Source organism: Dermacentor silvarum, chromosome 8, assembly GCF_013339745.2.
Source record: "Dermacentor silvarum isolate Dsil-2018 chromosome 8, BIME_Dsil_1.4, whole genome shotgun sequence".
Lineage (NCBI taxonomy): Eukaryota > Metazoa > Arthropoda > Arachnida > Ixodida > Ixodidae > Dermacentor > Dermacentor silvarum.
In genome coordinates this window covers 47444415-47729909 of record NC_051161.1, presented here as the reverse complement: position 1 = coordinate 47729909, position 285495 = coordinate 47444415, and the positions used below count along the sequence as shown (strand labels likewise).

At 46.5% G+C, this 285495-nt stretch overlaps 2 protein-coding genes across 4 annotated transcripts; both read right to left on the bottom strand.

Moving 5' to 3' along the window:
• Positions 1–42018: 42018 nt before the first annotated feature.
• LOC119461164 (GATA-binding factor A-like) lies at positions 42019–108428 on the bottom strand. Of its 3 annotated transcripts, XM_037722383.2 has the most exons (5): positions 108229–108428; positions 72438–72616; positions 65233–65364; positions 49417–49561; positions 42019–44509 (listed from the first exon to the last, which is right to left on the bottom strand). In XM_037722383.2, exons 1-5 carry the CDS (start codon positions 108320–108322, stop codon positions 44259–44261), a joined length of 801 nt encoding a protein of 266 aa, XP_037578311.1. In that variant the 5' UTR covers positions 108323–108428; the 3' UTR covers positions 42019–44258. The 3 variants fall into 3 exon arrangements, with proteins under 3 accessions (XP_037578311.1, XP_037578309.1, XP_037578310.1); XM_037722381.2 differs by lacking the exon at positions 108229–108428 and having other exon boundaries at positions 72438–76027; XM_037722382.2 differs by lacking the exon at positions 108229–108428 and having other exon boundaries at positions 72444–76024.
• An 11563-nt stretch (positions 108429–119991) lies between these two features.
• On the bottom strand, positions 119992–214240 carry LOC125939703 (serine/threonine-protein kinase NLK-like). The gene is made up of 3 exons (XM_049671822.1): positions 213863–214240; positions 122517–122894; positions 119992–120489 (listed from the first exon to the last, which is right to left on the bottom strand). Exons 2-3 carry the CDS (start codon positions 122664–122666, stop codon positions 120013–120015), a joined length of 627 nt encoding a protein of 208 aa, XP_049527779.1. The 5' UTR covers positions 122667–122894; positions 213863–214240; the 3' UTR covers positions 119992–120012.
• Positions 214241–285495: the final 71255 nt, after the last annotated feature.

Genomic DNA, 285495 nt, shown 5'->3' with positions numbered 1-285495 from the left:
TACGGCCCTCCCCTTCTTGCTGGTCTCGCTTAGAAAAGACGTACCTCGCGTATAGTTCAGATGCTTCGGGTTGACGTGCTTCTTTACTGCATCAACGATGACTTGGTAGTCCACGTTTGGCGGTCGCGACGGCTTCACGAGAGTGGCTATGAGGGAGTACGTCTCTGGGCCACAGCAGCTGAGCAACACCGCTCGCTTGTCCTCATCCGTTGTGAGCTTGCTCGCTGCACAATACAACTCAATGCGCTCGACATACTCCACCCACGACGAGTTTTCACTGAGGTTGAACTCTCGAATGCGACTACCGGCTGCCAGCTGCCGGAAAAACCCTGGCCCACGCACGGGTTAGACCGTGCCTCGTCGCCACTGTTATGAACGGACGCGTGAGTCGCAACGACACGGAACACAACAGCGTTTATTACAAGAAGGACACTGCTTATATAGCTAAGACGGTGACAGGTATCAGCACACTTGGTGATAACAGAAGACAGACACAAAACTGGCGCACGCTCTCTCGTTGCCCACTGACGTCACTTCGCGTGATTTCATAATCTATCACAAAGAGGCAGCGTTTACACTATAGAATATCGTGTGGAATAGATAGGTTAGGGCAGTTATTATCCTTGATTGCAATGTAGAAAGAGAGAGCGGTGATTTAATGCTTGTTACACTCGAGTGATGGATGTACTTTCTGGAAATGAAACGTGCGGTACGATTTTGAACCAATTCGACGGAATTACTTAAATAAGCCTGATGAGGTGACCAAATGGGTGATGCGTACTCGAGTTGCGGACGAACAAATGTTTGATAGGCGAGCTTACGGATAGTCGCAGGAGTTCCATGGAGATTACGGTTTAGATATCCTAATGTGCGCGATGCTTTGGCTGTTACTTTCTGTATGTGAGTGGACCAGCAGAGGTTACTCGTGAAATTAACACCTAGGCATTTATATGAAAACGTGCGGGACACTAAGGTATTGTTGAGTAAGTAATTGGAAGAAGAGTTAGATTTTTTTCCGGCTGCATGTCATGAGCTTGCATTTTTCGGTGTTAAGTGACATTTGCCATGATGTGCACCAAGCAGTTATGAGATCGAGGTCACTTTGAAGTGCTAGGTGATCTGAAGATGAACGAATGTTGTCATCTGTGAACAAACGAAGAGTTGATGTAATGTTAGATGGCAGGTCATTAATGTAAATGAGGAACAGCAATAGGCCCAGGAGGCTACCTTGAGGTACATCGCTAAATGGAGATGAGTGGTCGTTAACAACTGTGAATTGTTTGCGACATGACAGGAAATTCCTTATCCATGAGGCTGTTCATGAGTCTAGGTTAAGGGAAGTGATTTTAGCTATTAAACGTCAGCTCCCGACACGGTCAAATGCTTTTGAGAAGTCTAAGAATATGTAATCTGTTTGAAATTTCTCGTCCATATTGTGTAGCAGTTCGTTAATAAATTCTAGCAGTTGACAGTCACACGAGAAGCCTTTTCTGAACCCATGCGGGTTAGTAAAAAAAATGAATTATTACTGTCGAGATGCTGCGCAACGCCTGATACGATTATGTGCTCGAGGATCTTGCATGGAACTGATGTCAATAAAACAGGGCGATAATTAAGCGCTTTTGTTTTATCACCTGATTTGAAAATGGGGATAATCTTGCCAATTTTCCAGTCTTTTGGAATTTCTCCAGTTGTTCGAGACTGAGGAAAGATATGAAAGAGAACATTGCTTGAATGTATGACAGTGTTTTTGAGTATTTTTTTTTACTAATATCATCAACATCGGTGGAAGTTCATATTTTGAGATTGTTTATCAATAATGCAATGCCGGGGACACTAATTTTTATGGGGCTCATGTATTGGTAGTCTACAATCTGCTAACAGGTGGAATAGTGGAATGGTTTTCCTACGTGAACACTGAAGCAAAATAATATTCAGTGCACTGCAGAGTATTCAACGCATTGTAGTTAACGCACTGCGCTGGCTATTTTCCTGTCAGGAAAGTTACGTCGCGCTGATACTGACATGCCGTCCGTGACCTGGAAATACCGGCCGCACGACGCTAAAGAAAGGAAATGCAAGCAAGATCGATAATGATCATTGTTGAGAGATATGTCCCGAAGAAACCAAGCTGTTCTCTTTTTTTTTTTTTTTTTTGGGGGGGGGGTGTAGATTACACATTGAAGGGAAAATGAGACATCCACCCAAATTACGTCAAACGCTTGCCTTTGCTTCGAGTTGTTGACAAATTCGACTTCACCCTGCCATCTGCTAGCCGCCTGGTTAGCTCAGATGGTAGAGCGGCTGCACCGGAAAGGCGGTGGTCCCAGGTTCGAGTCCCGGACCAGGACGAATTTTTCTTCAACTGCGAGGCTTTTCTTTCGAGGAACCCGTATGGGTTTCCTTTGTAGCAACTGCTACATTTGGGTGAATGTCTCATTTTCCCTTTAATATCTTCTCTCCACCTAGCGGGTTTCCGCTGAACTACTACATCAGATTACACATATTGCAGATTTTCGACAAACCCCCATCCGAACGTGATGAACAAACCATACTTGAAATCATACACGACGCGACATGAATTCTCGTTTTCCCCAAACTCACAAAATGAGACAGCGCGGTGTACCTCACTCAAGAACTAAGACACAACGGCGAGGCCAACGCCGGAGTTTAACCTTAAACTATCGTCCAAGATTACTCGAGATGCGTCTGCCCTCTCCGCCCTCGCTATACCGTTTCTTTCTCTTTTGCGTATACGAAGAAACGTATCTTTCGAACAGGCTTACGACGAGGCGCACCGATGGGTTCGTTCTTTCCATTCTTGTTTCTTGCGCCGTATACCATACGCCATAAGACGACACGTCGTTGGTTCGCTTAAAACTTGGCCCGAGGTCGTTCCGAACATGTGCGCGAGGCATCGGCCCCCCCCTTATCCCTTAGCCGGCACGCGTGGTTATAACGTTTATAGGTTTGCCCGCTGGCGTACACATCCACAGTGTACGGTGCTGCAGATTCTTTTACTGCTGCGCATCAGGCCGGCTGTAAATATGGTGCCGGCTGAATTATTTATGCCGGCAGCCTTCTCCTCGATGGCATTAAGTCCGTCTGCGTGTGCGTGCTTTCTCGTGGGCAAACTAGAGGCACAAGCTACGCGCTCGAGGCAAAAACATGTATATATCAAGGCAATCGGCATAAACATAGACGAGTTCGCTTTCTTCTTCTACATTATACATAGCGTTGTCCGTTCGTACCGCTTACTTCGAAAACTAAAAAAAACTGCAGTTATTAGCTTAACGGCGCGCGCCGTTAAAATATTGCAAAAGAAAGTTCGTACTGCTGCGCCTATGAAACGGGCGATGCTGCCGGCGCATGCGTGCGTGTTCGCCTAGGGAGCTTGCTTCAGCGTTGTTATGTGGCGCAGCGCACTCTGCAGGTGCCGCGCGGTATTAAAAAATTTTGGTAACTAATTCGCGGTACGTAGGCGCCCACTGCGCCTCATCGAACTTTTTTCTTCGGCACCCGGCATTGAGATACGTGACGCTAAAATGTGCATTTCTCGCCGGGCTTATCGGGCTGCCAAAAAAAGAGGAATATGACCTGTAGAGCGAGCTGTAAATGGTATTCGCTCTTTAGTTGTTGTTTGTTCGTTTATAACTTCGCAAGAAGCAACGGCAAGACATAACTGCGTCGAGAGATGCAGAGCTACGTTTCGAATATATTATTGGCCTCTGATGTTCGCAAAGCAAGGACTAGTTAACCCGAGAACAAAAATCGCGAAGCACACGCAGTAGGTTTAGTACGGAGAACAGCTCTCGCTTCGAGCTACTAAAATTTGCAAGAACTGGGCACAGAATCTTGGATAGCTTTCTACTTTCATTTTATTGCAATGCATTCTTTGCCGCATTCTTTGCCGCATTCTCGGCAATTTGCGGTAGGTAGTTAGATTCCCGTGTCACCGTGCTTTAACGAAAATAAAATAACGTGTGACTTGTGGTGTAATCTAACCTCTGCCGTCGAGCCCAGCGGCCCGGTACTCTAACCACAGGCCATGATCGTTTTTTTTATGTTTAGTATTTTTTTTTCTTTATAGCCCTTGCTTGCCACATTACAACACACAGACAAAATGCTAAAACTAAGGGTGACAGCCGTTCTGAGTCAGACACGAATTTAGAATTTCTTTCATATCAATTGCATTGATCCACGAGTAATGTTCGGACTGTGCCCGATATATCTCTCTTATGTATGTGACACTCTCGATAAAGTTCCCACGCACAACACGTACGTTGACATCTGCATGTCTCATTTGCATACGTGTCTTCCATACACTGTGGAGGCCTCGGAGCATGATAAGGTCATATTGTACGCCTCCCATATGTTAAACTGGTATAAACCTAGGGCCAGATTCACAAAGCTTTGCTTTCGTAAGTTCACTTTGCCATTGCCTGGCCGCTTTCGCTAATGATATGTCTGGCATCCGGATTGGCGAAAATTCTTTCTTACTAAAAAAAAAGCACAGCATATCCACGGGGTGAATGATGATGAGTGGGCGAAGCTCCGGAGGGAATCATCGGATCTCCCGCTTAAGGGGACGCTAGCACAAACGCGTTAGAAACGTCCAGTACTCTCTAGTAAGGGGGAACGGCCACAGCGTCTTACGCAGCCATTTACACATGCCGGAACGTGCACCGCGTTTGCCGACGCCATCACATGACTGCTGAGAGAGTATACCCCCCGTATTCATAAACGCTCCTCGACTTGAACTTGACTTGCCACCGCCTTGGGCAGCGCATTCGAAACGCGTTGAAGGTAAGGCGGAGAGGCCACAGCGTCTTACACCAGCTTCTTTACACGGGCCGTAACGCGCTAGCACAAACTCGTTAGAAACGCGCTAGAAACGGGGCCTTTCGTTAATGTTGGGTATTTATTGCCATCGTGGTGCGTGTGTCTATGTGCGCTTCGTGACGTAGTGGGCTAACGCCGCGCGCTCGGAAGCGAGGGGTCCCTGGTTCGATTCCGCGCTACGGACACAACTGCGGAATTTTTTTTCTCATTTTTCTCAGACTGGTTACACACTACTACTACGACGACGGGGACGGAACGGGTGCCGCTATAAGGAGCTTCGCTCCTAAAATTCTAGCGTAAGAAGGTTTTGCGAATTCGGGCCCTGATTCCATATGGATCTAAAGGCAACTCCTTATGAATGGTACGCTGGAGGATGTCCAAGAAAAATGTGGGATATGGGAGTTTTTAAACTATGGGATTATAGGGACCGAGGTTAGGCCCACTATAACAATGCGTGAGTAGGCGCGCGGAAGAACAAGGAACCGTTCAGGCCGATGGCAGGACCAGAAGAAGCTATATTTTATTCTTCTCCTATTTTTCTAAACTCGCAGCACGCACCACGAGGAACGAGGCACATGCGCATGCACCTGAGCGCGCCATAAATAAAAGGCAGCCGATGAAGATGACGATGGCCGCTAGAGGAGTTATGAAAACATGTTCAATTCCCCTTAGTGGGTGCGAGCCATGACAGAGCTGCGTCATCATCATCAACATGTCCTATCGTTTCCGGTTTCTTACAAAGCATGCATTGCGCCAAGGCATGAATAAGCCTTTCTGTTAAAGACAGGCTTTCACGGGAAGAGTATTACTGTGCAGTTTGAAAAAAAAATTTGTCGATGATTTAGCCAGCATCCTTTTAGTTATCTTCAGTATATTTCGTCCCTGACCTCCGCTGTATATTGTGTATGGGTATAGGAAGCATGGTATCAATCAGGTAGCTGTCCAACTTCTTTTTAGTTACTGCGCTTAAGTGTTCCACAGAATGCCGGGCATTCAGTATTCGACAGGCGAGGACTACTTCCCGTGGGTATATTCTGACAGGACCACTAAGTGGTCCTGCATGGCGACACCCCAAATGCCGGGAGAAGACCACGTAAGCGTATCTGCATCACAGGGCCGAGAAAGCTATCCTGCTGGTCCCCAAAGAAAGCAAATTGCTAGCATACTTCTCTCGTTCCAAAGGCAGCTAGCTGATTATGATGATGATGATGACGATGATGATGACCTTAAAGTATTTGCCTAGCTCTTTGAAACACCAGGCGCGTACGCCACCACTTTCTCGTCTTCTCTCCTTGTGACAGCTCTCGCTTTGAGGCGCCGTGTTAGACTGCACTATATCCGGGACCGGCCCAATTCCTCCGCTACTTTCCTGGTAGTGGTTTACGCTACGTAGAAACTGGTGCGACTTCGTACCAACTTCATGATCGACCAAGTTAATCACGTTGTAACATTTCTTCTCCGAAGCACACATTCCATCCTCGTTTTAACATACACCACACGACATACTAGCCTTCGGTACATACGATTGTTATTACACGTAGTTGCTGACGCCGTCGCAATCCCTGTTTCTCTCACTGACGCTCGTCCGCTACCCATGTAGAACGTAACAATCGTCATGTCGTAAGCTCGCATCGAACGGCCGGCGCAGAAATCATTTCTTTGCTGGCCATACGATCGTCGTCTTCGACGTGGTCGTCATTCATCGTGCCACTGTCGTTACACACATGTGAGCTCGCGACCCGCACACACACAACTACTCAATTTACACAAACACGTTCGTTCACCTGGTAACGCTTTATGGAACCCCAAAGAATGCTGGATAGCCAGGTTACCTGCAAAATGCTTCTCATGATATCGATTCCCGCAGTGCGTGGGATCTGTCCGAATTTTTAACCGCGCAGCGCTTGCTCTTCACCTCATCAACTACGTGCAGTGCGGTGAAAGCTTTATCTAACGTCAGCCAACTAGAAATTGGAAAGAGAGGGTTCCTTCATTGGGTCCCCCTCTGGTCGGCCTCCTCGCGACAACGACTGAATGGGAAGCTTCAAAGATTAGTAGCACACAATGGGCGAGCCAACCTCCGCACGACTCTCGTTGTTGATTGGCTGAACGCAAGCCCCTAGCAGCCTTCACTGCATTGCACGGCATTGGTGAGAACGGAGTACAGAGACTATACCGTTCCCCTAAGTTCCACCCTGCTCAATCAAAAACAGCTGTTCAGAGCAAACTGCTCGTGGATGTATGTTTCATGCGGCCGCATCAAAATCACGCGAGAGCGAGGTAAACAAGCGAAGTCAACTCTTTTGTTGTTGTTCTGAAACACATCGTGTTTTTTTTTTCGGGAATAGTCAAGAGTAACACAAGCGGAACGGTGCCGCTGTAGAAGACAGCCGGAGCCAAATTCTGGAAACAAAGGAAATGCCTCGCTCAGCTCTGCGCGTTCATTCATTGATCGAAAAATGCAACCCCATTCTACGCAAATTGACCCGGCTTCAACATAGTAGTATACAGGTCACCAAATTACAATAGGTTATCCGAGAGCTAGGTTTCTCATTAAATAAAAAAAGTAAAATTGCTGGACTCTGCACGACAAAGCTTTCGCTTGCGCCAACCGTATTTGAGTGAGTGAGTGAGTGAGTGAGTGAGTGAGTGAGTGAGTGAGTGAGTGAGTGAGTGAGTGAGTGAGTGAGTGAGTGAGTGAGTGAGTGAGTGAGTGAGTGAGTGAGTGAGTGAGTGAGTGAGTGAGTGAGTGAGTGAGTGAGTGAGTGAGTGAGTGAGTGAGTGAGTGAGTGAGTGAGTGAGTGAGTGAGTGAGTGAGTGAGTGAGTGAGTGAGTGAGTGAGTGAGTGAGTGAGTGAGTGAGTGAGTGAGTGAGTGAGTGAGTGAGTGAGTGAGTGAGTGAGATTATACACTGCCACTGGCCTTCAGAAGCCACGGTATGAATGGTACACACGTTGAATTCTAACGACCCATACGACAATACGTAACAGGAGATATGATGTGCGAAACACTGAGATCACTGTAGCAAAACAAGCAATAAGTACTCCTCCTAACGTGGCTTACATAAAGTGCGACCACGAGAAAATAAAGAATAAAAGGACACACTGCAGATAGACTTGGCGATAGCTATCTTGCTTAAGCGAGCTCACGCTGGCTAGCCTGGCGAATTTCGGTTTAACTTCTATATTGAAACTTTTTTTTCTCTTCACCGGAGCAGCAAGTAGAAGTGGTGGCAGAAAAGAATGCAAGAAATAACACGCAATCATTGGGATGTAAAAAAAAAAATCAGTATCGCTCACTAGCCACTACCTCTCCTATCCTACACCCCTCCCTTTCTAAAGAGAAATAATAATAATAAACAAAGTGAGGTGCGAGAAAGACAGATTTGTGTCTCACCATAGAGACTACCACAATCTACCACAATAAAACAACAATAAAGTTGTCCTTTTGAGTTTTTTTTTTTTAAGTTTGCTCTTAAGTCTTGTTAGCTTTCCCGAACCCCCATTCAGACTACCGCACGCAGCAGCGTCGCCAACGACAGAACAGCGCATATGCCGTAAGCATGAAAAATTGAAAGCCCCGGGAGATTAAGCTTGCGACTAATCAAGTCGCGTCTACCTTAGCGTTAGCGCGCTTTCCCGCAGAATGTCGTTGCTTAAAAAAAAACCTAACGCAAACAAATTACCCCCCCCCCCCCCCCGCAGCGCCACTCATCTGTTTCTTTTTTTTTTTTTTTTTTTTTTTTTTTACTAGGCAAAGCCAGGAGGCAAAGTACGCACCGCTTGTTTATTTCGCCAGCCGGATCGCGTTCACGGCAGGAATCATGGCAACCGTTGTTTTGGAGTTAGAGAGAGAGAGAGAGCCGTGACGGAGAGGTGTCTGGCATAGTAAACAGATGTCTCTCTCCCAGGGCCACCCAACTGGTAAACAAAGGCCGGAAGGTCCGGGCGCCACGCTGAGGGGTGTTAGGCACGCCTCACCATTGGAAAGGAGAAACAGAGAGAGAGAGAGAGAGGGAGATCACTTAGGCTGGAGAGCCCGACACTGGGAGTCATGGCAAATAGAAAGCCAAGGACGAAGATTGAGACGGAGCGCCAGCGGAGAGAGCGCGAAAGAGGAGGAGTGGCGAGTAGGGCGCTGGGTCCACTTGTAACAGACACCGGAGCTGGCTGTTTAATTGCTTTATCGTGTACGCCGTCGGCCACGCACCGTCGCAGGCCTGGTGTCCCGGCTACAGCTCTTGCGAGTGTGCGGTGTGCGTGCGACCGGATCCGGCGGAGGTGTTGCTTGTGCTACTTTTATTTTTGACGCCGGGCGGCGCTCTCGCAATCAAACTGTGTACTCGTCACGGGGCAGCTTCCCCAAGAGGCACAAGCGTCGACGACGCCAGCGAAACCCTCCCCCGGCATAGGCTCGCTTTGCCACACGACACAACCCTCCTCTCATTCGCAAATTGGTGAACGAGTGTGGAGCGGAGGGGCCAAGATAAACGAACGCCGAACAGTGAAAGAAGCAACCAAGGCGGGAAACGCAAGCGAGTGTGGAGGCGGCACGCAGTGAGGATAGAGGTTCCGCCTCTTGGTACATCTCCGAAGTCTTGGCTTTGGCTTTGGCTTGCTTGGTGCGGTGGTCACGTGCCTGCCTTAGCAAGTTCTTTCGAAAAGCGCTCTTTTGTGTCCTGTAGTTTTTTTTTTCTTCGCATATTTTCGCGCATTTTTACACGAACAAAAGAATGCCGTTCCTTTCGGACCACCGAGGCTCAGAATTTCAGACAGTGGCACCTTAGATGTTTCTGCGCCATTAAACCTTATGAATCAATCAGTTTAAGAAGAACTATAGAAAAGTTTAGTGTTCCTTTCCATCGCGGAAACGGTTCAAGTCCAACTTGAGGGAGAAAGTCATGGCGCCATCGTGAAAAGATGCAACATTTAACACCCCTTTTGAACCTCTAGCGAAACTACTTTGAGAGTTTAAAAAGCCGTATTACAACACAGCAACCTTCTCGCCATCTTTCAGCAAGCATCTCCAGGCTTGTAGTTTTTGCTTCCGCACATACGTATATCCTTAACGTTCCGCGAGGTACAACGAAAGTTTGAACGTATATTACGAGTGGTGTCACGCCCGATTTCGCTGTCCGCACGCCACGACGATTATCACTATGTAATGCAAGACGGCGTGAGTTCTGAATGACTAGTCATCAAACTGCATCTGATTCGAAGTAAGCGTGAGCGTGAGTCAAAGCGAGTCTCAATGAACTGGAGATTGTGCGAGTCCCGAGTGAATTCAAGTAATTCTCAATCACGCGACTCCTGATTTTTTTTTTTTTTTTTTGCGTGTAGCTATGGCGAGGCGTGGGCAGAGACGAGAACTGAAAATCGCGTTGAGCCAATATGCTAAAACGCTGAGACGTTTATGTTGTCCTTGCGCGCGTTCTGCACCACCTCATTTCTTTACCTTCATCTTGAGCCACCCCCTAGATGTGACAGGTCCATCCAAATGATTCTGATTGAAGCCCACTCTGCATGCCCCTGAGAGGGGTCGAGTTCGTGATAGCATGGGACGTATTCTGGGACGATCACTTTCGGCGATACTATCAACTCGGCCATCAGGCGCGCCCTGATTGGCTGGTTGAAGATGATAGTATAGCCGGAAGTGTTCGTCCCAGAATACGTGCCCATGTGTGTAAGTGAATCAATCATCCTGTGAAAGCCTTAGTTGGCATGAGTGCGTGAGCCTGCTTCAGTCTCCCTTATCATTTCTCTCTTTTTTTCGCAATTTTCTTTCTCACTTCACTTTTGCGAGTATGACGCTGAATCTGATTGAGCGCTAATTAAGGTGTAAATGGGTATGCTGTTAATGAGTTATTTATTTTGCCAATTTGTACCCGTAGCTTTGCCAAGCCGAGCTATCTCTTACAAAACTCATACTTGGCGGCTCAATTTCCTTCCAAGAGAAAGTCTACCAAGGGCTACAAGAACGCAATAGAAGCTCAACAGATTTTGTCGGGACCGCGTTTAACATACCGCCCCTGAGGCGGTACCAGTCGCGTCATATATCGCACTAAACTTCGAACGTTAATTATACTATACGGTGCACCGTTAAAATGAACACCTAACGAGTAATAAGGCCAATGTAACTGTAACATTTCGGCCCCTTTATTGAAAACGAGTGGCTTACGTAATAGATCGGACGTACAGTGAGGCTCATTGTTAAAGGAGACACGTTAATACAGAGCAGGTGCGAGTTTCTTTCTTTTTTAATTTATTTATTTATTTATTTATTTATTTATTTATTTATTTATTTATTTATTTATTTATTTATTTATTTATTTATTTATTTATTTATTTATTTATTTATTTATTCCGAAATGCGTACATTCGCCCGGCTTTTCAACTGATGATTTGTGGTTGGCCGCGCAGGTATCTTTCTGCACGGCCGTGGAGTGCATTGGCATATACGTATATAGCTTCATCCGGCACTTACACCTAGAGCTCCAGCGAAGTGAGTCCCGCACACTAGAGTGTTTCTCTTATAGTGAACCATGCTGTAAGTACGTTTATGCATACAAAAATTAGTGTATGGCCTTCATACCATCATCACCACCATCATCATCAGCAGCAGCAGCAGTCTATGCATGTCCATTGCAGGACGAAGGCCGCTCCCAGCGATATCCAATTACCCCTGCCTTGCGCCAGCAGACCCCATCCTGCGAATTTCCTAATGTCATCACACCACCTCATCCCCCGCCATTCATGATTGCGCTTTCCATCTCTTCGCACCCATTCTGTAACTCTAGTATAAGGCCGCCGGTTAACCTACGCATTTCACGGCCTGCCCATTCAATTATTATTTTTATCTTATTGTCAACTAGATACCATGTCTCACCAAAAATCGAGGGCAGAATACTAACTGCGCGTTTCCTTTAACAGTGCTCGATATTTTACAGTCAGCGTTATAATTAAACCAAACATGCCTTAATCGCCTTTTCGCTTCTCAAACGGCGCCAGAGAACGCGAAATACAAGAGGCCCACCGGAACGATCACAAGGCGCTCCAACAGAACGTGTGTTCCTTGAACGCGCAGAATAAATACTGTTTCTACAAAAAATGAACCCAAGGTACGCACAAGCACAACGAAAAGCACTAGGCTACTGCGTGTGCATAACAGATCCCGAAAGAAAGCAAATAAGCTTCTCTGATAGCATAAAAGAGGGCATGCTGACGCAAGATTCCCGCAGCCTTTTAACAGCGAAGCTGGTTAAGCCAGCCGTAATTTGTGGTTCGTATCAAGAAACTGCCGCGCCGTAGCCGTGGCAGCCAGGAGGAGGAGAAGCAGAACGTGTGCGCATGCGCGCGGTCTGCCTCCTTTTCCGACCCTCGGTCTGCCAGCTCCCTCCCTCCCGATCCCCGCCTCTCTTCTCTCCGCGGCGCACTGAGCCGGGAGAAAAAAAAAGCTGGCCGATTGATATCGAGCGGCTAGCCTCCAACGTGTTCGTCGTCGGCAAGAAACAGCGTTCTTGGCACAGTGCCAACCTTGGTTACCCTGCCTGCGTTTGTGGCATGCCAGGCACGCTGTCGCTGGTAGGCACCGACGCGTCCAGATCTAGTCACGCGAAATGTCGCGAAATGGAAGGTACCTCCGAAAATGATGGCTCGAGAATACCTTCATACATACATAGTTAAGTTAAACCAAGTTAAGACCTAGCAGCAACCAAGTTAATACCTAGCAGTAGCAGCCAGTAAGACTTGAGGATCGACAGTTTCGCTGTGCCTAAGCTTTGCACGACCGAGTGCGAACTTGCTCGTTTTTCTATCTCAAGAGCTTTTATAATTTCTCTAGTCAGCCTATCAGTTGGCGTGCGTAGAATTCTAGTATCCCCAAACAACGGTGCGCACCCAATGTACTTTCAGTTTTCCGACAGCCCCTAGATTTTTTAACAGTGGAGCTGTTTAAGCCGGCCGTTATTCCGTTAATCGTCACACAAAAAATGTGGGCCGATCCTGGCGGTAGTGCAGAAAGGGTCCAGGCGCAATGGCACATACCCCTGTGAACTAGCGAAGCAGAGCCTGGGTAAGTCTAGATAAGCGTGGTGGGGCTACTTAAGCTTAGTCAGTCGACGATAGCCAATCTATAGGTAATCGATAAACGATGAATAATCGTTAAATTCCGGGAAATTCTGGGGATGACTTGGTAGTGCTTAGCCTAGCCCAAAGACGGCGCCAATGCCTTGCGATTCGTCTTTCTGGGGTTTTACGGGCCAAAACCAGTTCCGATTATGAGGCACGCCGTAGTGGAGGGCTTCGGATTCATTTTGACCACCTGGGGTTCTTTAACGTGCGCTACAACGCAAGCACACGGGCGTTTTTGCATTTCGCCTCCATCGAAATGTGGCAGCCGCGGCCGGGATTCGATCCCGCGATCTCGTGCTCAGCAGCGCAACGCCTTAGCCGACTGAGCCACCGTGGCGGGTAATATCTTGCGATGTTCAAAAAGCCAGGACTAGCTAGGTGCCCATCAGCTCCGCTGTCTCTTTAGCATTGCGCCTCCAATATAAGCTACACTAGTTTTTTTAACGTTTTTTATTGTTTGGTTTCTTCTTTTTTATTGTAATTTATGGCTGCATTTCTCATCCAGGCAGGTTTTATAGCCATTCCAGCAAAGAGCTAACAATTCATTTTTGTCATTTCGTTCATCTCATTCTAAGCCTGTAAAGCGCAGCATTGTACACTAATGTTTTGACAACATAAGTAAGCCTTCAGCAAGCCATGCGTTCACCCGCTACAAAGTAGTCTCGACGATTAAACTCGTCGCACAGCTGGCTGAGGCGGGTATCCGCGGGCAATTATGTCGGCTGTTGGAGAGAAAATCCAACAGACCTGTGCACGGCGACCGCGCTGGAGTACAGGACTGTAGAAACAATGTGTCCGCAACTCCTTACATTCATGCCGTTTCATAAAACCTGAAGAAAGTGGGCGAGAGGGCCGGTGTTAGAGGGGCCTTTACGGGTAAAGAAGCTTTCAAAGTTGTGCAGGGCAGTAAATAAAGAACAAAAGGAACAAACTCAGCGCACCAAGAAATAAAACGCGTTGCTGGGCTAGATGGTGCATGCTTAATTACCAGAATTAAGGCGCAGCAAAAGACCAGGGACTTCAGAAGCAACCTAGGCAAGCGCACCAAGAAACATCGCGACAGGTTTGTCACACTGCGCAGAAGTGGATACACGAAATTCCATTGTCGTGCGGCGCGTAGGCCAAACGGGCGGTTGCTTCAACGAAAGAGTGAAAGAGCACAAGTATAATACAACAAAAGTACAGTCGAGCGCCTCTACTACGAACGCCTCTAGAACGAAATGACCTGTATAACGAAGAAATAATTCTGCCCTGGTTCTATTGTGAGCTGTGCCATGCGCGACCTTTACAACGAAGTGATGTGTGTAACGAATGATTTAGGAGCTTCCAAGTACTTCGTTATAAAAGCGTTCAACAATCGCCGGACATATAGGTTTGCACTGAAGAACCTACGGTTGCGCACCATTGTTGGAAGATACTAGAGTTCTATGCAAATCAGCTGACTGGAGAGATGATGGAAGCTCTTGAGATAAAAAAGGCTGGTGGAATGTTGTGTCAGCACGTCTTCCATTATGCTGTCAGAGAAATATGTCTGCTTCCTATTGATATCTGGTATGCACGAGCCGTAGGCTTGTCTTTCTTCCTTTTCTTTGTACTTGTGCATACCTCCTGTTTATTCTTGTTCAACCAGTATTCGTTCTACACGGTCAAGAAATAAACCTTCAGTTTTAGTGAGCCTTGTGATCGCCCTGGTCTCTTTTCTTGACCATCGTGTTCTCTGGCGCCGTTTGCTGATGTCACGAACCAACTAGCCCAACCATGCACCAGTGCTCATGAACATTTCCGTTTGAGGCAGCTTGAATATGCTAGCTTAATGCATGTTACTTCCGGAAGATCCGGTGTTTGCCCTTACAGCTCGTGTTTGTTAAACTCTTTTGCTGTTCCTGTCACACTGTACGTTGGCAGAAGGAACAGAAACGAAAGAGTTTTTCTCCCCGATTGTTCGGGCGTTAGCAACAGGGAACTCCGCTCTGCGTCGACCCCGCATATACGCTGCTAGCTCTATCGAAGAATGCGGTGCTTTGCAGGCGCAGGGGCAGAGCTCGATGGTCGAGGCTCTCCAGAGACCTCCCTGTGACAACATCCAGCACCAATCTTGCCGCTATAGTAGCCGCCAGCGAGGCGTGGGAGGCAGGCGAGAGGGACAGATTTGAGCGAGAGAGAGAATAAGCCCATTAGGAAATCAGCGCCAGGCGTTCCCGGCGTTTCCTCTAACGCCGCGAGCCGCGGGCCAGACAGCTCTTTTCTTTTCTTCGCGCCAGGCCTTGCGCCGTGTTGAACGCTGCAACGCTATACGCGGTTCCCTGCGAATTGCCGCGTACGTGCGTTTATGTTCGCGTGATTGTGCGCGCGACTTCGTGCTATATATATAGGCAACGCAAATACCGTTGCTGAGGCTTCCGCTGCTGTTGATTGCGCATCCTCGTGTTCGCAGCTCGACCCCCTCTTGCGTCTTATCTTTGTCACTCTCTCTCTCTCTCTGCCCACGAATATAAACGGTCTGGTGTTCGTTCGCGCAACCATCGTGCCCTGGGTTGCGTCGAAAAAACGCGTCGCCAGAGATTTTGCTGTCGCGAGTCGCATTATTCGGGGAGAAATAACGGGACCGCTTTTGGCGTAATTAGCATTCCTCGTGCTTAACGCGCCGTGGTATAACTTAGTAGCTGTAGCATTTTTGATGCCTACCATGAGGATGCGGGTTCAATAATTGCGGCTGTGGTGGTCATATTCGTGTAAGCGAGGGGAGATCCATGGAGGCCGATGTGAAAATCCCTCGTGTACAAAGAATTGCGTGCGCACTGAAGGACATATAGGTGATCAAAGTGTATTCAGAGTCCTCTATTCCAGTCTCACAGAACGTCCCTCTGCTGCCCTGGAATGTCAAACCTTTGTGGTTATTCCTTGAGCAATTATGCGGTTCTGCTAAATACAAGGGTTATGCTTAGCGATTTCGAGGAAGATAACCAAATTTGCACAGTGTTCGCAAATTTGCACAGTGCCCGTCGCATACGTTTCGCACATAGCCTGCAATCCTATCGTCTGCATGTGTCGCGTTCGTCTTTAACCACGTTCATATTTTGGCAGGCCAGGTGTATGTTTCCAGCGCTATTCGTATAAAAACTATGTAGAACTAGCACAAAATCATCGGCGGTTTCGTAAGAGTAGGCCGAAAACCGATGCACAATAAGCTGAAGAGTCTGCCTGAACCACTGATTTCGATTACACATAGGGTTAGGGTAAGCGTTACGGTAAGCGTTAGGAGAGAATAACGCCAATGGTAGTTATGACAGGGAAGTTTATGCATATGAATAAAGAGCTTAGAGTACTTGAGCGGTAACGGAAACGATTGAACAGGACGAACAGTGCCACACAAGTTCGTATAAGCGACGCAACGAGCAACCAACGAACGGCAGCCTAGCATTTTCTCTCCCGCAACGCACGGTTCAACGTCTCGTAACCAATTTTCTGAGTAGTTTAGCAACAATCTCTGGGTGTCAATACTCCGCTAGGCCTACTTCTGTCCCTCCACTGTTTTCTCTCAAGAGAACATTGCCGCTTGTTCCTCGCGCTTTACCCGTAGACACGTAAAACTCGGCTCGTCCATCGTACAACATTTTACTCTGATGCGTAAGCCTTCATTTTGATGCTTGCGAACAATATACGTTTCTGCTTTATTTTATTTGGGCTCGCCCGCTGTCGACGTCGTTGCGCTAAACTCCCTTGGGCCTAGGAAACAACTACTGCCACTGGTATGGGCAACTACTTTACAAATCGAAACAAAGTTTAAAGCTCGTGGAGAGAGAGAGAGAGAGAGAGAAAGAAAGCAAGAGAAAGAAAAGTACGATGGTCTGCAATGGCGTCGCTACGTGTCTGCTTTTCAAGCGAGCGAGGAGGACGCGACCGTTACGCTCCCATAAAAGATCGAGCTCCTTGCCGGCCGTAAAGCTGTCTTCTTGCTCGGCTTTTAAGTCGTAGGTGAAGCAAACTTTACGGCAAGCCTAACTGCGACTACGAGCTTGGTTGAAGGCGAGGAGCGAAACGGAGCGGCCTGAAGAGACCCGGGGCTAGATAACGGAAGGATGACGTAAGCAAGGAACTCGCGTTCAAACAGGAGGATTGCCCCATTGAGACGGTTGCTGGGCCTCGCGAAAGGAATGGGGACACCGTTTTCATTTACGTTTCTTTTCCCCGGGACCACGGAGTTTAGCAACGCCAAGTATTAGACGAGAGATTTGCCTTTGAGATGCAAATAACGCCGCACTGCTTCACGTCGATTCCGGAAGATATCGCTAGAATGACTCATTTGGTGATTGAAATGCCAGTGCGGTTTTGTCATCTGCGCTTGCGCGAAGGACCTCGCTTTAATTTATTCGACACAACGAGGCTACTGTTGTCATGGCAGGCATTCTGGTTGGCGCTGTAGCCCCGTCGTTGATACCAACAGAGAAAGTATTATTTAGGCAATAAGAATTCTATATGAAGCTCGCCGAGCGATTGATTCAAACGCACGTTTTATTCATTAAGAAACTATTCATCACAAAGTCGACATGGTTTCTCCGGGTCAAGAATGTAGCATTATCGACGCAAGAGGATAATACCGTCTATCCTGTTCCCCTTCACCCAATGTGGAAAGGCAGGAGGTGCGCTCCTCGGTCCGATGGCATAGACGAAATGTTTCAGCCGACAAGTATTTTTGCTAGTTAGTTAGCTATAGTTAGTTAGTTAGTTAGTTAGTTAGTTAGTTAGTTAGTTAGTTAGTTAGTTAGTTAGTTAGTTAGTTAGTTAGTTAGTTAGTTAGTTAGTTAGTTAGTTAGTTAGTTAGTTAGTTAAAGTTCGTGAAGCTAGTTAAGTTAGTTAGCTAGTTAGTTAAATCACGTTCATTGGCGCAAAAGCGTCTTAAGCTACTGCGCCAGTCACAAGGCGTTAGAAAAACAACAGTAAAAGTAGCAAGAATAGCACCTCTCTAAATGTTATTCGAAAAGCCAGTTTCGTGCAAAAAAGATATGGTCTTTCGTCAGTGGCACAAGTGGATTATCTGCGAAAAAAATTAAATTGGGGTCTAAAGTTACGTAATTTGTATACGTCTCGAAAGTATTTTTCGTCTTTGTGTAGCGATAAGTGTGAACATGCAATCAAACTGTGAATTACTTTCAATGCCTGTTTAGGAAAAGCGCTTAAAGAAAAATATGACAGAAGAAAACAGGACGATAGCTCTGGCTAAGAGTCCTAACTATGAATCCACACCAACTCGCCCACTTGTAAATTGTGGGTGGTACTTGTAGCACGTTGCTTGTTCTTCTTTTCCAAGAAAATTGTGTGTAAGGTGTGTGCCCCTATTGAAAATGGACATAGTACGATTTCAAACAAACAAACAAAAAACGTTCTAGGTGATGGGACGTCTTCCATTCACCAAGCACAAGTTCAGACACGTGGAACTTGTTTATTGTGTTAAGAATCCCATTCGTGTTGCAGTTTTGACACCAAAGCCTGCTGAATGCCATCTTTATACAGAGTGTTCAAAATTAAGCTTTACGGAATTTTAAAAAAAGTTGTCGCAGTTTCACCTGAAAGGCGAAGCATCAATTGCGATAGCAAATTTGTAGAGAACTATACGGAGTAATGATATTAGCTTTATCAACTGTATAAACTTGGACATGCAGCAGCACCGGCAACACGCAGAACTGTTCTCGACGCCGTCGGCGTTTTGTCCGCGTTCGCTCAAAATGAGTGCGGCGTTGGTGACTGTTGCCGGAGCCTCTGATATAAATAGGCACTTGGTGCCGCAGCTAAACGTCGCCCCCCCCCCCCCCCCCCCCCCCCCCCTCTCCCACGGCCTCTCGCGCGTCGGAAGAAGGCGCGTTTGCTCTACATATATGGTGATTGCAAAGGAGAAAAGAGACGCCTACTTCTGCAGCCCTTAAGGGAGCACGGCGCAGAACGCGCGTTTGTTCTCTGCCGTGCGTTCATTCCCCGCAAAAGCGCGCGCCCCTCGCGCTCTTTCACTCGCACATACAGCGTTCGGCGCGCGGCGCCGATTTCATCCCCATTGACGTCATACGGAACCTCACGGCGACGGCGACGGCTACGGCGACGGCGACGCCGACGGCAGAAATCTGCTTTTGAGTGTCCATATAATTGCTATCGCAATAAAATCGCCTGTGGCAGGTAGCATAATTCTTATTGTTAATCTGGGTTATTCGATGAGGCGCACATTAGTAGCACGAGAAATTAAAACACATATTCAACTAATTAACAAAATTTTACTAATTAACTTCCTAGTTAATTACTTTACAACACATATTGCAATTTACAAATTGTAGCCGGTAAGCTTGCAAGACGCAACCACTTGAAATAAATTTCCATAATGACACCAGTTTGGAGATAATATGCGCCATCAAACTCGCCGTAAAAATGCAGTGTTCTTACACTTTTTTGCCAAAATGCTGTTTAATGCATTGAAGCACAAAAGTAACTGGAACGCCGATGTATTTCGTCCCACACTTTGGGAAATAATATCTCGAAACAGGTGTCATGCTGGAAATTCATTTCAAGTGGATGCGTCTTGCAAACTCACCGGCTACAATTCGTAAATTGCAATATGTGTCGTAAAGTAATTAACTAAAAAGTTAATTAGTGACTTTTTGTTAAGAAGTTGAATATATATGTGTTTCGATTTCTCGTGCTACTAATGTCCGCCTCTTCGAATAACCCAGCTCAACGATAAGAATTATACTACCTGCCACAAGCGATCTTTAAAAATTCCGTAAAGCTTAATTTTGAACACCCGGTATATATATATATTTCTATTTACTATGCTTCAGTGTACTGCCATAAATAGATACGCATTCATCAGCCTTTTGATCTTCTGGTATCACAACATGTCTTGGAGCCAAGCGGAACGGTGGATTAGAATGTTTTTTTTTTTCGAAGGTTCGCCCAACGGCATATATTAAATATACAAATGTAGGCCGGTTTCGGCGATGAACATAAATAGTGCTCGATGACTGATCCCGTGGTGCGAAGAATCATGTTTAAAGTAACATCTAATATGCGTTCACTCGCGTATTTTAAGTGAAGAGCATTCAATGCACTTAGTGAATCGGTATTAAATAAACGCTTTTTTTTTTGTCTGTGTAATAATGTCTGATTTCCTGTGTGCTTTCTTTCGGTAATAATTCCTTTGACTGCCATCCATATGGCGTAAACTTTCGCTGAGGAAAACCGAGGCAAAATGAGGTAACCTAATACTTGTTCCAAATTTTTTGTCACGACCCACTTACCCATCTATGCTCTTGTTTTCGGGCTATGTGTCTAAAATTCTGAGTGACCTATATGCTTCTCAATAGTGCAGATCGAATAGTTTTCGTGGTCCAATTGCCAACAACGGTGAAATCTTATAAGAAATTGACTATTTTGGGGGCGTAAATTGTTTCCTTTAAGCAAACGTCTACGAGAGAATTTGTTAATGTCCTCTATGTCACATAACTTACGCAGCATGCCTCTGTGATGTCAGTGTACAATCAGCGCCTCCACCGTAGAGAAGGCGCTGATATAATAAAGGCCACGATATCAGAGTAAAACTGCTATTACTCATTGAAATTGTGCCAAAATATTATAGGTGACACTTGTCTCTAAAAGCACCAGTATTGTTTACATTACACGAACTGTAACCGTTCAAGCTCCCGGACTCTTTTGTTTTTGCTTCTTCTCCTTTGTTCCGCTGTTACTAGGAGTTTATACCTGTTAGCGCGCTCTTACGAGTGCGATCTTCTCGCGTCGACGAAATCGGCAATTTTGAATCGAGTTCTTCTGCTCATTAAAGGGTTATGGAGGACCGTGAGCTATTCGCTGGAATGCGCTACTCGAACCTTGGGTTTCGCCTTTATTTTAGGGTCCTGCGAAACTGGAGTCTGCGTCCATTTTTCTGAAGATGGAACAGCGCTGGCTGCTGCCTTCAAGGAGGCATGCAGGAATCACTAGGGAATCACTGTCTATGATCTTGATCGACTCCTGAGGCCTTTGCGACGCTGCCCCCTCTCGCGAAACACCAGCATAGCCTGCTCTAAATAAGCAGTACAACCGCTTCCATGCTTTGAGACAGAAGGTGTTACCTTTCAGCGAGAGGGCTATTATTTCTTTCGCTTCCTTCCAACAAGGGCAAGACCGAAAATAACCTCAATGATCATCATTGCAGTTTCCACAATGCGGAGGAAAATTGCACGTGTCTACGAAATGATCGCTGGCGTAAGTGGCACCGGCACTTGGCGCTAGTTTACCTCTACATGACTGCGAAGAGTGCCCCAACCTTTCGCACTTGAAGCACCGTCTCGGGTTTGGGACACGCGGTCTTACAATGACTCACGTATGGACTGCAGCAGAACTTGCTGGTGCATTTATGTTCTGTCTCTTTCCAAAAATAAACAGTTGTGAGTAAGCGCTCGCGTATCCAACCTCACTGTGTCCTTGTCTATTGTGCGCGCTGAATTTCATTTCACTCTAATTTTCACATACACGGCATCAAGCGAGCTATAGCAGCACGCTGGTGTCAATGGCATCGAAATGTTTCGTGAGGCTTTCTTCGTCCCTTCGTACGATTATGATTTTAATGACCGAGCTTGCCGTGCTCAGGGTTCGAGACCAACCATCGGACCAACGCGGGTCAGTGAGTATGTGGCAATGCGCGCATGCGTGTCGCTCTTCGACGAAACGCTTTCACGCCTATGTGGACCAGTGTAGATGCGGGACTATGTCGGTACTTCTGTTCGAAGAAACTCTTTGGCGCGGACTTGAAGCACCGGGTACGTGCCACTATATAGGCAATATGCCGCTCGCACTACAGGGACGAAAAAGATCTGGTAAATGTCTCCGATGCTGAGCAGAATCGAACCCACGTCACAAGAATTCCTCAAGGACAGCAACCCGCACCCTTTATCAGGCTGCGCCACAAATGCGCTGGTTATGTGCCGCCTCTTCGTTCAATAAACCTCTCGACAACTTGGATCACTGAGTACGCGTCACCGGCTGTGTGGCAAGCGAAGGGATAATTCTCAGCGTTGGCACGCCCTCTAGTCTCGGAGGCCACGCGCAGGCTTCGCGGCGCTGCCGCTAGATGACGCCATGTGTTCCAAGGGAAGCGCGAAAGAGGAGTCCAGGTGCAGTACACGCCTCATACATAACTCGTTTCGACGGTGGCAGTATGTTGCATCACTGCACTGGTTCCATGCTAAACACATTACCATCAGCAGACATCTTGAGATTACTTCTGCCGAATTTTATGATTTGCTTCAGGGAGCAGGCTTAACGCTGAGAGTCATAGACGCCTCAAAGGGCAGCAAGAAAGGAATGGCAACAAGCACGACACACAAACATTTTTTTTTTCACTTCGACGACATTTTGCAGCTTGAACCCTTCGGGCAGTTCATCACTCGGGTGTGGCGAGTATTAATATTACGCCTCGGCTTGCGTTCAGTAAGCGGTGCGCAGGAATTGGGACTGTGGCGTCACCGATGTTGGCAATGCCAGATAGCTTTTGAACTTTATCTTTCAATTCTAGGATGTGATCTCCATTTGACACCTTTGAGGCTTTGTGATTTTCTCCTATAACAGCGAAGCTGTTAGCCTCTCGGTGGTCAGCATTTTTCTCGTCATGTCCGTGAATAAAAATTATCATCATCAGCAATGGCTCATGCTACCCTAAGCAAGCAAAAATACAATGGCTCATTCCCCTCGTAATGCAGAGGCTACAAGCACTCAAAGTGAAGCGAACAGTGCCTACATCCATTGAAATCACCCATAAAACACACATAACAGCATACGTTTCAATAAAGAACAAGCTCAAAACAAGTATCCAAACCACCAATAAAGCATTGCATACCCCCCTCAGCAGTTGTAGTGGTGGTTTTGTAACAGCTTCGTTGGACATCCATTTTCTCAGGGTCAGGATGGCGAGTCATTTGTATTATTTGTCAGGCATTTTAGCACCAAGACTGGAGAGGGAGTTCGCATTTGCGTATTTCCTTCACTGTGCATAAGGTAATGTTTTGGAAAAGTTTCTATGTTGCTTCTGTAGGTGAAAAGGTAGGTTGCGTGAGTGGAGCCACTTTTAAGAGGCCGATAGAAGGAGGGGAACAATTTTTTTATCCCATAGCTGACATGTTTAATCGCAGTGCGAACTGCCCACCATCGAGTCCAACAATGGGACCGAACAGGTCTCTCGAGCAACAAAACCAGCCCACGCTACCTGAACGCTGCCACAACCAAATATGGTAAACCAAAACATACTGGCCACCTACCGAAGATTAACCTTATCCGCCCAGAAAATAGTAAGTGAAGGGAAAGGAATAGACGACAGCACAGATATGAGCAAAGAAAGTAAAATGAAAGGGCCAGGAAGTGGAAACGAAAAGTCAATGCCAATTTCTCTAAACCGGGTCACTCCGCGCAAGCGCTGCCTGCGTGGGGGACGCGCAGACAGCTCGTCGGCGCGTCTGCATCCTCCACTAAGTACAAAATATATTAGTAGCCACGACTAGGTGGCGTGAACCGCCGCCCCGTTTAAAGGGTTCAGCCTTATCCATCAATCCATCAAGGCCAAAGAGGCCTCGGCAGCGGCTCAACTACCATAGCTCAACCTCGAAAAATATCCTTTTAACGCGATAGCGTTAAGGGCCCTGTGTCGCAGAAAATCCGGCGTCGGCGTAAGCATCGGCATCCAGTGGCATCCGCGGCGGAGAAATTCATCCCGAACCAACCCGACCACACAGGCCCTGCCCGTGGCACAAGGGGTTAATGAACAAAAATTGAATTTCTCAAAGTAAAATCCGTCAGAAAAATCGTAAACTACAACTTAACTACAACCTAAAGACATGATAGCGTCGGATTGTAATTTGAATATACGAGAAAAAAGGCCTGATAAGCAGCCAGCGATCTTTGAATTCTATCGCGTTCCACTCTAAAGGCGAAGCTTAAGCGTCCTCCAATTCTGATGGTGTTTCATCGTCGCTCGAACGCAGACAGCAAAGGGAGCCTTCGATCTTGCCTGGATGTTTTGTTATAAGATTACCCCTGTAAAAATGTCTTCCCAACAATGCATTTCTGTTTAAAAGTGAAGCCGACTTTAAGGGTATCGATGTCAGCTGGCTTTCCCACATTGTGTGTTGCAGTGAAGCCTACTCATAAAGAAAAATGCTATGCGAACGAGGCCCGATAACGCTGTCGCGTTCCACTCTTAAAGGCGAATCTTAAGCATCCTCCAATTTTTTTTTCTTGGACACTGCTAAGCTACGCTTGGCTAAGCGCGGTAGGGTCCGACGTCCATGCGCTCAGGACAAGTTTCCTATGTCAGCCGAAAGACAGCTATAGCTACAAGGATAGATAGCTGCAAATATAGCTAGTAGTTGCAGACTATTTTTTTTTCTTTTGGTGGGGGGTAGGTGGAGGAGGGGGTTCAAAGCATTAAAATATCTTGACTGCTTCTCACGCTGCCCGGCAACTACAGCTTATGTAACCGCAACGTTTACAGGAAAACGCTTGCGGTAAACGCTATGCACGAAGGCGAGCTTTCTGGTAGAAACGCGGCCTCTACCGTGGGCCTATCCCGGAGGTTGTGCACAGCCACATCAAGAAAATTACATCGTTTTCGGGTTTCTGTTATTGTTTCGCACATTTATTATTTCAGTCTGAGAAGCTTTAACATAAAAGGCATGCGCTGTCGATGTTTTCGTTCACGACATTTGTTTGTGGGCTGTCATTCTCAAAATTCTGAGGAATGACTTTATCAAGAATGTAAGACAAGGTATGAGCAACTTTAGTGATAGAATGGTGTGGAAATATAACCCGCATATACCGCATGCCATATAGCAAGGCGTGGTATATAGGTATACCTAAATATATACGGGAATTTTCGCTCACGGGGACGCCTGCGCCGGATGCCGACGCCGACACCGGATTTTCTTCTACACGGGGCCCTTAACGCTCTCGCGTTAATATTTTCTCGAGAAGACGGCGGCGTCCAGCGTAAGTACCCGCTGTTAGAATAGAGAACGTCTGCACAGAAGTGGACTGGTTTCGCCGTCTCTCGACAATAAGGGGAACCAATCGATAACAAGCATGGCCTCGAAGACGAGCAGCAAACGTCTGTAAGGACGCTGACTGGCTTCGCCATCTTTCGACACGAAAAACCGCGCAATAACAAGCATGGCCTCTGAGATCGAGAAACGCCGCTCGATTACGGAGGTCATGTATGAAGTGCGCCGGGTACTGTGCCTTCTTCGAACACAGATCTGCAAAACAAATGCTTCGGCATTCCAGCTAAGATCGTCCCCAACTGTTAGAGGCACGTTTCCAGGAAATTGTCAACTCGAACGCCCATGTATTTCATAGCACATTTAGGTCGCATATATCAAGTAGTGCTATTGCAGGATTTCTGCTAAGCAAAAATGACATCACTACTCTGGGGCTTCAATTTCGCAATTACAATATGTCCCATAAAGTGCATAAATAAAAAAGTAGCATATTTTAGTTCATTAGCGAAATTATAATTGAAATGTTTCTTGCTGCTAATGTCCGCCTATAGCCATATGTAGTCAATCAGGAAAACGACACGTGCCTAGTTATGACGCTTTCTTTATTCAAAAAAAGTGTTCCGCATAAATGGAAACCTGCCAGATCCGTATGTTTGCCGATGACTGCGTCATTTACCGCGCAGTCAATAAAATCACTGACCAAACAGCTCTTCAAATTGACCTTAACCACGTACAAGAATGGTGTGATCATTGGCTGATGACACTCAACTCTAATAAATGCAAACTTGTTTCATTTACCCGACGTCATCACCCCCTTCGCTTTTCTTATCGGATTAGTAACGTCTCTGTTGAATTAGTAGAATCCTACAAATACTTAGGTGTCACCTTGGCTAATGACCTAACCTGGAATGTGCATGTTACTAATGTAATTTCATCGGCTAACAAAACATTGGGATTTCTAAAACGCCACCTTCGCTTCGCTCCATTGCATGTAAAGCTGTTAGCCTATATATCTTTAGTAAGAACCAAACTTGAATACGCATCTTCCATCTGGGATCCGCATCAAGCATATCTCGCCAAAGCCCTTGAGGCAGTTCAAAATCGCGCCACCAGGTATATTCATTCTACATACTCCTACAACGTCAGTATTTCATACTTGAAAAAAGAATCTTCCTTGTCGCTTCTATCTTTTCGTCGCCGCGTTGCCACCCTCTGCCTCTTCCATAGGTTCTACTATTCGACGCTTAATCGTCCACCATACATCGTCCCCCCATCACGCCGGTCACAACGCATTGGCCATCCCCTGCAGGTAGCACAACCAAACTCACGCACAAATACATTTTCAGCCTCGTTTTTCTACCGAGCATCTAAAGACTGGAATGCACTTCCTCATCAAGTCGCTGCGGTCACCTGTTCATCACAATTCGTTCAACATGAAACAACTTCTTTATCTAACGAATCGAAAGCATTGTAACACTTGTTTGTATTGTTGTGTTCCCACCCCTTATGTAATACCCCTACTACGAGGTCTTTAAGGAAATAAAATGAAATGAAATGCTAATTTCTCGAAATGGTCGACCCCGTGAAAAAGTTAATCGCGACTGAGCCGCTGATAAATTACTCGATTACTCTACCAAATATCGCAAAGCCCTAAAACGTAACCGTTCATCGCAGCTTTCAAGTGGGATTAAAAGAACTTGAGGCAGGTGGTTACAAGTGATTTATATGGGAACTCCCTCTTTACATATTAATGGCAAGTGGGTTCTAGAAAAAAAATTATTCTTCTGTATATGGTGCTGAAAACTTGCAAATACATGTAATTTTATGTGTCTATTGTGAATATGCAGTCCATTCTTGCTTATCGCTCCTGATTCAAATTTTATGTGAGCTTCCTTTAAATAATTTTATGCAGATAGTTGCAAAATATTTGTTCCTTAGATTTCGCTAAATAGGGCATAAATGGCTTCTCAATTACAATATGTCCCATAAGGTGCATAAATAAAAAGTAGCATATTTTAGTTAATTAGCGACATTATCATTGAAATGTTCCTTGCTGCTAATGACCGCCTATAGCCATATGTAGCCAATCAGGAAAACGACACGTGCCTAGTTATGACGCTTTCTTTATTTAAAAAAAGTGTGAGCTTTTTTGTAAGTGTAATTGCAAAATATTTGTTCCTTTGGTTTTAGCTAAATAGGGCATAAATGGCTTCTGTATGATTCAAGGAATGCCGTACGACCAACCTTATTGCTCTGCCTTACCTAGAACAATAGTTGCGAGACTTCAAGGTTAAGCACCAGAAAAACGCTCTTTCGAGTTGCAAATTCAAAACCTTGCAACTCGTGTTCCAGGTAAAGCAGAGCAATAAGGTCGGTCTTGCGGCTGAATCGTACAGAAGCCACTGATACCCTATTTAGCGAAACTAAGGCACAGATAGAATAATTAACGGACCAATGCCTAAAATTAGAACCGATGGAGATAAACAGAAATGGACCTCATATTTGAAAGAAAGAGAACATAACATTACATATATGTACACGTTTTCAGCACCATGCCTCGAATAAAGATTTTTGGTTAAAGCCCCACATCTCCCCTTAACCATACTGTATAGTTGTGTCACACATCGAGAATAAGGCGGTTCTAGAGCGCATAAGAACCTCGCAGTATTTACAGAGAACAGGATGTTAATCAAAATGGCGCATACGGCGATGACCACACGTGCGACAACACCAAAACAAGACACGAAGCTCAATATATGCATGTGCTCGCGCCAATGCATGATAGGCACTGGCTGCCCGTCGACTCCCAGGTGGTCAAAACTAATCCGGAGCTTCCCACTACGGCGTGCCTCATAACATATTGTGCGCGTTAAACCCCAGAACACACTTTATTTTCAAGTCCAGAAGGCTACGGTGCGTCTTCTGACGTGTTGGCCGAAACCAGCCAATCGGAGCGTCACGCGATGACCGCATGAGGCTCCGCATGAGGTGGCGTGATCTTGTAACTGCGGTGAAGCCAGGTCCCACGAAGGTGCCAAGTTTTCCGGAGAAGCCCCTCTCTCAAGCGGAGGCAAAGCAGAGGCTTTGCGGGGGAAGAACGGCCCGCCTAAATGCCGGCCGTCATCGAATGGACCGTCGCCGGCCACGAGCCAGTCGGGAAGCCTTCAAGGGTCGTATCTGGCCCACGGGCCGTAGTTATATAGGGGACTCCTGTATGTTTAGACCATGGACTACCCAGTGACCTTAGTTGAAGGAAAAACTGTTATAGACACCGATAAATATGATTGATGTAGATATATAGCTAGAGGAAAGTGCGCGAAGTAATCTAAGAATGTTATTCGCATTAATAAAAGCACACCCGCACGAGGAGAGATGGGAGCGAAGACGCAAGGAGGCAGAAATAAAGGACAGTTCAAAGGGGCCGGTACACAGTCTTGTGATGATGATGATGATATATGGTGTTTTATGGCTCAGGGGCCAAGTATGGCCAAAGAGCGCCAGGCTAGTGTTAATGAGTTGGTAATGTGGTAGTGAATTGCGAGAGGGAGATATGATGTGGCTGTAAAATGGCCTTAAGACAGTCTCTGTAAAATGCGTAAAATGTATATGTAACAAGATTATGGCAGTGACTAATGATGCCTACTACGAACACGAAAGATACATCCTCGAAGGATAATACATATACTGGATATACAGTAATACCCCGGTAATAACTCGAAGTAGTAAAAACTGGGGGGGAAATTCGAGATAAGCATAGTTTCGAGATAGCCGAATTCACGAAAACATAAGCATAACCATCGCGTAAAGCCAACATGACGCCTTTCCAATATGGCGTCAGTTAAACGCCGACTTCCTCACAAAAGCTCAATGTACCGGGAACGTTACTTTTATTAGATCATCTTTGCGATATTATGTGCGACCCAGCAACCGACACGTCGATCGTATATAGGCAACGGCGAACCTCGCACATATAAGCGCAAAGGCAGATGCATGTTGACACCATGTTCGAAACCGAGTCACGCTAGAAATGTCGCGAACGTGCTCGGTTCCCCGGAGTTTTCAACCGAGGATAACCTCCACAGAGCGCTCGCCAGGGCCCTGCTTAGTAACGTGACCACCGCCAGTGCAGCCACGTACAACATCTGTCTCCGAGCCCCGGCCATCGAGGCACTGCCGTGTGTGGCTGGCTTGTTTTCAAGTGGCGGCGCGCTCGCCTCTGGCCGACGATACTTTCTCGCACTCTTCGCGCGGTCGTAGCGACGCTCCACCCGCGTAATCAATGGAATCAGCCAGCCTAGAACTGTAGATGAGGGTGAAGTATAACCAAGCAAAATGCACTGGGACAAAATTGCAGGCCTGGCCCGGTATTTTGTAGCGACGCGTTATGCTTTATTATATGCTAGTCTTATCATCTACCGCTCACGGTCTTCTGATCCCATTGATAACGTGAGCGGACCGTCGCTCTGACCGCTGACCAAGAGTGAAAAGCACGAAAAGGCATTAGCATCGGAAAAGGCATGGCTACAAAATACCGGCCATGGTTTCACTTTTTGGCGATGCCACAGCTGCGCGAAAAAGTACACAAAAAATTTCGGTACTGTCTTTTTTTTTTCTGCATTTTCGCAGTCTAGGTTTCGAGATAGCTGGAGTTCGGCGCAGTGTCGTTTCGAGAAAAGGGGTGAAAACCCATCAAGTTGACACCGTGCCCGGGAAAATTTCGACTTATCCGATAATTCGAGATGTGAGAGTTCGAGTTAACGAGGGTTTACTGTATCAGTGGTAAAAACTTGTGAAAAGCACCCCTGCCTTGACAGAGCCCCTGCAATCCAAGAGCCTGGAGGCACGTGCTAATACCGAGTACTACTACGCACCAGCATTCTCTAGCGAGAGGGTGCGCTACGAATTTCTTGGGCTTATAACAAGTAACACAACATCGTCCAAGAAACCTAAGGCTGCTTTGGTGTCAAAAAGCGGTTCTGGACCAAGAAACATTACCGGATGTAGAGGGATGTGCTGGTAGTACGCTAGATGAAAGTGTTTCTTTCTCTCAGCTTCGGCTTCCCGACACTCCAAGAGGACGTGGAGGACGATCAGTCTCTCACTACATCTACTATAGGTTGGACGTTCATTACGAGTCAGCAGAAAACTGTAGTTGCCATACGTGTGTCCTATCCTGAGTCGACAGAATAGAACTTCAGTTAGTGTTTCGTTGTTGACGGCCAGAAACCTAACTGTGGATTAATTACGTGTAGCTTATTATTTGTTTCAGCGTCCCACAAGCATTGCTGGTGGCGTCTAAGTTTCTTCCGAAGGACAGGCTTCAGATATGTGGCAGAGATAGCACTGGTATGATTATAAGCTTACGATGCAATTGATGTGGCAATTTGGTCTGCTAGCATATTACCATCGATGCCTCTATATGGCCAGGCACCCAACATATAATGACATGCCGGTTAGACGAAGCCTGTAGTTTGTGGGATGCTACTAATGCCGCATCAATTTTAAACGCTGTTAGGTATGCCACTGCATCATCAATACTGAGCGCACGGACATCATCGCATGTCAACTGCGTTAAGTTCGCGAAACCGCGTCCAGTCGCCTGAATCGACTTTTCATCTGGGAACTTGTGGATAGCATTCATCTGGTTTTGTTAGTTTTAAAACAATCGGAAAATGATCGCTTCCGTAAGGGTTCTTGACGACGTTCCACTATATGGGTACAGCATAGGTGTACCTCATGCTATGCTTATGTCTATTGACGAGAATGTTTTATGTGCAACGCTATAGAATGTTGGTTCTTTCTTATTAAAGAAGCATCCACTCAAGGAAAAGAGGAAATTTTCTACAGGCGACCTCTCGCATCACAACGAGAGTTTCCCCACAGGATGCTATGCGTGTTTGCATCTCCTACGACTATATCGGGTTCGAGAAGTTCATCGATAAGTCTCTGAAATTATGTTCTGTGCAGTTAGTAGCTGGGAGGAATGCAGGTGGAAGTCATCGTGACTAATTTATTGAACAGCAGTGCTCCGACAGCAACTGCTTCAAGATACGCTCGGAGTTGTAATTGTTGACAGGCAACACCTTTGTCTACAACTATCGCCACAACACCCGACGAGGCGAGAGCATTGTCGCGTTCTTTCCGAAAAATGGCGTAATGTCTAAGAAAGTTTGTCTGTGTGGGTTTTAGGTGTGTCTCTCGAACACACAGCACCTTTGGGTTAAACTTATGTAGATTTATTGAACTTAAACATCATCAAGGTTCCGCAGACGACCCCTGGCATTCCATTGTAATATTTCAGCATTCATGTTGAAAAAGAAGTTCGTGCTGTGTGTCTAAAAAGAGAGGTTAAGGTCGCTTAACTTACAGGGCCCTTTCCAGGCCCCGTAATGCGGAGTTTGCCTTTCTTGCCGCGGTCCTTCGGCGCTGGCTGCACCGTCTGACTAAGAGTAGCGTCCATTGCATCTTGCGAGGCGCTGGACGTCTATATATACTGAGCGGTATGTTCGTCGTGAAAGCCCCGCCTCAAGAGACGAAGCTTTGGAGCCTACCAACCCAGAGGTCAATGGGCCCTGGTTCAGGAACGGCGAAGCATCGCTGGCTGCTGCCCCCAAGCGGGCAATGAGCCCTGGTGGCACGGCCGCGGCCACACTCTTTGTGTACCGGGCAGATGCCGGAGTCTGCTGCTGCCCCCTTACGCGCCGCAAAAGTGTACCCTGTGGTATGAAGAAATGAAACACGCTTCCGTGCTTCTTGGAAAGATATGTTTTATTTATTTTTTTTTTCACTTTCAGTGTGATGATGTCTCTCTTTTTTGCGTGTAGGGCAGGATCTAGGATATGCTGCATGGTCACTATCACGGTTTAGACAGTGGAGCACGCTCGTACAGTTGTCAGAAGCGTGTTCATGGTCAGCACATTTTGCGCAAGTTAGCCGGCCTCGGCAGCGTTGCGAGCCATGGCCGAACCTTTGGCATTTGAAACATCTGCGCGGGTTTGGGATATACGATCTTACGCGGATTTTAGTATATCCTATTGCGAGGGTCTCAGGGAGAATACTGGAGCCAAGTCTAAGGATTAGATGCTTTGTGGGAATTTCAGTGTTGTCCCGTTCTTAATTCGTTGTACTGGTACCACGCATGGTTTTAGAAGGGCGCAACAAGGAAGACGACAGACGAAAGAACACACGTACACAAGCGCCGACGGTACCACGTTTTGTTCTTCCCAGACCTCTATAGCCTCTAGGAGCTCTTAAATCTTCGGTCAAGCTCAAGATGTCTCCATCAGAAATGACTACTTTGGATGTGCTCATCGATCGGTGTGGTGTCACCGTGATTTGCACATCACCGAATGCTATGAGACTGGAGAGGTTTCCATGATGGTGCTGGTGGCAAACCTCAAAGAGGAGGTCGGTGCTGGCCATTTTCGTCACCTTGTAGCCTGGACCTAGTGTGTCGGTTAGATATTCGGCAACAGTGAAGGGTGAAATCATTCGGATGGTCTTTTCGGGGTTCTCACTATGAATAACATGAAATCGTGGGAAGGTTTCATTGCGCTGGCCAAGAAACTGCAACGTTTCTTCGGTGCGCCCTGTTTTGGTAAGAGGGCGATCAGACAGACGGTGGTAGGTGGCTGGCATAGCCAGGACAAGGACGATAAATCCACAAATATTTACTTAATTTCGGCGGCTATGCCAGCCACATACCAACCAGCCCAACAAGGGGACGCTACGTGACCCGAAGGAAACGCAGACGCCAGCTGTACATAGCTACTATAATAAACCCAAGGTTGAAGGTTGGATAAATTACACCAGATTAACCCTTGCTGCCTGGAAAATTGGAAGTAAGACGAAGTGGGAGAGAAGACAGGAAAGATTGAAAGTGAGACGGAAAGACGAAGATTGGAGAAAAGGACAGGAAAAGGCAACTACCGATTTCCCCCGGGTGGGTCAGTCCGGGGGTGCCGTTTACGTGAAACCGAGGCCAAAGAGGTGTGTTGCCTCCGCCGAGGGGCCATAAAGGTCCAGACACACGGCGTCGGCTCAGCCCCCACGATCCCCCTTTTCGCCGGACACAGCTAAGCCACGCACGGTTAAGCGCGGCAGTGTCCGACCCCCATGTGCTCGGGTACGTGGTGTCGCAACACACCAAACGCCTGCTTACGCAGACGCCCCTGCGGGCCGAAAAGTAAAAGTTACAGACATTAAAGAAACAAACCTTCAAAACCTTTCCACGCCTGGGATAGTGTTTCGGATACTATACGAACAACCGCAAACAATATCTTCAAGCAGACGTGGCCAGCCTCGATGCAACCTGCTAATTGGATGCTCACGTTTAACATACATTATGCAATTTAAGTTTGCAGGTAGCTACGCCCCCTGTTAAGATATTAAATATAAAGAACGTTAACGCTACGATAGTTATTACGTGGTGTCGAGGGATGCGGCTGACCCCAGCAGCAAGCAAATACCACGGCACGCCATGCCTCGTCTGCCATGGGCAACCACAAAAACTGCGGGCAAGCGCTGCGCCGTGGTGCGGCAGAGGGCCAAGTCTGCGACGCAGAGATGTCGCGTGAGACAAAAGCCAAGCATTTTTTTTATTATTCGACCTGCGGGTATCGTAATCGTCAAAGGGACTGTCTACTTTTTCTTTGTTGCGATAGCAATTATTTGGACATTCCAGGCGCATCTTTGCCGTCGACGTCGGCGTCGCCGTGATGTTCCGTATAAAGTTTAAGGGCAACAACGCCCTCGCCGCACGCCGTATGCTGTATGTGCGATTGAAAGCATGGGGAGCCGACGATCGCGGCTCAATCTCGCGCGCGCAAGGGAGGAAAGCAGGAAGGAAGCGCATCGTTTTCAGTCGCGCGCTAGGTTCCGGGGGGGGGGGGGGGGGAGGGAGCGGCGTTTTACTCGTGCAGCAACTGCGTATTCCGGACACGTTCGGTGCTGTGACAGAACGCTCGCAACGCACGCTGCTTGGATAACTCTCGCGGGTGATCGACGGCCAGGCGGCTAGCGGAGAGGTTGGAGAGGCTTCGAGCGCTGGCTCCAAAACAACCGGAAGTTGACGACACAGCACATCATGACGCACGGCCAGTGAAGGCGGAGCTTAGCCCCGATCACTTGCTGAACGAGTTGAGGAGAAAAAGCATGGCTAGGGAGGAGGGTAACTTGAAATGTTCCGAAGCTCTGTTAATATGAGACGCTTCACTTAAATTGTGGCGCTAATTTATTAATGTGGCTGTACCCTTCGCGCGTACAAAATTGGTACAAACCGTTTTAGGGACCCTTTAAGGACCGAAAAACGAATGATGGAACGAAGAATGTTAGGCGTAACTTTAATAGACAGGAAGACCTGCAGCGATGTGTTTAGAGAGCAAACGTCAGTAGCAGATATGCTAGTTACATTAAGAGGGGGAAATGGAGCTGGGCAGGCCATGTCATGCGCAAGATAAACTGGGGGTCTTACAGAAATGGAGTCAAGGGAAGGTAAGCCCAGTCAAGGACGGCGTGGAATTAGGTGGTGTGATGAAATTAGGAAATTTTAATGCACAACAATTGGAATCAGTTAACGCAAGACAAGGGTAATTAGAGAGCGCTAAGATCGAGAAGCCTTTGTCCTAGTGTACCTAAAAATAAGCTGGTGATGATGGTCACACTATAGTTTCGTTTTCTACCCATATTGCTTCCTGCATGCTTTTCGCGTTCGCTCCGCTTTGTCATACATGCTCTGTCCACGGGTTAGAATAATTAACTACACCCCCCCCCCCTAAACTTTTGATTTAAGCACCTCCACTGCAACGACTTTCGTGCAACGGGAAAGGCGCATTGACCAGTCAGCTGTCCCGTCGGAGCTCAGTGCGCAAGTCGTCGTCCCGGAAACAGCGGCGCAGCCTTTCACGCACCCTCCAGGTCTTTCTGGCACACGCACATCTCAGCAGGCCGCTCGAGAAGTACTGCGTAATTAATGGTGCTGTGCTGTTACGTACGTGGCCCCTCGGAGTTGTATATAACGGCTCATCATGTAAGAGTGGTGCACTCTGAGGCCGCCAGGTCTGTTCACCAGCTCCATGCCGAGCTCCTCGATGTCCGGCTGCTCACAGAAGGCGCAGGTTGGAACCTCAGAACCGTGCAAGGGACATGTAGCTGCTCGCGAGGCATCACACCATGCAGCACACCAACAATCCCCGACTATCCGGAGCAATTTACTTTTTTTCTTTTCGGGGCCATAGCAACCCTCGTCCGCCGTGCCATCGGCAACTTTCATAACCAGTGGCCTTGGAAATAGGGAATACCATTGGAAGTACGTCACAACTATGTAAACGCATATAGTTCTCCTTCCAAACGCCAGCTGGCGCAACAAGAAAAAGATGTAATTGAAATGAAATTTACAGACGTTTGCGATTTTTTTTATTCCTTTCCGCTATAGCCCAAAAAGTTTTACATATATGATAGTTCCAGTGACGGTTGCATCTGAGCAACAAAAACAATTCTCGAAGGCTCTATGCCTTTGCAGGCTGCATGCGCCAGAAGTGATAGCAGAGGCGGAACCACCTCGAGTGTGGCTGCCATGTTTTAGACACCATCCTACAAAATAAGGCGCCATTGAGTGTGTGCTGCAGTTAGCAGCTCTGAAATGACCCTCTTAGACTGACACTTGGACGGTGGATCATTGGGTACCGCCACTCTGCAAGTGAAAAAAAATATCATTTAAAGCTCATCCGGTGCTGGGTAGAATCGAAATCGCGTCATATATATTCAGGCAATCTCGTCTGAATGCTTACTATGACGCGCAGGACTTCGAGGCGCCACCGCTAGATGGCGCCGAGTGTCCAGGGGGGAACAAAGGGAAGCGCGAGAGGAGCCCAGCTTTAGTAGACGCCTCATACATGGCGTGTTTCAGCGCTACTTGGCATTGCGGTGTCACTACATTTATTTGATGTCAATCGCATTGACGTTGACGGTCATCCTGAGATAGTTACTGTCGGAACTTTTAGATGCGAAGCAACTTATGGTCGGGGCTATGTCACTCCTTCCCTCCCTCCACCGTGCGGCGTCCACACCCCTACTGCGCATCCTCCTCCCCCTCCTCTCCTTGTCTCATCTCCATATGCATATATATATATATATATATATGTGTGTGTGTGTGTGTGTGTGTGTGTACGCTAAGCTCCAGCTTCCGAAAGCCGGAAACGAAAGCCGGCTTCCGCTTCCGGAATCCAGCTTCCGGCTTCCGGAGAACGCTTCCGGCGTTTTGCCAGAATTATCCCCCGGTGCTTCGCCCACTCATCATTATTCACTTCGTGGATATGCGGTGATTTTTTAAAATAATTGGTGACAGAACAAAGAAATAGTGATCAATACATTCAATTTCGTGAAAGAAATGTCAGATAGATTACCATACCTGTGACCTCGTAAACAAAATTTCGTACCTGTCGGCGGTGGCGTAGCCAGAAATTTTGTTCGGGGGGGGGGGGGGGGGGGGGGTCACGTTGCAGCGCGGCCTCCTCCTTATATAATTTATTGAGGGATCAAATACACGAATAAGAACTGCATTGCCTTGCCAATGTCATTGTATATTAGATGTTGCGAACGAATTATTGAACGCTACACACTGTACGTCAAGTAAAATATGTATTTTTTCATAAAAGAATATATTCGTATGTACGAAAATTGTGGCTAAAATAACTGATATCAAAGCTTCCGCGTTTTTTTTTTCTTTTGTCTGTTTAATGAGTAAAGAAACTATCACACGAACTTTAGAACCATATCAGTTCGAAACCAGCAAAGCAGTGCATGCAGCTGATATGAAAAACGTAAAGGCCATGAAGTGAGCAAGTTGAAGACAAATATTTTGATGAATCTTTGTCATTCAAGAACCTTGTTTACATTTTTGTACATATCCAACGGCCAGGGAAAAACCTCAATGACGCTGTCCTTCGTTGCAATAGATTGTGCAGAAGCAGATGTTACCGGTTGTGTATGGTAATTACACCAAAATTATAGTCGCAACAGTGAGTACATATAAAAAGCAGGAGTTCTGCAAAATATACATTAGAAAGTGCGAAGATACAACTTGATAAAGGGGAAAAAGTGCCGCTGGAAACAAAGTTCACTGCTTGTATATACAAAACCTCGCAACAAGATATTTAAATATACGTATAAGTCTGCAATAAATCTACGTATTTAAGTAAACGCCACTGCATATAATGCGTCAAACAAGACAAATAAACATGTTGCGCAGTCACAGATAGTAAAATATACGCATAGAAAGACGGACGATCCTGGCAAGAACAAAACTATGATCGCAGAAATCGTGATATGTACTTGGGCTATGCGGCGGTCGTGACAGCACCATATGGGTAGAGGAATAGTACAGAAATCATTACGAAAATGTGTAATTTAACTCCCTGCAGAGCGGCAACAAATATTCTGCGCTAAAAATTAAAGAAGGGCATTGCTTTGGTTCAAAAAAGAAGTAAAAGCAGGTAGCTAAAAAGGAAAGAAAAGGCCAAACGAAAACCACAGATGATGCGGCAAGTTGAACTACCCAATATCCAAGTGTGTTTGTTAGGAAACGCAGCGTGGGCCGGGCTTTCAATGAGCAAGGTCGGTCAAAATTGGTTATTGAATTCGTTAATGTTCACGTGTTGACTAGAATCTGCAGTAGTTTGTGCACATTTACATAGAACCTGCAGTCGCAAAGAGAGAGTGCATCTATTCCGGTGCTAAATCCTAAAAACACTCCTTCGATGACGTTGGCATCCTTGTTTAGGTACCTTGCACAAACAGTAAGCTGTTCGATTCCAGCAATATCCGTCGTTTCGTCAGCAAGTATGGAGAAGCAGCCTGCAGCGTTTACTTTTGCATCTAGGCTTTCTTTGGTAATTTCACCACAAATTTCTATAATTTGGTTTTGTACATCTGGGCTTAAATACGAGGCATTACTGGTGCAACTTTCCAAATGGTTTTTCAGATATGTATCTCCACAATCAGCTCGCATGCGAAGAAGCGCTCTGAAAATACCAGTATTTTCAGCGGGGGCTTTACTTAAATCCATAGGACCACGATCCCTATGGCCACGGAGAGCCAGACCTTGTCGCCCACAAAAAAGAACTGCCTCAATAATAGGCCGTTAACTTTCTTCTGTTTTCCCTTATTTTACCTTGCCTGCCCTGGTCCAGCTGATCGATCATATTAATTGGGTGCGCTTCGTGAAAATGTTTGGAGAAAATTATCAGCTGCCAGCTGACAGCCACGGTGATATTTAGTATTTTCGGGTGTGTGGAAGACTGCGAGCGCGTGCTTCCATTTCTGGAACGGCTTGGACACGAGGGCTCCAATGCGCGCATGTTGGCCCAAGTTTATAAGAACATTAAACCCATAAAGTTCCAGAATTGAAAACCTTAAGCATGTCTTTGGAAATGGCACCTTTCGCCTCAAATGTTTATGAGAACTTAATTTATAGCCATAAAGTTCCGGAATTGAAATCCATGTGCTCCGTAGATTCCACGGCCGTTGCGAGATGCCGCAAAACGTCCGCTCGCTATCGAAAAGCCCTTGAAAGTTTATGCTCGGATATGGGGCTTCCTGCGTTATGTCACTCCAGGTGAAAGGGCGTTGCCACGAAATCCAGCCCGAGTTCGCAATGGTCGTGCCGAAATGTTGCTTCGAGCGTGAAAAGGACATTGTAGACAAAATCCAGAAGCGCCGGTGGTTGTTTTGGTCGGCGGTGCATGCTAGCACGAAAAAATTTCGGAGAGGGGCTGAAGCTACACCCCTGCTTGTCGAGGGACACTGTCGTGTCTTCCAGGAAGACAATTTCTGAAAGACAGACGAGGATGTCAAATAGATGATTTGATGCCATACAAATGAGCATTTCTCGCGGTGACGTACGAACAGAGATGATCGACAGCTCGGTTCACACAGAGACGCTCGCAGTCAATATTTTTGTCTTTCTTGCTTTGAGCAAGAAAGACAAAAATATTGAGATACTAAAAAACATTTCATTCAAATGAAACAGGATTTCCAAGCAAATATTTCTATGCATACGTGTTTGGTGCTACATTATATAGATCTATAAGAAATTATCGAATGTATCGAAGTATCTTAAGATACAAATGGAAAGTATCGTATTGAATACCAATAATTGCGGTAGTATCTTGTATAGTATCATGATACACCTGCGAAGTATCCTTGCCCAGCCCTGTTCTCGCAGAGCCGTCCTACATGCACTGATCAGTTCATCCACTGATCTGTACTATATTTCCTAAAATAGAGATTGGGGAGTTCATTGTTACTGGCGTACAGCCAGTGCAGGAGTGAAAACGAAGAGAGGCACAAGAGTGCTGTATCAAATTCACCGCTGCGCTGTTCCTGCCAGCAGAGATGAGAGAGAGAGAGATAAAGAAAACATCTTTAATAAGCATAAGGATGGCTTGATTTGCAGGAGTGGTTCCATCTTCACTGGAATCCATGCGCACTCTTGGCTGTGACCGCCCTCTCAACCTAACATGATCTGGCCTGAGAGGCGGGAGCTGGACAGCAGCGTCTATCACTGCTACTGGGAGTGGGGGGTAGGGAGGTAGAGGAGGCCATTCGGAATTTTGTTGGCTATCTATGACAATGTGCTGGAGTGTTCCTAGCTGTTCGCAGTATTTACATTGTTCGTCATATTGAGTAGGGAACATGAGATGAAGCCTCCTTGGGTGCGGGAACGTGTTGGTTTGCAACAATCTGAGCGTTATCTCTTGCATCTTCGTGAGCTGTGGATCCGGTGTTGGGAGTGTGACGTCTGACTGCAGCAACGTGAACATCTCGATACGATGTGTGAAACGCAGAGAGCACAAAACCGCCACCAGATAATGCGCTGCAAAGCAAGGATAGGACATAAATGTCGCCTGTGGTAAGAGAAGAAGAAGGTTTAAGGCGAGGAAAAGCGGAGAGGTTGGCCAGAGAAGCATGCCTCCAGCCTTCTACTCCACACTGGGGTAAAGGGGAAAGGGAAAAAGAAAGGCGGACAAGGAATGACGATGGAAAGCGCTATGTGCCAAAGAACCTGCTGTCTGATCAATAAAACTTGATCAGTGTACCATACAAGTATGCATAAAGGCAAAGGCTTACATCTATATACATAACACTACCTGTGCATACAACTCTATATATAGTTTACACATCACTACATAAAAGCGTGCTCATACATAGGCTATTTACAAAGCGAGAGAGAGTCTCTGCTGCAAGAAGGGTAGCTCACATCTTTGCCCCATTGTTTCACGACATATCATTTGCTTTTATCTCGGTTGCTACGAAATCCTAAAAAGAAATATTGGCGCAGAATGCTCTCTGGATGGTGCTTTAGTTTCCAGCATATTACCAAACTTTAGGACGTGACATTAAGGGGCCTGCCACAAAAGCTGCAGTACATCAGCATTCTCCTGCCGTGCAGCGAATGGATCTCAGATAGTGTAGCGCGAGTATTCAAAACTTCAAATATGAATTGAACTGTCTTGGTTTTTGGAGTTGTATGTGATTAATGCATTTTGATACTACAAATACCTGAACATTTGCCTGTGGCCAATTATTACATTGCATAAATGGACATTACAGTGCGAAAGTAGAGAAACAGGGCAAAATTGACGGAACACAAGATAAAGAAAAGATGAATGCAGCGCCATGTTCGTCCTATCGTCTTGTGTTCCGCCAATTTTGTGCTGTTCCCCTACACTCGCACTATGAACCAACTAGACGAAGCCACAAAACTGCTGTTACAGTGTCATGCCTGGGTGAAAAATAGTGCGAGGCAGCTCGACTGTGTCATTAATCCATCCACAACTGCAAACCACTCTTTTCCGAGTTAGTGTGCAGCACATTTTTTTTTTCCACACTATCTTGTGGATAAATATCCGATCAACTTGGCCAGTGCGATTTCTTTACATCAATTCAGGCAAAATTTTGTACTCTATGCTTCACCATGCTGACATTGAAGTAGTACGTCCCCTGTTCTTTCAAAGTTGAATTTTTGCAAATAGTATTCATATTCAATAAAAAAAGTTTACTATTGAAACAATCCTGGTTACACCGCTATATCTTGCAGCATACCACACCCTGCAAAAAGAAGCGACTAACGAAAGCAACTCGTCACTTGTGGTGATATCAACCTGAATGTCACAAGCTAGTGGTGTTGGCTCGGTGGGTCATTTCACAACTGAGTTCGTGTTTTTTGTTTGCATCATAATGCCAGAACAATTTTAACGCAGAGATTTCTAGAAATCATGATTAATTTAATTTATGGGGTTTTACGTGCCAAAACCACGGTTTGATTATGAGGCACGCCGTAGTGGGGGACTCCGGAATAATTTCGACCATCTGGGGTTTTTTAACGTGCACCTAAATCTAAGTACACGGGTATTTTCACATTTCGCCCCTTTCGAAATGGGGCCGCTGTGGCCGGAATTTGATCCCGCCACCTCGTGCGTAGCAGCCCAATACCATAGAAATCATGAATCTCTATCCCTATGGTTTAAGATCATAATTAATAATTAATCGCCATCGAATATCAGCAAATACAGTTTGTTGAACTGTTTTGTAAGAGCACACTAGTGTTTCGTTAAAAGCACGAAATCGAGGCGTTTACAAGCAATGAAAGCAACTTTACAGCCACAGTACTGTATGCGAGGTGCATTCATGAAGTTTGTATTATCGGAACCATAAATTTGGAACAGGCAAACAAGATAGAAATCAAATCGAGTGCACGTCCCTAACTTTATATAAAATTGTGTTCTACATAGCAGTACTGCCGAACACTGCTAGGGTATCAAAACCAAAATGGCAGCGTCCATCGGGAAAATTGGTTGAAGCATGAGCAGTCATCCTCAATTTACAATGCCAGAGAGGTTTATGCCGAGCTGATGGCAGTGTACGGTGACGGTCACCGGAAATCTATGAACGCCCCTCATATTATAGCACGCTGGGAACGTCTTGTTCATGCCACGCCAACAAGACGATGCAAACAAAGGAAGCGTACATTGTGAAATAATATGTTTTATTATAAATATACTCAGCAACTAAAGTAAAACCATCAACCTAAAGGTGACTTCCGAATTGCAACACATGGATGAGGCAATGTTGCAGGTACACAAGAGAGAAGCAGATGAGGCTACAAGTACAACATGCGTTTGGTGCACTCCCACATAAAAGCACACAGCTGAGATGCAAAATGTGAAATCTCTGCGGTACGTCGATGCATTTAACCTCCAAAGGGAAGGGGAAAATAAAAATAATGGAGACGAGCAAAAAAGGAGATGCTCGTCAAGCAGCCTTGAAATGAAGGCACTTACGACGAGCCTAGCTACAAGTACTGATAAATAAAGTACATTTGGAGCAATAATAATATATAAAAACTGGCGATTAACTTTAGTACAGTTTTCTTTTTTCTCTCTCTACAAAGCTTGGAGCTATCACAAGAAACCAGGTGTGAGTATTTTCCGAGCACCGTGCTCATAATTGTAGTAACTGCAACGTGAAGACCGAAATACGACAAAAAACGCTCAGAAAACACTAAAAAGAAGGAAGAAGTGCCACAAATGCAGGAAATAGGTCACAACACATAGCACTTGCTGGTGCCGACTTTTGTAGTGCTGGCTGATGTTGAGAAACGTTATTGTGCCGCTACAGTATGATCCTCCGGGGTATAATAGTTATGCAGACAGCATGTGCAGCTCCTCTTCCCGATCTAGGCTCGAAAAAAACATTGTTGTATGCACGTTGTACAAAGTATCATAGTAACTGCGGCAATGGCCTGGCTTCCTCGTGTGCGAACGCTACGGGTGAAAGTTAAAGGTGATTCTGTCCCATACCTGTGTCAGCTTAGCAACACATTGGAGGCATAAGGCAATACTATTATGCTTGCCACAAATCTCTAAACGCATTATTCCGTGACTCAGCGTCACGTGGCGCGCGCACATATACGCACGCGCATGCACACACACACGCACACACACACACTCGCATGCACACTGTGAAAACAACACCAGAGTGTCCCCCGCGACAAACAGTTCAGAAATACAGTGCATCACACATCGCGTTAGTTGATACATGAGATAACTGTCCTTGGGGAGCCCTGGTGGTACAAAACAAAAAAGAAAAAAAAAGGGAAATCTAGATGTTGCAGCGCACATCACGTCAAAAAAAAAAAAAAGGGTCAGTCGCAGCTATGCGAGAGCAGTGGCACAGCTGCCAACAGCACCTGTGTGATGTGCCAGAAAAGAGCTGCTATGTTTCTTCAAGCATGCACATGACATGCTGTCTGTTGTTTCAAGGCTCCCACCAGCTTTTCTCCCCCGCACGAAATCACAGTTGAGAATACGTTCTGGTGGCGGTGCAAAATCCATCAGTGAAAACACAAAGTAGGCATGACGAATGGGCAACACATGGTGCAAGATTAGAGAGAGAGAAAATGTTCTAGTGCCAAGCATGGCTGTCATGGAGCCAAGGCTTCAAGAAGCCACTCAGAAAAGTGCTGCCCTTCACTGCTAAAAGCAATTACAGTCACTCGCTAAGATATCGTTAGAGTCCTAAAGTCTGTCTGTAAACATGATGTACACACCGCACATTCGAAGAAAAGGTCCTTTAAAAAAAAAAAAAAAAGCCGACTTACTATGTGAAAATAAACACTATTTACCAGGACAATTTGTGCAGTTCCAAGCTATGCTTAACACTATATTCATTCACTTGTAGCAAACATCACTATATAGAGCTAACTACATTTCCATGGAAGAGCCTTCCAGAACGCTCCCACAACCAACTGGTATGCAGCGCAATGCCATAACAGAAATGTTATAAGACGGCGCCTAAGGTAATATGTTCAACTAGGAACACAATGTGAACACAGGCAGAAAAAAAAAAAATCTAAGGAGGCAGTTGCAGTAGCTAGGCTGCTACCCTTCCTCACAGGAACACGGGCACATGCATGCACGCGCACACACACAGAAACAAAAACACATGCATAGACATGCACAAACAGACACACGCCTCACTGTCAGCGCACAAAAGTGCCGCTTAAAAATGCACCACACTCTAAAACGGAAAAGAGGGAAAAAAAAAAAGATTTCAAAACTCTTCAAGAAACGAGACAAGAGAGCAGTTGAGATGCAGGGTCCCAATTATGCACAGCACGGCTGAAGACTTCAACGTCCTTAGCAGCACAATAAGCTGGGCCAATGCATGCCCGGGGTTGGAGGGAGGCCACGCAGGACCTACATCGGTCAATGTTGGCCAGACATTGGCCCTGTTTGGGAGGCCAGATCTATGATGCGGGCAGGGTCAGAGTTCTTGTCCGTGCCACCGTCACTGTGACTGGTGCCTTCGTAATCGTCATATGCATTCCAGGGTCCTTTGCTGTCCTGGATGGGAAGGATGCTCATGGAGGATCGAGACGAGGTGCTGCTTGTAGAATGAGTTGACGAGCACAAAGCCAGTCGCTGCAGGCCCTCTTCGTCCTCTGATCCTTTCGGCTCTGTGAACGGGAGGAGGGGGGGGGGAGGAGAAAAAAAATTATTGGGGAGGAGAAAAAAAATCATTAGCAGAATAACTCCAAGTGCGTTTTACTATCCTCAACTGCCACACATGCTTTATGTATTTACATGATGGAAAGTAGCGCAAAAAGTGAGGAAAAACAGAAGGGCTAGAGGAGGGGTTCTCAACCATGTTGGTCCAAGGGAACCCTGCTCCATGGAGGTTCCATGGTTCCTGACACTCCATGGATTGTCAAGGAACCCCCCCCCCCCCCTAACAGAGAGGCTAAGCATAGCGCGCAACATATTTTAAGGCGAAAGCCTTTAATGGCTCATACGTGCGGCGTCCGACCGTCCGTCCGTGCCCTGGAACAGTGATAGCTGTGGCCTCTCCCCCTCACACTCTCTCAGCAATCACGTGAAGGCACAGCGGCGCATAGCAACAGTTGTGCCGCCACAGCTGTGACCTCTCCCCCTTACACTCTCTCAGCAATCACATGATGGCACAGCGGCGCGTACAGCAACACTCCTTCGTCAGATGTCTCGTTGCAGCGGTCGAGTTAGTCAGATGGCTCCCAAGTGGCCGGTGATGATTCCACAGCAAGCGGTTCGGAGAAGTGCCCCAAGAATGTGGATTCCCCCAATACCAAATGCCAGAAGAAGAATGAGCGAATCCGCATGCGGCGGTAGTCAGTCGAATGGGCACAGGCTTTCGCCGAACCCACATTGAATTTACAAAGTGTCCTTCAATTTTTTAGGGCCAACGGTGGTGTTGGGCAGGCTACTTTGATGGCGACATGCAACTCATGGGTCCAAACTGGGTGCAATTGTTATGAGCCAAGACAGGACAGCATCGCAACCACGGATCACCCTTACCAATCTACTCGAAGCCGTTCAGCAGCACGATCATCGTGTCATCCTACTCGTGATTTCAAAGCGTTTCATCTTTGAAGGAAACACTCAACATGCTGCCACTCGCAATGCGCAGAAAATTCGCTAGATTATGCTTTTTCACACACTGTATCACAGCAACACACCATTTGCCCGGCCACATATTTTACCGCCACCTCGTACTTCACATCGCATCGATCATGCCTACAAAGTTAACCCTATCTTCGCCCAGACGAAAAAGTACAAGAATGCGCCGTTAACCTTATCAATAAAAGAATGAAATGAGTTACCCTCCAGAATTCCCATGATAACACAGTCTTCTTTATTTCATTCAGCATTGCTAACATATCTAGAATCCTAGCACTTTTAGTAACGTTTTCTCTCCCAGAGCACTTATTCGCATCCGCTATTTTGTTCTTGCTTCACTGAGTGTGCATTTTTGCAAGAATATTTACCTTAATAATGTTTCCCGACTTCCTGTACCAAATTGCTGTATTAGCCACCTGCAATGCTCCTTCGTTTGTAAAAATTGTGTTCTGCTTTATGTTCCCCCCTATGTAATGCCCCTTGTGGGCCCTTATGGTATCTAAATAAATTATTTAAGGGGGGACACGGGTCTTCGAGACCGAAAAATCGCGGAAAAATCACTTTTTTGAAAACATTATTTCTGGATTCTACAGTGTCTGATGCATTATCACAGAAATTTTCACGCATCTTGGACCAATATTTTGGTCGTAATGACGTTTTGAATCACATCGGCGAGCAGCATTTTTCCTGATGAACGCGCAAAAAACGGCCTTTTTCCGCGATGCGCAGTTGCCGTTCTAAGTTTCCGATCGCAGCCATCTTGGCCTTGTTTGAAAAAGCCAATCTTCTAGTTTAGTTTTCGCGCCACCGCTACTCTGTGCGCTGAATGGCTACGGAGAAATAGCCCGCAAAAAAGTTGTCCCGATGCGCAATTCCATTCGTCGACTGAGGCGCGTGACCGTAAGCACGCCATGTCATTGGCGGATTTTTGCCGTCGTCTGCTCGGGCCGCTCAGGCGTGCGATACTCGGCACGAAACTATGTCAAATTCGGTTTTCTAGATGCCGCGAACGGAAGAAACGAGGGGTGTTAACTTTCGAAAGTGCGCAGTAGCTTTGAAAGATGCGCTCGGCACGGCGGCCAGCCGTGCTGAGCGCCGCCGAAGCCTCCTCCCGTGACTGCGAAGTAGGCTTAGCAGATGAAAGCGGTACTGACAGCGGCCTGTGTTCATGCGGCATTCGAGCACAATTACTGCAGCCTGACGATTTGGAGCAGGTGAAGACTTCAGAAAAAACTGCGAGGCTGCTTCTACGCCGGCTACCAAGCGAAAATCGCATTTTCTCGCTCACACTGAAGCCGCCGCGCTGATGCCGCCGTGGCTGGCTCGGATGCGCTAGCTGGCGACGCGCTTCGTTATCGTAAGCCTCGATTCTATAAATACTCCGCTGTCTTGCGTAAAGCGCAGGTTACGGTGTCGCAGTGGGAAGGATGAACGGGACAGCGGTCCCGCCTTAGAGATAGTTATCTCGTGTGCAATCTGCGGCGATGCCGCGTCGGCGCGGAGTTCGCGGCGCGGAGTTCGCGGCGGCCGCCCGTCACGCGTGCACGCCGTTCCTCGTGAACTATCTCGCTGTGCACGACACACGCAGTATATACCGGTCATTGGCAAACGGCAATGCCATTTTTTGCGATTAAAGGTATTCATCTCGCGCGCGATCTACGCTGATGCCGCGTCGACTAAACGTGCAACCCATCCCTCGCGAACAATCTCGCTGCGCGCGAAATGCGGTGCTCTGGTAATCAACAAACGACACCTTTTTATTAATTTTTTTTATTTTGCTATATGAAGCTAAATGCATTATGCTTGAAGTGCTGCAAGCAGATCGCTATGGGGCTTACTAGTCACTTCTGAATGTAAACATGCAAATAGCTTTACTGTATTGCACTGAGTAAAGTTTGTTTTCTTTTTTCTCATTTTTCTCAAAACATAATTTTTGGTCACTTTGCTTGTTTGCTGCATCAATATCTTTGGACCTAGGACAGCTAGAGCTATTATTTTTTTTGCAGCACAAAGCTAAATTTGTTGGCAAGGCAACGCTGAGAGCATATTTTTAATTTTCAACTTAAAAATTTTTTTATTTACATCTACATTTACTCTTATTATTGATAATGTGAACACATAACTTCAATGAGCTGTAAAATGACGAATTATTGTTCAATTTCTAATCTGCTTGCAGCGTTGCTATCCTTATGCACTGTAGTATCCAACTATATGTTTTTTACAACTTTCGCTTTAGCAGGTCAATTTTCATTGTTTCAGCAAACAATAGAAGGTGATTATTAATTATCTCGGCAACCACTATGCATATGCAAAATATAATTGGATATTTAAAATCAACACAAAAAACTGAATGAGCATATGCAGTTTTATCAAATTTCATCAAGAAATAACTAAGTTATCTCAATAAACATTATCAAATAAATAAATATGCTGTGAAGGAATGACAGTTTTCAGTGCTTATCGCACGGGGAAGCATTTCATTACGAGAGCTCTTATAATTTGTGCCGCCTCTCCTATGAGTAGTAAAACCTCGTTAATTCGGATTTCACAGGGCCCGAAACAAAATCCCCCAACTAGCCGAATGTAGAATTAGCGGGGGTGTCAAGAAAACAATAAACAAAGACTTACTATGCTTTTGCTTACTGAATGAATCAGCAAATCCCATTTCAATTTTGCACAAGAGCAGTGCGGAAGTTGCAATTCTAGTCATCTTATGACTGCTTATACAGCGCTCGCAGCGGCGAAGGCCTCGTGACTTCCTTCGCAGCGGGGCCGCGGCGCGTATTCATCTGAGACACGCTTTTCACTACCGCACACACATCTCCATTATTTTTTTGTAGTGAGCTAGTTGCCAACAAATCACCGATCCATCGTGATGTAGCTTGTGCGAAACTACTGTTATCCACAACCGCTGCGGACTTTTTGCGGTCACTGTTGACGCGATCATGGATGGCAACTACAGCGGAACCCCGATTATGCAGTCAAATCTCGATCATTCGAACTTGAAGGGGCCCGAAAATATGTTCAAATTAAAAGAAGTTCGAATTAAAGGAAGGACGTATTTTTGAAGTATTCGAGCACCATAGCACGATGCACGAGTCGTGAAATTTCGCACCGCGCACGCGCAACCGCCACGCCGGCCAACGCTCGGTTCCCGATAACGGCAGAAAACGAGACTTCAGGGAGCGGGTGGTGCCGCCATGGCGACGGGCGCGCGCGGAGACCGTCGAAGGTCAGGGAGGAGGGCGGCAGGGAAGCGGATTTGGCTTCAGCAACTCCGCCGCTTCGGTGGCAGTGGCTTCGGTAGCTCCCCTCGTCCTCTCTCTCAACTCCCTCGCAGCTCCCTCACCTTCGACTGTCTCCGTGCACGCCCACCGCTGTGCACGCCCGTCGTGCCGGCGCCGCCGGTACAGCCGGCCTGGCGCAGATTAGCCCCCTCCTTGAAGTTTCGTTTTCTGTTCGACAGTTTCTTAAGTTCGGCAGTTTAGTTGGCCGGACTGAGCCTCCGCCGCTGCATTAAGGGGTTAACCCCTTAACGCAGCTTAATGAGCTTTTGCTCTATGGCGGTGTCGGAGCAATGCCGGTCGGAGGCGCCACCGCATTATTTGGTGCGCTGCTGAGAGCATTGTCGGTCCGCGGTATGTTCAGACGTGCGCTCGCCTCTTCCTCGCGCAGGAAGTTTGACTTCGCGGTCCCGGTGTTGCGGAAAGCAATGAAGCTTGCCGGGACCACCCTCAACCGCCATATAATGTGAGTCGCACAGTCGGACCCCATGAAAACCCCAAGAATTCAAGGGTTCTCAAGGACGGAAAAGAAATTCCAGGACTTTCAAGGCATTGAAAACGGAACTTTCAATTTCAAGGGTTTTCAAGGATTTCAAGGACCTGTGCGCACCCTGTTGGGAAACCGTTGAGACAGGACCACAACGTACCTAAAGGCTCTTCCTTTTCCACTTTTGTGGAAATGCAAAGGTTCTCGGGTCCTGGTGGCCCTTTGCCATCGGGAGTGCTCTTGCTTTTGGGCTTGCGCTTGCGAGTCTGGATGCTCTCCTTTCGCATCGCCAAGGGCCGGTTTATCTGCGCAACAAAGAGGAGAGACACATGTGGGAGATTGCCGAAGAGGTCGGCCCGAACAACACGACTCTCAGCCTGGTTCCTCTCGCTGGGAATGGATTTTATTTTTGCTAGTTATTGAAAGAAGAATGAAATAGGAGAGAATTCTGCTGGCCACTTCATAACTATGAGGCCGACAGCTGACACTTGAACATCGGCCAGCAGGGAGGAGAGAGGTCCCGGGCGTCAAAAAAGATTGACAGCTTAGAAGGAACTAGAGACGGTGAGAAAAAGAGATAACAGCAAAAAAAATATAAAAACAAGTGCTAATTATGTACAATGTTTACTGCAAGAGCTGCCACATGCGCAGCGTCAAATTAACTGATACATATATTCAGGAGTGGAAGCAGCCAAGGGTGTTTTGGAGCCGCTCTGGGAGCAACAAATTTGCCATTTTGAAGCAGGTTTGGAGCAGGAATTGCTCGTTTTGGAGCAGCTTTATAAAGCTTAACATACGAGTGAAATACAGGCAGATTAAAAAAAGGTGTTCATTATTTGACTTTGCAGAACAGTATTAAGTTACATACTGGCTGTGCCAACTAAATGAGGCCAGGAAATAACAAATAATAGATGCTTTATACGGAACCATGCTACGTTGGTGGTGTTCATGTGAGTCATAAGTATTCTTTTGGGGGGGCACAAGTAAATAAATAATACTTCGGTTTAATTTGGCAAGTTTCTTTACCTGAGTTAGTTGATAACGTATCAACGCAAAGGTTGTGATGGGTGTGAAAAAAAATGACTGATAACAGCGTTTAAAGCAATATACTTATTGTATTGTCTTTTCTTCCGGCCAAAAAAAAAGAAAAGAAAAACTGAAAACTTTTAAAACTATCACATGACACGGTGCCAGCGATATCAGGGGTCTCAAACGTAAACCTTGTCATTGAGTACACTGCATTTTACTCACGCTCGAAGCACCGCCACGTCAAATTAAAAAAAATTTAATTATGGGGTTTTACGTGCCAAAACCACGCCACGATCTGATAATGAGGCACGCCGTAGTGGGGGACTCCGGAAATTTGGACCACCTGGGGTTCTTTAACGTGCACCTAAATCTAAGTACACGGGTGTTTTCACATTTCACCCCCATCGTAATGCGGCCGCCGTGGCTGGGATTCAATCCCGCGACCTCGTGCTTAGCAGCCCAATACCATAGCCACTGAGCAACCACGGCGGGTTTCAAGTCACGTCGTGAACATTGTTGCCGCAAACGCAGTTTCTGCCGTTTGCGCTTTCTTCAGCTTTTTACGACTGCCATTTGGCCACCAAGGTTGACTAAAACCATGACTAAAACCAAACTTTAGACCACTGGCTTGCGTTCTGCAGCACCAAAAGTCTGATTTGCCGTGAAGAAATGGAGTAGACAGAATGGTCACAAGCACATCCATTTTTGAAAGTGAAAGAAGGTTTATTCACTTACTATTTGTGCGTGACCTGCACCTAGCAAATTCGCATCCAAATTTAGCCCCACAAAGCCTAAACAACATTTAGACATCGAGAAAAATTATACCTTGTTCACCTTTATTTCTGGTCATGTAGAACATATTTGGTACCCCAAAAACAATGAAATGTTCTTTGAGTTAGAATGAATTATTGAAATTTCCCTCCAGTGTGTCAGAAACTTTACCATGGGCTTTGCACAATTTAATGTATTCAAATTTTGAGGTATCAAACCGAGCATAGCAATAGTAGTTGTCAGGCACGGAGGGGTGAAGAGAAGAAAATGAGGACGTTTACATGAGGATATACCCATGTGATATCCAGACCTAACTTCCAGGCTTCGTTCAATTCACCTGCAGCTGACAGAGCAATTGGTAGACATAGTTAGGTGCTAAATGCACACATTTTGACGTTTCACAGCTGCGCAGGCCATGTCAAATGATTTGCCTATCTAAACTCCTGGAATACGCGGAAGCTTCTACATAGCAACACGAGACATTCAAGAGACAGTGAGGAACATTAAGCTGCATTAATAAACTATGTTTCTGGAACAGCAACACGGCCGCTGTTATGAGAGAAGGCTTCGTAAGCAAGAAAAAAAAAATCCAGAAATGAAAAATGGCTGATGATGCCCTGCACCAACTTGCGGTGATGTCATGAATTTTGAAAGCATCTCCATGGACAAATTCAACTGTTTATCAGGAGTTACATACATTGCATTCTAAATGAACTAGTTACAAAGCAAAATTTATGCCGGATCGGTTTCATTAGCCAAGTGTAGCGCAACGGGTAATGGAATGAAAAATGGTAGGCCCAATTATGATACAGGCAGTGTGCATTATTAATGAGCATATGTTAGATTATGATTAAGAAATGAGATACTCATGTAGCAGTCGAGACTAACTCTTTCGGTCACAATGTCTTCATATGGAGATGCAACATACCTTTGAATATTCCGACTAGAGGTGACAAGTAAAAGAAAATAGGTAACATAGCGCTGAATGTAAATGTAACCCTCCGTTTACCCCCAAAAAATCTCATATGTTTGACCTCCCTTTAAGTCTTGAGAACATTTCCTTAGCCAAAATGGCCCAAATATGAAAGCATAGCTTGAAATTCGTGATGTGCCACACACAGACATACTGGCACTGAAGTTCTGATGCAAAATTTAAAAGAAAAAGGGAAGAGGAGAGTTTAAGGCTCATTTCCTCCGCTACTAATCAACCCTTTTTCTGTAAAAAAAAAAAAAAAAAAAGAAAACAAGTTTTGAACAGAATACTTTCTCTGCCCAAAAGTCAGCTGCTTGTTAGCGTCCACCTTGATCTCATCACAACATGCAAGCTGCTTGGACAATCTTGACAGTCCAGATAATCAGGTAATACAGACATGCGCTCATCTATGTAAAAACGCAGTGGCTCATGCAGCTTCAAACTTTGAAGGGCTGCAGGCAAGTGCAGCTTTGTAAGAACTTTGTCGAAGAGCAGGGAATTACATGTTTTCTGGAAACAGATGCTTTTTTTTTTTTTGCCAGTAGATGCAGAGACAGAGAAACTTTACCCCACGAAGCCCTAACACCATTTCACATCAAAGAAAATAAAAACTTCTTCACATTTATTTCTGGCAATGAAGGGTGCAGTAAACCCTCGTTATAATGAAGCTGCCTTACTCGAATTATCGCTTTATTCGAAATTTCTCCCTGTCCTGACCAAAATGTATGCATTTCAAGCTGGATTACTCAAAGCATGCCAATAAGCTGCTCCGCTTAGAGCAAGATTTCCATAAGAGGCGAGCGAGCGACCCTCTCTGTCACCAGCTATGCCACCGTACTGCCTGCACACCGTTTTCCTCCATGCTGCGCCTGTGTGTTATCAGTGGCGAGCGGGTACACATTCACAGCGGCGCTTGCTCAGCACCTTTCACATCGCGCGAACAAGCGACCTTCAGCCTCTCCATCTTGCACCCTTTTTCTTCATGCTGTGCTAACACGTTATCAGCGGCCATAGCGCTGTGGAAGTAGTGCGCCAAGTGTGCAACGGAACACACAAATGTTAACTCAGAGTTGCCTTCTGCGTGCCCAAGGTCACCCAAACCAAGACGCACTACTTCATCTGTAGTTGAGTGCGCGTGTGCATAGGCAGGTGCAGGCTTTGTGAATGCGTGATTTGTGGATGGCTTCAGTACGGGTGCCCCACGTGTGCTTTCGTGGTCTTCAGTTGGAAATGACACCGCCAGTACGTGCACTATAAAGGTGTCTGACCTTAGTACGAAATGTTCTTTTGATATGTGAGGTGGCAAAGGGCGATCGGTAGAAATGTCAAATCGCAAATGCATTCTACAGTGTTCACTGTATTGAAAACAATGAAGCCACACTGGACAGCTTCGAGAAGAGCTCCTCAGCCAAATGAAAGCGCAACCATGATTCCAAGTAACCTGAAATGCAAAGTGCGCTTCTTGATTGGCTGAAGAACGCCAAAAGTGCGAACCTTCTAGTGAATGCACCTACACTGACTGCAAACACCAAAGCTCTAGCCCTCCAAATGGGCAAGCAAGATACGAACTGCAGTATCGTGGGAACTATAATGCAGTTGGATGGAAGTGGAAACGAAGGGCAGTATCGTGAAGAACTACAAGGGCAGGCTGCCTCAACGTTGTCCTCGCTGGAGGCCCTGCAGATGATTCAGTCCCTCCAGGGCTTAGTTTTCGCAAGGGACCTTCCGCTGCACTACGTGGAGCACCTGGATGCCTTGCAGAAGGATGTTGGCAAGCTTCGCGTAAAGCAAGCAAGGCTGACGAACATGGTGTTTTCTCGAGCGAGCCAGTGAGAAGTACGTTGCAAGATGCTTGTGGCGATCTCACTCCAGTGTTTCTTCTGGATTACTCTAGCTGAGAGGCTGCCGCGGCAACCTTCTCGCATTTTTTAAAAGGGCTCTTCTGGGGCCACCAAAGTGATGCCTTGACGGAGCTCGCAAGTCACTCGCCGCCCGTAACCCCTCTTTGCAGTTGTTATAGCAGTGCAATTCTTGAGCGCTGACAGCCGTGGATTGTTACACACGATCGACACGTGCAGGAAGCAGAGTTAAACAGTTATACGAGTCTAAACATCAGCAGACGGATGGAGGAAGGTGGTGGGGAGGGGCAGTGGCGTCCCCGCCATTATAGTTTTCTAACAGCAGCACTGCCAGCCGAAGAGGAATGCTATTTTGCTTTTTTTTCATGCAACCCAGTTATAACAATTATCGGTTATAACAATGGAATTTTCGTGGCCCTTGAATATTGTTATGAGTGGGTGCAACGATACTCCAAGACGGCTTTAAAGAGTTTCGTTGAACGGCAGTACCTACCCAGTCCGCATCTAGAGTGACCCACATCGGCGTGAAAGAGGTTTGTTGAAGAGCAACACGTATGTACACACTGCCACATACTCAGTGACCAAAGCTGGTCTGATAATTAGTTTTTAACCCTGCTACCTTAAGCACAGCAGCCTGATGCACTGCCCATTTGATCACTGACTACCCAGTGACCCAGGTAGGCGGGAAAATGATTAGATAGGTACAAACAGGTGCATAGCCCCTGGAAAGTGCAAGAAGTATCCTAAGTAGGGATGGGCGAATATTCGGTATTGTCGAATATTCGATCAAATAATTCTATATTCGTCATTCGCTTCGACTCAAATTCAGGTTTTCGATATTTTCTAATTATTCGGCACTCCCGAATAGGCAGCCAAAAGCCACAGACGGCCGGTACGCATCTCGGAGGCTATGCTTCACATCATGGCTGCCATACATCAACCATAAATCTCGAAGGCTATACGTCTTTGCATTAAAGAGCCGGAAATGTGCGACGCAAAAGAGCAGAAACGGTGCTAGCGTACAACCGAAACGATGCGGCGGAGTCCGCATCACCATAGTCATCAGCGGAAATCGTACGTGAATGACAGCAACAACGGATCGCTTCATGCCTATTTGTGCCTTTATTGCGTTTACCGCCGCGCATAACACGTTGACCACGGGATTTCATAGTCGCCATCCATGATTACGTCGATAGTTGCCACGGTTTCTTCCGCAGCGGTTGCGGCAAAAAGTAGTTTCGTTTTGACTCAATACGTCGGCCGCGTGCCCAAAAAGCTGGGTAGTGGCCATCCATGATCGCATAGATAGCGACTGCAATTTCGTCTGCAGTTGTTGCAACGAACGGTAGTTTCGTTCCGACTCGGTGCGTGCGTCAGCCACATGCCTTGTACAGCCACGCTAGCGGCAAAAACGCACGCGTCATGCCGCAAGTCAGTGCCTTGCCATAGAGAAAGTTGCCGCGGAGTCCACCGTGGCAATCACGTATCGCCGCGCGGCAGCGCGATATGATCTCGCGCGCTCTCGGAACGCGGAATCACCGTGAGCGAAAAGGGTGCAATCGGACAGCGTCCAGAAATCCCTCCATAGAACCCCGAGAGACGACGATCGTCGATTGATAACCCGGCGCAGAGCGGCGAAGGTCCGGTTGCCATGGCTCCGTGACGTCACCCTTGTCGCTCTTGATTGGTTCTTTTATCTCGTGGCACACGGCACTTTCCGCAGAAATGGGAGACCCATTTCGCGCGGCACGCCGTAAAACCCCCGATTTCGCCTCTTTTGCCACGCGCGTTTTTGCCGCTAGCGTGGCCGTACCGCAAAGTCGCCGTTCATAATCGCGTCGATAGCGGCCGTGGTTGCGACAAACAGTTGTTTCAGTTTGACTCGGTGCAAAGCTTCGAGGATGAAGAGCACCGGCTACATCGCGATGGACGTGCGATCTGTTGGCAGTCAGCTTACTGGTGAAAAAATAATCGGGATGTGGGCGAGGTAGTGCAAAGCGTGTCCCAAATGATGGCGCCCGCCGCGGCCGTGCTGCGAAGGATGTCGCGAGGCCTCGATCGCCGCTGTGAGAGCTAATCAGTCACGAGATGACGAGAATTGCAGCTTCCGCACTGCTTTTGTGCAATATAGCAAAAGGATTTGCAATCGTGCTGACGTAGTAAGCATTTGCGTATTGTTTTCTGGATACCCTGATAATTCGGCATTCGGTTAATTTGGACATTTCTTTTTCGGTCCCGTGAAATTCGAATTAACTAGGTTTTACTGTAATATGTGATATATACTATTCGAACTATTCGATTCGAAATTATTCGACCAAATCACTATTCGCTTCGAACCTCAAATTCACTATTCGCCCATCCCTAATCCTAAGAATGCTAACACATTAAAAAAATTGACGTGCTTGGATGACTGCAGCTGTTCTTGAGGAGGATGTGCGCCTACTGGATCGAAAGTTCGAGGCAAAGCATCGCCATGTGCTTTCTGTTGTTTACAACTGTCCCAGCCATGGGAAAATTGACGATCTCCAACAGATCACTTTGGAGTTTCTGTCAGTGAACACAACGACAATATTGCAGCCTATGGATCAGGGCATTATTGAGACCACGTGAGAGCTATACTGCAAGAGTGTTTAACAACGTATGCTCATCCCATATGATGCCAACAAGAGATACAACATCGACCTGCTCGGTGCCATACATTTGTTAAATCATTCACGGAAAGAGCTGGCATCTGCAAAGATCACACACTGTTTTGCACATGCCAGCTTTTCCCGGCCGCACTAAGGCGAGCCTGATGATGATGATCAGGTTTGCAATGATCTCTATGAAGCTGTGCACAGAATCGTTGGAGAAAAGGTGGAAGGCCATTTCGACTCATTTACGTTGACTGGCGATAATGGTCCCGTCATCACCCCAGCTACAGATGTAAAATCTCATTACTACGAACCCCACATTAACAAACTTTTCAGATTAACAAACTTTTTAGAAATCCCCCTGCTGACTTCTTATAGTTTCAATGTAAAAATATTTCAGTACTACGAACTTCGGAATACCAAACTTTTCAGAATAACGATCGTTATTCAGTTTCCGTCTCATGTTAACAACACCTCAGTACTAAGAACTCGTATTCAAAAATTTGGGATTCTTAGATTTCTGTGTACCCAGTCACGGCAGCCGAAAGAGGAGGTTAGCAGACGACAAGGCGCAGAAACAGGAGGCCGCGGCGCACGGGTCCAGAAAACCTGAGAGGGCGCCTGAGGGAAAAAAAACGAAAACTACGCTGGCACGCAGCATTGGCACGTCGGGAAGCGGGGCGGCCGCCTCTCGAAAGGCCAATCGCCCAAGCACGATAATCACTCCACGAGTTCCGAAAAAGACTCAAGAACAGCTCGGGCTCTGCGACGATCACGCGAATCGGTGACAGCGGCTTGTCACAAGGGAAGTGGCTGTCGCCCGCGTGCGCATACTCGTTCTTTTGCGCACGCCTTTTCTATACCACCCAGCTCTAAGATGACACGCCGCGGTGCGTTGCAATGGATTCGTCCCTGGTTTAGGACGGCGCCATTGTGCTTTACAGCAGCGCAGTGTGCCCGAAGGCCCTGCGTGGACGGATATTCCAACAGCGCAGTTCAGTAAAGCAGCAGGACCAGAGGGGCCCGAAGGCGTGCATCAGGTTGGGCATCACCGCAAAATACTTTGGCTCTAGACTAGTGCTTTTTCGTTCCGAGGCAGGGTAACGGTGGGTCAGCTGAACAGTCAGGTGAGCCGTTCTTTCTGAGAAGGTCGCGAAGGGGCGATTGTCATGCACAGGACCGTTCGACGGACCTGCGCGTGTGCTGAAGCAACGACTCATCAGGTTTTGCGAGCGCATGTTCCGCCGAGGCTAGCAATGGAGGCGCGTCTCTTCCTTCTTTCACCCTTCTTTCCGCGCTCCTCTTTCGCACTTTCCGCGGCCGTAGTAGCTACGCGCGTGGAGAAATGTAACCTGCGTACTCGCGGGGATGCCACACGGTCACACTTCGTACTTTCTGGGCGGTGTCAGTTACGTGCGCTTGCGCTTTCAAGTAGTTCAGGTGTCCGCCTCGAGCGAGACAGTTGCGGTGTCCACGGCAAGGATTGTGAAAATGAACAAACAAGAAACATTGCACTTTGGAGGCGACATGGAGCTTCCTTTTTGTCGGTAGTTTTCTCAGCGTCAGCAATTGTTTTGAGCGCGTCACTGTTATTACACAGTGCTTCGGTGGCGCCGGAATCTATGGCAAATTGCAACAGCGCGGGCCGTGAGCCAACAGCGACGTCTTCATGGATAGCTCATATGGCGACAACTTATGAACTGATAAGTTAATGGGCGGATTGTTTTATTTTGGGACTTTCACTATAACGACTTTTCAGAATAACGAACCATTTACCGCGGTCCCCTGAAGTTCGTTATATCGAGATTTTACTGTAGTACACTTGGTTCTTAGTGGCCCCGATGAGGACAAAGAGCTGATGAACAGCCTCGTGATTTACAGAGTAATGAATATTTTGCTCCGCCTGTTCGAAAAAAGGTTTTGCGCTCACCGCTGCACTGTTCTTGCTAAAATTTTGCAGAACGATCGCATTTTGGAGTTGACTTAATTTAGTATAACAGAGACCACAGTTAATTGCCTGGTTTTTAAGAACAAAAGTGAAAATTTGCCTTCCCTTATGGGGATGCGAGCTGCTGCAGCAACGGCGCTAGCATTAACTTGTGCCGCCAGTCAGGGAGGTTTGCTGCATGTTCCGGCAGTGAGCAACACACGGCAAAACTTTCTGGCAGGCGCCATTTTTCGCATAGAAAAAAAGCAGTTTCTCATTTTTGTCTTCAAAAACAGGTGAGTAATCATGCCAAGGGTTATTCTAAAGAAAGTCGACACTAAAATGCGATCGTTCTACAAAATTTGAGCAAGAACAGTGCAGTGGCGAGTGCAAAACCTTTCTCGAACAGGTGAGCGAAATATTCAGGACCCTCCCTGTACAGTGAAACCTCGTTAATACATCATTGGCGGGGAACGTGGATCAGGTAAGCACTAAGCGATTAACCGACATTGGCAGATGAGCAGCAATAAACTCACTGCCCCCCCCCACAAAAAAACTGTGTCTGGAGCACGGAGTAAGATAAGACAGGAGCGCCGACTCCGCTCGTCTGGAAGGGACACATTCTGCAACGCCGGCTCCTGCTTCACAGCGTATTCGCCAGACGGCGCTGCGACTTAAGAAAAACTCTGCAGCGGAGAGGAGCAAAGGCGCGGGGACTCTCTCACGGCGCCTGCTTGCCAATCCGTTTTGTCGTCTGCACCGCGCACGCCCTGACGACTGTAGTACTTGCGCTTTATTATTTGTGCGCATATAATTTTTGTGTTTGATTGCTGTCAAATTGAGACGGCCAACGGTCCACGTTTGTAGCAGACGACACGCTCAGCGGGTGCCGCGCTGCCCGTTCTGCGCCGCCGTCGCCGCCGTCGCCGCCGGTCTCCGCCACTCAGCGCATGCGCACATGGAAGCAAGCTGTTGAGTGTTTTCCACGCGCCTCGACAGATGGCGCTACGAGATGTATAATTTGCGTTGCACGTTTTGTCCCGAGCGAATGCGTTGCGCGGCGGCGGAGTCGGCGCTCCTCTCCGGATTCCTCACTAAACACACACACAAACAAGTTTATTTGCAAGCAGGTAGCTAAATAAGCGTGGTTTTCACTTGCTGCCATGGCGGCGACGGCATCCTCAAATTTAGCTAGGCCACGCGCCAGTTTCTCCATCAGGCCCCACTTTTCTGCGAAGGCCCTCATGGCAGTCAACGCACGTGCAGCGCTGGATACGGAAGGACCATCATTCACTCCAACGTCGTCCATGACGTCGACATGGGAGCACCAGAAGCTATGGGAGCAGCAAACTCGTCATGGCTACCATGTTTTCACATCACTATCGGGGGCGACTGCAGTCCAGGAAAGGTCCGTCCGCCGCAAGTTCGCTATCTATGGTCTGCACACACGACATTTCGCGAATTCTGCGCTTCTATGCACCAAAAACTGAAGTAAATATTAAGCACTAATCGTTTCGTATGCGGTAAGCGACTATGGTTTAAAGTTCTTTCCATTGGGCATCGTTGGCTCGTTATCGATGGTTTGAAACGCCACTTTCGAGACTTTCGGCGCCACTCATGGACAAGCTGTGTTATCGGACGTGATGGAGGAGAACTAGATTTTAGTTCTCTAAGCAGTTCGCTGTTTTTCCGCAAGGCGGTGATTGTTGAATACACTCCAAAGTTTTTGCGATCATGAAAGCAGAAAGCAATAATGTCTACCTCCGAAAGCGGCACGCGCACTTCGAAAGATTGCAGATCTTGTGATTTCGCTGCGTCTGCAGCTGATTTATATGAGCAGCAGCAAGTCTGAGGATGCTGCTTTTTCGTCTGGCTTTGACTCTGAAAGCGACGACGATGCAAGCCAGCTAGGAACATCGGCGGCTGCAGCCTAAAGACCCTCAATAAAAAAAAGTAGCGCCATGTTTTGAAGATCGGCGCTTTCCTCCTCTCCTGCCCGTTCTCTCGGCGCTCGGCCCTCCGATTGGCCGAATGCTGTCACGTGCTCTCGCGAGCTTTTTTTCTTGCTTGTTTTTTGCTCCCGCCGCCATCACGGTGCCAGACCATTGCGAGCGGTGCATGGAGGCACCACGCATCGATCGCGTCTCCTTTGCGCTTTTCGGACCGTGTTATCGCTGCCGCGCATCGACGTAAAGATTTCCAGTGTGTTCTAAAGGTCACATTTCTTATCTGCAAGATGTAAACGTCGTTCGGACGGGATCATTTACCGGCGGTCGCTCAGAGAGACGAGTTTTGTCCACGAAGACGGCCGGGAGTGCACCTTGGAATCGCGCTCCGAAGTGCTGTGTGTACCTGTGTGCCTCAAGAACTTTTGTAGATACGGAGCTTATATTTGCAGGCTGATTTCATATATTCCTTTTCTTGAAAATGTATATTTCGATTTTCTGAAATATTTTTTTTTTTGTGCAAAGCACCATTGATGTTTTTATCGATCTTTCTCGTTCTTGATGCGATTTTTTTGTTTTGATAATTTTTTTCGTAGTATTTTTAATAAGTATGCTGTTTGAAATTAATACCGTTGGAAAGATAATTTCTTCTTCTACAATTTGATACCATGCACTTCCAACATGAATCATTTTCTGTGGCAGGAAAAAAAATAATAGCCAGATAAGGCGTAGTGTTCGCGATGCCGTGTTGCTCGGCATTCGGGTGCAGAACACGCGAAACAGATGGCAAGCGACTCTTCCGGATTCCATCTGCGAAGCAAGACGCGGCACAGAGGAAGGTCTGGCTTCAAAGAATAAGCCAGGCTAATTTCAACCCAACACAATGGTCCCGGCTGTGTGAGGTAAGCGAGTGATTCTTCAATGATCCCTCATCTCACATGCTGCCACTTGCTGTGTGAGGCCTTCGTTAGTTTTTCTCCCTCCTAAGTGCCGCATTGTTCGCGCTGCATTTGCAACTTTCGTGGCCGGATTTCATCACGTCTTCAAACGCACGTGGTTTTTGTTGACTCGGTTATACAATCCATGGCGTTGTGTTTGTGTGGCCTGAATGTATGCAAACAGCACGTTTTGAGTGTATCGCAGTATGTTACGAAGCGGTGACGGTACGTATAGAAAAATGGGCGCTTACCTGCGGAAAGACGAACTTATTAGGGCTATTTAGTTAGGGCGACTTTGCGCCTTCAGCAAAAACTCAACTCGGTGGTCGGCGAAGATCAATGTTCTTGTCGCTAAAACTTGTCGCTATCGTCCTAGATCCTATCTCGAAAACTATAACTATCTCGAAAATGGTAGAAAGTGCTGCGCGTGAAGTGTGCTCAGTATTCTAGTCGTGTATCGCGTAGCAGAACAAGAGATAAGGACCTGTGCTGGCGGCAAGCTGAAAAAGGAAAATGGTATACAAGACTTCCCGGCAATATGTAGCAGAACAAGAGATAAGTACCTGTGCTGGCGGCGAGCTAAAAAAAGGAAAACCGTATACAAGACTTCCCGGCGATATTAACTTGTCATGCAGTCGCGGGGAATGCAGTTAATTTGTGGTTAAGCCCCTTGCCGCCATCAGCTCTCTGCGATGTCGCATTAGCAGGTGCGAGGAGATTAAACACGACGTCATGACATGTCAACAAAGGAAGCCATTGGCCTCCTTTGAGGGGCATTGCTGTGTTTTTAAGTTGTATGTGACTGTAAATGTGGAAACAGCATAAAGTGCACATGACGCAAGGGCACCTGAATGCTGTCATGTCCTCTACCAAACGCTCATACGCGTGGATAAAAAAAATATATATTCGCTCCACATTTGATATAACCGGGGATCATTATTGTGACAGCTTGCTCCTTCGCTTTATACGACAGATTCCGTGTTGCGGGTGCATTAATTCAGTTATTCAATATTGGAAAACGAACAATCCCCTGGAAGAACTTGTGGGAATCCTCGGGTCCCATAACCGCCGCACGGGCAAGCGCAAGCGCATGCATGCCAGGGAGAGTTGGGAGAGGGGAAATTTTCCTTCCGCAGGCGGTGCGGGGGAATCGCAAGCGCTATCAGCGCCACCGGGTGGGTCACGTGAGATCCCGCTGATATCGCCCGGGTCTCTTTGGTCTCCAGCAAGCGGCGACGGCGGAAGTCTCCGCCGCCGCTCCCGTATTCCCGCACGTGGTTAGTCAACCGCGTTCTTGCCGCGGCCCCCCCCGTATTCCCCAGTTGGTAAGTCGGAAGCCCTTCTTTACCTAGTGTATTCTCTTCGAGGGAACCCTCAGCGATGTCAACTATAGCTAGCTGGCCTGCTAGAAGTGTTAGTTGCAGCCGTAATAAATGCTTTCCGAGTGTACACGTGGTTGTCGTCTATTGTTTTCTCGAGCTTGTACCGGACCGCGGTTGATGCGCAGGCATGCGCCAACAGCGGGGCTCGGGGTGTCGAGGCAGAGGGCCGTGGGTAATCCCCCCATATCGCGACATTTTTGGCGTTCCCAACGTGGGGCAAGCTCTTAAAAACGGGACGACGATCGGTTCGGTGCGAGGAAGGCTTTGTCCAGACCAGCGTTAGGCCTCACCCAAAGGCGTGATTGCTAGCTAGATTGGGCATGTGCTTTCTTGAGTGCGAGTTAAGCTGCACCAGTGCCACCGAACTTATGTAGACGCTGAGATTTGCAGCAAGTTTTTTTTTAAGAGTACGCCCGAAGCGAGTGAGTGCAGCAGCCGACACGGTGGTCGATTTTCCCTGTACATATGTAAATAGCCTCCTTTCTGTATCTTTGGCTCTGGGAGCTGGGCGCTGGAAACGCTGGCCGCTGACTGCGGTCCAGCCGGCCCGCAGTCAGCGGGCCGGCTGGACCGGCGGCATCGGCACCCACGCCGGCAAACGCTCGCTTCCTGATAACGGCAGAAAACGAAACTTCAAGGGGCTCTTCAATCTGCGCCGAGCCGGCTGTACCGGCGGCGGGCGCGCACGGAGACAGTCGAAGGTGAGGGAGCTGCGAGGGAGTTGAGAGAGAGGGCGAGGGGAGCCACCGAAGCCGCTGCCACCGAAGTGGCGGAGTTGCCGAGGCCCAAATCCGCTTTCCTGGCGCCCTCCTCCCTCACCTTTGACGGTCTCAGAGAGCGCACGCTCGTCGCTCGTTCATCCTTGCTATGGTACTCGAATACTTCAAAAATACGTCTTTCCGTTAAGTCTAACTTCTTTTAATTCGAACAAATTTTCGAGCCCCTTCGAGTTCAAATTATCGGGATTCCACTGTATATCTCATAATTTTCATTACATTTTTTCTTAGTAGATACAAGCGTGTCTTTACAAACTTTGTTCAATTTTATCCCACAATCCTGATTTTGGCAATTTATATCTTTTTTAGGACACATCTCGTTAATAAAACTTATGTGTGCAAAGTGCAGTCATTCTGCTTTTTGTTTATATAATACAAAAAATATTGAGTGCAGTAGAGTTCCTTCAGAAAAAAATATCTGAGGTAACCAACAAAAAACACCAATTTTCACATGGTAGGAAGATAGTTAAACGGTCAGTAAATACATAAGATTCAATGGCGACAGGGCCGGGGATTCATCGCGACTGTATTCCAACTGAAATTACTTATTAAGCTTAATAATTAATTTCGGTTAAGTAATTAATAATAAGTAATTTCAGTTGGAATACAGTCGCAGACACTGTTAGTACAGTGTCTGCATACAGTGTAATGCATGTCAGTGTCTGCTGCGAAACAAAGTTGAATGCACAGGCAGCGACCATGACCTCATGCACTGTCTAAACAAAGTGGAGCAGGCATTACTTGCGCCCGGCAGAAACAACCGGCAGACCTAGCTGACAGCCTTTTTTGCAGCTCAATAAAGGTTTGCTTCATTGAATATTTTGCACTTATATACCAGTGTCACACGGCCACATTTGCGTTGTGCTTTTCACAGTTTTCAGTACATATGTTGAGCATGTTAGAAACAAACTGCCGAATCTGTGGCTTCATTTGAAAGAACATAACACGCATTCAACGTTTGCCGTACTTGATATACAGTAAAGCCTTGTTAATTTGGATTTCACGGGACTGAAAAAAATGTCCCAATTAAGCGAATGTCAAATTATCGAGGGTATCCAGAAAACAATAAGCAAATGCTTACTACATCAACATGCTTTTACTTAGTGTGTCACCCAGCGAAATAGTTGACCAGCGACAGATTGGCAAAAAAAACGTCTGCCTTTAGCAATGGCTGGTCCTCGGAGACTTGCTTTATCGTCTGGCTAAAGAAAAAAAGAAAAATCCAACTCTACTTATCCTCTTTCACAACAAGTGACATGGCGCTTTAACCCTCCAATCTTAACTATACTTGTCCAGAAAGCCGATATTGCTAAGAATGAATTCCAATCCCTTCATAGCGCACTTTTCTTCACTGTGCACTAACGAGTCATACACGAGAGCATGTTCCACTGATAACTACTGGCTCTCGGCAATCATACATATCATGTTACAGTTTGCATTCGTTTGCTGTAGTGAGTGGAGAGAATATCATTGCAGATGTTCATGTATTTAAGTAAAAATCATGTGCTGACATGTTACTCAATGTTTCCATTGAATCCAAGGGATAAACCACCACAATTATCTTCATTTTTTCATATGAGAGTACTATGTGCAAAAAATAGGCAACAAAAAAATTTGGGAAATAACGTCCACTTTTTCAGGAAACAACTTGGAAGTTAAACGGATGCACACATGAAATGAAAGCCCATCCTTAATAGGCCACATCAGCAGTATCGCATGCTTCCTAAACTTAAAGAACTCACATTGTGAAGCTTGAAGTAGAGCCCACAGGCATTGCAGACGGGCTCTCCTTCATTGTTCCGCCTCCACAAGGTAGTGGCCGTGGTACCACAGTTCGAGCAGCAAAGACCAGCTCGACGGGAAGTAGTCGGTAGCTGTTAACATAAAGGCAAGACACAATATTTAACCCATACACTGTTTCTCACAAGACATCTCGGAAGACCCACACCTGTGCACCCCCGAAACTCTCGAGTATACTCGTTTCGTGTATTAAGCATGCTTCATGCCTCTTCCAAACCAACTCGTGCAAAAAGAATATTGCACACCAGCGTCACTATCTATGGAGCGGTCAGCTAGACACATAGAATATAAGGTTAGATTTCTGACAGCAGGTGGACCACACATCTTGGTAGTGCTCTGTCAAAGCTTTGTCCTGGCAGTATGCCAGTCTGTGTGACAAGTCAGTGTGCCAGGTCCGTCTGCACTTTGACACACGAAGAAATTGTAGGTTGATGAATTCTGACTAGAGATAAAAGCAATAGCAAGGAGCCAACTCATCAGTGTAGCATGAGTGTCCGCTGAACGAACACACGTAAAAACGGCGGTCAAGGTGTTAAAAAAAAAGAGACAGAAAGAGTGCATTCAGAAGCCAGTGAACCAAGCTACAAATAGAGGAGAATAAAAAAAAAAAGAATAAATAAATAAAGAGAGCAAGCCTAGCTTGCTGATCTCTACCACTTTACAACTGAGACGTTCTTAACCAGCACATTGGACATTTATTTATTCACTCGTTACCATACAGTGCGCAATAGGTTGAGGTTTTTCCCACAAATATTACTAAAAAGTCACCCCTCGACTTATATACCGGTCCTTGGCACAAGTCTCAATTGTCATTGGCAACATGTGGAAGCCGCAGGCCTTTTGGCATCTGCATCGTTATCGCCTCCATCTTGACCGACGCCTGATGCTGTTCAACCGACCTGATGCTGATCTTCTCTTTTTGTGCAGCTAACGTTGTTAGAATTGTTGATTTCGCGACCACCTGCAGAATGAGTACTGGTACTCGACGTCAGTTCGTCCGCGGCGTTTAAGATGAAGGTGATTGAATGTGCGGAAGTCAACAGGAACATGTCGGCCCAGCGGCACTTCGGCGTTTCTGAAAAAAGCGTCAAAAAGGCAAGTTGTCTGCGTGCAACTGCGCGAAAGATACCCTTTCGCCGCGCGTTGCACCCTGAGCTCGAAGATAAGGTGGCGGATTTCGTCCGCACGCATTGCGCCAGGTCTTTGCCAGTGAAATTGGAACTAATCCGCATCAAAACAATCGAGCTTGCCCGTGAACAGATAGGCAACGCCGATGATACGCCAGTGTGGTTCGACATGCCGTCGTCCACCACAGTGTGCGAACGTGGCGCAAAGGAAGTAAAACTGCTTTCAATGGGCCGCGGGACAGTGTCGGTCGCGTGAACGAAAAGGGCTATATGAATGAGGCCCTCATTATCAACTGGATCCAGATGGTCTGGAATAGGCGGCCCGGTGCACTCCTGCGGTGTCCGAGCATGCTCTGCTTGGATGCGTTTCGCGGGCACTTGACCGCAGGTGTGAAGCAGGCGCTCCGCGACGGGACGACGGAGCTCGCCGTCGATCCGGGAGGCATGACTTCAACCCTTCAGCCACTCGACGCCGTGCTCAACAAGCCCTTTAAAGACCGGGTTGACGAACTGTACAATCGGTGGACGGCCGGCGACAACCCAAAGACCCCAACTGGCCGGCTGCGCAGGCCGCCCCTCACCACTGTGGCCACATGGGTGTCGCAGGCTTGGCGCTCGCTGCCCGACGATATGGTGGTGTGGGCTTTCAAGAAATGTTGCATCAGCAACTCCTTGAAAGGCACCGAGGACGACATGTTGTGGGACGCAGCTAGTGAAAAGCAGTCGTCTTCGGATGAGAGTGCAGACAGCTCGAACGAATGAGTGCAGTGAAGGTACCATGAATAAAACGAAGTTTTGTGCCTAATAATTTTTATGTTGACTTCTTTGCTTCAAGGTAAGGGGGTCGACCTATACCGAGGAAACCTTGTCGAAAGGAAAAGAAGCAAACCAAAACGAGCCAAAGGAAGCAGAGGGGGAAACACAGGGAAGAGTGCACTGCACACTTCCCTGTGTGCATTTTGCAAATACACGCCGGTTAACTTTTGCAAAAGGCCGGACTTCTATCCTCAACACAGCCACACTCCTCCTTTTTCTGCAAAATATGTAGCATAAAAGAGGAGCATCTATGACACGAGTATAGATATTATTTCGTTACTGCTGTATCACCTCATGCTTTTTTGTTGAAAAAATGGCAGGCGTTATCAGTACACGTCCAGGAATCTCTGTTTACTTTCCCATAGAACTGCTGCGCTCTTATCGACATTAACTTCTGATGAGATGAAGAGATAAGCCCCTTCACATCTGCTTTAAAACAAAGTCTACCATAATGTGAAAACTGCTGCGCATATATCCAGTGCTAGAGCAGCTAGTTCCTACTAACTTTAACGTTACTGGTTAATACAGGGAAACAGAACACAGCAGGACAGCATTTGTTTCCAGCTGCATACACGCATCTTTTGCTTCCAATGCAGCAACTTGACACCCGACAGCTGGCACTCAGTGACATACACGAGGCAACAAGCGGGACGTGCAGCACGAGCATTGGGTGTACAAAGGCTCAGAGCACCATGCAGTCTGTACTAAACTTGGTCGCAATAGCTTTTGATACAGAAATCGCTTGACAACCAATTAAGCGCTATTCAAGCTGCCAGCCCAGCGATGCAGCTCAATTATAGGAGACTAACCATCACTGCTGTAGAGCTTACACATTTACAGAGAGATAGACCGATTCAGTACTCAGTACAGACCCTGGCCCCCACTCCACTGCCTTTTGTGTAAAGCTTCGCATCCGTCAGCTGCCCAATCGACAACATCTTTCATAAACCACAGTAAAGATAGATGCACGTCCATATGATCTACGATGTTTCCTGCAGTAAATGCACGCTGTGCATTGGGTATAGAGCACTCTAATTACAGCTACAAACAAATGAAGGCCTAAAAGATAGTCAGCCAGTCCCACAATGGCTTTCCACGAAACGAACGGCACTAGCCGATATTTGATTTTAGTCTCCGAGAACAACGCAGCTGCCCCTACTTAATTATTGTTTGCCAGTAGCCTGGTTTGCGCAATCTCGGCCAATCATGTCTGTCAACATAAAGCAGAGTACTGTGCCCACTTCTCTGAAGCAGCAAGAAACTGCTCCTGAAGTCTAGCTGACAGGTACATCAGATAATTACCAGAGCCACAAACTGAGGAAAACATCACCCAGACGTCAGACGGTGTTAATTATTGGTGAGGGAGACTACGCAGCGTGACGATGCCTAGCTAACACAAGGTGAGAGCCAAAGAAAGATTTATATTATAAGTGTTATACAGTGAAACCTAAACCTAAAAAAAAAAAATGAAATGAAGGAAGGGAATAATTTGTTATCTAACTATGTGGCTTCACTGCTGCAGAAAAGATAGTAGAAAATATGTCCAAGTTTCACAATCTTATTACTTCTTCCAAAATGTGGCCACTACACCTCAACCCCAAGGAAAATATAAAAACATGTGAATAAAATCAGCTGTTCTGGATGTCACGTGCTTGTAACATGGTCAGCAATTGCAGTAACTTGTTTGACAGCATGGAAGTGGGAAAATAAAGTAATTTAAAGTTAACAAATGAAGAGAGCAACAGGACAGACCCCTTAAATAGTGAACATCAACTAAATAAGCAAGCGAAATTCACTGGCGCCATATGTACAAAGTAAAAAGATATATCTAATAATAATAAATAAATTCTGTGATTTTACCATCTAAAACTACAATATGATTATGAGGCACGCTGTGGTGGGGGACTCTGGATCAATTTTGATCAACTAGGGTTAGATCTCTAACGTGCACCTAAATGTAAGTACACAAGCAGTTTTGCAATTCACCATCAAACTGTGGCCGCCGCAGTCAATATCGAACCCTTGACTTCAAGCTCAGCCGTGCAAAGCCAAAGCCCCTAAGCTACCGTGGCAGGTATCTATACAAAATCACTCTAAGACAGTGGTGTATATACCACCATAATTACAGGTTGTCACCGGTTATAAAGTACAAAAAACAAATATCTTGGCCACACACTGTGTAGTGGGAAAAGTATGCGCAGAAACTGAACAAGCAAGGAAATACACTACACTACTCTAAACACACATACTATGCTTGTTCACAACCTATGTTTTCCTACTTCATTCTCCCTCCCAAGCACCCAAATTGCTCCGTGGTTCTGGAAATCCTGTCACCTTAGAAAAAGCAGAATGTGCAACTAGCATAGTGACACACCCCTGTAGCCTGCAGAAAAATTATTTTTTCATGAAACCCATAACTGAAAAAAGCTGCAGAACTTAGTGCACCTATTAGAAGCTCATGTATTCTTGTCCGAGCAGAGTTACAGCATGATCGGGCACTTCCGATCAAAGCTGGCTCCACTGCACATGCTCAAAGAATCGAGCCAATCGTGATAGAAAATTTTGATCCCAATCAGACCCGACAGTGACCGAAAGTGTCTGTGTGATACTGGTATAACTCGCCTTGACAAGATGAAACAACAGGCCCATACCACAACCCTAGCCTTTGTCCGGGTTTTGAGAGAATCAGTACACTGTAATTTCTAGTTCTTGCCATAGCGCACTGTCCTTACTTTTATGCTTTTTCCATGTGTAATTATTAAATGCAGGAATTTCAGATGCAAAAATAACAATCCAATTCTGGGGCGCTATAACGTAAAATGATTCCGAACTGTTTTGATTCCAATTTCTGCAATCAGCCTCCACGATTGGTCAAAACCTTTTCGGGCCACCCCAACTTCGCCTGTCTGTCACGCGACGTCACGAAAACCGCGATAGCTCCCCATCTGATATAACGTGTACACACTGATTATGCATGATTAAACTGCACAAAAGAAAAATAATCATTCCTGATTTGACCCATTTTCACCATTAGCCCTCTGCTATAGGTCGAATGTTTTCTGGCTACGCCCACTTCGCCTGTCTGTCATGCGACCTCACAAGACCGTGAAAACTCACCACGTCAAAGTGACGTGTACGCGAAAAAAATGAACAAAACTGAAAATTTTTCTTAATAGCCACAGACTGTCCTGTTCCGAAAGGAATAGAAGATAGCTGCCCGCCGATCGCTCAGGCCCTCACTACTCGCACCTGCCGGTGAGCATGTATTTATTTGCGCATGATAAACCTTTTTGCGTGGCAGTAAAACGTTATCGAGCCCTTTTGGCACGTATACGACATCGCTCTGCCAACTCTTCCTTGCTGAGGATCTGTTTTAGCGGCATTCTTATCCTTCCGTTGCACGCCGCTGCGATTTTCGACCAGCCACCACAAGCTAAGTAAGGCGAAGCAGACCAATCACAGAAGCCGGCACCAGGCTCTTCATGCAGTTATCTATTTTCACTGTGCTGGCTCGGCCCCATCGAAACCCCCTCTCCACTAGAGCATGCTCCTTGCCTCTTGTCAGCCAATTAGATAAGAAAAACCGCTGAGTGTAGACAATGTTATTGGTTTTGAAAGTGAACAAAGGTGACCTCCTATAAATGAGGAGAGTGTTTGACTGGGTTGTTCAGACAACGCTGCGGATCACCGCCCAATGCTTGCGTCGGTGGTTACGTAAATTTAACATCAGGAGTTTGGAATCAACATAGTTTGGAATCATTTTACGTTATAGCGCCCCTGAGGTACACCATAGTGGAGGGTTCCAGATTAATTTCGATCACCTGGTGTTCTTTAACACGCACCTATATCTAAGTACATAGTACGTTTACACATTGAAATGCTGCCGCCACGGCTGGGATTGAATTCATGACCTCAAGATGAGTGGAGCAACTTCATAGCTACTAAGCTACTGCGAAACTGTTTTTGTGCTATGTGTTAAGGGGAAGCTTTGCCTCAGGAGCTTCTATCTAAATACACATAAATTGAGAAGCCATCTGGCTCAGCAGCCACTGTACTTAATTTTATGAGGTTTGTTGTATTTAAAAGAGAAAGCTAACACCTACAGTCTGTTAGGAGCCTACTTTGATTCAAGCGGTCAACTCTTTTTGCAAAAGTTGTCGAAACTGACTGATGCATCTAGCTCGCAACTCTGTAAATCACAAATAATAGGCAATGATCACAGATTTGCAAGTTGCACTTGTCCGGACATCTAAAGCAGACAGAAGTGATGATATACAGCACAGAAATATAGCACTAATTTGTGAGTAGCACTTTGACAAAACTCTTGTGAACATTGCAAGAGTTACGACGAATTTTGAACAGCTGAACTGAAATAAACAAAGGACGACGGGAGACAGACGAGGATGTTGCTGCCCTTGCCTGTCATCCCTAGTCCTTTGTTATTTTGTTCAGTTCAGCTGTTCAAAACTTGTCTTAGCTAAGAACCGACTATTTCAGTTAAATACTCTTCTGACACAGTTTTCCGTAAGCTTTGAACTCATCTCGGATTTGTCCACTTCAGCTGCTCTAATAAACACAGTTTACAGAACTGCAATGTTTGTTTCTGGTGCAGTACTTCGAATTTGTAAACTTCATGCTCCACTTCTTTTCTTAACCATACCAATTTTCACCAATTTTTGTAAAAACTAAGAGGTCCTAAATCAAAATTGTGCTTCCAACTGTCGCTAGAACCAGCCTTTCTTTCTCAAATGCAACAAATTTCGTTCAACTCAGCTCAGTGGTTGTATGAAGACAGCATTTCTGTATATCACACATGAAAACGTGAAGTACTGAGACAGCATTTCTGTATGTCACAAGAGTTGGCCCCAAGCTAAATGCTCCTCTTAACCCTACAAAGCCCAACACATCATATTCGATACGGCAAGTTCCACATCTCAAAATTCAGATTTAGGGACGAGAAACTTAACGCAAATCTCGTAGTAGCGTTTTTTATATGCTGAAGCAGAGCTCCAGTTGTGGATAGTTCAGAAAAACCAATTACTAATTACTATACCAATTTTAACTAAAATAACATTTCATTGTCTTTTTTACTATAAATGTACCCTCCGCGGTCAGAAATAATAAAGGTGAGCAAGACATCCCTCAATGTGGAACGGCGTTTGCGCTTTGTGGGGTTAACGAATAACGAAGATGCCAGGACTAACCAGTACCATTCTTCGTTGTGGCTTCGCAGTGGGTCTGGTGGAGCCGTTCATCTTGTGGTAGAGGCCACAGGCATTGCACAGGTAGTGGCCGGTGCCATCCCTGCGCCACAAGGGCGTGGAGATGGCACCGCAGTTGACGCACTCTCGGGCTTCACCGAACCCCGCATAGTCAGACGAGTCTGCACGGGAAAGTTGGGGCAGGAAGGTGCGGCAGACGAGCCGACCCGCAGCAGAACGGCACAGATTAGCACACGAGGACAGTGAAACTTGTTGAGAGAGAAAAGACAGGAATGTGTTTTTGTAACAATTCTTTTCCCAATCCATCACTTACACATCCTTTGCAGTTGGGTCATGCAATGCATCACAGCTATTATCAATGAAATTGGGCCACTTGACAAAGGATCAGAATTTGAATGGATCGAAAATAAGTGACAAATATGGCAGCAAAAAGCAATTAACACCGGCATCCGCACAAACATGTTAAGTTGCCATACAGGCCAATTTCACCGCGAGATTAGCTGTGCCAATGGTGCCATGAGGACTGTTGGTAGCCATCGGGGAGTCTGGCAACTATGATTCGATTTGGCTCACCCTAGTAACAAAAGTAACAGCGTCCTCCCCGTTTCTTTTTTTTTTTCCCTTGCTACCCATAATTGCACGTATTACCAAGAAAAAAAGGAAACTTATAGGCATGAGAACTTGAATGGCAGTGCACAATCAAAAACAACTAACTGGTGCAACTTACAATGCCATCTTTCTTGATGCTTAACTCAAGGTTGGCCTATGCTTGCATATAGCTATGGCATGGCCAGATCTACTGGTATAATGGTGCAGACAGAAACTGGATGTGCCCCTTGTAAGCACGGTGATATTGGTCTGATGGCAACAAAAGACGTGCCTGCAGCCAGAACGCCAATGAGTCAACAAACCTCGCTCACTGTGTAAAAAAAAGTTCACTGCCGTCACATTTCAAGCCACCATTTACCTCAGAGACGTCACCCACCCCAATATATCGGAAAATATCTACTTAATAACATAAACTGTGCCATCACAAACCCCCTATAGAAGTCTGCCGAGCGTAAGCACTGATAAATCTCCGTTTACATTAAGGTCACCTTGTAACGACTGCAAATGGCCTGGTTTAAGTGTCAGTTATGCTCATGCTATGGTTTATCGAGAGATCTGTTTGAATAGGAGCGCTAAGCAATAGTGCTTTAGAGGAACACTAGAGAGATATTATATCGGTCCAGACTGGTTGATTAGCGCTCTAAACCCATTTATGCATTTTCTCCCGGAAAAAAACTGCTCTTCAAGACAGTCATAGTGACATCAAGGATACATAAGTAATTTACGGATAGAAATATTTACAATGACAGCCAAGTCTTTCGTTTATCTTATACTCCAATGTACGTCAGTTGTTAAACATTACTGATTGATTAGCTCCATAGACTCCCTACCATAATGAAATTACAGGAAGCCGATGTGCGAACTTCAACAAGGTGTTGCCCATCCCTTAACCCAGACACACCTACTTCTCAATGTTTGCGTTGTCTATGATGTATCAAGCCTTTTCTTATGCTAACACTAGTCTATACGAACTTTCAGAACTGTGATGTACCAGCCGCATTCGGCTTAACATTTTTTTTTTACTGTCTCCTTCAACACCTTCAAAACGAATATCTTTTTTTTTTTTTTCAACTATCACCTAGTTGTACTTAGCTACGTAGGCAATAACCTAGAAGAAAAACAGAGTTAATTTAAGCTTAACAGGCCAACACAATTACTCAAAAGCAAGTACACAGACTCAACAGTATCAAGACATAGCAAGCTGGAAAAGCGTAAATGCAAAAGAATGTGCAAAATATACAGCTTCGGCAATGTGATTGCACTGCAATGACTGCTCACGTTTGACTCACAGTAATAAAGTACACACAAACAAGTGACATCATCATATACATGAAAAAACAATCAGTTGTTGCATGTCTGCTACAAAAACCACAAACCAAAATATGCCACAAAGAGGAATCAACTCCAAAAACACAAGACATCTAGCAAGAAGTTTCAGGTCATGTACAAACACAGCAGGGAAATTACTGTTCAGTGAGGTAAGACGGCAAATGAGTATACAAGCCAAAAACATCCATGGGCTTTAAAAACAAACACAGCACAAATTAATATTCCCATAAGTAGGAACGCCAGAGTCCTTAGTATTCACATCCACAAAGTTTATCATCTCTGCCGAGTGTTTCTTGCCACAATTTCTCAAAAAATGTCTTCCAGCACACATGTAGAGGCATGACAGATGTTATAGCATGCCGTACACTTATAATGTTAAATATAACGGTCAAAAAAAAAAAAAAAGTTGCGAACAAATACATCAGTGATATTTTCTTTCTGGCATGTGCATTTCAATGCTATGTCAGTAGAGGAGACATTCATCAATGCTTCCAGACTACCTGAAAAAAAGAAAACAGCATTACGACAACCACAAAAAAGGAACACTGCTGTGAGTTTGAAAGGCAGCTATAATGAATCTGCATATTTGAAAGTGATTTGCTTACCATATGATATTACACTTCACTTTCTATAGCCTGATAGCTCATTGATTGTGTGTCAGACATCTAAAAGCCACATTTCATAAGTGACAGGAATAAGTACACTTGCTGTTAATATAAACAAGGTATTTCTTGCAAGCATATTTGTACTACTGCGAAAATCCCACAGTGTAACAAAGGAAGCACTAACTTTTTTTTTTTTTTTTGTAGACACAAAATGCAATGTTATAATACATGACTGCTTTATGCCTCTTATTTTAAATCTCATTTCATTTCACTCAACAATGTGCAGCATAAAGGCGAGCGTCTGTCATTCACAAAACATTGAGATACTCCGTGAGAGAGAGGGAGAGAGAAGAAAAAAATGAAATACTGGAACATGCAAACAGACGAGCTGTACTGACCTGGACACCACCGACATGTGTACACAACGCCCTTGGGACAAACCTTTACGTACAGGAAACTTCAGGAAAGCACAAGGCGATAAGCCCCTCCACAAGACCAATTTCACGCTTACCTCTAGTTATCCGGATACGACACTCACAATTGTGGAAACGCGCGCGCGCCATCCGCAGCAGACAAGCGCCAGTCACGTGAACTATGTGCGGAACATCAACAAACTCACAGAAATCTATACGGTACGCAAGTACTACAAAAATATCCCGCCCTCCCGGCAGGCAGGTCACCATTCCGTGTCGTCCGCTTCAAGCCAGCGAAGAGCTTCATAATGTGCCTCTCGGTTAATGCAGCGATCCTTTCCATTTTCTTTTTTTGCTTTTTCATACAACGCGCGTTACTATGGAATCATAGCAGACAAACCACGAGTCTAACAACATAACCCCTCGCGAAACAGAACGCGTGCTACCTTCCCCTTTCCCCGCGCTGACGCACATATCAAAACGCGAAACCCAGATAGCACTTGTCAAGAGCGTCTGCGGTCTTGCGACGACTGGGGCCGAACCAGAAACACAACAATACAAACCTGTCAGCTACAATGGAATGCGAGAAACGAAGCTCCGACGGGGGCAGAGTATGTACTCACGTTCACCTCGATCAAAGCACGCAGTGAAGCCCACATGGAAAATGCAAGAAAAAAATATAAAGTAAAAAGGGAACAAAGCGGCTGGCCAGGTGTTGTTTCCAGCGCGGATATTTTAGGCCCCAGCAACGTTGCAACGTCACGGCAGACGGTAAAAATACGATTAAAGATGCGAGACGGCGATAAGCCTCGGCGGGGGCTGGCTCGGCGATCGGCAGGAGAGTGACGGACGCGAATAAATCTGACGAAGTGTGTACAGGGTGCTGCGTGTTTTTGCACGAAATGCGACGCGCCCCGAAAGCAATTACAACGATAAATAATTATCACGATTGTGGGATAAAGAAAAGAAGACGAAACGTTCCCTTTGCGGCCGAAAATATCATCATTTACCACTTTCTACACCACAGAGAAGCGTATCCTTCTAGTACGCGACCGTTTGCGAAAACTAGGATAAAAGATAAGGGAAAACTAGTCAAGTCTTCGAAATCAGCCAAGTTGCCAGTAGAACAGTGCAGCGGCGGCAATTTTTTTATCATCAGATCACGATCACCAGTCTCAGATAAGGCGAGCCGCACAACAATAGGTCGATCGAGAGAGATTTGTAGCGGCGATAAATTGCACAACGCGAACCGAAATTTTGAGTGACGTGTCCGAGGACGCCCAAGAAATCGAACGCGTCGCCGGAGTTACAACATCGCGGCCCGATCACAAAAAGGTGCGCTCCAGTGACCACCAACAAAGCGGAGATTGCCAAGCTAGTTTCTTGTATGTTTTCGTTTCGGAGGCTTACGGTAGCCTTCGCTATCGGACGCGATAGACGCTGTCGGCAGCCTGGCCTGCACGACTGCACTGGAGGTATCTGTCCGCTGCTTCAATACGATCGCGTCACGACTACTGAGTTCGTGCAACAACGCGAAACGGGCCGCGTAAATCTGTATGGGAACAATAACATACTTGGTTCGAGGACGCCGCCATTACGTGAAGCGAGAGCTTCCTTTAGCTGGATTTGGGCGATGATACGATAAGCGGCGCCACCGATTCGTAATCAAAACAAATATACTCAAAGTCCTTGTTAACTTCAATAATTTTAACAAAACTAAAAATATTTATTTTTCTTTATAAGAAAAACATGTTCATTTATGCAAAGTTTGCTTCTGCCAACCGGTTTTCCCTGTGTGACCTACTTTTCTTCGCCGGCGTCTGCTGCCGCTAGCACCCCCAGCGGCGAATAACTCAACTGAAAGTGGCGCTTTGTTTGAATCGGTTTTCAGTAGGAGGAAGTCGTGAGCACCGTATTCGCGACGACACTCGTACTTTCGCGTTTTTCACGAGTGCATCATTATACAAAACGCAACGCATACGCCAGTAAAATGTTCACGAAAACACGATATTGGCAGAGTCTCGCCTTTTGCGTGTCCCCAGAAAAACAAATTCGATACCTCGTTCTCTTTGTATCCAATATCTCAAGAAATTAAAACTAGCAGTTCAACTAACTGTTTAGGCGTTGTTCTCGACTCTCGCCTAAATTTCCGTGACGATGTTCTGTCTGTTATCTTAAAATAAGAGCACCAGGACTCAGGGCTCTGATTCATGCTATAAACTTTTTTTTTTCTTTTTTTACTTCACGACACTTGTCACTTTACATTATGCATTTGTTAACAGTCACATAAATTATTGGATTGAATCTTGCGGCAGCACTTACAATATCCATCTGTCGCCTTTTCTAACTGTTCAAAAGCAAGCTATTCGCATTATTGCTTTCGTATTTAGTCTGTCTCACTCTCTTCCCTCCTTTATTAACTGCGGCGTTTAACCTTTATCCCGGTCTTGTTATTACTATCTTTGTTTATTGTTTTTCATCGCGACCGCTGCCTAGATATAATTCCTCCATACGTAATGGCTAATACAAATTGTACGCGTTTTTCTGTTAAGGGCAAACTACTTTGATCTAGCACCTACTAGTTATAAAAAAAGAAACCATTCTTTTTTCTGTTGTTTCACTATGCATGGAACTTCCACCTGCCGACTGAAAACAATGTAATTCCCTTTTCAATTTTAAGACTCAACTAAAGGACTACCTATTTGGAGTAGACAAGTGACTGTATGCTAATCAGCTGTGCATTGTATATGGATGTCTGCGGCTACTCTTCTTAGAAAATGCTTACTGATTCTCATGACCACACGATTTACCATGGTTTTCGTTTCGGTATAAGGTGTTTTGTGTAAGTTCCGTATTGTATTTTTTTCTTTTTGGCACTTCTGCTTTGTGCTTCTTTTTTCTCTCTGTAACTTGTTTTCATTTATATTTATGATTTTGTATCTCATCAGTGCGCTTATTTCGCCTTTCGAGTTCGATAATTTTCAAACTTTTCTACTATATTGTAGATATTGTCAGGTTCACTTTACTTTGTTATGTTTCTTTTATGCGTCGTAAGGGGTCCCACCTGTAGTTTTTACTTTCGGACTTGTTCCTGTATAAAACTGTTTCTGTATTAATTTACTTGTCAATAAAAGTGAATTCGATTGATCCACATAAAACATGTCGCTGCTTATACATTAGACAGTGCGGCGATAGACTCGCGGAGCTCAATGAAAATGCCTTTATCATCCAAAGTGGCCCCAAGGAAACGAAATTAAACAAGCCCAGTTTTATTTTCGCTTCTTCCGCTTAAATATCTGCCCTGATTTCTTTCTGGTATCTTCGCCCCCATATGCAGCAGCACACGTAGACGAACATTCTCTGGCAAGCGTTTCAATCGTACAAGTTCTTCTTGCATATCGTGAACCGTACACAGACATCTAATCCGGTCACACGTCCTCTTTCGCAAGCCGCGCCACTGTCTTTCGAGTCGCCGTAACCGGTATACTGAAACGAGTTAACCAGCCTACGGTAACCATTTGCTCCCGTGATATAGGCTGTGGCTTAAGAATAGCTTTAGTGGGTGGTACACTGCGTTGTGACGACCTGGCGACATTTTGTTGCTTGTGGCATTTAGGTTCTCCCAGTGTTCGCTTCATCGTCTACTCTATATAAAGTGGTGGAACCAGATGAAAGTCCTGGACCGCTCCCTTTCAAAATTCTATATTATCGTTCATTTTTGCGGTAATAGGTTTATTAGTAGGAGTGAAAATACAGTCGATCCTGGATATATAGAACCCACATATAATGTGGGTAACGAATAGCAGTAAAATCCCCTTGAAAATGTTTGTATGATTGTTTTATTTCATATATCGAATTACCTATATATCGAACTTTTTTGTGATCCCCTTCAGCTTCTATATATCCGGGTTAGGCTGTAAATGTTAATTTTTTTTCCCGCCGAAATCTCAGGGCCGATACTTCAGTGTGATGCGACGGATTAATGTGTTTCTTATTTTGCCCATTGCGGCTCATTAAAGGTACTTAAAACTTTCGAAGTTCAGCCTTTGGCTATATTAAAGTACAATGAAGTCCATCTTGACCGGCAGAAACTTAGCTATGCCCCACGGGACGCCGTCAAAATCTATGATGTCGCGACGCGATTGTGCAGGAACTTCTAGGAGACATCGCCACCGATCGATCGTATTTTCTGGCATTGCCAAGCATCCATCCACTGTAAATGTGGCGCTTTTGGTATAATAGAAGGATAATTTACTATTACCCCTCCCCCCCCCCCCCCTCACTTTCCTTGTAAACGCGGCTCTGTTGCAGCCCGGCGCTCCGCGCCTGTTCTCTAGAACGAGGTTGTAAATTTCGTTCTTTAAGGAAACTCCCAAACGACAGCCACATCAAGCCAACAGACAATGAAGCTCCAACGAAAACAAAGGGGAAGCTACCTGTGGCTTTAATTAACATGTAGACATAATAGCCTAGCGAGGGCCTGACTCCGTCAGCTTTGGTGCCGTCAGGTATGACATTATGAGGGTTCGTGGCTAGTTTGCCTGCTCCTGAGCTCACGTATACTATGTGACGCCTGCGGTTGAAGGAATGTTCTACAACCGCCGCCATGGACATGGGTGGCGCTGGCAAATGCTGTAGATCCAAGGGTCACACCTCTTACACATGCACAAAACGCCCAAGAGAAGTGGATGGGAGAACAGCCGTAGCTCAATTGGCTGAGCATCGCACGCGTAATGCGGGCGATGTGAGTTCGTCTCCCACACTTCAAAATAATTTAAGCCCTTAAAAATGAACAAAGGTGTAAATCTGTCTCTAACTCAGACCCTTACACCCTTCTTGGGTGTAAGGGAGTGAGTTATAGACCACTTCGCGCCCTTATTCACTTTTAAGGGTGTAAATTACTTTACAGTGCACCCGCGACAAGTTGCTTTTTCGTTCGTTTTTGTTTTTTTTACACACAAGTACTTCAGACAACCAACAGAAATAATTTGGATATCTGCACATGCGGGGGACTACCTGGAAATGAATGGGCTGATCAGCTCGCCCGAGAAACGCGACTCCGGGCACTGGATATTGCTGCAGCTCCAACCCACACGCTGTTACAATCCGCGCACATCAAATTAAGGCCATATCAAGAGGTCGAACGATTGTATCCCAAAAATATGTACAACGCTGCAACGCAGACGGGGCACACTTGTAAGACAAGCACAAACCAACACCCTACTCGCACCTGCTATAGACTACACCGTATCTGGGGCTCTGCAGACTCGCTCACCTCCGAAAATGTAAGCACTGCGGACAACACCCCAACACAGAACACGTGTTCTAGCACTGCTATCCCACCCCGCCACTCCTACCCAGGCGCGGATCCAGGGGGGATGTCCGGATGTCCTGACCCCCCCCCCCCCCCCCTCAGATTTCTGCATCACCCCCTCGCTGACTCGCTGACAGGGGGATGGCCCTGTCGCAAAAAAAAAAAAAAAAAAAAAAAAACGGCCACCAGCATTCTTCAAAAGTATTTTTCGTGAGTACCGGTGGTATCAGCCATGTAGAAGTAAAGCTAGCTCGCTCACAAGCTTAGTTGTATTCCGTAGGAGTGTGGTGTCGCGAAGTTGCCGTAGTTTTTTTCTCATGAACACCTTGGACCTCCTGGCGCCTGCCGTGCCTTACTCGTCCCGTCGGTGGCGTCGAATGAACGAGGGGACGTCCCTTTAGCCAAACACGCCGAGGTCCGCTCGAGCGCCTTCGCGCCTGATTAACTTAGTTTTCCCTTGGGGTGTCAACGGTTGCCTCATTGGCTGTCATCGGTTCCGCGACCAACCTGATTAATGAAAGAGATCTGTTGCTGAAGTGTTCATATATAAATAATAACAACTAACAGCTAGACTAAGAACTACGCATAGGCAACTTTTCTTAACTGTAGCACTCATTGTGATCACAGTTACACGTTGACAATATCCAGTACGAGCACAGTACCGTTCGTACGCTACAAGTTTTTCATTGTAACTTCGCACTTTTATTGTCGTACTAAGCCTAGGAGGCTGAAGCCCGCCGGATCCGTTTATCTGAGTGAGCGTTCTCGCGGAGCGGGGCGAAGCCTCGAGCCGCGGCTGCGAAGTGGGGGAGCGTGACGTCAGCGGCCAACGCCAGCGCGCGGGCCTAGGATGGCGTCGCGTGGTTAGAGAAGCGGGAGCAGATGCGCGCCTTGTGTAAAAGGATGACGTCGCGTGGGAAACAAAACATGAAGACGCTAGCTCGCGCTCTCGCCTACTACGCCACATCGTTATTCTTGTAGGTGGCGTCGTGAGTCTTCATACGCGGTGATTCGCATATCGTAAACAACCAGCGTAGTGGTTGCTGCGTTGGAGCGGAGCGTTACGCCCGTATTCAAGAACGTTCCTCTAGTCAACACACCACCACGACTCAAGAGAGAAGATGGCACCGCCATCCCTCCACAGAAGTGGTCACTGAGCTTCATTCATGATCATTCACGGGAATTCATGAGAATTGTCATTCTCGATTATTCTTCGCAGTGCGACAATTGAAATTTGGATTCTGATATCTCGGAGCACGGACACGCTATAATAATTCTTCCGACTGATACTGTGTAGAAACTCGACTGTCTCTAAGTTTTCAATACAAACAAACCCACTTACTGCAGTCAACAAAAAATAATTGTTCAATTTTAGGTAATTAGGCTGCTCACAGCGATAATTATCATCTCACTTTGTGCCCCCCTGGCCACATAACTTATTTGTACAGGTGGTCTTCGCGTGCCTCCCAGTGCCTAATTTTAAGAAAACCATAAAGCTTAGTTTTGAACACCCTTGTATTATCAGGCACAGCCGCCAAGAACATGGCTGTATCGGGTAACGTCCTTTTCCTATACGCTCGGAGAAACCGATACCTGGCTTCGCTACAGGTCTTCTTCCTCTTTCTGGGGTTTTACGGGCCAAAACCAGTTCTGATTATGAGGCACGCCGTAGTGGAAGGCTCCGGATTAATTTTGACCACCTGGGGTTCTTTAACCTGCACTACAACGCAAGAACACGGGTGTTTTTGCATTTCGCATCCATCGAAATGCGGCCACCGCGGCCGGAATTGGATCCCGTGATCTCGTGCTCAACGCCTGAGCTGACTGAGCCACCACGGAGGGCTACAGGTGTTGATTTAGCCGTATAAAACGCGGGTTTATCGTGAGGAAAACCGGTAAATTTCGGCAAATAAGAAAGGCAACTATCATGATCATCATCATTGACAGAGGGTTGTAGCTCTGTGGCCAGGGTGACACCATCTACCGAGCTCCGAGACACTTCAGCCTCTTCTTCCCCAACCAACGTCATTTTGTCCACAGCGGTACAAACTCGTACGTGACATGAACCCCCCGGCGGCAGAAGCATCGTCTCGATGCTTCTTAGGGTGTCGAATCAGCGTGCGAGTTATAGGGCTTTAGTCGCGAAACGTGCACGATATCAATTCCTGGGGTGGTAGAAGACTTTGAATTCACAGGTGAGATCTCATATGTGAGGCTGGTGACTTGGCGAAGAACTCGGTATGGCCCGACGTATCGTGGCAGCAGTTTTTCGCAATGGCCGACGCGACGGGAGGGTACCCAAAGCAGAACAAGGGACCCAGGGCTGAAATGAGCGTCCCGACGACGACTGTCGTAACGGTGCTTCTGGATAGTCTGAGATGCCAGAAGACGGTCACGGGCAATACGACGTGCTGCGGCCGCGCGAACAATGGCGTCGTGAGCATAGAACGTGGTAGTGGTGGCGTCAGAAGGGAGCAGTGAGTCAAGAGGCAGGAGAGGGTGACGGCCATATAGTAGATAGAACGGGGAATAACCAGTAATATCGTGACGCGACGAATTGTATGCAAACGTCACGAAAGGTAAGGTGCAGTCCCAATGTGTCTCGGAGCTCGGTAGATGGTGTCACCCTGGCCACAGAGCTACAATATAACGCCCTTTATTACCACTGATTCATCTTGAAACAAACTATAACTCTCAAACGACGCTCTGTCGTATAACGCTCTAAATGTCTATTAACAGAACTTTGTCAATTTTCCACGACACGTCTAATCACCCCACACGCTTCTAAAGTTCTTCCGCACTTCACACTTGAAACGCCAATAATTAGCTCCTAGTTCCATTGCGCTCAGACTTCAGTGGCTTTCTCAATAACTTTTCATCGACATTTACAGCGGACATTCTTACACTGTCCATCGCATCTAGTCGCAAGAACGGCTTAGCTGTTGGGGAAAAAAAAGACAGAAAATAAAAAAAGAACAAAAGTAAAGAGAAAGGAAAGAAAGAACAAGAGGGAACAGCAGCTCTCCACGCCCGGAATCACCCTTGCCAGTTCCTACGTACAAAAGAGGGAGGACTTCTACCGTGTGTCCAATATAGTAATTGCAGTACCTTCGAAAATTAACAATTACTCCAATCCCCCCCGACCTCCCACCATCGTTCGGAAGGTGACCACATCATTCTAACCATTACTTGCAAGTTCCCGAAGCGCTTGCTTAAGAATCGGTCAACCAGTCAATCAATCAATCAATCAATCAATCAATCAATATTCACTTTCCCTTCCTACCGTCACCACTCCTTCAACTTGCAACAGTACGCGCCCAACCTCTTTCTCGGACATTCACCTGCGACTTGCGACCTGCAAGACTGCTTTGCTGCATGCACAGTCATGCGGTGAAGCTAACTCTCACAGACGTGTATTTAGGTGAAGCGGGCTGTGTAGGGGGCGACAACTGATGCCCAGCAGCTGCTACGAAGTGGAAAATTATTTCGAACTCGCACCGACGCTTTCCGCATGAAAATATGATGTCCGGTAACACGTCTAATTTGCTTCCTGCGCGGAAAGGCTCACCGGTCATCCAATCACTGGCGCCTGGGGCCATCTTTTAACTTCCACGCTGTCATATGCTACAAGTTCACGCAGTCGAATTTGTCGTTGTTTTTTCTTATAACTTTTCGGCAACATCCCATTCCTACCGCACCTTGTACTTGAAATAATTTGATATGCTTCAAATCTGTGATTTTATTCGTAATATATGCAATGTATGCCACTGACCTCTAGCGGAAATGTCTCCCACCAATGGGTTCCGTTTCGCAAGGAACTCCCCATTATCGCTGTAGCTATCGACAATACGGCACCGCAGACTTCCAAGGGTGATAAAATGACAACAACGTTAGGATCACTTATCCGTTCATCCGTTAGGATCACTTATCCGATCATCGATCGTGTGTACCGCAAGTATAACAATTGACTCGCTCCTTTAGTTTATTCGGGAAACGGGCCAGGTGGCACGACTACACTATTTACCTCCCGTCTTCCCTTCCTAAACCAAACGAGGACCGTCTGGATAGTAATAATACCCGACGACCTGTCGCATGCAATTATTGAAAGTAAACGACATTTAACCACCGGATTCCCGGTGCACGAAACCATGTGCCTGCTATAAACTTATTGCTGCTGAATGCGACCTTTGCTTTACGGTGGGCTTCGATAATAGTGAAATCCTGATAAATGCAATGACAGCTGCTGGACGCGAAAAAAAAAGACTATCTTTGAGGCCTCATTTCATCATAATATTATAATTATCTGTTTTCATCATATCGTCGTCGTCATCGTCACCACTTTCATTTTTTATTAATATGAAGATTCTCGCAAATTTAACTGTCTTCATATTTAATTATACAATTATACAATCCAATTAAAACGGTTAATTTCATTACGCTTTCCTTGGCTGCATTGTCCGTTGGCTTCAATGGTTATCTGTGCTATTAGTGGTATGCGTTACCTTGACCAATGCGCTTATTGGCTTGCATCTTCACGGGATGTGCTAACTTGATTACTCTATCCCAATATAACTTATGTCCCATCCTCTCTACCATTATTCTATCTCATCAATCATGCTTATAGATTACATTTCGCACCCATCGAAATGCAGAAAACACCCGTGCACTTAGATTTAGGCGCACGTTAAAGAACCCCAGGTGGTCCAAATTAATCCGGAGTCCCCCACTACGGCGTGCCTCTAATTCAGATGGTGGTTTTGACACGTAAAACCCCATAATTTAATAAATAACATATGAGTTTATTGCTTTCATTCAAATATAACTGCATGCATTCAGCTGAGAGCGCACGTCACCGTGTTCACGTGGGGAAACACCGTAGAAGTAGCTTCGGCGCAAAAGCTTTCGCTGCACCGGTAGAGAAAGATCACATTTTGTTCTGCTTTCCACGGGAAATATCGGGCACGTGGTACTCGCAACGCGTTTAAAACTTGTCTCTGCATGCGTGCGTAATACCATTAAGGGACTATGGTAATACGCAAAAAAAAAAAGAGTTCGCTAAAGTTGGCTTCTCCACAGTAAGATTCATTGTAGGGTGAAGCCCGCTTGCCTAACTTCCGTTGTCGTGCAGGTGGCGGTCTGTGTATTAGAATTATTTTTGTACGTTGAAAAGGCAAGAAAGGCGCAACACAAAGCAGAGATCATAGACAGAGAAGAGGAAATGATCGGTTACGAACTAGCTGAATGATCGATCTTACTGAACTTTACTTTAGGCACGTGTGTAAGAGGCAGGTGTCTACAATAATTCATAAAGGCCCATGAGCTTGGTTAGAATCTGGTCATCTCGATACCGAGGATGGCGCTCGGTCGATTGTACGGGAAGCGAACAGCGTAGCCGGCTTGCGCTAAAGGAATCTGATCGGATGCATCGCGACGCAATATGTCGCATTCGTGGCAAATCGCGAACGCTGATCAGGAATGTACAAAACACTAATAAACATCACAGGATAAAAAACTAGCGGGATGCGATCATGAACTCCTAACAAGACAAAAAGGTCACAGAAATATTGAGTCTTGAATGGAGCAACGGTTCGGGCGAACAAAAGAAGCTTCAGTCTAGTGCCGCCAACGCTTCCACAAGGGAACTTCTCTTCGTCAGGACTGTCCTTGGGACACCTTGTTTGGCAGTCCTGACAAAGGGACTTGTCTCCGTAAGGAGTGTCCTTTGCGACATCCTTGTTTGGCAGTTCTGACAAGAGGGCTTGTCTTCGTAAGGACTGTCCTTGGGACCAGCTTGTTTAGCAGTCCAGACAAAGAAATTTCTCTCCGTCGGGACTGTCGTTAGGACACCTTGTTTGGCAGTCATGACAAAGGCACTTGTCATCGTAAGGAATGTCCTTGGGACAGCCTTGTGTGACAATCCTGATAAGGGAACTTCTCTTCGTAAGGACTGTCTTAGGGACAGCCTTGTTTGGCAGCCCTGACAAGGGAAATTGTTTTCGTCACGACTGTCCTAGGGACAGCCTTATTGTTTGACAGTCCTGATAAGGGGGCATGTCTCAGTCGAGATTGTCCTTGGAACAGCCTTATCGTTTGGCTGTCCTCACAAGGGGACTTGTCCCTGATGAAGACCCCTTGTCAAAACATTGGAAAACACAGGCCTGCATTTTTCGCTCACTGTTCGACACGAGCTACTGAACTATTTTTTCTTTCGCCCAGGGATTTCATCGCGATTATCTCAATTATGGCATATGAAAAAGCAATTTTAGTATACTCAATGCAACGATACACTGATCGCCAAGGTGAAGGGACGGCAAGTGCAACGGCTAAAGCAGTGGTATCTGGATTGGCTTTGATTGCGCAAGTTTACGGAGACCTACTGTATCCGCTTAGCTTTACTGTTTGATTACGGGGCACTTATTATAAAGCTGCTTTCATAATAAAAGAACGTCTAACAAGAATTTTACAATTAGCTTTTCTTTGTTCTATAATTTTGGGCATATTAAGGAAAACGAAATTATGGGGTTTTACGTGCCAAAACCACCAGTTGATTATGAGGCACGCCGTAGTTGGGGACTCCGGAATAATTTGGACCACCTGGGGTTCTTTAACGGGCACCTAAATCTAAGTACACGGGTGTTCCTAAGTGCTTTAACTTCTAGAGAGATACATAATTTATTTGCAGGAGAGGCAGTTATTTCGACTTCAGACGTGGTGATTTATCGCCCCCCCCCTCCCCCGGCATCATCCGCGATTAATCAAAATTACGCCTTGTCTACAGTGGAAGGGTGGCGCCACCTGTCACTGCTGCGGAAATACACAACGCACTCCGTGCATGTTTCCAGTTACAGCGACAGGTGGCGCAAGAATACTGGAATGTTTTCCGAATACTGGAACACCGGAGACACAGACATGCGCAGCAGCACTGGTGGCGCCATCTTGGGGTGCTGACGTTAACTATATATAGAGCACACCGAACTATAATTGCAACGACCATGTCCTACCTACTATCTCTACTATGTTTATAGTATAGATCAGGTAGTGTTACTGCCCAACTTCTGGTACAAAATCGTTAGCAAGAGCAATCATTGGCGTGCGTATAGCAGATCTTACTTTTTTTTTCACAATGCGAAAACAAAGTAACGTTAAAATATTTATAACGCATCGTGGTTGATGACAGCTTCACGCGGTGGCAATATCAGCGCTAATGCTGTCGCAGGCATATCCACTGTCGTTCCAGTATTCCGTAAACTGTATTGGTACAGCATCACCGCAGACTAAGTGTTTTTCACATTTGTTTTGAACGACACAGATAGGTACAGTCAACCACAAACGTTTACGGACCACGGGATCTCAGAAAACGCTGAATATCCGAGCAGCCTGTAAAAGTAGGCCAGTAAAACCGTACATCACAATGTCGTTCGCATATACCAGTAGAGGCTGGAAATGGGAATACCAGGCTGCGTGTTGAGGTTGAGGAGATATTCAGCTTTTTCTCAGATCCCTCGGTCCGTAAACTTTTTTGATCAACTGTACTACTGCATCCGAACATGTTATTCAGCAAAAGACACCGAAAAAGTGACGTCTAAGCGAAATGTTAGTGCGAACGAGCCAAAGGTTTAGCCCGAAGAACCATTTACAGCGTGGCCCCCATATTTGATACAATGATGCATAATAGGGAAGCGCCAACAGTGGCCTTACTCACATGCTGGACGCCAAGCGCTTCATCCTCAAAACCAACGGCGATCGCTTCGGTTAACGAACGCTATACAGCGACGAACTTGTCGACGTCACACGGTCGAATAACACACACCGTACACACATACGACGAAAGAAAGGATGTCGTCTGCGTCACCACATATGCGGTGCGGGGGCGTGGCTTCTGCGCACCACCGCTGAAGACGAGGGTTGGTCCTAGGGAGGCCGCCATTACGTCATCGCACCTCACGTGACACCCTGAGCGCGCCGATCCTCTCTCCAGGCCCCCTTGCGCCTACGGGGAATTTAGAGAAACGAGCCCGTTTTAGGATCGCGGCTCTTCGACAGTTATTATATTTCTTTTTTTACTGCGTCACGATAGCGTTAAGCAGGTACTTTGCTTAACCAGAAGTAATTTTGGAATTGCAAAGCACAGGTAAGAAACAATCTGCTGCATGTGGCATGCTGTGGTCTCTTTGTCTCTTAATTTTTTGACTCGTCGTGTCTTTTTTGAGAAATTTTCAAGATAGCGCTGAACAAAACAGGCAACGCATTGAATAAAATGCTGGATGTCTGCGCCACATCATAATCTACAGTGGCTTACCAAAGCGGGTTGCGTTTTGGGAGGCGAGCTAGTATAATCGCATCAGGAGCCAAATTTACAAATGCGGTCGCACGTAGGTATGTGTATATATATAGAGAGATATGTATTTTCATCCACTTTCATTTCCATTAATTTATCATTTCTTTAATTCAATTGGTAAGTAGAAGTAATTTCCCCTATATTTCCCTTCGTGTCTGTGTTTGTTGGCTTCTTATGATATGAATCCTATATATATATATATATATATATATATATATATATATATATATATATATATATACGGAGACGCAGACATGCGCAATAGTGGCGCTGACGCCAACTACGGAACACACAACGATAACTGCCCTGATTATGCTCTGCTTATCTCATTGTCGGTGTCGCCTGTTTTCCAGCATTCCGTCAACTGTGATACGTTTATGAACAGGTGGAAGCTTTTTATTGTTTCGGACTATTTTTACGAGAGTTGACTAGTGTCTCAGCAATGGTTAAAGTCAAAAGTACGGTTCCAGTGCGCCGATCATCGATGAACCGATCTTTACGTGCGAACAGTTTGATTAATTTGACTCCTAATTAGTTTACACCATCTGTACGTTCAAGAAAGTTTCATGACTACGTTCGGTATTGCTTACGTTTGGCTCACATTTTAACGCTTATTACGCTCACATTTAAGGCGCTGACTAGCACCTGCTGACATCTATCATCGTCCTTATTATAATGATTGACGTCAAAGTCGAACAATAAATGTTCACGGTCTAGCCGCACGAGTGAGTCTCATTGTTACTTTTTTTTCTCTTTACAAGCCGCAGTATAAGCTGAAAGGTAGGATTTACGTGTAATAAATACTTTTGCAGACAAACACGGGTTTGCGCTATGACCACTGCAGCATGTCAACCTGTGCTTTGCTTGAACGTTGAACAACCAGAGCATAACAAAACTGCATACACTTACTGTATTCATTGCCTCGCATGATGGTGATTAAAAGAGGCTGATATTGGGAATAAGGTATCTATCACTTAAACTTATTTTACAAGTTTGTATATTATCGTATTCCACAATACTAAGTCTGAATGGATAATACAGTTTAACTTTTATGAATCATTCTAGCACAAACTGTACTGGTGCGATGTTTCCCTTTTAAGTGTAAACAAACAATAACTACGCTATTTACAATTGGCAGACCACCTAGGACCAAACCTTATCTTCACTGAGGTGTCGCCTCACATGCGTCGACTTCAACGAAGTACAAGACATGCACACAGATGCACAACTGACTGCTTAATTAAAAATGTTGTTACCATACTTATCAACATCAAACAAACGACACACTTGCTATTTCTAAAAACGTACAAAACAAGGATGGCAGTTGAACATTTGGATTCATCGCCGGCATTTCTTCATGCTACCTTCATTCTGTTACAGCAACCCCTCCCTTCAGGTAACAATGTCAAAAATAGCACGTTGTCCTGCTCTTTAACTCACTCACTCACTCACTCACTCACTCACTCACTCACTCACTCACTCACTCACTCACTCACTCACTCACTCACTCACTCACTCACTCACTCACTCACTCACTCACTCACTCACTCACTCACTCACTCACTCACTCACTCACTCACTCACTCACTCACTCACTCACTCTCACTCACTCACTCACTCACTCACTCACTCACTCACTCACTCACTCACTCACTCACTCACTCACTCAATGTCACACAATCTGTCAATATACGCCCCAAACATGCACCCACTATAAACACAGACACACACAAAAAAGTGCACAGCCTGCACGATCATTTTTCCACGTAGCACGGCACTTAATGGCCTGATTACACCACCAGTTTTCAGCTTCTTACTTCTTTACGCCGAACTGATTTTTAAGAACTACTGTCCGCGGCACGTAGCTCAGTGTCACCTCTTAATGTGGCGATTTAACCCTACAAAGCCCAAACACCAATCCAAAGAAAATTAAAACTTGTTCGCATTTTTTTTCTGACCTTAGACAGTGCTTTCATAACAAAAAATAAAACAAGTAAATCAGAATGGAGTAAAATTATTTAGTATTGTAATTAATTATTCCGCGATTGGTTAGCTGAACTATCCAACCCCGGGGTGGAACTCACTAAAGCATATTTCAATGAGCTGACAGCGCTTAAATCAGAATTTTGAGGTGCCCGATGCAGCTCATGAGAAATGATGCGTTGGGCTTTGTGGGACCACGGAGAGCTACGCGGACATTATTCTTTAAAAGGTGATCCGGTCTCCGGAGCCAGCCGATGGAGTTGGTAGTCTCCTCACAGATGGCGCAAGTGCACAGTACTATAAATTGTTTGCACCTTTGAGCGTCGGACGATTAAAGTATTTGGCCCGGTGTGTTACAAAGACTATGAGGAAACAAACAAGAAAGAGAAATAAGAGAAGGAAACGCATGGATCGAGGTCAACCAGATGCGCGTTGGTTTGCTAGATTACTCAGGAAAAAGCGGTTGAGAAAACACAAACAAATAAACAAACAAACAAACAAACGAAGAAACAAAGAAACAAAAGATGTTGAGACACGGTGTCGATGTATGGGTCTTTCTATTCGTTTAAATGTAGCTTTAGTTGAAATAACGCGTGCCAAGTTGAACTTTACAAGCAACGATCGTTGGCGTATGTTGTGGCGAAGTTGCGTGTAAACGTTCTTCCCTGCGGAGCAAGAAAAAGTTTCAGTAAAAAAAAAAAGAAAGAACAGTGATTCGTTGTGAAAGTTTGGCACGCAACAGGACGACGAATTGAGCAGGAAAAAAAAAATCACCGATGATTACGATATTCCCTAATGCGAAATTTGTCCGCAGCTCTATACGTGTTTTCATTTCGCAATATATTGGATAGTCTGGGCAATCTGTGTCCGACGGCACGTTGCAAACGGAGCTAACTGTGGCGCGACTGCGTCGCTAATCGGGAGATCGCGAGAGGCAGCGCGTGAGTGACGCGTGGGCGCGATTCACAGCAGCCGCCGCAGACAGACCTCCGCTCATGCAGCGTTTTGTTTCCATATGTCTGACGGGCGTCACTCTGGCGGCATCTCGTAGCCATCGTAGTCGCAGAGCCCGTCTTGCGCGGCACTACGCTTTTCTAAGCACGCTTTCGACATACCCTCCTCCTCCGCTTTCCGTCTCATGGTTCCGCTGCACCCTCCTCCTCCACTTTCCTCCTCGCGCTCTCTTCGCTATCGCCGTCTTTCATCCCCCGCTGGGCTCGTTCGCTCGGTTACGCCGAGGACGCCGACGGTCGCCGCAGGAACGGGCGCCTAACAGCTGCGCTCTAAAAGAAAAGAGGCTGAACACATTGCTTAGCGAAAATTTACTCCACGTTTTTGACACATCAGAGGAATGAAATGCACTCATGCACGGAGTTCAAAGATGCCTTCTGGTGGAAGTTTTTTTTTTTTGGGGGGGGGGAGGGACTGGGCTTTGCAAGGAAATGTTTTCTTATTGGGTTAGTACAACATGACGAGACACAGACAGACAGACAGACAGACAGACAGACACGCACACACAACACACACACACACACAACACACACCACACACACACACACACACACACACACACACACACACATACATGCATACATACATACATACATACATACATACATACATACATACATACATACATACATACATACATACATACATACATACATACGCGGTGGCTTAGTCAGCTAAGGCGTTGCGCTGCTGAGCACGAGATCGCGGGATCGAATCCCGGCCGCGGCGGCCGCATTTCGATGGAGGCGAAATTGAAAAACGCCCGTGTGCTTGCGTTGTAGTGCACGTTAAAGAACCCCAGGTGGTCAAAATCAATCCGGAGCCCTCCACTACGGCGTGCCTCATGATCAGAACTGGTTTTGGCACGTAAAACCCCAGAAAAGAAGAAGAAACACACATACAGATAGGCGCGTAATGATAAGTTGGACTGACGTCATCGTGGCCGCCATGTTTGGGTGCTAGCACTACGAGAAGCTGCGTCCGTGGCGTCTTATGAAAACGATCTGTCGATAGATAGATCGACTGATTGATTGATTGAGTGATTCATTGATAATTTTTTATAGAATATGCTGGAAGGTCGGCCCGAAGTTCTCACTCGGCATTGGAGAACGGAAATGGGAGTTAAAACGGGAACTTAAGAGATAAAAATGATAATGACGAAAATGGTGGTTTGAATGAAGCTTAACTGCGAAGTCTATTTAAAGTCTTAAATCCACGGAGACCACTCTCGTGCAGGAATTTGAGCCTTTAGAGGAGGCCCCGCCGACGTCGAGGGTCCGGCCAACGACCCAAGAGAGGCTGATTGTCGAAATCCGGCAAGTGCTTTCTGCCAGTGATTGTCCTTACGTTGAATACTGCGGGTCCAGAGGTACGCAGACTTAGTTATTTAAGACGGGACAAGCTGCTTCCCTGCCTTTGTGCCTTACGTCGTGAGATGGCTTATGTGGCCCGCCAGTTCGACGTATACAAAGAAAAACGCCTATTCACAGCCTACTCAGGAAGGGTTTCTACCACATTATAGCTTCCGAGCCGTGAGGTTACCTAAGGGACCGCGGAATGATCATGAAATGAGTTCTATACGCCGGCTAAGCGCCTGCAGGGCTTTGTGTATTGGTTGAATAAGTTCCAAGACACGGAGTTGGTCAACGTTTGGTGAAACACTCGTGCGTATGAGACGCTCATGCAGAAAAAATTGCCGGCCAAGCATGCCGGGCACAGACAACCTGTTGCAATACCATCACGGTGGCCAGATGACTTCACAAGTTTCGCATGTTGAGCTTGTTGTCCTTTATTTTCTTCTAAAGTTCCGACTTCACGAAGGAACAGGTTTCGTTTGCACGGGTGGACCCGGAAGACCCACCTGGGCTGTTGCCTCGAGTAAACACGAGCCATTCAAACGAGTCACGTAACGTAACGAACACTGCTGCGCGCACTGACACGTGACCGAGTGCGTCTCATTCTTTATAGATGCGTGCACAAAGAATGCACAGGCCATTTTTCACGACGCGAGGTCTTCGGGTGTCCTCGCGAGCTGTTACTTTGTCGCTAAGTGCAGAACGCTTCCATTGGCGAAGAATTCAAGCTGGGTCAGCAGTTAAAAAAAAAAAATGGGAGCAAGAACAATCTTGTAATGATTGGTACTCTGTTTTAGATGCAAGTTAAAACGCGCACGTCGGCGAAAGGATTTTTTTTTTCAGCGTTGCGAGTGCTTTGTGCTTGTCACGATTAGTGAAGAAATGTTCGGACAAAATCAGCTGATGGAACGCGAGAAACCGTGGAGGTTCTGTAACACAGAATGCAGGAAGCCAACATTCATGCGATGGTGAAGTTTAACTAATAGATTTTAGCGGTTATTTATGAAAATTTGGAACTTCTTGAATTGTTTCGTAGCGCTTGTGTAAGATGTACACATGTACAGACGTAAGTTAAGATCATATAGTGCGTAAACGCCCACTGCAGGGATTTGCGTATTGGTTGAATAAACTACTCACGGTGAAACTAACCTTTGCTTATGTCGACTAATGCGAAGCATTCTTATACCAGTCAACCAAGTTATTGCCGCGTATCTGGCCATCTTCGTGGGGCGATCCCGAATATCGTGCAGATAGAGCAGCCAGTAAAAAGAAAGAAACCATGGTTCGAATAGCCATCGTGCATAGCTTCTGCCAAAATGAAATATAAAGCTTTGTGTCCCAAAAGAAAGTGCGTAGAACTGCATAACTAAGCATGACATCATTGTGCTTCTTGAGAAGCTGTTTTTCATCAAGGGCTGGACACCCCTTGCTCTACATTTGAGGTCGCACTTGCAACAGTGCGAGGGTCCACTCGATTCGCTCGAGTGTGGTATCACTCTGCTCGGGTCGCTCCCACGGTGAACGCTCTAGTCGCCGTCGTGCAATCTGGGCCACCCGAGCAAAGAGTTGGTCGCCTTGCACTGCGCTGTAATCAACAGAAGATTGACCACGGATGGGATGGCTCCTCATTAATGAAACGAAGAGCCGCGCGCGGGGGGATCTAAGCGTTCAGAAGCTGTCGCTGGTGTTGAATGTTGAGTCGTATTTTGGCAGATCTCGCTGCAGAATCACCGCCACGGAAGCTGAACTTGTATAGGCGTGACTGAGCCTAAACATGTCGGCGGACATTGTGCACCTCGTGTAGAAGTAGTAATGTGGCCTGTTTGAATTGAACTATGGGGCCTTACGTGCCAACACCACGATTTGATTATGACGCCGCTGTAGTGGGGGACTCCGGATTAATTTTGACCACCAGGGGATCTTTAACGTGCACGGGGCAGTGCACTGGACAAAGGCATTTTTTGCATTTCGCCCCCACCCAAATGCACAGATGTAAGACACGACGCCGGGTTGGCCATTTTAGTACGACTTCGCGTCAAAGACACGGTTTTCGCTCAAGGACGTTGAAGGTCGACTGAACGATAAGACATATAAGGCTTTCGCCTTAATAACACACAGACAACACAGTAAAGGAATACATACGTACACCCACATTACCTAACACGTTTCTTTGTGCTATAGTAATAGGTCGGCATGCTCGCTCATAAGTACACTGACTCGCTCCGAACTCATTTCATCGACGTGGATCAAAGATCACACTGTGAGTGAGTGACGAAATGTGTGATTGCGTGTTGGTCGGCGAATAGCTAAGCGCCGTCTAGCGAGATATGACGCCAGTGTGAGTATTCGTGTGTGCTGGTAACTGTAAATGAAAGCGAGTAACAAATCGAGTGAGTGTCGGTGAGTGAGAGCAGACGTGAGGGAGTTCACGGTTGGTGCAACATTGAAATTATCGTCACAGCGCGGGCAGACGAAATTAGAGCAAGATAACGATGATGACTATCCTTCAAAACATACACGTGTACGAGTATACCCACAATGGGGCACAGACCAAGGAAGGGGTGGTTTGTATACACGGATAACTGCTGGAACGAATGAAGAACTGGAAAAAAAGTAAAACTGGGAACGAACGACTAATGTGTACTTGAGAAGTTGGACCAGATAAATGGATGGTTATGTTCAAAAGAAATAAGAATAAGGTTCACTAAACAACATAGACTGCAAGAAATTTAAAATTATAGTATAGATAGTTAAGGAAAACAGGGATGAACATGATAAATGTTTTGCAGCTTAAATGAAACCACGCACAGCGTCAAACATGTGCACCATAGCGAGACAGCGCTGCCGTGTCCTCCCTGGTTACTTGCTCCGTCTTCGTCTGCTCGCGCTGTAGGTATACACACTCGCAACATCCGTGTCGCCGCCCTAAATCAACGCGCGCACGCTGAGAAAAAGAGAGAGAGAGAGAGAATAAAGAACGTGTATAGGGGGGAAGAGGTATACAGTGCGGGGAGAAGTTGCACGGTATACATAAAATGCTTTACGAGCAAAGCTCGTTTGATTCACGGTCGCACTGGCATTGAGACTCGCGACAGCGCAGTTCGCAACGCAGCAGCAGCGCGACCCGGCCGATAACATCGGGTGCTATTTTGACGTCCGGCACCCACCAAGTTCGAGATGGGTCCCACTGATGCTGGCGGGTAAAAAAGAAAGGACCTCCTTATTTATTCTCTTCCAGAGACACACACACACGCGCGCGTGCGCGCGCGTACTATAGACACCCAGCGCGAAATAAAACCAAGGGAACTGTCCCGAGGCGGTGTACACGAATACGTCTTCGCGCTCGCCTTGTGTATGTATAAATAAGGCACTGCAGACGACGAGCAGTGCCGACGACTGGTTACACTAGCTCCCGGCGCAAATAAAACGAGGTCCTAATGACGCGGCCGCGCGAGGCCGCTATCGTGGTTTCTCATCAGGGATGGCCGATGGAGGAGGCAACGGTGTGTTTTATAGCGCGCAAGAAAGTTTGCGACAGCGCGAAAAGAAACAAGTAAATAAATAAGGAAGATAGAAGGACAGACCATACGAAGCGCGGTCGGTGCGGTCGAGGCTTCACAACTTTTCGGAGCAGCCACGTGTTACTCGGTAAACAACATGCATGGATTTCTAAGTTCGAGAAGGAAACCCGAACCTAAACCACGTGAGCCTAGGAGACGGAGAGAATGAGTAAATAGAGTGGGTGACTGCACGCTCAACTCGATGAATTCTACTGGAAGAGGTGCATAACCATGGATGCTAACCAAAAAGAAAAAGAAAAGATCATGGCAATCTGTTCTGTATGCACCGCAAAGTCTGTTGATGCGACAGCATTTAAGAAACCACCAATCCTTATTTTTCTTACCCATGCCCGCTATAATGATCGTATCAGATTTCCGCTTCCGCAGTGAATGCGCTGCACGGATGTAAACTTTACGATGTCTCGTGTTTTTTTTTTTATCTTTTCTTTTTTATATTTCCCGCTCATTTCGGTGCTGCATTACTCTGCTTCATCGTTTAAAGACATTTTTTTCAACGTGAGCTCCCTAAGCATTGCCATAATGCGTCCTAAACTGTTGCGAATACAACTGAGCACGTGAGGCAAAGTTTCCTACAAAAGAAATCAATCACCAGGGGCCAATCTGGCGCCATAGTCTCTAGGGATCCGAAACGCTGGCGGTTCAGCAAGTATAGGACTGATTGACAGTGCTTCGTGAACCTGCCTAAGCTTCTTCATTCTACTTTCAAACGACCTTGTGACTTTACAAAGTGACCATATTCGACGAAACATTGGGTTATAAAAACACAACGATTCGCAACAATTACGAACGTTCTCGGAGTCCCATTACCTTCGAGCGTTCAGGAAGATAGATGCACGACTGGTTAGAAATTTAGGCCAACAATAAAGAGGCGGGTAAAGCGAAATAAATCAAGACGCAAAAAACGCATGAAGCTCGCAAGTTCGAAGGTTATACAAATCCACTCACTGTACTTATAATTCACAGAGTAGCTGAACGACAGTGGCGCCAGATTTCCCTCTAGTGACATGGACAGGAAATTCTCACCAGCACTGCAGAAGCGACGCCAAGTGATATTCGTAATTACGCGCATAAAGCACAGAGAAGAGTTGTACTACCCCCCCCCCCCCCTCCCGGCGGTGGAAAGGGTCTCCACGAGTGCAGTATACAGCCCGCTTGTGCACGTTTGGTTCCTAAGCAGACTGTTTTGACTGAAATGATAACTATACGACATCGGGCGTGCGTGCATTATAGTAATGTCCGCGGCACTCTCGTCAATTTACTGGGTATATACAGCGACACACAGACTCAAGCGAATCTTTACCAGGAGGTATATATATATATATATATATATATATATATATATATATATATATATATAATGACAGGTCGCTACGCCCGCCGTATACCGTATCGGCGCAACCCCCATCTGAGATCTGATAAGCGCGGTAATGGTCGATTACCATCTCAAGGACGCCAGCTCGCGGCTTAGCCGAAAAAAACCCGGCCCGAGAAAATGCGGTCAGGCTCCGCGGTGGTTTTACGGGGGCATGTTTGTTACTGGCGCAGAAAAGAAAGAAAGAAAGAAAGAAAGAAAGAAAGAAAGAAAGAAAGAAAGAAAGAAAGAAAGAAAGAAAGGAAGAAAGAAAGAAAGAACGTCTGCAAAGAGCTACGTTCTTTCTCTGACCTCGTGCAAAGAACTCAAGGTACCTATTCAATCTTCATTTATTTACTTTAAGGTTGAAGTGAAGTGGTTAAAGGAACTAGAGTAACATTAAATGTTCTAAAATCTCCTCTTATCATTTATTTGACAACGAAAGAGTTGACTAATTCTAGACTAAACTAGAAGTGTTGGCAACCACGCGAATTTTATCACCGGCTGGTACAATTACAAAAAATAATTGGCGCTTCTTTTTAAATTCTGTACTCGGTGAGCTGAATCATTCGAAGGAGGCACTTACACGAGAGATCGACTAATGAACGTTTAAACTAATCGTCATGGGACAGGTGTTGCGAGTGATGAATTGAAATCAGTGAGTTCCCAAGACGCGGTTCAATTAGAGTGCATTTTAAAACCCAGAACCACATTTAAGATTAGCGTGGCCAAAAAAAAAAATTAATGTTATTTCACTTATAACTGCATGTGTACGCCAGCCTTTACAGGCTATAGCTTCCTTTACGAACATGTTCCGCTTTCTGTTTTTATATGTTCACTTAGAATATATTTAGGTGTAACGCCTGCGCACTACGCCCCACAATTTGAGTAGCGCGTATGAATCGTACGATCCGAACTGTTGCCAGCTTCACAATTCCTTCCAAGCGGGAATATACCTTGCCAACTTACCGGCTCAAATTCTCAAATTGCAATATGCGTTCTCATAAAGTGATTAGTTATGAAATTATTCAACTAAATATATTTAATTATTCAATTGTGCGTTTCGATTTCTTGTCCAGGTTATTCGATCGCTGCTTCGAGTAGTCCAACTCAGAAACTAGTTTAGACTGACGAAGTATTCATTCAAAGCTCCGTTTTCTTTTTCTTTTTTGATTCGTTTTTTGGTAATTTGGCGGTGATATGCTGAGAATTAGGGGCAGAAATGAGGGTCGAAGTTACATTTTTTTTTAAATTTCGCACTGAAACTTCGGCGCCGTTACACCAATGTGACGTCACGGATTTCAAAGCTCTCTTGTTTCGTATTTGGGGTGGATGTGTCTCACTTCAAATTCTTGACACCTGCTAAGTTCCGTTTTTATGTCCTTTGAAGTACAATGCAAAGCATCTTTACTGATTACGATTTAACAAGGCCCAAGAAGACGCCGCCAAAATGCATGACGTCAGAGCAAACTAGGGCGGGAACTTCATTGTGGCGTCGCCACTAGTCATTTCTTCTTGCGCGTTTTCTGACTTATCGAGGCTCTTATTAGGGTAAGAGTGTCTTTTCTGGTATTGTAGTAAGGTAACCAATACTGATACTGCGCAAATAAATTGTTCTTATTAGGATTAATTCGGATTAATTTTGATCACTTGGGAGTTAAAGAACAAGCACGCATACGCGCATCTTCGCATTTCGCCCTATAGTCGAAATGGGGCTTCAGTGGCCGGGAATCGAACCTGGGAACATCGTGCTTATACCGCGGCGAGTACTCGCCCTTGGATCTGAAGCCGAAGTACTTTGTAAGGTAACATCTTACCTTACAGTGTAATCTTACCTCAAAGGCAACAGTGCAAAAACGAAACAGCCGTGTGTATGTGTATGTGTGTGTGTATGTATGTGTGTGTATGTGTGTATGTATGTGTGTATGTGCGTGTGTATGTGTGCGCGTGCGTGTTTATGCATGTATGTGTGTGTGTGAGTGCGTGTGTATGTATGTGTGTGCGCGTGTGTATGTATGCGTGTGTGCGTGTGTATGTATGTGTGTGTGCGTGTGTATGTATGTGTGTGTGCGTGTGTATGTATGTGTGTGTGCGTGCGTGTGTGCGCGTGTGCGCGTGTGTGTGCGCGTGTGTGTGCGCGTGCGTGCGTGCGTGTGTCAGTAGCGCACCCAGGATCTCTGCCGGGGGGGGGGGGGGGGTTGACAGTTTGCCAATACCATCTAAACAGCACTAACTTCAATTTCTTCACGGGAAATTGTCAAAAAATGCCGACGATTGCGCGTCTTACATCTGAGTTGCAGTACTCAAACGCGCAAGGAAAGAAAAGGGGTTAAACAAAAGGGGGAGTGAGGTCGGCCTCAGGGGGGGGGGGGGGGGGTTACAACCCCCGAAAACTCCCCCCCCCCCTCCCCGTCGGTGCGCCACTGGTGTGTGCGTGTGCGTGTGTGTGTGTGTGTGTGTGCGCGCGCGCCCCCTACTCGCTTGTTCTGTCTTTCGTGCCGTTCCTTCGAATATGGATACATTGGAACTCTTATACGTGGTAACCAGCACCCACGACGGTGGCACCCCGGCACCCGAGCTGCTTATATATAATTAGGATCAATCACGTATAAGTGCAGGAAGCGCACTGCAGGGCGGCAGCCGCGTAACCGAGCCGGCCGGGAAACGTACAACCACCTCGTTACCGTGGGACAAAACGCGCCGTGCGCGCCACACGGCGGCGATAGGCAGAAACGACTACTCGGCGCGCGCGGGCTCGCGCGATGTAACCAACAACGCTCCCGAGGAGATAGATGCATGCCCTCAGGATAAACTCCTATAACGGCCGTCGTCTTTAGGCTGATAGGACAGTTATACGAGTTACAGAAGCGACGCTCGTTCGCTCGTCCGTTCGGGGCACGTGGGACAAACCCGACAGGCGCGGCGTTCCCGTCGCCTTCCGTCCCACAGTGGTCGGTCGCAGCACCTCGATGCCTGCATGCTCCGTATCAAGCACACTACGTGAGTCTCGCGAGACCCAAAAACCCCTTTGAACCTTCGGCCCTGCATCTTGCCCTTCTGCTTTTTATTCTACTTCTTCAATCCTTTGAGAGCTATCCTTCTCCGCTTATTTCTCTTTTTCTTCTCTCTGTTTTCCTCTGCTTGTCAAGCCGGCAAGTCGTATTTACGGCCGAAGAGCGGATGCAAAGAAATCGTGGCACGGCTGCTGCTGTTTTTGCTGCTGATGTGCAGGAGGCGAAGGTTCGTAGCGGTGAAGGCAGGTCGCTGCCGAGGGTCTGGCGGCATTATTTCATTATTTCTCTTTATACTTGCTCTTCTTCCTCTCCGGTTTTGTTTATATTCATTTGCAAAGCCACGAAAACTGCCTGATCGGGAGACGAACCGTGTGAGGGCTTCCCGTGCGATGTTGATGATAAGACACGTGCGAGCGCCGGCGTGAGCAACAAACAAACAAACAAACAAGACAAGCAGTGGTGCGAACGGCATCCCGGTGTTGGCAACGAGCGCGTAACACGCCCGCGAATCGTAAGGGAACCGGAAATAAAAAAGAAATCCTGAAAAAAAAAGGAAGAAAAGACAGAATGAGCAAGGAAAGAAAAGGCAACACCGGTTCCTCTGAAGAATCCACGGCGCGGCGACGTTTTTTCTTGCATCGTCCGAAACGCGTCGTCCGAAAGACTCGCCGGGTCGCGTCCCCGACTTGCACAGGGACTTCTCTTCAAGACTTCTTATCCAAGCACGAAACCGCTAATCCGAAGGAAGGTACGGTGTTCAAAGGATGCGCGAATGAGAGGGTTACCGGCTCAGAGCGTGATATATATTATACCAACCCCGTTCACTCAAAGAACAACCGCCTTCATTTTTCTTTTTTAACTCCGTTGTCGCACTGCCTGCGTCTGTGTATACTTTGTATAATGCTATAGATTCAAAGGCGCTTGGCGAAACCTCCTCGAGAGGCAGGGAAGCACGCCAGTTCCGAGCTTATCTCTTTCTGTACAATCGGCCCGTGCATTCCGTGTGACGGGCAGAGAGATTCGAAATAAAGATAAGAACGAGGCCCTCCGCGAAGAGCGTCGGTCGTTTTGTAAAAGTCGCTCAAGACGCCCTCATGCATCTCTACACACCAAAGCAGCGGCGGCTTCTGACCGCGTAAATTAGCGTGAAACAAGCTCGTTCGGCTTTTTCCGACAGCTTGTAACGGAATATGCATCGCCTCCCGTCGCGCAACATATACTCCGGCGGGACGCGGATAAATGACTCCGATATGCAAAGGAAGTCCGGATCCCGTGGTGAGCTTGCGCTGCGCGAACGCGTTAGAAAAAATGTGCTGGGATTCTGAAGCTTATGCTGCAGGGAGACGAAGATCGTGACCCGAACCTGTATAGACCAGACGTGCTTCGTTGTAGTACCGGCCCTTCGAAGGGGTTGAAACATTGCACCTAACTATTCGAACGCAAATGGCTGTGTGCTAGACAGATAGAGAGAAAGAAAGGTAGGGAAGTGAACCAGACGCGCGTCCGGTTTGCTACCCTGCACTGGGGGAAGGGGGTATAGGGGATGAAAAGAGAGAGAGAGAAGAGAGATAGAGCACAGTTTCGAGCACGTTTGATCGTTCGCACCGAGTCTATACACAAGGTCGCCAAGACCTGCCGACTTGAGGTACTGCAATAACGCTTTCGTGGCTTTCTGCGTCAATGTATACAGCCATTGCAGCAATGATTGTACGGAGTTTCTAAAGAAAACAGTGCAGTAAAGAAAGATGTTTCTTTTTAGGCAGCAAGTTATTTCGAGCCATGGGCACTAAAAAAAGAAAAAAAAAAGACAGAAAATTGGCGCGATAGTCAGTTATTAACCCAGTAATCAAACATTCTCACGAATTAACGTTTAAATTCATTACTTTAGAATGCATGTTCCGATAGATGAATTTCGCGACGAGTTTCACTACATCACCGCTGTCGCATGCTGGTATAATTGTAGTTCTTAATGGGTTGATCAGCGATTGTCGTACTGTATTAGGTGCACTTTCGCAACGTGTCACCGAAAAATTAATCTAAAGCAACATTTTTTCATTTCTGCAACAAGTGCACTGCTTTTAAACATTGCTTATAAGTCTTCCCCGTAACCACCGGGCCTCGTACAGACCGGGTTATCAACTGTCACATATACTCCTAAATCTTTCCGATCAGGCCCTGATATCTGTTAAGCAGGGATCACGTACCGAAGGTCACTTAACTTGCGGGGTTGTTCCTTGCGATATCGCTGACCCATTCGAAGCTCTCTGTTCAATGTATCCGCGTGGCGAAAGAGTGCATTAAGGGAAAAAGTGGTGGCACGGTTTCGTTTGCTTATCACGAATCATCGGACGGCCACGAAGAGAAGTCCACGTATGCGGTAAGTTGTATGCGGGTGAAGACGCCAGCTGCACTCGCATCCCGAACGTTGTTGTTTCTTTCCCAACTCGGCGTGCCTGTCGTTGACTCGACGACGTATATGCAAAACACGTTTACCTTTACAAGTTTCATTTCATTAAATACTTCATGACCCACCGCTTTTTTTTTTTTTTTTTTTTTTTTGGGGGGGGGGGGGGGTAAAACACAGCCTTGACTCTGAAGACCATCGGACAGAAGCAGCTGTCAGAGGAAGCGTCGCGTATACTCCCGACAGCAGTGTGCTTGGACCGTGGTCGTGCCCTGATAAGCACAGGTGCTTAACAGATGCCCTTCGCGACATCTTCGTGGACAGCAATCTCACGGAGTGTCGCTGAGTGCCACTTACGTGTTGTGCGCTCCACTTATTCCACTTATTAGATTTACGCGCAAGTTTCGATGAGGATCATCCCAGTGTGATGTGGCGACTGCAACCAAAATAACTAGAGCGCGTGCTTCCAGAGCCGATGCCAGCGACGTCGCTGTTTATACGTGCTGTTTATACGACATTGTGCTATAGTGTGCTTGTTTTATTATTTTAGTTATTTGTTATTCTCTCTCTCTCTCTCTCTCTCTCATTTTTCCCGAGTAGTGTTTGAGAATTAGGATAGCCGGTCCTAAAGAGACCTACCTAGCTTGCCATTTTTCTTCACTTAACAATGAGTAATGAATAACCGGCGTCAAGTAACACTTTATAGGACCAAAGCTCTGACGTCTCTCCTCAAATACCTTTGAAATGTAAAAGTTATTTGATTAGAGAAACTGGGGCTGAAGCAATTCGAACGAAATCTATCGAATTTAAAGGATTTAAAGGGAACGCGTACTAGGCGTTCAGCCGACCCGCTGGACAGTTAGCAGTAGCAACATAGAGGCTAAGAAAAAGGCTGAGGCTGAGTGCGAGGCGGGCCGCGGGCCGGATGGCCTGAGGCTCCGACCTGCGACTCTCCCACGTTGGCCCCCAACCTGCAGCTCGGACCCGCGACCCTGATATCCGCTCTACCCCCTACGAAGATAAAGTCATATTTTGCTGATACATCGCCACATAAGTGTGTTTAGGTCCTAAAATAACTAGCAAGAATTGACACAATTTGCGACATAATAAAATGAAAACTAAACGCCAAATTTCACAACTCTTTATTAGCTCAATGCCCCCCTCCTCCGTCAAAACGAGAAAGAGAGAGAAAGAGAAGATGTCAGGATTCTGTTAACACTATCTCTTACGACGCTCGACGCTTAAAGCGAATAAAGTATTCTTATAATATTCGAGCTTTAAACATATACAATGATATTTTGTGAATGGAATTAAGCTTTTCAAAACCACGTAACCGAGGTCTTACAATTACAAGTAAAACGTAACTTGACAAGTTTACTTTACTAAAGGTTCAAACACAAGCTCGAAGCACACGTATACTTTTAGCACTGGACAAAGCAGTAAAATCATAAAAAAAAAGAACGGTTGAATGAATTTTAGACGCAATAGTAGCAACGGTTTGAAATACATTTATTCAACTTCATTCAAAACAAGGTCGAGTTCTTCTTCAGGCGCTGTCCTCTATAACCACGTGTTCTTCAGTTCCCATAACAAGCGTTTACCTGTGCTCTCGCGAGCAAAATTTTGGAGACCACAGATGTTGCGGGAGAAAAAAAGTCGGCAATGAAATGGTAAAGCCCCGTTTGCGTCTTCGAACAATGCAATGCACTGACAGAATTCGACGTTGCAGTACGCGTCGTAGAATATTTTTCTTCGTTTTTTTTTTTTTTTTTTTTTTTTTGCTGATGCCGTGGTCTCTATACATTTGCTCCCGAGAGCACATGTCTAAGGTGAATAATGTTATAAACCGCCAGAACAAGCAGTATATTCCCGTAAAATGTACACGCGAAATATTTTAACACCCCTCTGGGTGTTTAAAGTGCACTTTGTTTGTCCCACGACTAATACCCTCACCCTTGAAGAAGAAGATCGAAGTGTTAATGGGGACAAATGGTGTTTTTTTTTTTGCTTTTGTTTAGCAGCTTTTTGGGGGCAAGTCAACGGAGATAATGACAGCGATTGACGACACGAAAACTGCACGCAATAAACTTGAACAGTCATCGATGTCGAACCCTGGTGTCAGATAATTCTGTGCACAGCGGGTGGTCAGAATTAGTATGCATATTTCAGTTACGTTTTCTCTCAACGCAAGTACAGTTTGAGCTCGCTGTCGGGGACAATAGTTTTTTACAGCCTAAAGAGTACAGGTTTTAGCCATGGGATAATACACCAACCCTAAGAGCGCAATAATGTTTAGAGAGTACAGTACAGGGACGCATTTTCTGGATATTTGGCCACAGATGTCCTACAGCTATCTTTTCTTTTTAACCATGCGCAACTGCACATGACTGTCTCTGAAGGGAAGCTGTGCTCATTTGTTAACCAGTTCTTTTATGAGCTATTGAAGTGTGATTACAGGGCGCTCTAGATACGTATGCGACCAGTTTGAGAATAGATCACTTCAAATGCCATACACTTGACACAAGCACAATTGCAGTACATCACTTGTGGCTATCCTTCAAGCAACTGCACTGATGTAATTAATCAGACAATTTCATAAATGAAGAACGCAGTTAAGCGGCTTGGTGTACCCAAAGTGTCGCATGTCAGCAACAGTGCTAATGGCGCGGTACCACGCAGAACTCCGTGCTATAGGGTTCTTTCGTCCGCCAAAATCCGATAACTCTGACACGGCTATTTCTCAAACTCCTCGTTGCCATACACTCGCTTGAAGGATGAAAACCAAGAAGAAAACACAAAGGCTGTCGTGGAATCTTTCCCAAGTATACTTGAGACGGAAAATGAATAATGTGACAAACACTGAAAATGATATACGTCGCTTCACGCAGGCCCAAGCAAATTATGCATACCTCGCTGACATTTTTTGGAAGAAAGCCCAGCAAACTATCACCCCCACTCCCTCTTCTGAGCTTTCGTTCAGAGAGCCTCCGCTTCGACCACGCCTGCCAGTTATATTTCTGGACGTGGTAGATAACGCCCCCGGAGAAAAGTGCTGTGATTCCTTTTATCTGCGTTTGCATTCCGCATTAATCATTTCCCGCCTCTTCAGCAACCTTCACTAACATTCCAAGAGGGGAAAAAAAGATCAATAAAGCAGCGCGAGAGCTGCGAACGAACTGGCGTTATAGCAATAAGTGTTGAGTCAGCTCTCCAGAATGTCAAAAACTTCTCCGGGAGCGCAGCCAAGCGCACACGCCAGATAGCCGGCAGAGAGCTAAGTCTAGCCCAGTCAGGAGAACGCACGGCTTCATAAATCCGACACGTTGATCATCGCGTGATACTTCTTTCTCATCTTGATTGGCATTGGCATTCGGGACGTTCTCAAGAGCCCCGCCGACGCATAATTTTCAGTGCCGCTCGTAATTTTACTTCGTATTCGGGCTGTCGGGACAGTAGAGAGTTCCAACCTGCCCGTATCGTACTAGTTTGCAGAATACCGAAACACCGGAAATACAGACGCGCACGTCAGCGGTGGTGCTGCCACCTTGCGACGCTCAGATCAACTAAAGCACACAGGATATAAGTGAAACGGCCATGTTCTATACATATCTGCTGGCGAAAAGGTGCTGACAGCGATGAGTACGGTGCACTTCTTTTCCTGTCATGCTTTTTTTTTTTTCGTTTTTGCTGTCTTACCACGCCTTCAACTTAGGCAGTTGCGTTGAATTAAGCACATAGAGTGCCACATGATGCGGTGAAAAGGTGGTCAGCTGTCCGTCGAGCTAACCAGATTAGCCTAAGTGACGACGCAATACAGAAGAATAAAACTGCTCGCCGTATACTGCGACCTGGGGGGTATTCTCTAAGTGTCCACATTGTGGACATGTTCATTTCGTCTGCTGCTGAAGGGCTGATTGGCTGGGAGCGCCTGTCTCCTTCTAACGTGTGCCCCAGCCCAGCCAACTAGAACTTAGCAGCAGACGAAATGGACATGTTCACTAGGTGGACACTTACAGAAACCCGCCATGATGTCTTGCAGACAGTCGACCAGACGATGCAATGCACTAAACTGTCCTTGTTACCACCCCTCCAACTTGGTGAATGTTTTTTCCTTTTCTTTTTCCAGCCGTTGTCACACGTGACAAGCTTTCTGGATGTACCCGCTGACACGTCATCCCGGTGATGCGGTGACTTGTTCTTCTTCGAAACTAACATTGCAAGATGAGAAACAAACGGGTGAACTAAATAACAAAGTAAACTATAAAACTGGTTTCTAGTCTATGTGAATATTAGAGTGATCACAATCGCTTTCACAAAGCGGCGTGCAGGCCACTGTAATACCACCGGCTGCAGACGGCTTATGGAATCCGCATGCCGACTTCGTACACAGTCCACATTCGTGCGGCGACGCAATATCGCACTGAGCAAGCAAGTGAGTGAGTGAGTGAGCAAGGTGGCGCCCTCACCAGTGATTCTTGCGAAAGGCGAGGCGACAGCTCCTCCCTGGATGGAGGACAGGCTGGACTCGACGCCGACCCAGGGCGCCACGTCGGTGCCCATGTAGGCGTACGAGCCCAGACCGTTGGCCGCCCGGCTCAGGTACGCAGAGGGGGCTTCCCGGCACGACGCCGCGGCCACGCTCGTCACGCCGGACTGCTCCCTGCACGCGTACGCACACGCAGACACAGCTTTGAGACGAGAGAGAAAGGAACTGTGCTGCAAACACCGTATAGACTCGTGTAAGGGCCGCACCCATGCAAGGGTCGCAGCCCCAACTTGGCAGTACCCAAATTTGGAAAAAAAAAAGAAAGCATTAAACTGCTCCATATTTGCTTCGAACGGTGGGAGAAATTTAGAAAACGCTTAATTAAGCTTCGCTTTTAAGAGTGAAACGCGATAGTATTCAAAGATCCCTGAATGCTTGAGTTGTGAGGCTTCCCGGCAACTGCAGCTTTCTTTGTTCTGCACCTTCGCCTCTGCGCGCCGCTGTTGGTATGGTAGAAATGCTGGAAAAGGGGTTTCTGTTTGAGTTTCCTCGTAACAGAATTATGTTTTCTCGTACATTCAAATTACCGACCGACGCTATCATGTCTGTTGGTTGTGGTTATGTCGTACTTTACGATTTTTCAGACGGATTTTCCTTTGAGAAATTCAATTTTGTTCTCTAAAGCCTTGCGCCAGGCGGCCTGTTTCATCGGAGAGCAAAAATAATCCACGGTTCGGGATGATTTTTTCCGCCACCAACGCCGGCGCCAGATTTTCTGCGGCACGGGACCCTTAACACTATCGCGTTAAACAATTCCTAACGGAGAAGCAATCGCGTTCAGTGCCCGATGTGGCGCTCGCGCATCGGCGAATTGCCAATTTCCGCGCGTTGCGCACTTCCGCGTGCCGCTACTAGATGGCAAGAGATGCGCGTTGTTGACCTCAGACGCAATGCTACGTCCGGGGATCCGAGGTGCGCACAAGTCGCCGTGCGCCGGCACCACATTGACAAAAACGTTCGGTCCCATGTAAGGGCCGCATCTCGTCAAAATTGTGAGAAAAAAAAGTGCGGCCCTTTCACGAGTCTATACGGTAGTATAACATCTCCTCTGGCGCAGCTCATTAAAGAAGCTCAAGTAACGCGGAAGGCGAGATAGAAATGTGTTCAAGAAATAACAGAGAGGTCGGCCTGAAATCGAGTCCACTAGCCTGCTACTCTGCTCGAGGATGAAAAAGAGAGAGAGGGGGGGAAACAAATATTGTTGCGAGTGGTGACGGCGCGGACTGAGGGCGTCGAGTAAGACACAAAGGGTTCTCAGAAAGTGAATTAGATTGTATAGTTCAGTATTACCGCGTTAACGCGATAACGGACCCACAAACGGAAACCATATCGCCGGCGGCGATGTCTGGAGACAGCGCTAAATCAAAGCGCACATAACTATGCCTTATCGCAGTGAGCAGTTTTGCGTGCTACTGTCGCAAAGGTGTCGGTAGGGTTGGCATAACTATGCCTTATCGCAGTGAGCAGTTTTGCGTGCTACTGTCGCAAAGGTGTCGGTAGGGTTGGCAGCGACAAAAAAAACTTATCGGGCGCCATTTGGGCCTCTTTCTCTCTCTTTTGTTAAGTGCGTGCAACCCCCCCCCCCCCTTACCCCCGAAAGCAATGGCTACACCACTGCCTGAGCTACGCGCTTGCGAACACACACATATGCACATACACATACACACACACGCGTGCGTTCATTTGTTGAATACACGATATGATCACACATAGAGTAAACAAAAATTGCTTTCTCGCACAGCATCGGATACTACAAGTGACGTGCGGCTCGTCAAGCTGCGGCCGCCGGAAGCTTTACAATGTGGTCGAATGGAGACCACAGAAGGTGACGAGCCAGGAAGAAAGACCATCATCTCGCGAGAGATACAGCCCCGGTCTTCAACCTCGACGGTCCGTGGCGTCAGCTACCGCGGGACATCACGTCTTCTCACTGCCTCAGCTAAGGAGCCTTCTGATTGTCACGAACTTCACCCGAGAGGTGAACTCAGCTCGAATGACCGAACTCCGTGTGGGGCCATGCCTCCTCTCAGGGGACTTGCCTCGTTATGCTATGCTGTTGTTGTGTACTTCACTCCAAGCAAGAAACGTGCCATTTTATGAATAAGTAAAGCTAGTGTATTGGAAGAAATTGTTGGTCTCTAGGTCTTCTCAGCACGATATAAAAAAGTCGATTTTTCATAACGCGCATATTTACACGTTTAAATTTAGGTTCCCGATATAGAGTAAAGCTATTCAGCATTTGATAGGATATACAAAAATGCTACCCATACAAAAAAAGGCACCCACACGTCCGGATGTTATATAAATCAATGTCCACCTCTAAGTCACAACCTGACTCTTTCGCCGACTCAAAACTTCACGAACACCTACAGTCCGCGCTCGGGCTGACCTTTCCATCGGTGCGGATACGATACTCCCCCAAAATGGTTCGAAACAGTCATTTCTCATTCCTGCCTTGTTTGTTTTAAATTCACGGCAGGCACATGCCGAGCGGCCCGCGATGACACCGGAAGGAACATTACGAACGGCAACAACCACAGATTTAATCGGCCGCGGAACACAAATCAACCTTAACGAAATATTACTCGTATCCACGACCACAGAATAACGGCGAACTGTCATGTATAGGGAATCACTGGCCGTGGCGTTGGCGCCACCGCGACCCCAGAGGTGCCGGCAGGTCCGCTGGCGAACAGCCATTGGCCCGGCCTCTCGGCTGGTCTTGGGTGCCGTGTGCATATGCGTGCTCTAATTGGTTGAGTTGTGTCGCTGGTCACGGGTGATTTCCCCAGCAGACGACATACAGTAACGGTAGTAGGGATAATGGAGCAGTCCGAGGGAGCTGTTGATGGTGAAATGATGTGTGTTGATGACCTCTCCGAGCTTCCCGCCAAGCTGACTTTTGGCGGGAAAAGAGCGGAAAAGTGGGAGACCTCCGTTTCCTTGGCTCGACGGATATGTTTCGACAACGTGTGAGTGCTATGTGATCCTCGGGGCGGATGGCGCATTGGTGTGTTGCAGTTCCCGGGATTCAATTCTGCACAATGAGCAAGTACAGTGCTCGTATTGGAGATCGCACGCATAACGGTGAGTGTTCCGACGAGAAACCGTTGCTCTGATGGCGGTCGCCGCTGTGCGCGCGTGCGTCACTCGGAAATGGTTTGTAGCGTGTAGTAGTTATCCTATTTATCAGTGATAGCGATATAGCGTTAATAGGCAAGAAGTTTCGTCTGCTAACGAACTGCGCTGGCCGCTCGGCCGACAGCGCTCGCGTTCCGAGTCGTCTTCTCTCGTCTCCGCTTATTGCGGCTTTGTTGGGGCGCTGGTTGGGGAGGGAGCGTCCGTGGTGGCGCCATGTCGCTAACTCTAGCAACTGTAGGTTGGCTTGCTCTTCGGGATACAGCCACTCTTTCTGCGCAGATTTATTTATTTATTTATTTATTTATTTATTTATTTATTTATTTATTTATTTATTTATTTATTTATTGTAGAGACGAGCGCCAACAGTATCACGATGTTTTGAGAAGTAGCATTTTTTTTTAAGTGTAATTTATATAGGAGATGGACCGGTGTTGACTACTTGAGACGTATATACGTTAGTTTGCGATTTTAACAACGAGCTTCGCTTTGTCTTTATGAGCTAATTGCTAGTCGTAGCCTAAAGCAAGTGAAACCTCCACTGGTCATTTTGAAGCGAAGCTTTCGTATTCTGTATATACCTCCCGTTTTTTTTTTTTTTTTTTTTTTTTTTTTGCATGGAGCTGCTGTCTGCTGCTGGGTCTTCACTGGTAGGTAGGTATAACCGCGATGGTTCGAAAACGCTGTGCAGGATATAATCAATTACATGGCATTTCTTTAACAGCTTCACGAAAGCTTCGCTTCTCAGACTCCAACGTGTGGATTGAATCTGCGCAATCTTTTTTTATGATATATATTTTCTTTATTTAGCCGTTGGTGTGTGACTGGGTGTCTGTGCCCATTATTGACTCCAGCATGAGCATGTCTCACGGTGACACAAGTGCAGAATCCCTAAATGTTGCTTGATACGTGTCGTACTAAAAGAAGGAAGGAAAGGTAGGGAGGTCAACCAGACGCACGTCCGGTTTGCTACCCTACACGGTGGAATGGAAAGGAGAAGGCAAGGGTTCAAGCACCATACATCGCCTTCCGCCTGGTGACGTCGCTGCTTATAGACGTCCCCCACTGTTCATGCGCGTGATTTGGTGTTTCACTTCGGCACAGCTTGTGAGCGGTGTAGTGCATAAACATGAATATTGCGCGATATTTAAGTTGTGACCTTTCTGCCGGATAAACATAATCACTGCACGAGGTTGCACGCTGCGTAGGATGAAAGTAAACACAATTGAATTGTACGCATCGCCGTTAGTTGTATGCAGTTTTTAATGCGCACCGCTTGACTGAAGCTTCTATTCTCATGGATGGCAACATGTGCGTTGGGCCATGTATAATCTTTCCTGTATAATCATCTAACTGGACTCGGCCGAAGAGAGGCCACTCTGCTTTATCGCTTATGGCTAGGGGTGGCATTCACGAAATCTTATTTCTCATTGAAATGGCCGACAACGCTCTTTGCAATGCCTGCCTTTGCGAGGAGACGCTAGAACACATTCTATGCGACTGTCCTGAATATAATGTTCAGAGGCAGTCCCTGGCGTCCGTTCTAGCGCACCTTGACAATAGACCAATGTCAATTGAAACTATTTGTCATCGAAATGTCAATTGAAACGAGCTCGAACCTGACAGCACAACTCTGGGCCGTCCAGCGAGCCGAGGAAGCCGCTACGAGACAAGTCTCGTAGCACAAGTCTCGTAGCACAAGTCTCGGAACCGCGTCCGCGGAGGGTTCCCAGACCCACTAAAAGGTCGCCGGACTCGAATCTGATTGATTTGAAATCAAAGATTACGTTTCTCTTCTTCTTACCCGTGTGTGATTATTCACGGGCACAAAAGCTAAAATTTTCTCATTGGAACCAGAAAGGGTTTAAAGTGTTATGACAGAAGCATCGTCACTTTAAAAAAAAGGTAAGCTTCAAGACTTTAAATTGTTTCAATCATGATGATAGGCAGCGAGAACCAGTTACTTGAGTATTCCGACTTAAAAGTGAGCCCTCGTATAGCCGTCCAAAGATCGAGTCTCGCGGAATACGCGCAGCTTCTTCGTTATGTATACAAGCGATGAGAATGCATACCTAACATGTACACCTACGATGAGAGTGTATACCTGCATGGCCGTACCGCGGTTCCCTTTGAAGATCCTCGATCAGATTAATAGCAAGCTACGATCGCTTCGCGTAATTCAATTCAGCGCGCGTATGTTGCGGTCACTTTGATCTGTTGCTAAGATGGAAACGTTTGCGCAGATGTTTTATTTGCGAATCGCGCGAATGGCCGGGAACCTCGCTTATATAGTCAGTTCAGTGCCACTCTTTCTGCTGCATGCTACTATACTAAGGCCGTATACTTATAGGGTGTGGCAGGATAGTCACGTTTTTCCGCTCTCTCACTAATCTTTCGCATCGTTTGGGTCACGTCGCGGAAAAAAAAAAAAAAAAAGCGTGCCTTATCGCGTAGGATACAAGGCGCGTCGGTAAGGTCGGGTCCGGACACGCGCAATTAGCTTTTCCGGGGTCCTCTCGAGCATATCGCGATAAGCGTGGAGACGCTGATTAAGCTTTCCGCGGCTGCTGCGTAATCACTGCACATAATTCAGCCCTGTCCGTGCATCGATCGTTGCGCTATACACGGTGGGTCGTCCAGTGACACGTATACCGTTCAGCCCCGTATCATTCGATCGTATATTCAAGCTTGATGTGCTTCGCATCCTTGTCTCGCTTTAGCGCAACTCAGTCTGAGTATCAAGGAAAGAAAGGACAGACAGGTGACAGGATAGCGCTCATCCTGTCACCTGTCTGTCCTTTATTTTTTCCTTGATACTCGAACTGAGTCGCGCTGAAGCAAGACAAGAATGTGACGCACCAACTCGGCCCATTCGGCAATACTTTATGTGCTTATAGCCGCGTGTCGTTGGATAGTTTTAGAACAGCGTTTGCAAACAAACGTAAACGCCTTACGTATACATATAGAGAAGTATCGTTCATCTCGCCGCACCTGCTTCGTGCGCTATTGGTGAGTTTAACGTATACCTAATGTTTACGTACGCTATATGACGAAGCGTTGTCAAACGTGGTTGCACCCGCGTGGCTCCCGGTTAATTAATTCAGTGTGAATTGTGTCGATGGCTGCACGCTCTCGCCATCGCTGATCGCCAATAAACGGTGGAGTAAGCTTTCGATCCCTCCGAACTAACCTGAGACATTAGTTATGAACACGTAGCGCGTACATTCAGTCAAATCATTGACCGATTCTGGCGTCCGCGGGAACTGACGAGACGCGTCGGCATGGAAACGACACGATGGTTGCTGATTGATTGTCTTGGACATAGTTCGCGGTGCACCAGACGGCGCCCTGTCTTTTTTTTTTTTTTTTTAGCCTTTTCTGTACGTTTGTGTTCCCGTACGTTAGACCAGGGTTCTTCGTTAAACAAATTCTTTAAGGGACGCGCACCCCAGCGTCACGCAAAGGGCTTGCGTTTAACGTATATATACATAAGGGCACCGAACACTTTTTTAAAACTGTGTATTACAAAAAACATTTTGCTAGTTGTGTTGATAATTGTGATCCTTGGGCAGTGCTAAGGCAATGACAGAAGAACGAAGAAACCGCGGGCAATAAATCGATTCACTGATTGATTGATTCAATGATTTATTGATTGATTGACTGATTTATTGATTGATTGAAGGGTGTTAACATCCACAGAAGAATGCAGATGCTATGAGGGACGCCGCAGCGTAGTACTACGAACTACTTTCGACCATTCACCTATGTAGGCTGTTTAGTTCGGAATATACGAGCACTTGCGTTCTGCCCCTATTGTAATTCGCCCGCCACGGCGGGAATCGAACCCGCTACCTGGCGCTCAGCGGCAGAGCGCGATAGCCTTTTAGCCACCACCGAGTGTACGGAGAATGAACGACACAGAATCGCTGTGAACACTTATTGACCGAGGTTAAGCTGAAGTCTCGGATATATACAGTCTTGGAAAGGAAATAGCTAGTTCGCACAGATCTCGTCAGGACGATCCGTCACTGTGTCCTTCGACGTCGAACCAAGACAGAGAGGGAGAGAGAGACATAGAAGAGAGGAAAGGCAGGGAGGTTAACCTAGACGCACGTCCGGTTTGCTACCCTGCACTGGGGGAATGGGGTAGGCTATATATAGGGATGAAAAGAGAGAGATGTGGTAGATAGAGCACAGTTGCGCGCACATATGAAAGTTGCCACCCAGCCTATACACACGGTCGCCATGACCTGTCGACTTCAGGTATTTCAACAATGCTTTCGTCGCTTTCTGTGCCATCGACGCGTACGGCCATGAACCAAGGATCTCAATTTCCGAAAATGGTCTGAAGTCGTGCCGGTTCAGTGCTGTCCGGAGAGCTTCACGCTCGGCAGAAAATCTTATATTCGCCAGGCCATGGGAATCACAAACTTAATATAGCCCATCGTTTACAAGATCGACGCTTACTGACGGCGCCTGCTCGGAGGAGCTACTTGAGAAGGGGCCAACTTGCGAAAAATGCAGCTCTTGTCGGAGGAGTTGCGAACGGAATTGTGTGCAGCGAAGAGGAACCGTGATGGGATGATTATAATTGCCGCCCGAATAACAGCGGACATTGACAACATCCTCATACGGATAGACTAACATCTTGTCGATCAGGGGCACAGGAACGGCTCAGGAGATGATAGAAAACAGAATACTGTACGTATATTGGCGATGCAACACACATTTCTCTTTACATCTACTTCTAGACGTATATATATATATATATATATATATATATATATATATATATATATATATATATATATATATATATATATATATATTATAGACGAGCAGTGCATGCGCCGACTGAAACTACCATATGGCGTGAATGACTTGAATGACTGCTACGTATACTGGTCGCGCGAAGTGTGCGTGTCCTCATTATGATTATGACGATGACAAGAAACTATTCGGCGCTAATAACAAGATCATTTCAATGGATGCTTGACAGGGGGGCAACACGTGTTGCACAACGCACGCAGCGACGGTGGTGCGAATTCATCACGGATCTTCGACTGCGCTTACGTTCTATGAAAGAAGAAGAAGAAGAAGAAGAAGAAGAAGAAGAAGAAGAAGAAGAAGAAGAAGAAGAAGAAGAAGAAGAAGAAGAAGAAGAAGAGGAAGAGAAAGAAGAGTCGAGCCGGGACAGACCGAATGTGTCGTGCCAGTATATCCCACGGATCTATACATCTACATCTACTACAGACCGAATGTGTGCCCTTTGTCGGCAGCGCGCTGTTATTTATAGCTTATTGGAATCACAGTACCCTACCAAACATTACTGGCGGAAACTCTAACGCTGCTCGGTATATAGTACATTATTTGGCTATCTTTATTGCTTGTGGTTTGAGACGTTCTTGTGGCGTCATCTGTTGCGCTTCAGCTTTCTAACTCGAAGAAATCACAGTTCAACGCGTGAATTGGCAGTACGATTTAGCGCACGTGCACAGTCATTGCAAATTGTTTGCGCTTACATTCAAATGTCTCGTTGAAAATTACCAGTTTACGAAGTCACGAAACCGTTCGAAGCCGAAAGGACAAAGTTCAGAGAGAGAGAGAGGAAGAAAGGGAAAGAAAGACAAGGAGGTTAGCCACTGCAAATACCGGCTGGCTACCTTGTACTGGGGAAAGGGGTAAAGGGAATAAAAGGTGATAGAAGAAACAAATAAAATAAAAAAAAACGAAGTGAGAAAAATTCGCGCAATAACGCGACCCTGCGCGCTAGCAAATCCATGCACTGTATATAACGATCATTCTCATGCTGCCATGGAGTGTCATTCTGGACGCTGTCAAATAACGCCATGTTTCCTGATTCAACCACGTTGGCGTTTTGAGCCAGTCATAGGGACGGTAGCATCTTCGAGAGCCAACTGATAAGATGGCCGCCATACTTCCAGCTCCCACACCATACCGCGTCAGAGTCCCCTCTAGTAATATTTTTTTATAGGAAACTCTATGGTTGGAATGACATGACACAGAGCACGTAGTCACCGTCCTGCGGTCACCTCCCTTTCTAATTCAGGCCGAGAGACAGGCGCCATTCCTTACAAAACACTGCTCACGCGCTGTACTGGCAACTGCAAAGGCGAGACTCAAGAGCCTCCGTCGCTCAACGGTTTCTCGGCTTTTCTCAGCGCTGACCAAAAGGACGCGAAGCCTCGGTTTCACTATACCTTTGTCTGTCTTTTTGCCCCCCCCCCCCCCCTTTTTTTTTTTTTTTTTGCCTTCAAGGCTCCACAGGGTGCCAACGCCCTGCCGGCTATGATGCAATAATTCTCGACACTTTTTTTTCCCTTTGTCTTCGAAGCAATTAAAGCTGCCAGCGAGGTTTCAAGGAACGAATAAAACACAAACCGCTTCTATCGTAGCACGACACCCCTAAGTCAAAATGGGAGGACAATGAGGGGAGAACGTACTCGCCGTTATTGCAATGCATCATCTGGCGTGTAACCCTTTGTTCAGTTGTGCCACTGGTGTGAGTCATATATTATGCTTTCGTTGGTATACGCTTAGCGGCAACCCTTATCGCGCGAGATGGTTCGAATAGACAGCTTTATAGCCGCTAAAGGCGGCGTGACTTTTCGCTGGTTGAACTCTCTCCCCACTTTATCTTATTAGCTCCATTTTTTTTACCCCATTACGCCACCCCGCTACTGTCCGTTGTACGTTGGTGCGGGCAGAGGCTTTCCTTTTATTATTTTACGCCTCACAATAACGAATGTCCGTTGTACAAGTGACAGCCGTCGGCTAGGCAGGATATACACGGTGCGGCCACCAGAACTATACATACCTTTCGTTTCTAACACCCACAAATAATTAGCGAAGTGGGTGTCAAATAACTAATTAGTATATAACGACGGAGAATACGCAGTTCCGAACGTGCGTTAGGGGAAGCGACCACTTGCTGATGCATGCGTACGTCAGCCTAACCAGGCGTTTCGCCTATGCCATGCAGATTTGAGAAGCAAAATGTTAGTGCACACTCTCTGTCAAAAGTCTACGGGCCACGTCGCCTGTGATGCACGCGTGGCTGACTTTACAGACTGTTCAAGGGAGTTCCTGTGTAGTATGCCACAAGTTCCAAACGCCCCGCGGAATGAAAATAACTATCGCACTTGCCGTTCAAATGGCTGGTTCATCAGGAGCGCCACGGGAACCGCACCACAATGGCGAACGACATCAAACCTTGTTATAGCGAAACGGGATATAAAGAACTAGCAGATATAACGAAGCAAGTAAAATTTTGCTTGAAATCTCCAGAGATGTTCACAGTGCAGTAAATGAAATAATATGTATAACAACGTAATTCTGGCTCCCCCTTCAACTTTGTTATAACGAGGTTTTACTGTACATATATAAAGTGAAGGCGCGGACTAGCCCATATATATTTTTGACAAATGCATGTTTTCGACTCCCACAGACCGTTGCTCTACCTGTGGGACTCGAACGTTTTCGCCACATCACGTCTGTATACATTCGTTGTTTCCTGATGTACACATGTAACTATACGTCCACAACCTCGGTTATCACGACACGAACAGATCACGTTGCACCGTTTGCGGCTCGGCGTCACATTTACCAGCTCCTATATACAAGCCTTCCTCAATGGGATGGACGACAGACCAATGCACGCGCGATACACGCAGCTGTGACGAGGCCGTTGTTCGCACCTTCTCTTTGTCTGCCAGCGCTATAGCGCGTAGAGGCGAGTGATGCGTGAAGTGCCCTCGACAGACTGGACAATTGTCCACTATCAAAACAAGAATTTCTGGGCCAGAGTTCCCAATACAACTGCGCGCAGAATGCTACATCTCTTTTCCTCAAGCACCTGAAGTCTACGGATAGCACACGGCATAAGACACTGTGAACACTGCCTGCTGCTGCTAAAATGCGTACGGGTTTGCTCTCTATATACCTTTTTTTTTTTTTTTTCTATCTCCTTACACCTTTCCCCCGAGCAGGGTATATAGCCAACCAGAACGATACCCCTGGTTAAGCTCCCAGCCTTTCCAATACCTCTTTTTCTCCGGGGGTAAAAAAAGAAAAAGGGGGGGGGGGAGAGAGAGAGAGAGAAGAGAGAGAGAGAGAGAGACATCATAAGTTGACTCATTTAGAGCGCATAGAAAAAAAGTCGCTTAGAAGAACACTGAAAAGGCTATACGTACAGGACATTAGGGACTCTATACGACCGTATTTGCAAAGACGTTCTTACGATATAGCACTGTTCGTAACAACTGCCAGCCAAGTGTGACGTCAGCGAAGGTGGCTGGCCAATGGCTAACTGCACTTACGAATAAAACACTTGTGATTTAGGGCTCTATAGTTACCAGGAAGGACGCTTCCTCCCTGTCGTCTTTTCGGCGCTCTTCTAATGTATATAGTAGCAGTAATAAACTTTATCAGAAAAGCAGGCGACGTCTTCACTCTCGGTCAGGTGGCGACCTCAGTCCAGGACCCCTAATCGCTGGAAATATACCTCAGCCGTCTAAGTTCCAACTATACATCTGCAGCTCCTGCATTAAGTATATACCGCCATCGATTCATTTAGCATGTGCCAATGCGTGCATCGCACCTGAAAGGCGAACCTCGCGTGGTGCGCGGCCAGGTGTCCGTGCGCCGGCGCCGGGCTCGAGTACTGGGCCGCGGCCGCGGCTGCGGCCGCAGCCGCCGCCGCCGCCGTGTCGGGCGACCCCCGCACCGCCTGTCCCCAAACGCCGCCCAGGTGTCCGCTGTGTCCCTGCATCGCGCTGGCAGCGGCGGCCGACGGGTGCTGGTGAGGCGTCGTCGAGGACTGGGGCGTCGCGGGGTTGTGGTGGTGGTGGTGATGGTGGTGGTGGTGGTGGCCCCTGGCCGGCGACGACGTGGGCGGGGGAGGCGCCACGGCCGGGGACACGGGCGCCGGGGGCATGGAGGCCGCGGCCATCGAGCTCACCGCCACCGACGGGGCCGCCGGGGACGACGCGGACGAGGTGACCACGCTGCCCATGGACGACATCTGCAGTGGTACACAGATATCATCACCATCATCGTTAGCCTGTATTTACGTCCACTGCAGGACGAAGGCCTCTCCCTGCGATCTCCAATTATACCCCTGTCTTGCGTTGCCTGATTCCAACTTGCGCCTGCAAATTTCCTAACTTCATCACCCCACCTATATAGTTTTCTGCAGTCCTCGACTGCGCTTCCCTTCTCTTGGTATCCCATCTGTAACTCTAATGACCCACCGGTTATCCATCCTACGCATTACGTGGCCTGCCCAGCTGCATTTTTTTTTTCTTCCTCTGAATGTCAGTTAGAATATCGACTATCCCCGTTTGCTCTCTGATCCACACCGCTCTCTTCCTCCTGTCTCCCAATGTTCTAACATTTTTCGTTCCATCGCTCTTTGTGCGGTGCCTTAACCTGTTCTCGAGCTTCCTTGTTGTGTAACCTCCGAGTTTCTGCACAGATATACACGGCGCGAAACCGACGCCGCACACGCTTGGCATTGTTATGCAGTCAAACCCGGATATAGCGAATCTGAAGGGGATCACAAAAAAAAAAGTTCGATATCATAGGCATTTCGATATATGGAATAAAAATTCTATACAATAATTTTCAAGGCGATTTTACTGCTGTTCGTTATGCACAATAATTTGCAACATCTGGGTTCGATATATCCGGGTTCGACTGTACTCTGTTTCATACGCAGCAGACAACGTTATGCACGAAAGCTGTAGTGCGACATTTTCTCACTGCTCGCACTTCCGTGGGGGAAAAAAAAAAGGAAGGAAGGTAGGAAGGTCACAAATGAAATAAATCTATGGGTATTCGTCATGTAATTCGACGCAACATTGAGTCTCGCACTGTTGTGTCGCTGAATGTGACGTATTTTTTGTTACGTAAGATACGTCGCAGATCTGAACATATATATATATATATATATATATATATATATATATATATATATATATATATATTACGATGGAACAAGCAAAGCGACACGTCTCCGCGACCGGCGATCACCGCGTTTGCTCGCGACCGGAACGTATATAGTGTAAGTCACATACTGGACGCACGAAGGCGCACAGATAATACGTGACTTGACGTAACCTCGCGTCCACCGATTGCAGTTGCAATGTCGAGTCGTCCCGTCAGTTCTTACTTCGGGACTTCCCGACTGTGTATTTATACTCCACATTTGTGTTACGTATCGTACCAATGAAAACAGGCGAAATAAAAATGAATAAAATATATTAATTATAGTTGTTCCATACAAAGCGTCACAGATGAAGAACAACCGCACTGCAAAAGCGATAAGCGGGACTTTGACCGCCTTAAATGCGTAGCTTCCGCAGAGTGGCCTGCTATATACCGTCGGCAGCCTTTATAACGAAGTCCTCGGGGCCTCCGAAATCATTCATTGTATACAGGTCACATCGTTGTAAAGGTCGCGAACCGCTCAGCGCACAATGGAAACCGGTACAGCATTATTCCTTCGTTATACAGGCCATTTCGTTATAAAAAGGCGTTTGTTGTAGTGGCGCTCGACTTTATGTAGTATACGAAACGGAGTACAGGTTGGACGAGCACGGGATCTATAGCTGACCGCGTGTCAGCACTACGTATGCCGCGCTGAAGAGAGCAGTTGCGTGCGCTGGCGAAGTATGATAAGTTGGCGTGCTGATAACCAAGAAACCTTATCTACGTAGTGAGGTTCAAATCAACCTTCCCGCATTGACTTAACCTAACCCTTCCGGAAACACAAGGTGTTGCAGGAACGCGTGACGAAGGTCTTTCTTATGTATGTTTCAAACTTGCGCAAATATACACTGCATGTGGCTACTTCGCGTCTTGGTGAAGCTTGCGTGCGTTTGCTTCGACGCGGTATTGTGGCGCAATACCGCGTCATGCTGAGTGTTTATCATGCTGAGTGTTTTTTTTTTGTTTTTTTTAGCGCTGTAAGTAAGTACAAAAAAAAAAAATACTCGAGCCAACTATAGCCCAGCTTTGCGACTCGAGTGAAAGTTGTGTCCTCCTTGCCTGATGGTGATGCATGTACTGGTGTGGCACGGGTACCAGCGGTCTGGTGCCCGGCACGTAAACCGGTGGGCCCGGATGCAGGAAGGCCGCCGACGCGGCGCTCGAGCCGTCCTGGTACGATGGCAGGTGCATGGCGAGGTTCTGGAACATGGCTGTTGCCCCAACCGTTGGTGCTAATGTCTGCAGCTGCAGCGGCCGATGCAGCCTTAGAGTGCCCCGCGCTCGCCACCGGCTCTCATGCCTAGCTCGAGTCGCGTCTCCCCGTTACCGGCTGCTGTTCAGCCCGCGGCTTGACGGCGATGAGAGTTGGACAATCAACGGGACCCGGGGCGTCATTGCCGGAACACGGTTGACGGCCGAAGGACTCGGAACTCCATCCTGCACAAAGACAATAAACGACATGAAAAATTGACACTCACTTAAGTATCCTTACGTTATTTGAATGCGAAAGCATTATGACTTCTCTAATTCATTGGCTACGTCCGTGATACGTGACGTCACACAATGTCACTTGTCCTTCACAACTCCACCTTAATGCACCTTGCTATAATTTGTACCAACCTTAGTCCACTTTAATCCATTTAAATCCACCTTGTTCTAATTTGTACCAACCTTAATCCATCTTGCTCTAATTCGTACTTTATCCACTTTATACTACCCTAATCCACTGCATTCACCTTCATTCACTTTACTCCACCTTAAGCTACCTTGCTCAAACTTGTTCTAACTTTAATTCTGTATTACTACTGACGTCATACAAGACGCTGATGTCCCTGATGATGATCTTTGGTACTACGCGTACTAGCTCGCTGCCTACAACGCCGGCTTCTCTGCCTCATGGGACATACAATGCTTTCGCATTAAAATGTTTGATACAATTTGTTGAAACCGTCGTCTTCCATTATAGTACGGGGAGGTCGACGTAAACTTCGCTTCTCGCCTGTCACAGGCAGGTGTCGGTCGCCACATTGCAGACTTCCAGCTTTGGCCGTAAAGGTATCAGCTATTTTGCTTAATATACCGGGACAGCGGAAAAAAAAGTGTACGACGTTGACACCGGAAAAAGGGTATGCAACAGCAACAAACTCTGATAGCGTCATCTAGCGACGCAGAGTTTAACCACGCAGAGCACACAAAGCTAATACTGCAGTGACGTATTAGTGACGTTTAATCAAACGAAGCCGAGAGTAACGTTGTAGCTATAGTGCAGTCACAGAGGAGATGCCTGATCTTCTCCTCGCTTTACACGCATAGGGGGTTCAGTTACAACGTAATAACTGGCGCCTGGAGAAGTGTATGGTGACCCAATCAAAAGGAGAAATAAACATCAAATAAGCATTGAACAGTCATAAAACAGCAAAAACAAGCACTCATAACGTGAAACGTTATAGCTTTGAGCTTTGCAAACGAGAAATTGCGTACAGTCAAACCAGTAGGCAGTTAAGGTAATTAGAAAATAGCTTCAACGACATTTAGAAAATCGCGGAAATCAATGACATCACTTGGCAGCTTATTCTAATTTTTGGTTGTACTGAAGAAAAAAAAGAATATTTAAAAACATCATAACGACCTTGGTACGGTCGTATACGTCCTACTACCCCGAGTTTCGCCATTCTAGAGCAATTTTGAGTATACTGCGAACGACAATTTGTATATAGCAAACGACACACAAGAACTTAGGGTGATTTAAAACAGCTTGAACGTCGTTTAGGAAATCCTGCGATTCAATAACATCACCTGGCAACTTATTCCGATATTAGCTACTAGTGCCCACCTTACTTTTCTAGGGGAGAAAAAAAACTAACTTGGCTTCCAGTTCATAGCTTATTTTTCTTCGTTTTCCAGTGAGAAGCCCTCGAACATTATATGCTTCTATTTTTCACCCTCTTTGAATAGCGCGACCTGCAGTGACCGGCCGTATACTCTGTTTTGTTGTCATGGTTCTCCTTTATTCTGCGAGATCTGTCATCTTCTTCCTTCTTTCCTTCCTATCTTCCATTTCCATGTTTCGGTCCCCTTCTCCTTTCTGAAGAGTATACGCAGGCTTTGCGCCCCTTCCGGTGGCGGTTGCCTGCTTACTCCTTGTTTTGCCTTTCACCTCCTTCAGGCATATCAGTGTTTTCAAACCAAACAATAAAAAGGTCCGCCTCCATCCCACCCTGTGAAAGTGGATGTATATATATAGCGAAGCTGGTGCGCGGACGTTAGACGACGTTACACAAGCACCACCACCGCCACAAGCAACGTACGTCACGCCCGCACGTGTGCGGAAGGGCAGCAAACATCGTCATTCTTCTATAGGCCGTCCGCCAAGCGCAAGTGCCTTATTGAACTTGATTTATGTTTAAAAGTAAACTGCGTCAGAAAATGCGTAAAGTACGACTTACACACAAGCTGCAGACATGATAGCTTCGGATGGTTATTCCAATATACGAGAAGGCGTAATTCTGTTTACAGGGTAACTGAAAGACAAAGCTTTTTTTTCCAGCTGCCATTTGAGGTCCATTCGCATTCATCCTGATTCTTGTAAGCTCTCCGCCTGGCGCAATTTCGCTAATGAACTAATTGAATTTCTCAAAGATGTGTCAGGAAATTTGTACAGTACGACTTAACACAACCTGCACACCCGATAGCATCGGATTGTAATTGGAATATAGGAGAAAACATAATTCTGTTTCGCGGAACTCAAACACAAACCCCTTTTCGAGCTGCCGGCCTTTGGGTGAGCACGCCACGAAAAATCGCGTCCAACTAGAGTTGAGGCTAACAATTTCGCTTTAATAATTGTATTGAAAAAAGAAAAAGAACATTAAAGAAACATTAATGTGACACTAAACAACCCCCCCCCCCCCCCCTTCCTCCATCCTAGCCCCGAAGCGTCGACATTCTAAAGCCTCAAGAATGGCAACGGGGGAAACCCCGGGAAGGCACTCCGGTCACGTGACTCCGACAGAATGGACTCCTCATGCCGCGGCGCATGAGGAAGATATCCTCAATAGAATTTAGGGAATCCTGCGAATGAATAACATCCCTAGGCAGCTCATTGCAATGACAATGATGACTTCAAATTATGATTCGAATAAGAAAAACGCAAGAAGATTAAGAAACAACGTACCGACACTAAGTACGACCTTACTTACCCCCCCCCCCCCCCCCTCACCCCTCTTCAGACTCAACCATCGCCATTCTAAAACGGCAACCGCGAGAACCACTGAGGAACCCGGTCACGTGACTCTAACAAAATGGGCTGCCATGTTGCGGCGCATTAGACAATATTCTCAATAGAACTTAGGGAATCCTGCGAATGAATAACATCCATTGACAGTTCATTCCAATGACGATGATGACTTCAACTTATGATTCTAATAAAAAAAAAGAAAACGAAAAAAATGAAGAAGATTAAGAAACAATGTAGCGACACTAGTACGACCTTACGTATCCTCCTCACCCCCTTGTCAGTGTCATCCACCGCCATTCTAAAACGACACCGCGGCAACCACGGGGCAGCCACTCGGGTCACGTGACTCCGGCAGAAGGGTACTTACGGATGAGAGAGACAGAGAGAGAGCGCAGGCGCGCTCCGCGTGCTACAACACGGCGTGCGGGCCGACCATCGTTCATCGTCGACGGCGGGGGCGAGGAGGCGGCCGAGCGCGCGGTTATGGCGAGGCGAGGCAGCATGGTCGACTGTTACAACAACAATTGCCGCGGCGGATAAGGGGGGTCACGTGCGTGGCGGCAGCAGCTGCTGCGGTGGTGCCCTCTACCCAGTCGGGCCCCGAGGCGGCGGCGCGGGTCCAATCCGCAAGCCGGGCCGTGCCTCGGGGGCCGAGCCCGGGGGAGGAGCCTGGCGCTCGTAAGGCGCGCCAAATGTGAGGGTGCATAACGCGCGAGAGACCCCTTCCCCGGCTCCCTGCTGCGTGCACCGCGTGAAAAACCGAGCGGACGTTCGCAGCTGTCGCGAGGATTCCCGCGGCGTTTACCGTGGACGTAGAGGTGTAGAAGTCGCTACGAGACTGGCGTTTTAAGTGGGGCTGATCAGTGGGAAAGAAAGAGAGAGAGTTTAATGAAAGTGAGATGCGTCAGCCTTGCGCTGTCAAGCTGAGCTTGGATACTTCGGATTGGGTGAGTGAAATTATTCGAAAAAAGAACGTAAGGAATTGACTAACTGGTTATCCGGTGCTCTTCTTGACTCTTCCCCGATAGGAAGACCTAATGGAGCCTCCTGTACACAACGGACGACCCAGACCGTGGGGTTGTATCTCTCTCTCTTTCCTTCTCTCTATGTCTGCGTAATCTTTTCATTCTTGTGACTTTTGTTCGTTTGATACTCGTCGTCTTCCCTGTGGTGCCCGGTCTCTTTAGCGCCTACTGCATGCAGCAGCGATTATAACTATAGTCACTGCTCTTTTCAATAAAATGCAGGCCGGCGCTTGTGTCCCTTACACCTTTCTTCGTCCTCGTCTGCTGTGTGTGTCTGCAAGTCTTCAAGATATGGAAGGGCCACGTAATAAATGTAAAGAATCAATAACTGATATAATAAAAACAAAGAAAAAAGACAAGTCCAGGTGTACGAAGGTCAAAGATTGCGATTGTTCTTTTGCTTTCTGCCAGGTCCCGCACATAGCCCACGGAAAAAAAAGGGGGGGGATGGGGGGGGGGGGGGCTGCCCCTAGAAGCGCTGCAAATTCTGTCACTTTACCTCCCCCTCTCCTCTCTTCCCAGAGCGTGGAAGAAAGGGGAAAGGCAGGGAGGTTAACCAGATGGGAAGATCCGGTTTGCTACCCTACGCTGGGGAGAGAGGGGAGGGGGAGGTAAAGTGACAGCAAAGTAGAGATAGAAAAAGAAAGGAGCACAGATACACAATCACAATCGGTCACAGGTGGCACAGCATAGTAGCACTTGCAGCACTATAAACATCTCGTTCAGGGCTACAGCCGCAGGGTAATTCGCTAATACAGCTGAAGTCTTATTCTCCTTTAGTGTGTATACGTTTAGCTATAGTAAGTAATCTTGAAGCCTTGGCGAAGCGGCGCAGAAACGCTGGTCTTGCAATCAAGTAGTCAACAATGCACCGCCACAATGATGTGGAGCCAAATTCACAAAGGTTTTGTTTGTAAGAACTCTTTTCTGATTCGTCGGCGGCCTTCTCTAATGATATGTTTGCTGTCCTTATTGGACTGTTCTTGTTCTTACGAACTTTATTAGCGTAAGAACCTTTCGTGAATACGGGCCGTCGTACATACAAAATGCAGTTGCAACATAAAACAGAACAATATACAGCACAGTTATACAACAAAGTCGCGTCATCACATACCAGTCAAAATAACACGTGATTACGAAGACACATTACAACAATAATGCGAACAGCAATCTCACATAACCAAGAAGCACTTCAAGCAACGATGCTTATACACGTATATACATTTCTCGTGGAGCCCGGTCGAAGTTTTTCTTCCAGAAGAAGGTAGATTTTATTGATAGGGAAGACAGAGAGGTCGACCTCAGCTAGTGTGCTCTCGTCTGCTACTCTGCACTGAGAAAGAGGGAAGGGGAGTGAAAGTACTGGAATCGATGATGAACTTCCTGCAGAAATGCCACACGAAACTCGAGCTCCCAAAGAACGTGCGCTCGCCCTTCGGTGCGTTGTGAAACGATAGCCAGTCGGGAATAGGTGCGATGTCATCGTTACGCTGCGCGTCGAGCGTGGGTGAACGACACGAAACTTGCCTCTCGCAGCCATTATAAGACTTCAAACTTTCGCAACCCTCTCTCTTCCTTTTTAAGGAGACGAGGGGGAGGGGGCTTGTAATATGGAGCGCATTGTGTTTCTAACGCTGCATGCGCCGCTTTAATCATTGCGTAATTCCGTCAAGTTTATCCAGAGAGGGACAGAGAGAGATCCATTAACAGTGCAGAACAACGACTCGTCTAAGGAAGAGTTCACTAGAAACAATGGGGAGGGCCGGGTGCGCCCATGGCGTGCAGTGCGAGCGCCTCTTGCTTCCTTGTTACAAATATATACACGGAGAACATTCTTGGCCTTTGCTACTTGTGTGCGTGTGTATGCGTCTGTTTGTGTTAATCGCAAGACGTATACACTCGTATACTTGACACTTTCTGTCCTTGTGCGCGTTTGTGTGCCTGCTTGTTTCGTCTTCGCCGAATCCATATACAGGGTGTTTCACATAACTTGAACCACAGGAGCATCTGCAGTTGGCCCACCCAGTAGATACGCTTATAGTTCAAGTTACGTTACTTGCCCCCCCCCCCCCCCCCTCACACGCACACTTCTGAGAGTGGGAGAAGGGGGGGGGGGGGGGGGGCGGAGGGCATGTGTCCCCCTGCCCACCCGGTAGGTCCCTGTGGTTCAAGTTACGTGAAACACCCTGTATAAGGGACCTGCTTAGCTATACCTTATACCTCAGCACATGCGTGTATGTATATGTGCACATTGGCGAGCATGTTTGTGTACGTCGTTGTGCATATAGGGATTGCACTTACAGCCCTCTGCTTGGGGGCGTGTTTGTGTCATACCTCTACAAAAGACGTGCTTATAGCCTCTTGCTTATCAGTGCGTGCATACCTGCGCGTTTGCGTCTATACTGGGAAACAAAACACAGCAACGCGCAACGTGTGTGCATACAAACTGCAGCAGCGACCACGTCGCTCGAATTAAGCCCTCCTCCGCAGAGGATCGAGGCGCTGACACGTGAGGACGTGCCACCTGGTGTCGTGAGAAAAAAAGGGCCGCGCGCACTGCCTTCTCTCGTTCCCAAGCTTTCCTGCGGACTCCATCCTAGATCACATCCGGAGATAAGCGGCTGCAGGCGAGCCATCTCTTTAAATCTTGACGTTAAGAACCGGGACGTATATTTCTTCTCGTAGTATGTGTACGAGTCTACGCTTCGGAGGAGCGCGGATGTGTGTACACTTATATACGTTGTATGTGTGTGGTGAGTGTGTGTCTTACGCTGAAGACGTGACGGTCAGGAGTCGACGAGAAGCCGCGAGCTAGAAGCCGCACGGTATCGCGATTAAAGCTAACGAGAAACAAAGGTATACCGGCGAAGCATACTGAAAGGGATGCCGGGGACTTACTTTAAAAGAGCCGAAAAAATAACAAAAGGAAAAAGAAAAAAAAAAGAGGAAGAGAGGGAAAGAGTGACTCCTCAATTTCCAAGCCTAGTTATAGTTTTACGAGCTTTTGTATTCGCCGAGCGTGAACGCTGGGCCAGCGCCGAGCACCAATTAGTAGCCACGGGCATTCGCGCCACTCGGTAGCCGACGAATGAACAAGACGAAAACAACAAAACAAGGAGCAGACGCTCTTTTAGTTTATTATTATTTGCCAGTTTCAACTTACTCGAGCGCGCGGCGTAATCTCGGCAAATCTGCGCGGCCTCCTGGCTCCGCGCGGAGTGCATGCTCTATGCAGTCGTTGTGCGACCAGTCGCATCCGAGTGCTATACCGCATAGATACTAAGTATCTCTTTGAGCGCGTGCTCCGTGACCCGAGCGGTGTACGCCTTATAACGTGCTCGCGGTGGAAGTGGAAGGAGATTAGCTTATAACAGCATGCTGCCAACGCGCCGTTTTAGCTATACCGGTTTGGGAGAGCCGGTTATAAAGCTGTATACGTGGAAGACGTCTCGTTCCCTGCAGCCGCCTTCTTGGCTCAGAGCCGTCGTATACGTACACGGATTTTCCCGTGTATTTGCACATTCAAGTGCGAACCCTTGTACATTGTAATACACATCGCCTTCCTTCAATCCTCGTGAAGATACCGTAGATATGATAACGTAAATACTTATCTCGGATATAAAGGCACGCGGAACTGTATATGGAAGCAGTTTGAGCGTATTCTTGCCGTCGGCTTTCGTGGAAACTGGTATTAATTTTACCTCTAGACCGCTGTGTCGTCAGAGGCGACGAAAAAAAAAAAAACATTCGTGAAATGCGTTTCGAATACTGCGACATGACTTGGAAATCCGGAAAGTACATAGAATCAACATTCCAACCTATACCACCAGGTGCCGTACCTTCATCTAAGGGTTTAATCAAAGGATAGCGGTTCTTATACGATAAGAAACACAAGATGGTTCATTTCTCCACGTACACATAGAGATTTTGCCTTCCGCATCTTAGCACGCGTGGTATATTGAAGCAAAGAAAAAAAAATAAACGTTTTTTTTTTTTGCGTTAGTAACATATACCAATCGGTAATGAGAGCCGACTTGAAAAGCAACGTAGAGTATATGCAGGCTAGAAAATTTTTAAGAGCTCACATCATACTTTCTGGCGAGAATCAATTGAATATTATGCACGATTTTTGCAAAGGATGTTCGATAGATACTTGCCCTTACCTACCCATCTGTATTTTTAGCGGTTTTAACGCGCATTTCATGGAGGGAGAGCTTGGCCTTCCTTTTCTCAATAAGTACAGTCACGAAAGGATACTTCACAGCAGCAAACAAATACAGTATTGAGCTCTAGACTAAATTGAAATCAAGATCAGAGGGGCTGTGTTAGGTAGGACTATTTCCCACCGATTGTCTACGTCCTTATCACAACGAGTGGTCAATACCAGCGATAAGGTAGGCGTGGTGCCGTGGTAGCTGATGAAAACCGTTACGAAATTGTTATAGAAATTGTGTTGTGTTTCTAATAACATTGCTGGTCCCCATAGACATTATGCTGAGATGCAGTTGAATATCATGCATAATTTTTGCAAGGAAATTCGAAGGGCCAAAAGAATATAGAAAACGAAACGAACTGTTACATAATACGGCCTCATGACCGGTATAATATAGCGATTATATCCCAATGCTATTTTTTTTCGACCTTCATCAATGCTCCGAGAAATCCACGTTATCGCCGGTATCGCCACCTGCCGCGAACGGTGAATGATAAGAAAGGAATGGAATCGAGCGAAAGCAGTTCTTACAGATACCGGCCAGGTATAGTTTGGCAGTTTCATACAGTTTTGGTGCATACATAGTGATTGGAGTTTTGCAAGAATCGTCATGTTTTACAATGTTAAAATAACATGAACTTGGTACATTTTACGTTTCTGCGTTCCGTGATGTTAATGTGGAATATACTAAGTCATTCCCGTTCAAGTCTCCCACAGCGACATGGGGTATGCTTACAAAAGCCTGTAACGAAATTCTGCTTGTTTCTACTGACTTTCTACTGCATTCAATAGCCTCTCTATAAAAATGCAATTGAACGCCAAGCATGATTTTTAAGGGTAGTGCCTGTAGCAGCACAATAAGCATGTGCCAACGTATACCCCCAGTGATGGGCGATATTCGCCGTACATTGTACAGTGCTGTCTCGATCAGCGTTGGATTAGCTCACAATGCTATACTTGAGCCATGACATGGCACCATTTAGTTGTGGCTACTTGGCTAATTTTCTGATCTGTGGCTATATAGTATATATGTTAGTCTCTCGGCCATTCTCGGAACTTGGTGACTGTACACTTCTGAATCTGGGACGTGGGCACTTTTTGTACAACGCCCACAAACCCTGTCGGGTGGAAGCTCTCACTGCAGTCACTGCCCGAGGGAGGGGGGGGGGGTTGTATTCTGTAAGAGTCCACCTAGTGGACTGTCCATTTCGGCTGTCGCTGATTGGCTGCAGCTGTACGAGTGTTTAGGAGACTGGTTGGGGGCACCTGTCTCTTCCTCACTCGTGCAGCTCCAGCCAATCAGCAGCGGCCGAAATGGACAGTTCACTAGGTGGACTCTACAGTATACCTCCCCTAGTAATCCCCAACACGGAGGATCAAAATGACGCTGCGCCCACGTTTCTAGAACGTGTTCTCTACTAACCCTGGACACTGCACCAGCGAATGGAGCACTCCCCCTCGAACTAACTCCTGCAACGAACAATGGTGAAGCGCCTTCGTTGTGCATATTAAAGGGGCATATAAAGAGAAATGCTAATTTAGACTAAGGAGTTAACCACATCAGACGGTCCACTACAGCCATCGTCGGAAGAACCGAAGCTGCAACCACCCCCTGTAGAGAAAGCATGGTTATATTTACGAAAGCAGGTCAATCATCATGGAGCTCATATAAAAGAGTGTCGTGCACTATAAATACTGTCAAAACACGTCACTGACCACGTAGATGTAATAGGAGCGTTTAATGACAGTTCTACTGCTGAGCAACGGGGTTTCCACGTGGCGGCCGTATGTGGGTCAGTGGAGGGAGAGAGAGATTGATTGACAGGGAAGCCTGCCGATAGGGGGCGGGATGCAAAAATGCCCGCATGGCAAGCTTTGAGTGCACGTTGAATAACGCTATAGGTGTTCAAAATTAACCCGGAGCTTTCTACTACGGGACCCCTCATTAGCTCTGTATTTCTTTGGGACTTTAAAACCCCCATCAATCAAGCAGGAGTTTTATTAGTGTTACAGAAGTTAGCTTAACCACGTACATCTGGTGACCTGCTTTCGATACTTGGAGTGAATGATGAAAAATAAGACGAAAACTAAGGAAAGCGAGAGAGAAAGAAAGAAAGAAAGAAAGAAAGAAAGAAAGAAAGAAAGACATACAAGCAAGCAAATAAGCAGACAAAAATGCAGATACGCAAGCTCGGGGACCTCACAGGGCATGGCTGCGGCTTGCATCATCATCATCATCATCATCATCATCATCATCATCATCATCATCATCATCATCATCATCATCCTGTATTTATGTCCACTGCAGATCACACTGCACTGCGATCTCCAAATATCCCTCTCTTGCGGCTTGTGTACCGCTTGTCAAATGTGCCTTTGATCAACAAGATGCCGAATCACTGCTGGAGAAGCATGTACAGAAGAAGGGGGCATATAATGGACAAGATTAGGTTAGAGGAAGCAAAACGTTTCACAGGGCCGTTCCCTAGGGTCTACCAGCACGCTCGTCTTTTCAGGAGGCACCAAGCAGTGACCTTATCCTCTATCCCTCCCACTGCCCTCGTGGATCTACTTCCTGGGGGTGGAGGCTTCTTATGGTTATTTTAATAAACGTTGTAAAAACAACAACAGAATTAGTGCTCTTTTGTGGCCCCCCTGCGACATTCCAGTGACTGCTTAAAGCGAAAAAAAAAAGAAAGAAAGGAAAGAAGAACTGGCGCTTCTGAATCTGAACACTGACTAGTATACTATAGTGCAGGTCAGTGGCCAATGACAGAAAAAAAAAAAGACGAAAAACAACAACGCAGTAACGTTTAATGAATCTTTACACTTGACACGCGTGTCCGTGACCTGTTTCACAAACGAATCCGGTACTTCAGCTTGACTATTTTAACTCAGCATATTATAGACGAGGTTCAGTGGAAGCATTGGAGTTGGGGAGATTATATGTATCGCGTAAAACACGATAACCGGTGGTCTATTAGAGTGGCCGAATGGGCGCGAAGGGAAGGGCATGTGGTCTATAGGGTGGCAAAGGGTTAGATATGAACTCGCGCTGTAAGAAAGTTTGCAGGTAGTGCGTGGAGTTGCCTGACCAAAGACAAGTTTAACTGAAGATCTCCGGTTGAGGCATTCGTCTTGCGTTAAACTCGAACATATATGCTTATGATGACGGCGACAGATGAAGCTCAACTGGGGCCGAATTCACGAAGCTTTTCGTTCGCAAATTCTGTACGCTGTTAGCCTGCCGCCTTCGATAATAGTCTGTCAGACAAATCGGCTGGCCCGATCTTACGAACAGTCCTAGCGTAAGAACTATGGTTGAAGCTGTTTGCATGGAGGCGCGGCCGGGTAAATTTTTTGGTATACAATTGCACTTTCTTTCGCGTGTATACTGCTAAGCATGTACCATGAAGCGCAGCTTGCTAGTCGGCAGAATGGACAACTGAGCTAGTTGGTTTACTTGCACCTTGACTGCATACTGTTATAGCGCACGAAAGACGAAAACGAAGGGATAAGACAGGACAATTTTCTTTGCGAAGACAGGAAAGCGCCTTGTCCTGTCTTCTTCTGCCTTCATTTTCGTCTTCCGCCAGTCGGCTTTCGTCGTCTCCAATTCTACAGGCCCTGCTGGCCACCGTGAAAAAACACAGCTATATATAGGCATCCGCGGCAGGCTATACGCCTCCAGCCCTTAGGCCTCAGATTCCTGCATCCACGAAGTCGGTCGTCAACGAAACCGTAAAATCGTTCTCGCTTTGATCTGTCGTCTCTCGTATATAGTGTATATCCGGCTTTAGAGCAGTGTCAGCGGTTGCCGCGCAGATGCTGGAAGCGATAGTAGACCAAGGTTCTTTCGACACGTCTGGAACTATAGCTCGAGGTAACAGACGTCGAGGCGAGCAGACGACGTTAAAAAAAAAAAAAAAAAAGCGCGCAAGGTAAACGCTATACATATATACGCGAGCTATAGCTATGGAGGGACGTGATAACGAGCCCGAGGACGAAATCGAAGACATTTTATAGGGACATTTCGGGGGCAATGAATGACGCATGGTTGAGACATGCCTCGACAGCTCCTAAAGATAAGAGCCGCTCGAGCGAGGTATCCGGTCGAAATCGAACGCCAATCTCGCGTTTCGCCCCCGGGACTCCCGCGGAAACACACAACGCGTCATCAAGGAAACGTCATCGCGCAGGGGGCAAGGCTCTGCGTAATCAATTTCTCTCTCACGGGCGGGAGTTGGAGAGAGAGAGAAAGAGGGGGCTGGTCGGGTTGTTTGCTCGAAGCTCGGTCCGTGCGAAAATTAATGACTTGCTATGCTCTGTCTTATAGACTCTGTGCAGCGAAGATATAGCGATAGCCTACGGATCGCATCAGCTGACCAAAATTAAAGGGTCGCTATAAAGAGTCAATTACAAAGTTAAAGACCTAAGTGAATTTATATGCGGCTAAAGCATTCTCTCAAAAGTCTGTATTCGTTTATTTTGCAGCATGAACTGGAGAACAAGAGTATAAAAGAAATTCTGTCACGAAATTGTCACGAAATTTTCACGAAATTCGAAATGTGTTTTTGTATATTTTGACCGTTATGGCACCGTAAAAGTTCTCGAATCTTGACAAGTTCAGTCTCTGGATCCTTAAGAACGACTATAATTTGGTTCACCAAATTGATCGTGACGTCATCGACGCCGTCAAAGTCGATGACGTCGCGCAGAGGCGGCGCGGGAGCTTTAAGGAGGCGTCGCCACGCGCACGTCCTCCATTTTCGAGTCTTTTCTGGCTTAGCCTTCTATCACGGCAAGAGTAGCCAAGCTTCTTTGTAAATGAATAACTTACAAATACCGTTCAACTTATTTTCTTTCTCTATATGACGTCCCTTTAAGAGAACCACAAAAATGGGCATGTCATCCATTGTCCAGTCTCTAATCGCCTCCCGCGCGACGCCGACTGAACGGAAACTTAACGGAGGCATTAGTGGCGTACAATGGGCGATGCCCTCCTCCACCTCCCTTCTCTGGAACAAGCAGCCGGCTCTATAGCTGGCGACTGGCTGAGCACGAGCCTAGCTTCGCAGCAATGTAGAGTTGATGAGACGGAGTGTATAGGTACAGTATACATCCTTGTAGGGTTATAATCCGTTCGGGAAGTGAGCCGTAGACGTTTACGTCTACATACGGATCTTCATCGCAAGTTGAAAACAGCGCCGCCCTCCCAAAATCCTCACTTCCGCGCCAACAAGATTCTTTCGATGCCGAGCGGAAGGTCTATTAAACCGTCGACGACAAACCGGATGGACGCGTATAGGAAGATCGTTATAGAGATTTAAGGCGGGAATAAACTTCATTAACCCACGGTCGGGTATGCAGAGGTGGCAAGAGGAGGATAAAAGCCGGATGTTTTTGGTATGACAGCTGAAATGTAGGATTCTGAAAGAGAAAAAGAAAAAGAAAGCGTTCCCGCGTCGTTTCTCGCATGCGTATATATAGTTAACACCAAGAGCTTGGATATCAAACCGGCGATCACTGTCATGGGGTGAAACGCCTTTTCGCTGTTTATGCTTGAGTGTTATAAAACGGGTTTTATAGACAGCTGCACGTTGGAGCGGCAGGCTGGTCCTAACGCTCTCCCGCACCCCACATAAAAAAGAAAAGAAAACCAGTAAAAACGTAGTAACTGCTTCATTTACATTTTTTTTTCTCTGGCTCACTTTATACAAACGTGTGGAGCACAATCGATGTGGATGTCTATAGTTAGTAAACGCAGCTACACAACTTGTCCACCCTGCGCTTTGTTATTCCGTACGATGACGACCTTAAGGCGTGACTGCGTAAAATTAAAGACGTTAGCGCACGTGGCACAACCGAGGAATTGAAGCCGATGAGTTCTCAAGGCGTGTTCACTTATACGAATCCAATTCTTCCCTCATCGGAATGTGGCCATGCACCAAGACTGTGAATTCGAACACGTAATCTATATAGCGCTCGGTGGTATTTAGTACCATACACTGTAAACTAATTTATACCCTTAAGAATGCACAAGGGTGTGAATCGGTCTATAAAAACTAACATCCTTACACCCAGGTGCATAAGGGTGTAAGGTTACACCCTTATGAGTGCTCCCTTACACCTTTAAGAATGCACAAGGGTGTGGATCGATCTATAACTCACACCCTTACAGCTGCAGCATGGACCGTACCGACGTTCCCCAAGTTTTTCCACACAGAACTTCATTATATGTATAATCGAAATTAATCTCCGCTTCAGGTAGATACAGTGGGGGCTCCATGAAAGGTTCCTGTCAATAATCACACCTAAGAAGCGGTGAGACTTCTGGTATGTAATAGCCTGGTCATTGAGAGAAACAGGGTACGGTGTCACGGGTTTGCGCGTAAAGGCAATGAGCGCACATTTTTCGATGGACATAGTAAGGCCTTGTTTTCGGAGATACGAACAAGTTAGGGTGGCTGCCCGCTGAATTCTTGCGCGCACTTGAAGACGAGTCACCGCAGAAGACCAAAGACAAATATCGTCGGCGTAGATCGACAGGTGTATTGTATTGGGTAATAGCTGTACAGAACACTGTTTCTGGGCTTTTTACGATACAGCTTGCCGGTTTTGGCGAACACATGCAAAACAAATATTCGTACCCTCCAAAGTTTGCAAGGCCAGGCTCTGCGTACATGTGTTGGACTTCCACGATGCGCCTAGACTCATGCAACAATTGTGATTGTTAGAGAATACTTGATTCCAACATACATCACGGTTGACAACCTCAGACCACACATTCGACACCTGTGTCGCGTATCCAGTCATCACATTGCTGCTTTGCCGGCACAAAGACCTCAGGCCACGTTTTCTAAACTTGTTGCGATACATCGAGGATGCCTTCCATCGGGATTTACACCAGCAGCAAGACCACTGTCACCGCCATGGTGTCTACGGCAGTCACAAGTACACCTCACGATTCCGGGAATTACGAACAAGCTCCGTCATTCCACGGTAGCTCTACGACAGTTGACATTGTCATTGCTGAACGATGCATATGAATTAAGGACGCAGGTTTACACCGATGGATCTGTCTCAGCCACCAGCTCCACAGGCACTTTTATCATCCCGGCCTTACAAGTCACAAGGAAGTTCAAAGTGTCTCACATGACGACTTTCTACGGCAACAGAACTTGCCGCCTACGTGCTGCTGTTAATCACATCGTAGGAACACCACCTCGAAAGTGGGTCATTTTTTGTGACTCCAAGGCAGCCCTTCAGAGTCTGCAGTCAGCATTACGACGCAAGACACATGAACAACTGGTGTTTGAGACCAAAGAGATTCTCCATCAAGCCCTCATGAACGGACATGACATCATCTTTCAATGGCTGCCGGGGCACTGTGGCATCCTCGGTAATGACCTTGCTGATGATGCCGCCCGGTCAGCTCATAAGGAAACCCTGACTGTTCCTATACCCTTATCAAGGACAGACGCTGCGAGGGGTCTTCGTTTACTCTCTCAAGCCGAGACAGAAACGTCATGGAGCAGCCCGATTTTTACGAACTGTCATCTCCACCAGGCTGGATCCTACACTGAGGCTACAAATTCCATCGAACTTCCCCCACCATGATGCAACTTTACTTTGCCGCCTCTGGTTAGGGGTGGCTTTTACGAAAGCGTACTCATTCCTTCTGGGCATGTCCGACACATCAATCTGTGACTCGTGCAACTGTGAGGAGACGGTGGAACACGTGTTGTGTTTTGGTCATCTTAATGACACCGAACGTGACATTCTCCGGAGTGTGTTAAACCGATTAGACAGCAGACAGTTTTCAGAGACAAAGATTCTTGGACCGTGGCTCCACGCGTCGCAGGCTTACAAAGCGACGCGGGCATTGTTGCAGTAACAGTTCATGAAGTCGACTTGCCTCAGTGACCGATTGTGAAGTGTTGGACAACCGCACGTGTTCATACTGCGAGTACTTTCTTCCCTCTCTCTCCTTTCTTTTCATCCCTATAAACCCCTTCCCCGTGTAGGGTAGCAAACCGGACGTGCTTCTGATTAACCTCCCTGCCTTTCCTTCTTTTTTCCTCCTCCTCCTCCTCCACACCCTTACACCCGGGTACATAAGGGTGTAAACTTTACGCCCTCATAAATGCACCCTTACACCCTTAAGAATGCACAAGGGTGTAGATCGGTCTATAGCTCACACCCTCACACCCGGGAGCATAAGGGCGTAAATTAGTTTACAGTGTAATACGCACCACAAAGCTTGGGACGGCGGTGCGCGTGCTCGCTTTCGAAGAGAAACACCCCTCCGTTCGCGTTATGTAGAGCATTTGTCACCTATACAGTGTTCGCACGACAGTGCACACGTACGAGCGTGCTAAACGCGCTGACAGAGAGGAAAGCCGCGGCGTGGTCGAACGCCTGAGGGTAGGGCAGTTTGACCGGCGCCATCGCCGCCGAGCTTCACGGCCATAGGGAAGCCGTGTACGGCCGCCGTGGATAGCCGCAGGCCGAGGCGTTGCAGGGGCAATTATAAAGCCGGCACACGTATACACGTACACACACGTATTCCGCGACGTCTCTATATAAGAATGTTGCCTTCATTATTTTTCTTTTCTTGTCTTTCTACCTGCCTTCCCAAGCACGGTCTCGCGGCCGACGGAACTTCCCACATACACGTGAGAGCTTGTTTAGGCCTGCGTCTATTCGTTTCTCTATTTTGTCTCCGTGTGCTTTCTTTCTTTCGTTCTTTCTTTTGTTCGTTCTTTCTTTGCTTCTGTACGTTGCCTCGTTTTTCTTCGTAGTTATACGTGCATTGACACGTTTTGCGCATGGGATATCGCCGCAGGAGCTATAGGTGCGCGTGCTCGACACGACAAAATGAGGCTCTTATTTCGCTCACAGAAGACGTTCACAGTAAGGACGCGTTGTTGTTGCTGGTTTTACCTATGTATAGTTAGTCAACGCCTGGTTATAGAGATGTCTCGAGAACGGGACGTTCTTAAGGGGCTCGTCTGGAATAGCGATCACTTCTTTCCTTTTCGCTCCAATGCGCGTTCCAATAAATTTCAACGCGCCAGTTTTCTTTTTTTATAAGACAAACCGGACGCCGACGGTGGTCGTGGCAACTGCATTTACAGCGCCAGCCATGTAAATCGATGCTCTGAAAAGGGCCCTCGCTCTTTAGCGTTTTCGACCATGGCCACAATTTCCATTGTCGAAGTGTGATGCTGGCGAGCAAGTGACTGAAGCTGCCGCGCCGCAGCCGTTAGAGCGGTGCATTATAACGGTGCACACAGATCTTGTTTATGAGCCGAGCGCTGCAGCTTTATCTGCACTATCGTCGGTGCCGATTTCGCAGTGGAGCTCGGCAGCCAGTGAAATATAGAATGTCGTGTCCGTTCTCGAGCGCGTGGTGGTGATCCCTTGTCAACTTAAGAAATTCAGTAAAAACGGCCCACCGCAAAATGAAACTGCACTTGTTCTTCGTGACTTCGTCGTTAGACGTCACGGAAATGACCCAACCGAATTGTAACTGAGGTTGAACAGCGCGAATAAAACAAGGACACGAAGAAACAAATGACACAGAGAAGTGCTGACTGCGAACTGGAAGTTTATTTGAAGTTCACCAGCCATTTTATACCTTTCGCAGCATAGGCATACGTATACACCAGTAACATATACATCAGCAAAATCAATTCGTCTCAGTTATAGATATGAACCAACTAGCCCTCATCAAAGATGTTACTAACCTAATTGGCTTTTGCGCATGTGCGCAAATTCTCCTGTAGAGTTGAACAGCGGTGCATGCATTCGCCACTGCGCCCTTTAGTTAATGTCGCCGCTCGTTTTTTTTTTTTTTTTTTTTTTTTCGCTCGATTTGCTTCGTGTGCTGCAGTTGCCACGCACGTGAGCGAGCAGCAAGCCTGCAGGGTACCGTTCTGGATCTGGACATTGTCAAATACCACGCCATAATGTCAAATTCGCAAATCTTGACAGTTATGATTGACTCGCATGCAGGACTGCTATGCGGTCTCTTGTTTGGGCTCAAACGCTAATGTGGCGGAATTTGATGGTTATCCGAAAGGCAGCACCTTAAGAGTTGGATTCCTTTTAATCTCCAACAAGCTCCGCCCTTGAAATTTCAGCGTGCCTTTTCTACTCACACGAAATATTATTGGCCAGCTTAAGGAGACCATGCTTAACCACAGCTGGCACTCTCCCTCTCTTCCCTAACGACGATACTTTCTTTTTTTCTATCCGATAGACCGGTAAACACCTCTTGGAGCCAAAACCTTCTTTGCGCACGTAAAAGCGACTGGCTGCGATGAAGAGATTAATTCAAATTTCCTCGTTGCATAAGAGGCTTGCATACGGAGACCACTATCACGGGCATCGCTGTCGCCTGGGTCCCGCGTCTAATTGTCGCATTCCGGGTTCTTCCTTTCTGTCCTCCTTGCGATCTAGCGATTAAGATCTGCACCTCCGTCTATACATGACCACATTTCTACTACGCAAGCGCGACCTGTGTCGGTGCCAGAAAAATTGTCGCAGGAAAACGCTGTCGAGCAGGACGACAGCGAGAAGGGCCCACGCAAAGGCAGACTGGTCTAGACGCATGCGCCGCGTCTCGTATAATGCATAGATTACCTTCAGATGGATGGCGACTAAGGTTGTCATCGGCATCCATTCTTTCGCAACCGTTTACGAGGTAAATGTGGTTATTCCGCTTACGAGTACGTTCAGTTACGTTATAACGATGAGGGCAAAAAGAAAAAAAAAGAACGAAAGAAAAGAAAACTAGAAGAAAAGGAAAAAGACTCTCGTGTACCGTGGTTTGTGATCCGTGTTGAGATTTGGGCTTGTTAGTATACGTCATCATGAAGAGGTTTCGATGTAGCGAAACTATAGTACATGGATGCGGAGGGAAGAAGATGAGATAGACACACAGCGCTAACTTCGTTCGCTAGGAGGAGGAGGAAAAACATTTATTGAAAAAAAAAAAGTGAGAAAAGAACACGCGTCTTCCTGCTTGTGCGGGGAGGTGCCCTTAGTCAAGGGCTCACGTTCGTTAAATCGCCAACTTCGTTATCGGAAGTCAGTGCTGTGTGTCTGTCTTGTATACTACCTCCGAATCCATGAACTATACAGTTGCGCCGCACCCAAGGGCGCACTTTGGATGCAGGTTAAAAAGGAATTTGAATTGGGATAGATAACGTCTCGAAACTACACAGTTGATTATGGGGGCCACGGTATATACAGTGGAGGGCTCTGGATTATTTTTTCACCACCCGCGGTTCTTTATAACGTGCACCCAAAGCACGGTATACAATAGCGTTTTTTTTTTTTTGGATTCCACTTCCTAATAGGAATTCAGCCTCCACGGCCACGGGATCGAACCCGCGTCATCATGTTCAGTATAGCGTGACGTCATAGCCACTGAGCCACCACGCCGGTTCAAAAGTCAAAAGTAATCTGCGGTCCTGCTCTATTGAGTCCCTCGAAACCTATCGCGCAGTTATTGAACGTTAACACCCATAATTTAGTTTATATCACGTATGCACTTCTCTTAAGCAACAAGGTCTGTACAGCCGAGGACCTCGATTTTTTTTATTATTATTAACAAGCAATTGAGGCCAAGAGACAATGAAGCCAAGGAAATTAAGCACAGAGAAAATTCACTCTGCTTTAAAACTGAAATTTAAGAAACGAAAGTTGGAAAGAAAGACACCTCCTAATTCCCGCGGGAAGTTGTCATTTCTTCAACTTTTCTTCAACTAGCATTTCCTTTTTTTTTCCTCATTATTTCTACATTTCAATTTAAAAAAGGGGGAGGGGGAAATAGAAGGAAAGGCGTCGTTAATTTCACCTATGCTTCTCTGGGATTCATTGTCTGTTGGCTCGATATAGTTCGGGCTCTTGAGGTCAACGGCTTCGTCGATACGAGAAGCATTACACTATAGAGTAACACATATGAAAAACAAGGTACCTTGTTTCCAAATGCAGTGCAAGGACCGACCGGTGCACTATTCCTGCAGCCGTGTCACCGACGTTGCTTCCTCTCACAGTCGAACGTAAACTATCCGGTTTTACGATACAAACTTATCTCTAATGGTAACCGAAAGAGAAACAATAGAAAAGAACCCAAAGAGGAAAGAAACTCGACTGCAAACTCCGCGAGCTGTAAAATAAGTTTAGGGGAACGTGTATTGCATTCAATTCGCAGTATACAGCCCTCCACGCCACATAACTTGGAACATCCAAAGAAAACCGCGTGTCCTAGCCCGTGGGGAAGAAGATGGTCGGATAATATCGGCAAGAAACACATGGCTTCGACTACGTATTTGATCACGTGGACGATCACGTGGACGCTCGTTAAAATTTCCGCCGGGACTTGTGTGCAGCCGAACGTGACTGATTTATCTGGCGGTTGCTCGCAAATGTCCCCACGCTATGGTTGCCACGTCCTCGGCGACAGCAAAATGTAGCAACATTGAATAGAGGTTGAAATAAGGGGAAGCTAAGATGTATATACTACTATCAAATGTTTGCCGCGGACACAACAGCTAGTATTACTATTACTTGATACGAAAGACACCAAACGATATCTAGCAATGTCCCACGTAAAAAAAGAAAAAAAAAAGTGTTTTCTTCGTATGAGTGCACCTTTTTTTTTTTTCTTTTTTTTTTTTTTTGTCGCCATGTATATTATGTTGTGCTGTTTCGTTCGTGCGCACTCTTGCTTTGATAGTTTTCTTGTAATGTCGTTGTGTCTTGACGGTTATGTTGTAGTGTTGTATGTGTGCATTCACTGCTATACAACCTCGTTATATATCCACACTGCGAGCATTATGATCGTTATTTAATAAGATCATGTTTGCTACACCTTCCGCTCAGGAGGCCAAAAACAGGCGGCGCGCCGCGCATTCGCGAACTAACATCTCCTTTTCTATTATTTCAATATAAAAAAAAATTAGCGGAGGCGCAATGCTAAAGAGACAACGGAGCTGATGGGCACCTAGCTGGTCCTGGCTTTTAGGGCTAGGCTAAGCACTACCAAGTCATCCCCAGCATTTTCCGGAATTTATTGATTATTGATCGATTATCGATTAGCTATTAATCGATTACTGACTAAGCTTAAGTAGTCCCAACCATGCTTAGCTGGACTTATCCAGGCTCAGCTTCGCTGGTTCACAGGGGTATGTGGAATTGCGCTTGGACCCTTTCTGCACGACCTCCAGCATCGGCCCACATTTTTTGTGGATGACTAACGGAATAACGGCCGGCTTAAACAGCTCCGCTGTTAAAAACAAGGGGCTACTTCAAAAAGAGAGTGTCACTCAACGCAACAATCCCGTGATGGCGTGCTTGAAATAAGAAAGTCAAACGCAAAGCCACTACGAAGCGAGAGAGAGAGAGAGAGCGAAAAGCTTGTTCCCGCTTAAACATAACGTGACTGAACAAGACATGCACCGCGCATATCGGCGCGAGCTACACACAGTGTATATACGTTTCGCAAAGCTGGCGTAACGAACACGCCGAGATTGCAACAGCGCCATCTGGGACAACACCAACGCACGGCCAACGCAAAGCACTGTACACACGCGCCTTGTTTCACACAATACGCAACCGTACTGTGCGCGATCACTGCAGTTCTGTACAATAGACGCGCTGGCCATTCGTATTCACGGCAAGCCGCAACATCGTATATTAGAGCTGGATTTATTCTTCCTCTGCCGTTCAGCTCACGTGGGCGCGTTGGCGTGGCTGTACGTTATATAGTTGCGTTCAGTGACAGCCACACGCGATTTTGTATGCATTGCACAAGTGGACGTGTATACGGCGCTATAAACCGCGCCACTGAGCAGCTTGCTGCTACGCCCATATCGCTTTTATTAATTTCTACGCGCTGTCTTTTGAGTCTCGCCGTAGCTCTTACTGTACTGCTGCTCTCGTTGGAGAGGGTTTTTACGGCCGCTGAGATCGTCTAGACGGCATTGCGTTACGTCCAGGGCGCGAGCGCGCGGCACATGTACAAATGACGCCGCCACCGCCGACGACGTACGGCGTCGCGCCAGGCAGAGAGCACCGCGCACGGGGCAATAAAAAGAAAGCCCGCGATTGCGGCTGCAGGGCCCGAAAATCCGCGAGAACGAACGTGAGCCGGCGTCGGCAATGATCCACATCGCGCGCGCCCTGCGAAACGCGAGCACTGTAGCTTTCCGAGGCATGCTGCGGGCGCGTGGGTTCTTTTATTATTTCCGCGCACAGTTCTTGCCTTGTTTATTACCGCGCGTGTGCAGTACATATAGACCCCGCGCACATACACGAACGCAGACGAACAAACGCAGACACACGTGCCCGAATACCGGGCACGGCTTCTTCATCGGTGAAGCAGCGATATTGGGGAGGGAAAAAGGTAGGCGAAGGGGTTGCGGTTTTGGCGACAAAGCTGCGACAGAGAGAGATCCTTTTGCGGCTGAGCTGGTTGCATTTGTGCGGGGTCGAGCGCACTCAGGCAGATTGAATCGGCCCGGTTAAATAGTAGCGACTGTATGAGAAAAGCAGAGCTGATCTGGAATCGTCGGTGGCTATAGATAAGGAGTGGCATGTGTATAGAAAAAGAGAAGCCATGGAATCTCGGCTCTTATACGTGGTTTGCACAGAGAGCAACGTGACTTTACTGTTGTGTTACCGTAACGACAAGGGCGTTGCCCTGGAATTTGGACCACTGGGGGTTCTTTAACGTGCACCTAAATCCAAGTACACGGGTGTTTTCGCATTTCGCCCCCATCGAAATGCGGCCGCCGTGGCCTGGATTCGATCCCCGGACCTCGTGCTTAACAGCCCAACACCATAGCCACTAAGCAACCACGGCGGCTAAGGATGAGAGTAATAAACTCAACAAAAATAGACGCATAACCATCGATGTGCTCCTCAAACTTGTTTCGATGAGACTCGCTGATCGTCGCTGTCTTCAAGATATACAGAATGACAGCGAGATAAAGAAAGATAAAGATCACGGTGAAGTGGGAGAAGCAGATGATTAGAAGATTAAAAAAAAAGATATTGATGACGACGGAGATGAAGATGAAGATGTGGAAGGAGACCATAAATGGTAATTAGGCAGAACGGAAAAGAAGAAGAAGAAAGAAAGAAAGAAAGAAAGAAAGAAAGAAAGAAAGAAAGAAAGAAAGAAAGAAAGAAAGAAAGAATAGGAGGGAAGACGCGATAGCGAAGAGTGGTGGAGAAGGACAGAGCAAGAACCGCGTCTCGGTATAGACAAACATATATAGAAACACACAGACGACCCGTCCTCTCTTCGTCCACTATTTTCCAGACGGCGTGCGAACCGTTTTTCTTGTTTCTTGCCCGACACGAAGCATCCCGACGACAGCTCGAGCACGGATTCGGCCTCGATGGATATCGCGGTGATGGTCGCGTCTCGCGCGGACCAAGTCGCGCGGTAAGGGTTCAGTGACCGTGATCGAGTCGTTAAACTCGAGCTAAATTGTTCTAATTGGCGGCAGATCGTCCCGAGAGACACGCTCGAGGTGCGTGTACGCGCGAGTGTTCGTGCGTATATATACGGTGTATACGCTTATAACGTTCGCTCCTCTTTGGGACCACGCGCGCCAAGCGGTCGAAGTACTCGTTTAATATAGCGCCTGTCGCTCGGGGGCCGTTTAGGGTCTCGCCGGCCTAAACGGCTGTTCATTAGCGTGTGTGTACGCGGGCGACACTTCGAGCTGCGTATCGGTGCCGAAGATCGGGGGCCCCCGCGCGCCAGCTGGTTCGGTAGATCGCGAGGAGCGACAATGTTGCATGCCAGGGTCCGATACCGACGCCCCAAGCGGCCGTCCCGTTGATAAGCCTGCACTGAAATCAGTGTGCGGTAGTTCAGTATGCGTGAACGTATGGACGAAAAATGCATATATTAGACGCAGGTGTTATACGGAGTGCAGGCTGCAGTATTTCGGGTCTCTTCGTATAATCTGTCCGTCTGTCCACTTCGTTATCTTGTTGCCTTTGCGCTTCTAGCTACCGCGTCCGCGCCTTATCTTCAGTTGTTCGCGCCCTCACATATATCTATTTAGACAGTCTACACAGAACGTCTATATCTCGAAGCGACGGTTAAGTGTACTCGAAATATATAGACGCTTTAAACAGAGTGAGAGAATAATATATTCAAGCGGTGGATCGAGACCTAGTGAGGGAAATGGGAAACAAGAATGGAGATCGGGCTAACTTATTTGTCGCACGATTCACTCTGGAATCTTCACAGGAGAAGCTATACAGTAAGTTAAACGTCTTTACTGCGAAGTGTGATTGTCTATATATGTATAACAGCCTGTATAATTGTAACCTTGTACTTTTGGAGGACTCATATATCTATGAATTTTCTGTAAACAACCGGTTAAAGTATAGATCACAAAAAACCACAGAAAACGGAATCGCTAACGAATGTTAACTGTAGACTGCACTATAGAGACGTTATATATATATATATATATATATATATATATGCACGATAAAACGACAGGTCTACATGCGGGCGAAAGAGGCTTAAAAGAAGTCTATATAAACAATCTGCAGACTTCTTATAGGGCATTTTTTTTTTGTCCAGGACTGTGTTCACATTTCGAGAGTGTCTTGTATACTTCCTTTCTTTTCGCGCTTTCATCAACAAACAAGATGCTATCGGCACTCGGAAAACAGAGAACCGCAGATTGCTTGTCATCGCGGTTGGCTAAATATAACGCGGCGAAACGTATATAGCATACACTGCAGTAGCCTCCTTAAAGGGATCGCCAGAAATAGCACGGGTTTAATGTTCCGTGCGATCGCGGGTGAAACAGACACCCGAGAATTTCACGAGTTCGAGATAGATTTTGCGACGCAAACCGAGACAAGGAAGAAAGGAAAGAATCACGTGACGCACTGGTTGAAGTGTTCGCGACGAGCCCCTTACATACACAGTGCAACCCCATCGATTTGAAGACGAAAACAGCGAGTGTCGAGGGAGAAGTTAGGGCTATATACCGAATAACCGTGGCCCTGCGAATGACAGCACAACGTCTGAAGCAAGATGCACCCTCGTGTACCGCGCTTTATGTTCAGAGCGACAGAGTTACAGAGCGACAGGATAGCCAAAACTACAGCCGGAGCCCTCTACTATAATGGCACCGCTAATAACTCGTGTTACTTTGGAATATGAAATTCAATCAATAAATCAATCCACAGCGCCGCCCACATAAGTTACCCCATACCCGAGACAAATGTTATGGTTATACTGGCAGTGGTACGTATATTTCGAGTATCGAGAGCCGTCGGGTGGGGGTGATGAGGCGCCACGGCATTTGTTCGTAAAGCAAAATGAAAGCCTGCATAACTTTCAGTTTTGCATTTAAGAAAATGTCCTATCGTAAAGACATGTCTAATCCTCAAGGTAAAAAGGGAAGTATATAGTGTATTTTAAGCATTCAAAACTTACAGAAAAAAGAAGTATATTTACGAGTTGGCTGTGGCAATGTAGAAGAGGACTCGCGATTATACTATTCCACTCGTTCCCTATATATGTAGGCACTTCCGAAGCTTCTGAGTCGCGCGTATAAAACAATAAATTCTCGTTGCTACACGACGCGCTAGAAAAGAAGAAAATTATTACCGAAAGGGCTTAAGATTGTTTCGCAATAACAGCGAATACGAAGGTGTACGTATAGACTTTTATACGCTTTGCGCTTAGAGAACTAAAAGGAAAGTTTACGGGGTCGCCCGCGAAGGCTGGTCAATTTACGAGCCCGAGCGAGGGTGTCCATGCGTCGCCGATTCGTTGGCCAAGACTCGGTCGATCTATTTTGCCGTCGGCGGTAAAGCGCTTTGAAGTAATGTACGCTCGCGCCAAAGGAACAGCCCCGAAAACGAACATATATCCAGGCATGCCGGCGTTCCTCGCTAATACCTAATACCTGCCTGAAATCTTTTTTCTTTCATTTTTTTTTCTTTATTTTCGATTTAGGGGGCGCCTCAGGTATAAGAAGTGCTCAGCGACACCTTCGTTCAAAGCAACCATCTTTATATGAAAGCGGTTTACTCGAAAAAAAAAGAAGAAAAAAAAAAGAGAAAAAGAAAAGTGAACGAATCAGTGAAACATACGTTTTATTGATTCGTTGATCTGTAGGAAAGACTTTTGCGTCTGGGAGATCATGACTGTGCTATTCAACAGGAGAGCCACAGTTGGCGCGTTTATGTAGAGAAGGCGCGTGCGTCACTTTCACAGTCAGACTTCATCGAGATAGATAGATAGATAGATAGATAGATAGATAGATAGATAGATAGATAGATAGATAGATAGATAGATAGATAGATAGATAGATAGATAGATAGATAGATAGATAGATAGATAGATAGATAGATAGATAGATAGATAGATAGATAGATAGATAGATAGATAGATACTTCAACGTTCAGACAAGGCGCCTACGTGCACACACACACGCGCACACACATACACACACGCGCACGCACGCACATACACACATGCACACACGCGGTATATAGAAGAGAACGTTCAGAGAGACACGCCCGACAAATTCTTTGACACAAAGAGGAGCCGTGGACGCATGAACGCACAGCTTGCGCATAAAGCAGACTTTTGCGAGCAGCGATTCATGACTGGTGCACACGCAACGCCACCCGCACGCAATGCCCCGCATTATGTAGACAGAACTCTTATATAAGAAACGGCAAGGATACTGCAGATTGTAAGGTCGTATAACCCTTTAGGCTTAGAGCGGGCCAAAAGCAAAGCTGCGCCAAGGAAGATTTTTATTTTATTTAGTGCATTTTACTCTCTCTTTCTTTTTTTCTTCTCAGAAAGAAAAAAGAAAAAAAAACAGGCGGGAAAAGGCGCGGTGAGGCGTCGAAGGGCATCGGCCACCGGTGGAGATCAGTGGCCCGCAAGAAAGTATACTGAAGGCTTTAGAAAACGAGGTGACCGTTTCGGTACGTGTTTATACGTGTGCTTTGCACCGCGACAGACAACGCACGATGGATGAGAACGCAGTGTAACCACTGAGCGATCACAGTACATTGTTATCACTGATCAGTCCCCGATAAACTTCTATATCGGTTCCTAAGGATCCAAGCTCTTTCACGGTCAGCGGCATGAAGATAATCTGGCGCACTAATGCCTACCCTCTCAATTTTGGCGGCTAAAGATATATCCCTTACATTTTCTTTTTTTTTTAATTGCGACGGAAAGTATTATATCGTACTTGAACTTGTTCGTGAATACTCTGATCTGAAGCCTCTTGTGTGTCACGTGTGCCTCCGAGATCTGTAGTCACAAAATATTTTACTTCCGACAGCGAGTTACACATATACGAAGTGCTTGCATTGGTTCTGTGAACTTGTGAAGTAGAACGATAATGCAGAGGGATACTGCAGAGGGAAATCATAGGCAGCAGTTACAATGCGTGTCGCCATCCGTAACTTCTTTACTCTCCCCAATCCAACTCTATTTTTGGTTCATTATCTTCTTGTTTATATCACTTCATCAATGTTCTTCGCCAAGCCTGAAATTTCACGTCAGTCGGAGTAAAATTTACAAGAGCGAACCGAATACAGGCAAATGTGACATCAGTCGTAACGTTCCAGCATGACATGACTCCTGTTGCTGATGTAACGTTTATTTTGCCCCTGTGAACTGAATAACATCAATGCCATCTTTAGAGATAACATTAAATATAACCAAAATGTTAAAGCTCGCACGCGACTAGCTTTTACCGCCGTTTAATGTAAACGAGCGTTGGTTTCCTACAATTGTGAGAACGAGCGCCTCTATTACTTTATAGATGTTGCCATGTTAGGGCGTGTAGAAACGATTTATATGGGAGACACGAATGGTCACAGCTGCTAGCCGGCATCAAAGAGCGTATGAGCAGCGGCGTCCACCCGATCTACCGTCTGATCGCTACACATGTATCGGGTGCTGCCCCTACACCTTTGAAAGGCGTCAAATTGCCATGTCGCACACGTGGTGACCAACCACTGCGAGGCTAACAAGAACGTACAAGCAAAGCAGCTGGCGGCTCACCTTTGGCCGAAGCTACCGACGCACGCACTCGCTCGCAGCTGACACTATTCGCATTCACGAGCACAACCAAGACTTCGCTATAGTACAATACATGCAAGCTCGACACCCGCGGGAGATATCATAAATCTCGAAGCTAGGCTACTTGCGTAAGTGACTACGTTGTAACATGTTTTGTCCTTACTCTTGCAAAACGTGGCCGATATGCACTGTATGGTGAGAAACCCCCGTTGCTTCGAGAGAGAAAGAGAGAAAAATTTCCTAATTTAAACAAGATTTCTATATACCGTTCGTGGCTCGGTGAGGTGCTGCAGATTTCTCCCTTATCGGTTTGACGGGCGAGGTCCCGAGCAGCGGCTGCGTAAGCTAAAGTTGTTAAGGCAGATGTTGCCGCACTAAGGCGATATCGGGGCTATTTATTTTCAGCTTGCGTTCGGACAGGCTGCATGCATGTCTTAGCGTTTGAAAGCCCGGTTGGGACGAAGAGAGATTAGACGAGTTGCGTTCACCGGCGGATTAAGAAAAAAAAAAAAAAAAAAGAAGTGGGGAGAGGGGGATAAGAGGGAGGCAGGAGGTGGCCAGGAGCGGGTTCGAAAGATTGGGTAGGGGATCCTGGGCACTGTCTCAAAAAGAATACAGAAAAAAAAAGAAAGGACTTAAATCTGTAATATGCGGCAAGTAATCGCATAATCGCCTTCTTAAAGAGGACACTGAAGAGAGACATTAAATCAGTTTAAGCTGATAAAGTTCTTCCAGAACTTCCTTTTTTCGTTAAGTTTGAGCTCGAAAGAGGTCGATCACTAGAAGAAAAAATGAAAGCAGATCTTCCTTTTTTTTTTTCTAATTTCGAGCCAAAGTCCCATCGTGGATACATCACTGTGACATTACGGGTTACCGCGTACTTCAAGTATTCGAGACTTCGTGGCACTGTAAACGTTCTCCAGACTTGTTAACTTCATCCTATGGCTGTCTAAGCTGCCAGCGTATAGTCCATCATTACCGACAAACAATTAACTACGACGGAGGAGACGCTGTAAAAATCAACGACGTCCCGAAGAGTTTAGCCCGGCCGTACTTACGAAAAAAAGCTCTTGCGTTAGAATTGTTCGTAAGAGAAAATTTCAGCCAATCTCGGTGCTGGACATATTATTAGCGAAAACTGCCAGCCAGTGGCGAACAGCAATTACGAACGAAAAGCTTTGTGAATTCGCCCACTCGATCGAGAACATCAGGGTAAGGTAGTGCTTTATACATATACATATATAATACATAGAAGCGCAATTTACTAACATAGCTCTTATTTGCTCTCTTCGCTGTCGCTTAAAGCATGGAGCGTTTTCTGCAATACACAGGTGGTGTCCAAAACATCCACTTGCAATAGCATTGCCTTCGAGATTTGTGTTTGTTACTCCAAGCAAGCGGTCGCTGGATTTGGACACCACCTATTTTGAATTAAAAAAAAATGGGGGGGCTTCGTATAATAAATAACGTACTGCCCGCCTGTTACCAACCCGGCAAGTACGGCTCGTTAAACGCATAAGTCCCAATCGCGTTGTTTACGTTGATGTTTGCGCTCATTCCTAAAAAAGAAAACTGAATTATTAACAGTGGCTCAGCGTCAGTCTCTCACATAAAATAAACGCACTCGACAAATGTTTCTGTTACCAAAAGCACGCAGAAATTATGGTCTATCTACATTGAAAAAAAAAAAATGGTAACATTAGTTGCAATAATTTCAATTCTAATATTACATGTCTTCTTCCCACTTTCTTATAACAAAATCTACAGAGAGATTACTCATGAACCGAAATATAGGCTCGAATGTGATATCCATTCGTCTTTGTTAATTCGTGTCAACGTTGCTACCAGTTTTTCTTTTTGTATATGCTTACTTAGTTATCTTTGGGTTTTAAACAATATTGTTGCGTCCCAGAAAGTGTGGTGGTGGTGTGTGGTGTACACTCGTCCTCAATTGAAAAAAAAATGTAAACTTGAAGCTTTTGTCTAAACCTGACCCTCATTAACCTTAGGCGCCAGTAGTCGCAATTATTCTTTGTTGTGCGAACGATCGGTGTTTCAAATACTTTGCTTTCGCTAACTTCCGCTCCGGCCAAATGTATTGCAACGAACGCGTGGTGTGACGAATATTCATAAGTGCTGCGATGTCTACCGAAGGTCATTCTTGTCTTGAAGGTCTTCCAGGGACGTTATAAAAAAAAAGCAAAGTTTTTCAGATATAAAAATTATATCACATAAAGATAGGATCACCCGTATATTGGAATAACAAATTCAGACCTCGATTCGATATAGAAAAATGATATAACTACTGCTTAAACATTTCTCTGACTGTCAAAAAAGCTCGTGAGCCGACGGTAAAATATCGTCAAAAAGTTACGCAGATCTAGCGCACCTGTAGGAGGCTACGTGAATCGAAGCTTCTGCGAAGCGGATAATTAAATGCTAAAGAACTAAATGCGACAAGCCGGAGCATCCACAGGTCCACTGGGACATACCCAGTTGCTCAAGAATAGGCTGGCCCGAATTTAATAAATGTAAGAAAATCAAAGAAGCCGTTGAATATCATGCGCTATTTCACTAACAGATATTTGTGCTTAACAAATAGATATGACCCGATGCATTATATGTACAGGTTTCATGTAGTGACTTATTGTTTGATTGGGCTGAGTAAAAGGCGCGAATGAATGAATGAATGATCGAGTAAATGTAATTGTCCGGTGAGAGTAGCATTATATGTTGTGGTTCATTTTCGTTTTGAAGCTATGTGTGAATTTTTCTCTCTCATATAGACACTTTCGGCTATGAGTATGTGCTGTAATGCCATCTTATGATGCCTTTCTCACTTGGTTCGCATAAAGATGGAGAAGAAGACAAGACCCCACGTCGAAACGTTGGCTCTGGAGACATCTCTTGTGAAACCACTATCGTTTACTTGTTTTACCATTTGTGATATTAGTAACACGTGATAAATATTCTTATATTGATCACGTAGAAAGGCGCAGCCGGCAACCCTTTTTGGTGCTAATACATCCTTAACTTAGTAATGGCAACAACAACAACAATAATAATAATAAAGGATTTCAGGACATTTTTGGTTTGGCTAGATAACCTCTAAAGAACAGCGCACGAAACCGCACCGCCTTATCTCTATACGTGCTCACATGAAGCCTGTTCACAGGGTCTCTGTTTAATTATTCCTTCACGTTTCAGCAAACACAGCCTTCGTCATTAAGACAAAACAACTCTTGTAACAAGGTGAACCGCACTTCTATTTATGCGGTCACTCGGGTGGAACGACTAGCACGTCCTCATTATAGCAAGTGGATGTAAGCAGTACACATGATTTCCCTGCCAGTTTATTTGCGGGCCCTCTGCTGACGGAATACACGTTATATTGGCAAGAAATCTCACGTTGGACGTCACGCGTATAGTAAAGGCGTGGTGGGGTGGCCACAGGCATTTCTGTACTTTCCTCCCTAGCCACGAGAACGCTCGCAGACTGTATTTGTTTTTACTATAATGACGCGGGGTGGCCCGCTGACACGTACAAGGTGATGAACAAATGGACAGTATGCAATAAGCCAGCGGAATGAAAGAGAGACAGAGAGAACTACCGTGGTGAATTCATATGACATACAGAATAGCGAAGTCACTCTAAATAAGCAATAGTAGGTATATACATAACAAACATTTACTGTAAACAGTCACAATAATAGACACGTTCGCACGTTTCAGTCACCTCGAAGCGCTAGATTCTATACGAGTAAACGCCGGCAACACTGAGCGTTACGCATGGGTTAGTGGCCAACATTGGTGACATAACGGTTAGACGCTGGTTTAAATTCCCTCATCGGAACGCGTAATCTTTTAAAGCGAATAGTTTAGAATTAGTTAGAATGGTTACAATAACGTGGAGTAGTTTGAATTAGTGAAAAGTTAACAATCTATACCGACCGTAGGAAGCAGCTTTTGACTTAGCCCATCGATTATTTTAGAAAAATTCTTGAAAATCGCAATATAGAACACCTGAAGTATCAAGTATTACGTTTTACAACTTTGTAAGCAATAAAAAATAATAAAAAAATACATCGCAGTTCTGCAAATTGTGCCTACACTCAGGCATCTAAAGCGGACAAAACTGATGTATTATAGGCCACTATGTAATACACCATAGATAACGAGTGATACTTTTGCAATACATTCGTAAATATAGTACCGATTCTGCAGAAGCTGTAAATCAATCTATCGCTTTTTCCCCACTTGAGATGATTTAGCACATACAGTTTGCAGAAGTGAGGTACCTGTTTTTAGTACTATATTAATTATAATATCGTAATAATTAGTATCGTCATGTCTGCGCAGCGCAAAAGACGAGGAACGAAGAAAGAACACAATACACGCAGCGCCTGTGTTGTGTTCTTTCTTGTGTCCTCGCCTTTCGCGCTGTGCAGACATGACGATATTGAATCACCAACTGGCCCAAGCTTCCACATTATCAATACGCAGTAATTAATTGTATTAGTAATTAATTGTGTAGCAATTAATTGTATACTTTGGGCCTTCACTTCTTTCTTTTGCATGTTAATGTTGTCCATTTTCCGGCAATCTCTGTATAAATTTGAGGCCCTATGTCAAAATTCTGCTTGCCTACAGTCAGCAGAATTCATGTTCGCCTCTTAAATGCAATACATTTAATTAAAATCGGTTTAGCGGCTCGAAAACAGGAACATTTCTGCGTTTAACAGGTATTTGACTAGGGAAATCAGAGTTTGTCACGAGAAAAAAGTTACTTCTTAATATACGCGGTCGGGTTTTCAAGAGCCGGTAAAGCTTACTGTTTCGACGAAAAGCGAAGAGCAGAAGTGTCAACGTTGTCGTCTGCTCGTTACAAACAAGCGGCTTGTCTATAGGCTAAATCATTCATTCCAGTAAGGGAGCGATGGGTGTGTTACAAAAAAAAAAAAAAAGAATGCTTCATAGCCGAATAAACTCACGACGAAAATTCGACGAGGAAAATATAAAAACTTCGAAATAGCCACTACGGGCACGTCAAGGGAGGTTGTAAACAAAAATTGCTGGAGTCGAGCTGACGTCTCAAAAGTGAAGCCGGACCGCCGCCATCTTACCATAGGCGCGGAAAAACGTTAGCGAATACCAGTGAATATACGGAGCGCTTCCTTCGCACTTCGTGCTACTTAAGATGGCTAATTTTGGCGTACATCTAGATATCGTTCGACGTCTTTATTTCCTTCACAGTTTCTAGAAGGAAGCCTAAACGTTTTGTCAAACTTTATGGCACCCCACGATATCCATGCGCAAACAAGGAGGCTCCCACAACTAAGTGCACTGCAACCTCAATTACATTCCCGGTTATACTGTCGGTTGCTGCTCGTTTTAATTATCGAGTTTACGTTTTATTAGATCAATGCCCAACCAAATACACAATGTATTCACCCGAGCAAATAACCTTTATTCCACACGAACGATCCCACCCACGCCTAAAGTTTACTGCCCCTTATAGTAGACTAGACTGTCCTCTCGAACTTTTCAGTTTTTCACGCGCCCATCTATGCAAGGGTGCGCTGTCACGTCGCCTGCCCTAGGGAGCCTACATAAAACAGCGTTGCATGTAGGCTCCTTTCTCACATCGTAAGGAAGTGGCTACATAGCAATTCGTCACACGAATTCCGCGTTGACCTGCGCTTCCTGTTCTTTGTCCGGAAACGCCGGCAGCGCTATGAATCTGTCTCTCTCCCCTGTACCTTCTGTCCCTTTGTCCTTTTTAAAGAGCGGGGTAAGCGATCTGTTTCCGCAGTCACCGCGAGAACTGTATATATATACATATATGTATATATATATATATATATATATATATATATATATATATATATATATATATATATATGCGTGCCGTGCCGTGGTTATACGTGCAGTCCGAGGTTCGTTGCGCGTCGGGTGTCCGTGTCCGGGATGCGTGACAGAACGCTGCGGCGACTCGCCACACACGCCATTCGCATTATTCTTTAAAACCCGCGCCATGTTCGCCGTGCACGCAATCTGGAGACTATAACGAGTTTCTTACAGCTATGCCTGCGGTAGAAGTGGTGCTGGCGGTGCTCCATGTATACGCGCGGGACTATACAGTGAAACGCCTTTATAACGAAGTATAAGCGGAAATCGGAATATCCTTCGTTGTACTAGGTCACTTCGTTATGAAGGTCGTCGAGTCCGCGTGAAATAATCGCGGTGAAAGTTTCAAATGAAGCTTTATTACGGGTACGGCGCCGAGATGCTTACTTTTAAACATGTGGCTTTTTTTTCTGCGCGCGGTTGCTTCACAGAGTAACTAACTGGTGCGAATACGGTATATTGTAGAGGATTAAAGTGGGCTCGGTTGGAATGTCAGGCAGTGACGCAAGGAACAGTCAAAGAATGTGGAATGCCGCTAGCGCCTCTCGAGTTGCCAGTACTCAAGTCGGTGATGACGAATACTTGACGTTGCCTTCAGAGTCACTGACTCATGTAGACTTATATGTTGCCAACGCAAAGTTACAACTGAGTCCACGCGAGTGCTTTGGGGCAACTTCGGCCTAAAGGAACAAAAGGCGTCCAGGGGGCGCGTAGATTGTTTCCTTAAACAGGCAAGTTATCTGAAAAACTTCTGCAAGACAGAAAGCTGGGCCAGGCCACGATGCCACCTTCGTTATACACAGGTCCTTTTCTGGTAAAGGCGGTCGTTGTAACGTTGTTGTTGTCCAGCAAAGGTGTGACTCGTAGCCACTACATGCATGGCGTCGGCCAAGAAATGAATGGATTATTCCAAGCAATTACTGGAAAATAAGCTTTCAGTAAAGACATAGAGTAAATGATGTTAAAAAGGCAAAATCACACGTTTGACTTTGTAACGTGGTTCCGTTTTCTTCGCCCACTTGCACTATATACGCGATTAAACATTACTGAAAGATGTACTATGGCTGAACCGAGGCTTTTTTGTGTAGATTTCGTTTTACGAAACCTTTACACATTTGTGGCCGTGACCAAGTTTTAGGCTAACCCACGTTCGAGACACGCAGAACTATCCATATCCAGGCGCCCCATATGGTGGCAGGGCGCCCGCTTGGAAACTCGCATAGACGGTGGCGTCAGACTGCCCTCTAGGTTAGGCAGCCTACGTACGATATGCAAGTGCTTGCCATGTAGACTCCCTATACTCTAAGTAATAGTGTAAGAAGCTCTACGTTAGAGACATAGCCTCCGAGATCAAGTAGCGCCCGTAATTCGCCCATCTCGGAGGCCATTCTTGACGGAGTAGCGCGAAATTTAAGCGGCGTTGCAAATCCAGATCGGATTAAGGTCCTTAGATAACTTGTTTTATCTACGGACCTTAGATCGGATCGCCTCTTCATACGCGTGCCGCCATGAACAAAGTTTCATTTTAGAGCAATAGCTGCTCATTTTAACGCTATAGCGTTAAGGGCCCCGTGTCACAGAAAATCCGGTGTCGGTACCGTAGCCGGCGTTAGCGTCCCGTGAGCGAAAATTGCCGTATATATTCTATACGGCAATAAGTTCTTAAAATTATGGGCGTGTCAAAACCACAATCTGATTATGAGGCACGCCGTAGCGGGGGGACTCCGGAATAATTTGGACCACCTGGAGTTCTTTACCGTGCATCAAAATCGAAGTACACGGGCGTTTGAAGAGGAGCGCTGTCTTCTCTGAGCGTTGCGCGGGAGCGGGAGACTTTGAGCCGTCGTCGGCAAGCGGCGTCTGACCACCCCGCGGATATCACCCGGCGAACTTCTTCACTGTGGAGGGTCCGGAATGCCAAGCGCGCGAAGCTAGCGTCGGAGACTGCAGAAAGAGCGAGCCGTTCGGCCTCTCAAAACGCTTGGACTTGTCGGCTTATAATTTATACCTGGCTTAACGATGAGTGTATACCTAAGTATAATGATTACAGCTAAATCAAAGGTTAACCAAGAGAAACCAAGACTTAACCAGGCTGAACCAAGCTTTCGCTTTGCACATCCAGGGTTAGCTGAGCTAAGCCGCAGCCATTTCTTTCATTTGCGTTAGCGGCTTCGTAGAGGGCCGGAAACACTTTAACCACATTGTGTACTTTTAGAACAACAACGACGCGTCTTCTTCAATCGCTTTGTTCGTTTAGGGCTAATAGAGAAAAATAGGTATACGCCGATCAGGAAATAATTGACAGTGCTTTTATGTTTCCCGCGTTCTTTGAATTTCTTGAAGGAATACTTTGGCAGAAATCGCAGAATAACTTGAACAACAAAGGGCGGGTGTTCAGAGTATATAGAAAGCAGGTTTTCGCAATACTGGGCTCTTCTACCTTTGCGCGGTGGCCGCTGTAGATGCGTGTAATATTTCTGACAAACCATTTTGTAGGTGATTCCGCATAAGAGGACTACTGTTTTGTGATTCTTGTGAATCGCACAAGAATCGAAAGAATCACACTAGGCGGTGTACACACTCCATAGCGTATGGAACTATTACTAGGTCTAAATAGTCTGTGAAGGATGTTCGAATAGCGAAGTTTCTTATTCGATTAAAATAGAAAGATTCGTGAAAAACGACCGCCGAACATCGAATAAAATGCGGAACATTCGCTCGTTTCTAAACAAAGTGCAATATGAAGTTAGCTTTTCTATCTTGAAAATTATGAAGTAAACTTTCGCTAGCATTTCTAACTATAGTGAAATATGGAGTTCGTTTCGTTAAACATTAGTCTTATACACGTCATTCCTCACGTTTATGTCAAACCGTTTGAAATTGTACGTTCGAACAACTGAGGAGCTCGTAAATAAGAAGCAAATTGTTTCAGATATCAATATAACAAGCGAACGGCACGTCACCAGACGGACGTACAATGATGCATTTTTTCGAAGGATTGAAGCTTGATACTGCAGCACCGCGCATTGTTTTAAGTGGCCAATTAATAAGACTAGCGAAATGACAAATCGAGACAACACATCTTCATAAAGGCTGTCTAAAAGTGAGCCGTTATTTATTAAGTAACGGGAAATTAGGGAGCAGTAAGTATCTTCCTGATGCCATGAATACGCAGCAACGCAGCTCTCCCGCGGCATGCAGCATTAGCCCCCCGGAACATGTAGTGCTTACTTTCAGCATTATTGTCTCCCCCTCGAAACTCCATTAAAGTGTTGTTATCCGTTATGTTCTAAAGAAACGATTATTCTACAAGTTCGAATAGTGAATTCTCGAATCAAACGCGAATAGAAATAGCTGAGCCTATTTGGTTCGTATTCGAAATTTCTAATATTCGCACACTGCTAATTCTGTTTTCTAGACGCATCCTTTTCATGTGCTGTTGTAGCCATATCGTTGCTTTTGTTCGTATCTCTGCCTTGGAGCTAGTGAAGCTCAAGTCAGGTTTCTTGTGAAACTATACTGTGCGCCGGACTCGCATTTTCCTATCTGTGCGCGCACCCGTGAGCAACAAAAGAGTACGGAACACATGTTCGCCGAAAAAAAAAAAAAAAAAAAAAGAAATAAAACCGAGTTCATTCTTAACTAAGACGCACAAACTGAAATTGAAGAATGCGCTTGAATGCTCGCAATACCAAGTTTGGACTGCAGCCCTCGATTTCAAGTTTACACGCACAAGCAGCGAAGCAAAATTTCCTTTTAACGTGAAGAAGTCTTTGCCTCAAACCAGTCACTTAAAATTGCGCTAGGCATGTAGATAGGTACTTCCTCTCTCACGTCATTCCATATTGAAGAAAGAAAGAAAGCGAAAAAATAAAACGTGTCTAATGATAGAATCTAACCAGGCTACACCAGCCGCTAGGAAAAATCCCGATGCTCTTCTATTAACGTTCATAATTCGTTCATAAACATTGCAAGGCACTTCTTACTAGGTTTTGGAATGACTGCATACCAGAATACTTGGTCCATGATCATTCCCCGATAAATATTGACATGCTTTGGCAGCCGTACGGGATTTTCTTGTGGACAGCAATGTAAACAATTTGCTTTGATTCGTACATTCCTGCGAACTCTGCTTATAGTGAAGTGTTTTCTATTAGGCCACCTACAACAATATGACGTTCTGGTATGCACGTAGCGTTTTATTTAACTGCGGGCATGAACATCTATTTATTAACGCGAGTGCATGTGGTTGTTCTGGTTAGCTGTTTGTCTTCATACTTACGTTTTCCTTTTCTGCCGATTTAATATGTTTCTGTGTCTGCGGAGTGTGCGTTATACCAGGAAAGGGGTAGCTTGAATTTCCTAACTGTGTATTGGGATAACCTACCTTCCCGTTCTTCAGCAATTAAACAAAATCCAAGGTAACGATCAGCGGCTCATTGATCGCAAGTATTTCGATAATGACCTGCGTCAACGCTGTATACGCCCGGGAACATCTGAGCATCTGAAAACACCCTCGTTTGTGCGCCAGCATACCTGGATATCCGTGAAGCAGGTGACTAGCGCCGGATCCTCGCACGTTCCTCCGCAACTCCGTGTATAGTATATACGTATATCACTTCAACGTGAACAGACATATGTACAAAATCGCCCTTGCGTGTCCGCACTGCCAAAATTCACGCGCTCGCTCGCTTGCTTTCTCTCTGTGTTGCTGCCCCCCCTCCCCCATAAAGAGCTCGCCGCCTCGAAATGTACGGCCGTCATAACTTCTCGCACACACACACATGGACATCGTGATTGGAACCGGTGCTCCCCCTTGCGGTCTTCCTCTGAAGCTCCGCCACCCGCGGAGGGACGACATCGTTCACTCGCCCTCCTTTCACGACGCGTTCTCGCGCCGGGCGCGAAGGTTCGTTTGCTGCAGGACTAAGCTTCGCTGCACGGGCCCTTCTCCGGAGACTTCGCGGCGGCAAACTTGCGTATTCCGCGCGCATACGCGCGCGCACAAGCAGGCGTGCACGCGCCGCGGTCACATTTATTTCGCTCGCCTCTACACTCGGGGAGTCTGAAAGACCACTCCGGAACGCGAGGAGATCGCTGGGAAGGCAGGCAGCATTCGCCGACTCTAGAGTCTCTCTCTAATGAGGAGCCACAGCCAGCAGCAGCAGCAGCAGCAGTAGCGGCAGCCTCTCGCAACTGGCGAAATCTCGCGAGAGCGCGCAGGTTAAACAATTAGTGGCCCCGTCGGCCGGCTCGAGTTTCAACGGTCAGCGAAGGGAACAAGCGCTCATCGGGCGCAACTGAGCAAACAGATCTGGCTCGACGATAAGAATACACCGGGGGTGGATGTTATAGAGCTGCAGGCTGCCTGGACGCTCGCAGCCTGCCTGGCTTCGCTGCATGTGAAAAACGAACCGTCTCTCTGTCTCTCGTAATACAGGCAAAAAAAAAAAAAAAAAAAAAAAGAGCAGTGGCTGTTGTTTGCTTTGAGATAGATGGGACATGGAGCCCCCCTCCCCTAGCCACGAGGCACTGGCTCGTTGCTTCCCGGTCCTTTTATGGCGGCGCGGCTTATCAAAAGCGTCGCCGCGCTGCTTCTTTTTCACGGTCGCGGGCTCTCCGACCTCCGCGTGAGTATGTAGTGCGCGCGCAGCGGCGCTACACTTGACGCTAGCTCCACAGCTATAGGTCCTTCTGCGCCTCTGTTTCTGTGCCCAGTGTGCGTCGGGATGCCGCGGTCACCTAGGAAGGAACGAAGAACGGCAGCGGCGCGCTATAGACTTCTTTTGTGTTCTTTTCCTTGGTTCGTTCGACGAGGTATCTTCGTTCAAGCGTCCCTGAGTTGCACGCAGTGCTAGTGACTGAGGACGTGCTACTATAGACGGCGCTCCGAGGCATCGGAACGAAGCCGTCACACACGCGCAAGGCTTAGAAAGGAATGGCCTAATGACGGTCGAGTTGTGCGACGCGTTAAGGAAACCTGAGACGTGTGTGGCTGAAAGGCTGCGTCCGTTTCGAGCCCGTGCGAATTGGGACCGGTGAGAGGTAACGACCAGAATGACGGGACGCGGCGGCAGAGAGATAGGTGTCCTTACTTTTTTTTCTGCATGCGTGGTCGCCGTCGTGTCAAGATCGGTGCGACACAGGGACTACAATTTACGTATGCAACCATCACAATAAATTGTGATGCACCCCCCCCCCCCCTCCCCTACTTCGTATTGTGACAGCCTCTGTGACAGAAACTTCCAAAGTATGAAGTCTGTGTCACTGGTCGACATATACATTTAACCTAGTCGACAACCTAACCGAAGCTAACATGTTGTGCAAAGTGGTGCTTGCTTATGAAAGTGTACAGACGTAAATTAATGGTGCGAATAAAAAAAAAACTTATTGTTTGTTTCGATCTTCTCAATCACCGTGAAGCAGCTCTGTTAGCAGGACATTTTATTAATACAGGCTGTTGGGCTATATTCAGGTTCAAGTTGTCGAAAAAGAAGGCAAGCTTTTTGCAAACACCTTTTCGGCATCAACGCCTATATCATTGTCAGAAGAGTCTGTGTGGGCTTTACTATCTTTCTTCTCTCTCCTTTTTATCTATTCTCCCCCTCCCCCTCCCCAAGTGTAGGGCAGCCAACCGGGCACGTCCTTAGTTAACCTCCCTACATTTCCCTTTTCGTTACTCTCTCTCTCTCTCTCATTTTCTCTCTGTGTGGGTGCGTGTTAATAAAAGCGTTTGCTACCTTGATGATAGGCAGGCGTTGTGCCCCTTTCAGTGCCAGTTGCCAGGCTGCTCCTCGCTTTCCCTTTCCTGTCAAATATATATGTTTTCAAATCAAATAATAATAATAGTAATACCTTGACGAAGAAAAGTGTCCTTGTCGAAACGTTGCTGGCTGCAGCGTCGTTCCTTATTCAAGTACTGTTGATTAATTGTGTTTGCTTGCAGCCGTCACCGCGCAAAAACACTCAACAGAAGTCGTCTACTAAAAGACCGTCGGACAGAGCATCACAAGGACCGCCACAATTAATCCTCTTCTGCGTTCAGACGAGGATTGTGGCGGAGGACGGCCGCGGATGATTCACAACGCCTCTTCCTCACGCCGGCGACAACTGCAGCTTCAGATGGAGAATCTTCAAAATGAGAAAGAGGCCTTGTGAACCCACGATCTGATTACGAGACACGCCGAAATGGGGGGGGGGGGGGGGGGGACACCCGTGGTTAATTTTGACCACCTAGGGTTCTTTAACTTGTACTTCAACCGAAGTACGGGAGCGTTTTTGCATTTCGGCCGCGTCTAAAAATCGAACCAGCGACCTCGAGCTCTCTAAAGCGCAACGCCATAGCACTTGGGCTACTACAGTATAGGTTAGCCTTGCTTAACCTAGCCTAGCCTAGCCTAGCTTAACCTAGCCTGGCCTGACCTAGCCTAGCCTGGCCTAGCCTGGCCTAGCCTAGCCTGGCCTGGCCTAGCCTAGCCTGGCCTAGCCTAGCCTAGCCTAGCCTGGCCTAGCCTAGCCTAGCCTGGCCTAGCCTAGCCTAGCCTGGCCTAGCCTGGCCTAACCGCCGTAGTGGATTATACCGAATGTGCAAAGACTCCATCCGAAGCTTCACTGCACGCAACTCCTTGTTATACTGAGACGCGCGGCGCGTGTGGACCCCATCAGGCACGGCTTGGCTATCCGGCCGGCAGTACGCGCAATTGCCCACGGCTTCCGGTGTTGGCTAAGGACGCGAAAATCGCGCGCGCGTGCGTGTCACGCGCTTCTGAGTTTAGCCCGGCGTCGACGAGACAGATCGGTGTTCCGCTGCGCGCGTGGCATGACCGTGAACGCGCGCACACACACAACGCAACGGGCGCGCGAGTCGCGGACAGTGGCCGATAGCTTTTATCGCCGTAGCATTCAATTTACCACCATCTGCGACAGGGATGCCGCGAGCCAAGAGGGCCTGTCCTGTTGACGCGTATGTATTGCCGAGTCTGAAAGAAAGCCGCGCTATGCTGCGGAAAGACTAATGGGCTGATCGCCTGGCTGCCACGAGCGGCGTTAAATGTAACAGACAGAGCGATAAGATATGGTAACATGGAAGGAGAGAGAGAGATAGTGGGTACGAAAGTAGAGGCAGTTGCTCCCTTTGACAGCGCGGACAGAATGAGCTGATAACTCGGGGATGAAAGGGAGCGCGCTTGTGTATACAACGAGCCCTCGTGTGCTCTCTGCAGTGAGAAAGCCGGGAATCGCTTCACTGGTTGTCATATTGAAGAGACAGAAGAAAGAAATTCGGCGGCGATTTAGCGCTAAACGTGAGAGAAATGCGTGAGCATTACGTCGCCCCTCTTTGAGGTCCCGGATCCACGATCTAAACCGCGTTGACCACATTGCAAAGTGTTGTTCTGCAGGACCTCACTCGACACAAGTCCTGCCTCTTCCAGGAGCGTGTGCACGCATTCACGTTCCTCTAAGCAGCTCTCAGTCCGTCTCTATAGCTCTACGACATGATGGGTGCGATCTGCGGATAAGTGCAATCGCTAACTTTGTCGGCTGCGTCAGAATTGGAACGAAACTATACGTGTAGGAAGGACTGCTGTCGGCTTCGCTGTCGATATAGCCGTGGGTTGAGCTAACGTTGGCCAAGCTGTTCAACGAAAGAATAAAATAAGAATACACGGTGCGAGATACAATTATAAGACCTTTGGTGTATAGACCGTTTTTTCATGGGTGCCGCCATTGCGTAGGCAGTGGCGCCATCTATGGGCAGTTGGCATGCTGGCTTGGGCGAACGCCCGTGTTGTATGCTATGGTATATACGCTCGGCGGCGGTTTTCGGTGGATTTTTTTCGCACTCTCGCGGTCTATTTAGCATGAAATGGCGTCTTCTACGTGAGGTATGGTCCTGTGAGGCGTAGTGAAGGAATTTAAGTCTGAAGTAATTAAGCGGCTGGAGTTTCTGCTGGCGTTAGGGCGGACGGAGCACCCAGTGCGAGGTGTGCGCGTTTATTTAAGCTTACAATCAGCCTCGGATATCAGTTAGGTATTTCACAAAATTTGTTTCACGAATGTTACTATACTGCAACATTCTCAGCACTGTAGTTATAAGCTCTGGTTTAGCTGCAACGAGTAGTTACGAAACATTTTACGATCCTAACAGCCTGGGTACCGTTCTGCTGGCGAATAAGTTGTACTGTTTACTTTGACAAGCGTTCAAGTTGTCATCTGTGGATACATTGGGCGACTGCCTTGTTTGCTGGGCAAGGTTTCCGCCCACTAATAGAATAGTTTGGTTAATAATAACCGCATACCGTACAGTGTGAATCAGACTTTTCGAGTGGTCGAACGACCAGCTGCAGACTGCGCGAGCTTCCGAGGCAGTACTAAATGCTGTGTTATAGATTCTCTATAGCGCATGGGCCAAGTGGTCCAAGCATGCGGCACGACCATGCGAAGTCTTATTGCGTCGTTATCCCGTGTTCTGTTTTATTTTGCCGCAAAAGGAGGACATATGAACTCTTTTTTTTTTCAGTCTCGTAAAAGGTCAGTCCTCTACGACGCAGTCACCAATCTTACGGAAATTGTGTCCTTACAAATAGCTGTTGGATTCTTTTTATGTGATCCCATTTGTATATTGTGCCTTACAGAACAAAATGGCAATGCCGATCGATGCACGATGCTTGCGTGTATCATGTGGGTTTGCCAACCGCAGTGCTCGCTGTGTTGAGCAAAAGCGTTCGGCCTCTTGTAGGAGGCTAACGTAGGCATAGTGATTTGAAGTCTACTAGACTTAAAATGCGTGAGAACTATGCCGGTGGCTGATGGAAATGTTTTACAACAATTCTTCGTCGAGTGAAAACCGATACATCCAAGATAGTTCACAACACATACACACACCGCGGCTGATGATGCGCGTCACATTTTTGCACATCCCAGAGAAATTTACAGATACTGTAGCTACTGCTGCACCTAAAGGCTACAGAGTGGTTGTTCAACGACCTCATAAGCACTGACATCCCGTAAATTGCACTCAGAACTAGCTAAAATACCTCTAAATCGCTCCGCAGCGCGCGACCGGCAACACATTCAAGCAGCGCCGCGCCGGCTCGCCCAAGCCAGAGAGGAGGAAAGGCTCGTCGCGCGCTCTTTCCTCCTCGCCCGATGAAAAGGTCTATACGGGCGTCAGAGAGGTCTGTCAACAGAACACCGTAAGTCTTAAAATCGTATCTGGCACCAGAGAGAGAGAGAGAAACTTCATTGCTAGACCAGTCTTCTGGAGCCCAAAGTGGGTGGCCTACTCAGTCCAGGTAGCCATGGCTCGCTGCCGCCGCCCGAGCCCTGTTCACCAACCGTAGCTGAACAGCTTGGGGCTAGCGTTAGCGTTATGTATGGACACATATACATGCATGTGTATTCGGCGGCTGTTGAAACGCATCTTCTGTTTCTTGCAGCTTCTTTAGCCGACGTAGCATGTTGACTATATCATGATGATGCCCGTTACGGACTCAACGAAATCGAAGTACTGGATAAAAATAATTCGTCGGCCCTTCCACTCCGTGAAGATGGTTAACCGGCGAAGCTGAAACGTGCGGCTCCGTTGTTTAACACTGGGTTAATCCATAGGGTTCGTGAAAGTATTTCTCAATTATGAGGTTATACGCACGTTCGGCTGCGACGGAGAGAACGACGTCACTGAAGGTACGCCCGCAGTCCGCCGTTGTCGCTCGCGTTCGATGTCTCGAGTTTGCTCGGCCGTATTAGACGTAAGACGATGATTAATGGCTCATACCCCCGTAAACGCGACCTCCCCATTACGACGACAGAAGAGAAGTGAAATTCTACGCTGGAATGATGAGCGGCAACTCAGCCAGCTGCGGAAGACGACGACGACAAAAGCGGGAGCAGTCGCAGGAGCACGTTCACGTGGTTGCGCCCAACGAGCCAGCTCTGGAAGAAGACGACGACGCTCGAGCCATTGCTGATGATGATAGTTTCTGCGCACATCGGACGGACGGATTTTAGTTTCGCCTAGCCATACACAGCTTCGCTGTCGAAAGAAAGCAAAAGGAAAAGCGCAGCCGAAATAAAAATGCTGCCATCCGGGCCCCTCGTTGCAGAACTTCGACGCCAGCAGCTATGCGTCCAGCGGCGACGTCGTGAAGCTGTCTCTTCTATCCCGCTGAGAAGAACCCGCGTGCGGCTCACCGTGCCTATGCACCGAGCTCGTGCACGCTGCATAACCGCGTCAAGGTCACGTGTTTTTGTACTTCACAACAGTATAGTATAGTCCAGCCGTCTCCACACGCGGCTATAGCTGCAACGCATGCAAGCGCCGCGTAGCACTCCCGGCCGTCTCAAAATCCCGGGAGGTGGGGAGAATTAGTTTTTCGGCTTTAACGAGAGAATACGAAGGAAAAGAAAATACGAAGGAAAAACCCAAAGGGCTCCTGGAACTGCGTCATGCGGCTCCGCCAAGTTAAGAGGACGCTACCTGCGGCGACAAAAAATTTATAGCCATTAGCGACGCGTGAACAAAATAAACGATCGGCTCCTTTTTCCGTTCGAGACACGCGGGAAACGCGTCGCGAACTGCGCGCTCGGCGCCGGTAAAACAGTCGCTCGTCCCGTAATGCCAGGTGCGGTTACCACACCTGGCGCGGCATTTGTCAAGAAGGGGGCTTCCGTCGGATTCGCATTTCGTGCGCCGTCGACGTCCTCTACGCTTTCTTCTTTCTTTCATTCCTTGCCTTTTTTTTATTTTTTAATTCTTTCTTTCTTTCTCTCTTTCTTTCACTGCATCCCTCTTCATTTCCTTCTTTCTGTGCTACAGCCTATCGCAGTCGGCGATCTCATAGAACTGCGTGTAACGTATACGACACGGCGAGAAAGAAAATGCGCTTCGCGCTCGGATCATTCACGCGTCATTTACTGCAGAGCTGCGGAGTTTTTATTTCCTGTTTCTTTTTTTCTTCCGCTTCGTCCTCGGCACATCATGTGCGCACCAGGTTTCTTGCATGTGCGAGACTTAAAGCGATGCACCGGGACGGTTTTGACGGCGTTCTGTCCTTCAGATCGTTCTCGGTGTCCTGCGGCGATAATTCGTGTATAACGAAGAGCCGTCGCGTTTTTATGCCCATTCGGTGGTTATCTCTTTCTCTCTCTCTATTGCACACAGACACACGCACTCTCGCCGTCCCTCTGATATATATATTAATTTGATGACTCGCTGTGAGAAGCTTGGAAATCAGCAGTTTGACCGATAAAACTTTGCCCTCAGGAAAAGATAAGTCATTAAAAAGCAAGCCGCCTTTAGGTCACAGTGTTCGGGGGGGGGGGGGGGGGGACATATTTCCGTCCCACTGCGACAGCTGTTACAAATGCTTTGCCTAAGAGACGAATCAATGACTGCGATAGCAGAGTGTTACACGAAGGAAAGTCAACGACCCTGTTTATATGTGTGATGTTATTGGGTGCAGGATCACTCCAGAAAGAGATAGAAGCAGCACGCCGAAGCACAAACACACATCAGACTTGTATTGGACACGTAATACAATGAACGGCACACACGTAACAGTTCCCCAAAATACGCTCTAGAAGGCATGCAGATATATATAGGCTAGTTAAATGCAGTCTGCCTACAGTTCATGTAGAAACAGGTGTCGCCATGTCGGAGACGTCGAGAAACCGGTGTCGGACTACAGGGTTGGATCGCCTCGTGGAGCTCAGGTGGCCCTGCGCCACAGTCGATGTACCGGAGCCTCCGCGTGCCCGGTTACCCGATGGCGGGGTTTGTGTTCCGGAGAACACTGCTGCAGCCCACCAAGTCACGTCCACAGCTGGCGAGGTAGCCCCGTGGCCGCTCACCCGAACGCTCGATCAGCCAGGCTCAGGACCGCCAGCCCTCCTGGACCAGTTGCCCAGCAGAAGAACTGGACGAGGTAACCCTGTGACCGCTCACCCGAACGCTCGAACAGCCAGGCTCAGGACCGCCAGCCCTCCTGGACCAGTTGCCCAGCGGCAGACCTTGACGAGGTGGCCTCTCAGCTGGTACTAGCTGTGATTGGGGTGCAGACGTAGTGACGCGGGCGGCGATAGCTCCTATGGGCCGGACGCCCAGCGAGGAAGCCCTGTGCCGTCGAACGCCGAACCTCGCGCGCTGCTCACGCCACGGGCCACGCTCTCTCGAGCCACGCTTTTCGAGGCGCCACTGTCGACGCTCACCAATGGGTGTCAATGATGATGATGATGACCTTAAAGTACATACCCACTTATGGGTATTGGCCAAGAGTCGGTGTCCTCTTCGCCACCGCACGGCACACTGTTTTCATATGTTTGTTTGCCACTCCCGCGTGCAATATATTATCACAATATGCTGCAGTCAAACCCGAATATACCGAACCCACATATAACAAATTATTGTGTATGTGGAACAGCTGTAAAATGCCCTTGAAAATTTGTGTATAAAATATATTTTATACATATCGAATTACCTATGTATCGAACGTCTTTGTGATCTCCTTCAGATTCGATATACCGTGTTCGACTGTATAAGGAAAGTTTGCACACTTCGGGGATCATCAATTGCCCCAGAGAAGTAATCGTCATCTGCATCGCGTGCCTTTCCCCTCTTTGACGCAGCACGACTGTAAACCAAGGTAAATATACCTGGTAGCGAAGCTTCCATAGAAGCCCATACGTTCAAAACATGGTTGCTTACCGGCGGTTCATGGGGCTTAGCGCCATCTGTGTGAGGAGGGAACACTTCCGGCGGAAGAAAAAATAATTTCACGTCATATCCGTCAAAAACAGAAGTGACGTCATTTTGTTCTCATAGGCGCCAAATTTGTTTTCGGAGGCCTGCCATTAGAGCTGTACATTCAAATGCCCCGCCATTCGACTTCTTGGGCGTTCCGAGTTTTCAGCGCGAAAAGCGATGCCGGAAAAGATCAGCCGTACGGGTGTCGAAATCGCGTCGCTGCACAGAAGATACTTTCTTTGGAGGCCGACGAACACTTTGGGCATAGATTGCGTAGAGTGCTCGTCCTTTCGTCGGACGCCAAGCCCGTCGGCCAGCGCTGTTGCACGAAAACAACTAAAGTAAACAAGTATCTGACGGTCGCAACTCACTACTTTTGACTGCACAGGTTAAGAGACAATAAAACTACCCGCGTCACCTAATTCAGACAAACGTCGACATGTAACACAACACATGTGAGGGGGGCGGGGCGTATTGTAACAGGTGAACTTTACGAGCGCGCCTTTCCACGCACTCCAAGAGTTGCATGGCATTGCAAGTGATAGCGGCGTCAACGCCCGCCGCTATCGATGGGCACTTTCACGGTGGGCTCTGAAAAAAGGTATATATTGATAATGATATAGTAAAATACAGTTGTATCTTTTCTCGCCATGCATATATAAAATAAATTAGGAATTTTATTTTCGTTGAATGAATCTAACTGCGTCTCGCTTTAATTTAAAAACGCTTTTTTTCTTTCCCAGTGTTTATTCCCTCCAAACATAGTCGCGCTTCAATCGCTGCTCCCATAACCACCCTTGCTGATGTCGGTGACAATTGGTTCTGAACCGCTTTTCGCCCGAAGCTTCGCGACCTATGTGGATCGACCTTGTGTAAACTTCTAGGTCAGGAACCGTATATGTGCTCACTGCGTGGCACGGCGTTCTTGACAGGAAAGTAGCGAGCGCACAGTTTTCAAGAAAGGAAGCGCAAGACAGATGATGATAATTGTTGGGACAGAAGATACGCCCCCTAAATGTGTACACCCTTTTTTATAGTGTGTGGGCAGTACAAATTGGAGTAAACATTCACTCTAAAAAAACGTTGACACCCACTGGGGCGTATTTTCTCTCCAAACAATAGTAGTCACATGCTTGACTGCCTTGCCTTTCTTTAAAACTCAGCGCTCGCTACTTTCCTGTCAAGTATGCTATATTGCACTGATAAGGCGCATGCCGTTCGTGACCTGGAAGTACCGGGCGCATGGCGCTAAAGAAAGTCAAGGCACGCAAGATATGGAAGAGTGAGACAGAAAAAAGGGGCATGGCAGGGAGCTTAACAAGAGGGGAAGATCCGGTTTGCTACCCCACGCTGGGGAGAGGGGAGGGGGACGTAAAGTGACAGAAAATTTGTATAGAGAGAGAGAAAGAAATGGAAACTGGAACACAGATGCACAATCACATTTGGTCGCTGTCACGGCATACTGTCACCGCACAGCACAGTAGCACTTGTAGCACTATAAAGGCTACAGCCGCTTGTCCAAGTTAGTCTGTTGTCCTTAAAAACTACAACAGTGCCTTCGTCGCTCTCCGCTGCGATGGTTTGCGATGTCGGCATTCTAAAATAATTTCCTCTGTTAGAGGTCCGGTCAAAGCGTGCTATCGCGATTGCGAGCGATCGTCTCTGTAAACTGTAACGAGGACAATCACTGAAAAGGTGTAGATCACGATTATGGTTTGGGGACAAGTTAAGCCCACGACTGGTTGCTTTTGAGCGCTCCATTAGAGCGCTCTCGTAAATGCGGTTTACGTTCGGCGTGGTCGAAATCGAGCGCTGCAGGAGCACATTCGCCCGGTTCATTCAGAGCGTCGCGCTCCACCTCCGAGCGCTCGGAGGCGCGCCCAATATTCAACCTGGGACCGCGACCGAGATCACGAAGTCGATCAGGCGGCTACACTCCGATTTCTCTGGGAGCAGCTGCAGCACGTTCGGCTGGAGCAACGTTTCTCTGCCTCCAATCTCGCGAGGGCTCTGCATCACTGCAAACCGAGTTGGAGCGCGGTACCTATAGGAACCGATCGAGTGTACCATTAGAGTGCTCGCTTATACTAACCAAACACGCGCGTTGTCACGAGATGAAGAGCGTTCACTGGATGACTGCCAGCACGCGCAAGTCACAACACTGACGTGATGGCGAGCGCCGGAAGCGGAGAGCGCGCGTACTTGACCGAAGGCGAACGTTCCGTGCCGCCGCTTCACCTTTTGAACTGTGCTATACTCGTCTCCAAAGGAAGGAAAAACTAGGAGGGGGCGTGGCGCGATAGAGTTGAAGTCAGAAAAATAGGTTGTCCCAGAAACGTGATCACATCGCGGTAAGTTTGCTGAAAGCTTGATAGGTTTTGGTGTGTGCCGCTGTTTGTGTGCGTGTTTTACTTTCTTGATTCTGTAATCTTTTATTCGGCTCCTCCTCGCAGACAGTATAGCCAACGAAAATCACCTCTGTAGTTAACGCATTTCTGCTTTTTTTTTTCTTTTACAACGAAGCTGTTAGCCTCTAGTTGGTCGGGATTTTTCGTGTCAGCGTGCGCATGCTCACACAGAAATGCCGGCCGATCCTGGAGACAGTGCAAAGAAGCGGGAAACGCCCAGAGTGCATGCTGCTTCTCAGAGTGTCACCGCGTGACGTCATCAGATGACATCATCACTTGACGATGACGTCATCGCGTGACGTCACGTTTGACGTGATGACGTCATGAGATCATATCGTGACGTGTCGATGCCGTTGTCAGGTAACGTAACGTTTGACGTGATGACGTAATCACGTTTCATCGTTGCAAACGTGACGTCACCACTTGGTCACGTGGCTTCTGGGTTCATCGGCTGTTAAACGCCGGATTTTTCGCTTCATGGGCCATCTAATGATGTCGTATTTATAAAGAATACCCTACTCGGCGGTTGTGATGGCGGTTTACCACAGCTTCGCTTGACATCCTCTTTCGCAGAGCCGGTATATGGCGAGTCATTCTTTTTTAGGTACAGTTTGTAACTCTTTGTGTAACATTTATCCCTTTATGCTACCTGTCACCCCCCCCCCACCTCTTCTTTATTTTCAAGACAGCGAACTACACGTGCGTCTCGTTTTACTGGGGGTTCATGTGTGCGTGCGTGCGCGTGTATGTGGGGAGGGGGGGGGTGCGCGCGCACGCCATCCTCTAACATTGACGGCACTCTATCAAATACTCCCCCATGTATTTGTGTCACAGCAGAACAGTGTTAAAGAATTCGCGAACCTATAAAGCACTTACTCTATCTTTTCTACTTTTTTTTTTCGAAGAGCATAGTATATTTCAATTACTTTAATTAAACTCTGGGTTTCACTTGTCAAAACCACGATCTGATTATGAGGGACGCCGTAGTGGGGGACTTCGGATTGATTTCGACCACCTGGGGTTCTTTAACGCGCACCCAATGCACAGTACGCAGCATATTAGTTTGAATTTTTTTTTTTTTCATTCGGTTCTTCCACCACGAAATACCTCCCAACTGCTTTCTCTGCCAAACAGTTGTACTCTTTCTCTCGAGGAAAAAAAAAGTTAGCCGTGGCACACTGATTGTAGGCACCATTTAAGCTGCGCCCGCAAGAATGTCCGCCGTTGTCGGTCCTACATACTAGGTCCGCTGTAATGAAATATACACTAAATTGTTATTATCTCATAACTCAATGGCCGTAAGCAGGAGGCATTATGTTTGACACCAAGTCTTGTTAGCTTCTTGTTTCCGTTTTTTTTTTAAGTTGTTGTTGAATGAATACAGAAAGCTTGTTGGTGCACGAACACTGACCGTTGCTTGTCCCGCAATGGCGACTTCGCATAAATTACTCGCCAGCGTGCAACCGAGTAAGCATTCACGGCCTGATATGTTTACAACACTGCTGCCGATCCCCGCCCTTTGCAGCTGCAACGTTATTGGGCCATGCAGGCTACGAGCGCCACACACAGCCTCACAAATGGCTGCGTTATGTGCTCGGTTTACAAATGCTCCGCATTCCGTGAATACTTTCATGCTGGATACCACAGGCGCATCCCCTGCCGCCTCGACACATGCACACACACACAAACACACGCCTACTCACACACACCGCATAAAACGATGCCACGGCTCCTACACCCCCCGAACAAGCAAGAGCCTTCTTCTTGCGTCCCACGCATGGGAGGGAGGTGTCGGAAAGGGTCGTTGTACGCGATAGAGAGAGAGAGAGAGAGGGTGCAAGTGACGCGAATGGGTACTACGTCACCCAGATGCGTAGGGCAGGCGCTTCATGCGATCGGCAGCAATAAAAAACGGTGTGTATAGTACGATAGTATGCGTGTCGAGTGGAAAGGGAAGTGCGGGTGAAAGGCAGGAACCAACTTCACGACTTTCTGCGTAAGTAACGGCTTCTCCCCCGCCTCCCTCGAACGTCTGTCGTGCCCATCGACCCGATGCAATAACCGCGTCTCAAAAGCTCCGTACGGCGCACCGAAAGTTTTATGATCTACGGACAGCAGTCACGGTGGCTCATTCACTGGCTACGCCGTTCTGCAGCTCAGCGCGAGGTCGTGGGTTCGATTCCCGACGGGAGCGCACGGCTGGATTGGGCGTTTCCGTGTAATGTTATTGCGTTCATTTGACCGTTATGGCATATAACGCTGCCGCGCGTGCATTAACTGCAGTACAGACTTGTTGTTCTACGCATATTGTATGCACTAAATGTACAGTGGTATATCTATAGGATTTAAACGACGAGGCATAGCTGGTGCTGTATGTATTCCTGTGCATGCTAGTGCCTCCTTTTATTTCACTCACGCAAAAAAAAATAAAAAAAAAATAAAGAAGGCTTGACCGTTTTGCACCGCTAATCATTCTATATGACCCTTTGGTTCCCGCCGGACGGTCGCACACACGGCACGATTAGCAGCAGACAATGGGCGAGCCCTTCCCTTGGTTCTCCTTCCTGGTTGGCTGATGCGACCCGCAGTGATATTAATGCACGAAATCGGTTTTCACTGCGTAAAAATTGCCTTCCGCAACTTCACTGGAGTTCCACAGCTTCACGGATTTGCGGAGACGGAGAGCAGCGGGAAAGCTCGCATATACGCATTCAATGCATTTTTGTAAATGCATTTGACAGCGAAGCTGGTAGCCTCTAGTTGGTCGGGATTTTTCGTGGGCTCCTTCTGCGCTCAACCTAAAACAGTACCGCCGCCTGGCGGCCACTCGGACAGACCTCAAACGGCAGCTGGAAGAGGGCTTTGTCTTTTAGTTTCCGCGTAACAGGATTATGTTTTCTCGTGTATTCGAATTACAATCCGAAGCTATCACGTCTGCAGCTTGTAAGTCATACTTAACGAATTTTCTGACGCAACTTACTTTGAGAATGTAGTTCAACGACGCTGCACTTTCGCACAAGTGCGTGCGTGCCTGACGTACGTCGCTGGTGGTATAGCGGTGCTCTAACGTCGGCAACAGCTTCGCTGTGCATTCACTTTCCCGCGCAGGCTGGAATGGACGCAGAATTTTTTTTTTTCGATGCATTTCCAACTAACCAGCTCTCCGGCATAAGTTCGTATACGCAGTCTTTTCCCGTGGCATTCTGAGAGCATTAACGTACGGAAAAGCCTCACGAGGCCAACCGTATACACAGCAGCCTTTTCTTGCTGGGTGTACACACAGCCCGGACGCGTGAACTCCATTCCCAATCAGGTGTTGCAGCATCTCTCTGCTTTATTGTCCGGCCATTCTGTATCCTTGCGATTTCTTTCTTTCTTTCTTTCTTTCTTTCTTTCTTTCTTTCTTTCTTTCTTTCTTTCTTTCTTTCTTTCTTTCTTTCTTACTTTCGAGAGTTGATTTCGCGGTTGCGCGGTGACCACGCGGGGTCTGCGAAAAGTGCGACAGACGGCGTCCGCTCCACGGGAAACTGCGGCGCCCCCGTCCCGACTCTCGCTCTCGTTTTTTCTCTCGTATAATCGCTCTCCGTGGGCGTCGTGAAATTCCCGTAGCGTGAAGCCGATGCTGCGGGAGCCTGGATACCGCCGCGGATTACGGCAACTCGAAGAACCGGCGGAGGAAAAAAAAAAAAAAGATAAGCCAGGTGTGGGACAAATAGATACGTAAAAGCGAGTGACAGTGAACTCGGGGACAGAGCGAGCCCTATAGTGCGAAAGAACCTCTTTGGATCTGAGGCAAGCGGCTTGGGCGATGGGCTTTTGCTGTCACAGCAGTCATGAGTTTTCATTTTCTAAGCTACACGTCCAAGCTGCCATTTACTTTAGTTTTCGAGTTGGTGACTTGCGTATAACGACAGAAACTCACTGATTGTGCCGGTTTGTAGCTGCATGTTAACTGGCGGTTTATGTTACATTTTACTGTGACACAACAGTTAAGTGCTCGAAACTGGTTTTGCCTTGTTCGTCCGTCCATTCCGTTACGCTGACCGTTGTCGTCATGGCGGCGTTGGCTTTTTTTGACGTCAGGTCGCCTAGTCATCCCCAGCCTTCACGTGCAAGCACGAAGAAAAGGAAAACTTTGTCCACTAAGCGTCTAACCACCAAGTGTCGAACCCATGTCACTGCAGCAATGTGCATTTCAGTGACTGCTCCACTTACGAAAATGAGAGGAGTGTCCTTCGGACAGCTTTGGGGCACTTAGATGACAGGGCCTTTCAGAGAGGACATCTTAGGCCCGCGGCCTCGTGCGTCTGCTATGTGCAAGGCCACAAAGGCGCTGCTGCGTTTCTTGAAATGCTACACAGCCTTTACGACCGCCTATATACATGTGACTGAATCAGCGATGACCGCTTGCGTGTGTAACTGTGCAAAGTGTGAACTTCTCTCTTCCTTCTCCTCTTTCAATCCCCCTTCCCCAGTTCAGGGTAGCCTACCGGGCTCAGCCTGGGTAACCTCCCTGCCTTTCTCTTACGACTTCTCTCTCTAGTGTCGGGTGCACTGGCCACTGCACTATTAGGCAATGACAACGCTTAGCGATTGCTGCGAGGTATTGCGCTGCACACAGACTTTGAGAGCGGTGGCTGAATTCTGTGCAATGTATTTCGGAAGGCCTGTAGATCAAGTAATACCGAAGCGAACGAGAATGACATCATGTGCATTGCATAAAAAATTGACGTCGACAGGATGTCGGTGTGATGGCGTGCAATTTTTCGTTGCCATTCTCGTAAAGAACAGTGTCAGTGGTACGGAGGAGGCGTAACGTAACAATGGCGACGATCGGCCTCAAACATAGCACACCCACAATTGAGAATGCACCGTTCAGTCAGGCGGTTGGTGTGAAAACAACGCCGAAAGCACCGCCGACGTCGATTCCAACAACGATGACGCAACAATAACGCTAGGCATAGTTTTTTTTTTTTTTTTACATAGCGCATCTCACACTTCACAGCCGTCAATTAAGTGCCAGATACTGTCGAACCCGCATATAACGAATTATCGTGTATAACGAACAGCTGTAAAATCCCTTTGAAAAATATTTGTATAAGCTCTGTATTTATATATCGAATTACCTATATATCGAACTTTATTGTGATCCCCTTCAGGTTCGATCTATCCGGGTTCGACTATCCGGGTTCTATCCGAGTTTTGGCCCGAAAGTTGATTCATCCCCAAACGGGACGTCCAGAACGACCCATGGAGCCCGAAAAGCAAGAAGACTTCAACGCAGCAACCGTTTGATGACCCACGGCAGCTTAAAGATTGATTTACGCAAACACTCAATTTCAGAAATGGTGTAAGCAAACTTTATGTTTAAACGTAATCTCACATTCCACGCTGCCGACACGTTGCAAAAGAAAAACATGACTGTTTTACTCAAGTTTTCGAAACCCATTGGACTGACCACAAGGCAACCTCGCCATGTTAACGTACAAAAGAAACTAACATAAGCAAGATGCACCAAGACTATCTGAATCAAATATAATCAAATAGTAAAATGTTGAACCATCTCGAAAGAAAATGAGCATAAGCCTTTGGATAAACAGCTTTGAGCAGAAGGTTTCATCAAGGCACAAAGTTGAACTAAATAAATATAGCCTACTTAGACATGGAGAATCTGAGAGTGCCCCCCTAATGTCTGTCTATGTATACGTATTTCCAATTGTAGAAAATGCTTTACTTTGCCATACAGAAAGAAAGTTCCGTAGACCCCGAAGAAGATAAAGGCACAAGTTATTTACAGAAACAACACTCTTTATTCCCTAATACAACAAACTTTACGATTATCCTTTAAGCATTATATAATAAAGAGGTCATTTTTTCAAGTTCTTACTTTATTACATTATTTTACCCCCGCCTCCACACCAACCAACAACCCCCCAAACGCTTGGTTCATGTCAATGTCCCCGTATTGGGTGAGCGCAATCATTTGAGGAAAAAGCAGGCAAAACGTGGAATATAAGATGGCGGCCTTCCCAGTTGAAGAATGCTGCGGTCGCAGTAAATGAGCTCATATAGCCGAAAAAGATGGCTCAAGTCTGCTGCCTTTTCTTCTCCATGTTATGGCGATGGCGAAACTGGGGGAGGACGAGTCTCCCTGACGACAAGAAATTAAAAAAAAAAAAGTCGGTGACTATAACGGTTTTAGTCAGCGCAAGGGAATGGACGTACGGACGAACGGACAGACGGGCAAGGCAAACCTGCAGTTTCAAGCACTTTAAATTATATCGCAATAAAAAGTGCGCTTTTATAGAAGTTAGTGAGCTTAGAGCGTATATTCAGCCTTTGTGTGTACGCTCGTCTGGAATATACGTTCGTCTGGAACAGCATTTGCTGTTCCAGACGACGAACTCTTTCGTCTGCATGCGAAGTTGCGTACTCGTCGTCTGCTTCTGTTTTTTTTTTTTTTTTTTTTTTTTCCTAGCTTTTGCTTTCGCGGCAAGCGCCTACCGCGCCGAATACTTTATGAACAAGAGGCACGGAAAGGTGGAGTCGGGCGCGATGCGTGTCGTGTATATTGCATGGCGCAAGGGAGGAAGGGTGTTGAGGCGAAGGAGGGCAGAATCTATCCAACCGCAACGATCCATGCGCTCCGTTAACGAGACCGCGAGAGAAGCAGGGTGCATTGAGCCTTGGATGTGAAACCAAAGGATGCAGTCAACCATTATACAGGTGAAATTTGTTATATACTCGGAGCGAGTGGCAGAAGTGGCTAATAGTTAGCGGCGGACGTCGATGCGATGGTAATTAGCATATACTTTGCGTGCCGAAGTTATACAGGGCGTCGCGATGCTAAAGTCAGGGAGGGTCGTTCAGTGGAAGATTGCCGCGTGACGCATTGAGACCACCTGGGCGGCTTTTAAAACAGGGCACCAAACCACGGTCCACCTGTGTTTTAAGTGCGGAGCACTTTAGGGCCCGGGCTGTCGGCGTCTAATGTGTCATGTCGTCACTCTCAGAAAACACAAGCGCAAAACAGGGCCAAAACATGCGAATACCAGCGCAAAACCGGGTAAAGTTAAACTAACTAGATTCAGAACAATATAAAATACAGGAATAGTCATGAATTAATCGAATTATAATTACCAGAAATTCGTTAAAATCGCTTCTAACCCGCCCGGCTGCTACCGGCGCAGCGCAAGAGAGCATAAAACAAGATAAACACAAGGAAAACGCAAGGGAAACACCGGCGAATCACTGCTCCGCATTTCCCCAGCTTTCACGTTGAGTGGAACTGTATTACCGCCGAGTTTACCATTACATTTGAAACGTTGCGACGCGAGAAGAGGCAGCGACTTCCGACGCTACTCGATGAGGACTCTGGTCGAAACCTGCCGAGCCACCGCCAGAGGCATCGCATCGGCTGCAGGCACGGACACCGCGCGCGTTCGGAGCGAACGTGGGGAAACGCGGACGGCGGCGGCAGCAGCTCTGCGCGTTGCCTCGTTGGTGCTATTTATGTATGCCTTCGCATAGTAATGCTAGTACTGCTGCAGCGAAGTGTAGTGACCTCGTGCGCTACAATGGAACGACATGGGAGCCACTGTTCGACCGCAGAGAGGGTGGCAGTTCAGAACTCCGTACCAGTAAGTTTCTTCATAAACGTACATAATACGACGGCGTTTGCAGTATTTTCTTGTACTACTCGCGGCTTCGTCATCTATTCCGTCTGCTACAAAAAGACACGTCTACTGCGTGCTCTGTGATTAGGATCGAGCGCTTCATGACAGGCGGGACTCGATAACCATTGGGCAACTTTGTCACTGACTACTTCTCAGTGATGTCAGTAAGCCCTCAGGTAGTCAGATTAAAGTGGACGGGGCGCGCTGTGATCGACATCGTTCCAACTTCGGGATCTGATCTCGTCATGGATGCAGTCGTCACGCCTTCTACTAAGACCCTGTATAGTCCCAAGTTGTCGAATAACTTGGGCCACTATAGGTATGTGTTCGGGGTCGGGATGCTGTCATGGTCGTTGCATAGTCGTCATTCCAGCTTCGTCATCCCACTCTCGTCATCGAACCACCCACGTCACGCAGTCGTCATGCCGTCGTCACGCATGTCGTCACGTTGTCGTCATACAACCTTCGTAATGCCTCCATGTTCGTTGGTGAACTTGGCAAGCGAGTGCCATAGTCAAGGGGTATACGATATCGCAGTATATGTGGCACATAGTCGAAGCAACGAAAGTCTGAGAATCAGGACACGAATTGAGTTCATATCGGTGTCTCGCTTTTGATGTCTAGTGCGCGTGGAACACTAAAGCGCCTGTTCTTTATTCGTCCTTTTTCTTTTTTTTTTATATATAGCTTTGACTGTCACTGCTGAAAAATGCAGCTGCGAGCGCAGCTGCGCTGCCCGGTTCTAATGTCGCATAGCGCGTGCTATGCAGTGTTCCTTTCTTTACAGCATGCGTGGACGGCTCATGTAATACTGTAAAATACTGAACAAGCTCCCCAACCGAGATAGCCATTGCAACCCACCTGATTGTATCATTCCCTCTTTGCTATCATAAAACGAATGAAATGAAAGTCAGGCGCAAGCCAATTGAATATAAATGAAAAGGAGTTTTATTGGTGCCCAGAGCGGCAAGAAATTTGGGGGAAATTACCGATCGGAAGATATAAAAACCCAAGCCCCAACCGAAAAGTTAAGAGAGTATGCTTTATTTCAGAAAGTCCGATTCCGGTTCGGTCGCTTTGTTCTAGCATAGTTAACAACGTCAGCCGAGCCGGTGTGTGCGATCTGCTCGGTCCTGGCTTGTACGTAATCTGAGAGGGCGGGGGGTTATTATCAACCGCTCTCTTGTGAACATGAAAAACTACTTGCTTCAGCAGATAGCCCGAGTATGTATGCTTACACCATTTCATCCATTGTATCTAGACAGTCAATTTCTCCGATTTGGTCAAATAAAAAATTTGTTTTGTTTGCCTGAAGACATAGATGCAGGTTTTAGCATACATCTCGTCGTTCATTGCCTTCAGTTATCATCCTGGATTGCCGCGTGATCTGGTGGCGTTGGAAACGTAGAACACAGTAATGTTTCAGCGTTGGTGACGGTGCAGCTTACGTCTCACACAAAGTATCAATTTCCTCAGAAAAATCGGTGGCAACAAAATGATCAAACGCTTAGTATATAGGGCCAGCTGCATTTATAGCTACATTTCGGACCGACATGTAGCTATACGTCGGCTTGTCGGACCGAAATTTGGTCGTCGGGTCCGCACTTAAAACTTTACAGCCGGTAGAACCGCGTGGAAGCGTTGCGCCGGGTTGGGTTCGGTTAGCCAGACTGCGAGGAGTGAGTTGACTCGATCGACCCGCGCGCTCGGGTCAGTTTGGGTCATGTCGAATTGTGACTCGAACCAGGTCGCGTCGAGTTGCACTCCCACTCGACCATTCTGAGCGAAGTGTCCTCTGCCCTTCCATTCTGCAGAGAACATTGTCGATGTTACCACGCGAAATGTCGTCGTTCTACCATATGCTGCCACTGTGCGAGTGACGAAATCATTGGAGTTGAGGACCAAGAAATGAAAGTTCCGGGAAAGGAGATAGATAGATAGATAGATAGATAGATAGATAGATAGATAGATAGATAGATAGATAGATAGATAGATAGATAGATAGATAGATAGATAGATAGATAGATAGATAGATAGATAGATAGATAAGAGAGACATCTTACTCAGCAATTGAAATAACAATACCGTCATCGGCGTAGAAGTACCAACGAACCTACATACGCAAATGCAGCGGCCATGGCAAAGGAAACCCACCCACCGTAACAACTACTTTGCGCTTTCCCATGATAAATACAAGACTCCAAGCGCAGCAAGTTTTCCTGGCCGGTCGTTTCCGACATACATACTGTATAGGAAGCGCCGGGACACAACAAGACCTCTCTTTCTCTCTTTGAATGTAACGACGGAATCTTAACAAGTTGCACACGCGCCATGGCGATACATTATCGAGGCCGGGGGGGGGGGGGGGGGGGGCACGCTCGGCCCGGGAGGACTTGCGGCGGCGACGACGGCGTGCTCGGTGCCGTTTCGAAGAGGGCTACGGAGACACCGAAGAAGAAGAAAAAAAAAAAACAATAGAAAAAAAAAAGGACCAAGAAGAAGAACGATCGGAGGAGGTGAGCGCGGTAATAAAGGAAGATTCGTCGCCGTCGTCCGCCGCTATAAAAGCCGGGCATGCAGGCTGCACACGCAAGCTGTGCCAAGTGTGTGACGCAAGACGCCACCGACGCCAACGCGTGCGCGTTCGTGCGCGCTTTCGAGAGCGGGCGACGTGAGCCGACTGCGTCCCGACGCGCGCTGTCGCTATTCGCCATGGAGACAAACGCGACGAGGCGCCGGCACGCGGCGGCATTTCGCCCCGGAGAAGACGTAGAAAGGGAGGAGGGGTCAAGCTTCAACCCCCCCCCCACTCCTGAATCACTCCCACCTGTCTCACTCGCGAGAACTCAATCTTGTGCCCAACGAGAAGTTAACATACACCAAGAATGTGCGCCCGCGCAGCGAGGCGTGGCTATCTGTACATACAGGTACGTAGCTAACTTCTGCGGCGTCTCCTCAAAGGATGACACCATGGCCTTCGAGATCTCCCCGGCACACCTCCATTCGGATCTCGAAGGCCACTGTGATACCAAAGAGGAGGGAGAAGTTAGGCGGAAAGACAGGGATGTTAGCCAGTTCTCAGACCGGCTGGCTACCCTGTGCTGGGGAAAGGGGGTAAGGGGAATAAAAGATAATAGAAAATAGATGCTACAAAAGAGAGAGAGAGAGAAATGTTATAGTAATAACTAACCATGAGAATGAGTACAGTACTAGAGGAAACTTTGACGCTGTAGTGGTCTACTGGAGCTCCAAGCGCGGTGGTTTAGACTGCAGCATGCAGAATGGTGGTAGGCACCATGTGGATTTGGCTAAACTTCGTCCTTCCCGGGCATCGAGCGACTTTGTGGCTTTGCGATTTGATCACATTGCGACAAAATATGGCGTTTTAAATGCAACAGTTCGCAAATGATTGCGCACGAGCAGCGATCCTTATTGCGATCACGCGTTGAGAAAAATGTGATTGCTTGGCACATAAGGCGTAATCAATACGAGGCAGAAGAACTTATCAAGCCACGTACCAGCACGGAGATGAGACACACCCATGTACTACTGATTCCCAAGGTTAATTATTACTATAATATTTTTTTTTTCAGTGTAACCCGACGAGAAAACAACGCAGTTACTGTGCGCTAAACGAATGCTAATTCGTACTATTTTGACAGCGTAGAGCAATACGCTAAAAGGGGAGGGGGGGGGGGGGGGGGGCGGCGGAGACAGAAAGCAGCAGTAGTGTGTCAAACAAGACAAAATCTATAAGGAATTAAAAAGAAGAAAAAGAAAAAAGCCCATCGTGAAATAATTAAGCGTATCTATTTTTTTTTTTATTTGCCGTACAAATAAAAAACAAACGTAGAAAGGAAATAAGGAGTGACAGAAAGAAGAAGAGTAACGACAGAGAAAGAGAGAGCATAAGTTACAGTTCTTTTCCGTGTTCTGAAGTTAAGTCCTCCTTAAAATTCGCGAAATCAGCTAGCAAAATGTATTCCACACCGCGATTTTTACGCGCTTACGTTTGAGCAAGGTAGGTACCAGACGCTGACGCAAGGGCCGCGTTTCTTGTGCGTCAGCCATGAACGAACAATATATATATATATATATATATATATATATATATATATATATATATATATATATATATATATATAGGCGTTGTTTCCCTTTATCTATACTTGCGCAATCGCCAACCCTCGATATTTACATAATCTTCGCTTTCTCTCTTTTTTTTCTGATTTATAGTTCCTTCTCGTTAATGTTGAGTTCCGTGTTCTGCTCTGGCTTCCCAAGCTGCTGTAAAATGAGCGAATTCGATTCTTTTCTCTCTCTCTCTCTCTCTCTCTAGGTCATTAGCAATTGCAGGGCGAGCGAATTATATATAATGCCTCTATGCTCTGGAAACACCCAACCTGTCGCCGTTGTTTATTATTTATTTACTTTTTAATATACATTACCGATTTAGTTTTATCTACTCCGTGACCTTGCGACATATACGTACATACAGCGCTATATAGAGCGCAAACCGGCTAGATTTTTAGCGTCGTGTCGCCAAGTTCGTTGGCGACATATTTCCGTCTTCGTCGGGTTAATATCGCGCCGTTTTATCATGATTGATGGGCCCACACCGCGAAAGCCGTATAAATAGGCGAGCGGCCCAGAGCAATTTCGTCGCGTTGTATCGCGCGCTAGCCCTCGTTTAGATACGAAGATTGTTCTATAATTGCTAAAGTGGCTCGCCAATTACACTCGCGACCCGGTGTAAAAAGGGTTTACCTCCCCTCCCCCCACCCCCTTTCCTCTTTCTTTTTTTTTTTTTTTCAGTAGTGTATAGGTAACGAGAACGACTCGCAATACAAATAAGGTCGCCCAGACATTGCAGCTGCTTTTTGGACGACAGCAAAATATATCGGTGAGAGCCACGTGTTGCGTGTATAAATATACATATAGATTGCCTAGTACGCACAGTATACGTATGCGGCGTGTTACCCGTTATATACCTATGTACGCATATACGCAAGTAAATGTCTAGCAAAGACGATGAAACACACTCCAAATGACTGCATTCGAATGTTTATTAACGACGTATATCAAAATCCGCCATCACGTCGCCTTATATATAGGACGCGCGACAAGCTTGGAAAGGTAAATGAAATATTCGCGCATGTACGCAGGGAGCCTTGCATGCTCTGTGTCCCAGCTAACGTGAGCCAAGGTGTTGAAAAAAAAAAAAGATTAAAAAATCTCGTTGCAAGATACGATTCTTAGACATATCGGTGTTCGGTCGACACAGCTCTGATATGTCTTAGAATCATATCCTTCACCGTGTTTCTTTTTTTCTTTATTCTTTATTTTCTTTGAACAGATGGCTAAGGTTAGCTGTGACACCCTGTACTGGGTGATAGTTTCACAAGTTTTACAAAATTCATTAAAAATCGCCTGTGTCATATAATTCTTGTCCTTGAGCTGGATTATTCGAAGAGGCGCACATTACTAGCACGACAAATCAAAACACATATTCAACAAGATAACCGAAATTCACTAATTAACTTCTTCATTAACTACTTTACTACACATTTTGCAATTTACGAATTGTAGCCGGTGAATTTGCAAGACGTGTACACTCGAAATGAATTTCCAGGATGTCACCCGTTTAGAGATATTATTTCCTGAGTGTGGGACGAAATAGACGGGCGTTCCAGTTAAGGATAAAAGAGCGTTTTGTTAAAAACAAAAAGTAAGTGGAACAACAGTGCATTGTTACGGCAACTTGGAAATTCATTCTAAGTGAATACGCCTTGCAAACTTACCGGCTACAATATGCCAATTGCAATTGAAGCCTGGAAGTCATTGCCGGGAAGCATCCGTTCACTACCAATGAAAAAAATTCTTGTAAGCCTGTTCATGTTCATGAATGTTCATATGTTTGTCCGTCCCGCCCCCGTAATAACCTCATTGAGGCTGCAGTATGTATAAAAATATCAGCGACAATCAGCGACAGCCGAAATGGACAGTCTACTAATTGGACTCTTACAGAATTCCGCCCGTGATTAACTCAGGCAGCTAGGCTAGGTGACTATTTGTCACTGCCCCGTTTCAAAGGGGAGGCCATTGAATCATCATCATCATGGTGCAGGGAAGAGTGATACGACCTGATTCGATTTCTTACAGTCATAGGTAGTGGTACAAGGTAGATATTGAGGGGGAAAAAAAGATTCGTGAAATGTATACAAAAATGCTAGACAACAAAAAAATTTATAGCATAGCACATTAAATCAAACAGGCTATAGGTGACTCTTCTTGTCACAACCCCGTTTCAAAGGGGATGCCATTACATCATCATCATCATCATCATCATCATGGTAGAGTTACTGTACTCTACTCGGTGGAGCGAGAGAAGAGTTCCGAGTCTCGAGGACATCGTTCGACAATACGGGTTTATATAGAGCCGCACGGAGGACGCACTGCAGCGCGACATTCACGAGACGCGCGTTCGGAGACAAACGTCGCGACGGCCGGCCGGCCGTTGCCGAAAAGCGCGCTGCGGGCGCCGCCACCGCTTTTTATCAGATACAACGTTGCTGACCCGTTCTCTCCGCTTCTCTGAAAAATGGCCGGTCCGGGTCTTTTTCCACCGTGCACGGACGGCTGTGTGCTATGTATATATATACCGCTGACGCCATATCGTGCGCCCCGGGGACATCCTTTAAACGAGGTGCTCTGCATTCTTCGAATGCGTGCGCGTCTGGCCGCTTTGCGCTACATTGTAGAGTGCGATAGGGGTGTTATACTGGTGGTCTGCCTCGCGGCGATTGAACTGTACAGGACGCGCGAAGAGGCTGCAGCTTGACCCGAGAGTGAAATACTGCCGACACGGCTTTTTCCGTTTATATCTGGGTGGCGCATCTGTATATACCAGAGCGCCAACGCGACAAGATATCGAGAGCGGGCGGGCGCGCTCGCGACAACGCGCAACTTTGGCCAGGAAGGATGCGCGCGCCTGTCCTTTCTGCATGCCGTCGACAGGGCGGCGCCATGGCGCAAGTACAAAGCGAGCCTGTATATGGCAGCTATGATTTCGTATATAGATAAGCGGCATGCGTGCGAGACAATGATTTATATGATAACGTAAAGTGTATAGGAAAAAAAAGTACCGAAAGATGATGTTGTTTTCGTCGTTGTTTCGATTTTAATTAAGTGAGAAAAGGGGACGGTAGCCTCTGTAGGGCTGGCTATCCCAAAGACACACAGGAAAGCAAAAAAATAAAAAAAACAACGAAGAGAAATCAACATAAAAAATAAGATTAGTAGTAAAAATAAGAAATAAGAATTAGTAGTAGTAGTAGTAGTAGTAGTAGTAGTAGTAGTAGTAGTAGTAGTAGTAGTGTAGCCCCGAGAAGTAAACAGACATACTACAGGGCGCAGAGCAACTGGAAAGAAAGAATGTTCCGCATTTAAAGTGGTGGAGGAGATCGTGCAGCTCTGTGCGACCGGTATACCATGATTCTTTCGACGTCGGATGTAGCCAAGCGCCCGTTTTTTTATATTTTCAGCGATCACTCTTAAGCTGTGACCAACCAGCGTGCACGAGAGAGAGAGAGAGAGAGACAAAAGGGGAAAGGCAGGCAGGTTAACCAGGTGGGGAAGATCCGGTTCGCTACTCTACGCTGGGGAGAGAGGGGAGGGGAGGTGAAGTGACAGGAAAGTAGAGAAAGAAAGGAAGCACAGATACACAACCACAGTCGGTCACTGTCACCGCAGAATATCACCGCAGAGCACAGTAGCACTCGCAGCATAGCGTGCACGAGATTTCCGTTTCGACATCTAGGGAATATTTCGGTCCTTTCTTATATGTAACGTGACTTGGAAGGTCTTTCTGGAGCACGTACAGCGAAGAAACGAAGGGGAAACCGCAAACGGGGCGCTAACTTGCCGCATCGCGAGTTCAGGTGCGCCGGGTCAGGGTATCCGGCATTTTATAATCAGACAAGATGATTACAGCTCCGTGCGCCGTCGATCCGCAAAGCACAGCTGCCGTAGCACCCGCCGCGGACTCAGTGCCTATGGCGCCCTGCTGCTCAGCACGAAGGTCGCGCTTTCATTCCGGGCCGCGCTTCGATGGAGCAGGTATGCAAAGACGCTGGCATACTTAGATTTAGGCGCACGTTAAGGATCCAGAGGTGGTCAAAATTAATCCAGAGGCTTTCGCTTCGGCATCCCTCGTATATAGCCACAGTTTTGCTTTGGGACACTAAAAGCCAACCAATCAATCAAACAATCGATCGATAGATCAATCAACCAATCAAGTAATCGATCAACAGATCAATCAACTGTTGGTATAGAAGCGCGACTGACATCTTTGAAGACCCAAATGAAAACGGAACACTGGTCAAAACGGCCCAGGCTACGTGAAACACAACTTCCGGGGGACGATGAGACCTTATAAAAATGAATCTCGACAGTCAGTGCATGGAATGTCGGTAGACTTCTTGTTAGGTGACACTGTTTTCTATACACTTATTAATCATCTGGCTACTCTCTCTCTCTCTCTCTCTCTCTATATATATATATATATATATATATATATATATATATATATATACACAGTCTGTATGCTGTGTATATGTCAGCCAAAGTCATTAACAAGTGTATTTTCTTTGATCCATTATAGTCCATAGACCTATGGGCTAGCACAGCAGGATTTCAGAGGCAGAAAAATCGCTGAAGTCTGCAGATTAATAAAAAAAAATCAATCCATTGTGAGCAGCGCTATATACGAAGGATACAAACCCTTCCAGGAAAAGTATAACTCGCAGTATATAGTATATACTTTTTTTTTTCGAACTTTCAACAAGCGAAATTGTTGGGACCGATTGCGGCAAAAGAAAAAAATTCAAATGATGTGCCCTAATCTGCAATGCGGAGGTCCGCTAAGAGTGAGACGCGTAAGCTCACGGAAGCATGAAAAAAAAAGAGAGAGGGGGGGAGCGGAGCAGAGATAAGAAGGCGATTTAAATTGCGAATAAAAAGAAAGACCCCACCCGCGTGTCCAAGAAGCTGAAACAAGTTATCGCTCCACACGGACACCCGGCCAGAATATCAAGCACGTACTTATCGCGGAAATGTATCCCATGGGCAATGCTGGCACGAACCCAGCGTAGAACTTGTACAACATGTAATATTGCGGGCAAAAGAAAAAAAAAAAAAAACGTGTTTGTGAAGAGAGAGAGAGAAATGCAGTTTCAACACACATGTTGAAATCTATGAGAAGTGAATCTTTGCGATTTATTAAATTCAACGAAACTGTTCATCTTCTGCAACACGTTTTGCGGCATTGGCGATTACGCGGGCCTATCCGGCAAAACACGGATACCCCTCAACCACGAGACCCCGGATTACACTGCCTCCGAGATCGGCCCACTTTTCATTACGTCATTTCCGGGATCGGCCCAGTTTAGTATTACGCTGCTTCCGAGCAGACAGAGAACCCGGGTGAGAAGGCACTGAAAGGTTCTTTTTAATAAAAGCATATATGCGCTTGAATGCACGTATTTGTTGCAGTGAGTATATTTAGGTATATGGCGACTGTTGTTTCATTGCGGAATTCCGTACAGAAGAGAGTCAGATACCGGTACACATCTCTAAAGATCATGCAGATGGGGCCACATATAAGCCGATTCGTTATGTGAATGACGTCACATATGTGGACTGTTCGGCAAAACAGCAGCACCTGCAGAAGCGGTCATGCTCAGCAAACTCTGGGATGGCTCGGAACGCAATTAAGCTTCGCCGCAATACTTGCAAGAATTTAGTTCCTGCAGCTTTTGATGAAGGTGGAATTGGGTTTTGACAAATCAAATAACAGTGTCCTAATGTTCATTAAGACAGTGTATAGATTCTCAAAAGTTTCGAATAGAGTATTCCGTATAAACACGTCATTATGACCGTAGACAGCATAGAAATTACGCGTAGATAAAAGTACATAGGAAGGTTTGTTTCATTTCACCAATAGTATTTCGTATACGGTACGAATCTGATGGCCTTTAAATAGTCTAGATGTGCTCTGGACAAACTAGTCGCGAAAAAGCGTTGGTCATAAGTACACATATGTTATAGACCCTCTACCAGTGGCGCACCGACGGGGGGGGGGGGGGATTCGGGGGTTGTAACCCCCCCCCCCTGAGGCCGACTTAACTCCCCCTTTTGTTTAACCCCTTTTCTTTCCTTACGCATTTGAGTACTGCAACTAAGATGTAAGACGCGCAATCGTCTGCACACTCGCAAAAAGCGCATTTTTTCGACAATTTCCCGTGAAGAAATTGAAATTAGTGCTGTTTAGATGGTATTGGCAAACTGTCAACCCCCCCCCCCCCCCCCCCCTGGCAGAGATCCTGGATGCGCTACTGCCCTCTACATATATAGACCTTGTGGATACATTGCAGTAAAACACCCCGTCTACCTATATACTGTCCAACTGAACTATTGCGATGATTCACCGCTAATAGAGTTTGTCTACCTATATGCTGTCCAATTAAATTATTGCCATGATTCACCGCTCGTAGAACTTACCCATAATCGTCTGTTGCTAAACATGTTCGACAACGGTGAAGCGCAATACATGAGATCAAAGGAAGACGAGACGGACGGGACAAGCATGCACTTGTCCCCACCGTATCGTCTTCCTCTTTGTCCCGTGCTTTGCGCTTTTCACAGTTGTGAAAAATATGCTGCACCAACTTGGCCCAAAAGTCTACTCTTTTAAACACGTTCCCCCTACGGGTCTTCCTGATTAAACATCTCGGACAAAAACGTATCGGCTAAATACGTTGCAAGACATCCCGCACCGCACCTAAGCGTGAGCGTGTGTACACGGAGACCTTCGCCTATGCCGCTTTCATTGGCATATAGCTGCCGCAGCCTGGATATATCCAACACGTGACCTCACGCACGCTCAACAGCCCGACGTCACAGCCACTCGGCAGCGACTCACACGCGCTCAGGACGCAGTATATCACCGCGTTTTCATAAAGACCCGTCAGCCAAAAAGCGCACGCGAAACGATTCACTTAACCGCCTCGAGGTGAACACGCGGTAAACGCTCACGCGGGCCAGATGGGGGGCGAGAGGCGCGACACTCATACGCTCACTAACTCACTCTCTATTTCTCCCTCTCTCAAATGAGGAGGAGAGGAAAGAAAGGAAGCCGCAAATGCGACAGGAGTCGTCCGGGGGACAGCTCGTCTATATAGATTTAATTGTCTCACAAAGCTCAGAGACAGCTTGCGCCAGGGTCAGCTCAGCCACGTGTATAGCCCTGCTTATTCGCAGACACGGGGCACCGGCTGCCGGCGATCCTCCTCGTTAAAAATGTGCAGCGCTGCCCGAAGCTATAGAACGGGCATCTGTCAGATCTCGCCCTAATCCACAAGGCTGTTCTCTGTTCGCTAGGAAAGGAATGCCCACTGTGTTGGCTAATTGTGTTAGCCCATTGGCCAATTATGTTAGTCCGTGGGCCAATTATGTTTGCTATACACCATGACTACTGGAGTTTTCACCAGAACGGTAGATCCTGACCAGTGCGTGTCAAAGCTGACCCTGAGGAAATATCAACAACGATTATACTACAATAAAAACCACCAGTACCCGGGCGCAGGCCATTCGCGACCTATTCTTACACGTTTTTTTCTTTTTTTTTTTTTTTCACAGAAACACCTTCACAACAGAGCTACATTTTCGTATTCTTGCTCGGTAACTTCCAAATAAAGTTACAGCGCAGTGTTTTCAACGTTCTCGTTATCGTTATCTTTTTTCCTTTTTTTTTTTTTTTTCAGTCTAAAGGTTATTTTACATAGGTTCAAGAGCGCTGCTCGAATCCTGTACTAAATGCTACCGTGATAAGTTTGCACGGAGAACGGATATGCGGGGGGTGTCCCAACTATCATGCATCAAGATTTCAAAATATATGCAAATGCCACGTAGCTGGACAGAACCAAGGTAATGTTGTTTACCCCCGCTTGGAGAAACTCGGATTATTTTTTGCATTCCGCCTAACTGTATAATTAGTCTTAATAAATTAATCAACTTCTCAAACATTATAATTACATAATTAGTCTTAATAAATTAATCAACTTCTCAAACATTATAATTAGATGAAAAGTGTCAATGAGAAAAATTGTAGAGCAACACGAAAAACTCCCCGATACAGCTTTCTGTTGCTAAATAAGTGCTAGATAAAAGTGTTTTTCCCAGCGTGAAAGAAGCCCGCGAATACACGCAAAACTGCCGCGCGACTAGCCGTTCGAGGCACTTTGCGTGTATTCGCAGGCTTCTTTCACGCTCGAAAAAAAAAAAAAAACATTCTGTAGCACGTATAGAGCAACAGGAAGCTGTATCGGGAGTTTTTCATGTTGCTCTACAATTTTCTCACTGACACTTTTCATCTAATTATAATGTTTGAGAAGTTGATTAATTTAATAAGACTAATTATGCAGGTTAGGCGGAATGCAAGAAATAATCTGAGTATCTCCAAGCGACGGTAAACAAAATTAGCTTGGTTCTGTCCAGCTACGCGGCATTTGCATATTTTCAAATCTTGGTGCATGATAGTTGGGACACCCCGTATACGCGGATCTCGGAGCCGCAGATATTATAGGGTGGCGCCGTCACTCGCTCCTGCAACACTGCCGCGTTTTACGGCGAGACATCGCGCGGCCTTCCATACATCCGCTGCATCTTTCCGAGCGCAGACTCGAGAAATGTACGCCGAACGCGAGCGCGCTCGAGCATCCAGCCAAGCGTTGCGTGTTGCGGAGTCATCGCTCTGCGGGGCGCGACACTCGGAACCGTCGGCCGCAAAATGGAGGCTGCCGGCCGAGGAAAAAGGCTCGCTTTCTTTTAAGAGGGGTTTGCGGGCGAAAGAAACACTTTAGACAGGTGAATGGATGTTATAGCAAAAAACAACAAGAAGAAGGCTGTGCAGGAAAGGTATAAAGAAGAGTGGGGGAGAGAATAGACGAAGAGTGGCCGCGATACGAGGCGTGAGAAAAGTGGACCCTCCGGAAGAGTCTCCCGCCGCGATAAGTAGCGAGCGCCGCGCCATTTGCAAACTGCAGGCAGTGACCACACGTCGGCGGCGGCCAGCGCCGCCGTCGCCGCTGCACGTCGCGACACATGCGAGGCATCATCTAAACAGGTCCTCCTCCTCTTTAGTGGCCGCAGCCATGCTGCCTTCTGGTTTATAATTTTTTTTTTTTCCCTCTACTTCGAATGGAGTTTTGTCACCGCGGCGCCATCCGGGAAGCGGTGGCGGAACTCCAGGTGCGTGCACGAATGTCTGTGTGTCTGTATGTGCGCGGATGCAGACGTATGCGAGATTGCGTACGTCCGTGCGTGTGTGTGTGTGCGCGCGTGCTTTTTAAGTGTGTATGTGTGTATGCCCCTTCGCAACTTCAAATGCGTTTGTGTGTGCAGATGTGTATTTGCCTTCCGTAGCTTTTAAGTGACAGTAAAAAAAAAAAAAAAAAAAAAAAGCCAAGTTAAGATAAATGAGCAAATTACTCTTCTCGGACAGTGAAGACATCAGTCTTGCCGTGTGCGAGAGAAAGCGCAAAATTATGAGCCAGGCTGCGACGGCAACGTCAGCTTCGCGCACTAGATACCTGTGACGTCAGGGATGTCAGCGTCTGCTCGGGACTAATTAATGCATTGGCGCTTAAAAAAAAAAAAAAGGCTATGTCACATTCTAAAGAAACCACAGGATAAGTCTATGCAGGGGTTTACGATGAGGCCACCCACGAAACCATTCTTAGTGTGTTAGAAGTAACAGGACTTGGTGGCACGATATATCTCTGGGTTTCTAGCTACCTACAGATGACATCATTATATACGTGCCGTGCTCACCGGGGATGGCCCAACAGACCAGTATTACAGTATCCGCGGAGTCCTTCCGGGCGGCGTACTAAGCCCCGACGCTTTTTTAATTTGGCCCTCAATGGACTAGTGGAGAAACTATTCCAAGCTCCGTTCGACTCTCTATGTCTACGCCGACGGCATCTCTTTGGACGTCGGGTGTGACACGGATTCATCTTCGCGCTCTAGTTGTGAAGGCAGCCTCATTAAGGCAGAAAGTTGGGCTAGTTCGTAACGAGCATAATAAGACATGATTACTACAATGTAAAAAGAAAGAACAAGGGACCACGCTACTGACATGATGCTACATTCATAAACAAGGACTGGAGGTATTGTAGGAGAAGTGAGCAGTGGTGGCATTTGCACGGAAGCCAATGTCCTGCATACGGCATATCAATCAACGGACAAGTGATATCGTTCAGCAGATGTCACCGGTTCTTGGGAGTCGTGAGTGACAGAGACTTGTCCTGGGGAACCTATCACGTGAACACACAGTGACACACACACACACAGTGACACACACACACACACACACACACACACACACACACACACACACACACACACACACACACACACACACACACACACACACACACACACACACACATATATATATATATATATATATATATACACGTGAAAAAGCAGCTGACTTTTTCATTTGTGCAAGTTCCTTTCAGGAAAGAACTAGGGGGGGATGGGGGGGGGGGGGGGTCCATACACCCTATGTTACTCCTGCACAAGGTGTTGTTTGTTGGATTCCTGCGGTATAGCCTACCTGCTATATATCCAACACCTGCAAAACTAACTTGCGTATACAATTCAGAGCATTTAGGCCCTATCCTTTATGATATGCCTTGGAATACCACATAGCTCGTCAACAGCTGAAACTCCACACTATTCAATCAGAACGGACGTCGCCGTCGAGACAATGCGTGCACATGTGATGCACTTAGCCCGGACCCCTTCCCACCACCTCGCCAGACTCACCGTAGAAAGACCCCGCACGATATAGTACAACTGCGTGCGCATATCGTGCCTCGCTTACATCGGGCCCGGTCAGTGCTTCCTCCATGGTGTTTGTGCCGTCCTTAAGTACACCTCACAATTTCATGACTTGAGAAAAAAGTCAGATAGCTACCACCGTCTGCACTAAAGCAACTCAGCTTACCCCTGTTGTATAGGATAATTACAGAAACCACGTACACATCTATACTGATGGATCGACTTGATCGACCAGTTCTGGAGGTGGCGCTGGGTTTATAGCGACAGGCGGAGTAACTGCGATCTATATAATATATATGCACGTCACATGTCACGACGTTTATACGGCTGCAGAACTCACGGCTTTGCGCAGTGCACTGCAATTTATTGACACAGGGGGTCCTGGTAAATGGGTCGTGTTTTCCGGCTCAAGACCGGCTTTACAAGTTATGCAGTCCCTTCTCCGACATGGATCCCACGAACAGCTGACCCACGAAACCGTCAAACCTCACCACTACGTCAAACAAAAAGGCCACGAAATTATTTTCCAGTAGTTACATGGATCCAAATGAGCGGACATGATCGCGCAGACGAAAACTGTCCAAGCGTCACGTCAAGAAGAACCACAGCGGGCCCATTCCTCTTTCCAGGACAGACGCTGCAAGGCAGCTACGTCACCTGGCACGCACGCTCTCTTTGAGTGGAACTCCCAAAATATAAGACGCACCACGTTGCACGAAATGAACCTTTCGCTGACGCTCCGCCCGGGCTTCATCGACGTGAGGCATCGCTTCTGTGCCGGCAAGTGGGTGGGAGTGGCATTCACGAAGGTTTACACTTCTTTGATTGGAATGACCGAAAGTGCCGCGTGCGACGTCTGCGGCAGCGAAGAGAACATCGAACATTTATTGTGCCATATTGTCGTCGATTTCAGTTGCAAAGACAAACAATATCTAACGCATTGCGACGACTGGACCATCGGCCGCTGCCCTTGCAGGCGCTACTCGAACACCGCCCCCCTCAATCGTCGGATCACAAGGCTGTGAAGGCACTTTTGTCCTTCTTGAGGAAAGACAAAAGTCTCTCTCTCTCTCTCCCTCTCTATCTCATCTTTCTATTTCAATTTTGCTCTCTCCAACCAAACGCTCTTTTGGGATAGCCACCATGACGCTCTTCTGGGATCGCTGCCCCTTCACCGTTTCTTTCCTTCTCCGTTTCTTTCCTCCTCGCCCTCCTCGTCCTCTCCGCACAAAAACGGTCAATCACAATTACCTTGCAATTCCAGGGCGAAATTCTGACGCATACCGGCACTGCGGTTTGCGCCTAAATTAAAGACTGGCCTTCATTTTATCTGGTAATATTCAACCCTTACGACTTATTCTGAAGAGAATATTACACGATTCTTAACTGACTTACAGTGCTGCCCTCTTGAGTGCGTGCGTGTGCGCATGCGTGCGCCTTGCGTCTCTTCGAGTGCGCAATCTCCGACGATTTAGTTAGAGCACGAACCCTCAGGTTGGTTTTCGTGTAGTCCGGAAGTGTAGAAAAGCCTGCCCATGAAGAGCCTGCACCGTCGTTGCCGGCGGTATTCGAATGTTGCGAACAGTGTGCGACATGCTTGAAAATGTTCGCAACGCTGCTGTAAGGACGAAAGTCGCGCGCGTACCTTATTTTGAGAGAGAGAGAGAAGACAAAAGGCAAGCAAAGACAGGGAGGTTAGCCAGTGTAAGTACCGGCTGGCTACCCTGTGCGGAACGCACGTCTCCACAGATTGGATCCACGTCTGCAACTCCGTCTTCCACCAGGGTTACCACAAGCGGAAGCAAAGCTTCTGTGTCGCCTGTGGCTCGGCGTGGCATTCACGAACGCCTATTCCATCCGACAGCCTTATTGCAACGATAGCAAGGGAAACAGATAGTGACTTAGACGAACGGCTGGATACGTTCAGAATGCGCCACGGGTCTCGAATGCTATATATAGCCATTGTATACGTTCTCATAACGTAGTAATTGCACATGCGACTATACTCGTGTAAGTAATGTTCATGGACCACGGGAATGCTTAAAATCAGTTTTAATACACGGCAGTGAGTTTGCCTCACTAAACATGACAGAGAAAACTCGCTGTATTAAAAAGCACTGTTTAGCCGGCTTGCTACGCTGCAGGTAAAATGGGACGGGCGAAATCAAATGTACCTAAAAGATGATTGGCAGGAGAATTACAACGAAACAAAGTTCCAAGCGATGAAGGCATGTAATTTTGTAATCTCGACGGTTAATGCGAAAAGAAAAAAAAAAACGACATCCTTGATGAGATCGCGTGTCACAGTTTCGAGAGCGAACAAACCTGACAGATCATCCTAAGTCTCCACGCAATGTTGTATCCAGGGGGTGAGTATAGAGATGCTTCTATTATGGGACGCTTTGTACGTAACACACCGTACAGCCCGCTCTATGCACTGCAGGCGTTCTGAACGCAAACCGCTCAGGTAAATTGCGGCCATAAAACACGATAGTCTGGCCGCTTGACAGCTTCGTGGAAACTCGTCGCGGCCTGCATGCGTGTATACACGGCCATGCAAGCGATCGAGCCGCAGCCTACAAACACTGCCCACTATATAGGTGTACGCACACCCGGCCGTTACAGTGGCCGCAGTACATGTCGCATTAGCCGCGTGAGTGGGCCGCGATGGAGTGTAATTGCCCTTCGCACCGATTGCTACGGAAAAGAAGCGTGCAAGGAGGCTGTTCTCGCGCAGCGCCCTTCGCAGTTAACGGCAGCCGGCCGCTCGCCCAAGGCGATATACGTACAGTTCGCAGAGGCAACTGGGTCGCGACGATCTACCCGGTCACTTTGGTTTTATTCCGTTTCGAAGGTGTCCTCTGGCAAAGCCTTAACTCTATGCGTACGCGCACGCGTGTTTGTCTATATACTGTATATGCATCACGTGAGCGTACCTGTCTTTACTCCATCCACATTGTACCGCACCTCTATAGCATGTATATCATGTTTTTTTTTTGTTTGCTTTTTTTTTGGCGTACAATCCGCGAGCTGTGCACATGCCGCGCGACATGCTCGCATGCGCGTCGCCTTCCTATATGCTTAGCACGCATTCGCCACTGTTATTCTCATGTGAGTAAATTTAGCCACTTTATGAATTGTCTACGGACCTCTTGTAGACTTACTTTACTCAATTTATAGACTCGTAGTTTTGGATTGACACGTCTATACGCTGTCTTATTTAGACAAAAGACGTTAAAAAGTCAATTTCCTTCGGTTTGTTATGGTATATACATAGCCTTCCGAACGAGTTGTTTGCAGAAGACCTGCAGATATTTGTCTACAAAAAATGTGTGCGGTCACAAGTTTACAGGCTGCTTATAGGTAATCTTATAGGCTTATAGGTAATCCATAGAAAAACGTGCACAGAGCGTCTACAGAGCGTGTACAGCTGCGTAAATTGTATAATTACAAGTTACAGCCTCTCGCCCTCTTTCCTTTTACAGGCATACGCATGCGCATGGCAGCCGTTAAATGCTTGAAAACGACGATTATTGGACTGATTGTGCCGTCGAGGTCACCCGTCTCGTTCTTCAGTGTGCACTTCTCTCACATATTCCTGTATGTATGTATGTATGTATGTATGTATGTATGTATGTATGTATGTATGTATGTATGTATGTATGTATGTATATATATAGTATATATATATATATATATATATATATATATATCGCGACAAGGTTACTTGCGAACGCATATACACCTGGTGGTATACCCTTCTCAGACTTTGCTCATTATGTAGGAAGACTCTTCACTTGTTTTTCTCTCTTTCGGGCGAGGATAGACAGGCGGAGGAGGTCGCGTAGCTAATGAGACCGCGTTGCTAGCACTCGACCATTGCAAAAATTACGGATGAATTTCCACGGGCAACAGGAACTACTGAAGGCGTGAAAAACTAAGGAATAACCACAATATAAATTATTATATCACGATTTGTGTAAGGGTAGGATACGTTGCTATGGCGATAATGGCAGCAAGTGACCGAAACATCGAAGTAAACCATGCCCCACACTACACACACCCTCTCCCACGAGTTCCGTGATACCTCCAGTGGCCATACATGCATCAAGAGCGGGGCGACACAAAACGAGTGACTGGAGTCCTGACCGACGCGTTTTCATTTGTCTTCACGGTTGCTTGTCAGACGCCATCGTTGTTCGATGAGCACAGTAGTATAAGAGACCCAACAAACCGTTTACGATATTAACTGCAAATACTCAAAAATCATCAGGTTAGCAGATACAGACAAGCTTTCTGCTCCCTCTGTTACGTTTCTTTTGAAAGCTTCTGAACATTTTGAGTGATCTTCCATATGAAACAAAACCATGGGCAAGGCAGATGTGATGAATGACACGAACCAGCCGAGCTGTCAAGTGAAACGGCGGGCAGTGAACAAGTCCCGAAAGAGCATCACTCTGTCAGCAAAAGCACCCCATTCGATCCACTTCCTTTCCAAACTCTCTTCCCGGCCGGCGGCACGAAAGAGCCCATAAAACAAGACGAAAAAGAACTTAGCAGCCAAGATGAACAAACGATATGAGACGCTTTATTGGCGAACTATGTTCTGTAATGCGTAAATCTTCGACGCTTCGGACATTAGGGGGACCTTTACAGGCTTTGCGGCGAGCAAAAAGAATAAGAAACGTCGCACCCCGAAACAGCGAAACGCTAAAGAACGCGGCTTATAGCGACACCGCACTGCCGGTTGGATATATAAAACTTTTCGCGGTCGTCAATGCGCGCCGATGTTTACAAGCGACGCCGTCCGCCGCGCTGCTGCGGAGGAAGACGCGTGCTCTAGAAAGGGCAATAAACCTGCACCCCCCCTCCCCCCCGTCCCCTCCCTCCCGCCCACCCACCACCCGGCTTCTCCACTATTTCTTCTCCAGCAGAGCAGCATGAGATCTCGCTTCGGATTCACGCGGAAGCGACGGTGGCAAGCCACAGAGGGGGACGGGAGGGGGGGGGTGAGGGGGGGGGGCACGATTTATATAGACGCCCACGGCCAATAAAACTCGTCCAAGCGAAGAAGCATAGAAGTGCAAAAGGTGGAGGATGGGGAGAGGCCAAGGGGTTGCTTCTGGCGGCTGCGGCATTGCTGCCTGCCGCCCGCTGTGCGAACTGCCTCGGGACCCTTCTCGGCAACGGCACTTCATGGCCAGGGCAAAGTTGAACGCAAGACGACGGAACGAGCGGCCACATTCTACTATAGGCTGTATAGAGAGCGCTGCGATGAAAGGGACAAATATGGGCGACGCTCTTATCGTGGTCCTTTGATACTTAATAGACGCACGTTAGGTCCCTCTTGGTCAATGCAATTCGTCAACTAATAGATTTCTTGTTTGATTACCTCGCATCAGTTGGCTGCCTCCCAGAAGGATAACGATAATTTAACTACTGTAGTACATCGTAGAAAAAAAAGAAGGAAAAAACAGCGGATAGGTCAAGGTAACCACGCATGCATATTGGACAAGTTGGGCTCCAAAAGTGAATTTCAGATATCAAATTGTGTGTTTGTCTAGTACTTTTTTTTCACTTTCTTTTGACCTCCTTCTACACAGCCTTTCTGTTCCCTTCTCGTCCCTTGCAGAGTAGCATGCGGGCGAATGCGTATGCGCCGGCAAACCTCTCTGCCTTCGAATAAGTATAGCGGCCTTTCTGATGCGGACATCTTTCATCCACTGCATGACTGTCAGCGTTGTTATACGCTCAATTCGTACGCTCCACTGTGTGACTGTCGGCGTTATACGCTCAATTCGTACGCTCCACTGCGTGACTGTCGGCGTTATACGCTCAATTCGTACGCTCCACTGCCTAACTGTCAGCGTTGTTATACGCTCCATTTGTACGCTCCATGCAATACTGTCAGCGTTGTTATACGCTCCATTGGTACGCTCCACTGCGTGACTGTCGGCGTTATACGCTCAATTCGTACGCTCCACTGCATAACTGTCAGCGTTGTTATACGCTCCATGCAATACTGTCAGCGTTGTTATACGCTCCATTCGTACGCGCCACTGATTGTCAGCGTTGTTATACGCTCCATTTGTACGCTCCATGCAATACTGTCAGCGTTGTTATACGCTCCATTCGTACGCTCCACTGCGTGACTGTTGGCGTTATACGCTCAATTCGTACGCTCCACTGCATAACTGTCAGCGTTGTTATACGCTCCATGCAATACTGTCAGCGTTGTTATACGCTCCATTCGTACGCTCCACTGCGCGACTGTCGGCTCCATTTGTACGCTCCATTTGTACGCTCCGTGCAAAACTGTCAGCGTTGTTATACGCTCCATTTGTACGCTCCGTGCAATACTGTCAGCGTTGTTATACGCTCCACTGCATGACTGTCAGCGTTGTTACGCTGCAGCGATAGCTCTGATAACACGCTCACTGCGACTAATTCACCTCGAAAGCCGCAGTAAAGAGCAAGCGTTTTATTATGTGAGGCTAAAATGAAAATTGGTAAATTTGATTCCGCATCTTCCGCGGGGCATGACTCGCGACTGGATGACGACTCAGACTGCCTATCGTCTATAAAGTCTCGTCCGGCCCATCGCGAATCACGCCTGAAAACAACATTCTGCGACAGTGTGTATAGGCTGCCTGCCGCATGCAGCGGAGTAACATTTCGTTCGCACGTTCCGGGAAGCATATGTCTTAAGTCCCGGGAATGTTTTAGCATACTGTGCTCGAAAACTGATAGATGGAGAGGGATAAAGGAGAGACTTAGAAAGCGTTTGAGCGCCCCCTTAAGACAATAAAAGAGCAACACCAAAGCAGTTGTTACTGAGGGAAAATATGGTGGTGATTAAAAAAGAAAGAAAGAGAAAAAGCGAGAGGAGGAGGAGGGTTGTGCGGACGCCACGCGCTGCCAGTATTCTTATAGTTCGTATTCTGTTAGTATACTTAGTCGGTTTAATCGAAGCTTTCTTTGGTGTTCGTTAGGAATGATGCAGTATAGGCGTCTCTAATATGGCCCCTGCGACTAGAACTATATATCTTCATAGGAATAAAGTGGCGGAATGGTCAGCACTCTTCACCAGGGATAAAATGTATAGATCATTCTTGTAAACGTAGGTGACCTGGCATATCTATATATGCGGTTTTCTTTTCTTTTTTAGATTATACAGAATTTTTGAAGATCGACTGCAGCAGGTAGCGTAATTGTATAGCCCTTGTTCTGGGTTACTCAAAGCGGTGGACATTACTCTCACGAGAAATCGTAATGCATATTCGACCAATTAATGAAAAATTCACTAACTTTTGAATTAATTACTTCACGGCACATATTGCAAATTACAAATTGTAGCCGGTGAGTTTGCGAGGCCTCATGTGTCAGCTTGGAACGACTTCTAAGGATCGCATGGGTTTCAAGATGTGCGCCATGGAACTTGCGGCAAGAATGCACTATTGTTCTACCTAGTTTTTTAACAGATCGCTGTTTTATGGATTTAAGCACAAAAGTAACTGGAACGCCCATGTATTTCGTTGCACGCTTTGGGAGCCAATATTTCGAAACTGGTGTCATTCTGAAGATTCGTTCCACGAGGATACGCCTTGCGAACTTACCGGCTTCAATTCTTAAATTTGAAGATGTGAAATAAATTAATAATCAGAAATTTAATTAGTCATTCTTGATTTAGTCGATTATGCATTTTGATTTCTCTTGTAAGTAATGTCCGCCTCTTTGAGTAGTCCAACTCAATCGCTAGAATTGTGCTATCCGCTGCAGGCGATATTTTAAAATTCTGCATGGTCTAAAAAGTAGTATTAATAAAAGAAAACATTGTATATTGTAGAGCTTGATCGTGCCGATGGAGTAGGTCGATATTATGCGCTTTACAATACAAGCCATGGATATGCATGCCTCTGTATGATTATTTTCTCATCGTGATGTCTTCATCATACATAAGGAAGTTGGAGCACACGTGATCGGTGCGCGCGCATATTCTTAGTCACAATTGCGACTAAAACTATCTTGAGACGAATCGACTCTTGTATAAACTGGCGTGCATAACGCGATGAGATGGCGCGGGGCTTTAACGAGCTTGTTTATACAACGGGAACTTCGTCCGGGAAGGCGTATGCGGCAAATTCACACCTCGTGGTTGAAATATACTTTCGCGATAGCTCGATAACGTCTGTCGTTTATGTCGGTTTTTTCCGGACCACCGCATAGTTTTCTTGCGAAGAACGCCTGATATGCTAGCACTCCTCGTCCCAACAACTATAGTTTTTCCCGACCGAGATTTAGTTTAATGACACAAAATATATTTCATCTAACACTGCGCAGTGCAGAGAAGACTATAGGGCTTGGCGCCAGCCAATCAGGAGCAAGAAAGGACCGCCTATTCCAGAGGAGTGTAGAATCATGACTCGCTCATTGTGTGGTGTTAATCCTTCCGTGAAGCTTTTCTATTCAGCAGGCTTCACGCGGAGCATGATCAGAGCCGGACAATCATGGTGGACGGTAATAAATTAGGAGGAATCTTGGCAAGGACCGACATTCCATTCGCTCTTTTCCTCAAAAAGTATGTCCAACAGGTGAACTCTGAGACTGCACCATATTGGCCGAAAATCTTTGGTTCCCGGTATACTCTTTAGTCGATGTGCAACTGTTCGGCAGCTCTGCCGTGGCTCTGCCTGCAAAGCGGGAGCACTAAAACCTACCGCGTGCCCTGACTTGTCGATCACGCGTTGGGCCGACTCATTTGCCTTCAGACGTATTACACAATGCTTCCTCCCACAGTTATTTTCTTAATATAATCGGACAATGAAGGAACTAGTTCTGCGTATCTCTTCTCTCTTCAGATTGACTAACGCGCAACGGTAAGATTGCACTCTAACTCTTTCTATGGAATTCACGCGATGAGTATTATGCTGTTTCGAGGATGAATTGGGGTTTTCGGGGCAGGTAAAATGTTAAATAATTTACACCCTTACAATAAAAAAGGCAGTAAATCGGTCTATACCTCACACCCTTTCACCCAAGAAGGGTGTATGGGGTAGTATCGTTACAGATTGATTTACACCCTTTCCGCTTTTAAGGGTGTAACTTATTTTACACTGTACCTTGTCTGGTCTTTATGCGTTTTCGATACCCTCATAGGCACTTATACATTGTGTTTTTCTTTTTTTTTTTTGTTATTGTTAGGTTGTCTCAAATACACCTTAAACGCACAGCTTTAGCTGTACTGCGCAGAAATGATGATATCAAGTATGTAAGTTTCACGACGCATCGTTATTATTATAGCTCATCGCGCGCGCACGTGTATGCAATACGACGTTCTATACCCGCGGTTGGGGCGACGAGCGACGCGGACAAACGCGCGGTGACGCCGCTAAGCGCGTCACATGTAGTCGGGGCGGCACAGATCTGGAGAGGAGAGGCTGCAGCCCGTGCCAGCATATCAAAATTCATGAGCAAGTAGCGCGGCGGAGACTTCCGCGCAAGGTATTCATCCTTCATCTATATGTGACCGCGGGCGCTTTCCTTTCGTCAGATTCGTTTCTTAGATTTCTTTTTTCTTTTTTTATCTGTTGCTTACCGCCAGTCCCGATCAGATAAGCGCGTGCATGGCAGCAGCGCGCAAGGAGGCAGTGAGACGATGTCGAGGAGAGATATTTATATGCGGGCGCGCTGTTTGTGTGTGCGCACGTTTCTTGATACGACCGCGACCCAACGCCGCCGGTCGGGAAGCGCGCGTCACAGAGAGGCCGTTTCTTTCCTCTTTATAACTATCCTAATGTTCTTATATGTATACCACCGCTCTGCCATCACTGTATATATACAACACTCGTCGCATCAGCGTATAATGCTGTGACCTGCGTTTTTTATTCTCACAGCGTTGAAAGTTTGCTCTTTCCGGTGTATTCGCTTCAATTCGAATTTCACCGCAACATCGCATTTTTTTGGGGGCCGCACGTTAAATAAAGTATTTCAAAGCTTTTCCCAGATAGAAAAAAAAAATTGAGATATAGACCAACATCCTATGCATCCGCAACCCCATATCAAAGAAGGATAGCTCCTGCAGTGCTGTAGACTTGTTGTTAAGTTTAGAGCAATCTGTCGGCAATTAAATCTTCCGACACGTATTAGAGAATTAAACTTGACTAATAGAAAATAAAAATAAAACGCAATCCTGTTGCTAAATTTCAGTAATAACAAGACGGAGATATTAGCGCAATATCTTCTAAACATGTTAGAATAAAAACGCAAGTAACAGTATTGCCTTCTTTTTCTCTCTCTCTCTTTTTATTTGCTCCTTGCCTATTCGAAACGCTCTATCACTTCACATTAAACACCTTTCATCACTTGGTACATTATACAAGAAAAGTGTTTTCCTACTTATTGAATTGGTAAGTTGCGCATTTGTCTTTCTATATATATATAGGATATTGTTCATCGTTTATAGTTTTAGTTTTTTTTTTGTCTATTTCTGCGTTGATATCTTTGTTCTACTATAACTAGCTATGCTGCTCGTTTAATTCTGTTTTAGCCATTACTCTGCAACCTTTAATAGAATGCCTCCTAACAGCCTTGTGTTGGCCTTTCAATCCTATAGTGTTCGTGATGTGTTGTTTTCTATTATAAACCTATAATAAACCCGATTCTGATTTTTTATTCTTCTTCTTGGCGTGTAAGGGGAGTGGCTTTAATTCTTGCCTCTATATATACTCGTGTGGCAGTTCTGGTTATATAGACATTCTGGACGATGACATCTTCGCACATGTCCGGCGCATATATAAGTATAAGCTGTCACATGCAGCTGCTATATGTTTCGTCGGTCGATGCTTATTTTACGCGGGCTCTATAGCTATTAGGCGAACAAACCAGTGCGACGTGACGTGTATGTGTTATAGAGTCACGCATGCGCAATGCCGAGCCCTCGTGTGTAGAACAACAAAATCCCTGTCATTGGCGATGCATGCCGCTTTAACCAGCGACGCATTTAGCGGTCCGAAGTTAATGTCTATATATAGTATAGCTGCATTCGATGAACAGCTGTCTTTGTCGTGATACTGCTTATTATATCGCGATGCATCCTCCACCCCACTGACTTCGTTACATATAATGACGATTCCGTAATTGCAGGAGGAGTGAAGGCGCAGGGAGTGTGTATATTCCTGAGGCAGCGGAGTACGACGGCGATTAATTGTCATGATGCTTGAGCTGTATTTAGCAGACACGATCGAGGAAGCGATGGAACGCATGTCGTGAGGCTGAGAGCGAGCGAGTGAACGGAGTTTCAACGCGAAATTAAAAAAAAAAAAAAACAAGAAAAAGAAAACCACCTAAATCGCGGGGTTGAACGTCGCGAGACTGGATACACATTGGGATATGAGGGACGCCCGTACAGGGAAGCGTTCTGGATTGATTTTGAACTCCTGGAGTTTTTTGACCACCGTATAGGAATGCGGCCATGCCGCGGTCGGGAATCACACCCGTGACCTGGTGTCCGGCAGCACAACACCATAGCCACTGAAGCCGGCACGGCGGGTAATGCGGAGGAATTTAGTGTGAGTGATTCGTTTAACAACCTACGAATCACTCAGTTAAATGTACACTCGTGTTCTGCTTTGAATGTTTGTAACAGTGTTACAAGCACTCCAAGGAACGCACCGAGTCTAAATAATCATCCGACCCGTCTTATTAAAATTACTCGAGAACCCATAGTTTAGTTCATCAACAGATTCCATCAAGTTCCACAAGCCGAAACCGCCATCATTTACGAGGCCATCGCCTATATATATATATATATATATATATATATATATATATATATATATATATATATATAGGGTGTTTACAACTGTCCCTATTTTTAGTCACAGCGCTGCGTCCCGTCTTGACCCATGTCATAAACGTATACAAGCGGATTCGTTTTTGCCGTGGTTCTAGTTCGGTTGCAGGATCTAGCCGTTCACAGAATAACGCTATATCTGTTTTGGTATGTAGCAGTCTGCGCCAGGTAACGTGATATGGCAGGACTTAAAAGCGTGTGCCACTTTGTTACAGTCACCGAATGGCGCCTCCTGGCACTGACAGGGTCCCTCGTGGCCAAACTACCAGCTCCCACTCCACCCCCTTGCGTGTGGACGCCTACGCGTCCCAACGTCGTCCCTACTAGAGTTGGCAACCCTACGTCCATCGGATCGGACGGTTTTGGCGCACGCGTGCTTAATGTATGCGACCAATTTTTTTTATGTTGCTTGTAAGTGTCCCTTTAATTCAGGTATGATTCTGTGCGAACAAATGATTGGTGCCGTTCGATCACTTGCGAAACGTCTAGACAACCATGCATATCTGCTTACGATGCTATATACAGGTCGGCGTCGCCCGCGTCTTTATATAAGAGTAATAATAAACGTGATCCGCGGTAAGAACACTTCCCAGCCTCTCGTCGCGCGCCCCATATACGAATAAAACCGGGCGGACGTCACGTATACGCACGTATACCTGCTCTCAAAGCCGGCAGAGTTCAGGGATGACCAGGGTAAAAAAAAAATCAAGACACGTGGCGCGCAGGACGGGATGTTCGCGAGGATTAGCGACCAACAGAGTCTGCAAGCTGGCGCCGAGACAGTTTTGTTGTTGCCGTCGTCTTGAAGCGCAGCAGGATGAAGGTTAAAAAATTAATGAAGCGAAAAAGAAACCGTGTTTCAAATGTGGCGATAAGGAAGACTGGCGCGCCAGTGCACGCAGCTGTATATATACGTGTATATAAACGCTGGGGCTTTTTGAAATGACGAATCAATCCATTTGCGTTATATACAGTCCGTGAGAAAGGATGACAATAACAAAAAGATAGAAATAGAATTGCACTGGTGCGGGAAAAAAAGCCGATCTTCAGCGCGCAGTCACGGAGGCGTTATGAAGAAAAATGAAGTGGGATGATGGATCGAGTTTCCTTGTTCGCGGTGAAAGCTGCGTATCTATCTATCTATGTCTATACAATGTATACACGCTGGGGGGCTATAGATAACCTCGTTGCTTGTCGGAAGTGCGTAAGCCTCGAAATGTACGCTATGTATTTACACCTCTGCATGAGATATATCCCCAAACAGACGCAGGAGGGGGGGGGGGGGTGAGGTTGCAAAAAGAAACAGCTGTATGTATAGCCCATGGACCTGCCGCCGCTAGGCGTCTCTGTACTACATCCTGCAACGTCTGTAGGTGCTGCCATGAAGCGAGATGCGATCAGCTGACATGATTCCATCTCTTTCATTGCTTCTTCTTTTTTTTTATCTATACATAAGGCAGATGTAAGTCTTTCACCTGTGTTATAGGCCTTCGTGGTGTGCGCTCGGTAGGCTTTAGAGTGATATGTATGCCGGATGCGTTTTGGACTGCGGCGGTAATTTGACGGCTCTTGTGACGGCGGGCTATTCCTGACTGCCACTTTCAATTATACACTCTGGAACACGTGAGTGCGGTTTCAATATCTCGCTCTCTCTCTTTTTTTTTTTATGCAGCGCTTGCTTTCGAGTCAAGCAGTCAGACGGCTTTCTGTTGCTATAGTTTTGTTGTTATTTTGCTTCTTCTTATTCCTTTTTTAACTTTGATACGTTATATTAAACTGCCCACCACGTAGCGCATGCCGTTTCATATTGAGGCGGTAAATTAACTCGTGTGACGCGCTGTGAGCAAATTCCGGCTGGATATCGCGCTTCTCTTGCTACACTGTAGACGTTTCGTTTCCGGAACGTAACCGGACCTAAAGCATGCGACTACATACAGCCACTGTAGTGGTGTGCAACAAATGTAGTGCGACATGATTGCTCTGCGTCGTACATAATATATATATATATGTATATATATATATATATATATATATATATATATATGTGTGTGTGTGTGTGTGTGTGTGTGTGTGTGTGTGTGTGTGTGTGTGTGTGTGTGTGTGTGTGTGTGTGTGTGTGTGTGTGTGTGTGTGTGTGTGTGTGTGTGCACATTATCATTACTCGCGTGTCTGAAGTTAAACCTACAAAAGCAGTCCCGCAAGGAATGTTCGATGAAGATAACTATGCAAATAATCTGATTACACTCTGCGAAAATGAGAAACGAAGAGAAAAACAAGAAGATATAAAAAAAGACAGCCATGCTCTGCCGGTACAGAAAACGCCTCGAGCAAACTGAGCGATTAGCTTGCGAGCAAATATAGTATATATAGCTCGGCATTGGCTTTAACGAGATGCCTATAGATGTAGTTACGAGTTATAACCAGAGGTCGCAAACAGAGACTCGCACAAGGAGGTAAATGCAAACGGCAGCAAGGTCGACACGCTATCGAAGAAGGCGAGAGAGAGAGCATATAAGACCCCGATAACGATATACTCTAAACGAATTAAGCCAGGCGCGTTCACGAGTGGAGTGTATGTATATACTGATTGGCGCTTGGATAACGCGCTGAATCACACAGGCAGCCCTCGCGCCACCGGGAGGTAGCGCGAAGCGATAAGGGTAACGACAACGCGCCGTTTAATACTCCCGTTATCGGCGCCATCTTCGGGCCACCGCTGGCGCACCACGCACTTTCACCTTTTGATATCGCTTCAACGCACTTTCTCTTCTGTCTTTGTTATCTTCTCTTTTTTTTCCCCTCACGCTGTGTCAATGGTGGGAGGTGTGGACTGGCTTAGATAGCAACGTTGTGATTGGGTCACGCTGTGTGACGTGAATTTCGGAGAGACCAATCGCGTGTGACGCGCCGACGAACGCCCAAATGTGACGCAAGATGTCTGGGACATGGCTTCATACGCAGCAGACGGAGATATCGCGAAGTGAAGCAGACGATTTTATCAGGAGTGTAGACAAGGCTGTATCTTCTCAATTGGGGCCGCTGGTAATGCGAAAGGTGATTATGCGGCCACCGTGTAGACTATTCGATGGTGGTTTATCAACAAAGAAGGCGTTTCCATGCACTTTAATTTTGTGGTGTCTAAACGGAAACTAACAAACAAATGTCCTTTCTGTGGTGGTCACTCAAACCTCTACCATTCTACGTGGGAATGCTCCAAACCACCCGGCTTACCTAGAACATCCAACCCCTCCCCATCCCAGTGAGAAGCCGCTCTTTACAGCACAGCCTTCGACGACCAGCGATACCTGATCGACCGGGTCAGCCGGATAGCAGCCGCAAATGGGACCCTCGACTGAAGGCTCCACCTTCTGGGACTTCGTTACAAAACATCAAATGAAGTTTTCTACTACTACTATACTACTACAACATTGAAGAACACTATATTACTTGAATATTTGCAAAGTATTATTTCAAGACCTTGTTTTTTTTCCCTTATGTGGCGGGAAGAAAGTTGCTTATACTGTATCGGAGTAACCGAAGGCCAAAGCATTTAACAAACTTCGCGGCCAAACCACAGCTCCGCTATACACGCCAGTTTGACCTAACGGATTTAATGTTATTTGTGCGTGCTTGCGCAGTTTTTTCAGTGGAGAAACTTCTCAAGACTAGCTATATAGGCTGTCTCGCGTTTCTTTATAGAATGCAACGATATCCTTGTTTATTGATAAACTGTAAACTATAGTCTCGAGCAAACCGTGGATATCCATGACGTCACAGGGAGTCAGTGCGAGATCTTCAGTGTGGCGTCACCCTGTCTCTATATATTTCTCTCTCAGATTTTTTTCATGCCTTTTCTGACTTATCAAGCCTGCGCGCACGGTAAGACCGATATTTTTGGTATCCCAGAAGTGTGTGTGTATATATATATATATATATATATATATAGTTTACGAATCTTTTTTGACATAATATTCCTCATCAAGACCTTCTCAACGAGCGCGCAGAGACAGCGCCACAGACTGAGAGCTGCATTATTTGATCCTTATTACCATCACAGTGCTTCGATATAGCTTCAAGGTTGGGGCACATCGTTCGATCCCACGATGAGTTATTGTTCTGATGATTGACTTTTGACGGTTGATTGTTGAAAACTATTCGAACTGGCGATGCGCGGAATGCGTGATCTCTTCAAAGTACGCTTGTGCATGGGACGCACCTGAAATGGCTGCGGAATTCTCTTTACGCGCTAGAGTTATCTCTAAATTGCTTGCCACCATGTCGTTACGGCAGCCATGCCGGAGGTCCTCTATCTATACCATGTTGAATAGGACGAACGTGCCTTTATGTAATGAGATCAGCACTGTAGCTTACCTCCTGCAACGTTCTATATACGAGCTTGGAGCTGCACCACATCCTCGGCCTACGGCAAAGCACCACATATATGTGTTGCACGCCACAGAAGCGCTATATACTAGCGTTTCTGAGGTTATACGCAGGCCTCGCGGAAGCTTTGTGAACATCTATATTGCGTATGCGTGTGACTTTATGCGCTATTTGTGTGTTTATGTGGTCACTGTGTTCATCACCCGGCACCTGAAGCAGATTGCTATAGGCGTTAATTCAGCCAGGCGATCACATCTCCAGCATATATCATTGAAGTTTGTATCCCCCTCTCTCTCTTCCATGTTAATCGAATTCCAATATGGCGTCTCTGAAGTCAAGCGCAAGCCACCTGCCTCATCAATTGGCCCGAACGAATGGGTTGCATGGGCGAAAAGCAATGCAAGCATATTTGAATCGGTATCGGCCCGATTGTTTGCGGTTCTCTGGAAGCACACACACAACTTTATGGGGAACGATATAATACGTAGTCCATCTCCAATCAATGTAGACATTTCCTTGTAGCCATAAGCTCGCAGAGAGACCAACAGAAAAAAAAAGGAAAATGTGTATCTATCCCGTTCGACTCCAAGAGAACTCGCAGCTCAACCTATACACGCGGTCATTTCAACCGATCCACATGTTGTGACGCGTACATTAAATGCCTGTGGTATTCAGTCTTACAGGACGTGCTCTTTGCACTGCAGTGAAACGGTGCACGCAGGAGCTATAAGAGACAGCCCCTCCGTAGAAGTAGAGAGATAACTTCCCCAGTCTGTGCTCCTTCTATTTAAGTATATACACTTTGATTTGTCGCTGTTGGGGAACGCACAACTTCACGTTCTCCAAAGTGTCTTGCTATCACATCGGTCCACACGCAGAGTGCGCGAACTGCGACACGACTGGCAGCAGTGCCTATAATTTGAATTTGGCTTGCGCGTCGTACGTGGCCCCAATGGTACAACAGTATCCAATGATGCAAATGTTTCGACGCGGAAGTCATTTACAGAACGCCTTATCAGAGCTATCAGGTAGGAAAAATTTTAGTGGCAAGCACAACACTTCGTACCAACTAAAGAAAAAGAAAATGATGCCGCGACACAGCAGAAGGGGGGAGGGGGGGCTGCTGCCGATTGAGGAAGGGTGATAAGCCTACCATGAATAAGTGTCTAATGGAGCAATAACCCTCGGTTGGGAACGCTGGATTAATGTTAAGGAGCAGCACTTTGCATTGGCTTCTTGCCGATATTTTACGGCGCAAAGTAAATTAACAGCGTACATACTTCTCCTCGCGACAGACTCGGGTCCGCGGACTACCGGAGATCTGCAGTGCAAGATAAACGAAAACACTGCGACTGCAACCCACGTGACACTCACATGAGTCGTGCAGCCGTAAATCAACGCGTTGTGGCAGCCGGATACTTCGAGGCACGGCATTAATGAATTGCAGATGCGGCGATATCGTCGAGATGCACCGCCGCCGTAAACATAAAACAGCGCGGCAAGAGAACGCTTGGCGCGACAGAGCGTAGACCAGGTAATGATGTTATTATAGCATTCACGCACAGAAACAACACAGAACGTGAACCGAACCTATACAGCCTCCAAGGTGAACAAACTGAAATGGAAAACTTGCAGTCGATATTTATAACTAATTATCCAGGATTGACTTCTTCCTACCCGGAAGAAACGAAACTATAAAGTGTCACACGTTATCACGGAGGGGAGGCCGCGGAACACGGCTCGTATATCTATAGTGCGATACCGCTGGTACCGAGGAGGTAACTGTCGGGAGGCCTTCTTATAAGCACGAAGAGATATCGTCGACGAGAGTTAGTCTATAACTGAAACCATTTTCTTCATTTTTCTCTTCACAGGTTCGGAGCGATAAAAAAAAAAAGATAAGATATAGATACAAGATGCAACAAAGCCGTGTCTTACCTTTGAAATCGACCGTCGGTGATTCCGGAGCACTGGGTGACGTCGCACAAGTCGCTGTTGAAGTTCAGCCGCAAACGCGTAGTCTCCGGCGCTAACTCGCAAATCCAAAAGTAGACGGCGGTATCATGTCGGCGGGCCGGCACACAGACACGACGCACGCTGCAGGACGCTCTCGGAAAAAAAAAAGGGGGCGATCTCTTCCAGTACTACGTTCGTCGTCGTCGTAATCAGCACACAGACCGCCACCTCGCGCTCGCAATGCTCGCGTTACACTTCTCACTCGCCTCTTTGCTTTGCCTTGCCCGGGCCGAGGAAAGAAAGGCGCGCACCTCAACTCGCCGCACCGGCTCTCTAGCGACTGCGCCGCGCCAAACGAAAACGCAAAAAAGGAGCGACCGATCGCATAACGAGGCCGCCATGACCGCGAGGCTCCGCCCCCTCGGTACCTAGGGGGCGGAGCCGATTCCCTAGATTCTATCCCGAGATGTCCCTGACAGCGCCGCCGCCGCCGCCGCCTGGCGCCCCGTTTCTCTCCGTCGATGATTTTCTCCTTTTTTTTTTTCCCCGCGCGCGCACTTTGCCTTCTCCGCCAGAGGCCGTTTCCTCCTCTCTGCCAAGACTGTTAGTAGAGTGACCTAGAATATGGGAGAGTGTCCAAAGCGCCGCGCGAATGCATGGGAGGAGCGAGGGCCTTTTTGTGTGAACTCCCGCGCCGCGGCGCTGCTGTACCGGACCCGTGGGCTTTCTCCGCTGCGGAAGCCGCGTCAAGGCGGCGGGCGTCTGCTACAAGCCTGAAATTTTGGTTGCTATTAGCCAACATCGCGATAATTTGGGATATATTAAGTACCACGTCACCGCAAGGTGATACCGCAGTGACTCACCGGACAGAGAACGCGTTTGCCGGCTGTGAATACGGGTATTTTGTCTATTTCCTTCTAGCTCGCTTGGTCTGCGCTTACATGGCTGTTTAAGTAACGCATTCCGCGCGCTTACTTCATTTAGTTATGCGTGGAATGAGCAACGTGAACGTGCTGCAGAAGAAAATAAGCTGGAGACCGCGATAATAAATAAGAGAACGTAGCAAATATGGCTAGCTCATGCTAACGCTTTTACACCCTATCGTTTCCTTTCTTTTATTTTATGCATTCGATGTGCTTTAGAAGACTGCATCCCGCGCTATGTTGTTTCTTTATTAAGGCGAAATCCTTAACTTGCTCTTGGGAAGCGGAATGTGTCTGTTGGCCGATGCCGCGGTACCAAAAATAAATACAAACCGCGTAACTCTCGCGGCTCGTTCACTTGATATATATGCCAAAGTACAGTGTGGAAAGGCACAAATGTGTGACTAAGATGACTGATGGGTCATGGCATTAGTAACTTGACATACTTGCACTCATTCACGATCAACGATAACAATATGACGTGTGGTCATATGACGACGGCCAGAAATCCCTCTGATGCTGTGGGTGTGACGATAAAAACGTGTTCAATGCCAATCTCGATCTCAACGTGTCGAACTTACCCATATATCATGAAGAACTGAGAGCACAGGTAAAGGGTAGTAATAGTAATGATAATTTCTGGGATATTACACCCAAAAATCACAATATGGCTGAGAGACGCCGCAGTGGAGGGCTCCGTTAATTTCGACCACCTGGGGTTCTTTAACGTGCACCTAAATCTATGTACACGGTGTTTTATGCATTCCGCCTCCATCAAAATGTAAGCCGCCATGGCCGGGAATCGAACCCGTGTCCTCGAGTTTAGCAGTCCAACCTACCAAAGCCACTAAGCTATAGCACGGCGTGTATAGGTAAAGGGTACGCGAGAAATATACGTCGCAAAAAACAAGGCAAACCAAAATAAATGAAACGCTAACAGTGCAACATTGTATACGTATGCCTCATTTCATAATTACGAGCGAACGTCAGAAAACGAACATGATGGATTACGTATGTGCAACTCGTCTTTCGCCTTCTTGTGTTGCAAGAGCGCAAATACTAAGCGAATTTTAACATGAAAGTAATTTTAGGAATATTTATTGCGTATGCTCGCGGGTTCGTACACAGCAAATATACTTACTGATCAATAATTATGTACTTGTAGTTAGGTAATGAAAGAGGCAACTAATCACCGGAACATAAACTTTTCATGTTTTACTGTTATTGAAGGTAACTATTTTAGGGATATGTAGAATAAATTGCGATATCTGTAGTGCATCAAAGACAGTAAATTTCGAGACGATTTTCCACTCAATATAATGCAAGCAGAAACATCGTCACGCGCCATGAATGCTTGTTAGTTTCCGTAAAAAATCACACGTTAAGCAATAACTATGATATCACCGCATTACCTCATCGATTTACCTGTTGGTAATTTCAGAGATGATTCACGGATTATTAAAACAAGCTAGGCTATTTCAGCAATAACCTTTACATAACAAACGAGTAAATGGCTAGGTCCCGCAGTAGCTATCTATTCATTTCAATGTAGAAAAAGATATTTGTGTATAAATGCAAAATTTATAAGGAGGAGGGGCCGACAAACGCAGATGACGCAGATGTAAGATTCTATAAGCTTCTTGCTCGATGGCCGGGTGTCTTCGCACCATATCACCTCCAGTCCACGCCCCTTCCTCTTCTCGTTAACCTAAAGTACAGCGTCTGCAACCTTTTACTCGCCGCAGTGGTCTGGCGCAGTTATGACACTTGACTGCGGATCCGACAATCGCGGATTCGGACCTGGCTTTGGCGGCAGCGTTTCCACGGAGGCGAAATGCTAAAGGCCCGTACGTGTACTTAGATTTAAGTGCAGGTTAAAGAAGCCCAGGTGGTCAAAATTTTCCGGAGCCCTCCACTCTTTTATTCCCCTCCCCTTCTTCCATGCACGCTGATTCGTGCTCCCTATATGTGCTACAGAAAATAGTCTCTTCCTTGCGTCTCGCCGGGAGAGCGAAGTGCCGTCTCTGCATTACATCATCACCTCCAGTCAGCTTTCCTTTCTCGTAGTGAGCTAAAATACGCCGTAATATTGTAACCACCGTGCGATTGCATCATCGAGCTAAAGCATAGCTTGTTATGTCATTCCTACATTGCATCATCAAATACGCCGCAACGTCGTCCCTACATTGCATCATCACTCCCGATGTTCTATACCTTCCCTCTCCCGTGGTTACTTGCCTCCTCCGCATTGCGCATCGCCTCCAATCTCGCTCTTTGTTCCCTCTCCACCCTCTCTCACGAACTGGCCTTTTTTTTAGCTCGCTGCGCCGGTATAGCCTTTCAGTTTATTTTTTTCACTTTGAAGCAGCACTCGTGCTTGGTCGGAGCTCATGTAGTCTGTCACGGTTTTCTCGATGTTTGGCTCCGGCTGTTCCATATCATGAAGAAGAGCAAGACGGACACGTACTGCTACGCGCCGGGCTGCAAGACCGGCTACCCTGGCCATAGGGAGCAGGAAGGACGCACATTGTCGCTTTTTAGAGCCCCAAAGGACGCGGATCTCAGAAATCAATGGGAAAGGAACATGCACCGCAAGGACAAGCCTCTCTCACAGACGTCGGCGGTCTGCGAGAAGCACTTCGAGCCCAGTCTTATTTTACGTGATTATGTGCATGTAATTAATGGCCAAGAGGTACGCATTCCCCGAGACAGACTGGCGCTGGTCCCGGGCGCTGTTCCGACGTTGCTTCCCAGTTTGCCGTCTTACCTTTCGAAGGAAGCCGGCTCTAAGAGATCTGGAAGAAAGCGCGCCTCTTCAACCTCTACAGCCTCATCGAAAAAAACTCGCCTGTCTTGTCGGGACTCCAGCAAGTTGGCTTCGCCAGAGGAGGCCTGCTCGCAAGACGCGAGTGCGAACGAAAGCGAGACAAAGTCTATTGAACCTCTCAACCTCCAAACCATTGCTACGACATTAACTCTTCCGGAAAAATGGACAAGACTTAATGTTCAAGGTTTTGACGGCCTACTGTACGCGACGACAAGCATCATCGAAAGTCCCTTCGCCGTCTTTCACGAAAAGCTGCTCTTGCTTGTTTCGGAAGACAGCAACAGGATTTCCGCCTGTTCTTACTTCCGGGGTAAACAAGGCCAGAAGGTTCACGTCGAATCCATGAAAGACGTTGCTGAGTTCCTGCGCCAAGCAGATGTTTCCATCCTATGTGAGGGAGCGGTCGGCATGAAGGAGTACAGTAGCAGGTACAGCAAACATATGACGGACAACATGAAGGCTTCCACTCATATTACGCAAGAAATCGTCTTCAGCAAATCATGTGCGGGAGTTGTTACGGTAAACGGTAAGCGTTTCAACTTTTTAAGCACTTATTGGTTAATTAGGTGCATGCCGATTCTCACCTTTAGTTCGTTTCTCAACTGCTACACGATTACCATATAATAATTGGTTACCTGCATCAATTTTATCTAGTAATTAATCACACCGGGTTAATTTAGACCATGCACTAGGTGCACGTAAATCTAACGTGCGCGTAAATCGAAGTTCACGGATGTTCATGCATTTGGCCCCGATAGAAATGCGTCCACCATGGCAGATTGAAAGCTAGCATGCGTAGTACGCATAAGCAGTATACGTATAGGTTTTGTACTGTGCTAATTAAAAAAGATAGCTTCCTACATACAATTTTACAACTACCATTAAATTGTTTGTCAATACAGAGCCGCATTAATAGCAGAAGTATAAGAAGCACTTATTATATATTTTTTTTTCCTTGCAGGTATCACTTGTACAGCATGCAAACATTTGAAGAAGGTGCTTCAAAAAAGGAAGTCACGCGTGACAAATGTAGCAAGAAAGTGCGTTGCAAAACACCTAAGATTGTCAAGGCGAAGAACGAAACGGCTATTGTCGCATGTGAGCGCACTGAGGCAGCAGATCCGCAGGATGCAAATCGAAAACGCTCGAATTACTACGGATTACCCGCCGCGGTAGCTCAGTCAGCTAAGGCGTTGCGCTGCTGAGCTCGAGATCGCGGGATCGAATCCCGGCCGCGGCGGCCGCATTTCGATGGAGGCGAAATGCAAAAACGCCCGTGTGCTTGCGTTGTAGTGCACGTTAAAGAACCCCAGGTGGTCAAAATTAATCCGGAGCCCTCCACTACGGCGTGCCTCATAATCAGAACTGGTTTTGGCACGTAAAACCCAAGAAAGAAGAACGAATTACTACGGAATCATTTCGAACAAGAATAGAAAGCCTGTCGCCAAAGCAGAAGGAAGCAGCGCTTCATATGTTCACAGCAGCGAAGCGCAAAAGCATGCGTGGAATGACATATTCGAGGAGTTGGATTTTAGAATGCATCATAATGAAGATGAAAGGACCGCGCCTTTACGAACATATGCGGAGGCACCAAATCCTTGCTTTGCCCACAAAAGAAGCGCTGCGAAGCTATATCAAGTCATACAGAACAGGATTTGGCTTCAACGATAAGGTACTGAGAGTCTTGAAGGAAAAAAACGCGGAAAATGGATATGTTCAAAAGGCACGGCGGGCTCCTCGTAGATGAAATGAAGCTCTCGGAAAATCTCTCCGTAACAGCGGGGGCTCACATTGAAGGATTTGTAGATCTCGGCTCCTTTACGCCAAAAAGCCAAATGCACGCGGTATGCGACCATGGGATGGTGATTGCTTTTGTTCCGCTCGTTGGCGATTGGACGCAAATTCTTGCGGCATTTGCCACACATGGAAATGTGAAAGGCGACCTGCTTGCTAAAATCATGATCGAGGCAGTCATTCTAGCGGAACAAGCAGGCTTATTTGTCGACTTTATCACCAGTGATGGCGCAGGATGGAACAGAAGAATGTGGTCTGTCATGGGCATACAAGCGACTTCACAATCCATCAACAGCAGCGTGCAGCACCCTGTCGATCCAATTCGTCCACTGTACTTTGTGTCCGACTTCCCACATCTTTTGAAATGTCTCAGAAACAGACTGCTAAGATCAAGTTACAACACTCCAGCTGGCCAGGTACAGTACCTCAAATTTGTGTGTAATATGTAGCACGTGTGCGAGCAGAACACGAGAGGTAATGAAACTATACGCTCTCTTGAATTTCAGGTGTCACTGCGACCTGTACGAGAGGCTCTGAAACTTGATGGTTCCAATGTGACGTTGCAAGCCATGCCTGCGATTACAGCCTCCCACACAGACCCTAACAACTTTGAGAAGATGCGGGTTGGTTATGCTTTCAAGCTCTTTGGTGACACCGTGTTAAATGGACTTCGCCTCTATAAGCACGACATTGAAGCCCGCTGTGGAAGCATCGAGCCACTGCTAATATTTTTTGGGTAAGACGTCATGAATTTGGTCCTTGTCATGTCATTAATTGTGATCATTTTAAACTTTTTTTTGTATACGTTAGAATATTTGAAATGCTGACTTTTTTTTCAGAATGATTCGAGATTTGATTGAAGTCATGACGTCCCGGTCACCTGACAAAGCTCTCCGGCCTGGGTCAGTCGCAGAAGACCAACTCGTGTCCTTTTTGGCCTATCTCTTAGAATGGGAGCTCCATGCAGGGAGACGAGGTGGCTTTCTCTCGGCATCTACGGCACTTGGTCTTAGAGTCACTATTTCAAGTGTACTGTCCATGTTAGGCTACCTGACTAAACATGTCAATTACAAGTATTTAATGACAGCAAGGCTCAGTCAGGATCCAGTGGAAAATTTGTTCGGTATAGTCAGACAATCGAGTGGTTGCAACACGCATCCGACGCCGCAGCAGTTTCTAGTAACTATTTCTTGCTTAAGCTTTTATGGTCTCGCTAAGTCTGTAGTAAAGAGCAATTCAGAGCCAACTGTACTCACTGCACTGTTTGATAAAGAAGATGCAGGTGGCGGAAAGCCAGATAAACATTCCTTGATCGAAAGGCTGATAGAAGAAGGCAACCTGTCTGGTGCAGAACATCACGTCCAACAGTTGCGTGACGCAGCTCCGGATCACGCCGAATGCGTGTCTCAAAAAAGTGATGAAAGGCTCATATTCTACATTTGCGGCTATGTGGCCAGAAAGTTCGTACTGAAAGCAAAGTGTGAGCAGTGTCGGGAGATTCTACTAACTAAGAAAGAATGCATTGGTCAGCTCAGAGCAGCTGATTACACGCGTCTGAGGGACAAAGGAGGTTTGCTTTACCCGTCTGGCCACCTCTTTAGATTTATTAGAGATTTGGAAAACCTCTTTACAAGCTGTTTCAGTACTCGGGAGCTCCACCACGAAAGCGTGATGGACGTTATTGAACTCATAAGAAAAAAGCAGGAAATTGCGGTCGGCTGCCCTGTTCATGCGCATTCACTTGCTGCGGAAATAATTGCATTCTATGTAACTACTCGTCTACATTTTTTTGTAGTCTCTGAACCGCACTAACGCTAACCGCCGCGAAACTTCAAAGTATCTGAAGTTGAGCCGCTGCACGTGAGAATGAGTCGCTTCAATCTATTTTCACTTCGTACATATATGGTTAAGCAATTCACGCATCTCCAACAAACATATCATACTGGTGTACAGCGATCCAGTGTAGATATAGTACTTCTTGTTTCGGCAGTTACTTAGTTTGTACAGCAAGAACACTGGTATTTATATCTTTAATATAAATCTATCACGATATATGTAAGGCATTGTTTCATATTGTGCCTTTGGTGAAAAACTCGTGGAATAAAGTTTGTTCACCTATTGGCTGGAATGGCTTTTCTTTCGAGTGTCTGAATTTGAAACAAGCTTCGCTCGCGGTGACCCTTAAGGTACATCGTGCGCGATGTTTGTGTTGAAGATATAGCTTACAGCAACATTTGTTCGTGTACGCTATGTCTGAAGCGAAATAAGCCAACAATATATATTGCGGTGTTAGGGCCGTCTTTGCTCTTTCTCTTGCTACCCTTACTCCTTCTCACTCTGCTCTGTTCATAATAAAATATTGTCGTGGCTAAAAAATATTCGAATAAATACATATGCATATAGCTGTAAACCACTACTGACCGTGAGCGAAGAGCGCGTAATGGTGAGCGAAGCGGTCACTGCACGCGCTTAAGTATTTCACTTGACTCCGCGAGTAATTTACTTTTTTCGTTACTCTTATTCTTGCAAGCATGGTGCTATTGCCACGTACCCATGCGAATAACGTTTCTTTTTACGTTCTTTCCTTGCGCAGGCTCATTTAGCGCGTTTCTACGCACGCACAGTTACCGTAATACCGTTCCCGAACTCTAGCACCGGAGCTAGGCCGCGCTGATGAGTTTGATACGTTAGTTATTGCATTATCTTGCTGCCCAAGCACAAAGAAACGCTCAAAGATGGGTAAGCTCCATGCAGGACCACACCCTTGAAGTTAAATAGAGTTTAAGTGCTTTGCGTGGAAAATGAACGCAAAAAACTACAGCGCGTAGCAGACGACCCTCGCTTCCCGCGAGCTTCGCGAGCGCGAAAAGCCCACGGGTCCGGAGCAGCAGCGGCGCGGCGCGGCAGTTCACAGAAAAAGGCCCTCGCCGGAGCCGGCGCTTTGGACACTCTCCCATATTCTAGGTCACTCTACTGTTAGCTCCGTGGTTGTTAAACTATTTTCCCTCTCCCTCACGTTTCCCTCGCCGTTGCCGCTTTCGTCTTCTTTCATTTCGAGAATTTGTTTCGTCTCTTTTTGACTCATTTAGAACGACGCGTCCCCGAGATGGAGCAGCCAATCTGTTCCCTCCCCGCGGAAGGCTTCAGGCTAAGCGCGAATGGATTACGCCGATTGGGGAGATTCGCGGATCGCAACGTCGGAAGGCCTTCCTACACCGTATAGCAGCTATCTGGGCACGTGCCGATGCGACGATACACTACCGCTTACGCGCCTCTGTATAGATAGGTAGAGAGAGAAAGGTAACGGTGGGTTCTTGATTAGATTAGCCCTGCAGCTGGCACCGGAGCCCAGCTGATCGACAGCGAATAGCACTACTGCACGTAACAACGCTCGCTTTTCCGAGCAACCGGCGGGGATTATTGTGCTAAGCGGTCGCTCGTGCGCCTACCTCCAACAGTTCCGATAACGTTCATGTCGCAATAAAGTTAAGATTTGACAGTCGCTAATTTAGATTATACGTAACGACACAGGAGCTGCTGCTATTATAGGTCATATCTAGGGGCCGTTATCTTCCAATGATATCACGCATTTCACTTTCCATTCGTTCAGCCGTACACGTCGTGGGTTCGGACGACGCCGAGTTGCCGTTATCGCCCGGATCGGCCCCTCGGCGCGCGGGAGGATAAGAAGAATGAAATATTAATGAGCCGTTACGAAATGCGGCCTCAAATAAGCGCATAGGAAGTGGTGAGCATGGAAGAATAGGTGACAATGTATAGGCGGCTCTTACCAGTGGCTTGTCAACCGCGTACGAGCTGCTGTCGCCAGTTGTATTTCTGACGATGTTTTCGCTGGCACTGGTATCAGCAGTAACAGTGCTGATGCCAACAGCACACGATACAGGGGCCTCCTCTCATGCTGACCTGGCCGCCGTGCTTAAGGCCAGCTTTCGCTTCTTTCTAATCTTATCGGTGACGGACACTGAGATTCTGGTAAAGGCGACAAGCAATGAGCAAATTTGAACAACCAAATTTGACAACAAGTGAAATGAACAAGCAAATTTGAGCCCGCGGATGAACGCTACGGAATTCACAAATTAAGAATACCTGCTTGCCAGGTGCCTTCTCCATAATCCGTTAAAAAGCATCTTCTATATATACCTTTAAACACGATGTTGTGGGTGCGAAAACGCTCATGTTGAAGACATGATGACGTATTCTCAAACGATAACTTCTGAGTTATCACTTTCAGTACGCGCTGACTGGCTGGTTGAGCAAAACCACCCGAATCATCCAACGCGCTGTATACGTATATAATACTATACGCCACATGAAAGTTATAGTATCGCCGAAAGTGATCGTCCGAGAATACCGCCCTTGATAATCGCGGCATTTTGCATCTGTAATAGCGGCTTCTTCGTCAACCGCGTAAAAACTATTTTTATTTTAGGCTCTCCATTTGCTCGAGAAGAGTATGTTGAGACAAGGTAAATATATCGGCTGAAAGGTAAATAATAACTTAGATGCGCGTTTAGACAAAGGAGTGGAACGGGTTTTATTCGGGAAGTGCCAGGACACCAAGCTATATATAAAGGAAACACGGAAGCAGCCTAACGAGCCACTAATCTTTATGCGCTCATGGAACCGATATTATATTAGCATATTAGCCAGCAATAGCTTTCCTCAACGAATGATCATTTTCAGATACACGTACAACTGAAAGAAGAAAAAAAGAATTATTATTCGTAGCTTACTATATCCTAAAGTGAGTACGTTTTACTTTTTGCTGTGAAAGCAAAGAGCCGAATATTTAAGAAACGCCCACCCGAAAGCCCACTTTCGTGCCGCAGCAATGCCCTTCATGCTTTCAAACACGTCCTTAATTCAAACGCCTTAACCCCACAAAGATTATACACACCATTCCACGACAAGAAAAATTATAGAACGACTTATATCACCGCTATTAGTTGCCGTGAAGTGCACGGTCGTACCAAACAAGCAATGCAACGCTATATGAGTTTGAAATTAATTAGTGTAGCAGTGAATTCTTTTTTTATTTATTGGTTTTCTGAACCATATTCACAGTTGAAACTTCGCTCCAGCCTATCAAAACGCTATACTGTTAACGGGCTTTGCATTAAGTTTCCCGCGTGCATAAATCAGACCTTTCAGGTATCAAAGTCAGCAAGTCGAATACAGACCAACTTTAAATATCTTCAGAAGTTCGTAGATGCGCTCCACTCCGAGCAACTCCTGCATCGAAGAGTGAAGCTGTATAATTATAGTTCTCACATCATTGGGAAGTAGACATGTAATGGCCAGGAAAAACACCCGGAAGAACTGGAGGGCGAGAACTTCTCTCTTTTTTTTTTTTTTTTCGTTTTCTTGTTCAGCGCAGAGAGAGCGAAAAAAAAAAAGAACATTAAAATTTTCACGTACGGTTACACTGGCCATTCATTGCTGCGTAACATGCGATCCATATCACTTTTCATTTCTTTATTATTTACCACACATCTCACCTGCCCGTATACCGGGATACCGACTATCACGGTGGTGCGGCGGCTCCCAATCGCGAATGATGAATGGCGAGAAGAATGAAAATGTAACGCGATAAGATACGGCTCCAGCGCCGGTTCAGTGTGATGTCTGGCTTTTTCTCGATCCTATATATGCCTTTCTTATCATCCATTGCTTACGCGTTCTTATGTTTTTTTTCTAATACAAAAGTGTTCTCTGCCAAGCTCCAGTGACAATATGTACCATGTACGTCACTCAGTCGTCATCACGCAAACTTCCAGGCATTCCAGCTACTAGTGCGACGCCAGGCAATTAATTGTGACTGTTGCCTTTTTTTTTTTTTTTTTTAAGTGCGAAGCACTTTAGTTAGGGGCCCGGGCTGTCGGCGTCTGTCGCCTGATCACGATCAAAAAACAAGTGCTCAAAACAGGCTCAGAACAAGTGCAGAATTGATCAAAACCGGTTCAAAATAAACTCAATAATTAAAAAGACAGGAATAATCAAGCATTGGGCGCATTAATTAACAGAAGTTTGTTAACATCGCTTCTAACTATTATCAGAAAAGGCTTTGGCTCCATGTGGGTCGCGGTTTCCCACCAGTTGTGCCCTAGCACAGGTGTCGAAACGGATGATGGATTGGTAAATACAAGGGAAACACAGGGTAGAACAAGATAAAGACGAAGAAAACACAAGGGAAACACCGGCGAATCACTGCTCTGCACTTCCCCAGCTATCACGTTGATTAGAACTGCGTTAATTACCGCCGAGTTTACCATAGGTTTTTGTGTTTTTTGTTTTCCATTGGAAACAATATAATAAAAGGCGTATGCAGGCGATGCGTTTCATCACTATTTTTCGTACCTACAGTGAACAGGTGAGAAGTATATGGAATATTTAAAGCGAAACCAAACGACTGGCCAGAATAGCTTTCAGGGTTATGTTTCCTAGTGGGAATGAAGAGAATTGCCATAAAATTTCACTCCATGGCGGTATACGCTGCATCTCACCGTTGATTATCCTAATCATTTTCTGACTTGTATTTGTAAATGTGTCAGTCACGGTGTCCAACTGAATTTTATAATACACATTTCATCTTGCTTATTTCTGTCGTGAACACAAGCAGAACGCCGCTTGGACCACTGACGAATCGTGAAAACGAATGAATTTTTAGAGAATCGTGACATCATCCTATATAGTTCAGATAAGGCTGCATTTTGTAAAGATCCATCACATTTTCCCAATGTTTTCTTATCACCTGTCGCGCCGAGTGGGCTGCGCCGTCCGAGCGAACAATGACGCGTGGAAAGAATGTGAAGTGAGAGGCATCGTTACAGTAGACAGCACTGTAAAATAATTTACACCCATAAAGTGAAAAAGGGTGTAAATGTGTCTATAACTCATCATCATCAGCCTATATTTATGTCCACTGCGGAACGAAGGCCTCTCCCTGCGATCTCCAATTACCCCTGTAAAGCGCTATCTGATTCCAACTTGCGCCTGCGAATTTCCTAACTTCATCACCCCACCTAGTTTTCTGTCGTCCTCGACTGCACTTCCCTTCTCTTGGTATCCATTCTGTAACTCTGGTCCACCAGTTATCCATCCTACGCATTACATGGCCTACCCAGCTCCATTTCTTTTCTCTTAATGTCAATGAGAATGTCAGCTATTCCCGTTTGCTCTCTGATACACACCGCTCTCTTCCTGTCTCTTAACGTTAGTCCTAACATGGCCTGTTAGGCTTAACAGTCCACACCCTTACAGAAAAGGGTGTAAGGGTGTGATTTTCAGACACATTTACACTCTTTTGCACTTTTAGGGCTGTAAATTATTTTACAGGGAGCCCCGGTGTTGCTTTCCTTGGAAGGGAATGGGATAGGGCATACGGACGGCTTTAGGCGGTGGCTGCGAAATTCAGGCAAGGGATTCAATCTGATTTATATGGTGCGGAAGCAGCAGGCGTGGCAGTTCACGAGAGCGATAAGATAAGACTGAAGAATCCGGAAATTATTATCACTGCCCTGCCATTTTCACAGCGGTAGCGGACTGGATTGAAATACTATTTATTCATGGTGTGGCACATTTGAAAGTGGTGCTGCTAGACCCGTGTTTTTTAAAAGTATTTTCCAGGTTTTCTTTATAGGGTTCGCGGAAGTAAATCGCACTAAAGGACTCTGCTAATACGTAGCAAGTTAAAAATTGCCGATTCGGCTGTTTTCTATAGAACATGATAGAAATTGCTCATTGGATTTTCTTCTTAAGACGAATGATTTAGCTGCTATTTGAATACACGGGAACTGAGAAATCGTTCTTTGTTGGCAAGCACTGCACCAATTTTGATGAGGTCTGTTGCATTTACTGCACAAGATGAACTTAAAATCTAGTAACTGTAGGAAGCGGATGTTCATTTTATGCGATAAATATTTCTAGAAAAACACTTAGAGATTCGAACTTTTAGGTAACATAATGTATCACGTTTAAGACTCTGTAGCTCATCAGTGAAAAAGAAAACAATATTGAAATTATGTAAACTGTACCTAATGATACATCCAAAACGGATAAAATTCATGATTTATACACAACTCTGAAATATGCCACTAATTTGGGACTGAGGACTTTTGCAAAACCGTCGTAACGATTGATACATTTTTCACGTAAACAGCGAATTCATATATCAAATTTGCCCGCTTGGGATGCTTTATAAAGGATGCAGTTTATAGAACTGCGATATCTGTTAACTTACCAATTTTCGACAACTTTCGTACAAACATCGAGTCACAATATCAATATTCTGCATCCTAGAGTTGCTAGAATTTTACCTTCTATCGCAACGCAAAAAAAAAAAAGTTCAAGTCGTGCACCGGTTGTCTCATAAGAGCATTTCTGCGTTTCACGTGTATTTGAATATTGAAATCGGAGTTGTCCCCGAGCTAAAAATTTCTCCTAAACACAAACGTTGTAAAGTTGAGAAACTAATCTTGAATAGTTCCGAAATTATGCAGGTTGCAGAAAAAAAAAATAATGTCACGTGCTTGAAACGCAGGGTAAAAATGTGTCTTTTAGTCGCGTTTACCTTTAACGTGCTCCGGCATATTTGTCAAACCTTGGCTAAAGTTAGCTCGGACACCCTTCATAAACTTGACACTTCCGTGCTTCGTCCATGGCTTTAACAACAGCAGTGGAATAATAGTACAATAAAAGTATGGGCTGAAGAATGCAAAGTTACATATAAATTAATGTAAAGTGAAATGAACAAATGAACGGTGACATTTAAAAGAGCACTGGTGTGAGACACGCAGAAAAAGTCAACAGATCAATCATAGCCAAGACCGGACAGCTTCGTGTCCAACCTGTGGTTTTTTTATGCCTGCTCACTGCCGTATGCACGGAATTCATATACAGCAGAGAGAAATAGGCAACATTATTCCGCCTGGGGTTAGAAGACGAGAGATGAAAAAAATGTGTAGGAGAATTTAAAAAAGAAAGTTTTAAGTGCCACTCAAAACAGCGATAGCCGGCCTGGTGACAAGGACGAGCAGCAACGGCATGACGACGGCGACCATTGACGACAAAGACAGTCGAAAAAATCCCAAATCGAAATTCCGCTTCCCAGAGTTGCTAGAATCTAACTTTTTTAAAAATCAAATGCAACTAATTTTCAAATCAGTCCAGCGGTTGTTTCGTAAAAGCATTTATGCGTTTTACGTGTATTTGGGTATGGGTGGCATCGGAGTTGGCCCCGATGTAAACTTCCTCTTAATGTGTCTTACTTCCAAAGCATTTGATGGTGTCTCCTTAACTTTCTTCGAACTTTTGCGTTTGCTAAAGTATAGAGCGGCTACAGATGTGTCCTGATGGTTCGGGTTGAGTGTGATGGGGACTGTGTATCTAGGCACAAGGGAGTGAAGTTAAAAGCTAGAACACTTTAGGGAAAAAAAGAAAAACAGGCAACGACAACAGCGTTGTTGTCAATAATCATACATATTGTCACTATCCGCTCTGAAATATACAACTGCTGTTAGCGGTTCCCTTTGCGCTCGTAGATCTTTCCAGAGTTTCTGGAAGGGAGGCTGAAATCACCTGCGTGAGTATTTGCGATAACGAGGTAGCTTATTAAAATATTCTCTATTTAATTTCTTAATTATTCCACTTAAGGAACTGTTGCAACTGCGAAAGTGCGGCCGAGTTCACAAAGCTTATCGATCGTAATTGATCTTTGCCATTGTCTGGCAGCGTTCGCTAATAATATGCCCAGCGCCAGGATTGGTTGGTATTTGCTCTTACGAACGATTCTTAGCGTAAGAACTTTTATTACGATAGCAATTATATGGACACTTCAACGGGATTTCTGCCGTCGGCGTCGCCGTCGCCGTGAGGTTCCGTATCGATTCCAAGGGCGATAAAATCGTCGTCGCGCGCTGTATGCGCGAGTAAAAGCGCGCCGGGGACGCGCGCTATCACGGAGAGCCAACGCACGGCGGAAAGCAAACGCGATTGTCGCGCGAAAGGCCGGGGGGGTATGGGGGGGGGGGGGGGAAGGCGGGGCGACGCTGTGCTACGGCACCAAATGCTTATCTTGCAACCCAGCGCAAGGGGAACTGGCAACGCAATCTCCCACGCTAAAGCAAAAAAGAAAGCGGGGAGGCAGCGCGGGAGGGGGGGGGGGGGCAGCTTCTACTCTGCCAACAAATACGCTTGTACTGGCTGTGGTGGCCGTCGCCCGCACCGTCTCTTATCTCCACACGGCTCTGACCTTTGTATGCGCTGTGCATTCACCGCTCAGTTTCCGTTGAAGCGATAGACCGCACGCTTCTTCGCCCGCTGGCTGCAGCGGCTGCGCTTTCTGCCAGCGTTTTGACAGTCGTTGTCTGCGGTCATTCAGTGTGATCTATTCATGTTTGCTTGTGCGCGATGACACCACGCTTGTCAATTCAGTTAGAAAGCGAATGTGTCCAAGTTTATGCGGCCGATAAAACTACTCTACTATCCCCACTCCGAATAGCTCTCTACCAATTTGCTATCGCAATTGATGCTTCGCCTTTCGGGCGAAACTGCGACATTTTTTGGGAATACGGGGCATGCAGCTCCTTTACAAAAATGGGCTTATGCAGTCGTTTTTACACCACTCTAAAGGATTTGTCTTTAGACAGTCTGTTTACAATATTCGATAAAGAGTGCATAAGAATAAGCCTTTAAACAGTCTATATATAGATATATTTTATTGATACTTGTGCCGAAAATATAAGGCCGTAAGTCCTTAGACTGTCTATAGAGTTTAGACCAGTCCATAGAATTTGTCTATAAACATTCTGAGGCAGTGATCGATAAAAAGTGCAAGGTCACAAGTCCTTCGATTGTATATATATCAGTCCATAGGATTTGCCTATAGGCAGTTTATTTACCTTATAGACAAATGTCCATAGACGTTCTATAGACGATCTATGTGATTTTTTGTAAGGATATGAAGCTGAACGTATAGCGATGTCACGCTTGCTTACTGATAATCCGATAGAAAAACCACTTTCGAGATACACCCTTGCATGAAGTGTGCTACAAAACACAATGACATTCCAGTTAACATTTTCCCGAAAGCGTCCATCACTCAGTTAGGGCTGATCTTAAGTGGAACGCCTATGCACTTTTTAGCAGATTTTGGGGACGGGAACCCTTACAAAAATGGTTCTTGAATTTCTGATTACATCTTGATATGTTTTTGATGATACATCAGAGTGTTATCATAAACTCAACAGCTGATGACTTTTAACATCAAGTTGGCAGCAGTCACTCAGTAGAGAATACACATCACAATTTCTGCAGAGAAACCTATGCAGATTTGCAACTTATGTTCCTGATGTATAAACACTACAGACATTTAACATCAAGTTGTCAGCAGTCACTCAGCAGAGAATACACATCACAATTTCTGCAGAGAAACCTATGCAGATTTTCAGCTTATATGCCTGATGTATAAACACTACCGACATTTAGCATCAAGTTGGCAGCAGTCACTCAGTACAGAATAGACATCACAATTTCTGCAGATAAACTTATGCAGATTTTCAGCTTCTGTGCCCGATGTATAAACACTGAAGACATTTAGCATGAAGTTTCCAGCAGCCGCTCAATACTCACACTATGATTTTTGTAGTTAAATGTACAGAGGCTTTTATGGCGTTCACTGATGTATGAACACATCCTATATAGATGTATGCTATATAACCCATCCATGTAGTGTTCTAATATAATAAAAAACGAAGATTTTTATAATTGGTTTGATAAAGCAGAGTTTTAGATTTTCGCTTCAATTAAGTGCAACTGTAGCTATTTTTGTGGTGAACAGACCGCAGATTAGTGATGCCTGATTTTTTTTTTTTTTTTTTGCGCATGTGTTTTCACGGCGTCATCGCGGTTAATATGTGCCAAACGGCAGGACGGCGGGTATTTTTTTTTTTTTTTAGTTTCGCCGAAAATGCAAAAATTTCGGGAGCTACGACAGGAGACATGTTCAACTCGGAACCAGCTCACTCTCGCGCCGATGCACCGCGACACAAGCCTGCGCTAGCCCACCGGCGACACAAACATCAGCCCGCAAAATAATTTCCGCTAGATAAAGTGATGCGTACATTACATCATATGAAAAGCGATGTCTACTGTCAAACGTTGAGCACCAACGAGAGATCCGATACTTGACCAACTCAGCTGTAGTGCACTGCGACATACGGTGCTCGGTGAACCCGCTCAGCTATGCAGATATCGCACTCGACAGCGCCGCGAATATCACCGTATATTTTCTTCTTTGTGTGAAATTATTGTGAGCATATTTGGTAAAGTGGCAACAACGGTAACAGAATATTGCAGGTGCTGCCTGTCGGTAGTTCGTTGCGAAGCGCCGTGAGCTTCGAGCTACGAAGGTAAGGGCAGAAGGCCTAGCGACGATGTCGGCGCCCCCGAGCGATCAGTGGTGGTGATCAAGGCTGCCGGCGATAGGACACAGCGACCGCTCTTCTGTCGTTGACTGACCAAGTCGCTGTACGGCTGCCGCAGAAATTCAGGACTCATCCTCTGCCGTTCGCGAGCATAACAGCCATCGAACGGCGGCCCGTGAACGACAAACGGCGCGCGGCAAGCTGCCGTGGACGCGCCTGTACACCGCGAGCCGGCTCGGACACGTACGGCTTCGTTTACGCACGCTGCCGCATAGCAGCCGGTTTTTCATTTCTGTGCGAAATTAGACAAGAACATTTTCTAGCAATCTCATCAGTATGCATTTTGCAAACGCTAGCGGTCGTTTTGTGAAGCGCCATCCATCCGCAACTGCTTAGAAGCGAGAGCTGTGATCGACGCGCCCGTGCTAATTAGTGGTCGCAGGTTGAAATGCGCGTTTATATATTGCGGTTTTATATTAACAGGTACGTGTGCTGTTAGCATGCCTATTAGCTCACTCTATTGTTATAAGCATTATGTTGAGATTTAATGCTTAATTTCGTTGACAAGAGGCGCTCCTACTGGCACCGACTGGTGGTGAAAACTTCATGGGTATATATACAGCAAAGCAGATATCATTGCGTGTGCGCTACAAGCAGTGTGAGTATGTTGGTTTAGTTGTACGTGGAGTATGTGATGATTGAGGTGCCATGATGTGTGATTCAGCTGTACGTTGGGAGTAATTGCGATGCTTGAGGTGCCATGATGTAATTAATATCCGTTGTCTCGTACTACAAAAAAAAAAAGCCTCCAAAAAAAAGAATTTTTTTTTGCTTTTTTGTTTTTCAGCGCCATCTATCGGTTTATGCAGTGACTACTGTGTTTAGTGATCTAAGCCTTTCTGAAATGTGGTAATCAAGAGTGCACCACAAATGCAGTAATCAAGAATGCACCACAAATACAGTAATCAAGAATGCATCAGAAACGCGGTGGCCAAATACATGCAGAAAGTTATCAAGTACTCATCACAAAAAAGCATCAGAATGTAACCACAATTTCGGTAGGTTTGATGAGAATTGTATACAGCTATTAATCAGACTTTCAGCAAAAATTTTTATAAGGGAATGTCTCGAACGTTGTGGTCTTGTATGTGGTAGGCAGACGAGGCATCACTACTGCTAGGCATCAATATCACGATTGTAATTTGTTCCCTAAAATGAGTAATTAGAAAGTCAGAAATTGGATGATTTAATTAGCCACCTGGACATTTGTGGCGCAAATAATGCCCGTCTTTTCAAGTGATCCACCAGAACAGCCCTAATTGCTCTATTTACTCCGCACGACTTTTCAAGAAGCCTGTACTAAATATACACACCCTGTATATGCCCTTCCTTTAAAGGACCACGCTTGCAACAAGGCAGTGTTGCACAACGCAACCGATAAAGGAATCTGCCCGTGTGTAGGTCACTTTTGGGCTAAATCGACGTCTCGAAAAGGCGACGCTACGGCGAGCGCCGATAGCTTGAGAGAATAAACATATAGCAAATTAGGGGTAACCCGAAACGAGTGTCTTCGCGTTAAGTTTTCACACGCGCATGCACGCGCAAAACAAAATACAACAAGACAAAACAAAAACAGGTGTGTCCATTACAGCTCGAATCACATGGGGATATATTTCTTGATTGCATTGAAATTAGGGCGTGGAAAGCCTTATTTGTTCCTTATTAGATATGCGTGACACGCCATTCGGAAACTCTTGGGATGAATCAGAGCACCATGCTTTTAGATGAGTGCATTTGAGAGACCAGTTGATTGAGGCTATGACCTTCAGCACGAAGAAGGTCGCGTGCGTTTCTTGCACAATTTCACCGCCCGTTGCGTCGCAAGGGGCAAACCAGACCGTTTACTTACCATCTCTTCGGTAATCAAAGTAACCCGTCAAAAATTTCTTAATTGAAGAGTTTTTTGCAAAGCTTTCGACAATTCTAAATTAAAAAAAAAAAACTTTGTGCGAAAGCAATCATTTGCGGTTTCGCTATGATTTCGCAAGCGAAGGAACACCAAGGGATGAATTTTGTAAGGATTGTTTTCAAACACACACACACACATATATATATATATATATATATATATGTTTGAAAACAATCCTTACTGCTTCCAGTTAGGTTCTTAACAAAATATGCACGTCGTAAACGGGGGAAGTATATCGTCGCACCGCGCTCTCTCGAAACTCGCAGCTGAAGCTGTTCTAAGAATATTTGAGGTACTTCTATGCGCACCCGTAGAAGCAGTGATGCAAGTGCTCCTCCAATCGTTTCAAACTTCTCCAAAAGAGAAACGCTGCTGCGTGCTGCTCCAAACCGTCATTTTTGTTAGTAACTGCTCAGAAGGAAGGAAGGAAACTAAGAGGTTAAAGGCAGAGAGGTTAACCAGGTTAAGTGTCCGGTTGGCTATTCTGCACAGGGGGATGGGGTAAGGGCAAAAGGGATAAGAAACAAAAGAAGGTAAAAAAAATAATAAAAAAGAACGCACCAGATCAAACATTCTTTAGTTTTTCAATGAGTCATGTTTCTTTTAAAAAGCATACTAGCGCTTTTAGAGCAGTTCGTGCTAACGTCGGCTGAGACCAGGGACCAAGAATTCTGGCTTCCGTATAGGTGCCGGCTGTCAATCTTGTCGAACGTGGTGCTGAGGATTTTTCTTTGTGCGCTAAAAAGACGACAATCACACAGAAGATGCGCTATCATCTGTTTGCACCCGCAAACTTAATCTGAACTTGTGGCCATTCCGATGAGGTAGGAGTACGCATTGGTAAAAGCAACTCCAAGCCATAGGCGACAAATGAGAGTTACCTCCCGTCGTGCTAAGCCATGTGGAAGGCGGAGCTTCAGATCAGGATCCAGGGAACAGAGGTGCATGTTTTTAAAGTCTGTGGAATTCCATTGGGTTAACGTAAGCTCGCGAGCAAGCGTACGGAGCTTTCCCGCTGCGTCTGTTCTGGACATACGGATAGCGACGCAATCGGCACTGGTATACGTGAAGATCGAGCGGCTGCGTCTGCTTGCTCGTTTCCAAGGATACCACAGTGACTTGGCAGCCATTGACAGACAATGTCATGTCCTTCGTCAACTGCCCCATGGTCAATTTCGCGTGTGTCCGCGACAAGTCGTTCGTGGGGTCCACGACGTAATGCAGAGAGCAAACTTTGGAGGGCGGCCTTGGGATCGCAGAAGATGGACTATTTCTGGGGCGGTTCCTGATCGATAAATTGCATTGCTGCAAGCTGCAAGTTTGACAGCCGTCGTCGATGTCATGTGCGATGTCCGGAATTTTAGCACTGTAGATGTTGCTGGGACCTATTCCGAAGCTGCCCCGAAACGGCGCTGGGAAATTCGATCTCATACTGATTGCAACTGCTGTTTGTGGCAACTGTGATATGTGACTGATTACTTTTACATTGTGATGCTCAGCTTTATCGGCTTTGATCTCATTTCTGCCACAAGAACAGGCACTTTAATTATATAGCTCATTCAGCTGTAATTTTGAACTTGACATGCAGGCTATTTTGGTGAAATGTGAAAGTGACTGAGATTGCTCCGGTCTCATACCGATTGCTGCGAGTTTCTTCAGGTTTGGGACGGAACGACTCTGAATGTGAGAAGAGACAGATTTTTTACGATAAATCACGAGCGGAAACACATCAACACCCGAGACCTCAAAGAACGCAGAGTGCCTTCGCGTCTGTTGATTCGCAAGTCAGCTCCGCCGCAGTTATGCTCTCTCGCCGTTTTGTGGGAAAGTTGGTTTAGCAATTTGAAACGTGGCCGTTCTTATGAACGCGTGTTCGCTACAGGAACCAGCTCCCTGTAGGGTTAAATATTGTGCAAAGTGAGGGCCTGCACTGCTTATTTCATTAAAGAGACACTAAACACCAAGTTTGTTTAGACTCGTAAGTGTTATTTCGCAACTCGTTCGCATTCATTTGGCGGGAGAAAACGTTCATGATTACCGCAGAAAATGACAACTCAACTTTCAATTTTTCAGAAATCTCACGTCGGCCTGTCAGTGTTGCGGTACACGTCACTGTGACGTCACGAAATCACGAATCTCTAGGTGCTTTCTTGTGCTTGGGCCATTTCGGAAAAAGAAATGTTCCCCGGACTTACTATATAGGTTGTCTTCTTGGTCCCTTTAGAATTCAATGTACTCCTACTTCTTCGATACACAATAAACGGCATCCCAGTAGACGCTGTCAAACTCTATGACGTATCGACGAGCGGATGCTGCGGCTTCAGTGTAGCGCCGCGCCGCTCATGTTTTGTTTCTTCCACTTTTCCGGTTTACCAAACTACCTAATAGAACTGAAGGTAAGCTGGTGGCCGTCTTCGCTAACTATACATTCGTCGGCACAATTAGCTACCAGCTGCGCTTACGGAACAGTTATAGCGTATGAGTTTTTCATCTAAATACGCGACCTGCATGGGGCCGAATTCATCTCGTTCGTAAGTGCCATTTGCCAGTTGCCGGTCGCCTTCGCTAATCATGTGCCCACTATCACGATTGACTGCAATATTCTCTTACGAACAAATTTTAACGTAAGAGGCTTTTGTGACTACGGGCTCTGGGTTTCATGTAGAATCGCATATAACGAGCAACGAACACTCGCTCAAAGTATAGGAGCGCTGCTGTGTCTGCTTCTGGCATAAATGGCCAGACCCAGCGGAAGGACGCGGCGCAAAAAATTTGTAAAGGTGAAAAAAATTGTGAGAGGTAAATGGCAGTTGCTTCGAGAGGGAGGAGGAGGAGGAAAGGGGAGAGAAAGTGAGAGAGAGAAGGAGACATTTGGGAGGTTCGCCGTCCCCTTGACGCCGACGCCATTTTTGCGCCAGACGCGGACGTCATTCGTAATTAAAAGAAACAGAGAAGAGAATAAAATAACGAAAACTATAAACTACACGGAAGAACCGAGACGAGGAGAGCTAGCCGAGCGAATGGAAGTGTGGGAGGACGAGAGAGAGGGAGAGAGTGCAATGGCGCCGCCACTTACCGGGCAATTTGCTCCCGCGTACGTGACGAGCACGCAGAGACGCCACCGTCATCGTCGTCATCATCGGTGCGTCGCCCACGAAAAGGCCTCGCGGCGTTATCGGGCCTTCAGTGTTTTCTTTTTTTAGGAAGCGAGCGCGCACACCCCTGCTGTCAGATCCTCCTTACCCCCAATTCCACTCTCTCTCTTTCCTTAGTCTCGCGGTCGAAGAGAGGCAGTGGAAACCATGAGCACAATACACTACACATTCGCGGGCACAGCAGTCTGAAGAGGCATTGATATTTATATGAAGAGACATGCGTATATACTCAGCGCAGCCCCGTTCTCACACACACACACACACACACATATATATATATATATATATATATATATATATATATATATATATATATATATATATATATATAAAGTTTTGTGCAGCATGAAGGAATATATATGCGTATATGGCGCAGAATGCACACAATTGCGCCCAATTAACGTTGGTTCGATATCGACTAACCATTATTCTATAGAATACACACACAGAGAGAGAGTGAACTTTATTGATAACCAGTAGTTTAGTCGACTGGGCCTAGGCTTCCCACGATGGGACGTCGAGGTCTTACCTCTTCGACGCTTCGTAGGCCAGCTGGGTAGCCCAGAGTTGGTCGTCGGGATGGCAGCTGCGCAGGGCGGCGTGCCATCTCCACGAGAGGGTCACGGGATTAAGGTCTGGGTATTGGTGTTTGCACAATCCCATAGCATGTGGGGGAGTGTTGCTGATTGAGTTTTACAGATCTTGCACGTGTGGCTTGGGCAGATGTCGGGGTGTTTGATGTGATAGCGTGTGAGGGAGAGGTACGTATTGGTCTGTAACAGGCGAAGGGTGGCTGCCTGTGCAACCACCTTTTCAAGTCCACTTCTTTCGTCCCGGTGCTGAAACGAAGACGACTCGGACTTGTTCATATTTTGGAAATGGGATCGCTGGCGCGCATCAGCCGAAACAGTGAAACAGCCGCGCTAAACAGTGAATTATTTATTGCGTGCAATATGGCGCCAGCTATCGCAATTTTCACGCCGCGGGGGAATATGATCGTACGACGCAGAATGCGCACAATAGCGCCGAAACAACAAGGTCTCAATATATGTCTTGGAAAAAAAAAAAAAAACACGGGTGGCGAAGAGAGGCAACACCACCTAGAAGCACAAGGCCTACACACTCCGATCTATATGATGTCACGCTACCTGGCCCGAAATTTCCATTGCCAAGGCTGGCGTGAGGAACGCGGTGACGGGTCAAAATCACTGTTGCTTACTCAGGAGCATTCCCATTAGATTCTATGACAGTCGGGCCACGTAGCATGACGTCATGTACCGGAGTGTGTAGGCCTTACATGTGCTGGTGTTGAGAGAAGGTAGCGACATACAGGCTATAAACTTCCAACTCGCACTTCTGTGTTTCTTTTCCCTTTCTTTTTTTCCGCTACCGCAGTGTTTACAGTATCAACCAAAGTCAAGTATGGATCAAGTTTTCAATTTTATGCAGAATGAACACTATTCGCGCGCGCATCACAAAATGGTACATCCCACTTGTTACGCTCCATGACAGCATATTATGGGCAATAAACTAAGCACACGCAAGCTGCGTCTCTGTTCGTGCGCAAACCATCGATATGTTTCCTTTGTGCATCATATCTGTTAATTGAAGCCGATAAAACCGCATGTACAATAACTTACACGTTCGCATTATGTTTGATCGTGGGTTAACTATGCGTTTGAACTTGACATAAAAATGCATTATGAAGGAATGAGACCAGAGATAACGACTCTATAGAGTCCTTCTCTATAGCTCCTGTTCTCTGAGAACAGGAGCTTTCGTATACGAAAGCTCCTGTGCGCAGGCCCCACGGCAGAGAGCTCGAGTGTATAGTACCTCTCTCCTTCTTCATACTCTCTCGCTCTCTTCGTTCAATATAGAGGGCATCACGGCGTACTGCACGGAATAAGGTCACGAGAGTGCGAGTGTTCGAGGAGGAGAGGTTGGGCAGCGAAATTGTGCGGACGTCCGCCCGTCACGCATGCAGGCAGTGAGCGCGTGTGATTGGGCACGAATGCGCCTGAGAAAGGACGATATATACGCTGATGGGAGCGGTATACACACACATATAGTTATATACAATGGCGAAGACCATTTTCGCTTTTCGCCCATTTAGATTCTCGGCGGGCCGCCACTTGGATCCATTCTGTAATTGGGGCCGCGTACGAGGTCATGTGATGCGCGTTATCTGAATGTTTAACATTTATCTTTGGAGTTGTATACCTCTGAGTCGGCTTGCCCTCATTAGGACGAAAGGGAACGCGTACGGCCAGGAGGCAACCTTTCTAGCGAGTAGGGAAAGTTGGATAGTCCGGGTCATGCGTATTAAGCGGTAGTATATGGTTAGCGTTTAGCAGTTTAACCTTGCAATGAGGAGAAGCCGGAGTGATACTGTATACTTGTTTCCAACATTTTCAATCAACCAATCAATCAATCAATCAATCAATCAATCAAATATTGTTCAAATTATTAATCACAATTAATATTAATTAAAGCAAGCAAGATTACCCGCGTCCTGCTTGTCGACACGGGTACAGTATATATCAGTCCGTAGTTCCAAAACCACAAAGCCTGTGAACGACCCTGTCACCACATCGCGCCCTGGAGCCTCAATTAAGCTTTTGCAGGAGGCGAAATACATTTGCTTTAACAAACAAGTATAAATGCGCACCGATCTTACCGTTTGTAAGAACTACTCGTCAATGTTCCTTTCCTTTGTCTCTTTCTCTCTCTACTCGTGAATAACCGGTTGGGGCCTTCGGTCAGCCTCGTATGCTGATTTGATTGAAAGGCACAATTATCGCAAAACCGTCCCTACACGTTTTACGCACGGTTCTGTCCTCGAGAACCCTGTTAGCTTAAAACATGCAGCATCGTAAAGGGATATATATATATATATATATATATATATATATATATATATATATATGGAACAGTACCCGCATTCACGCGAAGTTCTTACGCTAAAACTGTTCGTAAGAACAAATTCCAGCCAATCGTGATGTCGGAAATATTATCAGCGAATGCGGGTGAGCCAATGCGTGGCGCGGAGCTAACGAACTAAACGCTTTGTGTATTCGGCCCCAGGTTTGCGAAAGAGGGCCAGTATTTTATAAGCATTTCTCTACGCTAGATTAGCTCGTAAGAACAAGCACCGGTATAGCCAAGGCGGCCGGCCAATGACAAAGTGTTTTCAACAACTCCCTGGTACCTTGGGCTGAATTCACCAAGCTTTTTGTTTGCTATTGTTCCTTAAAATGTTTCCTATTGTTTGAAACTGTTTGCTTTTGGCCGGCCGTTTTTGTTAGTCCAACATCATGATTGACTAGCACCTGCTCTTACGTATACAGTTCTGGCGTAAGAACTTTTTGTGAATACGGCCCCTTATTTCGTCATTATTTTCTTAAAAACTAGATTTCTGAAAGCGCATTTCTTTTTCTTTCTTTCGTTTTTTTAATCCTCAGTGCGGGTTTGTTAACGTGACGTTGAGTTCAGCCGGCTATTCAGTAGCGAATCATCTCAAATTTACGCCGCTTATTAATAAACGGGCGACGGCGCTCATCACTTAAGATAAGCGAAACCGTATACTCGGCATTCAACTCGTCTGCCACAGCCATGCGTGCACGAAGTATATACATGCTATGGCACCTTATCAATATCAACGAATTTCGTGCGTTCGCGACGTACCCATCACTCTCGGTATACGCTATAAAATATGTACATATGTATACTACATCGCGCCCGCCACCGTCTCTCTCTCTCTCTCTCTCTAATATATCTATCTACTTTACGAGGTGCCTGGCAGAATGCTCCACTTGACCTGAAACAGATAGACACATACTACAATACGACCGTGCACTTCGGCACACCTGCTGTCCACTTTCTTCGAGCACTGCCCAACGATGGTGTCACGTGGCAAACGTTATACACGAGGAGGTTATATACGCGGACACCACTCGAAAGATACTAAATGAGCGACACATTTCGAATGGCGCCGCGGAAAGCGTATCCTTTTTGGCGAAGTGTGTAAAAGGAGGAGGAGGAGGAAGGAGAAGGAGGAGGGAGACAGCGAGCGGTTTTTACAGCGACCGCGGTCATTTGTCAGGAGCGCGGCGCTAATGTACTTCTTGTGTCCGCCTCCTTCGGGAAGCGCGTCGCGACGCGTCGATAGACGCGGCGGCCGGCGTCGTCGCGTCCGCGCCACGACCGGAATTTTGAGCACGTATATGTAGTATGCGGGAGAGACACGGTGACGCGGAGGACGCGCGGCGTCCACTCTGCTCCCTGCGATGATAAGCCGTGGCGCCTGCGGCAATTAAGGCCTATATACTATATGCGCGATCCTCCTACGTGCCCGTCTAGCTCACGCGGCTTCTATATATAGATGCGCGCGTCAGTGTTTCTGTTTGGACTTGTATATAGCTTTTCGGTGAACGTATTGAGCGTATAATGGAGCACTGGGCTGCAAGATATCAAACACTGTCGCGCGCGCATGCGCTGTTACGTGATGGGGTCGCGCTATAGCGCGTTTACGTATATACGATCGTTCCTATGAGCGCGCCGAACCATATGAAGCGTTTTCTCACGTGCCAAGGAGCCGGTGCACCACCCTTGGCATCCAGAGCTATATAGCTAAACGGGCGCGCTGTGTATTGACGGTATTGAGAGCACGGGGTTTATTATAAACGATGTCATGCATGATGGGTCGCGTTACATCAAACACGTTATATACGTGATCGTAAGCCCCGACCATACGAAGTGTTTTCGCTTCGTATGGTCGTATTGTCACGCGACTGGCCGTTCGAGGCACTTCGCGTGCATTCGCGGGCATCTTTCATGCTTGGAAAAACACTTTTATGTAGCACGCATTGAGCAACAGAAAGCTGTATCGGGAGTCTCTCATGTCGCTCTACAATTTCCTCATTGTCACTTTTCATCTAATTATAATACTTGGGAAGTTGATTAGTTGATTAAGACTAATTATATAATTAGGTGGCATGCAAAAATAATCAGAGTATCTCCAAGCGATGGCAAACAACATTACGTTGGTTCTGTCAAGTTACGTAGCATTTGCATATTTTTAAAGGTTGGCCCAAGTTGAGTGAAACACCCTGTATATAGATGCCTTGCTATATTCACCTCGTTTTCTATAGGCAATAGAACTACGACAGCGAATCGAATACCTGTGTGATGTTTTGCAGGGGTGTGCGAATATTCGAAGCTTTCGAATAACGAATCGAATAGCGTCCTATTCGATTCGGTCTTCGAATCGAATAGTCACTATTCGTAAATGCGAATATTTTTCGCATAATTTCGAATAGTTCCAAACGACAGCTGTATACACCCAAATGAGCATAAAATTGACGAAAAAGTACGGTAAACTTTCACCTACGCGGGCAGAGTGTCGACATAAAACTTGAGAACTTGCGTAGTGGAGCAGACTACGTCACTCAAGTATTCATACTTTACAGGCTGTACAGCGATCGTTCGCACTCTCTGAAAAGTCCTGTGCATGGGAAGAAACTACTTGTTTGTCCATAATATTCCATCTGTGCTTTTAATAAACAACGCTTCATAACGTATACTATGCAATCACAGAAATTTGCTAACCTTTAGAATAATGGGATGTGATCATCGTTTTATAATAACTGTGATAACGGTTACTCATCATTCGAAAACTATTCGATATTCTATTCGATTCACTTCTGGCACTGTTCGATTCGAATTCGATTTCTCAAGAAACGCCGTTCGCGCAACCCTAGTGCGTTGTGTTCCTTATGTTCTCGACGCACGTATACAACAATCGCATATCATCGACGAAGTCTAGATGCAGTAACTTCGGATATCACGTTTGTTCGATCTTCTCGACCGTTCGGGTCACGAAGAAGCAAAAACAAACAAACAAACAAACAAACAAACAAACAAACAAACAAACAAACAAACAAACAAACAAACAAAGCAAGAGCATCAAATGACGCACTGGCTTCGTTACCACGGAACGTAACTGAACACGGCAGATGCATATTATCGTTCAAACATTGGCCAGCCAGTTGGTGTGGAAGTGTGTTCAAAAGTGTGTACGGTGCTAAACGTGGTACACAACAACAGAGACACGGAGACGCAAGCGCTGTTTCTCCGTTATCTCATCCGCCGTGTCCCGCGCTTTAGCGGCGCCATTTTTACTGCGATATAAGGTATACCCTTCGTTAATTTTCTTTGTACGCGCAGTTTTGAAGTATTTCGCAGGGAACACCGGGCTCGTTTTTTCAGAGGTTTGGTTTACACACGGATGTTTTCAGGAATGTATCTTCGAATACTGATGAGGCACTAAGCGCGGAGATCTGTCTATCGCAGACTGCCGCAATCATCTGCGTTGCTTTACATATACGCGTATAGTCGAGAAAGACCTCTGACTTATCGTGAATATACGTATATACGTTTCGCGCGAATCCGACTAGGCCTTGTAACGAGAAGTAACGAGAACCCAAAGTTGGAATTTTTAATTTAAATCGCGAACTACGTTAACTGCAGCACACGGCGTTCGCAGTTTATAAGGCGGATCTATGCATGCAACTACACGCTATACTATGAGCAGAGTAAGCGAAAATAAACGAATAAAACTGCGAAACGCGAAGGCGCTTGAACAGTTTCAGAAGCTGCGATAAGAAAATATGCATTTTTTTTCTAGCGATTCAACCGACCGTATGTATATCCCGAAGCTTATATATACTCCGTAGGCGTATATAGGGCCTTCTCAACCTTCTATCATTCACCCTCTTTTTCTTTCATTTTTTTTTTACTTTGGCTGCTGGCGCAGCTTATCTTTCTCCCCGCCGACCTGGTGATGGCGCGACGACTCGTCCTGATCGGACGCCACTCGTCGATAAGGCGTCGCCTTCGTCTCGTCCGGTTCGCTCGCATTTTCGCACTTGACTGAATCGCGTCGCGCATGCTGCAGCTCGCGACGGCGCGACGCAGGCTGTAGGGAGAGAGAGGAGAGCCCATGCGAGAGGCCGCGTCGTGTGACAAATAGGCTGTCCGCTAAGGCATCTCGTATAATCTCAACCACCACGGCCGGGAGGATCGAGACGACGCGGTGGAGGAGACGATCGAGGCGCGGAGGTGCAGTGAGGTCGGGCAGAGTCGTCCTCCGCCACGCGGGATTCGGGGCATAACTGCTACCGTAATAATTTTTAAAAAATCCATAAAACAAACAGGAAAAAGGGTATCCAGCCATAACAAGAAGAACAACAAGAAAAGTAAAAAAAAGAATGGACAACGCACGGTAACATAGAGAGAGACGGGAGAGAGACAGAGAGAGAGCAACAGCAGCTCTTCTATGCAGAGCTGCGATGGAAGGATAATCTTAACGAAGATGAGCTCAGAAAGAAGCAAGGATCGGGAAGTGCAGAAGAACAAAATATTGAAAAAGGGGGAAAAAATGGGAGTGGCGTGGTGGCGACGTCGACGACCATTGGCGCAGGAACGCTGGATTGCTCATTGCGTGCAGGTTTTCTTGCCTTCGTGGTCAACTTGTACACACACACACACACACACACACACACACACACACACACACACACACACACACACACACACACACACACACACACACACACACACACACACACACACACACACACACACACACACACACACACACACACACACACACACACACACACACACACACACACACACACACACACACACACACACACACACACACACACACACATATATATATATATATATATATATATATATATACATATATACTGTCAGCGCAATATATGCCATATATACGCAATATATACACAATATATACACTGAGCAGTATATACACTTTCAGCATTTCATTATATAGCAGCACATGTTTTCAGCTCCTTGAACGGATGCTTCATTCTGGGAAGCGTTGGCGAATCAAATATAGTTTCCCAATTCCATCATGGAAAAACATCATGCAGGGTATTCAGCTGTACCTTAACGGACGTTCTATTGAAGAAAACAGGAAGTCAATAGAAATGCTACGTATTTTCTACAATTACTCTTGTAAGGCGAAATCGCTTCACTGTATTTGAATGCGCACATCTACCGAGTAACAGCTGTCCCACTGAAATTCTATGTACTGCCTCTCTCTCTCTCTCAACAATATATATGTAACCCGAAGTGAGGTGAGTTAATGCCTCTGCTTCTTCCATGCCGGCGCTAATGCACGTACATGCACTACGGAGAACAAGACGAGAACAGCTGGATGCGAAGACACGGGATAGAAACGGACGTCGTTAAGGAAGTCACCAGGATAGACAGAGAGGTCACCAAGTTGTACACGCTTGGGCAATCAGCGCCACAGCCCCCCCCCCCCCCCCCCCCCACACACACACACACACACACAGAAAAAAAAATGAAAACCCACTTCGATCCATGAATGCGGATGGATAGGAGATCGGTTAGCGGCCACGAAGATTACGAACTGCTGGGAAGTATATAGTACACATACTCTTGAGTCCATATAATAAAGCTGGGTGGCACCGTCGTCTTATGCCGTGTTCCTGCATGCCTTCTGACTTAATTTGCATGTCCCGTTGACGACGGTGCGTGCACGCTCGCTCGCGCATGCGTGTGAGAAAGGAGGGAAGTGCGCGCTGCTGCCTCGTCTCTCTTCTTCGCCTTATCCGCTGAACAGGCGGGTGATAACGGGCAGATAACGCGCGAAGCGAACAGAATTCGACCAGCAAATCTAACCTCTTGTACGAGCAAAGGACGCGCGTATACGCGTTTATACGTAAACAGTTGGAAGATAACTGCTGACTGTATAATGCAGTTCCTCTTCGTTTTGACTAATGGCCTTCAGCGCCCGTCCTTGATCACTTTTTTTTTGAGAGAGAGAGAGAGAGAGAAGCGATAAAGGAAAGGCAAGGAGGCTAACCATGGTTGAAACGCGGTTGGTTACCCTGCACTGTGGAAGGGGTAAATGGGACATGAAGGACGAGTAGGAAGCGGAGAAGTTCACAGCACATTCGCGGACACGTGCCCACAGGCAATGAAGAGTTTATCGCTCGCACGGCTTGCCTTGCGCCATTTTTGCGGTTAAATAAATGCGCGCAGTCCTGAGACAGCCGTTCGTGTCGTGTGCTCCTATCTTTGCCTTTCGTCCTTTTAGCGCGGAGCTTTGTTTGCTATCATTAATTACCGTCCATAATTAACCGTTCGTATAGTATCGCCAGATCCGCGTTTTTTTTTTTTTTAACCTGCCAGGCTTTGTCGCCGAAACCCGGAGTTCGAGAAGGACTCGTCTCGATGGAAGGTGTGTGTGTGTGTGTGTGTGTGTGTGTGTGCGTGTGTATAGAGCATGCAGCGAACGGGGGGTCGCTGTGTAGGCAGAGCGAAGGAGTGAGGACGCGAAGACAGGTGGTTTAACCGCGTGAGAGAAACAGGCGTCAGAGATTTCCACCACTGCAGAGAACAGGATGTGGATAAACGAAACGCAACACAATCAAAGAAGGCGGGCAGGCAGGAGGAGGCTTTACCGTGAGAGAGGCCAGTAGGGCGTCAGACGTTTTTGAGAACAGGATTTTCGAACTTGGCACCACGTGAGCGCTTACGGCGTTATACTAGAACAGTTTGCTGCCAAGTGACGGTCGACATTCGCGCAGCGTCGACAGCTGTATAACAAGCGGATAACAGTCCGTGGGAGAGGCACGCCGGCGGTCTCGGGTTAAGCCTGCAGTCGCGAGATGAGACGCATCCTGTTACGTTGGTGGAAGCAGTAGAAGAGGGATTAATTATACTGAATGCGTCTGGCGATACAGCCATTGTGACTTCCGTTTGAGAGCATTGTTTTGTTAATAGTGGTTAAAACGAGGAGTTATGCAATGTTGCATTGTGGACGACCTTACGTGTATTGTCAATGCCTAAAGTTTACGATGGGTGTAATCGATCGTAATAGTAGAAAAAAAGAAAAGATACGAAATTCTGGAAATCTCACATGCCTGTGCGCGCACGCTGAAGTTAAGGGCTGCAGTATGAGCTGCCTTGCAATTCCTCTATTTCACGAAGTCGGCGCTCCCTAAAGATTTGGTGCCAATAGCATGCGCTGAACGACCCGACTCTACTTTCAGAAGCGTGCTACAGAACCGATATAATTAGATTATATATCTACCCGAGCACCTTGGCCACCATACGAGGAATTTTACAAAGATTGTTCCCGATTTCGTAATGCTTGTACTCTTCTCTCTACTTGCAGTGTAGTACAAGCCGTCGGGATGACAGACCACCCTGAATGGAATACTGACCGACAAAGTAGAATTCATTTGAGGAAGTTTAAAAGAGGTGCTTACTTGATGGATAGATGAATTACTTTAATTTAACCGTCCCCAAAAACACTGTAGCTACTGTAGACGCCGTAGTGGAAGACTCCGGATTAATTTTGACCACCTGCGGTTCACTGATGTGCACCTAATCTATGCACGCGTGCGTTGTTGCATTTCGGCCCCCTAGCGAACTGCGGTCGCAGCGGCAGGGAATCGAACTGGCGACCTGCTGTTCGTCAGCCTAACACCATAGACACTGAGAAATGATTGGGACAGCTGTTTAATGTATCGCGGGAGAAATACAACCGCAAGAAGGATTCCTGCGCGCCAACGTTATACACCATCTGTCCTCGCTGTCTGGCTTCACTGCACTGCCCGTGCTATACAGTGAAGGCGCAGTGTAGCACATTGACGGCAAGGCAACAAAACGCCAAGCTCTTGTGTAGTTACTGCCTATAGGGAATGTCTTATTAACGTGGATAGTAGTAGAGTGCCTATAAGCAAGGCTTGGTAAGCCAGGACTAGGGGGGCAATCTGCAGGTAAGAGGGGTTCTTTCAGGAAAAGCGAAAAAGACGAAAGAGACAACTGCGCTGAAAAGGCGTTGAGAAATGCCAGGAGTGAGTAAGAAGTCGCGGTGAAGGGTAGAGAAAATGAAACAAAAGAAGGTTGTTCCCATATCACTGACGCACGTGTCTCCAGAATGTGCTCCAGAAAGTGTATACGAAAACAAAAAGGAAAAAAAGGAAAAGGACAGGAATCTCGCTGGCCTTATCGTTTTGCCTACCTGTTTTCCTATAATCAAAACATTAGAGGAAAGAGGGCCACGAATCGCCGAGATAACAGAGAACAGAAACAAGAAACGAGAATAAGAAGTCTCTGATAAGAAGGTCGGTTGCCCAAGTATACAGAGGACTGAAGGTTTGGTTCTTTGTTTTATCGCGCCACCCCTCTGGGGGGGCGCTACCAAGCACCTGCCTTTTTTTCGTTTCCTCGACGAGGTCTTCAAGAAAACAGAAAGAAAATACCTTTTAGAGCGTCGAGCCTTTTAAGATCTCTGCGGAACCGTTAGCGTTATCGACGCCGCAAAACTGAGCCACATAACGAAAGATTCAGCGGCAGCTGCGTCAAAACAAAACAGAAAGAGTGAAAAAGGGACGTCTGCTGGCTCGAAAACATTAGAGTGAGGTAAAGGGAAGATTGTCGGACCCCCTCCTGCGTATAGATACGTACTCAGACACGCTCGCACGCACGCACGCACGAACAGACGCAGACAGACCACATAGACACAGACGCAGACGAACGTTCACGTATGCAGACGAACACACGCACATTTCAACATATACGTACTACACGAAGACACACGCACAGACCCAGACGAACGTTCACGTATGCAGACGAATACACGCACACGCACACGCACATACGAACATACACGTACCAGACGAAGACACACGCACAGACGCAGACGAACGTTTACGTATGCAGACGAACACACGCGCACGCACATACGAACATACACGTACCAGCCGAACATACACGTACTAGACGAAGACACGCACGCACGCACGCACGCACGCACGCACGCACGCACGCACGCACGCACGCACGCACGCACGCACACACGCACACACACACACGCGCACGCACGCATGCGCACACAGTGTGCAGGCGTACGCTGAGCGTACACGTATACGCTCAGTGGAGTTTTACGCGCCAAGCCTCTTAGAGAAGCGTCCCGTATCTCGCCAACCGTCTTTGTATATCAGAAAACGCGTGGCTGCCGCAACGTGACACGCTGGAGCCTGCTGGTCTTTCTCACTTAGCAGATCGTCGTGTACATCTACGTTCTCGTTCTTCAACGTTTTGTTTTCGGTCCTTGCTGCGGTTGGACGCCTAGTCTCAGTCGCGGCTTCGCAGCTTTCTAAAAGCTTACAAAAATGGAGAAAAAAAATTAAGTCGGCTCACGCATGTGTCAGAGCTTATATAGGACCTGCAGTTCGAAATAATGGGTCGCCTTCAAAGTGACGGCGGTCTCCTTTTTTTCGGCCAGCCGCCGCCCTTTTTCTCCTCCGAAAGTTACGAGCGTCGTCTTCGGCGCCGGCGGTTGACTTGCGGCGTAGCGGCCTAGTACAAAACGGGGATGCGTGCTTTGTGTGTGTACACACGGCAGCACGATAGCGCGTGCTATCTCGCTTGCGTTGCCTTCCAGAGTGCGGGGAGAAAGCAAGGCGCCGCTTATACGCACCGCTCGCCGGAGCTTCGGCTTCACGCATTTGTGCGTGGCTTCTGTTGTCCTCTGTGAACTCCATAAAACGAAAAACAAAAAGTGACTCGCCATTTCGGCCCTGCCAAAGTGGATGTCGAGCCAATCAGTGGAAAGCCGTCCCTACAACTGCTGAGGCTGGCATTCTTCATAAATGCGAAATCATTGTATGTCCCATGAAGCGAAAAATCCGGCGTTAACATCCGATGGTACCTAAAACCCATGCGACCAAGTGGTAACGTCACGTTTGACGTGATGACGAAACGCGAATACGTCATCACCACAAACGTCGCCTGATGACGTCATCGCACCAAAGGTCGCGTGATGACATCATCAGGTCAAACGTCACTAATTTGATGTGTGCCGAATTTGATTGGATCAACGTAAGCTCGTGCGCAAGCACACGGAGATTTCCCGCTACATCTGTTCTTGACATCGGGATAGCAGCACAATCGCCACTGATATGGGCAGATCGAGCCTGCTGTATCTGCTTGGCTATTTCTAACACGTTCGACAAGACCGTCGCATTAGGGAAACCAGAATTCTTGGATCCTGGTCCGGCCGACGTCAGCCCGAACTGCTTTTAAAAGCACTAGTGCTTTTCTAAAAACATTGGAACTGGTTGAAAAACTACGGTGTGGGCAGATTCTTTTTATCTTCTTTTCTTTACATCTTTTCCGCCATTGCCCTATCACCCTGTGCAGAGAAGCCAACCGGATTGGTTGGCTACACTGGTCAACCTCTGTTTAACCTTTTGTTTTCTCTCTCTCTCTCTCTGTTTCATCAGCGCCACCTAAAGACACGAACAACGACACCTAAGGAAACTTCGTCGCTCGTTTCATCTTTCTCGGTATCATTGATTCCCCTCCCGCAGTGTAGGCTAGCCAACCAGAGGTGGCGCTGATGAAACAGAGAGAGCCTTCACTGTCTTCTGGGCCGATCATCGCTGGTGGCGGTGTTCCAGTAGTGTCTATTCGCTCAGTGGATGATCATCTAGTGACGTCAATGTATTGAACATGGCCTTTGTATTTCAAATTGAGGACAGTGGCACAATATGTTGTCAATGTTCTCCTCGCAGCCGCAGACATCGCAAGCAGGACTGTCAGCCATTCCGATTAGTGTCGAACAAGCTTTCTTGAAGGCAACTCCTAACCACAGCCGACACAGAAGAGACGCTTCGCGTCGCTGTAGTCCGGGCGGAGTTGCAGCCAAGGGTTTTAGTCTGTGTAGGCTGGTACGCCTTAAATGTGTGGTATTCACCTCAGGTAACGAGAGTGTGCATGCCAGAAGGTGAAGCTGTCTCGCAGCCTCTCTTCTAGAAAGAGTAATCGGGACGCAGCATTCTTCCTCATGTGATATCCCCAGAAGCCTTAATTGTCTGCGTCACTTACTGTGATACCGCCATGGCCGGGTATCCATTGAAAAAAAAAAAAGTCGCCGCGTTTTGTTCTCAAGGGGTGGTAAAGTTCCACAATTTCTCACGTCAGTTGTTCGTGAGTTTCATGTTGGTGGAACAACTTCATACATTGCAATGCCGACTTTGAATCGCAGAAGACTTCCCATTTTCCAGGAATCTCTGTATTGATCATATGAAGTGAACCGCGGATAGCCATGAGCTCTTCAACTGTAGACGTGAACCGCGGATAGCCGTGAGCTCCTCAACTGTAGACGTAGTGACAAGGAAAGTCTTGAACCATTGGGTTATTCTCCTTGTTGGTATAACTACAGCGCCACCGGAACTGCTTGATGTAGTTGAGCCATGAGTATAGAAGTGTGTTCAGTCGCTGTATTTCTCATAGAAGAGGAGTAAACTGAGTTGCTTGGGTGTAGATGACGGTAAGTCTGCTTTTTTCTGATGTCCTGGGATCGTGAGGTTACTTGAGGACGGCCGGATCGCACACCATGGAGTAATCAAAAGCCTGGCCGCAGGTGCGTACCCTGATGTATACGTGAGGCACGGTGCGCAAAGACAGTTGCACTGAGTGTCGTGTGGGGCCTTTGTACTCAAAGACTGGTGAGCTGGTGGGTATGGGTCCGGATGTACATAGTGTCTTGTGTGCACACGCATTGTGTCAATGGCAATGGGCGTTCTAATAGTGCAATTTCGAGCGATTGCAATAGCTTCTGTCGTTGACGCGCTCCGCGGTAGACGAAGGCATATCCGGAAGGCTTGGGCTTGGATACATTTAATTTTAATAAAGTTACTTCTGCAGGTGTTGGGGATGACCGGTAGGATGTACCGCAGTCCAATAAAGATGACCCTGTACAGTTCCAGCATATAGTCTGTTGCTTTAGTCCCCAGGTATTTCTCGTTGGGAAGCTAAACATATGGCACGTTTCCAGTCAAACGTTTTTTCGCGTATTTCAGATGAGGGGTCCAGGAGAGGTTTTTGTCAATAACCGCCCCCCCCCCCCCCCAAAAAAAAAAAAAAAATCTGTGACTTATGTGGTAAGAGATCAGATGCCTGTAGACGGATACGACGTATGAAGACATTGGTTTTCTGGTACATGCCACCAATGCTCACTTTTCGCAGGATATCAGCAGTCCTTGTTGGCGAAGGTATATATAGGATGATTAAAAAGCGACTGCCTTCTGAAGCCGCGCATGAAGCTGAAGCCGTGTCACGCGCCCGGCGTCCAAGTAAAAATGTCGTCGGCCTTGATGGAGAGCTGAGCGGTGCTTGGAAGGACGTCGGCGAGATTTGAGGAGAAAGGGCGTACTCTACATGACATGGCAGATTGCGAATTGTTTCCTGTAACTCTGCTTCAAAGCTGTCTGGCACTGCAACGCGAGTCACGGGGCGTGCCCTGCCACTCAGGGCCGTGCTGGAGGCTGAGCAGACAACGACTCGACACAGGGAGGCTCGGGGCTCGGTGACAAGTGCATTCTAAGGACTGTTTCACTTCTGATTGGTTTAAGCTGCAGCTGCAAATACCTTTCACTCTAGTGCACGTTTTTTTTTTTTTTCGAGACGGACTTCAGTTACAGCGAATTCGTTACCCCGCCTGCTTGGATGAGTTAGGTTTTCCGCCACTAACGAGACGTCAAAAACCGTGACATGTGCCTCATCATGATTCACTGCTGCAGTGTGTGCATGAAACTGGATCTGTGAGACATCATATTCCAGACAAATGTGGGACGGGGGGCTTATGCTCCGTGGCTGACGCTTCCCCCGGGGGACGGTAAGTTATGCTATATGTGCTTCGTGAAGGTTACAAAAATACAGAAAATATGGAATGGTGTGTGAGAGAGAGAGAGAGCTAAGCCAACACGGACATACGACACTTGCATGGAACTACATGGAAAGAGGATGAAAAATGTCTAACTCTCGCTCACAACTGTAAAGTACGATACGCAAGTGACGAGAAAGGAAAAAAAAAAGCTATACAAAGACTTCGAAGTCGTTAGTCAGCAATGCGTTTATCCATAAGCATAATTGTTTTCGCTCATTTCGTTCAAACGCAAACTAAATGCACCGATTCCCAGCTGCCCTGAGCCGCCGCATTTTATTCACCCTGAATTAGGGCATTTTAAAGTTAACTTTGACTGTGCTAATTAACCATGAACTAAACATCATTCGCATCATATTTTCAGTTCTATGACTGTCTGTATGACGTAGCTTATTTTCGTATCTCTTGTCCTGCCCTTGAGAATGATCCTCATGTACAGACTTTGAGCGTTACAAAAACAGCCTGACCTTATAATGATAGATACGCAATGACGGATAATGTAGATAGACGCATAGCAATAGGTTCAGACAGTCTCAGTTTGTCTAAACACTTCTGGCAGGCCACTTTGTCTTCGTGTAGATTTATCCTTTTGGCGATGTAAGATCTGAGATCCACAGACTTACGAACGAGTTATCTGCAGGGAGTATATGGATGTTTGTTGGCAAGAAGTGCAAGGCCATAATTCTACAGGCTCTCCGTAGACATCTTAAAGACGTCGTAGTAAGACGTCTATATACTTCTACAGACTTTCCAAATACATTTTCATGACGAGAATCTTTGTTTTATCGTGTTTGTCCTGCATACTAATCATGCGGCAATGACGAAAAATTGCCGTCAAATACGTTTGAAATGATACTGAAAGTATTAATAAAGAAAGCTAAACGTGTAGAAGCATGGTTTCTTCAGAGTAAGAAGGTTTAGGCCGAAAGTAATAGTACGCGCTGTATAGGACGTGTCTTTACTGAGAGGAGTCTTCCAATTAAGATTTAAACTATGTACACACTTAAAACAACTCTTCATATCGTTAACCTGACAGTTCGCGGTTTCCGTCTGCTAAGCACTCACAATTGTTGATACACAATAATGTCATGAGACGTGGTCGTACCACTAAATATTTAGGACTGCCCCAGAAAGAAAGAAAGAAAGAAAGGAAAAGAAAAGAGAGAGAGAGAGAGAGAAATAATCCATGGTAGCTTCTAGCGTAGAACACAGAAAACACAAGGGAACAACAAAAAAAAAACTTATAAAACGAAAACAGAGCATTTTCTTCCAACTAACTTCATGCCCACACGGGCTCACACAGATATACATTTATTGCTTTATGTATGCAATAGATATCGAATCAAACAGACGAAAAGAAAAGAATACGCATTGGAGCTCGCCTTCCCGTGGGTTTTGTGTATTCTGAGCTGAAAGCTTCCTTGTAAATGAATTCGCAACTCCAACTTGCCCTGATCAGTAACTTATACAAAAAAAAAGAAAAGAAAAAGAAAAGGCGGCACGTACGAACATTTCCTTTTAACGTTTCGACCGCAGCCTGGTTTTTGTCAGGAACGACTGAAGACAGTATCACACATGGTTCCTTTGCTTCCAAAAGTCGGTACGTCATAAAGTGGTCGCTTGGTTTCGCGGACAAAATTGTCTGGGGTATTTATACAGCTACATAGAAGAAAAAAGAAAGAAGAAAAAGCAAGAAACGCCGACTCTCAGTTGAGAAAGAGAACCAGGAAACAGACTAGTTAACGGCAAGGACAGCGACAAGGAAAAATGTGTTAACGTAAAGTTAGGGATGCAGAAACAACGTGGACAGGCGTGCCGGAAAAGGTGCCAGCAATGAACCTATGTCAATCAGGGAACAAATAAATCAATAGGGAGAAATTTTGAGGTAATTCAAAGGGCAGTGCGCTATACTATACTCGAAGCCAGATCAGGACGCCCAATAAAACGGCGTTATACCTATACTGGAAGAAATAAGCCGACGATGATTTTGTACATGTCATGCGGAAATAGCGAAGAAACTATAAAACACAATTTGTTAGCATGTTCGCAGTATGCATTCAGATGTATTGCTAAGCACCATGTCCGAGGCTTTGAGCATTAAACATCATAGCGGACATGTTAAAAAAAAATCTCCAGTGGAGAATAGCCTAAGAGACGGCTGGCGTATTAGTGGCTTAAAAGTGGGGAACAAAGAATTTTTTACATTTTTTTGTACATTTAGTGTATTCCAGGTTTGACGGTAGTAAGGGGTAATGATAAGCGTAGCAGAAAGATAAACGTAAGGAGCTTATATAGTGGCATCGGTTATCACTCCGTGTCAAAGAGGAGTGAGTGACCGTAAGATCCATTCATGTATTGTTCTCGATGATGTTATGCTGGTCACATTCGAAGCAGATAAGCGAAAGTGTGTGTGTGTGTGGGGGGGGGGGGGGGGAGCAAAGGCAAGGCCCGGACGAAGTAAAGCTGAGAAATGATATCCGCATCGTGAAGTTTTGGTCCGAAATATAGCTTCATTAGACTGTGTCGTGATCTCGCTGTAACGTTCTGGTGGCAGCGGTGGGATTCGAACCCACGACCCTGAGGAGACGCGGGTGTAAAAGGAAGTGGAAAAGAAGTAAGAGAGAATAGAGCAATGTGAATGTAGTTGCATGGAAATAGCGGGAAGTATAGTTACTTGTTGTTGCGATTTTCTCGTAGCAATCTATACTGATTTCTTCTTTGCAGCCGTAACTGCTTTGTTTATTTCCTCTGAAATGCTTAAATGATTTCTTGAGTATAGCATGTTTCGCCGTTTAACTTCCTGAAACAAGAGAGGGGAATGTCTCGCAATTCGTGCAGCGAATACAACGCACATGGCGCTTACAAAACTACTTATATATACGACTAAGTCAGGACGTGTAGACAAGTGCTCTCATACGCACAATGCTGCCTAATGCCGCCCTTACGAATGCCGCACGTCGTCTTAAAACGGTGATCACCCGACACCAAAACAGAACACTTTCAAAAGGCCAAGCGGAACGAATGAAATTTATCTTTGAAACACCCACTGGCAAAGTAATCAACGCGTTCCTTCAATGCGATAGCCATCTCTCGACAAGCTGTAAAATGGCGGAAGACAAAGAACGTACACTGTACACGCAATAGGCTGCAAAGATTACCGAGGACTCACCGCCCCGCATTGCTTAAAGAGCGTAGAAGGCGGCGATTAGCCAACACGCTGTCTATGTGCTCGCTTCCCTTTCCGTTCAAGTCGAACAAAGGATTCACGCGTGTGCAGACATGGCAGAGAGGGGGAGCGGTGGGGGAGGGGTGAGAGAGAGGAGAGGAAGGGAGAGAGACAATGATTACGGAAGGGCGCTCTCTCGAGCGCGATAAATGTGCTGTGCGTTGTTTTGACCGAGCACTGTGGGAGTACATACGATCGTTGCCCCCTCGATAGTACCGGGTTGAATTTACTCGTCTTGCCGCGCATTCAACCGCTCACGGGACGACGACGGTTCGACGGCTGATCACTGTCAATACGTCACGCCGTAGAAGCGTGCTGGATGCGCATTATGTATTACGCACACGTGGGCACAACTCACCTTAGAAGGAGCGAGGCGTTGAGATTCTCGAGGGGCGAGGGTGGCAGTGAGAGATGAGGCCTAGGTAATATCAAACGTGACCACGATGTAGCAGGGCTCGCCTTTCGTATAGGCTCCACGGGGGGTTTCCTCGTGCAAATCCGCTCCCAGGGAGCAGGCCCGAAGATTATGGCGGCAACTTCCGCGATACTGGCGTGCTTGCAGCGGTGGTGGAGTGCAGGATTCGCGGGGTGGCGTCGACACTTCGGCGTACTCGTGCCCGCTATACTATACGTCTCGGCTTGCCTTTGCGCGCGTTGCAGGGGCGGAAAGCGGCGGCTCTCGGCACACAGGCGGCGGGTAAGGTAAAACAAGGGTTGGAGGAAGAAGAGGGTAACGTTGAATGCGCGTCTGCAGCTGAGAGAGAGGGGGGGGGGGATGAAGTGAAGCGATAAAAGGGAGGGGTGTATAGCAGCTTGGATTACGAGAGTATATAGAGTGGTAGTATAAAGTGGCGGTGGTGTTTGGCAAGGGGGGGGGGGGGGGGGGTGTCCTCTGGGGAGGGGGTAAGCGAGGAGTGGAGGAGAAAGGCGAGCGATTTGAGGAGGGACGAGACGCGCGAAAGATATATAAAAGAAAACGGGGCCGCGCGACCACCGAAAGGGCGTATAAAGCTCCTCCTCCGCACGGAACACGTGACTCGAACCTCGCGAATCCACACCTGCGGCAGGGACGCGTCACTTTTCCTTCCTTCTTTTCAACTTTTTTGTTTCTTTCTTTCCTTCTGCGGAGGCCGCCGAGCACATAAAGAAGCCCAGCCGCAACGCTGCGGGCACCGCCTCAATGCGCCGCGCCATAGTTGCTCCGTAAATGCGCTCCGGTTTGGCGTCGCCGCGCTGTGCCCGCGCCCGCGAGCGAACGATGATATCGGGGAGTGAGATAGCGGCAGTGAAGAACGAGAGAGAGAAAAAAAGAAGATAGCAGACGCCAAGGGGACGGCAAGGAGCAGCGGAGAACCAACCCCCTCACGGCATTTTTATCGTGAGACCGCTTTAATAGCTCCGCCCTTCCGCGACTGTACCGCGCATACGGCGCCAGCTCGAAGCGGGAGAGAGAGAGAAAAGAAGCAAGAAAAACTGTTCTGGTCGTGTCGACCAACCCGGAATGTTGATGGAGAACGTAGTCCCTCGGCGAAGCCGCGCACCTCTCTGTTTTTGTCCGAGAGAAACATCAACTCGGACGTGTACTCGGGTATATAAGGGACGAATGTAACCCCCCTCTGTCGGAGGAAAGAAGGGACCATGACACAGAGGAGACAGAGGGGAAATTCATCAAAGCGAAATGGGCACCCGGACAAAGTGCAGCGGCAGGGAAAGGGGTGGTTTGCTGCAGTCCCTTTATCTCTATGGGGGCGCGCGCGCGCGCGCGGGTCCGGGCGGGTTGCTAATTCGCGCATGCATGTGGCATGTTATACATATATACATGAGTGCTCCGGCAGCATGCACTGTTGTACATATACACCGTTCGTTGGCCCGGAGATTGAATCGACCCTGCCGCAAAGGCATTACCGCGAGCTGTTTTTACGATCTTGAAATCCTTGTCAAACGTGCGCTTTTAAAGAACAACGAAATTCAACGGACTGTTGAAGTCGGCGGATTCTCACCACTGGCTCCGCCGGAGGTCTATCTCAGTTGGCTGCAACGTAAATATTGGGAAGTCCTACGACTGGGTGCCTTTGTTCCTTCGTAATTACAAAGCTTTAAAGAAAGAATCAGTTCTAGGATAGAGGAAAGAGTGAAGTGGGATAAGGCGAAGTGCTGGTCCAGTCTGCCTAATTTACAATTTTTTCTAAACTTGCGTCCTTACAGATGGCTCAACTACATCAACCAGCTGTGGTGGCGCTACCAACAAATTACCCAACGGTTCAAGACTTCCCATATCACTACGTCTATAGCTGTAGCACTCGCGGTTCTCCGCAGTGCGTTTTATGTGAGAAATGCAGAGAGTCCTGAAAAATAGGCATTCTTCTGCAATTCAACGGTGGCCTTACAATGTATATAGTCGTTTCTCCGACATGGAACTCACGATCAAATGACGTGCGAAATCGTGGAACTTATCCATCACTTGAGAGAAAAAGGCCATCTTTTTTCAATGGATACCAGGCCATTGCGGTATCATTGGAAATGACGACGCAGATAAGACAGCTCGGACGTCTAACCAAGAAGACCGCTGTGTCCTCATTCCTCTCTCAAGGATAGACGCTGCGAGACAGCTTCACGTTCTAGCACGCACATTCTCGTTAGCTGAGGGGAATACCGCACATACAAGGTTTACCAGACTGCACAGACTAAACCCTTCGCTACAACTCGGGCCTCCGGCCGGACTGCACAGACGCGAAGCATCTCTTCTGTGTCAGTTGTGGTCGGGAGTAGCCTTCACGAAATCTCATTCAGCAGTAATTTAGGTGGCTGACAGTCCTGCATGGGATGTGTGCGAGGAGAACTTCGACCACCTATTGTGCCACTGTGCTAAATTTGAAGCACAACGGCAATCTATCTCCAACGCATGCAGGAAGCTATAGATGATTGTCTGCTGAGTGAACAGACAATACTAGAGCAGCATCCCCACCCATAATCGGCTCAGGAGGCAGCGAAGGCTCTTTTGTGCCTTCTGAGAACGTCTGGGTTGTGCGAACGCCTTTGATTCTGTAGTGCTGTCCGTGCACGTCTCTCAACCCCCCCCCCCCCCCCCCGCCTATTTATCTCTCTCTATATATATTTTCTTTCTGTGCCCCTTCTCCCCCCAGCGTCGGTATAGCTAACCGGACTCTTGACTGGTTAACATACCTGCCTTCCTTCTTGTCTCTCTCTTCTGTCTCTTGTGTTCTTCGGTCTTTTGTAAACATGTGATATCATTCGCGTGGCCACAATATGATTTCATCGCTGGGCAGCAACCAGAACAACGTCTACAGCGACTACACACCACGACAGCGCGAATGCCCAGCTGGGAAGTGCGTGTAAACGGCTATGGTTTGTTATAAAAGGGATGTCACATAACGGGAAAAGATGGTTCTGCTGCGATGCTAAATTGAAGAAAGTCCTAGCAAACTCTCTTCAACGCAAATCTTGTTCCTTTCATTAGCTTTGATACATGTTCAACGTGGAGCAATCGACCTTACAGAGGTAAATCGCCACAAATGCCCACGAAGTGGTTTCGTTTTGCACTTTAAATGTAGATGGAGCTTGGCAATAGTTTGGCGATATGTTTTACCTATGGTTTACCAATATTGTGGTGTGCAAACAATGATTTGCCAATGGTTTGCCAATGGGTTACCAATTGTATGCCGATGCTTTCCAATATCTCAACGAAGAGAGAGTGAGATAAAGAAGCAAAGGCAGGGATGTTAACCATGGTCTCGCTGGGTTAATACCCTACACGTGGGGAAGTTGACAGACGGATAAGAGGGAGTGTCAGTGTGCGCACGAAATGTAGCTGACGATCGAATGTTCGCTGACGTAGGTACGACCACTTTAGCAAGAAGCGCATTAGCGCTTTGGTGGCCTTGTACACAAACTATAGAGAATTCGTCGGCCAAAGTCCCAGGGTCTTCACTTCCACGCCTGTTGCCTAAGCGTCTGGGACTGCAGCGCATATCACAGAGAGCCGAAGGATGAATAGTGTCAGCAGAATGTGCTTTATAAGGCGTTTTTTATAGCACAGCCAAATAAAAAAATGCCTGTTGCAGACAGCACAATTTTAGCCCTTGAACTAAGTTACTCGACGAAGCGGACATTATTTCCATGAGAAATAAAATGCGAAATTAACTAATTAACAAAATTTCACTAATTAAGTTTCTTACTAAATAATTCACAGCACATATTATTGCAATCTGCGAATTGTAGAGATTGCAAGGCACATAGACTGGCACCTGGCAGAGGACTGGCACCTGTTTCCAGATATCATCATCATCATCATCATCATCATCATCATCATCATCATCATCATCATCATCATCATCAGCCTATATTTATGTCCACTGCAGGACGAAGGCCTCTCCCTACGTATACGATCTCCAATTACCCCTGTCTTGGTGGCGGTGGAGGTGGTGGCGTGGAGCAGAGGTAGAACACCCGACCTCAAATCTGAAGGTCGTAAGTTCGAATGCTACTCCAGTTCACCACATTTTCAGGCATGGGGTGGTGCCTGACACCGGCAAAAAAAAAGAAAAAAAAAAACTGGTGTAGTCCTGATAATTCAGTTCCAAGCGAATACGCCTTGCGAACTCGCCGCGACTACAATTGGTAAACTGCAACATGCGCTGTAAGGTAACTAATTAAAAAATTAGTGTTGCAATTGAGTTAATTATTCAATTAAGCATCTTGATTTCTCGTAGAAGCAGTGTCCGCTTCGTCAAGTATAATTTAGCTCAAGGGTTAGAATTATGCTATCTGCGACAGGCAATTGTTAAATACGTGGTGCAGCCAAACAGAAAAAGAAAGGAAAAGAAAGGAAAGCACCTGCTATAGTTTCTTTCATCACATCTACAAGAGTGGCGTGTAGCGATATCGACCATTCCAATGAGGAATGGACAAGCGTGCGCGAGTCAGACGCCCAACCAGAGGCGGCACAAGAGACTCGTCTCACGACATGAGAATCCCGGGCGGCATGCGAAATCACAAGTCGTGGTGCAGTGAATGCAATCTATATTTGGCGAAATCTGGCGAATTCCATTGTCGAAGTGTGATGCAAGGAGAGTAAACAATCGCTGTTATCACGAGCCACGCATATATAGTACCAGTCCCGAAGTCTGCTATGTAAACCTCGCCGTGTAAAGGCGTACGTGCGGCCGCGGGATTGATTATTATTGTAGGTTTATAATAAGCATTGCCCTTCGATTAAGACACCTTGCAGAACCACCCACGAAACAGGCTTAAATCTAAAGTAGTAGAAAGCTTTATTCAGGGGGCGAGGTGTATGTTTACGTAAGGCTGCGTTGTTTCCCGTGCTAAACTCTATGTGCATTTCGCGCTCGTGAGCATCTTGTTCAACACGTTCTTTGTTTCGACACCTTTTGCGATGTCAGCATCGTCACTTGACGTGCTAACAGCATGTTGCCGCAAAGTTAAGAAAGGAGAAAAATGGACCTCATTGTTTGGCATCTTTCTACTATATCTAAGAGAAAGAGTAACTATATAGGAGGTTTATTCTGCGCAACTCTGTCCGTGTATATATACGCTTCATTTACCCGCATACTGGAGGCGTTGTAACTAATCGGGAAGTTTTTTTTTTTTCAATATTCACGTGGAAGGGGATTTGTGCATGTTGGTAGTTCCTGTTAAAATAAGAACAGCGCGAGAGACAGGGACAAACGAAGAAAGACACACACATGGCGCTGTGTGTGTCTTTCTCTGTCTAGGTTTACATGAAAATTCACATTGTCATGTAAACCTAGGCACCCGTGAAAGTTTAAATCGTCAGTGGGTAAATTTGATTTTGCTTGGTTCCCAGTAAACCAGGGGCGACTTGCACGAACATTTAATACTGAAAATAATACTGAATTTAAGAACGCGTTCTTAGATGATCCCTAGACAACTCCAAGTACGCACTATAGGACGCGTTCTTAAGTTCGTTATTATTTTCGTTATTAAATGTTCGTGCAAGCCATTCCAGAACACCATCGAATGACGCTCAAGTGGACCTACGGAGAACCACCACTGAAAACTTCTCACCAGCAAAACAGCAATTATACAATAAATACATAAGTGTAAGATGGTTTGGCGTAAGGTAAACAGTCTTCATTAAACCTGTTAGTAAGTGTTACGAGGAGTTGACATCCTCAGGCGGCCAACGCACGTTCGCGCGCATGAGTCCGATCCACGGTGTAAGATAAGAGTGTATATCTTACACCGTGGTATACGAGCCATGCCAATCAGACGCGCTCATGCGAAACAAACGCGCGTGAATGTTTCATATATATGCTAGTTTGTTTGCGAGATGGGCATATCGTATAGGCGAAGTAACGAGCGGTGTATGCAGCGAACAGTCGCCTCTATACACAGTGACTTCGCCTGGTAGTGACGACAACTCCAAAGGGGACGCAGAACTGCGCGTCGAATGCTCTGTACAGCGGACGCCTCGACTTCCGTCTCAAGTTTCCGCGTCGCCAGTCTCATGGTTCTTGGCAGGTCAGCGCGGCTTTTACAGCGTCACGGAACACCTCGACGGACGCTTTTTTTTTTTCTTAGGTTCCTATCAGTCAGCCGGGCGACCAGTTCTTCACCTCAGCAGCTGGGAAGGCGCACGCATGCGGGCCCGAGAGATCTGGCCTCTCAATTGGAGTTTCATGCGTGGTCGACACTGATTTTTGGCAACACGCGGCGTGCCATCTCGAGCACCCAACCAAGGCTTCACGCATGAAAAAAGTTGCAGCCTTTAGGGTTTTAGTGTGACGGCTCCCTCGGAGTTTACACCTTCTAGATCTAGTCACGTCCCACACACATCGCTTCCACAATAACACATAGATGGAGGGAAAGAAAACACAGGCACAGCACAGAATACAACTCAGGAGGGTGGTTAGCTGGCTCGATAGCGGAAACTGTCAACATGTGTCTGTGTTTTCTTTTTCTCTGTCCTGTGTTTTCTTTTTTTTTTTCTGTCATGTTATTTCACACGGCCTAAGTCAATGACGCTTTACTAACTCGAGCCAGTGAACCACCCTTCTAAGTGTAACGTCAAGTCGAACGCCCCTACAACGAAATGACCTGTATAACAAAGACATACAGTTCGGCCCGCGGTTCTTGTGTGAACGGTGCGGTGCGCGACCTTTTACAACGAAGTGACCTGTATGACGAATGACGTCGAAATGCCCCAACTTAAGGCGGTCGACTGTACTTTAAAAAGTGCTGTATTTACTAAGAGGAACTTACGTGGAACGAGATCACGAGTGTATAGCGAAAGCCAGTGACAACTTCTTTAAGCATGACATGGTTCATAACGTATACGCGGGTCTCTTCCCGACGGCTACCCGAGCGCGCATGCGTACATACATGACACCCGGAGTCAGATTTACTGTGAGCATAGAGTTTCTTACGATTGCCTATAAGTGGAAAGTTTGCGCTTCGGCTCAGTTAAATGCATCGACATGCCGGGAGGTAGGGGGCCCGCCATCTTTCATCAGTACAGAGCAGGCCGCTCAGTTTCCTACCAAAATTATCAAGGGGAACTCTAGCGCTGCATGCGATCATTCATCTATTATGGGAATCGTGGGTACTATAACGCGGATCTGTCAACAACCTTGTATTTTAATTTAGACGTTGATGCGCCTTTCATTATTGTGTTATGTTTTTCCAAGTTTCCGAACAACCAGAGTTTCGTAAACGCAGCGAGTCAGTGAGTTTCTGCCTGCACGCATAATTTATGGCGAATAGTCGCTTCAAAGCCGCTGACAAAGAGAAGACGGTGAGACGACGATGATGACGACGATGACGACGACGATGACGACGACGATGACGACGACGATGATGATCCTCCTTTATGGCTCGTACCCACTAAGGAGGATAGGCCAAGAATCGGGCGACAGGAGGTAGATGTAGATGTAGAGCCTATAGATAGGTAGATTTACTAGAGACAACCACTTCTTCGCCTTTATCTATTGAATTGAATGAATTCTATGGGGTTTTACGTGCCAAAACCATGATTATCAGGAACGCCGTAGTGGGAGACTACGGATTTATTTTGACCACCAGGGGATCTTTAATGTGTTCCCAATGTACGGGACACGCGCGTTTTAGCATTTCGCCCCCATCGAAATGCGGCCGCTTCGGCAGGAATTTGATCCCGCGACCTTGTGCTTAGCAGCGGCGGGCTTCGCCTTTCTCTGCTAGCAATACTGAAGTGAGAAACTGACATTCTGCTGCGATAGTAAACGTATGCATCTTTAATTAAACGCAGAAGCCATAGTTACATGCCGCTGTGTTTCCGAGGGAAGGGGAAAAGACGGGGCGCACGCGCTCGGCTTATTTGATTAAGACGAATACCTTTGAACAGGTTAAGGAAGAGTAATAGCTAGTAAACGCTAATTAGAGCGTTACTATACACTAGCCTGGGGTCGGGTCATGAAGTTGGAGCGCATCACAGGGTTTCTCACTATGTTACCTATAGAGGAAAATCTGGTGCTGCTGCACTGTTATGTGCATGGGAATGCCATATGGTGACTTCGGATTGGCATCGTCCTTTGGAGAGCCAGGACACTTATAGAAGGCGCTCCTGGCTAGCACCGTTTCGTCTGTCACATTATTCATTTCCTACTAAAACATCACGTAAAGAGCAGTTCTAGCTTTATTATTACACAAAAAGATGTTTTGTTTAATTATGAGGACTGGTGATTGGATGCACAATTATATGAAACGTAAAAAGTATCACCGGGCCGCTAAAGTTGTAGAAGAGACAAGATCGGCGCTCGCTTTGGAACAGTTTGTCGTCTGTTCTTGCTTCTCTTCGCTCGATTATGCATTGTAGATGAGTAAGCTTTATTGAAAAATGTGATATGGGTGAATGAACACCTTTTATGAAGATTTTAGTTCAGGAACGTTTTCTCTGTACAGCCGATCTCCACGTTTTATGCGAAGTCTAGTAGAACACCGACACAAGCCTCGCACACCCATATACCGTCATTCGCATGACGGCAGCAGTGCCCTTTAGGAAACTCCCATAGACCGTGGCGCCAGATTACCCTCTAGGTGTTATAGTGAGAAACTCTATGGAGCGCAAAGAGGGAAGGCATTACCAAGTCATGTCCGGCAGCTTACTGCGATCCTTGAAGAGAAGTGTACAATCATTGCATTCTACAGGTGCTAACATATGGGGCAGAAACTTGGAGGTTTACAAAGAAGCTCGAGAACAAGTTAAGGACCGCGCAAAGAGCGATGGAACGAAAAATTGTTTAGGCCTAACGTTAAGAGACAGAAAGATAGTGGAGTAAATCAGAGAGCAAACGGCGATACCTGATATTCTAATTGACATTAAGACAAAAAGTGGAGCTGGGCAGGCCATGTAATGCGTAGGATGGATAACCGGTGGACCTTTAGAGTTACAGAATGGATACCAAGAGAAATGAAGCGCCGTCGAGGAGCTAGGGCAGAAAACTAGGTGGGGTGATGACTTTAGAAAATTTGCAGGCGCAAGTTGGAATCAGCTAGCGCGAGACAGGGGTAACTGGATATCGCATTGAGAGGCCTTTTTCCTGCAGTGGACCTAAATATAGGCTGATGAATATGATGATATTGTTGAAATAACAAGAGATATATAACAATAACAAATATTAACAAATAACAACATTACTTTGCTACGTCACAAAGTCGTTTCAAGCCGTAAGGACGAAGCTTAGACAAATCCACATACTCCCATCAAACGCGCACTGGCTCACCCGACATACTCGGAGGCTCCCGTTTATACATTACACCGCCAAAGTTTCTTCTAGCAATTGCTTTAGGAAACCATAAATAGTGCAGGCCAATAGGGTTTTCAAGCCTTACGGTATGAGTTACAATTTCTGAAAGAAGTTATGTGCATGACTGCGATGACAAATCCTGGTCCCCCCCCCCCCCCCCCCCCCCGCCTCTCTCTCTTTACCCTGGTTCCGTAGCTGCGCTAAGAATAGTGTCGAATAATCCGTGATCCTATAATTGTTGTTGCAATGCGTAATTTTGTTTTGGACCGTCAGCCTTGTCGACTGGCATCGGTGTTGCGGAAAAAGTGGGAGAGTGGAAAGCCTTTAAAATATTCCGATTTGCCTGCTCGATTCAAACCGGACGTGCGGAGGATGTGCGTATGCTGTGGCAAAAGTAATAAAATGCGAATATGTCGATATTTGCATAAATATTTGGCGTTCGAACTGCGAAGGCCACGCGCGGCAGTGGCATGTGGTATGCCTTACTCGTGTCCGCCACACCCTCGATGACGATTTATTACAGACACATGTGTGCGTTTTTTTTTAAACTTTTGCTGTTATCGCCCGCACTCAGGCGCCATGTAAATTAAGTTACTTCTACACCCCCACGCCCCACCATGATGCGTGCACGACGTGAATTGCTGTAAACAGACATATCGTGGCATCACAGATTCAAATTTTGCGCTGTATACAGCAGCTGTCGTTGAAACGATGCCGACTCAAAATATTAGAGCGCTGTGTCTGCAAGACTACTTCACTGCACTACAGATGAATGAAATAAATGAGATGCGAGGAAGGTTGGATCGAAACTACACCGTGATCGGAACAACGTACACAGCTACACTGCTGCAATCCTTAACCACGGACGTAACCAGGGACGTAACCAGGGCCGTAACCAAGGCTGTAACCAGGTTAACCCGTAACCGGGTTAGGGTGTTCCGACATTGGCCCCGAAATTATCGCTGCAGCAATACACTTCTCAGAACAACTTACGTATGTCATTATATAACAAATATATATTAGTATACACCGTATATATTATTATATGTCAGCGTTCATTTTCACGCGAGTGAATCTAAATAAGTGAATCTTTCAAAAAGGCCGCCGCTGTTTCCGCAGTAACCCCTCCGGAAAACAAATCCTGGGTACGGCTGATCATAGCCACACTTACTTTGGCATTCTACTCTTAACAGAGAGGTACAGAAGTTAGATAAACAGGGATAAAGTTCCTTAGGAAGGCTGGCCAACATTGCGATAGGTGGACTCGTCTTTGTTAATTAAAGGCGTCACCCTCGACGCGTTATAGTTTTAAAGGGACACTAATGGCAAATATTAAGTCAAGTTAAAGTGATGGATTAGTGCTCGAGAATCTACATGGCGTCAATATTACTGCGAACTGAGCCTTTGTAATCGAGAAATTGAGGTAAATACAGGACACGATCAGAGGGAGACTCTACCGGGACATTCAAGTATACTTGCCCGATGACGAAGGCACTCCTCATTTAAATTCTGTCGCTAGTACTCAACCGCTCGTTATAAGAACATCATTGCTTTGCATTATAAGACGAAATGAAATGTTACTTGGCCAGTTCTATTTAATTTTCAGACAAGAGAACTCATTGACCCTTGACAACGACGCGGGCGGTTGACAGGTTTCGTTTTCGCTCGACTCTGCGCCGTCCGCGCTTTCGCGTTTCAGTAGTTTCGTTATCACGTAGTGCCGCACTGGCTTTGCTGGCTCGCGAAACTCGCACAGACTGCAAGTTGCAGATAATTCCACTTCCATGCGATGTCGCGGGATGGCCGAACGTTCCACCCCACTTGAGCAGAAGCAGCTGCAGCGGTGAATCTGCCGCTCTGTCTTGGCTCATGTTCTCCATGGCTGCGCGTTTGCGTTTTGTGCAAAAAAACCGACCCGCCGTCCGCCGGGCGTCGACGGCAGCAAAGGGCGGTGCTGGCGTATGCAACGTCACCACTCCCCGGTTGGGTGGCGGGAGATTTGAATTGCGATAAGGTATTCGGAACCTTCAAATGCAATTGTCTTGCAAACTAAGTATTTTCATGGCACGAGACAAGCGTTGCGGTGTTTCTGAAATGATAGTTAAACAGTCTACCTCGACTTAGTATTTGCCTTTAGTGTCCCTTCAAAGGGTTAGTAGGGTGACGTAACATGCGGTCGTTATCGATCGCCGCTGTCCGTAAAGGTAGACTGTGTAAATCTCATAAAGCATAACTCTGCGTCACTCTCTTAACAGATATTTATGTATATCCTTATGCAACTATACATATATATCACGACCTGTTTGAGAACACTGGTCGTTTTATACATAAACAACTAAAGTCCTCACGCCGGCGCCAACACCGGATTTTCTGAGACACGGGGTCCTTAACGCTGTCGCGTTACCACATATCTGCTTAAACCTTTTACATAACATTTATGTTATCTGATCAAAACTGAGCTCTGTATACACGGTCGATACTCCTGCTTTCGTGCTTATACGGGGCGCGGACGGAAGTCAGGTCGATCAACTCGCAGTTCGAACTTGCTTCTAATTCGAATACGTGATCGGCCAGAACTGTATAAGAACTGAAGAGCGGCGCAATATCAAGTATTAAATACGTACAAAATGCAGATGATTTTTATTTTATCCAGTAAACGTTTAGAGTTCACAAGCACCCTTTCTGGGTAATCATTTTTGCGGAAACGCGCAAGTTGGACAAGGTTTCACGAAAGGGAAACAATTGTCATCCACTTGAAAGCACAGCAAAAAGTTACACAGGAAGCACATACGCGTACACGGATTTCTGGACGAAAGCTCCACAGTTTAAGAAAAACATGCCCTGTTCTGGGAACCCGGTACCAATGTCTTTTCATGCTGGTTGCTTTTATACCATCTGAGGTAACCGAAAAGCTATAGCATATCACAGAATGAAACCGAATTAAACGACAACTCGAAGCATAGGGACACTGAATATGGCAGTTTAGTTCCGCGGAGAAGTGGAGGAACTTTTTTTGAAAGGAAAAAAGTGTCATCTACTCCGTCATGAAGCTCCAAAAGAAACCTACTAAGCCTTCTTTCAAGTCAATTCCTTTTCACAAGAAAACCGCTCGTTTTTTTTTTTTAAACTTTATTTTACTTCTTTTGTGGCTTCGTGCTGTGCTCCTGAGGGATGAAAATTTTGCCTTCGGCGAGTGGTTTTGATCTAAAGCTTCGGAATATGGGTGTGCATTCTCATTATAAAAAAGAAGTTTATTTTAAATGCTGCTGTAATAATTTTTAACTGATTCATACGTTCTGAGTTGTAAATTCACTTGTTTTGCTTCGTTTTATAGGAATTATTTGAAGCACATGACGGAAAATAGCGTGGAAATGACAAAGAACGACATTGGTGGCGTGCATTGGAGATTTGGAAATACCTGAGACAGAACAGCGCAAGCCGTTCGCGCTTGGAACCGTTTAGGCAATATGCCCATTTGGCGCACGTTTGGACATTTCTTGCCCGCTCGCATCTTTCAGACAGCAAACCGTGCGTTGTATACATGGGTGTTGTAGATAGAGAAACCTCTATCATCGGCCATATGTTGTTGCTTTTTCCGCGTCATAATTAAGGTGCTACCAAACCTTGTTACTTTTGGTTACGGAAAGGTAGATGATTCTAATCAATGTTAGCGACCGATATGTGTATTTTTCATCAATGTTTTCAGTCTTTCAGCCATCGTTCAAGAAACATGTAAAAGTATAACTTATACAAAGTATATATCTAGCGCCATATTTTCGGCTTTTTCTAACCATTCACATCTCTTTCGTAAGCATGGCGCATGTTGCATACGATAAGGTTTAGTATTGACAGAAAAACCTTGACTGGTACGACAAACAGCACTGTACAGATAATGTTTCATGAAGTTTTTACGATCTACAAATGGATTTTACGAGCAGCCCTTTTGAAACGGGGTGGCTAATGTCACCGAGCTCATGCCAATTCGCTCGTGGCGCCATCAAGCGGTGAGATCTGCAGCTATAGATGCAGCTGTATCTTTTGCAACTTCGCTTCCCCAGGCATCTCGTATATGGCCAGGCCAAGATGGTGGCTCTCCTATTGGAAACAAGGCTTTCAGTGCAACGGGAGCCTTAGGTTACAGGCTACTTTAGGTTACGTTATAGGCTAGGTGTGTGGACTTGCGCCATCATAGCTGCCCTTCTGCGTTTATCACTGTATAGTCCATGGTTTCGGAACGCGCCTCTCGGTTTCGGCAGAGCTTCACCTAGGCCTCATCGAACAGGGTCGCAGTATCCTTGAGCACTAACCTCAGTCCATCTTTACAGTCCCTTTTCCACCTCTTTCAGTGCACTTAGCTGCTACATAAAGCCTTCCAATGCCGCATCCAACCCCAACGGGACATTTTGGTGCGTAAAGCCCACGTTCACTATTACTAGCGCTACCCGTGTTTTGAAGCGAAAGATTCACTACGTTACCTCGGGCAGCCGTCGGCGACTCAACAGTTCTCAACCTGAGAGCTAGAGGTCAAACCAAAAGAGAGCATTAAGGCGCGTTTATAGTCCGACGTTATCGGCACGCGGGCGAGCGTCATCAGACGCCAGGCGCGTCGGAGCGCATTGGCCGCGCGTCCGGTTACGCTGGCGGCGCCAGTACGTCGAACCATCGGTCGAACTATAGCCGCTGTTGTTCTCGCCAACGTGACATAACAGTGTGTGCGCGTTCACGCTACGTTGGACTATATTTAGGCCTTTACGGAGCCTTGAAAGGGGACAATGCCGCCGTTGCCCGAGTAGAGTTTGGCCCGGCTGCGAGTTGCAACCAAGTCTCACTACTTTACTGGTCACCGCAGTGTCTTCATAGACATGAAAAAGAACGATAAATAAACACCGTATTCATTGCAAACATGTCTGTATATCATTTCGAAACCACACCTCGGCCACATGCTCGACAATGGGCCTAGCCAGGGCAGTGAAGCTTTCGTATCAACCAGGGTTAACCAAAGCTAAACCACACCATTTTTTTTCAACGACACCAGCCTCATCGTCTCATCAGGTGCGTTTTCTTTCCTCTCCTTCCGGCCCTCCCGGGTACGTATGGCGTTGTATTTCGGCAAGCTCGATATAACTCCACTCACTACGACCAAAGGTCCAACCCGCCTCCACCTCCTCCACGGTTTTGCAGATGAACCCTCACCAGTCTGCCCTTCTTGTGGGGGTTACCCCCAACTCCCAGCTCATTCTGTGACACTGCTCCCCATCTGTTCCTCTCCCTTCTTCCTTGCTCTTATATCGCATTGGCTGGTGGCTGACGCAAGCCATCTTCATGCCGGCACAGGAACACCTTGTGGAATTCATCAACGCTGCGTTGAAGAACTGTGCGAGCGACGCCTTGGACTGATGGCCGCCACCGAATTCATCTTCAACTTTAAATAAACTGTTTCTGTCTGTCTCTCTCTATCTCAGTTTCGGTAGTGGGGGGTCGGCAATATCGGTTAAAGCAACACGGACGATATCAGCGATCACACACACACACACACACACACACACACACACACACACACACACACACACACACACACACACACACACACACACACACACACACACACACACACACACACACACACACACACACACACACACACACACACACATCTCTCTCTCTCTCTCTCTGAAGGAGATACAAGACGGGCGCCTTTATATACATCAAGCGACTGTGCTTATTTCTGTAAATGCATCTGTTCGCGCATGTCATCCATGTTGCAGTGTTTCGTCAACTGGTGCAACAAGAAATACTGCTAAGAAGATTAATTCGTTAAAGCTCAAATTTGACGTTTGCGAAAGCCTATATTCACAAAATTTGGCGTCATCCGAGTCTGATCACCTTGGTTTCCCGCGATGTCTGTATACCTCTATCAGGAAAATTGATGTCCTCGACTCGACCAGGCCCGGCGCGCCGCAATATAGCCAGTGGGACCCTGGAAGTTTGGATCCACCCGCAGTACCCAAGCACAATCTTTGTTTTAATAAAGTTGTTTCTCTCTCACTCTCTCGACTCCTCTTCATAATTGCCACGCGTTGGCACAAAATGGCAAGCATTCTGTGCGTCATCACCCATGCACGGGTGGTCGTCTCCGCAATGCGCCGATGTAACACCAACTCTTGGCAGCTGGTCAATACATGCATCGGAAGAAAATTCGCATCCGCTTCGCTTTCTTCTTGTTTCACAAAGGCTGTGTACAGTTTTTTCTGCAATTATTAGTATTCGTTGAGTTCTGCGCTCTTAGCATCCGTACTTTCCACAGTTTCACATTCGAGGATGTTGCAATACGCGCAGTGGTTTTTTTCTTCGAATTTTTCGGAAAGCATTAGACTTTCACTCCCAGTATGTACTTGTTGCGTAATGCCATATATAACACTCGACTATGCTGGACATTGCCTATAACAGGATTGTACAGCCGTAGACATGCTTGTCCCATGCGCCATGATGGGTTCTTTTTCTTTTGTTTTTTTTAATTCCGAAACCTCTAGTCGAACAAAAGTGCTAACATTGGAATCTCCAATCAGAGGAAACACATGTACCATCTTATCTCCTTTAAGGAAACGCAGCATGGCGTTGGTCCGGAGCATCGCGGGACATGCTGCGTCCTGAATTCTATATTTTTCTCTTATCCGTTGATGTCGCCACGCTTCCTGCGTAAGATGCAACTACATGGGACGTGACACGCGTGTCTTCCAACTTTCGGAGGGGGAAAAATATCGCGCAGGATTGCGGAAACGTGGTCAAAAGCGGCCGGCATGTTGTCTCACTATATGAAAAACAGCGAAATGTCCGCGTAGACTTTGTCCCCAAATGTCTTACCTGTGCCTTTACGACGATTTTGTTCGGGAATATTGCAAACAAAATGGGAACAATTCTGTGAGATGCTCATTCCTGGAATAGTCGCGATGTGCGCCCATACGTGTGAGCTGAGGCACCATTGTGCTGTCAGCTGAACGTCCGACTGGCTAATAATTTAGTATGCACCTTAGAACCAATTAAAGACCCACCGTGGCTATGGCATTGTACTGCGAAGCACAAGGTCGCGGGTTTGAATCCCGGCCGTGAAGGCCGCATTTCGATGTGAGCGAAATTCAAGAACGCTCTTCTACCGTGCATTTGGGTGCTTGGTAAAGAACCCTAGGTGGTCGAAATTAATCCGGAATCATCCTCCGCGGAGTGCCTCATAATGAAATCGTAGTTTTTGGCACGCAATGGCCCAGGATTCAGTTTACTATTTATAACTGAATAAAGCAGTCACAGTCTGCAGATGATACGTTTCCCAAGTATCACGACGCCTAGAAGTTTTTATAAATGCGTAAGCATTTCTATGCCTACCCAACGAGAATCCTGTCCGTCACGTAAGACGAATGCGCACACTTTTGGCTGCAACGGAGAGAGCGACGTCCCTGACGGTATGTCCGCAATCCGCCGATGTCGCTTGCGTTCGATGTCTATAGAGTTTGCTCGGCGGCGTGGCAAGCAACATTCGCCCGCCATCCCCACTTGCGATTCTTCGAAATTAAATTGTTTCAAAATTACATCTGTCCGTTACGTAAGACAATGAATGGCGCGTACCCCCGTAAATGCGGCCTCCCCATTACGACGAAAGAAGAGAAGTCGAATTCTACGCTGGAATGATCAGCGGCAACGGAGCCCCCTGCGAAAGAAGACGACGACGCTCAAGCCATTGCTGATGATGATAGTTTTCTATGGTACAGGCGATTTCGCTAGCCATATAGAGCTTCGCTTGAAAAACATCAAGAACGAGTTTCCGCGAATAGTCCGCAAGTCGTGACACATAAGCCACAAGTTCACAAACCAACACAGATCGCGAACAAGGTTCCCGTGGGAACGCCAAGTGCTTAATGATTTCTCACCTTGGCGAGCGTCTGCCCCGTTTCATGGCGATCATTTCCAACCAGACGACATTTCGTCAGACTCTAGAAATTGTTTTCACGAGAAGCAATTCGCACTCCTTTAACTTGTAAATATTTCAAGAGATGTTACAGGTCTCCTGTAAGTGATACAGGTGACACTCGCATAAGTGACACTAAAGTATCTCCCATAAGTGACACTAAAGAGAAAAATAAATCGACCTGCATTAGTGAATCACAGTTTTGCAATACTAAAGTGTGGCTCTGATCGAGAGAGGAGGACTGATAAACCAGAATACACGCAAGAAGGAAAGACAAAGTGGCGACGCCTCATCGAGTCATACTTTGTCGTGTAATCTCAGGCATACTTTATCAATGTAGTCTCATATTGCGCTTTTTTTTTCTTTTTGTATGTAGGAATAATAAGTTGAGCTGTACTTGTAAATTACACTTCTTCAATAGCAAAATGGAAGGTTTGGCAACAGTGGTAAGCCAAAAATCGTGCAGAAGCGATAGAGGGGAGGATAGGCGAGGTCTTGAAGTTCTAGCAACAGCTCGTCGATGACGTCGTGAGTTTGGACAGGATGTGCTCGGTCTCTTGTTAAATGTTTATGGCTCATTTCTTGCACATATTTATCAATAAACATTTTCCTTCCAAAAACAAGGCGTATACATCGCATTCTAAAAGAACCAATGACTCAACATAGGAAGTTTCGAGAAGTTTGACAGCGCGAGAACACCACTGGCAGAAAAATAAGAAAATATTTCGAAATGTGTGACTATAAGCACTGACGTCCCAGCGCTGACGTTCGAGAAAATTGGGAACTTAACCTTAATTTTCTTCAGTAATAATGAACCTTTTTCCTCCAAATGAATGAAAGTAGAATATTGTGAGAATGCGGAGAATGCGTGGCTCTAAGCTGATTTAGTTTGCTCGTTAGGGTCATTTTAAACGAGTTACTTACTTTCCAAACACCTTGTAGCGATTAGGGTCTACCGTGACTCGATATACACTTCATTTCGATTATTTCTTGTTATTTTGTTTTCTTTTCTTTTTTTCCTTACAGGATTGGCACGCAGCACAGGCCATCAGCGTCAGACGTCGTCTGCTCCAATTTTTCAGACATGCACTGGTGCAGACGACCACTGCAAAGCCACCCATTACAGACGAGTCTGTCGCCTTCGTGACAACGATATCTCGGATTTGCACTTCGCAAGAGACCTCCTTGAGAGCACTGGGGGAATTGACGAAAGATCGATGCTTCTTCGCGACTATCCGCTCGTCTCGTGGGTGGCCCACGCTTCAGACAAAATGCCAAAAAAAAAGAAAGACGGAAGGGAAAAAAGGACAAACGGTGGGTCTGAGGACAGACGTGGAAATGGAAGCTAAGCTTCCAAATGAGGAGAAAGGGGGCGCTGCAGTCCTTACGTTGAGCTTCCTTCGCGCAAGCTCCATCCACGGGTCCCTAAAAAATTCGGGCGCCTCGCCACTCTGGGCTAAAATCTAAAGTGGCCTCCTCAGTCAAATGCTACGCAGGCACGTTAGCGTAACAAATTGGCAGGCGCCGCTCTAACTGCGGCTCGTAAATCAGTCGCCGCCATCTTTGCCGCGGCGTCACTTTGCCTCCCCGCTCTCGCTTTCCGTATTCCTGCTCCCCCCTGTCTCCTCTTTCTTTTGTCTTTTATCTTTTCTTTCTTTAAGAAAGGTCATCACTCTTTGAGGCATCGCGCGCTCAGGGACAAAAGCCAGGAGCTCGTCGCGTCCGAGACTTTGTTCTTCTTTTCTTTCTTCGACGAGCCATCAAGTCAAATCTAGCCGAGCTAAGCCAGGGGTCGAGACCTAGGGAAGAGGTCGTCGCAGCGTCGAGGCGCTTAGCGGCGGCTAGAGGCGTGATGGTGGCTTGATGGCGTCTTCAGGCACGACGTCTGCTTTAAACGTCTGCTTCGTAGCAGACAACGCACTCGCACTCACGGTGCCTCTTATCTACCGCGGTTGGCGCCGCTAAAATTCTCAAGGGGCGCTGGGCTCGCCCGAGACCTGTGAAAGCATCACGTGCGGTGTGTTTCTCGCCGACTGCTGCAAAATTGCGCCAAACAACGAAGCAGAAGCAAATATGCTGTCTAATTTTGGCCGGTAGGTCGTCTGTCTGTTATACCTGCCCGAAATTTGGACTGCGTGACCGTTATAGGGCTGATTTGGTGTGAGCAGGAACGGCAGTTATCGGGATGTATGAAGTGATGACAAACGACAACATAGGTACGTAACTACACGAAACAAAACCTAGAATATGCACACAAATGCGCCTGGTTTTCAGGCTACTATTGAACGGCTTGTGTACTGGCGGAGTCGGTGGACGCTTTACAATATATATGGTTCTATTATTCACTGCCGTGTCAAAAGAAAAAGATGGACAACGTCATAGTTGACGATGCGAGGTGTAACAGCGGGGAAGCAAACCCATCAAGCGCCCTGCTCTTGTTCTCTTCTGCTACCTCTCCCACAATCCCTACTCGCGCGAAAAAAAGAGCGCGGCGCAGGCACCTAACGCCCCCTGAACGTAACGACGCGTAACCGCCACCGGTAGCGGGGCCTCTGCGTTATGCAACATGAAGGAGAGAGATGCAGAGAAGGTACAGAGAAGTTCAACTAGGCGCGTTTTCGGTTTGCTACCCTACATAGTGGGAAGAGGATTTCAGAAATTCGCTGTGCTCTCAGTGACCGATTGCGGCCGTGACAGATAGCTGCACGTGTGCCTGCTGCTTGAGCTTCGGTTCCTATTTTCCCCTCCTTTCTTTCTTTTTCACATACCGTAAAGAAAGGAGCATAACATATATAGGGTGTCTCAGCTAATGTTAGCTAAACTGCTAAAAGGAGAAAAAATGATTAAGAAAGCAAAACACGGTGCAAGTTACGATTTTCAGACCTACGGCGTTCGGTCATATTGTCACGAATGAAGAATGGATTTATTTGCTGTGAAAATGGCAGAGAAGACATGGGACGGTCCGAAACAGCCGATCACCCAAAAAACCTCGCGCCGCTTCTACTTCCTCTTCTACGCTCCTCCTGTGCGGCGTTACAACATGAACACCGATGGTCTTATTATAGTGCACTATCGTTCGGAATCTTCTCCTTTTCTCTGAACAGCTTGGCTAACGTTAGCTGGGACGCATGGCAAATAGTAAGGAGACACGGGCAACCAGCGCTGAAACTTCCCGTGCTCTCAGAAATAATTAAATCAACTAAATTGTGGGGTTTTATGTGCCGAAACCATCATATGGTTTAAGCTTTCAGGAGCCCTTTGGTAAAGTATACTGAAGGCAGTGTTTACCAAATTTACAATGAACGTTGCCTGGTAGAGCATTCAGGTCGGCACCATGCTGGCGGCAAGCCTTGTAAACTGCCGTGTAACATTCAAACATGTAAACTGCCGCATACTTTAGTCGTCTCTGCGAAGACTCCAGCACAGTCTAAAAATTATCGAATCCTTGCAGGCGTCTATAGCAGTTAGCTCAACATGCATTTTCTGTGTCTATACTTCGCGTTACGCCGACGGCTGCCGTCATATTGTAACATATCGTTTCTTATCGTGTCGTCGTCAGATTAGTTTGTATGTTACATGCAAATTGTGTAACAGGAAAGTCAGGACAGTAAGTTGCAAACTGGATCAAGCGGAATAATTCCACTCCAGATAAAGAACATTATTAGCCACAAAACTTGCATACTTAGCTTGTAGTCGTCTCTAAAGCTTATAAATCATCAGAAGAGATCTCCATCCCTGCTGACCGGCGCAACAATGCCATTGCACGTTCTCCTTAAATTTGCTTCTATTTGCTGCTGCCATTATCCATCATAAGAATCCTTGCAGGAATCGGCTGATTACGATATAGAGAAATAGAGACAGTTAGCACCAGTAGAGCAACATGCATCGAGTTCTGTGCAAAATCTATACTTCGCAATGTCATACATAGCATCCTGATGGATTGACGAAGATAACAAAATATTGAACAAAAGTGGCGAAAGAACTGATCACGCCTATACGTATCCGTGTCACCCCACCTTGAAACAAAAAAATTCTCTATCGTTTGTATCCAGGCTACTATCGTGAGAAATCGTCGTCAGATTCATTTTGTATGTACACTCAGCTTCACCCTCGTCGCGTGGCTATGAAAAACACAACTTTGTCCACAAGAGGCACTGGGAACCGAGCTCAATAAACCCAGTGGCAATGCATATAATGTTCCCCAAACGGAACAAAGCAAATCGCAAAATGTTGATTGTGTTGCTCAGAAACACCGAATCGATGAACGTTTGGGGAAACAGCCTTACTAATAGCGTAAGAGATGCTCAGGTACACCAGTTGCCGGCCAAGTAGGCCAGATTAACCCGCATATGATGTAACACCAGCTGACCACCGCCATCTGTTGGAAGCTGGACGCGCTATTCACTGCGCTACCGCGCAGCTATTGTGGTTGATAGCTTGTGCGATGTGTTGTGCGTCACACAGATTCCGAGAGTGGCGGCGTCCGCTCATATAGGGTGTCCCAGCTAAAGTTAGCCAAGCACTTCACCGAAAAAAAATATTTATATATATTAAAAACACGGTGCAAGATACAATTTTAGGACCTACAGTGTTCGGTAGTCAGACCTTTGACAACCAAACACCGTAGGTTTTATAATTGTATCTTGCACCGTATTTTCTTAAATGCCACTTTTTTAGAGCGCGGCCGTTCCTGCGTCGACGTCGGCGTTGTCCCTCGGAGTAACCGAGCGAACGAGCACAGCGAAGAATGAAAGAGCGAACGCGGAGCGCGGCGGGCGATGAAAAACGGCGATAGCGAAGACAGCGCGAGGAGGAAAGCGGAGGAGGAGGGTGTGGCGAAAGCGTGAGAAAAAAAAGCGTAGTGCTGCGCAAGACGGGCGACGACCGCTACGAGATGGCGCCAGAGAAGAGCGCCGTCGTCTGTTCACCGATGGCATGCGGCGAGCGCGTCCAACGATACCATATATGGAAACAAAGCGCTGCATGAGCGGAGGTCTTTCTGCGGCGGCTGCTGTGAATCGCTCCCATGCGTTACCCACGCGCTGCCTCTCGCGTTCTCCCGATTAGCGAGGCAGTTGCGCCACACTTCGCTTCGTTTGCAGCGCGCCGCCCGCGACAGATTATCCGCGCCAGCCAGTATATCGCGAAATGAAAACACGTATAGAGAGCTGTGCTCAAATTTCGCATTATAGGTAGTATCGTAATGGTAATCTTTTTTTTTCGTTGAATAGCTTGGCGAACGTTAGCTGGGTCAACAGGCTATACTTAGGAGGCCAGAACAAAACAAAAGCTTAGCTGACTTCATCGGTCCCTCCGGCTCAGAACTCATGTACTGCGATAGCAGCTGGCTCTCAAAGCGAACATCGCCATATTTTCAAGAACAAACTTACATGTGGGATGAACACAATATCATCTTCGTTATATCACAAGAAGATGACGGCCACCCACCAGATCACTCGCAAACGGAAGCAAAAATAAGAATTGAAAGATGCCATATGCAGCAGAACTTGCAACCGATGAACACTATCCATAAAATGACTCAGCCGTTGCGTAACAGTCATGCTGAGGCGACTATAAGTACAGGGACGACCTGGACGCCGGTTCTACAGCTGCGTTTCCAGCACAAGATACTCGGCATCGCAGAGACAGGTCACTGCCCTCAATGCAAAACACGCGTGTGGCCACCGCTGAGCTAACGTATAAGCTCACCGATTTCAACCTGACCGCCTAGACCATTATAGTATCACCCCAAGCGACCACCGGACGAGGCCAAGATTGCATTGTACATCACCTTAACCAGTGTCGACCAGGTACAAGACTCCAGGATGTCACCCGATTGAGTATATAGCCTCTTATCCTTATAACCATTTTATCCTCCGTCCACGGATGACTCCCGTCAAGAGTAGACTCCCGTATCTACAAGATTTCAACAAATACATCTGTCTACCTCTCTAAGTCCTCGCATACTATTATGCGGACGAAGAAGATATTGTATGTGCGTCGCAAAGAAGTATGCGCTATAGTTGTTCTTGAAAAGATGGCGATGTAAGAGCTGTAAGAGCTTGCTGCTTTCGCATTAAATGAGTTCCTGCAGAGCCGGACGGATCACTAAAAGCCAGCTAAGTTCTCCTTTTCTTATGTTTAAAATCTAGCTCCGCGTCTTGGGTATCAGCTTACAGTCGCAGTCGGTTTCGATCCAGATATATACGGTATATAATCGCTCTAAATCGAGTAGCGGCTATGAACAGCTAGGAGTATACTGTAGAACGGCTGTTCTTTCATTGAGACACTTACGTTGCGCCGGATCATATCAACCTGCTTTTCAAATGAAGCATATGCAGCCTCAGGGATAAAACTGAGCCACGTGTGGAAGGGCATCGGACAGTTTATGACTTGTTCTTTAGTAGTGCACTCATCTCGTTTCACTACAGGTCCACTGCGATAACAGAGGAACAACGCGTGTATGTAGATTTTTATCGAAAGAGAGAAAAAAAAAAGAAAGAATACCCCAGTCCGTTTGCAATCGCCCGCACTGTACACGAAAACCTAACGAACGCGTCCCTTGTCTATAATGCGTCGTCCCACGTCTTGCTTCACGTCTTGCAGATCAGTGCGTCTAACACACGAGTGCAATGAAGCCAGATATTGCAGTTAAGTGCTGATTGCGAAGCCTCATTTCCGTCTATATAAACACGCGCTATAGATCGAAATACCCGACTGCTAACATATGCGCGATCAACCCGATCTAACGCGAGTACCGCCTTTCCTTTTTTTCCAGTTTTTTTTTTAACTGGTAACGTTTCATTTAAAGAGGGCGAGGAAGTTAGAAGTTTGAGATAAGTCGATGCGATTAGGTTTCGGTTAACGAAGCAGCGCCCCGCCTTCATTTGCATAGCGCGGGCACACGAAGTTGGAGAACAACTCTCGGGCATAATGTTATGCAGAAACCATCCATCGGCCTCTTTCTCTTAATAATTAGCATCGACCGCAATTTGCATCACGAGGAAGGCGCATAAACACGCGCTTTTCATTAGAGCGATAGAAAAGGGCGGCAGGAAGCACAGACGCACGCATTAAAGGATGATTGGGAAGGTAAATGTATATATACATATACGACGCGTATGCCATTTCCAACCATCATTGCTGCGCCAACTTGACGCAAAGCAGGCGTGTGTGTTTGAGTAGTTTGACGCATGTGTACTTGAACAGGGAGGCAATAAAAGCCGAAGATAGGTACGAATTAATTCATGCGGGGGTTGTCTCTATGCAGTCGGCGTCAAAAGTTTACAGACTACGGGAGTTGAGAAAAATCTTAATATTTCTGCAGCCTGGGCATGCAGCTCGGTATTCAGGGTCCGCATTCACAGAAATGCTCTTACGCTACGAGTCGTTCCTAAGATAAAGGTTTAGCCAATCATGATGCTGGACATGCTATGTACACGTTATGTACCCTGAGTACCTGAGGCGGTCTGCCAATGGCACAGAGCTCTTACGAACGAGTGATCTCAGTGCATTCGACTCCACAATTCCAGCCTCAGGTACTAGTATATGCGAACAACATAGTGAACTCTTCTGTTGCGCGAACATTTATTTATATTGCAGTTAAGACTTAGTACGTGAATGTTCGTCCATGTGTTTATTAGTCCAGTTTTGTGATTGTTGACAACTTTCCGACGACAACTATCATGTAAGAGAAGAGGAGTAGCCGGCGCCACATATAGGCACCAACCTCTCCTTAAATACATTTATTAAAAAAAAACACAGCGTTGCATGGTTTCATCGGTTACTGCCAGAAACTGCTTCAAAATTCAACGTTTTATTGGACCTACCGTTCCATAAACTTATGACGCCGACTTTACATACGTATAATGAGACAGGAAAAAAAGAAAGCGGCAAAGAAGGGATTGGGGAAAAAAAAAGAGCACTACTGTCATAGCAGACATATTGATATATTGCATATTGTTTTGTAATCGGTGACTTACATAACTCACCTTGGTCGACCATTTGCTATAGCTATTAGAAGCTTTCTTCACTGCCATGCGCGTCACTGCCTCTGGAATGGTATGGCTTCCGTGCTGGTTCTTTCGCTTAAGGCTGGTGTCGGGCTTTCCGATGATCATCGAGCCAACGTCTACGAACGTTGGATTGAGCGTTGGCGCCATGGAGAGCAGGAGAGGTCCATGATCATCGGGGCTTTCTTTCCAATTCAGCATGAGGTGCTCACACCGGCAGTATAAATGTCGAGCATAAAGAGATGGCATATAGTTGGGCCGATAAAAGAGGTTCATAAGACATATATGAAGACGCTTTGAAAAGTAATGTCTGACGCAAAATTTGGAAGTAATATTGCTGGCGAGGGATTATGGTGTTCTACAGAGCAATGGTAGATAAAGATCAGAGAGCTCCGCCGCGTGTATTTTAGAGCTTAATGTACTGCACAGATCAAAGCGTTAAACTATACAGGACTTTCAAAAATACGTTGATGCGTCATGTTGTTTGTTAACAGCAGCGTCACACGGGCAGTTTCAATCACGATCGATCGCCATGTGAGTGCTCCGTAAGACAGATGTACTTGAAGCCGATATATGTAGATGTATGATATATAAAAGCTGGAGGACTTTAGTTATACGAGCTAAATAATATGCTCAGTTTAACACTTTCAAGCGTCATGAGTAGATGCACGTCACACTCAATGCAGGCAGAGTGCCGGTACCCATATCATTTATGAACATGCCGGGCTTTAATTTTGAGCGCTATGTTCGCTAGCGCTTCGTGCTCCAATCTCATTCGCCAAGTTGCACCGTAGGTCAAGCTCAATAACGGTTGAGCGCTGGTATGCGCACTCACTGTTTGAGCACGATTGACTCAAATCTTTCTATAACCTATATTCGTAGTTGCTTCTTGCTTCTATCGCGTTCGAAAAGTTTCGATGCAGGTCGGGCTCAATGTGGACCGATCGCTCGCACACGTGTCGTTTTCGAACACCACTTGACCTCTTCAACCTTGGGATATTCGCGCAGGCTTCGTGCTTCGATCGCGCCTGCGTGCAGATCCAGCGCTGGTACACGTCATTTCCAAGCCTCCTTGACATCCTTCATGTTATGCTGGCGCACTCTTTCTTGCTTCTGTCTCATTGGAAAAGTTCCAATGGCAGATGGAGCTCAACTAAATACGAAAGAACCCACGTGATAGTGATAGATGAGAGTGCTGTATCTGTAGCAAGTGCTGCAACACGTGAGCTCCTCCTGGCACGGCCACAAAACTGCGCGTATAGCGCGACGCATCGTTCTTGTTGGTTTTTTGTTCATTACGCATGATGGTAATATGGGAAGGTCGGCTACATGAGAGGAAGCTATAGATATATTCCAAGGCTCATCGATGCAATGTTGAGTGCGAAGAAGGAGGGTGATTGTAGGACCAAACAAAAATAAATACAAAAATAAACACTACCAACATGATCGTGAACGTCATTAGCAATTACATTAAGTCCGCAGGAAAGTTTCGCAGAGCTTTGCACGGAAAGCTGAATGTTTTAAACATAAAGAAACTTCCAGGTGCACGAAAAGCTTGATGAAGCCACGCAAGCAAAGAAGAGGTAAAGGCATGGCCGCACTATGCATAGCGGTGAAAAGAGCGCGGAAGACTACTGGCGGAAAAACCCGCTAGCAATTGCAAATATTGGTGCTGTGTGCATCAGTGCCACCTCTGTTTTAATTAGGAAAGCGGAATTCGGGTATATTAGATAACATTCTTCGAGCGCACTTGGTGGCCTTCACTGTGCGCATTCCTGACAATATGGTCGAAAATTTTCTTTTTGACGTCGTCGTCGTCGTCGTCATCATCAGCGTATATTTATGTCCACAGCAGGACGAAGGCCTCTCCCTGCGATCTCCAACTACCCCTGCCTTGCGCTAGCTGATTGCAACTTGCGCCTGCAAATTTCCTACCTTCATCACCTCTCCTAGTTTTCTGCCGTCCTCGACCGCGCTTCCCTTCTCTTGGTATTCATTGTGTAACTCTAATGGTCCACCAGTTATCCCTCCTACGCATTACATGGCCTGCCCGGCTCAATTTTTTGTGTTAATGTCAATTAGAGTTTCGGCTATCCCCATTTGCTCTCTGTCTCTTATCCCCATTTGCTCTTCCCGTCTCTTAAAGTTAGGCCTAACATGTTTCTTTCCATCTGTCTTTGTGCGGTCCTTAACTTGTTCTCGAGCTTCTTTGTTAACCTGCAAGGTCCTGCTCCATATGTTAGCACCGATAGAATGCAATGATTGTACACTTTTCTTTTCAACGACAGTGGTATGCTCCCAGTCAGGATTTGTCGATACCTGCCGTATGCACTCCAACCCAATTTTATTCTTCCGTAAATTTCCTTCTCATGATCAGGGCCCCCAGTGAGTAATTGACCTATATAAACGTACTCCTTTACAGACTCTAGAGGCTGACTGGCGATCCTGAATTCTTGTTCCCTTGCTAGGCTATTGAACATTATCTTTGTCTTCTGCATATTAATCTTCAACCTCACTCCGACTCTTTCTCGGTTAAGGTCCTCAATCATTTCCTGTAATTCGTCCCCATTGTTGCTGAATTGGACAATGTCATCTGCAAAACGAAGGTTGCTGAGATATTCGCCGTTGTTCCTCACTCCTAAGCCTTCCCAGTCTAAGAGCTTGAATACTTCTTCTAAGCATGCAATGAATAGCATTGGAGAGATTGCGTCTCCTTGCCTGACCCCTTTCTTGATAGATATATTTCTACTTTTCTTGTGGAGAACCAAGGTTGCTGTGCAATACTTGTAGATATTTGCCAATATATTCACGTATGTATCCTGTACTCCTTGGTTGCGTAATGCCTCTATGACTGCTGGTATCTCTACTGAATCAAATACTTTTTCATAATCTATGAAAGCCATATAGAGAGGTTGATTGTACTCCGCAGATTTCTCCATTACCTGGTTGATGACATGGATATGATCCATCGTAGAATATCCCTTCCTGAAGCCAGCCTGTTCTCTCGGAGTCTTGGTTGGCTTGAGTCAAGGGTGAATATTTTATACAATACCAAAAGCAAGCTAACAGGCCTATAATTCTACAGTTCTTTAACGTCTCCCTTCTTATGGATTAGTATAATGTTGGCATTCTTTCAGTTATCTGGTACACTTTAAGTCGTGAGGCATTGCGTATAGAGGGCGGCAAGCTTTTCAAGCATGATATCTTCTCCACCTTTTATTAAATCGACTGTTATTCCATCTTCTCCAGCAGCTTTTCCCCGGGTCATGTCTTGCAAGGCCCTTCTAACTTGATCGCTAGTTATAGAAGGAACCCCTGTATCCTGTTGATCACTACTTCGAATGAAAGTAGCTTGGCTGCTCTGGGCACTGTACAGGTCAGTATAGAATTCTTCCTCTGCTTTTACTATCTCATCGAAATTACTGATGATATTACCATGCTTATCTTTCAGTGCATACATCTTGCCTTGTCATATGCCAGGTTTTCTTCTCACTGATTTCATGCGGCGTCCATATTTTGCGGCTTGCTCAATCTTTCCCACGTTGTAATTTCGCATATCCCTTATCTTCGTCATGTCGATCAGTTTTGACAGTTCAGAGAATTCTATCTGATCTCTTGAGTTCGACACTTTCATGTTTTGCCGTTTCTTTATTAGGTCCTTTGTTACTTGGGAGAGCTTACCTACTGGTGGCCCTTGGTGCCTTACCTCCCACTTC

Coding starts and splice junctions, on each gene's coding strand:
- LOC119461164 (XM_037722381.2), bottom strand. CDS start 72,761: ATGGATTGGGAAAAGAATTGTTACAAAAACACATTCCTGTCTTTTCTC. Junction 65,365..72,437: donor CACAACGAAGAATGGTACTG/GTTAGTCCTGGC, acceptor TTATGTTAACAG/CTACCGACTACTTCCCGTCG. Junction 49,562..65,232: donor TCTACTTCAAGCTTCACAAT/GTGAGTTCTTTA, acceptor TTTGTTGCGCAG/ATAAACCGGCCCTTGGCGAT.
- LOC125939703 (XM_049671822.1), bottom strand. CDS start 122,666: ATGTTCCAGAACCTCGCCATGCACCTGCCATCGTACCAGGACGGCTCG. Junction 120,490..122,516: donor AGTACATGCATCACCATCAG/GCAAGGAGGACA, acceptor GTACCACTGCAG/ATGTCGTCCATGGGCAGCGT.